The sequence below is a fragment of the Loxodonta africana genome, chromosome 6, assembly GCF_030014295.1.
Source record: "Loxodonta africana isolate mLoxAfr1 chromosome 6, mLoxAfr1.hap2, whole genome shotgun sequence".
NCBI classification, from domain to species: Eukaryota; Metazoa; Chordata; class Mammalia; order Proboscidea; family Elephantidae; genus Loxodonta; species Loxodonta africana.
Window position 1 is genome coordinate 65,209,485 of NC_087347.1, and position 288,358 is coordinate 65,497,842.

At 38.2% G+C, this 288,358-nt stretch overlaps 1 protein-coding gene, 1 long non-coding RNA gene and 1 other non-coding gene across 5 annotated transcripts; 1 reads left to right on the forward strand and 2 right to left on the reverse strand.

The window, feature by feature from the left end:
- Positions 1-107,133: 107,133 nt before the first annotated feature.
- On the forward strand, positions 107,134-215,563 carry LOC111749431 (uncharacterized). 3 transcript variants are annotated; one of them, XR_010322274.1, is made up of 4 exons: positions 107,134-108,879; positions 109,376-109,450; positions 111,085-111,126; positions 213,614-215,563. It is a non-coding gene; the product is annotated as an uncharacterized LOC111749431 (long non-coding RNA). The 3 variants fall into 3 exon arrangements; XR_010322275.1 differs by lacking the exon at positions 213,614-215,563 and adding an exon at positions 127,653-128,605; XR_002784570.2 differs by lacking the exon at positions 213,614-215,563 and having other exon boundaries at positions 107,139-108,879; positions 111,085-111,887.
- LOC111749513 (U6 spliceosomal RNA) lies at positions 178,769-178,875 on the reverse strand. Its single transcript, XR_002784642.1, has one exon. It is a non-coding gene; the product is annotated as a U6 spliceosomal RNA (small nuclear RNA).
- Positions 215,564-236,413: 20,850 nt separating the features above from the next.
- On the reverse strand, positions 236,414-259,910 carry LOC135231540 (hepatoma-derived growth factor-related protein 3-like). Its single transcript, XM_064286935.1, has one exon. The coding sequence runs from the start codon at positions 238,712-238,714 to the stop codon at positions 238,232-238,234; it is 483 nt and encodes a 160-aa protein (XP_064143005.1). The 5' UTR covers positions 238,715-259,910; the 3' UTR covers positions 236,414-238,231.
- Positions 259,911-288,358: the final 28,448 nt, after the last annotated feature.

Genomic DNA, 288,358 nt, shown 5'->3' on the forward strand with positions numbered 1-288,358 from the left:
TATTATTCGACATATGTTGGAGAGGAGAAATCTGAACCCTGCATTATTTTTATTATATTGTAGCAATCTTTTTTTTTTAAATAACTAGGCTTTTATTTTACTCTTATGATTAAATTTTTCTTTAGTCTAGATTTTTTTTTTTTTTAGTGATTTTGTTTAGAATGTGGCAAACTCATTTGATTTGCACAGTCAGATCTTTTTTTTTTCTTCCTTCTTTCCTCCCCCCCTCCTCCTCCCTTCAAAATGAAATTTTTGTATTTACATCTTTGGTTATTTCCTTTAAAATAATTCATGTTTCTTCCTCATGAATACTTAAGATTCTAAAGTTAATATCTATTTTTTTCATGTATATCTCATCTTCTTCACATCTTTTTTTTTTTTTACCTCCACATCCCTAAGTAAATTTCCACAGTGTCAATCTTACTCTTTACCAAATTCTAATGTGGCATAATTTTGCTTACTATTTATTGCAAGGTGTCTATATACTACCCAATGCAAACATAATTAATAATTAAGAATAGTAAGAATGATGATAGTAGAAAACAAATAGATGCCATTTATGAAAAATTGCTTAATATGAGGTGGGTACTTTAATAGCCATTTAATTACACTATTTCATTGAGAACCTAAAATGAACCCACTGAGGAGATATGAAAATCACAATTTTATAGGAAAGGAAACTAAACAAACAAAAGATTAGGTTATTTGCCCAAGATCACACAACTAGTAAGTGAAGGAGTTGAAAACTGAATCTAGGTCTGGTGACTCCAAAGCCTGGATCCTTGTATACTTCACAGTCTTTTTGGATCACTTTTGGCAAATATTCCCTATATGATCACCTAGAAATTCTCTGAACCCCTCCTCTTAGGCCTTCCTGAGTTTCTGACACAGAATTGGCATAATGTGCATCCAATAAATGAACAAAAGAATTTTTATGCTAAAGCACCTGGCATATGGTAGGTCAGTAAAGAAAATCAATTTAGTGGTCATGGGTACACACTACTTCAGATGGCCCAAAAATGGCTCGAAAAAACAATTTGTTTGCCTAAAGAAATAGGAAACATTTGGTGGTGGAGTCATTGAGGAGAATATTTATATCCTCCGAGATCCAGATAAAGTCTAACCTCCTCAGCAAAATCTTTCCTGATAGCCTACATCATTGTTTTTATTCTGTGCTTTCAAAATGTACTTATTGTATTATATATAATCTTGTATAAAATTTTCAAATATTTATGAATTCCTGCTAAGTAAGCCAAGCTTCTTGAAGGACAGGTACTTTGCCTTGTCTTTTTATTATCCTAGTATTTGCTTGTGCTTAGCTTATGGAAAACCACACGAGAGAAGTTTAAGTTGGACTGAAATGATATGATAGTAAGAGTAGAAATGATCAGGAATAGAGTAGAAATGATCATGTTTAAGAATGATCACAGCAGGGTTCATCACCTCTACTTTTCCTTTCATGAATACAACTAAAGAGCCAAAGTTGAAACTTTTAACAATCATGGTCCACACAGGAAACAGCAGGCGCTCTTGGAGAGATGATTGGAGAGATTTGAATAAAGGGAATACTTACAGAGTTGTGGCAAGGATAAGGAAACCAGCAAGGAATGGCGAGCACCTCATGTAGCAACTGCAAAAAGCCATTACCATCCCAAGATGTGAAGGGACCAAAGGATGGCATTGTTACTGAGTCTGATGAGAGCTCAGTAGCGAAAGATGTCTAACTAACAGAGCTATGATTGTAGGTAGAGGAATATGCTCACTATCATAACTTGCCTGAGGTGGTGGTGCATTAGAGATAAACACCTGTGTCTCCCTCTCTCTCTCTCCTCCTGCTCTCTGATATCTATCTGGTCCTTTCAATTGGATAAACCCAGCCAGAAGTAAGAGGGCAAGGGAGCTCAGGTGATGCAGTCCATGGAAGTCAGTCTGCTGGGGCTTCAAACAATGTGGAGAAGAGTAGAGAATGAAGAGCAGAGGATAGTCAGCACAAGATTCCCTCCTTTCCTATTTGTAAAACTCGTTGCTATCTGTGACCATCTATTTCTGCCTAATAATACAAAGATGGTCACCAGATACAAAATAATGTCTTATTTATCACAAAATAATAATTTATGCAATTATATAATCTGTTCCACATGTGGCCTTTTTTTGAATTTTTCTCAGGATCATCTCATATTGTTCTACTGATTTTATATTTTTATTAAATTTGCTATATTTTAAAACTATTAATTTAAAATTGTGAAAATGGGACTTCCTCTTGTTTTGATGTATGATTGTTAAGGGTAACCTTTACTTGTTTTACTTCCTTTGTTCTTCTTCAGGAGTATTTTGATCCTTAAATTTTTCAAACCATAATTACATATTAAATTATTTAAAACATGGAGTAAAATGCATCAAATATTTCAGGAAAAATACTCTTTATGAGAAATGTAGAAGTGTGGTTGTATACTTCTTGCTCATGGACAAAATTATTAACAATTTTTAGCTTCCAGAAACTAGCAAAAAACCACATCAGCCTTGAGAAAGAGCCTGAAGGCATGATGTTCCCTGCTTTAAAATATAAAAATAAACTCTTCAAATGTTCCACAGAACCAAGGCCCCTTGACATCCTTTTGTAACATCTCTTGTTCACATGCTAAACCATGCACACACTTTGATACCCTTCAGTGTCAATTTAACTTGCCCCAGATATGTCCCATATTCCATTTTAGTTGATATGTTAGAAAGACCCGACCAATTATACACTGATATAAAGATTGGCTACCACGATGGTAAAGTACTTACATTATAATAATAATACTAAAATTTCATTGATTCATCACGTATTTATTGAGTGACCATCATGTACCAGGCACAAGCCAAGGAAAAACCAAACCCGTTGCCCTTGTGTAGATTCGGACTTGTAGTATAGGACAGAGTAGCTTCCAAGGAGCACCTGGTGGATTTGAACTGCTGACCTTTTGATAAGCTGCCAAACTCTTAACTACTGCATCACCAGGGCTCTATGCACAAAGTAGGTGCAGAGAATTCAGCAGAGAACAAAACAGGTGAAATTTTTGCTTTTAAAGGCTTTACTTCTGGTGGAAGAAGACAGTAAATATATAAAATGTCAGATGGGACTATTTGTTTGGAAGAAACATTAATCAGGCTAAGAGGGATAAAGAGTAGTGTGTGTGTGTGTGTGTGTGTGTGTGGTGTTCTTTACATGGAGTGGCCAGAGGAAGTCTGGAAAGACCTGAGCAGATATATAAAGGAAATGAAGGAGGAAGTGATGAGTCCATCTGTGGGAACAGTGCTCAAGGCAGAGAGAACATAAAATGGAGAACAGCAAAGTAGTAAGACTGGAGTGTGTCAAGAGTAGCAATGAAACCAGTGTTGATGGAATGTAGTAAAGAGGGATGTGATTGGAGAGGTGGTCAGAGAAGCAGAACCTAGTTCGTGGTGGACCTTATATGCCATGGTAATGACTTTGAGATTCACTCTGAGTAAGACCAAAGATCATTGGAAAGTTTAGACCATAGAAGTGATATGATATGACTTTCCTTATAAAAGAATCACACTAGTTATCATCTACAGAAGGCAGAAGGAGGTCGGAGTAATTAGGTTACTGTAAGAGTCCAGGTGAGAGATTCTGGTGGTAGGGGTGAATTTGCTGAGAATGGGCTAGATTTTAGATATATTTTGAAGACGTTAAGTATTTAATACCCCCTGATGGATTGGATGTGGGGTGCAAGCGAAGAAACAATAATCTCTCTAAGGGTTTGGGCCTGGGCATATCTGTTGACTTATCTTGAGAAGACATCAAAAAAGTCCACAAGGATTTATGTACAGGGAAGTCTATAACAGCTTCCAAATTTTCACTCTTATAAGCAAGAGAATGTCAAACATTTGGGAACTGCTTAAATAAATTGCGATATACCCATTCAACAAAATATTATTCAACCATTCAAAATATATAGTATATTTGTATTTGGCACGAGGACTTCTTCAATTTATACATAGGTTAAAGGGTATATTTCAAAATATTTTATATATAGAATCCCATTCTTTGGGGAAAAATTCTATCTTTGTCTAGCCATAGAAAAGTCTTGAAAACATGATCAAATTATAATGGTAGATATCTGTCATAAATAAAATAAGATTTGGAAATTATGAAGAAGAAAACTCAAAACGCTTAACACATTATTTCATTTAAGACTCACACATGCTGTGAGATGGGTATTATTAGCACTTTTCTTTACAGAGTTGATGTGTACTTGCCATATTTTGAAAAATTACAGAATACTTCTCTTGTTCTTCTGCTCTTCCTACATCCCTCTCCTGTTCCTGATCCAACTGGTAAGTATTCTATTTGTTCTTAAGGAATGTGTATGGAGATGAGGATAATAATTTATTTACTTCAATTTTTTTTATTGTACTTTAGATGAAGGTTTACAGAACAAACTAGTTTCTTATCAAACAATTAGTATACACATTGTTCTATGACATTGGTTACCAACCCCACGATATGTCAACACGCTCTTTTCTCAACCCTGGGTTCCCTATTATCAGCTTTCATGTTTCCTCCTGCCTTGCAGTCCCTGCCTCAGGGCTGGTGTACCCCTTTGGTCTTGTTTTGTTCCATGGGTCTGTTCAATCTTTGGCTGAGGAGTAAACCTCGGAGGTGGCCTCATTACTGAGCTGAAAGGGTATCCAGGAGCCATTCTATCAGGGCTTCTCCAGTCTCTGTCAGGCCAGCAAGTCTGGTCTTTCTTTCTGAGTTAGAATTTCGTTCTACATTTTTCTCCAGCTCTGTCTGGGACCCTTTATTGTGATCCCCGTTAGAGCAGTTAGTGGTGGTAACCGGGCACCATCCTGTTGTTCTGTACTCAGTCTGGTGGTGGCTGTGGTAGATGTGGTCCATTAGGCCTTTGGACTAATCTTTCCCTTGTGTTTTTAGTTTTCTTCATTCTTCCTTGCTCCCGAAGGGGTGAGACCAGTGGAGTACCCTAGATGGCTGCTCATAGGCTTTTAAGATCCCAGACACTACTCTCCAAAGTAGAACGTAGAACATATTCTTTATAAACTATGTTATGCCAATTGAACTAGAGAATAATAATTTATATGGATGAGTGTGCATAGGTATTTTCCTGAAAAAGATTGAGTCATATCATTGATTGAAAAGGCCCTGGAAAATATTATCATGCCTATTTCTTTTACATATGGGGAAATACATCTCAGAAACTCTAGCAGATTTTTCCCAATATCAGTCAGAAATTATCTGAGACCAAACTAGAACTGCCAACTCCAAAGCTTATGATCTTTTTACTGTACAAGGAATCACTGAGAAGCATTTCAAATTTCTATTGTGCTATACTATGTACTATGCAGAGAAATATATAGTTGCATACCTGTTGAATTTATTTTGTTGTTTTTGTTAGGTGCCATTGAGTTGGTTCCGACTCATAGCGATCCTATACACAACAGAACGAAACACTGACTGGTCCTGCGCCATCCTTACAATCGTTGTTATGCTTGAGCTCATTGTTGCAGCCACTGTGTCAATCCACCTCGTTGAGGGTCTTTCTCTTTTCTGCTGAGCCTGTACTCTGCCAAGCATGATGTCCTTCTCCAGGGACTGATCCCTCCTGACAACATGTCCAAAGTATGTAAGACGCAGTCTTGCCATCCTTGCCTCTAAGGAGCTTTCTGGCCGCACTTCTTCCAAGACAGATTTGTTCGTTCTTTTGGCAGTCCATGGTATATTCGATATTCTTTGCCAACACTACATTTCAAAGGTGTCATCTCTTCTTCAGTCTTCCTTATTCATTGTCCAGCTCTCACACGCATATGATGTGATTGAAAATACCGTGGCTTGGGTCAGGCGCACATTAGTCTTCAGGGTGACATCTTTGCTCTTCAACACTTTGAAGAGGTCATTTGCAGCAGATTTACCCAATGCAATGTGTCTTTTGATTTCTTGACTGCTGCTTCCATGGCTGTTGCTTGTGGATCCAAGTAAAATGAAATCCTTGACAACTTCAATCTGTTCTCCATTTATCACAATGTTGCTCATTGGTCCAGTTGTGAGGATTTTTGTTTTCTTTATGTTGAGGTGTAATCCATACTGAAGGCTGTGGTCTTTGATCCTCATTAGTAAGTGCTTCAAGTCCTCTTCACTTTCAGCAAGCAAGGTTGAGTCATCTGCATAGCACAGGTCGTTAATGAGTCTTCCTCCAGTCCTGATGCCCCATTCTTCTTCATATACTCCAGCGTCTCGTATTATGTGCTCAGCATACAGGTTAAATAGGTATGGTGAAAGGATACAACCCTGACGGACACCTTTCCTGACTTTAAACCAATCGGTATCCCCTTGTTCTCTCTGAACAAATGCCTCTTGATCTATGTAAAGGTTCCTCATGAGCACATTTAAGCCTTCTGGAATTCCCATTCTTTGCAGTGTTATCCATAGTTTGTTATGATCCACAGAGTCGAATGCCTTTGCATAGTCAATAAAACACAGGTAAACATCCTTCTGGTATTCTCTGCTTTCAGCCAGGATCCATCTGACATCAGCAATGATATCCCTGGTTCCACGTCCTCTTCTGAAACCAGCCTGAATTCCTGGCAGTTCCCTGTCAATATACTGCTGCAGCTGTTTTTGAATGATCTTCAGCAAAATTTTGCTTGCGTGTGATATTAATGATATTGTTCTGTAATTTCCACATTCGGTTGGATCACCTTTCTTGGGAATAGGCATAAATAGGGATCTCTTCCAGTCAGTTGGCCAGGAAGCTGTCTTCCATGCTTCTTGACATAGACAAGTGAGCACCTCCAGCGCTCCATCTATTTGTTGAAACATCTCAGTTGATATTCCATCAATTCCTGGAGCCTTGTTTTTCACCAATGCCTTCAGAGCAGCTTGGACTTCTTCCTTCAGTACCATTGGTTCCTGATCATATGCCACCTCTTGAAATGGTTGAATATTTACTAATTCTTTTTGGCATAATGACTCTGTGTATTCCTTCCATCTTCTTTTGATGCTTCTTGTGTTGTTTAATTTTTTCCCCATGGAATCCTTCACTATTGCAACTGGAGGCTTAAATTTTTTCTTCAGTTCTTTCAGCTTGGAAATGTCAAGCATGTTCTTCCCTTTTGGTTTTCCATCTCCAGCTCTTTGCACATGTTATTATAATACTTTACTTTGTCTTCTCGAGAGGCCCTTTGAAATTTCAGTTCAGTTCTTTTACTTCATCAATTCTTCCTTTTGCTTTAGCTGCTTGACGCTCAAAAGCAAGTTTCAGAGTCTCCTCTGACATCCGTCTTGGTCTTTTCTTTCTTTCCTGTCTTTTCAGTGACCTCTTGCTTTCTTCATGGATGATGTCCTTGATGTCATTCCACAACTCATCTGGTCTTCGGTCACTAGTGTTCAATGCATCAAATCTATTCTTGAGATGGTCTCTAAATTCAGGTGGGATATATTCAAGGTCATATTTTGGCTCTTGTGGACTTGCTCTGATTTTCTTTAGTTTCAGCTTGAACTTGCATATGAGCAATTGATGGTCTGTTCCACAGTCGGCCCCTGGCCTTGTTCTGACTGATGATATTGAGCTTTTCCATCATCTCTTTCCACAGATGTAGTCAATTTGATTTCTGTGTGTTCCATCTGGCAAGGTCCATGTGTATAGTCGCCGTTTATGTTGGTGAAAGAAGGTATTTGCAATGAAGAAGTCGTTGGTCTTGCAAAATTCTGTCATTCTATCTCCAGCATTGTTTCTATCACCAAGGCCATATTTTACAACTACTGATCCTTCTTCTTTGTTTCCAACTTTCGCATTCCAATCCCCAGTAATTATCAATGCATCTTGATTTCATGTTCAATTTCAGACTGCAGCAGCTCATAAAAATCTTCACTTTATCTTTGGCCCTAGTGGTTGGTGCATAAATTTGAATAATAGTCATATTAGTTGGTCTTCTTTGTAGGCGTGTGGATGTTATCCTATCACTGACAGCATTGTACTTCAGGATAGATCTTGAAATGTTCTTTTTTGACGATGAGTACAATACCATTCCTCTTTGAGTTGTCTTCCCCAGCATAGTAGACTATGTGATTGACTAGGAAGAAGGACCCAGCAGTCTACTTCTGAAAAGCTTTAGCCAGTGAAAACCTTATGAATAGCAGCAGAACATTGTCTGATACAGTGCTGGAAGATGAGCGCCCCAAGTTGGAAGGCACTCAAAAGATGACTGGGGAAGAGCTGCCTCCTCAAAGTAGAGTCGACCTTAATGATCTGGATGGAGTAAAGCTTTCAGGACCTTCATTTGCTGATGTGGCACGACTCAAAATGAGAAGAAACAGCTGCAAACATCCATTAATAACCGGAACCTGGAATGTACGAGGTATGAATCTAGGAAAATTGGAAATGGTCAAAAATGAAATGGAACGCATAAACATCGATATCCTAGGCATTAGTGAGCTGAAATGGACTGGTATTGGCCATTTTGAATTGGAAAATCATATAGTCTACTATGCTGGGAATGAAAACTCGAAGAGGAATGGTGTTGCATTCATCGCCAAAAAGAACGTTTCAAGATCTATCCTGAAGTACAATGCTGTCAGTGAGAGGATAATATCCATATGCCTGGAATTTATAGTCTGGGTAAATTAATACTTGTTTACTTAATTTAAACAGATTTATAAAGGCCAAAAATAGACAATGACTATAACATATTGAAAGGCTTATAAATAATTAGTGAAGTGAGACAGTAAAGAAATGAGGCTTCAAGTTAGTTTAAAATGTTTACTTTAAATTTGGATATTTTAATTATGGACCAAGAGAATCAATTTAGTTAGATGGACTATATTTATGCTGTTTGTTTAATACATTCTAACTTTTTCTTCAGCATCCTAAAAAGTTAACAAGAAAGGGCTTACTCTATACCTTAATAAAATAGGACTGGCCCAAGGCATAATAGTGAATTTAGTAAAATTTGTCTTCAGAAATTCACCGACATTTTCCTTGTCCTTCAAATTTCATTATCCAGACATATGGACATGTGTCTATGTCCCCACAGCAAGGTTGATTCTGGCAATAAGAGCTACTGTTAGTTAAAGTACGTTGCCTGGCAATTCTGTATTATTAGCCCAGAAGTAATTAAAACTTGTGACAATTACAATTTTTAATTAGTCATCCTGCCTGATAATGTTTGAGTGATTTTTCATCATATTGCTTCGGAATGCTGTGTGGAAATAAACCATTGAGATTTTTCTTCTTTTTTTTATACCCTGGTAACATTTTGCAAATAGTTTCTACATTTAAAATAGGTTACCTAGAGATGTATCATTATTATGGATTGAATGTGTGTCAACTTGGCTAGGCCATGATTCCCAGTATTGTGTGGTTGTCCTCCCATTTTGTGATCTCATGTAATTATCTATGAGTTGTAAATCTTAACCTCTATGATGTTAATGAGGCTGCATTAGAGGTAGTTATGTTAATAAGGCAGGACACAATCAATAGGATTAGATTGTATCTTGAGTCAATCTCTTTTGAGATGAAAAGAGAGTAGAGAGGAGAGGGGCCTCCAACCATCAAGAAGGAAGAGACAGGAGCAGAGTGTGTCTTTTGGACCTGCAGTCCCTGAGCTGAGAAGCTACTAGACTAGGGGAAGATTGATAACACGGACCTTTCCCCAGAGCAAACAGAGAGAGGAAGCCTTCCCCTGGAGCAGGCTCCCTGAATTCAGATTTCTAGCCTCCTAAGCTGTAAGAAAGTAGATTTCTGTTTGTTAAAGCCATCCACTTGTGTTATTTCTGTAATAACAGCCCTAGATAACTAAGACAGTCATTGATTAGGAAAATGCCTAAGAAATTATGAGCTATAGCTCACATTCTATGTAGAGGAAGAATCTGAAGCTCAGAGAATAGTTTCCCAAGAATGAAAAACTAAAAAGCAATAGAGCCAGAATTAAAAATCATATTTTCTAAATCGTTGCCTATTTCTCTCTCCCACTGCTCAATTTCCACTGCATGGTGACTGTGCAGCTGCCTGGTTGGACTAAAGAAACTGGGGACTGTTTTTAGTCTTCCACATTAGATTGTGCTACTGTCTGTGGGATACTCAGAACAGAGAGGTTGCCGGAATTCTATTTAATTAACAAGACAGTTCTAAATGCATACTAAGGATATGCCTCATGCTATAGGTTGCATCCAAAGCCATTTAAGTAATTGAGTGGTTATGGCAATCTTCCTAAATCATTGCAAATTATTAAGCAGCATGTGGTACAATTGAGACCAGGAAGGCTCAGGTGTAATAAATGATTGTCCTTTGAGAGAGTCATTGCTTCATAATAGGGAAGCAATTCATTAGGGAAATAAAAGAAGCTCTAACTAGCAGTTAAGCATATTGAAAAATGCTATATACATATATCCATCTCCTTATATAAATAAAAACAAGATCAGAGATATTTTTCCAAAAGTTTATCAAAACATGCCAATTTTCTTAAAATAAAATTCTTTGGCTGATTACTTACATTATAGCATAAAAATAGCAATTATTCTCCATGAAGAATTTTAAATTTCCATTTATGTATATTTATTTAATTCATATTTTTATGCTTATGTAAAATACAGAAATAAACTTCTGAGTTTTAGAGTATAAGAGGTAGGATATTATTGGTGTTTTAAGGAAATATGACACAAAATGTTGAAAATACAGGTAATTCATAAAACAAAAGAATTTTAAAAATTAACATGGGATCAAGAACAAGTATGTAATTACTACAGCAAAGGCAATAAGCCAATGACTAACATATCCTGAATTTAATTTGCCTGTCTTTATTTTATAGTTAACTGCACAACCCATGCTTTAATAAGTACTATAACTGCTCCCACTTTCCTATCTTTTTCCTTTATAAAAACCCACATACATGTGTTTGTCATCCTCTGTTAGTTTGTATACACGGCCAATTCTTAAGGAATATTTTTGGCTGCATATTAATTTGTTTTGTTATACTTTTTCTCTGAATAAAAAAAATAATGGACATACTGAAAATTCAAGCTTTACTTTCTTTTTAGTTATTCAATCATTTCAGCACTTCTCTGTATTAGTGAGTAAATTTCATTCAAAAAGCATTTTTTGTTAACATTTATTAGTAAAAGTGGTTTGAGAATACAGCAGAACTTAAGTGCACTCCAAAATGGTTAAACATTTACCTCCCCAGAGGAAGAAAGAATAGACCAAAAGTTCACATATTCCATCCCACATTAAGTAGAAAAATACGTGAGTCATGACTAGGCATTCAATTAAGGCAAAATAATGTCAAGATTTTCACATGGATTCCATTAGTCACATTTGCTATTCTATGTATTGAGTTGGAGTCCTTTATTTCTCCACTTAGTAAATGATATCTCTTTAAGGATCTTCCTGTGGGTGAAACAGGATATCACAGTTACATTACTCAGAAGAAACAGTTGCAGAAATGGGCACATGGCTGCAAGGCTCTCTGCTTATCTCCATGTTTAATGTATCGGTCCAGGGGAAAACAGGCTGTTTTCAAATATACAAGTCTCATTTTTTTTTCCTTTAGATATAGATTTTTTTTCTGAAAAAAATTTTTGAGTTGACTTCGAAAGATTTCTGAAAACTGGACAACTTAGTTTAAAATTTACTGTAAGATCTAATCTCACACAAATATAGATATAATACGTACATGTCAAAGATTTAGTGTTGGGTACTAATGAGGAAAACTACAGGATGATAAAATTGGTTCAAAAAGTATCTGAAGACTTAGATAATTATAAGCTATAAAGAAAGTAAGAATAAAATTGCTGGGTTACATACAAAAGGGCTTAATATTTTGTAGTCAATAAAACCATAGCATTTGTAGTTAAATTTTCTACTGGGAAGAATTCATTTGCATCTCTACCAAATAAAAATATATAAGTTAACACAGAATTTCACAGAGTTTGTGCCTTAATCAGTAGTGAACAGTCTAACAAAGGTCCAGGTCCCTTGAGTGGCCCTGTAGACAGTGCTCCAGTATGACATTGAAAGAACAGTCTTCCTTCAGTCTTCCTCTTGCCTTCTTCCTAAATTTTGGATAATTTTTCTTAATACAAATTAATATACAGAATGATGATTTGTCATGTTTGGCAGAGTTATAAAGATCATATATATCAAAGGAGTTAGTACTACAATTCATTGGTTGAGTTATATATAGCAACCAATTAGCCATTAATTTGTCATTTTTAAGAAGAGAAGGATACAAAATTACTTGAAGAAAAATCAAGTGAAGACATCCTACTTTCTGGTTTGAGGTAAAAATGTGTTTAAAAAAATCTGTTGCCTTCAAGTTGATTCCGACTCATAGTGACCCAACAGAAGAGCGTAAAACTGCCCCATAGGTTTTCCAAGGCTATGATCTTTTTTGGAAGCAGACTGACACATCTTTCTCCCGTGAAGGAGCTGGTGGGTTCCAACTGCCAACCCTTTGGTTAGCAGCTGAGTGCTTAACCACTGTGCCAACAGGGCTCCTTAGACAACCACCAGACAGGTCAACTAATGATATTTCTCTGGAAATGAAGCTTTGAAGGAGCCCCAGCCCTGTTTTGCCTTCTCCAGTGGCTTCCAGGCTACTGGTTTTCATTGCGATTGTGAGCTGTTTGTTTTCAAGACACCATGTTGCTGGTGAGTGGGAATAGAACTAAAGAAAATTAAAGTGCCACAAAGTTTGTTGTTCTTACAGCAATTCAGCTAGTTTTCTTAAAAACACCCCCAGGATTGCTAAAGCCTTTGGTTAATGTCCAGAATTTTGGAAAAGTTGATTCTGACAGTTTTTGCCAATTTTCTTGTTGCTTTTTTGGAAGAGATAATTTTCAGAGGTCCTTACTCCAACATTTTTGTTGCTGTCATCTGATGAGAGATTTTTTAAGAGCAAAGGAGGTAAAAGCTAAAGAAAGTATGGTAAGGGAAAACTTGGACCTTCCAGGCAGCTTATAGCTGTATGACAGTCTTCTTTGCACAAAGAGGTACGATTGCTTCTTAATTCCAATCCTACTGACAGAATTTCAACGCCTGAATATTTTGGCTCTACCTAAAGCCTGCAGCTTTATTATTCTCTATTTCTTATGTTTTGTAAAGTAGAGGGTTACGTGAACCGTGGGAAACACTCAGTGAGATGGATTGACACAATAGCCATAACAGTGGATTCAAACATACCAACAATCACGAAGATAGTGCAGGACCAGGCAATGTTTTGTTCTGTTATACATAAGGTCTCCATGAGTCAGAACTGACCAGATGTCAAACAGCAATAGTAACATTTCTCAGAGTGAAGCCACCGTTCCAGCTGGGTTTACTTGGGAACGAGTTCTCTATACTCCACTAACATACTGGTCCTCAATCATAATTATTTAGATATCCTGGCGCTACCACATTTTACTAAATCGTCCTTGTAGCAGGGATTTTTCTTACCCCTTTTGAAAGGTGGATAAATAATTGATATTTAATAGCAGGTTCCTCTGATTTCATAACAGGAAAAACTCTTTTATATGTATACAATTTGAGTCCAGGGTAGTAAATATTAACTCATTTAGTACTTTAATTCAAAGGTTATATAAGAATATTAAAAGTTTAGTGTTAAAAATAAACCCTGAAAACCACTCCAATAAATGGAAATGAATTTCTTTTCTTAAACTTTTATGGTAAGATAAAAACTTTTAAGTATGAAAATTTTAGTATTAATGAAAATTAATTGCCTACTAAACCATAGTAATTTGGTTTATAAAGAAACCAAAATACAGCCAGCTCTAAAAATGATGAGAAAAAGGTTTATCTGAATAGGTCCATGTGTTTTGACATGGTACTACCTATTTTTCACATGCTGAGCAAAATACTCATAAATGAATTTTTCTTTTTTTCCCTGGAAAAGTAGAAAACCTTGTTGGAGACAATAGGATCATTTAATTGCATTTTTTTCCTGGTGTCTGATTAATTTCTCATAGTCAAGATGGGAAATATCTGGGATTGCTTTTTTATGTTAACTTGATAACAACCTTAAGGAAGTCACTGGTATTATTTGAACGTGGGTTTTAAACTCCTGACTGAAAATGACATTAAAACAGATCTTTAGTAGTCTAATGACTTCGGAAACCAAACATCGTATTAGGTTACAGCAGTCAATGTATACTCTTAGGGAATGTTCTTAACACAACAAACTAGGAAAATTATTTTGAGGCAGTAGCTTGGAGATATTAGTACATTTTCTTTTCCATTATCATTAGTGATTTAAGGCATCCCTGAATCCAAATCTGGTTACCTTTCGTGTTCATGAGTTTGGTGCAGAACAGAAATGTCAGTGTTTTTCCCGATCCCTGGAAAATTCCCAAACAACTGAAGTCTAGGCTGGAATACAACTATAGCAATTAAAATAAAAGCTTAGGATTTTAAAGCAAATTATTTTGTGTGGAAAACATTGTTTTTCTCATAATTAATAGCTCTAAGTTTATCTGCTATGTTTTCAAAGTGAGGAGAAAGACAAATGTTTCCTCAGAGATCATGCCAGCCCCCAAATCAGTACATTGTCTGACCATGTGACATCCCCAGAGGCAGTTCTGATCTAAGTGTGCAACTGCCTGTGGAGCTCACCAAAAGGCCAGATGTTGCTGCTACAGTGTTCCAAGGCTTGGCATCTGGGTCCTGGCAAGCCCCAAGATAGCTTTGGGTCCTGTGCCTATTGCTAGAATTGGAAATAAAAGGAAGTTACACAGCAGAGGAGCTAAAGGATTCTGAAGAGATATATAGCAATGAAAAGTAATTCTAAGTAACACTAGCTTTTAGTCTATCATTGGTTTGCCTGCATCAATTAAATGCACTGGGAGAATGTCAAAATAGTTTCAAGGCTTGGTATAATCATTTTTCTTTGGTTTTCAACATGTTCTAAGGTAATTGCATCAATCTACTGCATTATTTTCCAGCATCTGAGAATGAACGTCCTTTGATAGTGAGTAACACCAGCAGAAGGAAGATCCTACGCTCAGATTTCAGGTTGTTTTAGAGTGTTTTGAACTACTCTTCACCCCCTTCCTATGAAATTTGAGGTTTGAAATGTAGAAGTCAGGGTATGGCTATTGGAATATAACGATGAAACGTTTTATGAACCTCATTTTGTAAAGGTATAATTTTTCTTGGAGCTATAAATTGTAGTTTTATAGGTAGCTTCTGAAAAGTAGCAAGGTAGTAACAAGAGCCTTAAAATTTTTTATTTTTCACTCAATAACCCCTTCTTAGGAATCTGTCCAAAGGGATTAATTGAATTCAGACAAAGTTATATTTATAAGGATATTCACTGTGAAGGTAATTAAATAGTTAAATACTGATACAAATACCTAAAAATAAGGGATATTGCACACAATAAAGCATTCTATAACATTAAAATAATTTTTAAGACTGTTCAATGAGATAGAAAAATGCTCATTATATATTAAAGGCAGGAAACAAAACTATATAAACAATAGCATCCCAATTTGAAAAAAATTCAAGTACATACTCACTAGAGACTGGAAAAAATACATCAAAATATTTGTAGTCATTATACCTGAATTGTGGATTATGGATAATTTTTATTTTCTTCTACATATGTTAGCATTTTTTAACATCTTTTATAAAATCAAATGATAAACATTAAAAAATATTATGCAAATAAGTTTTTAAACAACTCCTGATTATGAGGTTAGCAGAATGTTTATGGCTTAAAAAGGCTGAAAATAAATTACAAATTCTTAAACATGAAACCATCTGAGAATTCTCTAGCTGGTCTTGGGAATGTCACCCAAGTCTTGGCAATTCTGCTTTGATTTTATTGAGGAACTAGCAGCAAATTCAAAGAGGAATCCTGCTACTATTGTTTGGTAGAAAACTGTACACGGAAAGGAAAAGAAAAATCAGGTTTTCAACCAAAATAGCATTTTAGGAATATTTTTAACAGTTCTGCATTGAGACAATTTCAAAATGAGTAACAATTTCACGGAGATATGTGACCTGTCTTGTTATAAAATTGCTTTATCCCAATTAATTCCAAATGTTAACCTATAAATTAGACCACTTGTAGACTACTTCTCCAAGTACTTATCCTGTCTCATTTCTCCATATTTTTCTTTTCATCATTAAATTAATTTTTTTCCTGTACATAACACTGGAAATAAGTCACAGCATTCTTACTGAACTTCCATTATTTAGAGATTATCAGTATTCTTCATTTTGTGTTAGCAATTTATTTTTCTTTATTGGCTTTTAAGAATATTTATCATTGCATCAATATATTAGATTATAGATATTTCCAGACATACCTGGAATTTGTATACTTTTAAATATTTAATAACAATATCAAAATGTTTGCATACAAATTTCACGTTTAGTCACAACTGTAGAACTCTTACGCTTGTAATATTCTTTTGGCAGCTGTCTTAGTGCCTCATTTACTTACTCGGGGTTTAATTTTCACTAACCAGATTTTTTTTAATTCCAAACAAATTCAATGTCATCTATGTTAGATGCTCATTTAGCCATATCTCTGAGAGGTAGGACTGACTTTCAGCCTTGGCATTAAGAGAGCAATGCATTAAATCAGGCCCTCTCTCTTCCTAAGGATAGGCGCGGGAGCTCAGCTGGGCCCCACGGTCCTCAGCCCAGCTCTCGGCAGAAGCGGTGAATTCAGCCATAACTACAGCAGAATCTGATCATTCTCCTGATGAAATTACACTGATCTAATTTGCACGCTGTGAAGACATTTGGCACTGGCTGGATCTGAGCCTTGACATCTTCATTGGAACTAAAAGTATACTAAGAACTGACATTACGTTTCATGTTCTCTTCTGCCAGGCTGTGGCATTTCATCCTCTTTAAAGGCATTATTTCGAGAACATTTAATTTGGCTTTGATATGCCTGCCATTTTGCTGGGTAGAACATACTGCGCCAGAAAAGCTCAGCTGTAATAAAGTTTGGCAACAACAGCCCACCATATACCTGCACCATCCTGTGCAATTTAATTGGCATTCAGCGAGTTGATAAATGGATTGGCTTAATGAGACAATATATTTGACATATGCAAGACTCTCCTGAGGAATAGGATTCATTTTTTCACTTCACACATCAACATGTTACAGATACCAATACAGTCATCTCCGGTAGTTGTGCCATAGCCAAAGCCTTCCCCTGGGCTGACCAATTGCATTGTTATCTTCCAGCCTTCTCAGTCCAATCTCCCTCAGCATCAACCAAAGTATGGATTTTAAATTTCATTTGTTGTTTGCGTTTTCCCAGATACAAGGGACAAGACAGCCTTCTCACTTTGTTTATACAATTCTATATTTTCCTAGATCAAACAGCCTGTGGTCTAAACAAATTAGGTTTTCCTGCTGTAAAACCATGACAGTGCTATAAAATATAAGTAATAATGAATTTTAGGTATAACTACTGATATATGCAATCATGTTAAGGAGCACATGGGTGCCATTCTATCTTCAGAAATGTTGGTTTCGAGAATGAATTAATTAAAACAACAAAGAGACACTATTTTTCACTCCTCAGATTAGCAAAGATTAAAAAGAACGATAATGCTGGGTGTTGGCAGAGGAGTGAGGAAACAAGCCCCTCATGCTCTGCTGGTGGGATTCTAAATTAAAATGAGTTTTCTGGAAGGCAATTGGCAATATGTATCAAAAGCCTTAAAAGTGGGCATAGCCTTGCACTAAACACTTCCAATTCTGAAAATATACCCCAAAGAAATAAAGACATGGCAAAGATGGGTATTCAACTATAATTGTCACCTTGATACAATAGGAAAAAAACAAATTGAAACAATCTAGATGTCCTAATAACAAGAGATTGATTAAATAAATTATGGAATATAGGGTGCCAGAACCAGGGGAAGGGTTTCTCTCTCTGTCGGTTCTGGAGGAAGGTCCTTGTGATGCATCAGCCTTCCCTTGGCATGAGAGCACCTCAGCACAGGAACCTCAGGTCCAAAGGACTCACTCTGCTCCCTGTGCTGCTTCTCGTCTCTCTACTTGCTTCTCTCTTTTATATCTCAAGAGATTGCTTCAAGACACAATCTAATCTTGTAGATCTCATTGACATAACTGCCACTAATCCATCTCGTTGGAAACCCTGGTGGCATAGTGGTTAAGAGTTACAGCTGCTAACCAAAAGGTCCACAGTTCAACTCCACCAGGCGCTCGTTGGAAACTCTATGGGGCAGTTCTACTCTGTCCTATAGGGTCGCTATGAGTCAGAATCGACTTGACAGCAATGGAGTGTACGAATCCATCTAATTACATCGTAGTGAGAGGATTTACAACACATAGGGAAATTCCATCAGAGGACAAAATGGTAGACAATCGTACAATACTGGGAATCATGACCTAGCCAAGTCGACAGATATTTTGGGGGGACACAATCCAATCCATGACAACTGGTATTTTATATTTCTTAAGGAACTTATTTTTGACAAAAATGTGATTTTTGTAAATTCTTTTAGTGCGGTAAGTAAATCATGTCTCTAATTCTTCTTATGGTTCCAGGTCATTTAATTATTCAGTTGATAGCCATCCAGATAGGTAGTCCATGTTAGACAAATGAAGTTTCTTTCACCCTACAGCTTCCTGAGATTTCTCAGTTCACTTACGAACAGCTTAGTAGTAGAAAGCAGTAGGCTTTTTAGAACATATTAACATTAGGAAGATTTCTGGAGTTTTCATCTCCTGGTCACAATCCTTATTAAATAGAAACTGTTCGGCCTACTCTATTTTTCTTTCTTTCTTTTTTTTTTTTTTTTTACAATACTGGAGATTTCTAGAAAAAGATTAAAAAAAAAATTTTTTTTAATCTTATGCATAAAGTTATTTAGACTTGAAATGCTCCATTGAAACCACATTGTGCCTGGGCAATAAGGATGGTAACGTACCTGAATTCAAGTCTGACTACTCTTGCAAATAGGAAAAGGATGATAATTGAAATGGAATAAAAATGCTTTAAGGGAGATCAGCTTCGGGTAGCCAAAGTGCTCCATAATGACCAATATGAGGGCTTGGTCGGTGTTTCAACCCAGGCAGGAAGCTGTGCCATGTGAGCAGCATCCAGGCCAGCTGTACTGCTTGCCACTTAGCTGGACTCTGCGCCTTGACAAGTACCTGCCTCTGGCTTCCTTCCTGCCTCAGAGGTAGAGAACACACCCACGAGTCACTGCTCCTCATTCCAACTGGGTGCCTGTTTGATGCTTTCCATTCTGCTCCAAAGGAAGTTCCAACATGCAAATAAGCCCAAGGAAATGAAAAAATGAAACGGTGTGTGACAGTTTCTAATTACTGCATAAAAACAACATATGGAAACTTCATTGTCCATTTCATCCCTCAACATGTACCATCGAGTCAGACTTCTTTTACTCAGTCTCTTAAGCATTTGGACCTGACTTACTTCAATAAGAAGGTTAAAAACTAAAACAAACAAACAACACTTTTTGAGGGGATAATACTGTTTTTCCTCAAAATTCAAAATTATTGGGAGGTTTTCATGACCTTGCTCTACCTTCCAGTTGAGTTTTCTTACTGTGCTCTAGTTAGTTAATTGTATTCCCTAGGGTTATTCACAACCTGGATTGAAGTTGTCTATTCCTCAAAAGTTTAAATTAACCATCCCTAAGTACAGTTTTATATATGCGTGAATGGGTCCCTAATCACTTACTACGGAAGGCAGGAGGACTGATGTGAGCACTGAAGACTGCTCGAATGTTCTAAACAGGAGATAGAAAAAGAAAAACCAAGCAGACAATGATTGGTGACCTAGACAATGATAATAAGACAAATGAGAAAACAAAAGTTAGCAAAGCAGTGTATTAACATCAAAAGAGGACTGGATAGAAGGTCATAACCCTGGAGTTCAGCCCCTGTTTTGCCACAGTATTTCTGTGCGACCCTAGGTAAGCCCTTTGCTTCTCTCATCCTGGACTATAAAATAGGATTTAGGCTAAGATTCATTTCCTCTTTCCTGCATTCTCAGACTGTATAGAATGATTTCATTACTATTTGTTTTCTATGTAGGGAAAAACACTTGTTCACAAAGGTTGCTTGTATTTAGATGCTAACCTTGGAGTAAAGCTTAAAAGTTGAAGTGAGACCAAAGAAGCAAGGCATACATCAAGCGCCCATTTGCTAGAAGCAAAACCTTCCCATTTCTCCTCTCATCCCCCTGGCCACAGAAGCAGAGTCAGTTAATGAGTCAGAAAAAAGCTGGTTACCAGATGTCCTGGCTTATTAACACGCACATCGCATTCTGTAATGGCATTCACTAAGCAAGCTGTGTGGAACCGGGCGATGGCAAAAGAAAAGTTCTCCTCACAGAGGAGCATCAAAATGTGGATGTGCTTTGGTAAATTTCGTGAACGGTTGCTGCATAGGTTTGTTGAAGCTGTTTCCAGGCATTTAATCTGCTGGGGACTTGCCTGGGTGACAAAAAACCCCTTCTTCAAGGTTATAGGGTATCAAGCCTCTCTCAGCCCTTCCTCCTCCCTCTAATCTGTGCAGGATTGTTGACAGGAACTCTTATACATGGAAAGAAAGACAACGATAATAAATTTAGGAGCAATGTAAAGGAAAAGCCAATTCCATTTGATTGGTTTTCACCACTGCTAATTTTAAAACCACCCATTGTTCAGCTCTGCAGTCTAATTTTATGTTAATATCCTGAAAGTTGTCAAATCTTGGCAAAACCTATGCATAAATTACACAGAAAGTAGCTCACAGGAGGGGGAGAAGTAATGACTGTCATGGTTAGCCAAACCCATTAATAGTCTGACAAGCAATAACCCAGGAGCTCTGGTCAACTGCTGCAGACATCTGTGAAACTTTTGCAATTAATATCATTTTCCCCTCTTTTTTTGTTGGAAGAGGTATCAGCTGTGAAGTAGCATGTAACTGACTGATCATTACCAGCTCTGCTGGTAAGGGTCACATTTATCATCTCCCTCGGTTGACCATTGCCCTGCTTTTCACAAAAAGCCAATTTTTTTTGAAGGTATGCCATATTTCTGGGCATGGAGACTCACAGTCTCCAGAAAATGGGTGCCAATGATTTGTGGCTACTCAAACAATAACAAAATATAAGATGCTTCAGCCTCTATCTAATTCATTTCTAATTTTGTCTCCTCTGAAGTTGAGAAGAAATAAAGATATAGAGACTGGAAAACTATCTTTAAAGCTGCATCTAGATTCCAGACTTGTGGCTAGATCATTTTATTTTGCCTTTTCCTTTTTTCCATTTCAGTCCAGAACACTTTTTCCTTTGGGGAAAAGGTTTAAGGTAAAAGAAACTTATTCATCTGGCCAGTCAGTGCCTATACACTGCTAGTGGTTAAACATTTTGAATATCACTGTATGTCTGTTTATTTATGATGTACACATATGTAATCTACTGCTCAATTTTCCAGAGAATTATCTTTGTTTTTAGGGATGCCTATAAAGGCTAGTCAATCTTTTCCTACAGCTCTTATAGCTGATGTATCTAGTATAGTGCTTGACACCGAGTTGATATGGAAGGATGTATGGACAGATGTTAGCAGGGCATAGTCCTACTAATCGCCTTGCTGTTGTAGTCCCATTTGCTGATTTTATGCAGACTTCCTTGCTGCTGAAAATCACTGGCTGTGTGTAGGGTTTTCTTGGAGAATGATGATAAGAGAGTTGCTCTTCTTAAAGGTTATAAAACAAAACAAAACAAAAAACCCTTGCCGTCGAGTCAATTGTGACTTATTATAACCCTGTAGGACAGAGTAGAGGTGCCCCATACCCCACAGGGTTTCCAAGGAGTGGCTGCTGGCTTTGAACTGCCGATCTTTTGGTTAGCAGCTGAGCTCTTAACCACTGCACCACTAGGGCTCTTAAAACTTATAGCAACCTGAAATGCCTACCTTACAGAATCATTTTGTAAATTTACACACTCTTTCTGAGCACCTGCTTTGTGCCAGGTCTTATGTTCAGAGGTGAGGATAAGAAGACGATTAAAACAGTTTTTGTTACTATGGAGTTCATATAATTTTAAGGGAGAGAGCTATGTGGAAAGGTGGTCCCCAAAAAACATAGCACATACTATAAAACAGTTTCAACAGACTTTGGGGAACAGCATATACTGCCTGGGAAACAGACGTTTAGGCTAGGGCTTGGTAAAAAAAAAAGGCCTGGCAGAAAGAAGAAAGAAAGGCTTTCAAGGATCAGTGTCTGTATGTGTAGAGGTATGGAGTAGTAAAATGCTACAGAATTTTAGAAAATAGTGAGATGGTCAGTAGCTAGACGCAAAGGGCTTAGGAGGATGTGGCAGATGAGTCTGGAAAAATAAACTAGCTTCAGACAAGAAGTGGCCTTGGTGCCATCCTAATGTCAGATGGAGTTCATTTTGCAGGCAGTTGGGGGCGGCTGGAGGCCTTTAAGCGGAGAAATAACCCTGTTCGTATTGGCTATGATGGAGAGTAAGACATAGTGGAGGGAGGGGAGAACCATGGTAGGAAGGCCAGTGCCAGTTATTTCAATAGCCTCAAAGACAGAGGAAACCCTGATGGCGTGGTGGTTAAGTGAAGGGTTGGCAGCTCGAATCCGCCAGGCACTCCTTGGAAACTCTATGGGGCAGTTCTACTCTGTCCTATAGGGTCGCTATGAGTCGGAACTGAGTCGACGGCACTGGGTTGGTTTGGGTCAAAGACAGATGATAAGAAAGGAGAATAAGCAACAGTCTTTGAAGCCTCTCTAAAGCAAAACTGTCAAGAGTTGGTGACGGATTGGATGTGACAGTGTTATGGACTGAATTGTATCCCCCCCAACATATGTCTTGTAAACCCTGTTGTTATAATCCTGTTTCAGAATGGGTTGTCTTTGTTATGTCAGTGAGACAGGATTAGTGTAGCATGTGTCTTGAGTCAATCTCTTTTGAGATACAGAAGAGATTAAACAAGCAAAGCCAGTGAGCAGAGATGGAGGAAGAAAGACATCAAGCCACATGAAGATTGCCCAGGAGCAGAAGCTCATAAGAGACAAGAACCTGCCTCCAGAGCCAAAGAGAAAGAAAGCCTTCCCAAGAGTCTGCATCCTGTATTCAGACCTCTAGCGTCCTAAACAGTGAGAAAATAAATTTCTGTTCATTAAAACCACCCACTTGTGGTATTTCTCTTACAGCAGCACTAGATAACTAAGACAGAATTTGGTACTAAGAAGAAGGAGTGCTGCTCTAACAGATACCTAAAAATGTGGAAGTTATTTTGAAATTGGGTAATGGCTACAGGCTGGGAGAATTTTAAGGTGGCAGTAGTAAAAGTTTAGATTGCCTTGAAGAGGCTGTTGGTAGAATTATGGACGTCAAAGGTGATTAAGTTGAGGGCTCAGAAGGAAGTGAGGAGAGCTAAAGAGAAAGTCTCTATCATTTTAGAGAATACATGTGGTGCCAGCAACAGAATGTTGCTAGAGAGATGAACATTAAATGTGTTTCTGGAGAGGCTTTAAAAGAAAATGATGAACATGTAATTGGACAATGGATGAAGGGTGATGCTTTTTCTGCAGTGGTAAAGAACTTGTCAGAATTATGTTCAAATGTTTGGTGGAAGGTAGAACTTGTAAGTGATGAACTTGGATATCTGGCTGATGACTTTCTAAGTAAGATTTTAAAGGGGTTGCGTGATTTCTTCTTGTTGCTTATAGTAAATGCAAGAGGAAAAAGATGGATTTAAAAATGAACTGTGCAAAATGAAACCAGAATTAAAGATATGGAAAATTCTATTGTACAAACTAAGGAAACATGTCCTAGAATGTTCACCAAGGATGTGGCTACAAAATCTTTTGTTAAAGAGATTAAGTCTGTGACTGATGGGTGTAACCAACCACCACAGCAGGAAACCCAACAGTTTAGGCTGGAGGGGACAAAGAACGAAAGGAAATAATATTGTCTGTGTCTTGGAATTCTACAGGCAGGAAACAGGCCAAAAGAACTACACCTGTTGTCCTTCAAGGAAAGAAAAAGACCATCCTTGGAGCAGTTGGGAGATCAGCAAAACTGTTGAAGTAGTACAGGAAGCAGGGCCTTCTCAATTTCAAAGGATGGTGCCATGATGTCCTGGATCTTAAGTGGGGTCCAAGGCCTCCTAGGTTTCAGAGAGTCGGATCTTTGCCAACTTGGTTCTGGAGCGTGGGGCTGCCCTTAAGGTGTGCCAGAGGGATGGAGCAACAGCCCAAAGCTGAGGGGGCAGGGCTGCCATCCCCAAGGGGCAGGAGAACAGGGACTGCCAGGGCCAACGAGGTAAGGTCGCCACTCAGATGGAATAGGAGAATGGGACTGGCCAAAGCCAAGGGAGCAAAATTGTCATCCCAGTGGGCCTATAAGCTAGAGCTGAAGCCAAGGGCTCTCCACGCAGAATCCAGGAGGCATGGCCAACACCCAGTGTCTGGAGGATGGAGCCATTGCTCAGATGGTCTTGGAGAACAGAGGATTACTTTCAAGCCTTGAGAGCTAATGTAATTTTTTCTGCTGGGTTTTGGATTTCCTTGATGCCCATTATCCCTTCTTTCTCTCCAGTTTCTCTCATTTGTAATGGAAATGTCTACCTTATGCCTGTTCCACTACTGTACTTCGGAAACGCATAACTTTAATCTAGATTCACAGATGAAGAGGAAATTTGCCCCAGGATGGAATATGCCTAAAGTCTCACCCATATTTGATTTAGATAATTCCAAGATGAGATTTTGGACAAGGAGTTGATTTAAGACTTTTGAGATGACGTGACGGGGTGAATGTGTTTTGTAAACGGCAAAGATGAGTTTTGCGGGGCCAAAGTGTGGAATGTTATGGATTGTATCATGTCCCCCAAAAATATGTGTTGTAAACCCTAACCTCTATGCTTATAGTTATAATCCCATTTAGGAATGGGTTGTCTTTGTTATGTTAATGAGACAAGATTAGTGTAGGGTGTGTCTGGAGTCGATCTTTTTTGAGATACAAAAGAGATTAAACAAGCAAGCCAGTGAGCAGAGGTGGGGGAAGGGAGATACCAAACCACATGAAGATCACCCAGGAATGGAAGGTCAGAAGAGACAAGGACCTTCCTCCAGAGTCAAAGAGAGAGAAAGCCTTCCCCTAGAGCCGGCACCCTGAATTTGGACTTTTAGCCTCCTAAATTGTGAGAAAATAAATTTCTGTTTGTTAAAGCTATGCACTTGTGCTATTTCTCTTATAGCAGCACTAGATAACTAGGACAAGGGGTAAAATAGAGATGATAGAAGATGACTGGAGAAAAGATTGAAGTTATCGGGATTTTACTTGAGTCCACAATCAACACCCATGGAAACAGCAGTCAAGAAATCAAAAGACGCATTGCATTGGGTAAATCTGCTGCTAAAACCTCTTTAGAGTGTTGAAAAGCAAAGATGTCACCTTGAAGACTAAGGTGTGCCTGACCCAAGCCATGGTATTTTCAATAGCATCACATGCATGCAAAAGCCAGACAATTAATAGAGAAGACTGAAGAAGAATTGATGCCTTTGAACTGTGGTGCTGGCAAAGAATATTGAATATACCATGGACTGCCAAAAGAACCAACAAATCTGTCTTGGAAGAAGTACAACAGAATGCTCCTTAGAAGCAAGGATGGCAAGACTACATCTTACATACTTTGGACATATTGTCAGGAGAGATCAGTCCCTGGAGAAGGACATCATGCTTGGTAAAGTTTGGGGTCAGTGGAAAAGAGGAAGTCCCTCAACGAGGTGGATTGACACGGTGGCTGAAACAATGGGCTCAAGCATAACAATGATTGTGGGCACGGTGCAGGACCATGCAGTGTTTTGTTCTGTTATACATGGGGTCTTAATGAGTTGGAACTGACTCAAGAGCACCTAGCAACAGAGGATGACTCCTAAAAAAAACTAGCTTTGTTTAAATGATGAAGCCTTTCATTAAGGCAGGAACACAGAAAGGCAGATGGGTGGGGTGGGAGCAGAAATGAGGGGGCTTCAAGGACATACAGGAAGACAACTTGTACATTTTCCAGAACTCAGTCTACACCAAGCCATTTCCAACCATCATTGGAAGCAAACAGAAATCAAACTGGAAAAACAACAAAAATCTAACCGATGCTTATCAAAGGCCAACGCAAACTGGAAGACTCCCTTTTAAGAAACAATCATGAGAAACAATAATGAAACTATACAATAATAAATTTGTTTTGTGAACTTAAATAAGAAGAGTGCATTAGTAGGCAGCTATTTATAGCCTGTGACTCCTGAGGGTTCTGATTTGACTGCTGCATGAAATGCGCAACCTGATCTATTTTTTCTTTCTTCCCTAAACATTATAGTGACATTTACCAAAGAAAATTATACTCATAAAATACAAAATCCTCCAAAACAGTCATAGTCTTCAATTTGGCAACACGTGTGGATTCCTCTCCAGCCTTGTCAGAACAGAACATAATCTGGACAGACCAAGAAAGAGGGAAGTGCTGGAGCGATCACATAAATGAATGCCAGTTGTCTGAGAAACAAGTTTGCTGTCATCATGGGACACATCATTTTTAGAAACAATGACCCATTTGGCAGCCTCACACATGTTCCCATCTCAGAAAGCTTTCCAGCATTCCAGGCCTTATTTTATTTAGGCTTAGATTTTTTTTTTTTTTAGTAGAAATCTTTGGTGAAGCAAGTGCGGAATCTTAATTCCATTCAGTATTACTCATTCCATTCACACTGCTTTTTTACTCCTTGTGTCTTCTGTTACCGACCCTTGTTTCACTGCCTTTGAGACCTTGTCTGGGCACCTTATATCAAACGGCAGCAGTGTTGAATATCTAATTATTCCATTGTTGAACTTGTATAGCTGTATAGATGGTCTAGTTAATAGTGCTGGTCCTCTGGCTTTTGGAAAACAGCCCTTGTTACTTAAAGAACATGATTTTATTAATTCAAAAAATTTTCGTTTCGGCCCAGTCAACATTTAAAGGGTTCTGAGTTAGTATAACTCAAAATACCAAGCTCTACTTTTTAAGTTTCAAATGACTTTTTATTGACAGCATGAGATTAATAACGGGTAGGGAGTTAGGTGCCACAGAACCCGGACAATCTACCCGTCTCTGAAAATTGATATCGATCTTCATTGAATTATGAAACTTCAAATGTTTTATAGCACACGGTGGAATTTTGCAGAGTATGTGAAATCTCTAAACCAAAAGATAAATTCCTAGAGATTTTATAGTCTACAGACCTAGGTCGAGAGAGACTCTGGGGAGCTAATTGTTCTTCCTCCTAAACACGGTCGGAGGGTGGGGGGGTCAGACTACATTCAGGGGAAGGAAGTGAGGCCACAGAAGTAAGTGGTGAGGGCGCCTGAGAACAGCCCTTTGTCAAAGAATTGCAGGGTGGTGGAGTTTTAGAAGCAAAGGGACCCTTTCTTCAATGAAAACCTTTGACTTTTGAACCGTCAATCTCGTCATTCTTTATGGGGGTTTCTTCAATATCAATTGCTCCTTTGTTCACGTTTGTCTGTTAACCTGATTTCCATTGTAGGGTGATGACATTTTCTTTCCTCCCTATCTTTGGAGTTTCAGATCCAAATAGTCATCATAATGATTCCTCCAAGTTCTTTGTGGAAATAACCTAATAAGCTGTTTTATTTTTTCAGGTCACTCAAATTCACGGTTCTAGTTCTAACTGTGATGATATGAAATGGGTATAATATTTTCCACCGTTGTTATAGCAAGAACTAGCTAAGAGCATCAAATTGTGTTGCATTTTAGAAATGACTTTTACAACATTTCTCATTCATCACTTCCTAACCCTTGCATAACTATTAATTTGAGATCAGAAGTAACAAATTAAAAAAATTGAATCGATTCTTCCTTAAAAGCTAGTTTGCAGATTCCTACATAGGCTAAATAAAAACAATAAAAAGTTAAAAGTCTTTTTTTTATAATTAAAGGACAAAAATGTTTACTACCTCTTCCTCATTTCAAATTTCCATTATGTAAGATTAGAATTCTCTGTTTTCAAATCATATGTATGCATAACTCTAAATGAAACAACACTTTCATTGGCCAAGAAAAAAATAATGCTTTCTGGGAAGTTTTTCAAAATAAAATGATAATCACAGCTCAGAAAAATAAAGTCCAATTTTCAGCACTCATAAATATTTAGGACAAAAATCATTATGTAAGATATTTTCTAAATACTTTAATGTTAATGCCTTAATGCCTAATGCTCAAGCAGGCCTATTTCTTCTTCCTCCCTAAGTATTATAGTAATATTTACCACATGAAAACAATATTCACAAAATACAACCACCCAAACAGTCATAGTCTTCAGTTTGGCAACCTGTGGATTCCTCTTGGGCCTCATCAGAATAGCACATGTTCTGGACAAATAAAGAAATACCTAATACTTCTCTTAATGTGTATTCCAAATCTACGAATACTTTCAAGAAGCTGACTACATAATTGTGTGAATAAATATATTCTTTTGAAAAATTATTTAATCACTTTTTCTCTTTAGAATGAATTCGATATTATCCTCTTTAGGGTAATTTATAACTTGTCAAGGGTCAATAAGGCCAAACGCTCTGAGCAATATAGAGAAAAGGACCACTATGAAATGGTTAGAGGGTACAAAGGGGTCATTGATTTCCAAAGTACGTAATCTTCTGTTTCTCTGCCTTGTATTATAGACATTCCTCTGTAAAGCTTTTATTCCTGGGTCAATTTAACCATTTAAAAGTAGTTGGCATGAAGCAGAAGCCCGAAGCCCACATTTGGGCCCATTATGGGTACTTTATGCATCTATGCTTGGATGTAACTCCTTACTCTCCCACCAGAAGAAAAGACGGGCCAAAGACTACTAGATGGCATTCGATATTCACTCTTTCCTTCTTCCTCAGGAAGAGAATTTTATTTGGGATAGAAATACAACCAGCCTAAAGATTACTTTTTTCTTCTTCCCTTGCAGTTAGAGGTGGCCATATGATTAAGTTCTGGCTCATGAGATGAAACAGACTTCTGGATAGGCTGCTTAAAGGGTGTTGATTTAACAGGGTTATTTAACTCTGTTCTTTATTTTTTCTTCCACCGTATGGATTGCAGATGTGATGAATGGAGCTCTGACTGCCATCTGGAATTATGAGGTAACTTTGCGGATTGAATGGGGAGCCAAAAAATAAAAGCATTGTGGATCCCTGATGACTGTGTTGCTGTCACATTAGTCTGGGCTACCCAACTCCAGATTTCTTCTCTATGAGAGAGAAACGAACTTTCATCTTTTTAAAGCCACTATTAATTTTCTACTACATGGACCTAATCCAAGATGAAGTGTTTTATTTCTATTCTGTTATTATTGGGAAGAGCCATACGACCTTCAGTGCTTCTCTTTATAAACTGTATGGGTGGTAGATCTCAGTGAGACTGAGTTATACATGAAGGAAACATAATGATAATAATTATATTATTACCACTCAATGAGATTTTCTGCTAGAGACTACTCAAAGTTCTTTTAATGGGCTTTATTTTAAGGCTGAAAGCAGAGAATACCAGAAAGGTGTTTATCTGTGTTTTATTGACTACGTAAAGGCATTTAACTGTGTGGATCATGAAAAATTATGGATAACATTGTGAAGAATGAGAATTCCAGAACACTTAAACGTGCTGATAAGGAACCTGTACGTAGATCAAGAGGCAGTAGTTTGAACAGAACAATGGGATACTGAGTGATTTAAAATCAGGAAAAGATGTGCATGAGGGTTGTATCTTTTCACCGTACTCATTTAATCTGTACGCTGAGCAAATAATCTGAGAACCTGGACTATATGAAGAAGAATGTGGCATCAAAATTGGAAAAAGACTCGTTAACAACCTGCAATACGCAGATGACACAACCTTGCTTGCTGAACCTGAAGAACACTTTAAGCACTTATTGATGACAATCAAGGACCACAGCTTTCAGTGTGGATTACACCTCAACATAAAGAACACAAAAATCCTCACAACTGGACCAATAAACAACATCATGATAAATGGAGAAAAGATTGAAGTTGTCAAGGATTCCATTTTACTTGGATCCATAGCCAATAGATACATAGAATTAACAATCAAGAAACCAAACAACAACACTTGAAAGGGGTCTTTTGCAGCGTTGGGCGAATCTGCTGCAAAAGACCCCTTTCACGTGTTAACAAAGAAAGATATCACGTTGAGGACTAACGTGCACCTGACCCAAGCCGTGGTGTTTTCAATCCCCTCATGTGCATGCAAAAGCTGGGTAATGAATAAGGAAAACTGAAGAAGAATTGATGCCTTTCAGTCACGGTGTCGGGGAAGAGTATGGAATATACCACGGACTGCCAGAAGGATGAGGAGATCTTTCTCGGAAGAAGTACAGCCAGAATGCTCCTTAGGAGCAAGGATGGCAAGACTTCCTCTCACTTACTTTGGACATGTTATCAGGGGAACCAGTCCCTGGAGAAGGACATCGTGCTTGGTAAAGTGGAGGGTCAGCAAAAAAAAGGAAGACCCTTAAGGAAATGGATTGACACAGTGGCTGCAACGATGGGCTCTAGCATAACAACAATCATGAGGATGGCGCAGGACCGGGCGGTGTTTCATTCTGTTGGACATAGTTTCACTGTGAGTCGAAACTGACTGGACAGCACCTAACAACAACATTGCACTTCAGTATATATATATTACTCAGAACAAACCTGAAGAGTAGATAGTATTATTACTCCTGTTTACTTTATGAGTAAAGAAACTGAGTTTAGGGAAATACTTTTAGGTGATTGAGCGAGCTTGGAATTAAACTTTGATCCAAAGTTTTAGGTCTTAATTGCTCAGCAATATTGCCTCCCAATGAAAGAACTTGTCATCTCCTGAACATTCTCTCTCCTTAGAATAGCACATTTTCATCTTTTATTCTGTCACATTTGTTACTGTTGTTAGGTGCCATCGAGTCAGACACTACATACAACAGAATGAAACACTACCAGGTCCTGTACCATCCTCACAATCATTGTTATGCTTGAGCCCATTGTTGCAGGCACTATGTCAATCCATCTCGTGGAGGGTTGAGACCCCTTTAATATAATATGGAAACACCACAGATTAAAATGTATGTGTATTGATTACTAGTCCTGTACTTAACAGATTTAATCAAATCATAAAACTGCTGGCGTAGCAAGATGGCTCCTCTGACTGAACACTGCTAGCATTATTGGGGGAGTGGGGGAAACAGATAGAACCCAAATGATTAGTGCTCAGTAGCATATAAAGTGGCATATCCTCTTGGAAATTCACCAAAAACTAAGCATTTATGTCACAGAATTCTATTCGGAGGGTAACAGTACATACTGATACTAACTAAAGCAACCCTGGAGGGCTGTAAAAAGTTTATTAAACAAAGGATCTTTTCAGAGCTATTTTGTCTTTGTGTGTGTGTGTGCGTGTGTGCTTTAGATGAAGGATTACAGAGCAAATTAGTTACTCATTAAACAATTAATTCACATATTGTTTTGCGACTTTGGTTGTCAACACTCTCCCCTTCTTGGGTTCCCCATTACCAGCTTTCTTGTCCCCTCCTGTCTTTTGTCCTTGCCCCTGGGCTAGTGTGCCCACTTAGTCTCGTTTTATTTTATGGGCCTGTCTAATCTTTGGCTGAAGGGTGAACCTCAGGAGTGACTTCAGTACTGAATTAAAAGGGTGTCCGGGGATTATTTTGTCTTTTAATTATAAAGTGGGTAAGGGGGCACTTTCTTATTATTTTGCTGAAAAGAGCAGAATTAATGTCTAGGAAGAAATAGTTACTCTCTCATTTTTTATTTTGCTTTTTGTTATTGTTGCTGCTGTTTTTTTGCATGAAACAACATCAAAATATATATAGAATTATAGATCATTAAGATCATATAAGGCCTTTTTATCAGTCACATCAGAATATTCCAGGTTATGTACAGAAATAAAAGGGGGGAGAAATCTCCAAATTTCATAGGCCCATAACATTCAGAGGTTGATTTTTAACTCACACTTCATATACACCATAGATCAGCTTGGGGCTTGGATAAACGTCATCCTCACTTCAGGACCCAAGCTGATGAAGGGGTTTCCCTCTGGAACAGTGCTACTCTCATGGTAGAGGAAAGGAAATAATGGTGAAGCACCTGCTCAGAATAGATACATGCCACTTCTGCTTACCTTTCATTAGCCAAAGCAAGTCATGTGGCCAAAGCTTACATCAAAACGTACACGGAGAAATACACTTCTACACAAGGGGTACTGCAACGAAGGGCAGTGATTTTGATAATCTACCACAGTCTTAAAAGGAAAAATATCTAGATCACTAGAGACATATTGAAGTACTTCTAGTTTCTCCAATTGTTCGTGCATTTTCTCAGTTTTGAGACTGATACTTGTTTCCTTTGCCTAGAAGATGTTCTGCTCCCCTTTTTGCAGAGTTATTGCTGACTCAAGTTCCATGTCTCAATTTAGATGTTACTTCTTGGAAGGATTCCTGGACTCACCTAATCCTATACCTTTCCTGAGTGTTTGCACAGTTGCAAATTTTCACACAGCTTTTACCACTCTACAAATATCTATTGCTTTTTTTTCCCGCCCCACTAGAAAGTAAGCTATTGAAAGCGAAGAGTGTATCTAGTTCATCTAACATAAATCTGGCATGCCCTAGGCAGAAAATAAATAATGTTAAATAAACATTATTGAGGCAGCTTCATGTAATCAGTTATTGTATTGTAAGGAACTGTGGTGTAGAAAGCAAAGACTGCTAAAAATTCTTTGCCAGCTGTCTTAGTCATCCAGTGCTGCTACAACAGAAATAACCACAAGTGGATGGCTTTAACAAAGAAAAGTTTATTTTCTCACAGTAAAGTAGGCTACAAGTCCAAATTCAGGGCATCAGCTCCAGGGGAAGGCTTTCTCTCTCTGTCTGCCTTTTCTTATCAATCTTCCCTGAGACTAAGAACTTCTCCACGCAGTGACCCCGTGTCCAAAGAATGCACTCTGTTCCTGGCACTGCTTTCCTGGTGGTATGAGGTCCCTCTCCCTCTGCTCACTTCTCTCTTTTATATCTCAAGAGATTGCCTCAAGACACAATCCAGTCTTGTAGATTGAGTTCTGGCTCACTAAAACAATTGCCGCCCATCCTCCCTCATTAATATCATAGACACAGGATTTACAACATATAGGAAAATCACAAAATACTGGGAATCATGGCCCAGCCAAACAGATACACACATTTATGGGGGACATAATTCAATTCATGACACCAGCCATGAAAGTGAACCATCTTGAATGTTAAACACACTCGAGACTTTAGTTAACCATAGCCCCACCTGATATCTGACTGCAAATATATAAGGGACTTCCAAGTTAGAGTTTATAAAAGGGAAGGAATCACTGATCGGAGTTCAGAAGTGCCACTGGTCACTTTGGGATGGTTGAGAAATGCTTCAAATAACCAGCGCTTTTTAAGTTAAAAAGTGGTTTCTGGCTTATAACTTGACAAATTATAATTATTTTTCCTGCTTCTCTTCTTCATTATTGCCTCTTCTCTATTAAAAAATATACGTATATGTTTAAGTGATACTGCTGCACTTTAGTCAAAATAAATTAATGTTTTTATTTATATTTCATCTTTTAGCCAAAACACATTTATGTGTGTATATTTATTTATTTATTGGAACTGGCAGATATCACATTTCAAAAATCAGTAAAGGAACCTCGGTGGTGAAAATAGTTAAGCAGTCAGCTGCTAACCATAAAGGTTGGTGGCTCAAACCCACCCAGCAGCTCTGTGGGAGAAAGGCCTGGCAATCTGCTTCTGTAAAGATCATGGCCCAGAAAAGCCTATGAGGTAGTTCTACTCTGTCACATGGGGTCGTTATGAGTTAAAATCAACTCTACAGCACCTCACAACAACAACAAAGATCAGAACAGCCAGGGAGAGATAACGGAAAAAAAGAAGGAAGATACTGAGATCATACTGAGGAGATTCTTAACTTCTTAACGGATGGCTAGAGCAGAAAGTACTGATGAAATAGAAGAGTCTATAACCCATCAGTAGCCTTTTGACCCACTTCTTGTAACTGAAATCAGTGTTTCTGTACCCTAGTTCCACCTCAAATCACCTGGAAAACTTTTAAAAAGTACTAGTGGCCAAAGTCTGCCCTGGGGTGAGGCTTAGACAATGGAATTAAAAAAAAAAAAAAAAAAAAAAATTCCCCAGTTTAGTCCGTTTAGCAAGGGTTGAGGAATGCTGACGCACACAATCAGGCATTACGTGTTAGTCCACTTATTTATTATTGTTAGGGTTTCTATATGGCAGTGGGTTATAAGGTTTCCAAGGCTGTAGTCTTTATGGAAGCATATTGCCACATCTTCCTCCTGTGGAGCCGCTGGTGGCTCCCAACAGCCAACCTTTCGGTTAGCAGTGACCCCTTTATCTAGTAACCAAAACCCATTGCCGTGGAGTCAATTCCAACTCCTAGCGACCCATCTAGTAACAGTCAGCTCTAAAACTCATTTGGCCCATAAGCAGATAAAGTCAAACCAGAGAAAATGCTTATATTCCATGAAGCTTTCAGATATCAACTTAAAATTGCCTGCGGTCAGCAGTCCAGTTTAGCTCCAAGACGCTAACCATTTCTGGCAACCGGATTGCAAAAGGGAAAAGGGACATGAGAAGGAAGTTTTTCAAAATAGATTATGGTTGATATCCTTGCCCTGAAAGAGGAAGGGTATTGTCTGTGGATATGCAGAGACAACAGTATTGACAACATTCTGGGTATTTGGGAAATGCTTTATGAGGTTTTGTTTTGTTCTGTTTTGTTTATGAGGTTTGCAGAACAGAAACAGTGAAGAAACAATGTTAAAGCCTTGACTAGAGCTCGAACAGCATTGTTAAACAAATACATGGTTTGTAAGGTGTTTCCTTCCTCTTTCCACATTCACTGTTTAACATAAACTATACAGGGACAGTATTTGCCCTGAAAATAAATATTTTCTTTGCTCAATAATTCTCTGTATGAAATTTCATCACAATGTCAAGTATCCAAGTGTTTCAAATATCCAAGTTCTTGACTAAAATTTTCATTCTATTGTATGTAAGTCATATACCAGGATCAAATATGAACAAATGTGATAGCTACTGTAATGGCTAAAGCCAATATAATTACTATACTGTTGTAATTTTTTTAAATGAATTTTGTTTTCTTTATACTTTTAACGTTGATTCATGTCAGAGATGGCTAGAAGCCATCAAGTTGTCCTGGACAGATATAATGACCTCATGTTCAAGGTCTTTTGGCTAATATGGGGCATATCTGTTTTAACATTAGGGTCATTACAATCTGTTCAAGTTACCCATTCCTACTCCCCATGAAGCCACAATATAGGCTTCTTCGTCTCCTCCTCTTATAGGTAGAGGGTAGGGCTAGGCTGGGAAGATGGCATGAAGGTGGAGGGAGCAGACAGAGTCGAACACTCTGTAAACTTCTAAAGGACTTGCAATCCCTCCTTCCAGTTAATAGGTATTAATGCCTTTATTAAAAACTACGATTGGTAGCATATAGACTTAACCCAGAGTCCTTTGCTTATATTTCATTTGTTTAAAGTAACATTTTCCCTAGATTGTTTTCTTATATCATTTTAGAAGTTTTGGTTATTATTAACCCAAGGAGGGGAGGATAGCTTGTTTTCCGGGATTTAACATTGAAAATTTTGTGATTCTATATAGCCTCAGTTACAGTTTTTTAGTGATGACAGCAGAAAGGGAAATTTATGGAGGAACATGGTGGAGTTCATGGATTTTGAGAAGTAGCCAGTGAACCAGGTTTACAACTAGCAGATCCCTCGCCTGGTGGCTACAAAAGGGAAAGAAACTTCACCATTTCTTCTGCATTTGCAACACTGACCAAAATTCAAAGTCCTAGGAGAGAGAGTTTAATTGACTGAATTTAGTTCAATGTCTAATAGAATCTAGTAAAAGGAATGGGAGGACAGAGTACTTGGCTATATCGCTCCCCCAGGTTTGCACACAATGGGGAAAAGGTAATTCCCATAAGGAAGTAGTGTGCTGGTAAAAATGGAGACTAGATAATGGATGGTCACAAAGCAATGAATACTCACCTCCATACTTCGGCTTTTGTGGAGTAGATGACAAGACTTGCTTACTGTCAGCGGGAACATACCACTGAAGAAAAAAAAATGAGCTTATTTTGAAACTCTGAAGTTAAAGAAAGCATACTAAGGGCAAAAAACAAACCATAACTGCCCATGAATTGGAGGAGGGCTGCTGTATTTTAGCATCATGAAAACTTTCTTTTCTTTCTTTTCACCATTCTTTCTACTATGAGATTCAGGAACAAAACTTGACAAGGAATCGCTTCTGAAGGTACTTCCAGTTTGCTTGGCCAGTTGGGCTACTGTCCTTTGCAGTATCATCCATTAATACTTATTTACCTCTATTTCCAAGCCATGAGGACATAGCTTTGAAGGCTGGATAAACTTTCATTAAGTGAAGGGTACACAGGCTGGGAGGGTAGACAAAACTGAGTTTGGAAGACCACCCTAGCTGCAAAAAGTGGGTGCAGTTGACACATGGGTTGATTCCTAAGGGATCCTTGGTTTCAAACTGAAATGGGACCAAGAGGCTGAAAGCACAGCTAAACACCAAATAGAAAAATTATATGCTTAGAATCATAAGATTTGATGGTTATCACAGAGTCACATCAATTTGGGATGGCAAATACTTGGCTAATAAACTCACCTGATCTCATCTTATACCCATGACAAACATCACCGATCAATTAAGACACCCTTTGCTACTGATCAGCTGGAGAGAAAATTACCCATCCCTTTTGAGCCATCTGCCATTAACACTGTTCTCATTATCTTCCTAAAATTTCTAACTGAATCTTTAAGACTCCTAACACTCTTGCTCCAAAAGCATTTATCTCCCAACCCATACCCTCTGCTTCAAATCACATTTTATCAAACTACGTCTTTGTCATTGACTTTTCATGATTTTGAGTATACCATTTCCTTTTTCTCAAATACTCTTCATCTTCTCACCTTCTGGTGACCTCCTTCCCATCCTTCAAAATATTTAGTCTCTTTTCTTGACACCTTCCTGAATTCCACCAAAATGACTTAGTTATTCTCATCCCCTGTACTCCTGAAACACTTTGCATTTCTCTGTCTCTTATAGGATAACTTTCATTGAATTTTGATTTGTGCATATACTCCTGTACCCCTCATTAGACTGCATGTCATTCGAAGGCAGAAATACATCTTATTCTTCTTTTTATTTGCTCTAATATGAGTACAGTTCTGGTCCATTGTAGATGCTCAATAAATTATTACTGAATGAATAAGTGAATGTCAACCCAGTTTTGAAGCCATTCTTCCAAAACCTCCAAGAAAGGAGGGGTCTTTAGGCTCAATGTTCTACCTTTTCTTCTGTTGAAAGGTTTATATTATGAGATTCATGTGCATGGTGTATGACCTGCTTTCACTTGAAATATTAAATTGAAGTTTATATTTTGCTTATTCATCTGGTGTTAGTCTAATTTGTATATTGGTCTTTATAAATGTAAATTAAAGTCTTACGCTATTTAGGGAAGCTGAGATTAATCAAAACCCCTGTGTTTTAAAAAGAATATCCATATTTATTATTTGAATTATGTATAATTCTGTTTATTTTAACAACATTTTTCTGGATACAATTTTGAACCTCATTGACTAGATGTCCGTTTTCAACCTCATCTCATCATATACTATTCACAGGAGTGTTTTGTTTAAAAATGCACAAAGGTATCTTATTAAATAATGTCACAAACATGAAGTTCATTATTATGCAAATGCCATCCTTGGAACAGATTTGTTAATTGCAACTCATTTGCATAATTAATGAACTCCCAAATGAATTATGCCTTTGCAGATTTGTGCAGCATTGTTTTAAAATAAATTATAAAATACATGTCAAAGGAAGAGTGCTTTCTGGGTTCCCATAGCATTGTTTGAAAATTAATTACCAAATGCTTGTCAAATTAAAATGAGTTTGTAGTTTTTACAATGTTATTTTAAAGTTAATCACAAAATAAAATGTCACTGCATTAAAGTAAACAACTTATTTTCCCTAAAAAGAATCACAGAAAATAGCATTTTATCTTCAATTACTTTGTTTGGTATAGTGATTCTAGTGTTTTATTATTTCGCCTTTATACTGTGACTTAACAAAGCTGGTAATTGTTAGCATGTTAATGTTTTGCTAAATTGAGATTTAATTTAATTTTATTATGTAGCTTATTTCATACTGTTGATGATTAATGTATTTCGTATGAACCCAGTATGGGTTTGTTCATGATAAATTGGAGTTCAAAATAACATTCAAGGTCACTTAAATCTGTTGTATAAACAGTATTCTTAAGGTTTATTTTATTGGAGTTTTGACTGCTTTGAGTTAAAATGATTAAAAACATATAGCTTGGATGTCTTTTCACCTACTTTGACAAGTAGAGTAGTATATTTCCTTTCTTTGGTACACCCAAGGCTTTTGGCCACCCACACTACTTTGTTCAGTCTATGGAAATTCTCTGTTCTAGCACAGAAGCCATAGTACTCCCAGTGCTGGACTCCCCAGTACACAGGGAACCCCCATCTACCCAGATATGAGATGGAAAAAAACCACTATATCTAACAAAATGACTTGCCCAAAAGTGACTTTTCAAAATGATATATTTGGTAAAGAATTTTCAGGAATTAATGCCACCCACTAAAAAAACCTTTGGAAAACATTAAATAATAATAATAATAACTGCTGCCTATTAATAGTATGAGAATATCTAACAGTGAGATAGCCACTCACTTAAAAATAGAAGTTCCTGCTTTCTCTCTCTTTTTTTTTTTTTTAAATAATACTCCTCTTTGATCATCTTTCTTCCTACCCATCTTCCAAACCAAACCAATTGTCTGTAGTTCATATTCTATTTTGTTAGTTTTTGTCCATGGGTTGTAAATCCATGGGGGAAGGTCTTTGTTTAATATGATTGCAACTATGCAAATTGACACCACCTAGACAATAATTCTAAAGTAAAATGATAAACATGTTACTTACATTTTCCATTCTGCATATAGCTGCCTTTCTAAACCCCAGTGATTTCATGTTTCCCTTTCTATAAACTGATAAACGTAGCAGCCTTTTTTGAAGAGGTAATATTCCACTTCATACCTGGTGTATGAATAAGAATTCAAGTGGTTCATACAAATACATACATGTGTTTGACCTCTTGCCATTTCCTATTTCATTCTGGCATAGATATTCCTCAAAGACTTATAACAAATATTTTTTCAGTCAAATCAGATATAACAACTATTGTCTAAATTATGTTGCTACCCTGTATATATCCCTTTGTTTAAATACCTTGGGATGCTTCAACTTGACATCCTTTTTTGAAATTCTATATAATTATGCTTATAGTACAATACAACATCCAACACAAACTACCTTATGACTAAAAATTTTAGTGTACCAATAACCACATACTAAAAGGATGTGTTGCTTTGTATAGATTCAGGATCTTTCATTATGAACATCCCTTATTCTGAGAGGGCTCCCATTGAATTAAAACAGTGTTTTAAGTCAGAGAATTTGATCTACAGTTGACGTTCTTTAATGAGCTATACTCTAAAAAGAAGTTGCAAACATTCCAGTCTTTGGAAACGTTTCACCTTGATTAGAATAAGAGGAAACAAAGCCACAGTCCTTGTCAACTGAATGTAAATCATCTGTGAAACTTTATAAGGGTTACCAGCCTACTCTTGACCCAATCTTCATGGCCACTCTCATTTCCAACTGCATTCATTTCCATATTCTATTATACAAATTCCAGGAACAATGAGTAGGAAGGCTATCTTATGAAATATATCAGAATCTAAATTTTCTTTACTATGAATTCCTGTGGTTTTGCTCAGTTTCCATGTCTGCTTACACAGGATATCTATCATATGTACTGGACTTCCAGAGAAAAGTAGAGTTTTCTTACTAAGTTCTTTTGGAGGTCTTTTAAAAAGGGAACCTATTTTTGTTTATTTTCTGGAGTCTTTGCTAAGTAACTTTGTTATCCAGATCAAAGATCCAGAACCAAAAAAAAAACAAAAAAAAACAAAAAAAACAAACCCACTGCTATTGAGTCGATTCCAACTCATAGTGACCCTATAGGACAGAGTAGAACTGCTCCATAGGATTTCCAAGGAGTGCCTGGTAGATTCAAACTGTCAACCTTTGGTTAGCAGCCGTAGCTCCTAATCACTATGCCACCAGAGTTTCTAATCACTGACCAAAAAACCCAAATATACCTATCTTTTATTTCTAAGAGTCCACCAAGGAGGAAAAGGCCCAATGGAACTTTGTAAACAAAACTAGCTTTGAGGCTACAAACTCTGAAATGTTAGTTTCCTACAATTCCTACTCTATTTACCTAAAATCTGTTTTTTTCTTACCCTGTTTCTGATGATGTTTCTAGGTATTAAATACATGCTATTCCAAATCTGTAAAGTTGAATATATATTTCAGTTACAAGTTGGAAGAACTTTCATTTCTCCCCAAATGAGTGCTAAGAGCCATGTTTCTATGTTAAGTCACTGGGCATAAAAAGATCATTTTCTTTAGAAATAGTTTTGGAAAATTAAAAAAAATATATTATTTCTAATAATAGAGATAATTCTTTCCTGATGGGTCTTTATACAATATTTCATATTTTTAAGTAACTAGAAACTTCTTTTTGATAGAGGCAATTTTTAACAGTGCTCCATATTATATAGGTAAAATAATTGAATTGTATTTTTCACTTTTTCAGTTAGACATTTAAGTTGTGCAGATACATAGCCAGAAAGAATAATAGGCATTCTGTGGCTTTTAAAGTAACAGAATTTTCTTTTATTTGTTTATTTTCTGATTTATGTGAGTTTCTGTCCTTCTTTCTAAACCTTAACTTGAGATTGAAAGATTCATAGACTTACTGAATATTCATACATATAATTTGAGATTTCTTCCCTAGAGTTCAAGTTGAAATACATTGTTGATATATGTCCACTGTGACACGATATGACATTCTTTTGCAGTTATTTTTAATTAGAAATAAAATATTAATTTATCTGAGTTTGTGTGTAGAATGTATTTGAAGAAAGAAGGAACTCAGAGAGGTATACAGTGACAGAATCTTAATTAATTTCTTTTAAAGGGAAGTCACTTTAACTTGAACGGCGAAAAAGGTCTGTCCCTAATGGCCTCCTTTGTGATCTAGAGAAGACAATCCACAATGACTACAATTTACGGAATAAGAGCTGAAATCCTTTCTGGTTTGGCTCCTCTTACTAACCCCAAATAGATAAAAGGCTTGTTTTCTCTAGGACTTGAAAAGTGTTAAGCTGAGCTTGTAAATCTTGTTTGGATGACAGACTTCTGCTGTTAGGGATATCATTTCATACCGACTTCCAGTGAAGAGAATCTGAAGCATCTAAGGAAGTTATATTGGTGGTTGGACCCCTGTCATTATTTCAGGTTCTTTTCTGAGGAGAGGTCTACCTCATTTTCTGCAAACAATGCCCCCATGTAAATAAAGTATGCATCATATGTTGTGCAAAAAACATACGATGTGCACATTATTTGCATAAAAAATACAGCAATTCTTTAAGAATTTGCCAAGGCTTCTCTGCTGAGACCCTATTAACAAAAAAACCAAACCTGTTGCCATCAAGTTGATTCCGAAGCATAGTGACCCTGTAGGACAGAATAGAACTGTCCTGTAGGGTTTCCAAGGATCTGCTGGTGGATTCAAACCGCCAACTGTTTGGTTAGCAGTCAAGCTCTTAACCACTGTGCACCAGGGCTCTGAGACTGTATTAAGAAAAACCAAACCCATTGCCACTGAGTCAATTCCAACTCATAATGACCCTATAGGACAGAATAGAACTGTCCCACAGAGTTTCCAAGGAGTGCCTGGTAGATTCAACTGCTGACCTTTTGGTTAGCAGCCATAGCTCTTAACCACTACACCACCAGGGTTTCCGAGACTCTGTTAGATAACTAACATTAAAGAAAAAGAGTGATTCCACCTCAATGATATTTTAGAGATGTGTTTGGTTAAGTGCTTGGCTGCTAACCAGGTCAGCAGCTCAAATTCACAAGCTGTTCCTTGGAATCACTATGGGTCAGTTCTACTCTGTCCTATAGGGTTGCTATCAGTCAGGATCAACTCAACAGCAATGGGTTTTGGTTTGGACATTATGAAGACTCTCTGGACCTATAAGTTTGGCAATGAAAGTTTACGCATGTATTCTAATTCTTGAAAGTTTATTTATTTATTTTTTACTTTCTTCAATTTGGTTCTATCAATTAAAATGATGGGGAAAGACAGCAGACCCTAAATCAGTTCTACCTGGAGGAAACAATAAACTAGCACAAATTCTATACTTTCTTGATTGGCAGTCTCATAAGATTTCCTATACGGTGATAAAAATCATTCATTGCTGAGCTCTGACCATCTCAGGGGCCCCTTGGATATTACTTCAGTTTCCTTGCACTTTATGAATCCTAAAGATGAAGGATCCTTCAATTTGGTTTACCTGCAGTTCAGTTTAACAATAGAGGCCCTACACAGGGCCAAGCACGGTGCTGTAGATACCAAGATGAATAAGACACAATTGCTGTCCCCAAATAGCTGACTGTGGGGACACAGACAATGGAAGTGGGCAGTTATAATCTGAAGAAGGAAGTTCAATAGTGGTGGTGAGTGGAAAGAAGGGCCCCTGGTATGGCCTGAAGAGAGTGTGTCAGAGAAGCCTAGAAAGTGCTTTGGAGTGTTCCAGCATCATCAGAATTTGCCCTGCTTAATCTGTGGAATTGATGCAGAAGCACCTCTGAAGAAAGACCTCTACTTCTGAAAAATTAGCCTTTGAAAACCCTGTGGAGCACAGTTCAACTCTGACATACCTGTTGTCTGCATGAGCTGGAATAGACTTGATGATATATATATATTTTAATATGTCGAAAGTCATCTGACTCATCTGATCATCTGACCTTTTTGAAAAGATAATAGCAGAAACTGATGTAAGATTGACGATTGCCCTGCACACCAGCCCAGAACTCTGCTTCATAGGTGAATATGGAAATAGGATTACAGAATGTTACACTAGTTCACTGTCTTAGGCTGGGTTCTCTAGAGATGCAAAACCAGTAAAGCATATAAATATATATGGAGAAAGAGAGAGAGAGATTTATATCAAGGAATTGGCTCATACTGTTGTAGAGGCTGCAATGTCCCAAGTGTGTGGGTCAAGCAAGAGGCTTCATGTAGCTGCAAGGGCCAGTGAACCAAAGGCTGATAGGCTGGAGAGCAGGGCTGTTGCTCACAGGTTATGAAGATCAATGAATCCCAAGATTGGCAGGCAAGACCGCAGGTAAGCTGCTAGCTCTAGTCCCAAGAACCGGAGGTCAGACAGACAGAAGCCAGCTGCAGGATCTAGAATAAGCAAAAACCCTGGGAAAGACAGAAGAAGAGCTAAGCAGTAGAGGGTGGAGAGATGAAGGCTGAGGGTGGCAGTGAGCCTCCCCGGCTGGTACTGACTCACAGCAGATCCCATCACAGGGGTGATCATGTATTAGATCTCAACAGGGAAGTGATCACAACGTTATACGACTGCCAAAACACTAAGAATCATGGCTCAGCCAAGTTGACACACAATCTTAACCACAGTCACATTCACAAAAGATAAACTCGGACATACCTCTCCATTGACCAAACTCTTAAATGATTCTTACGTGCTTATGTGTGCTAGTTACAGATCCTCAAATAATTCTGAGATTTCCTGTAGATTACATCACTGACTCGGTTTTTACACTGTTTAGTCATGATTTCTGCTCTTCCTTTGATTAAATACTGAAATTTCTTTTCCTTCCACAAAATCAAGTCAACGCAGAGGTATGTATAGTATTAGCATTCAACTGAATCTCTCTGAGAAAGGAATCTTAATTACCATAAATCACGAATAGCTAAACTATATCTCTTTCAGTTTCTCAAAGTATTAAGTGCTTTACACACTTTATCTCAAGTCTAACAACTCTATTTGGTATTATTATAATACCCGCTTTGCAGAGAAAGAATCTGGTTCAGAAATGTAGGAAGGATGTTGGTCAAACTCACCAACAATTAAGACAAGCAGAACTGTATTTCTGTGTCTGTGGTTACTATTGCACTATGTTGTGTATAAACAGAACCAAACCAAACCCATTGTCGCCTGGTTGATTCTGACTCATAGTGACCCTATAGGACAGAGTAGAACTGCCCCATAGGTTTTCCAAGGAATGACTGGTGGATTTGAACTGCTGACCTTTTCGTTAGCATCCAAGCTCTTAACCACTGTGCCACCAGGGTTCTCACTAAAAACACTACTATGTTGGCATACTCTGCTCAGAGCACTTCTTAGCCTTACCATTGTTAGAATTGATACAGTAGTAGAAAGGCATACCTAGATACAAAAGAAATTGATATCTCTATATTCACATGACCCAACATATACCTCTGATATTATAGGCGCTCCTTGGAAACTCTGCGGGGCAGTTCTACCCTGTCATATAGGGTCACTATGAGTAGGAATCGACTCGACGGCACTAGTTTTTTAGTTGTGTTAAAATGTCACAGAAGAGGCTAGCCATCAATTGTCACTCGGTTCTCTCCTCAGTGTGGAACAACAGCAAGGAAAAATAAAATCTGAGTCCCCAGTCTTGTCCCTGTGAAGGGACAAGACCTCTCCACAAGGTGTTCCTTGTGAGCCCAGGCTGGAGCCTTGAACCACAGCATGAATGACGATTTGTTCATGTCATCAGCAGATACTTATTAAAGACAATCCTGGGGATTGGAAGTCATACCAGTGAACAGATGGTTCCTGCCCTAATAAGTTTATAGTCCAGTAGGAAAGACATGAACATGTAAGGACAACAGTTTTTCAATGGAGAAGTATATACATCTGTGGCTTGTCTGAGTTTCCAGTTAAAAGTGCCATAAAGACTGAGACTTCAAGAATAAGTAGGAGTTAGCCAGGTGTAGATGGTAATGATGGACGAATAGGGTAGAAACTGTACTGAGCGAAAAAACTGGACATTTGAAAGTCTCAAGGAGGGAAAATTTATGATGTAGCTATGGTCTGGAGTAAGTCTGGTATGGTAGAAACTGAGCCATCCATCCCAAAGAAGAAAGTGGAGAGGTAATAATGATAATATTAATAACAAACCAAACCAAAAACCCCAACCTGTTGTAGTAGAGTCAATTCCAATGCATAGCGACCCTACAGGACAGAGTAGAACCCCCGCATAGAGTTTCCAAGGAGTGGCTGGTAGATTCAAACTGCTGACCTTTTTAGTTAGCAACTAAACTCTTAACCACAGCACCACCAGGGCCAATAATAGCAAAAAAGGCACATATTCATAGGATACATTGTTTTAAGCACTTTACAGTATAGCCTCTCACTTAATATTCACAACAACTCTATGAGGTAGATATTATTATTACCCCAATTTTACAGATGAAATAATTTGGTTATAGTCACATATTAAATAAGAGGCAGGGCTCAGAGCCTAAGAATTTTGATTCCAGAGCTCATATCGTTAACCAGTGACCTCTGCTGCCTTCAGATTATGAGGGGCCTTCTAGGCTATAATAGAAATTTTAGGATTTATCCTATTGTGTGGCCCCTAGATCTGCAGTAGCAGCATTACCTGGGAACTTGTTAGAAATGCAAATTCCTGGGCCCCACCTCAGACCTACTTAATTAGAAACTCCTAGGCAATCCTGTTGTTATAAGCCCTCTGAATTTTCTGAGTGATTCTGATGCAAGGCACAGTTTGAGAACGTTTGATACGGGCAGTGGGAAATCCTGCAAAATTTTTAAGCATAGGAATGACTTAATCAGATAATATTCCCTGAAAGCTGATCATTCTCATCTACACACCATGGGATTAAGTCTGATAGGTGGCTCATCAGAACAAAGGAAGTCCCAGGCCCTTTTATTTTGGCCTCTGCAAAATCATATAACCTACTCCCTTTTACTTCCAGAAAATGAAGTAAAACATGAATACTACTAAAAGTGGAGAGATTAAAGATCAATGCAACCACCTATTAGGGAGTCTTAACCTGTCTGCTGAATTGAAAGAGATAAAAATACCTTTTGTAATTTTATTGTAAGAAAAATGCCACTAAGTGGGCAGTTGTGACTTAGATAAGTTTTAATCTATTAGACTGGCTTAGTTTCATGGATAAGAAGAGTGTACATAAATTTCTTATTCCCTTTGAAGGGTATTTTTCAGTAGGAATATCTGCAATAATAATAATTATTATTTATACATATATATTTTTTAATATATCCCATGGCATCAGAGTTACATAAAATTTTCACTCCTCTGGAAAGAGGTCAAGCCATAATATGAATAAAAATAAGTAACATTCAATGTCAACTACAGAAGGATTACCATAGAATAGTAATCTTCAATGCAATCATTTGTTTTAAAACTAAATTCCACCCATTTCATTTACTAAAAGTAAAGGCTCTTCTCTCACTTGATTTCACTATTTAATGAACTGTAATCCCTTAATTTGAAGGATTACATTTACATTATTATGATTTGCTCAACTTAGAAACCAGAAATGATGAAAGACTTTTTTAAAAAAATCTATTTAAAAGTTGACTAAAAATCAATTCGAAAAATGACTAATAATGTACATGTCCTTGAGTATCATCGCAAATTAATATTTGAAAAACTAATAGGTCACGTGACTAGCTTTCCATTTAACTTGACCTTGACATAACCTTAAGGGTTAAAAAAAAAAAAAGACTTAATCTGCTGTCCTTGTCTATCCAAATTAGTGTGTGAGTTAAGAAAAGAGATTCCCTATTTAGTCATACGGCCAATGTGCAACATGTTTGCTTTATTATAATTCAAGGAATAAAATGCAGTTAAAAAAATATATACAATTTTATCTTATTATACTGTAGTGTTTCTTACTGAATGAGGAATGCAAAGACCTTTACAGATATCTCTTTAAGCCTACTAGCAATTTGATTAATAATAAAAAAAAAAAAAAAAGAATTTTTATTTTCATTAACTGATGGTTAATTGTAGGGAGAAGAAAAGTGCTCACCCAAGGCCACGTACTTGCATCTTCTGCCTGGAACGAGCTTCTCCTCTGTCTCCTCCTTCTCCCTTTCTTTTTTACTCCTACTCATTCCTCATGACTCAACTTTAACATCATTTCCCCAGATAATCCTTTCCAGACTGCAAACCTCCATCCTCCTTTCTCTGCAAACCAGTGTAGATTCCTTTACTTTAAACTTCAGTCTATTATACTTCTCCTTTGCTGCATTTATAACAATTGTAATTACAATAGTAAAAATTGGTTGTTTCATGTCTGAATCTCCTCTAAAAATGTAATTTCCAATAGGAGGGGAAACATTTCTGACTTTTTCCCCATTGTATCTTCAGTGACTTATTTTCATGCCATGCTTGCATGTGGGGGGGGGGGGTGGTCAACAGATGTTAATGCGGAGAGGAAGGAAGGAATAAATGAACGAAGGAAGAAAAAACAGAAGGAAGGAAAATACAAAAGAAACAGATAGATGTTCTAAGCTAAACCCTCATGTGAATAAACACCCCTGCTTTGGCTACATGAATCAAAAGATTGATGTAACCAACACCTGCATGATTAGACAAATTTATAATATGATTATTAAAATTTAGAGCACTGGTTGCGCAGTGGTTAAGAGCTAAGGCTGCTGGCCAAAAAATGTTGGCAGTTTGACTTTACCAGCGGCTTCTTGGAAACCCTGGAGGGCAGTTCTATTCTGTCCTATGGGGGTAGTTATGAGTTGGTATCGACTCCATGGCAATGGATTTGGTTTTTGTTCTTTTTTTTTTTTTTAATTATTATTAATAATTGTGAATGAAGAGAAATTTGTCCATCTTAATTCCAAGTAACTAATACGTATTTTAGGAGCCCTAGTGGCACAATGAAAACCTTGGTGGCATAGCAGCTAAGAGCAACAGCTGCTAACCAAAAGGTCGGCAGTTTGAATCCACCAGGCACTCCTTGGAAACTCTATGGGTCAGTTCTACTCTATCTTATAGGGTCGCTATGAGTCGGAATTGACTCAACAGCAATGAGTTTGTTTGTTTGTTTTTGGTTGAGTGACACAATGGTTAAGTGCTTGGCTGCTAACTGAAAGGTTGGTGGTTGGAATCCACTAGCCACTCTCCAGGAGAAAGATGTGACAGTCTCCATCCATAAAGATTAGAGCCCTGGAAACCCTATGAGGCAGTTTTACTCTGTCCTATAGAGTCATTATGAGTCGGAATCAAATAGATGGCAATGGGGTAAAAATGTATTTTGGAAATTATCCCATGAATAAAGAAGATTCCAGAGCCACATTGCCTATACCTTCTTGGGACAGCTATAGCAAAGTCACCTGGTTGTGGGAGAAGGCACAGTTGAGCCACATCATCAATGACTGGGCTTTACCAAGTAGAGGCTGCTCAGGCCTGGCACACAGCTCCTAAAGGGAAGTATGCTGAGATAAAGTGAAAGGAGCGTCGTGGAGAATGTGCCTACATAAATAGGCCAGTTAACCTGCCAGGTGTGACAGGAATAGGTATTGCTACTTTTTCATAGCTAAAAAATCAGCTCCTGAAAACTTTTACCAAAAAATTCAACCTTTTATTTGTAACTATTAGAAATCAATTTTTACTGATCTTCTTCAATCACATACAACAAATATTTATTGAGTGCCTACTATGTGCAGGGTACTGTTCTAGATACTTAGGATACCTCAAGAAAAATACAGACCAGAAAACCCTGCTCTAATAAACCTATATTCTAGTGGGTGGGGAGGAACATCCAATAAATAATAAATGTAATGAATATGAAAATCATATATTAAAAAGTTATACTTATTATGGAAAAAAAAGTAGAGCAAGGTAAAGCAGAATGTGAACTGGCATGAATGTGAGTTGGGAGCAAGGTTTAGTATTAAGCAGGTATTTTGCGGGCATTTCATGGTAAATTCCACTGTTGTGTGCTATAGAGTCGATTTTCCATTCATAATACCCTATATATAGACAGAGTAGAATTGCCCCATAGGGTTTCCTGGGCTGTAATCTTTATGGGAGCAGATCGCTAGGTCTTTTATCCTGTGAAGCACTGTATGACCTTTCAGTTAACAACTGAGTGCTTAACCATTTTGCCACTAAACCAAAAAAAAAAAAAAACCATTGCCGTCAAGTCGATTCTGACTCATAGCAACCCTATAGGACAGAATAGAACTGCCCAATAGAGTTCCCAAGCAGTGCCTGGCGGATTCAAACCGCCAAGTTTTTGGTTAGCAGCCATAGTGCTTAACCACTATACCACCAGTGTTTCCATTTCACCACCAGGGCTCATTAAATGCCACTGAGATGGTGAGATTCGAGCAAAGTCTTAAAGAAGATGAGTCACCTGAGGGAAAGAGTGTTTCTCACAGAATAGTTGGACAAAAAGCCCTAAAGCTTGACAATCTTCTCCCGGAAACAGCAAGGAGAGCAGTGTTCCTGAATCAACACAATAGAAATGAAGCACTCACTGTTCTGGGCTGACAGTAACTATGAAATATGTAATGACTAAAACCCACTAAAAAATGACTAGATGACAATAAACACCAAAATGTATAAAATGTGAATCCCGCTCTCGAGGAATTTCCAATTTTGAATGGGGGGCAGATGGATAACCAAAAAAATGATGACCTACCACATGAGGTGGTACACGAGGAATATCAGAATGTTTGACATAGTGACTCAGACATGTTAGATGTCGAATAAATATGCTTGTGTCTTTGTAACTAGGTGACTTTGAACTAGTGGAGCCTCAGAGCCAAGCTTAGAAAAGCAGAGAAGGGGATTTGGGAAGGAAAGAGAAAGGTTGATGTTCTCTGAAATCTAATGTACAATAATTTTTTTCAGAAATCATATACTGTCCACATTTATCAATTGAGCACCTAGTGTGTGCTCTGTGGAGTGTACAGAACTAAAGCAAAGAGAAATTTTCCCCTCAAAAGTTTATAGACTAGTAAGGAAGTTTATAAATGGGCAATAGTGGCTCAGATACCAAGTAGAAAGTCCTAAAAGGTGCCGATAATATCCTAGGGCCATTTAGAGGAGAGAGACCATACTTACAGTTAGGTTATCAAAGACAGCCTCATGGAATAATGTTTGCATTCAAGCTGGACCTTACAAGATATGAGCTCATGAAGAGGACAGCGACTTAAAGGCAGAGTCAGAAAAGGGGGCTGTTGGACTGTTGGGAGAGATGAAAAGTGGAAGAGTCACGTCAGAGGTGACTGCAACACTGTGTGTAGGAGATAAAGACCGAGATATTTGTTGTTTGATTGACTTTAAACTGATAATTGACCACATTTACTTTCTTGTTACTCCTATAAATTTTTTTGTTATGAATGTTTGAATTGCCAAATCATAATATAACATGAATTTTTCTTTATTATTTAAAATTTAGTATTTATATTCTATTAAGAGCCCTCCTACTTTTCTTCTTCAATCTTCGGTTCCTTCTGAGTTCACATTCCATCATCGGGTTTGTTATTGTCTTCACTAATGTTTATTATTATGCTGTCCTGATTTTTGACATGCATTTCCTTCTATAGTGGTCAAAGTTCGTGTGTATCTTTTTTTTCATCTTGTTTACGGAAGTCCCGGGATCTTTGGCTCCTTTTTCCCCTCACCAGTTCCTAACCTCTTCAATGAGGCTTAGTATATTACATATATATTCCTAATGATTTATTTCATAGCTGTACTATATTATTTTTATTAATATAATCAGAAAAAACAATACTTATATATAAAACTCTACTAGAATTGTATTTAAGCCATCCCATGTCTGTCTCCAGCAGTGGCACTAAAGAGAATTATGTGAGTGTCCATTCAATTCTCCTCTGTGAGGTCAACTTCAAAAGGTTAAAGATATACTCAAAATAGTATAGTTCTCCGTGATACAGTTTCTCTACTAAAGGCTCTGAGTGTGTGTTACAAGAATAGTGGTATCAGAGTGACCTTGGCCATGTGTAAAAGCAATGATTTTTTTGACAACACGCTAAAACCTTTGCTAGTCTTAGAATAATTGTGGCCCATTTGCATATTTCTATAGTGGTAGGTTTTGGGTATAGTGGTAGGGCATCTGATACCCAGTGCCAAGGGGGAGGGATTGCTTATGGACTGAGCAGAGGTTTGGGGGAGGAGAGGCACTCACTATTGGATCCCCTCTGCCTCCGTGCAACACCTCTGCTATGCACAGCAGTCCTAGGAAAGACAAGAGAAGAATGAGTGGAAAAAAGCATGGATTCTGCACTCCCTTCCATTTATTCATTTTTTAATTTGAAAAATACACATTGATGGCCTCCTTGTGCTAGGGACACAGTATTAGTCATACTGAATGTAGCCCTTGACTTCGAGCAGTTTGTAATCTAGCAGGGGTGACAAACATGACATGAATCATTAGATGAGTTATTACATCATTACTATTGTGACAAAAAGGAGTCCTGGTGGCAGAGTGGTTAAGCACTTGGCCACTAACCAAAAGGTGGGTGACTTGAACCCACCAGTTGCTCTGCAGGAGAAAGGTGGCAATCTGCTTCTGTTAAAATTACAGTTTGGAAATTGTCTTAGTTATCTAGTGCTGCTATAACAGAAATACCACAAGTGGATGGCTTTAACAGACAAAAGTTTATTCTCTCACTTTGTAGGAGGATAGACCTCTGAATTCAAGGTGCCAGCTCCAGGGGAAGGCTTTCTCTCTCTATGGGCTCTAAAGGAAGGTCCTTGCTATAGATCTTTCTCTGGTCAAGGAGATTCTCAGTGCAGGAACCCCCAGTCTAAAGGACGTGCGCTTCTCTGTTGGTGGTATGAAGTCCCTCCCTATCTGATAGCTTCTTTTTTTTATATCTCAAAAGAGATTGACTGAAGATACAACATAATCCTGTAGATTGAGTCCTGCCTTATTAACATAACTGCCTCTAATCCTGCCTCATTAACATCATAGAGGCTGGGATTTACAATATACAGGAAAACTACATCCAATCACAAAATGGAGGACAACCACACAATACTGGGAATCATGGCCTAGTCAAGCTGACAAACAATTTTGGCCGACAAAATTCAACCCGTAACAGAAACACTATGGGTCAGTTCTACCCTGTCCTATAGGGTCACTAGGTGTTGAAATTAATCCAATGGCAATGGGTTTTTTTTTTTTTTTGGCTTTATTGTAACAAATGGCACAAGGGCAAAAGTGCAGGGCGTTTTAAGGCTATGTCCTCCAGAACAGAAGAAAACAGAGCCGATTTTGTTTAAAGCATAGTAATTACCATCAGAGCATATTACGAAATTCTATTTTCTCAGTGGTAAAGATAATATCATAACAGCAAGGAGTTTAGAAAACTTTTGGCTACACGATAAATTACGCACAAAATTTTGTTACTGTAAAGATGACAAGGAATCCCTGTAATTTTCCCCCAACAATCTTTAATAATACAGATTGCCCAAACACACACACACACAAATATAATCTCATCTGAAGTCTTATGCACCTGTGTGGCTAGTCAATTATTCACAAGGCATCATGGATCTGAGATGTATTTTTTCTTCCTAATTCTTTTAGACAGTCAATTTGTAATGCTAAACAAAATATAGCATCGCAGATATTCTCTAAACATCCCATTGATTCACTTACTTTAGGATGTCTAGAAAAACCAGATGGGCACACACATCAGCTTAGTACCTGTCCCTATGTTATTTAGAACTGCCAGTAAATATACTGCTTAAATGCTAGTGGTTAAGAATTCAGAGCCTGATAATGAGACAATCAGGAAGTAGATCAGAAAAATATCACAGAGCGGTAAAGGCATGCCTTCCAGGCTAGCCACAAAAGATGTAACGGCAGAGCAACCATCGATTTGTTCGTATGCTCCACTTCTAAGGATTCTGGAGGTAAATTTATTGTGTAAATCCTTCCCAAATAAACGAGAGCAGGGGAAGCCAGCAAGTGTACATCACTGGAAGTAAGTTAATCCTAAAAAATAAAACCCAGATTTTATGAGTTCCTCTCCCTCAGCCGTCGGGAGTAGAGGCTAATTTTGTTCTTTACACAATACCTTAGTCAAAGTCATTGAGTTGCATTTGATGAAAAAGCTGCATCCAGATATACTAATCTTGTTAGGTGATGTTAGCTTCCTTACCCTTCAGCAATGAACCAGAATACAACGCACTTCCAGCTGATACTCCGTTTTTTAGGCTGCAATTGCTTGTGAAAGAGGCTCTGGTTTAGTCAGAAAGGAAATTTTTCTTGTCTCAATTAGGGTCCCTCAGATGATGAGTGTAGCAGTAGCAGAAGTTTTGGGTTGTCCCCTGTTCGTGCTATATCTGCTGTTACTATCAGAGAAGAATTAAAAAAAAAAAAAGCGGGGGGACAAGAAAACCCCTTTCTCGAAGGCATCCATAGTCCCTGAGTTTCTCCAGACAGAAATAAATGTGCTGCTGTCTTTGCGTTAAAAAAAAAAACGAAAACAAAGCAGCAAATAATACATCTTCCAGAAGAAGAAAAAGACTTGTTTTATAACAAAATTTTTATTGTCACCAAAAATTATGATAATATATAACATTTGTTTAATGCTTTTCAGACTATAAAGATTTCCACTATAATGTATTATCTTGGAGCCTTGTGGCGCAGTGGTTAAGAGCTCTGCTTCAAACCAAAAGTTTTCCACTCCTTAGAAATCCTATGGCAGTTCTACTCTGTCCTATAGGGTCACTAGGAGTTGGAATCGACGCCATGGCAATGAGGGTTTTTTTTTTTAATTATCTCAGTTCTATTCTGAAAGAGTTGGAGGTAGTTATGTACCCAAGGTACACTTGGGCAGTAAACAACCTTCTAAATTGTTAGACCACTAATTTTCATATTCCTGTAGAATCAAAGGCCTTATCTGATGAGGTCAGGATCTATAACTACTTGTTTAAAGAAAAAAGTAGGAATCATAATAAATGATACACACATATCTTAAGATTTTAATTTAACTGAAGAAATAGATACATTCATTAGCCAAAATTCAAATGTAGGGCCAAGGTCATTTCTTTTGTACAGGGTCATGAGCTGGAGATCTGAGTAAACGTTTTGTACAAACAAGTCCATACATCCTCAAGTGTATATAGAGTTGGGGAAAAAATGTGATGGACTGGGCTCTCTAGGATGATTAACTACAGGTTAGTTCACTGAATGGGCCTCTGCTATTAAATATTAAGTCATTCATTCAATTGTGGCTGCTAGATATAAGCTCTTAGGATAACAAAAAAGAACAGAGAAAAATTATTTTCAGTGGCTTCTGTATTCATGAAGTCATTCAATAAACATTATACAGTCATCTACTGAGTGCAACACATTAGAGCCAAAAAAGTGAATAAAACAGAAGCCTAGTCCTCTAAACAAGAGCCCTGATGGCACAATAGTTAAGCCCTTGGCTGCTAACCAAAAGGTTGGCTGTTCAAGCCCACCCAGTGGCTCTGTGGGAGAAAGACCTGGCAATCTGCTTCTGTAAAGATTATAGCCTAGAAAACCTGGTGGGGCAGTTCTACTTTGTCTCATGGGGTTGCAATGAGTCAGAATCAACTGGAATGGCACTCAACAACAACAGTCCTCTAAAAGCTTTTAATCTGGTCGATAATTACATCAGTTAGGTTTTGCTCTAAAAATACCTGTGTAACAAATGACCAAAACCTCAGTGACATGCAACAATCAACGTTTATTTCTCCTGTGTCTTTGGGATTCAGTTTATCCTTACTGGGCTCATTTGTGTATCTAGAGATCATCTTAGGGAGGTAAGCTAATCCAGGCTGGTCTTGGCTGAGTTGACTCAGCTCTACTTCATGTGTCTCTCATCATCACCCTGGAATCTGAAGGCTAGCCTGGGCCTATAATTTTCATGGCAATGGCTGAACACAAGAGAATAAGCCCAATTCCAGAAGTGCTTTTTCAAGCTTCTCCTTGCATCATGTCTACTTATATCTCATTGGTCAAGGCAAATCACATGCCCAGGCTCGGAATTAACAGACAAGGAAAGTATTTCACCTCTTGATAGGAAAACTGCAAAATCACATAGCGAAAGTGTAGATACAAAGAGGGGAAATGAATTGGGGCCATTAGTGCAATCTACTGTAGTAATATATACAAGAAAATAAAAAGGTTAGGATCTAGTTTAATAAACTCTGTGGGGTGTCAGGATCAAGAAAACCAAGTTCATTTTTTAAATTTTTGTACTATCTTTAGCTCAACTCTAGTGACTTATTTTAAAACCTCAGTAAGAATTCAATATGTTTGCTTAAATTTTCTTAGTTGGTCAAGTTTAAGATCTATCTGAAGGATTATGAACTATTCTTAAAGCCCTTGACTCTAACCTCCAAGTTTGTTCAATGTTAGAACACCAAAGAGAAAAGTTTTAATATCTTTAGATAAGAGCAATGGGAGGAAAATGCCTTAATGCTATTTTAAAGCTACTAGGTATTAGAGTGGAAATGCTGGTGGCATAGTGGTTAAGTGCTACGGCTGCTAGAATCCACCAGGTGCTTCTTGGAAACTCTCTGGGGCAGTTCTACTCTGTCCTATAGGGTCGCTATGAGTTGGAATCGACTCGACGGCAATGGGTTTTTCTTTAATGGGTTAGGTATTAGAATACCACAAGGAGGAGTCTCTAAATGGTGCTTCCATTCTTTATTAAGATGGTTTGTGTAATTAGTAGTGTTTCTATCAGAATAAATAGTGATTTGGAATTCATCCAAATTAAAAGCCCAAGTGAAAAAGGAACATTAGTGGTGAGTAGAATATTAAAAGAGTGAAACTTCTCTAGGGCAGCTGTGTCTGTTCAAGTTGGCCTAATTTAAATAAAATCTATAGAATCCATGTGGAGTAAATAGCAGAATAAATAAGGAGGGAGTTGGCAGGAGGAGGAACCCAAATAGACCCCTAGTCAGGAGGGCAATTCACTTCTAGCTTTCTTGAAAAATTTAAAAATTAGACTAAATCCTGTAATATCATCATGAAATTTGCCTTGGCTTCTTAAAAAGTTAAATGGCAAACATATGCAAGTAAGTCATTATGCAAATTTTGTGAGTTAACGTCTTATACTTCTGATAAAGGTAGATGCTATAAAACAGAAAGACTAGCTTCTTCATATAACATTGTACTAGGATAATGGATTCTGCCTTCTATAGGGAAGGGTGTGAAAACATTTGCAATGTTGCTTACCATAGTATTGAAGAAAGACCAGTAGGCTACATCACTTGGGTCTAATATCCAGGTTCCAGGGTATAATTTTTTACTATGTTGCCAGAACAATCTTCTTTCAGTGTTTGCAGATCCTATAACAATAATTTGGCATCACCCATACACAGCCATGGAGACCTGGTGGTGTAGTGGTTAAAAGCTATGGCTACTAACCAAGAGGTCGGCAGTTCAAATCCACCAGGCACTCCTTGGAAACCCTATGGGACAGTTCTACTCTGTCCTGCAGGGTTGCTATGAGTAGGAACAGGCTCAATGGCAAGAAATTTGGTTGTTTTGGTTTTATACACAGCCATATTGCATATAGGGTCGTGATGAGTTGGAATCGACTCAACGGCAGTGGGTATATTGCATACAGGTTAGGATGACTAGACGGTAAAAGCATTCAGAATCAGGTATCTGTAATGTCTAGGAGATGAACATGGCAGTCCTGGCCTGTGCTCACCACAGAAGCAAATAATTGTGGGCTTAGGATAATATAAATAAACGTGAACATTAAAAACTTAACTACTACAAAACGGAGAAGATCCTGGTGTAGTGGGAAGAGCCATGGCCTGGGGCCACATTCAAATGAAAAGAATTTTTAAAAACTAACCTCTAGCCTTATTTCACACCATATACAAAACACCTAACCCTGTAAAACTCCTAGGAGAAAACTTTTGTGGCTTTAGGTTAGTCAGAGATTAATTAGACAGGACAAAAACAATAACAAAAAATTGATAAATTGGACTTCATCAAAATTAAAAACTGTTCTTTGAAAGACACTATTAGGAAAAGAGACAAGCTACAGGCTGTTAGAAAAACTCTACCTCTTAAAAAGAATTGATCCACAAAACATAAAGAATGCTTACAACTCAATAAATGAAGACAAATAACACCATGAAAAAAAAAATTGACAAAAGATTAGAACAGACATTTCACTGAAGAAGAAATATGGGTAGCAAAATAAGCACATGGAAAATTTCTGAACATCATTAGTCACTAGGGAAATGTGCGTTAAAAGCACATTGAGATACCACTGTACGTCTACTGTATTAGTAAACACTGGGAAAACCGAAAATGGCAAGAACGCACAGCAACTAGAACAGTCATACTCTGCTGATGTGAATGCAAAATGGTACAACTTTGGAAACATTTTAGCAGTTTCTAATAAAGTTGAATATACACTTACCATATGATCCAGATCCTGTTTCTAGATGATATAGAAAAAAACGTTTGTCTACACAAAGGCCTATACGTGAATGTTTATAGCACCTTTTTTCATAATATTCAAAAACTGGAAATAATTCAAGTATCTCTCAGTTGATGAATAGATAAACAAAGGGTGGTATACTCATAAACGTAATATTTTCTTATAGCAATAACAAGGAACTACTGCTACATGCATCAACACAGATGAAGCTCACATTCATTATGCTCAAAGGTTACATACTTTAAAATTCCATTTATGAGTTTCTGGAAAGGGCAAAACTTCAGGGACAGAAAGATCAGAGATTGCCACTGGCTGGGATGAGATGAGAGTAATAACTACAAAAAGGCATAAGGGAAAATTTTGGGGGTGATGGTAATGTTCTGTATATCAGTTTGGTGGTGATTTACATTTGCCATAATTCATCAAACTTTAGAACCAAAAGTGCAAAATTTACTGTATATAAATTATACCTCAAAACAACCCAGTCTAAAAGAGAGAAAGAGATGAAAGCAGGAAGGAAGGAAGGGAGAAAGAACAATGGTAGCTTAGACCAGGGTCATAGGAATGGAAAGAGGTGAAGGAGTGAATGGATTCAGAATGTTTTGGAAGTGAGATGAGGGAAAGAGAGGAATCAAGGATGACTGCCATGTTTTTAAATTGAGTAACTGAGATTAAATAAGATAACATTTGTAAAGAACTTAACATAGTGTCTGACAGACAATGCACTCAATAAATGTTAGCTATCTTTTTTTTTTTTTTTTATCATTTTTAGTTGCTATAGGGTCCCTATGAGTCGGAATCGACTCGACGGCAACGGGTTTGTTTTGTTTCTTTTTTAAATCATTTTCAGTTAGCCCAGGTTGAAGTGTGTTCACTAAAGAGATCCCTGTATAAGCAGTACTAAAGAACTACATACAAATTGTATTAGGAAGGTTTATATCCGATGCTGTTGAGTCAATTTTGACTCATAGCAACCCTATAGGATGGAATAGAACTGTTCCATACTGTTTCCAAGGAGCGGATGGTGGATTCAAACTACTGACCTTTTGGTTAGAAGCCAAGTTCTTAACCAGTGTGCCACCAGGGTTCCTAGGAAGGCTTAGTGTGACTGATTTATGTCTTGACGTTAGTTTGATAAGTCCAGTTATTGCTTCCTTTTAAACAAATTTTTGCAAAAGAACATATAAAATGTTGATTCAATTAGTTAATTCATCAAAAAAACTTTCATTGAGTCCCCGTCATCCTGCTACATGTTAGGGGATAAAACAAGATACCATCTCTACTCTTAATGAGCTCATTAAGTAGGCAAGACTTACAAGTAAATAAGCCAGGATAATAGAAGGAGTACCTACCAGATTAACTGACCCCCCACCCCCACCACCAGAGACTAGAAGGCAGCAGTCAAGAAAAGCTTTAATACGGAAATTCCAAATAAACTGAGGGACCTGGGAGGTAATTATGAGTAAATTGGCAAGGGCAGATAGTAGGGATGGTGGAGCCTGGGAAGAACGGAGGAAAAAACATTCTATACAGAGTGTGAAAGCCCAGAAGCAAAGGGGCTACAGTGCATCCCCTGCATTATTACAGTTGAAGATGGAAGGTGTCTGGAACATGTTGAGGTTGAAGAGGCAAGCGGGGTCCAGGTCAAGCTGGGCTTGGTAAGCCATCCCAAGGGGTTCAGACTTTATCGTTAAAATGATGTGGAGCCATTGAAGAGTTTTAAACTAGAGATGATACATTCTGATTTGTGCTTCAGGAGAATTACTTTGGTTTCAGTGTGGAGGATTAGAGAAGGTGGGAGTCAAATTGATGTATCAAAGAGAAAAGTTAATAACAGACATCTTACTTTGATTTTAAGATAGCACTTTATATTTATTTTATACTTCCCCATGAAACCAAATATTAATTGTAAAAAAATTCCTGATGCAAAATTAATTTCGCCAGCAGCTTTTTTTCACCCAAAGTTGCTAATCTTTGCTTTCCTATTCTAAACCAGGTTACTTAATTTAAATTTCAAAAGGTATCACGGTTGCAGGTGGGTGGAGGGCCAGAGACCACCTTGTGACCTGATATTGGTTAATCTCAGTAAGAGTGGGAGGGCAGGGTCCAATCAATCATGTTAAGATTAGCCATTGGTTGATCTTCTATTCTTCCCCCTCCTCTTCTCTTTATGAGCTTCATCGTAACTAACCTACTTCAAGCCATTTGGAATCAGAATGGTCTCCATTCTGCACATAGAATAACTGCTCAGAAGAAACCTTGTTTCCCTTTCCTCGAGTTTTGATTATTTCAAACATATGCAAGTGCCAGTAGAGGTAGGGGAGTGGGAGTGATGAAAAGTGAAAGGATCCAACAAACTTATAAAACAACAGAATTAAGGGACTGATTGGGCATCAAGGCTGAAAGAGTGCTAAGGATGAAGATTGATGTCTCCATTTCTGACTTGGGTAGCTTAAAGGATGGCGGTGCCAATTATCATTGTTGTTGTTAGGTGCCATTGAGTCGGTTCCAACTCATAGCGACCCTATGTATAACAGAATGAAACACTGCCTGGTCCTACGCCATCCTCACAATCTTTGTTATGCTTGAACCCATTGTTGCAGCCACAGTGTCAATCCATCTCCTCGAGGGTCTTCGTCTTTCTCACTGACCCTCAACTTTAACAAGCACAATGTCCTTCTCCAGGGACTGGCCCCTCCTGATAACATGTCCAAAGTACATGAGAAGTGTCACCATTCTCGCTTCTAAGGCACGTTTTGGCTATACTTCTTCCAAGACAGATTTTATTATTATTATCAATTATTATACCAATAATAATAATTTATTATTATTAATTATTGGAAACCCTGGTGGCATAATGGTTAAGTGCTATGGCTGATAACCAAAAGGTCAGCAGTTTGAATCCACCAGGTGCTCCTTGGAAACTCTATGGGGCAGTTCTACCCTGTCCTATAGGGTCATTATGAGTCAGAATCGACTCAAAGGCAGTGGGTTCGGTTTTTTGATTAATAATTATTAGAGGTAGGAAACATAGAGGGGACAGGTTGGAAGGGAAGATGATGAATACTTTTTTTGGTCACACTGTAAAAATGCCAGTCATATGACACATTTGACCTTTTCTTTTTAAGAAAATGTTTCTTATACCCTGAAATATAAATTCTTATAATGTTAAAAACCTTTAAATTTATTTTACAAATAGTTTCCTTCTTCAATCTATTTGTTACATTTTTATTATCAGCAGTGAATGCAAAGGACATTAGAAGTAAAAACTGCCTATGACAAAAATAGTGGTTAATGGCTTATTTTCTGCCTCTTCCTTTATGTGCTCATGAAAGTTGTTTTGAGTTGAATCAAGCTTTGTCTTATTAATTGCTCTACCTTGTTTTTGTTCAGCATTACCCATGACTTTGTTTCCTTTCTACATAGCTTTGTAATTATAATTATCTGTTTATACTGCTATTGATTATTTTCTGTTATCTAGTACCATGTTGGAAACCCTGGTGGCGTAGTGGGTAAGTGCTGTGACTGCTAACCAAGAGGCTGGCAGTTTGAATCTGTCAGGCACTCCTTGGAAACTCTAGGGGGCAGTTCTACTCCATCCTATAGGGTTGCTATGAGTCGGAATCGACTCAATGGCAGTGGGTTTGGTTTGGTTTGATTTAGTACCCTGTTCTTATATCTAGAAGTCAAGGATAATAGTTACTTAGAGTACCCTAGTACCCTAGTGACTCATATGCATGTGAAAGCTGGACAATGAATAAGGAAGACCAAAGAAGAGTTGACGCCTTTGAATTATGGTGTTGGTGAAGAATATTGAATACACCATGGACTGCCAGAAGAACGAACAAATCTGTCTTGGAAGAAGTACAGCCAGAGTGCTCTTTAGAAACAAGGATAGCAAGACTTCATCTCTCGTACATTGGACGTGTTACCAGGAGGGGCTCGTCCCTGCAAAAGGACATCATGCTTGGTAAAGTAAAGCGTCAGTGAAGAAGAGGAAGACCCTCAACTAGATGATTGACACAGTGGCTACAACAATGGGCTCAAATATAGCAAGGGTTTTAAGGATGGCCTGGGACTGGGCGGAGTTTCGTTCTGTTCCATATAGGGTCACTATGAGTTGGAACCAACTTGATAGCACCTAATTACAACAATAGCACCCTAGAGAAGAAGCTCTGGTGCTGCAGTGGTTGAGGGTTGGGCGGCTAACCAAAAGACTGACAGTTCAAACCCACCAGCTGCTCTGCGGGAGAAAGTTGTGGCAGTCTGTTTACGTAAGGTTACAGCCTTGGAAACTCTAGGGGGCAGTTCTACTCTGGCCTATAGAGTGGCTATAAATCAGAATCAACTCCATGGCAATGAGTTTGGTTTGCATTAGTACCTTAGTGGGAGGAGCCTTAGTGGCACAGTGGTTAAGTGCTCGGCTGTTAACTGAAAGGTCAGCGGTTTGAACTCACCAGCGGTTTGAACTCTGCAGGAGTGAGAGGTGGCAGTCTGCCTTCATAAAGATTTACAGCCTTGGAAACCCTACGAGGCAGTTCTACTCTTTCCTATAGGGTTGCTATGAATTAGAATCAACTGAAGGGCGATACTGTTGTTTTTTTTGGTGGTTGTCATTTGGTTTGGTGTTGGTAGTACCTTAGAAAATACCATGAATTATCTGAGTACTTAATCAATATTTGCTAAATGACTAAAAGAGTCCTTATCTTGAATTTGCTCATCTAGTAATTTCCCTTCAAAAGTCATTCCATTTTCTTTATATCGTTTGTCAAATCTTTTAGCAGCAATCTATATTACTGGAACAGATGATGAAGTTTATTCTGAAAATCAATCTTTATTTCATCTGTTTGACTTTATTCTTTGTTCTATTTCTATCTATTTAAACTTTGTCCATTTAACAAATACCAGTGATGAGAAAAGACAATTTACCCTTCAAAATGCTTACTCGCTGGACAACGGGATAGAAAAAGATGCTGGTGAAGAATGAGCTTCTTGGATCAAGTAGACACTTAGACTACGTTGGCATCTCCTATCTGAAGGGGAGATGAGAGGGCAGAGGGACTTAGAAGCTGGTAGAATGGACACAAAAAGAGAGAGTGGAGGGAAGGAGTGGGCTGAGCAATTAGGAGTATATAGCAAAGTGTATATAAATTTTTGTATGAGAGACTGACTTGATTTGTAAACTTCCACTTAAAGCACAATAAAGAATTTTTTAAAAAGTGGTAATTAAAAAAAATGCTTAGTCACCCAGGTGTTAGAGAACATAAGCTGTAGTTGTGTGAATAATGGGTGCCTTTTTTGAGGGGGAGACCACAATATGTTTTTCCTGTTGCACAAATACATAAGTCATGAAAACCAAAATGTATAACTTTCTTGAACCATTACATATCAGTTGTAAATAGTTAATGTGCTCAGGTGATGCCACGATACGATAATACTAGAACTGGATGAGTACAACCAGAATGCTCTTTAGAAGCAAGGATGGCAGGACTGCATCTTACATACTTTGGACATGTTGTCAGGAGGGATCAGTCCCTGGAGAAGCGCATCATGCTTCGTAAAGTACAGGGTTCGGTGAAAAAGAGGAAGGCCCTCAACGAGGTAGATTGACACAGTGGCTGCAACAATGGGCTTGCAAGGATTATAAGGGTGGCTCAGGACCGGGCAGTGTTTTGTTCTGTTGTGCATAGGGTTGTTATGAGTTGGAACCAACTCCACAGTACCTAACAACAACAACAACAACAACAGAACTGGATAAGAATGTTGTAACCAGAACTTGAATTGTGTTTGGGCATGGATTACAAATATAAATTGTGGTTTAGTTCAATCCGATTCATTTCAGATTCACTACACTTGCATACTTGCATGATACCTGAGAAGTTCTTGATGTGTTTTTTTGTTTGTTTGTCTTATGTTATCTCATTAAGAAAACAATGCTTTGTGATATTGGTTCTAACACGGGATTTAGTTTATTAATATACATCCTGTCTGAAAAACAAAAACCCATATCCTCTATCCTAAATGAAAGACATAAAAAGCAAAAAGGAACACACAGAAACTAAGTGTTCACCTTAGTCACTGTCTTAGGCTGTGTTCTTTAGAGAAGCAAAACCAGTAAAGCATATAGATATATATAGGGAGAAATTTATATTAAGGAAATGGCTCACATGGTTGTAGAGGCCAGGAAGTCCTAAGTCCGTAGGTCAGACTGGGGCTTTCTCCTGGCTCACAGGCTGTGGAGACTGATGAATCCTAAGATTGGTAGGTAAGACAGTAGGTAAGCTGCCACCTCAAGTCCCAAGAACTGGAGGTCAGGCGAACTGGAGCCAGCTGTAGGATCAAGAGCAAGCAAAAGCCCATGAGCCTTGCCAGAAAGTCCACCTAAATTGGATGCCAGCCACACCCCCAAGGAAACTCCCTTTCAACTGATTGTCTTCTCACAGCAGATCCCATCGAGGAGGGGATTATATATCAAATTTCATCATGGAGGTGATCACATTATTATATGACTGTCAAACTACATCACAACTGCCAAACCACTGAGAATCATGGCCCCACCAAGTTGACACACAACGTTAATCATCACAGTCACTATTGATTTTGATACAGCACTGGGGGTGCTTGCAGTACCAGCAAGAACAGCAGAGGTCTCTGAGCAAGGTTTTCCTGGCAGCAAAGCCCAGTTCTTGATGCATGGAGGAATTCATTACGGTATTTTGGGAAAAACAACAACTTTTTAGAACCTCTGTCCACCAGTACTTGTTTTAGAAGGGAAAGGTGGTCTAGGAATCAAGAACCTACGGACAAAATTTGTTGCAAAATGTCAATGAACACACAGCCCGTTTGGAAGCATCCCTTTTCAGTGTCAGAAAAAGTTTCTTCTGCAATTTATATGCCTATGAATAGAAAAACATCAAGCATGACTTGGCCATATTATAGCAGTTATGAACATGGTCAGTTGGTATGTGTGCTTCTGCTTGTAAGTCCCAGGAAAGTGAATTGATTCATGCCAAACAGCTTCAGAAAGTCTCAGGAATTAGAGGTACCGGGTGCTGGAGGTGGGATTGAAGAGTGGGACTAAAAACAAGAGGATTGTTTGAGCTAGGCAACTACTCCTCCTTTTCCTTTCAAGAGATAAGTGGTTAAATTTCTAGAGAGGTTTCAGCCTCGAAGACATCTTCCTAAAAAAGAAGATTCAAAGAAAGAATACATTTGCCTTCTAGCCCCCTTTCTTCAGTTAGCTTCCATAACACTGGATATAAGTGACTCAACTCAGGACAGAGGCAAAAGGAAATCCTAAGATGGTGGCTCTGTAGCACTCCTAGAGAGTAGCCAGTCCTGACTGCTACTAGAAGGGGATGCTACTTCTTATGAGCTATAAAAAAAAAAAAAAAAATTTTTTTTTTTTAGAGTACTTTAAAAATTAGTATATGTGTTAGTATGATAAAAATAAAATTTCATCAAAAATAATGAATGGTCAAAGCTTGGCTACCACTCAAACGGTGAGAAACAGAAGCGTGGGTTTTGAAAAACAGTAATTTCTAAAAAAACATGTCTTCTTTTTGTCCTTTCAAAAAATTTACCTTCTCAATTATGTCTAGACTAGATTAATATAGAAACCACTCTGGGTTTTCTAGGAATACTTCCTTTGCCAGTGTGTAATGAAACATTTGTCATGGATAATTCACCTGAGATAATCTGGAATTGTCTTCCTTTACCATTCAGATAGAATCCTGCACTTGACCATGTATTACCTAAATTGAATTTTTGGACACATATACCATTTCAGAGTGCCATTTTTTTTAATGTAAAAAAAAAAAAGGAGGCAAATGATTTTTCTTCCTAGACCACATAAATGAAATTTGCCCTCTTTAAAAGTCTAGAAAGGTTACTTACTTTCTGGCAAAAACATCTGCAAAGATTTCCAACTGGAAATGTATTTTGCATGATAACAGGTTGAAGTCATGAATCACTTGGTAACTCATTAGACTGACTAGCATCAAAGGATCCCTTAGGAATTTAGGGAAAAGGTAGTTAAACCATTAATGAAGTTATTTAAAATCCTGATACGGCTGAGCCTGCTTTGAAGGCTGCTAGGGATTAATATTTATTTAATAGATTGTCAGTTTCCATGCCAAAAAAGAAATGTGACAGAAGTCATCCTAGTCTAAATGTAAAAATGGTAGCCCATTTGAAATATAGTTTATTGTGGTAGTTGACACCATTATAGTGTGTACTATTATATCACCATACAAAAGCCATCCTTGTCAAGCTGAAATTAACATTGCCATTGTTTTCGATTAGGAGAATTGGCTCTAAATCCAGCAATTCTCTGCAGTGATTTATATTTTAGTAGCTGCCATCTTGCACCAGGAGGGAACATGTCAGTGTATAACCGCTCTCTGATGTGACATAAGGCATTAAAATTGATATGCGATGAATAAGTGGGAGAATAGCATTGTAGGGGTACTGTCGTTCACTGTTGTAGACAGCCTCTGTTATGGCTTCATTCCTGAGACTCTCTGCTAAACTTTATGTTTGATTCAGAAACCAGTTCTTCCCGTGGTAATGTATAGGATATGAGCCTGGTGTTAAGTAATTAACTCTTAACTCTTGCATATAGTACTGAAAATGTAATAAGTGCTAGAAAGATCTCATTTGAAAGGATGCATGATAGCTGAGTTGTTTCACAGGATGAATACTCCCCCAAAACAATTCGGTAGTTTCTTTAATTGTATCATAATTTATTTTTGTATTCATAGCTTCACCTACTTTTATCACCAATAAGTTCTAAAGAGCAATATAGTACATGATTTTCCTCCTGAAGTCCAGAGCTATTACCTCAGGAAATTTCATATTATTTAAGGCCATATTATTTCATTTTTTCATTACCTTTATCCCTGAAAACACTCAAAGACCTCTAAAACCTCTAGTTTGAATTTCTTTTGCTCATCCACGAAGCACTCTAAAATAGGGCTACCACTAATAGATAATATATACGAGTTTAAGCTTTGGAGGGTAAGGACTACATATTTTTCACTTTCTTTAGCATAATACTAGACACATGAACTAATGAATAAAGTGCTACAAGTGTTAAAAGGTAGGGTAATGATATTTTTATTATTAATCATAAATATTTAATGCCAACTAACAAAGAATGTTGGATTTGATTCCTACCTCTGGGTCATAAAGAGAATACTTTTTTAGGGCTGGGAAGTTCCCTGTGCCCTACTTCCATCCAGGTTGCCTTTTTACTCTAAGGGATCATGTGTTACCCTCAAGGAGTGCATATTCTCCTGTATAGCCTCTAACAGAAAGGAGTTGCTGATGAAGGTTGGTAACTGTCCCTATTGTACTACCTCGATCTCCAAAATTCCTTTGTTCCATGCAAAAGAAATAAAAAATAAAATGAAAACAAAATGTTCAGCTTCTAAGTTTGCAACCATAGTCTGGTGGCAGCAGGGGTGGGGCTGGGGGTTAGAGTTGGAAATGGGAGGGTAGAGTGTTTCTGTCATCAAAGGCTTTGACTAAGTGGGTGAGGAAGGTGTAAGGGGTAGAAACAAAACTTTCGAGAACTGCAGACAAAGCATCAGTAAACAGGCCCTAAAGACTACATCATAAAAGATGAGAATCTTGAAGCACACATTCCGTGCCCTGTGAAATGTCTAACTTAGTCAAGCGACAAGTCAGATAGACCAGACGTGTAAATAAGAAGCCTTGGTTATCGTGACTGACATAAAAGAAAGCATTTCAATTTCATGCTATAGTGTCAGTTTATAGCTCACTGAGTAGGAAGACCCAATGCTCAAATGCTAAAATAATGCTACCTGCTAATAATACAGAGAGCTTATTAGGTCCCTCCCATAGTAATCATTTTTCACACATGTAAAATTACAAATACAGTGAAAACATGGGTGTGTCTATGTGTATACTATCCCCTTACCCTACTTCTAATCACCTCCTTCCCCAACTACTCATTTAACAAACAGATAAACCAAGAAACTAGTGTTGTTCTTCTTGAAAGGTAAAGTTATTTTGTGGCTGGGTAAAAGCCATGATATAAAAGGACATCATAGAGAAAAGTTCTGAGTAGGGGTACTGTCGTTCACTGTTGTAGACAGCCTCTGTTATGGCTTCATTCCTGAGACTCTGCTAAACTTTATGTTTGATTCAGAAACCAGTTCTTCCCGTGGTAATGTATAGGATATGAGCCTGGTGTTAAGTAATTAGCTCTTAACTCTTGCATATAGTACTGAAAATGTAATAAGTGCTAGAAAGATCTCATTTTAAAGGATGCATGATAGCTGAGTTGTTTCACAGGATGAATACTCCTCCAAAACAATTCAGTAGTTTCTTTAATTGTATCATAATTTATTTTTGTATTCATAGCTTCACCTACTTTTATCACCAATAAGTTCTAAAGAGCAATATAGTACATGATTTTCCTCCTGAAGTCCAGAGCTATTACCTCAGGAAATTTCATATTATTTAAGGCCATATTATTTCATTTTTTCATTACCTTTATCCCTGAAAACACTCAAAGACCTCTAAAACCTCTAGTTTGAATTTCTTTTGCTCATCCACGAAGCACTCAAAAATAGGGCTACCACTAATCGATAATATATACGAGTTTAAGCTTTGGAGGGTAAGGACTACATATTTTTCACTTTCTTTAGCATAACACTAGACACATGAACCAATGAATAAAGTGCTGCAAGTGTTAAAAGGTAGGGTAACAACAACAAGCAACAACAATTCAGAGACCCTATTTTTTAGGTCTCTGGAAGCTTTGTCCCTCTTACTGGTGACAATACCAATGAAACTCAGAGGTTCTCTCCTGGACGTTTTAATGTCCAGATCTCTTATAGGTGTAGTCTCATCTCTATGGTTCTACTTCTTTCAGTCATAACAATGGGTATCAGCTATAACCTAGTCTTTTTTGAATACCACATGATAAGCTTTCTCCATTCTCACCCTCCAAATCCAAGTCTTCCTCATACATTGCTATTTTGTCTCCATAGAAACACTAGTTAGTCTTGAAATTTTGTTTTTTTCTCTTGTCTGACATTTCTAACCATAGTGTCTAAACTAATCTCAGGCTTCCATTGTCTTTTTCCTTCTGTGATCATCATAAACCAAACCAAACCAAACCCATTGCTGTCAAGTCGATTCCAACTCACAAAGACCCTATAGGTCAAAGTAGAACTGCCCCATAGGTTTCCAAGGCTGTGATCTTTACAGATGCAGACTGCCACATCTTTCTGCCCCAGTACAACCAGTGGGTTCAAACCTCTGACCTTTCAGTTAGCAACCAAGTGCCTCAAACACTATTCTAGTTGTTGCTGGGAAGGTTTTTTTTAGATGTGGTTAACATCTACGATAGCTGACTTCTCAAGTAAAGGAGATTATTACCCTTGATAATGTGAGTGGGTCTCATCCAGTCAGTTGAAGGCCTTAAAGACAAAAAACAGGTTTCTTGGAAAAGAAATTCTGCCTGAATTTCCAGCCTGATGGCTTCCCCTACAAATTTCAAACTCAAGACTGAAACATCAACCTCCGCCTGAGTTTCTAAACTGCCTGTGCATTTTGGACTTGCAAGTTCTCATGATCACAGGAGGCAATTCCTTAAAATAGGTACTTAATCTCTTGCTCTCTCTTTCTCTACCTCATATTGCTTGTTTCTCTGTAGAACCCTGACTGACACACTCTGTTAAAGGACATAGTAACCCAATACACATGAGGTTACTTTGAGAAAATTATGCAGCCCTATGCAGATATGAAGTAGGGCTATGTATTTACTTTCTCCCTAAACTTGTGTGGAATGATATCATCTGCAGTGGCCTCACTAGGGGCACATGGGGGATGCAGACTGCACCGGGGGACACTGTCAGAGGGGGTGACACCAAAATGACTGTGTATAAAATTTTTGTGTGCTGTTTCAGCAGGAGTTTATTATTTTTTTATTTAAAAAATCCCTGCAGTGAATTATAATAACTTTTTTTCCATAGCCCAGCATACATGTATCAATCAATATACCTACAAGGCTAAAATTCATCCTAATTTACTTCTCAAACCTTCTAATGTGCTCTGGTCAGAGCTGTCATTATTACCCAATTATAATGATGCTTTGAATCATGTGGTTTCCTCTGCATGTGCTACAAATACATGGCTGTTGTTTTTATTGCTGCTGGTGTTCTTATAGTTGCTGATTTTGTCAGATTTCCTGGTGTTTTAGCTATAGTGTTATTATAATTATATAATATAATAATATAATAAGTATTGGTGAACCTATATCAATAACTTTTTTTGAGAATGGAGTAGTAATGAAAAGGAGACAAATCATAAAAGCTTCCACCCAGTTACTAATAACGTTGTAACTAGTAATGTTCCAATTCAATGCAGAAAGATTTTACAAAGCAATTTTGTTGTTAGCATTCATATAATCTAAGCAATATTGCATTTAAACAATTTACGACTATGTTTATTACACATTCTTCTGTGAATAAAATTGATAGTAAACTTACATGTAAAACAATTATTGATTATATAACTCTTTGATAACCAAAAGGAGTAAGTGACAGTTTAAAATAGGAAGTGGGGGAAATGTTATATTTTTTGATGCATGTTTAGAAATATAAATTAAATCTTAAATTCATTTTTTTATTTTAGTCTTTTAAAAATTTTCTTTAAAAACATCACCGTCTTGCAAATACCTATGTGACTTTAATGAATTATGGCTTAAAAATATACTGACACATTGAAAAGTGAGTTGGAAAAAACATTGATTTTTTTATGAAGTCTTTCACAAGTTCAAAGGCTTGAAGTCCAGGAAAGGAAAGTTCTGATTTAGTCAAGATGTTCATTAAACACTGCAATGATATGTATTTGTTCCTGTTTATTTTTATGTTATTATTTCATTTATGAACATATTTCCATATACATTTGTTTACAACATCTACATTACTGATTATTGATTATGCAAACCTAATCTATTAATGTGTCTCATATAACAGTAAAGTTTAACGTTAAAATGAACATAGTTTTGATGTCGTTCTTAAAGATTTTTACTTTGAATTCTATTGTTTTCTTACCAAATTTTCACTTTAACCACATGAAACTATGTAAATGTAAGCACATTTCAGCTGTGCATACGGTATTGTAATTTTAATTTTGCTAGTTGTTTATTTCACTGCTGTTGTCATTACATTCCTTGGTATACAGGAATTACAATTTACAAGTACCATTAGTACGAAAAACATTACTAAGGATTCTGTATGGTCTGGTAGGGGAGGAGGTCCATGGGGAAGGGGGTGTGACACCGTGAATTACCGCACAGGGTGACACCAACCCTAGTGACACCACTGATCATCTGACCACTGAGGCAACAGCTGTGAGGACCCTTCCTCCCTGAGCTTCAAACTCATCTCATCATGTTTCCATTAATAGCTGGCAAAGCTCCACTGAGAGCTGTAATAATCCCAGGGGGCCGCGTGAGCAATTCTGAAGAACCAGTGTTGGTAAACGGCACAAACAAAGCAGAAGCGAAAGCTCATCGACAGGCCTGAGCATCTAGGGCAGAAACGGGCTTTCTGTTCAGGGCTCAGATTAAAACATTCTGTTTTGCTTATTTAAACAAGCAAACAAAAAAATCTCTGTTGGTAGCTGTACAACCTTGACCAGATACAAGATTTTCTGTGTTACTTGGCATAAGGACATGTAAAAGTTTCCTAATATGATATTCTTATAGCCTAGAAAAATTACTAACTCCCACCATACAACCCTTATAGGATCACGTGCTAATGAAGAAGATGCTCTAACAATCAGGCTGAGAGCCCACTGAATGTAACACCTTCCAATTAGCACTCCCCAGCATGACTAGTGCCATTATCATTAAACAACAAAGACAAAAATGGGTATCAATCCACGTAATAGAAAAATAATTGATGAAGTTGGAGGGCGTGATTATTTGTGATTACTTTACAGTCATGCACAGAAAGTAGGAGAACCACAGTTAGTGGTTAATCTCTGGCTACCTCTTTGAAGATAATGAAATTGGCTTCCTACTGATGATTATTCATTAACAATTAATTCTTTCTCAGTGATCTGCCTCATTTTCAGCTTCTCACTACAAACATGCAATGGAATAATTACAAGTGGAAATGAAAAAGCAATTAGTGGCAGATAATGCCAACATCTGATTAAAAAACAGTAGAACAGATTAGCAGTTCCTTAACTGCAAGTCAGCTGCCTTCAGTAGGGAGGTGTAAGTCACCCAGTTACACTGCATTTCAAGCTGTGCTTTCTGTTTTATTGCCTCCCCTTCATCATGGTCTGCCACATTAAATGCTCTCTTTTATTCTAGGGGGCATGGGCTTGTTGTAAATACTTTCTAAAGATTAAGCAACATTTGAGATGATTCGTGGTCCTACATGCTGAAACTCGAAAAGGCACTATCTCAGGACATGATGGCTAAAACATGTATCTGTGTACCTTTCTCTGGCGAAAGCAGAAAATATCATCATTCATTTCCCTACTTTTTGTCAACTTAACTCTTGTTTAGCTAAGTGTCTTCAGAAGGAGAAGAGCATCACTAAAATCCATGAGGCAAAAATGAAGCCCCTCTTTTGAACAGTTTAGGTCTTTCCCTACCTGTATTAATGCTTGCTTTGGTCTTATAGTTTGGGTTCTCGCCTTGAATGTTGTGCGACATAAACTGTCAGTTAGTGGATTTTGATTCAACATTTGTCAAGGGTTAAGAGAGTTCTGGCCGCTACATAAATAACTCATCAGTAAGAGGCTTATAATATCACTCTCAGTAATCTAGTTGGTGTGTCAGAGGCAAGAAAAAAAGCACTTCATGTGATTTAGAGCAACACACACACAAAGGAAGAACGACAGAGGGAGTGTCAAAACCAACACTTGTAGAAGGTAAAACGCAGTTCCCTTTTGAATAATTTTGAAGATGTGTTAATATGACAATCTGGTAAGATCTTGTTACGGAGCCTGACATGGTATAAAGCACATATAAAAGCGTAGACCAGAGCTGTTTTAAGAAATTGAGTTTTGAAAAGAACTAGTTATTACCTATAGACAAATTTGCTTATATGTGATTTCACCAGATCCACAAAGATCAGAATAATAAAGAAAGAAGGCATAGGATGGAAATAAGCAGAAACTTGAAGGGCAATACTGAGCTGGATAGTTACCAGTATGGTGTTTCTTGTGACCGATTGAACAACTCTTCAGATTGGCCATTGCTTATTCAGTATGGCTGTTAAAGATTTTTAATATTACTTTGGAATATAATAAAATATTTTAAGTACTTTTATATGCCAGAGCCTGTACAGGAACATCAATATTAATCAAACGTGGTATCCCAGTCCGCAACCAGCTCAAAGTCCAGTGAAAGAGAAAGATAGTTTAAGAACATTTACAGGGTACAAGGCAGAGTGTTAATTTTATCTATATGGAGGCAGTAGTGACTGGAGACCTCATAAGCAGGTGAATCTTGAACTAGCCTTAAAAGACGAAAAAGAGTTTTTAGCATTGGTAACACAGGGTCTTAGGGCATTCCAAGAGGAAAAATATCCATAAAGGCACTGAGGTAGGAAACAGCATGGCACGTTTAGAGAACTGGTTACTTAAATACAGCTGGAGAGTAAGGTGTCAGTATGAGACCTGCAAAGACAAAATGCTGGAGAGGACGTAGGGTTCAGCTCACGGGGGGTCCTTTTATGTGTTAGTCATCTAGTGCTGCTATAACAGAAATACCACAAGTGGATGGTTTTAAAAAGAGAAGTTTATTCTCTCACAGTCCAGTAGGGTAGAAGTCCAAATTCAGGGCACTGGTTCCAGGGGAAATCTTTTTCTCTCTGTCGGCTCTGGAGGAAGGTCCTTGTCATCAGTCTTCCCTCAGTCTGGGAGCATCTCAGTGCAGAAACCTCAGGTTAGAAGGATGCAGTCTGCTCCCAGAGCTGCTTTCTTGGTGGTATGAAGTTCCCAGCTCTCTGCTTACTTCCCTTTCCTTTTATTTCTTGAGAGATAAAAGGTGGTGAAGGCCACACCCCACAGAAACTCCCTTTATATTGGATCAAGAAGGTTACCTGGAAAGGGTGTTACAATTCCACCCTAATCCTCTTTAACAGAAAACTACAATCATAAAATGGAGGACAACCACAGAGTACTGGGAATCATGGCCTAATCAAGTTAATACACACATTTTGGGGGGGGTCCATAATTCAACCCATGACATTATATGTTATGCTAATGAATTTGAACACCATGAAGTGAAAACCCTCAGTTTTCTCAAGCAGGTATTTACTAAGGCAAAATTTTTATGTTTCTACAGAATTCAAAACTCACACACATATATGATAAAAACCCATTGCCGTCAAGTCCATTCTGACTCATAGCTACCCTATAGGGCAGAGTAGAATTGCCCCATAGAGTTTCCAGGGAATGTCTGCTGGATTCAAACTGCTAACCTTTTGGTTAGCAGCATGACCTGTTAACCATGGCACTACCAGGGCTCCCATGTGATGAAAAGTCATCTATAAAACCTAAAGTACCCTGACTTGCAAATCTCTTAAAGTAGTAACATATGTTGTTGTTGATGATACCTTGGATCTCTTTAGCAACTTTATTCTCGAAAACTTAAAATTCTGACACATCATTGGTAAAGTCTCTGCAAGGTAGAAATGGGAGTATTACACATTTGATAAGTTGATAATTTTCTTTGACTCTGTAGAAAGCATGGTCTGACAAGATCTCACTTACCAGCTTTGTAGTCTTGACAAAAGTTAATCTCTATATGCCTCAGTTTTCTCACACATTGGTTGTATCTGTTAAAGAGCTTAACTCAGTGCCTGACGCTAGGGAATAAGATTAATAACAAACCAAACACCTGAAGGAAATATGGTTTAAATATAGCATGTTGTTGTTGTGTGCAGTCAAGTTGATTTCGACTCATTGTTATTCTATAGAGCAGAGTAAAACTGCCCCATAGGGTTTCCTGGCTGAAGTCTTTACAGAAGCAGGTCACCAGTTCTTTTCTGCTGCAGAGTCTGTGGATGGGTTCTAACCACTGACCTTTTGGTTAGCAGCCGAGTGCTTAACCACCAGGGCTCCTTAAAAGTAGCATAGATAGGGCCAAATTGAATAAAACATTACTGAGTCCTGGTGGTGCAATTGCTAAGTACTTGAATGCTAACCAAAAGGTCAGCAGTTCAAATCTACCAGCCAGCTACTCCTTGGAAATCCTTTGAGGCAGTCCTACTCTGTCCTATAGGGTTGCTATGAGTTGGAATTGACTCAACAGCCATGGGTTTGGCTGTTCTTCAGGGGATGATGGATTGTAGGTAAAAGCATACCCAGATCTGGAGGGGTGAGAGCAGAGGTGATCATTGTATACGGTAGAGATGGGCATCACTGACTTTACAGGTTGAATTGTGTCCCCTAGAAAGATATATGTTGAAGTCCTAACCCCCAGATCCTGTGAAAGTGGCCTATTTTGGAAGTAAGTTCTTTGTCAATGTAGTCAAGTTAAGATGAGATGATTATGGTTGGCCTTAATCCAACATGATTTTTTTTTTTAATCCAATATGACTTGTGTCCTTATAAGAAGAAGAGAGGAGGTACAAATATACACAGGGAGAGCACCATGTGACAACAAAGGCAGAATTTGGAGTGACATGTCTACAAGCCAAGGAACAACAAGGATTGCCCGCAACATCAAAAACTAGGAGAAAGGCATGGAACATATTCTCTCCTAGAGACTTTAGAGAGAGTATGGCCCTACTGATACCTTGGTTTAGGACTTATGGCTTCCAGGATTGTGAACAAATACGTTTTTGTTGTTTTAAGACACCTAGTTTATAGTAATTTGTTCCATAGAGCTAGAAACTAATATATTGACCTTGAAGAACTTTTCTCTCTGAAGTAGATCAACAGCCCGTGTTGGAGGTGGAAGAAGAGAAATATATGACCTCATCAAACTCAAAGCCTGGGGTGTCATGGCTTGTCTTTTTACTTGTATTCTCAATACTCTAAGGTGTCCAGCTAATATTAAGAAACTCTTTCTAAATCAGACGGTAAGCTGCTAACCAAAAGGTTGGAGGTTCGAGCCCAGCACACCAGCCTCTTCACAGGAGAAAAGACCTGACAATCCGCTCCTGTTAAGATTACAGCCTAGGAACACTGTGGGGCAATTGTACTCTGTCATATAGGGTCTCTATGAGTAGGAATCGACTCAACAGCACACAACAACGACATTCAAGTCTTAGATGGCTTTGCATTTCAATTGAAGTAAAAAATCCAAAGTTCTTTCCATCACTTCCAAAGCTACTGTATTTTACACAAATAATGTGCACCTTCTGTGTTTGTTAACTAAGCCCTTCTCCCTGCCCCCCCCCAGGTATTTTCATAAACACTATGCATTTTTTTTTTTTTTTTTATGACATGTGGAAGAGGATTGGCAGAGTGGTATTTGTGAGGGTGCCTGGAGGAGGAAGAGCAGCTGATAAACAAATGCATTGCCCGAATTATTTGCATGAAAATATGGTATTCATGGTCAGGCCTCTCTCTGGCCACTTCTCCAATCTCATTTCCTAGCACTCTTCCTATATTCACTCTAGGTTTCCAAATAGCTCTCTTCTCTGTTTCTAGAGGGGATGAGAGGATTAAGGTCAACCAACTCAAAGTTCAGTTATAGACAAATTAATTTTGAGGTACTTTTCACACAGCCTAGAGATATCAAGAAGGCAGTTACAAGTATGGATTTGGAGCTCCTGGTGGAAGACTGGGGCTAAGACATAGATATTAGTGAGTTATTTGCAAATAACGTCATTTGTAACCTTTGGCATGGCTGTCACTGAAAGAGAAGAGAAGGGGATCTAGGATCAAGACTTTAGAAACTATAACATATAAAGGCCTGGTAGAAAAGGATGCCATTATAAAAGAGACTGAGAAGCAGCCCCCAAGAGGTAGGAGACCAATCAGAGGAATGTTCTGGCAGAAGCCTGGGGAGGTAAGAAATGTGGGTAGCTGGTATCAACAATACTTCTGAGAAGTTTGGCCGCGAGGAGATAAACCAGTTGCAAAGGGAGGTGTGTGGTCAAGGGAAGAAGTTTATTTTTAGGGGTGAGATAGCTAGCCCATAGAGCCCATTGCCTTTGAAGGGGTGAGATTAGAACATATGTAAAAACTGATAAGAATTACACATTTGAGAGGAGATTTCACAATACACAAAAGAAAAGGGAAAATAAATAGCATCATTATCCTGAGAAGGTAGGATGGGTGGGATCACAAGCTCAGCTGATTAACTGTTGACATTAATAACTTAGAAAATAAACACAAGTTTTTTTTTTTTTTAAGATTTAACAGTTGATATGTGAAAATCAATTTGAAGGCAATGGTATGTCTAAATACAAACCTTAAATCTTAAAATTACTGGAAAAGAAATCTCAGATAATCAAGTTAAAAGAAAAAAAGCAAAGAAAAAGCAAGAAACAAAGTGACAAAAGTAAACTAAATTGTGTGCGTATATATATATATACAAATACATAGAATTTTATTTTATATGGAGAGTCATTATATAAAATTACAAAAATGAATATGACAAATTCATTATTGAAATAAATAGATTTCCAAAATTTGGTCGAAAAATGAAAATCTAACTATATGCTTGCTATGTACAAAAGATCTACAAAAGACACACTTAAGAAAACGAAAGCAACTCAGAGTGGATGACAGGAAAATGTAGGACAAAAGTATGCCAGACAACTCTCAATCAGAAGGTAAGCCTCTATTCTGGAGAAATGAGGACTAAAGAGTAAAACGAGCTATGAAAGAAATATTGTCCAACCCCCTACTTGAAGGTATGTTTTCTCTGTCATAAACCAGTACTAATCACAGGTGCTGCCACAAAAAAAGAGGAAGCTCAAATTTTTTTTTTTTTAACCAATTTCCTTTGTTCACTGCTAGGACCTCTTCTTGTCTCCAATCTATGTTGACCTCCTAGGTGGTTTTAAAGATCACCTATATGCTGATGACACCCAAATTTATATCTGCAACTCTGACCTCCACTCTGAACTCAACTTATGAATCCCACTGCCCACTCAGCATCTTCACCTGGATGCCAAATGGGCAGCTCATATCATCATGGTTTAAATTCACCTCCTGATTTTAGTTCCTCCCCACATGTGTTCTTCCCTCTAAGTCCCAGGCGTCGAAGAATGAAAATGCTACTTAGGCAAAAACCTCTGACCAAATCTAGGAGTTCTCCTGGACTCTCCTCTTTATTTTATATTCCACATTTAATCCATCAACAAATATTGTTCACTTTACCTTGAAAAAGTGTTAGAATCTGCCCACATCTAGTCTGCTCCACAACAACAAACTATTGCCATTGAGTCAGTTCTGACTGATGGTAAACCCACATGCTACCACCCTGTCAAACCGGTTGCTGTGGAGTCAGTTCCAGCTCATGGTGATTCCCATGTGTGCCAGAGTGGAAATGGATTCCATAGGGTTTTCAATGGCTGACTTTTTGGAAGTAGTTTGTCAGGCCTTTATTCTGAGGTACCTCTGAGTAGACTTAAAACTCCAACTTTTCGGCTTGTTTAACTGGGCACTTTAACTGTTTGTACTACTCAGGAACTCCCCATTACAAGCACACAAAAGGTTGACAACTAACTGAAAGATTGACAGTTTAAGCCCACCCAGCAGCTCTACAGAAGAAAGGCCTGGCAACCTACTTCCATAAAGATTACAGCCAAGAAAACCCTATGGAGCAGCTTGGCTCTGTAACAGATGGGGTTGCCAAGAGTTGGAAACAACTCTACAGGATAGGTTTGTTTTTTTGGTTTAAGCCTGTGCAATAGGATCCTAATTGGTCTCCCTGCTTCCACTCTTGGCCACCCTTTCCATTGCTAGATGAATCCTTTAAAACACAAATCTTATTACTTCCCTATTCAGTTCTTTCATAGATTATGGTAACTTTAGCTCAATAAACATTAGAAAAAAGCCATTTGCAGCATCTATTTTAATATGAATATATCAAGGATATTCGGCAATGTTGGCCAAGTCATGGAAAATGTGATGTTCACCTGCTCACCAAAGTTATTCTCCTTGGCCAAATATTTATGAAGATATTCATAAGTATACTTTTCAGAAAATTTTTGGATACTTCTTCCTCCTTTTACAAGCTCAATCAGACAAATAAAGCAATCCAGCTTACCCCAATCAGGACATGTACCCCTTAGCTTCAAATCATATTCTTTTTTTTTTTTTTTTGAATTCATGTGGAGTTATAATGAAAATTTGCTTGCCTTGAGGAATTAAATTTAGGTTGTTCAAAGGAGAAAATGTACCCTCAATATGCTGATTTGCAAAGCCAATACAAATTATACATAGGTTCTTAAACATGGAATATTCATTCCAAAAACTTGAAGTTCTTTAAGTTATTGCAGGAAATGATAATTGTTTGTAATTATTGATGATATTTTCTCAAAGCTGAGGAAATATAGAAAATTCATTTGCCCATCCTTAATGTGGTTGATTACTATTATTCAAATTTACACACCAACTTCTAATGCCAAAGACGATGATATTGAACATTTTTACCAACTTGTGCAGTCTGAAATTCATCAAACGTGCAATCAAGATGCATTGATAATTGCTAGTGATTGAAATGTGAAAGTCGGAAACAAGAAGCATCAGTAGTTGGAAAATATGGCCTTGGTGATAGAAACAAGACCAGAGATCTCATGATAGAATTTTGCAAGACCAACTACTTATTCATTGCAAATATCTTTTTTCAACAATGTAAAAGGAGATTATACACGTGGACCTCCCTGGACAGAACACACAAAAATCAAATTGACTACATTTGTGGAAAGAGACCATTGAGAAGCTCAATATCATCAGTCAGAACAAGGCCAGGAGATGAGTACAGAACAGACCATCAATTGTTCATACGCAAGTTCAAGATGTAGTTGAAGAAAATTAGAACAAGTCCATGAGAGCCAAAGTACCACTTCAATTATATCCCACCTGAATTTAGAGACCATCTCAAGAATAGATTCAACGCATTGAACACTAATGACTGAAGACTAGACAAGCAGTGGGATGACATCGAGGACATCAAACAGGACAAAAGAAAAAGATAATTAAAAAGACAGGAAAGAAAGAAAAGACCAAAACAGATGTCAGAAGAGACTCTGAAACTTCCTCTTGAATGTCGAGCAGCTAAAGCAGATGGGAAGTAATGAAGATGTAAAAGAGCCGAAGAGAAGATTTGAAAGGGCAGCTTGAGAAGACAAAGTAAAGCATTATAACAAAATGGGCAAAGGCCTGGAGTTAGAAAATCAAAAAGAAAGAACACGTTTAGCATTTCTTCAGCTGAAAGAACCGAAGAAAATATTCAAACCTCAAGTTGCAATATTGAAGGATTCTGTTGGCAAGATATTGAACAATGCAGGAAGCATCAAAGGAAGATGGAAGGAATACACAGAATCACTGTACCAAAAGAATTGGTCAACGTTGGACCATTTCAGGAAGTAGAATATGGTCAAGAACTGATGACATTGAAGGAAGAAGTCTAAGCTACACTGGAGGCACTGGCAAAAAACAAGACTCCAGGAATTGATGGGTTACCAATAGAGATGTTATAACAAATGGGTGCAGGATGGGAGATGCTCACCCCTCTATGGAGGACAGCTACCTGGCCAATCGACTGGAAGAGATCCCTATTTGTGCCCATTCCAAAGAAAGGTGATATAAAAGAATGCAGAAATTATCAGACAATATCATTATTACCACACGCAATTAAAATTTTGTTGAAGATAATTCAAAAATGGTTGCAGCAATACATTGACAAGGAACCGTCTGAAGTTCAAGTTGGATTCAGAAGAGGGACATCATTGCTGAAGTCATACGGATCTTGGCTGAAAGCAGAGAATACCAGAAAGGTGTTTACCTATGTTTTACTGGCTATGCAAAGGCATCTGACTGTGTGGATCACAGCAAATTATGGATAACATTGCAAGGGACAGGAATTCCAAAACACTTAATTGTGCTTATGTGAAACCTGTACATAGACCAAGAGGCAGTAATTCGAACAGAACAAGTGGGTACTACATGGTTTAAAATCAAGAAGGTCTGTGTCAGGGTTGTATGCTTTCACCATACTTATTCAATCTGTATGCTGAGCAAATAATCTGAGAAGCTGGACTATATGAAGAAGAAACCGGCATCAGGATTGAAGGAAGACTCATTAACAATCAGTGATATGCATATGACATAACCTTGCTTGCTGAAAGTGAAGAAGACTTGAAGCACTTACTGATTGAGGATCAAAGACTACAGCCTTCTGTATGGATTGCACCTCAACATAAAGAAAACAAAAATCCTCACAACTGTACCAATAAGCATCACCATGATAAATGAAGAAAATATTGAAGTTGTCAAGGATTTCGTTTTGCTTGGATCTGCAATCAACTTCCAAGGAAGCAACAGTCAAGAAATCAAAGGGCATATAGCATTGTCAAATCTGCTGCAAAAGACCTCTTTAAAGTGTTCAATAGCAAAGATGTCACTTTGAGGACTAAGGGGCCTCTGACCCAAACCATGGTATTTTTAATTGCCGCATATGTATGTGAAAGCTGGACATTAAATAAGGAAGACCAAAGAAGAATTGGTGCCTTTGAATTATGGTGTTGATAAAGAATATTGAATATACCACAGACTGCCAGAAGAATGAACAAATCTGTCTTGGAAGAAGTACAGCCAGAATGCTCCTGAGGCAAGGCTTTGTCTCAGGTACTTTGAATATCTTATCAAGAGGGATCAGTTTTGGGGGAAGGACATAATGGCTGGTAAAGTAGAGGGTTAGCAAAAAAGAGGATGACCCTCAACAAGATGGACTGAGACAGTGGCTGCAATAATGGGCTCAAACATAGAAATGATTGTGAGAATGGCACAGGACAGGGCAGTGTTTCCTTCTGTTGTACAGAAAGTCGCTATGAGTTGGAAGCCACTTGGTGGCACCTAACAACTCAGTGGCACCTAACAAATGTGGTTGAAAATCTTTATAGCTTCATTAGGTTCTTTCCTTAAATCTTTGAAAATATCTCTGGTGGTGACAGCTTTCTCCGTACATGAAATAGTGAATAGATCTTGTTTCCAGTACAACAGCTTGAATACATGGAACTAGTCATTCTTATTGGATACCATCGTCTCAGTCCCATCTGTGCATAACCGAATACATCACTTGCATGTTATTGTTTGTCTTGAAATTATCAATAAATTTAAAATCCTTTCTTCAGTTATAGCATTTAGCAAAGATTGTCTTCTTGGGCTTCTTTCTTCAGCTTATACTTGACAAACCCTAAAACATCAGTTGAATTTCTAATATCAGAGAATACACCTAGAGTTCTCAGTGGATATTATGGACTTTATTGTACTCAGGATAATAAATGCTGCTCTACATTTGAGTGATATCTGTAATTTATTTTATAAATTGTCATATTGACAGAGTTTCTCCACCAGATCCCTCCTCTTCTTTTTTTCCCTGAGAAGGTCACTCGTAAGTATCTCACCAATTACTTCAGCAACTCTAACCTTGGCAAGTAAATGTGACAGTTTAAACAAGACTCTGCAACTCATGTAATGTCATCTCCTGCCACATTGTGCTGGTGTTTCTGAGATACATGAATGTCTTCCTGCTTTGTTTTTAAAAATTCAATAGCTCCTATAGTAGTCTTTGTATATTTCAAAACTGATGTTTGAGGTAGAATGCATTCTCACAAGTATTTCGAGTGTCCCCAAACACTGCATAGAATGGATGAAGTTTACTCGTTGCTAGGCCATTAAAAACCACATTTCAAATAATTTTTACTTTATTTGCATGATATTTTTGTTTTCTTTGCAACTGGTCATTTTGCAACAGCAGCAGATGGTTTCAGGTGATTCATCAATCAGGTCTTTTACGTTATTCTGAAAACGTATGACTGATTTCATCACAATCACCATAGTACCTACATTCTCTTCAGCATATTCAACATTATGCTTTAAATGGCTTGTTTATAAAGCACTGATCCATGATAAGTTAAAGAGAAAAAGAAACAAAAGACTATGCAGTCATAATTGCAATTTACAATTAAGTACACCTATTGATACATCGGATATTAAAGTGATATGTCCACCCCAGTGCTGTCAAGTCGATTCCTACTCATAGTGACCCTATTGGACAGAATAGAACTGCCCCACAGAGTTTCCAAGGAGGGCCCGGTGGATTCGAACTGCCGACCCTTTGGTTAGTAGATGCAAATGCTGTAATGACACAGATATTCAGGATGTGAGAATCCATATTAGCAACCAAACAATATATATTATTCTTACATCCTAATAGTTAATTACTGAAGGTTTGAAACATTTCTCAGTTCATTCAAATAAAGCCCACTGCCGTCAAGTATATGAGCCCAAATGGGCAACTCTTGGCCAAAAGCAAGATGAGAAGAGAGGAAGGGACAGAAGCTGTATGGATGGACACGGAACCTGGGGTGGAAAGGGGGAGCATGCTGTCATGTTGTGGGGATTGCAATCAATGTCGTAAAACAATATGTGCATTAATTTTTGAATGAGAAATTAGCTTGAACTGTAAACTTTCACCTAAAGCACACACACACACACATAAAAGTGTGAGCACTGCCATGAAATTCTCATGGTCTCTGTAGGGTACATTGGTACTATGCTAACTGCTTTAGCCTCATCCCGTATAAAAATATCTTGAAACCATGGATTTGATTGAAGTTATTTTTGTTTTAATATATGTTTAAATCAGTAACATTTGTAAAAGGCTATCTGTCACATAAATTATCTTAAACTCTACTGTATGCATACCATACATTTGGAAGCATGGCAGAATGTTTAAAAGTGTAGGTGCTAGAGTCGGATTTTCTGTGATTGAATTTCATCTTTAACACTAACTGTGGGACATGAGGAAACCCTGGTGGTGTAGCGGTTAAGTGCTGTGGCTACTAACCAAAAGGTTAGCAGTTCAAATCCACCAGATGCTCCTTGGAAACTCTATGGGGCAGTTCTACTCTGTCTTATAGCATCACCATGAGTTGGAATTGATTTGATGGCAGTGGGTTTATTTTTTTTTCTGGTGGGACATGAAGCAAGTTACATAACTTTAGAGACAGGCAGGGTCAAGATGGTGGAATAGCCAGGTGCTTCCTGCGATCCCTCTTACAAGAAAGACCCGAAAAAACAAGGGAAACAATTATATTTATGACAAGGTAGGAGCCCTGAACATCAAAGGCAAAGTTAGAAAATGGATTGAGAAGCAGTGGGAAAGAGAGATGGTTCAGAAGCAGAGAGGAGTTGTTGGACCTGAATCTCTGGGAAGCCTCAGGCACCATTCCTGGGAGTGGCTGCAGTGGGCTGGTATTAGCCATCAGCTGCAGTTTCCTCAGGGAGAAGCAGCCAGCTGCACAGCCTACTCACATCTTCAGATCCAGAGAATAATGGAGCTCTTGGCAAAAGCTAAGTACTTCCATATATTTTACCGCACCCCCCGCCCCAAAGCTGGCTTCAGAAGCTGTTGATTTTCTTGGGTATGAAATAGGCCATTTGAGTGCCCGGAGCCATCCTCCCAGGCTTGGAGTAGGAATAAATTCACAATTGGGGGAAAAGATACTTTGCCAGCTCCACTAACCGGAGGAGCTCAGGACAGAAGCAGCTCCTGTCCAGGCATAAAGAGTCCATGGACTTTGACTACCTTTCCCCCCGAATGGACCTGTGTGGGCCTATTTTAGGAGAATAGGCCCCTATTGGCAGACTGAAACCATTTTAGCTGTGTGGTTAAGAGGTGGGCGGTTGATATTTGACACTGATTTGCTTATTAAACAGGATCCTCACCTACCCACATCAGGGGCTTAAGGACTGGTGCTTCCACTCAGGTCACCCAGCCACCCACAAGAGGGGTCCAAGGATAACTGGTAACTCCCAGTCCTTACAACCAAAACCATTGGGTGCCCATGGTCCGTCTGCAGAACCCACCCACCTGTATGCTCTAGAGAACATGGATACACTTCCCTCACAGACACTCAGGGGATGGTTCTTAGCCCCTTGCCTTGTTCAGAGCATGACCCCCTGCTGCAACCAGATGCCGGCACTTACACAAATTACCCCTGCCCCTCTAAGGCTGTAAGATAGAGCCTGTACCACACACTTGATGATCAGCTACCTGGACACCTGAGCTGAATTCATACAAGAAAAGTGAATGACTCCTACACTGATATACCTGGTAACAGCTCTAGCCATCTGGTGACAGAAAGTCAGAGCTTCAAAGGTGAAAATAATCAAGCTAGCTCACTCATGCAACCCTTTGGGCATATCAAAACAAAACGAACCAATAAGCTAGGGTACAGTAAGCAAACATAAAATAAACTAATACAAAATAAATTATAGATGGCTTGGAGACAACAGTCAATATCAAGTCAAATAAAGAAGCAGACCATGATAGCCTCAATAAACTCTCAAAACAAAGAATCAATGGATTTTCTGGATGAAGGTACCTTCCTGGATTACTAGATGCAGAATTCAAAAGATTAACATACAGAACTCTTCAAGACATCAGGAACAAGATTAGGAAGGAGATCAGGCAATATTCAGAACAGGCCAAGGAACACACACATAAAGTAGTTGAAGAAATTAAAAAGGTTGTTCAAGAACATAATGAAAAATTTAATAAGCTGCAAGAGTCCATAGAGAGACAGCAATCAGAAATTCAGAGATTAAGAATAAAATTATAGAATTAGACAACTCAGTAGAAAGGCAGAGGAACAGAATTGAGCAAGTGGAAGGCAGAATTGGTAAGCATGAAGATAAAGCACTTGGCACCAAAATATTTGTAGAAAAATCAGATAAAAGAATTAAAAAAAAATGAATAAACCTTAAGAATCATATGGGACTCTATCAAGAGAAATAACCTATGAGTGATTGGAGTACCAGAACAGGGAGGGATATCAGAAAATGCAGAGCGAATTGCTGAAGATTTGTTGGCAGAAAACTTCCCTGATATCATGAAAGATGAGAAGATACGTATCCAAGATGCTCATCAAACTCCACATAAGGTATATTTAAAAAGAAAGTCACCAAGACATATTATAATCAACTTGCCAAAACAAAAGATAAAGAGAGAATTTTAAGAGCAGCTAGGGAGAAATGAAAAGTCACCTACAAAGGACAGTCAATAAGAATAAGCTTGGACTACTCATCAGAAACCATGCAGGCAAGAAGGCAATGGGATGATTTATATAAGGCATCGAAGGAAAAAAATTGCCAGCCAAGAATCACATATCCAGCAAAACTGTCTCTCAAATATGAAGGTGAAATTAGGACATTTCCAGATAAACAGAAGTTTAGGGAATGCGTAAAAACTAAAACAAAACTACAAGAAATGCTAAAAGGAATTCTTTGGTTAGAAGATCAATAACATCAGTTATCAACACAAGACTAGAACACTGGACAGAGCAATCAGAGGTCAACCCAGACAGACAAATCACAAAAATGAATCCAGACTAAAAAAACGCTCAAAACAGAGAAACAACAATGTTATTATGTAAAAGAAGACAACATTAAAACAATAAAGAGGGACTAAGAAATGTAGTCATAGATCTTTCATATGGAGAGGAAGACAAGGTGATATAAAGAAAGAAAAATTAGGTTTAAACTTAGAAAAATAGGTGTAAATATTAAGGTAACCACAAACTATCCTACTCACCAAAAGAAAAGAAAAAAATTGAGATTCAGCAGAAACAAAATCAACAACAATGAAAAAGAGAAAAAGACACTATATAAAGATAAACTACTCAGCACAAAAAATTAAGTAGGGAAAAGAAACTGTCAACAACACACAAAAAAATGACATCAAAATGACAGCACTAAATTCATACCTAGCTACAATTACACTGAACGTAAATGGACTAAATGCATCAATAAAGAGACAGAGAGTGGCAGAATGGATTAAAAAAAAAAAAAAAACACAATCAGTCCATATGCTGCCTACAAGAGACACACCTTGGACTTAGAGACACAAACAAACTAAAACTCAAAGAATGGAAAAAAATATATCAAGCAAACAACAATCAAAAAAAGAGCAAGAGTGGCAATATTAATTTCTGAAAAAATAGACTTTAAAGTTAAATCCACCACAAAGGACAAGGAGTGACACTATGTAATTTTTTAAAGGGACAATATACCAGGAGGATATAACCATATTACATATTTATGCACCCAATTTGACAGGGCTGCAAGATACATAAAACAAACTCTAATAGCATCGAAAAGTGAGATAGATAGCTCCACCATTATAGTAGGAGACACACCACTTTCAGTGAAGGACAGGACATCCAGAAAGAAGCTCAATAAAGACACAGAAGATCTAAATGCCACAATCAACCAACTTGACCTTACAGAACTATACAGAATATTCCACCTAACTGCAGCCAAGTATACTTTCTTTTCTAGTGCACATGGAACATTCTCTAGAATAGACCACATATTAGCTCATAAAGCAAGCTTTAGCAGAATCAAAAACATCAAAATATTACAAAGCATCTTCTCTGACCATAAGGCCATAAAAGTAGAAATCAATAACAGAATAAGCATGGAAAAGAAATCAAACACTTGGAAATTGAACAATACCCTGCTTAAAAAAGATTGGGTTATAGAAGACATTAAGGATGGAATAAAGAAATTCATAGACTCCAATGAGAATGAAAACACATCCTATCAGAACCTTTGGAACACAGCTACACCAGTGCTCAGAGGTCAATTTATATCAATAAATGCACGCATACAAAAGAAAAAAAGGCCAAAATCAAAGAATTTTCCCTACAGTTTGAACAAATAGAAAGAGAGCAACAAAAGAAACCAGCAGGCACCAGAAGAAAGCAAATAATAAAAATTAGAGCAGAATTAAATGAATTAGAGAACAGAAAAACAATTGAAAGCGTTAATAAGACCAGAAGCTGGTTCTTTGAAAAAAATTAACAAAATTGATAAACCATTGACCAGACTGACAAAAAAAAAAAAAGGAAAGGAAGAAAATAATCTGAATAAGAAATGAGATGGGCGATATTACAACAGACCCAACTGAAATTAAAAGAATCACATCAGATTACTACGAAAAATTGTACTCTAACAAATTTTTAAACCTAGAAGAAATTGATGAATTTCTAGAAATACACTACCTACCTAAACTAAGACTAACAGAGGCAGAACAACTAAATTGACCCATAACAAAAGAAGAGATTGAAGAGGTAATCAAAAAACTCCCAACAAAAAAAAAAAAGCCCTGGCCCAGACAGCTTCACTGCAGAGTTCTACCAAACGTTCAGAGAAGAGTTAACACCACTACTACTAAAGGTATTTCAGAGCATAGAAATGGATGGAATACTCCCCAACTCATTCTGTGAAGCCAGCATATCCCTGATACCAAAACCAGGTAAAAAAAAAAAAAAAGACAGCAAAAAAAAAAAAAAGAAAGAAAGAAAATTACAGACCTGAATCCCTCATGAACTTAGATGCAAAAATCCTCAACAAAATTCTAGCCAGTAGAATTCAACAACATATCAAAACAATAATTCACCATGACCAAGTGGGATTTATACCAGGTACGCAGGGATGGTTCAACATTAGAAAAACAATTACTGTAATCCATCATATAAATAAAACAAAAGACAAGAATCATATGATTTAATCAACTATTGCAGAAAAGGCATTTGACAAAATTCAATACCTATTCATGAAAAAAACTCGAAGCAAAATAGGAATAGAAGGAAAATTCCTCAACATAATAAAGGGCATTTATACAAAGCCAAAAGCCAACATCATTGTAAATGGAAAGAGTCTGAAAGCATTCCCCTTGAGATCAGGAGCCAGGCAAGGATGACCTTTATCACCACTCTTATTCAACATTGTGCTGGAGGTCCTAGCCAGAGCAATTAGACTAGATAAAGAAATAAAGGGCATCCAGAATGGTAAGGAAGAAGTAAAAATATCTATTTGCAGATGACATGATCTTACACACAGAAAACCCTAAAGAATCCTCAAGAAAACTACTGAAACTAATGGAAGAGTTCAGCAGAGTATTAGGATACAAGATAAACATACAAAAATCAGTTGTATTCCTCTATGCCAACAAAAAGAACATTGAAGAGGAAATCACCAAATCAATACCATTTATAGTAGTCCCCAAGAAAATGAAATACTTAGGAAATAAATCTTACTAGAGACATAAAAGACTTAAACAAAGAAAACTACAGGACACTACTGCAAGAAACCAACAGAGACCTACGTGAGTGGAAAAACTTACCTTGCTCATGGATAGGAAGCATTAACATTATAAAAATGTCTATTCTACCAAGAGCAATCTATAGATACAATGCAATTCCTATTCAAATTCCAACGACTTTTTTAACGAGATGGCAAAACAAATCACCAACTTCTTATGGAAGGGAAAGAGGCCCCAGATAAGTAAAGCATTACCGAAAAAGATAGCAAAGTGGGAGGCCTCACTCTTCCTGATTTTAGAACCTATTATACTGCCACAGTAGTCAAAACAGCCTGGTACTGGTGCAACAACAGATACATAGACAAGGAACAGAATTGAGAATTCAGACATAAATCCATCCACATATGAGTAGCTGATACTTGACAAAGCCCCAAAGTCAGTTAAATGAGGAAAAGACAGTACTAGTCTGTTTAACAAATGGTGCTGGCATAGCTGGGTATCCACGTGTAAAAAAATGAAACAAGACCCATACCTCACTCCATGCACAAAAACTAACATAAAATGGATGAAAGACCTAAATATAAAATCTAAAACAATAAAGATCATGGAAGAAAAATAGGAACAACACTTGGAGCCCTAATTCATGGCATAAACAGCATACAAAACATTACTAACAATGCAGAAGACAAACTAGATAACTGAGAGCTCCTAAAAATCAAACACCCATGCTCATCCAAAGACTTCACCAAAAGAGTAAAAAGATTACCTACAGACTGGGAAAAAGTTTTTAGCTATGACATTTCCAATTAGCATCTGATCTCTAAAATCTACGTGACACTGCAAAAACTCAACTACAAAAAGACAAATAACCCAATTTAAAAATGGGCGAAGGATATGAACAGACACTTCACTAAAGAAGACATTCAGGCAGCTAACAGATACATGAGGAAATGCTCATGATCATTAGCCGTTAGAGAAATGCAAATCAAAACTACAATGAGATTCCATCTCACTCCAACAAGGCTGGCATTAATCAAAAAAACACAATAAATGTTGGAGAGGTTGTGGAGAGACTGGAACACTTATACACTGCTGGTGGGAACGTAAAATGGTACAACCACTTTGGAAATAGAATTGGCGCTTCCTTAAAAAACTGGAAATAGAATTACCATAGGATCCAGCAATCTCACTCCTTGGAATTGTCCTAGAGAATGAAGAGCCTTTACACAAACAGATATGTGCACACCCATGTTCATTGCAGCACTGTTTACAATAGCAAAAAGATGGAAGCAACCAAGGTGTCCATCAAGGGATGAATGGATAAATAAATTATGGTATATTGACACAATGGAATACTAGGCATCAATAAAGAACAATGATGAATCCGTGAAACATTTTATAACATGGAGGAATTTGGAAGGCATTATGCTGAGTCAAATTAGTTGCAAAAGGACAAATGTTGTATGAGACCACTATTATAATAACTGGAGAAATAGTTTAAACAGAGAAGAAAATATTCTTTGATGGTTATGAGAAGGGAGAGGGAGAGAGGAAGGAAGGGAGGGAGAGGGGTTTTCACTGGTTAGACAGTGGATAGCAATTATTTTGGGTGAAGGGAAGGACAACACGCAATACAGGCAAGGTCAGCACAACTGGACTAAACTAAAAGCAAAGAAGTTTCCTGAATAAACTGAATGCCTCAAAGGCCAGCATAGCAGGGGCGGGGGTTTGGGGACCATGGTTTCAGGGGACATCTAAGTCAATTGGCGTAATAAAATCTATTGAGAAAACATTCTGCATTCCACTTTGGAGAGTGGCTTCCGGTGTCTTAAACGCTAGCATGCAGCCATCTAAGAGCCATCAATGGGTCTCAACCCACCTGGAGCAAAGGAGAATAAAGAACACCAAAGACACAAGGTAATTATGAGCCCAAGGGGCAGAAAGGACCCCATAAACCAGAGACTGCATCAGCCAGAGACCAGAAGAGCTAGATGGTGCCCGGCTGCAACTGATAACTGCCCTAACAGGGAGAACAATGGACAGCCCCTGAGAGAGCAGAAGAGCAGTGGGATCCAGACCTCAAATTCTCCTAAGGAGACCAGACTTAATGGTCTGACTGAGACTAGAAGGACCCCAGAGGTTATGGTCCCCAAACCTTCTGTTAGCCCAAGACAGGAACCATTCCCAAACCCAGCTTTTCAGACAGGGATTGGACCGGGCTATGGGATAGAAGAATGAGCTTCTTGGATCAAGTAGACACACAAGTCTATGTTGACATCTCCTGTCTGGAGGGGAGATGAGAGAACAGAGGGGATCAGAAGCTGGCCGAATGGACACGAAAATAGAATCAAGGGAAGGAGTGTGCTGTCTCATTAGGGGAAGGGCAATTAGGAGTATATAGCAAGGTGTGTATAAACTTTTGTGTGAGAGACTGACTTGATTTGTGAACTTTCACTTAAAGCACAATAAAAATTAAAAAAAAAAAAGTTACATAACTTTAAACTTTAGTTCTTTTCAGGGTTTCGAACCTGAACCCCTGCTGAGAATTTGCATTTCCACCGCAGATATGTTGAATCAGAATCTACATTTTAACAAGATCCTCAGTGATTCTTATGTATAATAAATATTGAGAACCACTGGTCTAAGAGTGCCTCTCGGAATTGGGAGTTGGTTCCTAACCAGCAGCATTAGCATCGCCTGGGAACTTGTTAGAAATGCAAATTCTCAGCAGGGGGACAAACCAGAACCAACCGTTTGGAAGTCCTGGTTCTTTTACTCATAAAAAAATAATAATAGTGTTTATACCATAGGGTTGTTGTGAAGATTAAATGAAATTTTCCGTGCATAGTGCCTATGTTTTTTAGTGCCTAGAAGGTAATGAATTCATAATAAATCTTGACTGTTATGGTGACATAAACACTAGGTTTTGATAAACATTGTTTTTGTTAACAAAGAGTATTAAGATTTGTATTTGCATGTCAGCCCATCAGCTCCAGTCACTAGGGAATTAGTCATCAAACAGTTCAGGGAGAACAAAAGTCAAGTTAGCTAGCTGTGCTAATACAGTTTCTAGTCAGAGGGGTTAATAGCAAAAGCTGAACTTTCTTATATTCAACACAGTTTTATTTGCAAATTATAGTCATATATTTTCCTATGGTCACACAACCAGTAATATTGGTAACTCACATTATTGAGCACTGGCTATACGTACGAGCTGCATTCTAGTTATTACCTCCGTTAATTCTTACAGCATCCCTGTGACAGTAAGTCTGGACCATTACTTTTCCTATTTTTAGGAAATCTGAGGTGTAGACAAGTCATATCACTTGACCATCGCCACAAAGCCAGTAAATGACAGAAGTGGGATTCAACTACAATTCATCTTTAGTCCTAGGAAATGAATTTGTAACAATTATATTCTGTTGCCATTTAACAGAAACAAAGCCAGAATTCAGCTGCATAACAATATGTCCTAGGGTTTATCAAGTGGAATCACATTTCCAAAATATTAGGGTTTCTAAAAAATTAACTATTCCACAATTAATGGAGATTAATTTTATATTATTTGTTTTAAAGTTAATAAATGTGTGGATTTCTCTTTGCTGGAAGTTTTATTCATTTTATGCATACGTATAAAATATATCAATTATAGATGACAGAGGCTCAAATAAATGTCAGCAATCATTAGTATTATTTTGCTGAACATTTTGTACTTTTGGTAGAAGTTCCCTCTGCAAATAATCACAAAGTCCCTGACTAAAACTTTAAGAAGTTTGCAGGCCGCCAACCATCTGATGGAAATTCTGGTCACATAGTGGTTAAGAGCTATACCTGCTTAACCAAAAGGTTTACAGTTCGAATCCACCAGCCGCTCCTTGGAAACCACAGGGAGCAGTTCCACCCTGTCCTATAGGGTCACTATGGGTCGGAATTGAGTCAACTGCGATGGGTTTGGGTTTTTTGAACCATCTGATTAAGATGCCCTGGTGGCATAATGATTAAGCACTCAGCTGCTAACCCAAAGGTTGGTGGTTCAAATTTCAAGTCCACCTAGAAAACTATGGGGCAGTTCTACTCTGTCACATGGGGTCACTGTGAGTCATAATTGACTTGAGGGCACGAAACAACAACAACCATCGATGTGATGGTAGCTTATCAAATCTGCTAAGCACTGCTTGCCCAGTTTCACACATTCCTAGGTAATTCCTAATCATCTAGAAGAGAGAATGGTTTTTTTTTTACAATTGTTCCTAATTTATATCCGTCCTTTTTTCCTGAAGGAATATTGTAAGGTAATGAGGTTTTGCTGAACTATAGCCCAGATTAAGTCAGAAGTAAGCTGACCCTATTAACAGAAGTCTTCTACAAGATGAAGTGATTGTAACTCAGGTCACAGAATTTAACTCAAAGGATGTTCACGGAACCATTAGGTCAAACTTAGAATAATCACCCATCCTCTATAACTTGAGTTATGTACGTCACTACAACCTGTTTTAAAAGTTACAGCAGCTGTGTCTGTTTTAAAATGTTGATTTTTTTTCCATTGCAAATTGAAAGAACTCTTGGAAGGCCAAGGTTAAATTATAACTTGAAAATTTTTCCCAAACTTAATGACAAATTGTCTTATTTAATTTAAAAATTACCCAGGAACGAATGAAGAAACTTTAAAGGTACAAAATTCAGAGTGATTTACAAATTCATTTCATTACTAAGTAATTTTATTTTAATGGGCCTGTCTTGTATTCCTAATCTTTTTGCCGTAAATTTCTATTTTTATTCTTTCATTTAAAAAGTGTATATGTTAATTGTTTTACTGGACATTTGGGATATATAGTGAACACGGCAGGAAGGCGCCTGCTCTCAAGGAGCTTGTACACCAGCTTCTCATTACAGTCAACTAATAAAAGAATTTTAGTAATTTGGAGAAAATTAAATCATATAGTAAGAAACTTTATGACAGTTTAAAAGATAATAAAATTTTGAGAGCCCCATGGTTCAGCTTCTGGTAGCCTACAAACAGAAAACAATTATGTAGCTGATACCAAAAAGGCTGTAAAGATATTCTAACATTCCAAGTCACCGTTTTATTTTTCAATTTTCTTCTTCAAACAGCATTGTTTTGCCACCATCTAGTCAGCAATGGAAGTCAAAATATGTAGCATATTCCAGACTGTGAAGGAGAAAAATGTAGAACAAAATTCAAATTCACACACAAAAACAGACTTACTGGTTTGACAGAGACTGGGGGAAACCCCCAAGACTATGGCCCCGGTACACCCTGCTAACTCAGAACTGAAGCCACTGCCCAATCCACCTTTCATCCAAAGATTAGACAGGCCTATAAAACAGACAATAACACATGCGAGGAACATGCTTCTTAGTTCAGCCAAGTTTACAAGACCAAATGGGCAGCACCAGCCCAAAAGCAAAGACAAAAAGGCAGGAAAGGACAGGGAAGCTGGATCAATGGACACAGAGAAGCCAGGGTGGAAAGGGAAAGGGGACAGTGCTGACATATTTTGAGGATTGCAACCAATGTCACAAAACAATTCGTGTATAAATTTTTGAATGAGAAAGTAATTTGTGCTATAAACTTTCACCTAAAGCAAAATAAAATTTTAAAAAATGGAGCAGAAATTTTCAGAAAAGGAAACAAATTACTTAAAATCATAGAAAAATTGAATGGCTAAATAGTGGGTCCATAGAATATAATGATGTATAGTAAAAATAACATTTAACATTGGTTTATAAAACTAGAGCCTATTACAAAGGGCACAAAAGATTTAATTAGCATGCTTACCGCTGTGTTTACCTGGGAATACTGCGGGGTCTAGAAAAACCTATTTTTGTGGCTTGTGAGGACTTACTCCTTTCAGCCAGTACTCTTGGTCACATTTAATTCTATTGTAGTTATAAACAGATTCTCAACTTTTATTTGCTCTATTTGAAGTGCTTTCAATGCTTCTTATTGACCATGTTCGAAGAACGAACGGTAATATGGATAAGGCTTATTTGTTCTAACAACGAGTAAACAGATTTTACCATGAAAAAACTAAAAACAGTTTAAAATATGCCTTTTATTGATAATTCTCCATGCCTTCCAACTTATTTGGCTTTGTCCAACAAAATAAATATTCCTACCTAATTAAGAAATGTAATTTTTGCCATCTAAAATATTATTGCAAAAAGTGCCTTCTAATAAACATTTCCCTTTCACAGAAGGTAACGTTTTAAGATTTTTTTTAAAGACATCTGAAATGCACCCTGCATTGAGAAACATTTCTGCATTTGATTGAAGAGAGCATATTGAACTAACTTGTAATGAAGGAAAATCATCACACAGTTTCAGATTTTTAAAACAGGGATCTTGAAACTGATAGAGAATTAAGAAGAAATAGATTTAAAAAAATAAGATATCATCACTTAATTTCTCCAATTTTTTTTTTCAGTCTGAATGGAGAGTACTAATATTTCAATGTCTCACAAGAATTAACAGATTAATTTCACTAATTTATCACTTTAAAATTTTTTAATTATTTCTATAGATCATTTTGAATCACTTTGTGCCCAACTAGAAAATAAAAGTAGTGGGCTTATAATATTATAATTTAATTTATAAAGCATTTATGGTTTATAAATAGCCCATATTATTAGAATAACTAAAAATTGGAATTTTTTATTACTAATCTGTGGATTCCTATAGACTATCATTATAAAAGCCTAATGATAAGCTCCTGGGAGACCCCCTGCCCTTATTCCAGTTAGGCCCATTGCCCCTGGGTCAGGGCATGAGCTGTGTCAGGGGAATGTGTTATCTAGGGTTTTCCTCTCATTAGCAAGAACAAGAAGAAAACAGCATGTCCCAGAAATTATCTGGCAAGGTCATTGCATGCACTCACAGTTAAACAAACTGAATAAAACTGTCAGTATAATACTAGTAAGGCTATTTAAAAAATCTAATACTCTCTAGATAGATTGGGGATGTGGATTTTTCTTTTCTTTCTTTCTTCCCTTTTTTTTTTTTTTTCCAGTTGTGGCCACTGAAGCTTTGAACACCTGCTTCCTCTCCTGGCTTTTTTACTCTCAATAATGAAAGAGATTCCTATTGAGACAGAGTAAGAGGTTAAGTGTCCAGAAATATTGCACAAAGCATGAAATTATAAAGGGAGAAAATCTACTACAAAATAGCTTCACTTAAGGAGCTATTGTTCAGGGTTATTTTCATCTTCGAATCTTTCCAAATATCTCCTTTAAAGGAAAAAGAAAGAGGCAGAAATTCAGCACTGTGAATTAAAGCCTTCTCTGGGAGTTCTCTTTCCTTTATGATTAATATTAGTCTTATAAGTCTATGAGTTCTTCCTGAATATAAAAAAAAAAGAAAAAATACATATGAATATGGAACAGGTAAGAGCTAGTGAGAAAGGGAAGGAAGACTTAAAAATCAAAGAAAGTAAGTGGATCTGTTGAATAATAATAGCTGAAGGGAAAGGTGGGGGAGACCAGATGACTCAAGGGAGAAAAAAAAATTGTTGGTAATATTTACTAAAAACCCAACGCCCTTGATTCAATTCCGACTCATAGCAATATTACTAGAGTCTCTAATAATGGATATGGACAAAATTATCTATGTCTGTGTATTCATCTCCAGAGTGACACCAATGGGCAATAGTCCAATGCTTTTGTTCAATTTCCTCATTATAATTTAACTTGAAAAAAAAAAAAGGGGGAAGTCTTAGGAGACAACCCATCAAGTTATAAAATGGGTGTCATATGACAAACAATACTGATTATGACAAGCTTCTTTCAGGTGGAGTTAAATATATTAGACCAGATACTTTCATATTTGACATTTTAGTTTCGTTTGTGTCTGTATTCTCTAATTCTATATTTGTTTCTGTAAGGGATAAAAAATGGGGAAAAATATAATACGCTTGCCATAGCCCCAAATTTGGCAAAATATTAGTTATATATTATTTTTGTTGTCATACCGTATACACATTATTTAGGTTTACAAACTATTATCTGCCGTCCGTCAGTTTGTCCTACTGCTGTGGCTTACGTATTGCTGCGCACCAGTACTTCAAACACTAGCAGGGTCATCTACGGTGGACAGGTTTCAGTAGAGCTTCTAGACTAGGACACACTAAGAAGAAAGGGTTGGTGATCTATTTCCAAAAATTAGCCAGTGAAAATCCTATGCATCACAACAGAATATTGTCATGTATGGTGCTGGCAGATGAGCCTCCTAGGCTGCAAGGCTCTACACCACAGCCACAGCGATAGATGCAAACGTGCAGACAGCGCAGGCCGGGGCAAGGTTTCCTTCTGCTATACTAAAGGTCGGAGCTGACTCCAGAGCAGCAAACAACAGCATTGCCTCTTAAAAAAGAAAAATTATGATTCTTCTGTTTGTCTTTCTCTTAAGCTCTACTGTATCTGAATGCAACACCTACAATGATTTCCCGTTAAGTAAAGTTGTAGCTAAGCTGTAAAAATTGTATATGAGAGAATTAAACTGACACAAAAAAAGTTTTGCACATGGTTAGCTATGCAAAATGAAGTCCTCAAATTGGAAACTGGGAGAGAACAGAAAGTAAATTTTATTGTTGTTGTTGTTAGATGCTGTTGAGTTAGTCACCGTGTGTACAACAGGATGGAACACTGCCCAGTCCTGCGCCATCTTCACAGTTGCTGCTGCGCTTGACCCCACTGTTGCAGCCACTGTGTGAATCTACCTCATGAGGGTCTCCCTCTTTTTAGACTTTACCAAGCATGAGGTCCGTCTCCAGGGACTAGTCCCTACTGATAATATGTCCAAAGTTCGTGAGACAAAGTCCTGTCATCCTCGCTTCTAAGAAGAATTCTGGCAGTTTTTTCCAGACAGATTTGTTCGCTCTTTTGGTAGTCCATGGTATAGTCATTAGAAGTTCCATAGCCACTGTAAATCAAAAGTATACTCAAATCTGAATGAAACAAATCCCCAAGCTGTGCCACTTTAGGGAATTATCCGATAAACAAAGGTTGGATCTCTGTATTGCTACTGCCATTTTCAAATTGGGCTATAAAGTGCTAATTCTCATACCTCACGTTGCTAAAGTATTCTTTGTCTGTAACAGCGAATGTGTGAGTTCACAGATCCTTTATCACAATCAGGCATCTTCAGGCTGCGCTTCATGATTACTAAGAGAAAACTCAATGATGTTGAAGAAATCACCCAAACACAATTAAAAAAAAGAAAAAGCTATTTGTAGGCCTTAAATTTCAGGGCAGGCCAAGCATCACATTAGAGAGAAGGGTAGAAATTCTGAAGACAAATGTCAAAGAACTGGATAACATAACTGTTAAGCAGTGGCATCACTAGGTGGATGCGGGGGTAGGGGGTTGCAGATCATACCAGGTAACATTGTCAGAAGGGGTGACACCAAAATGACTGTCTATGAAAGTTTTGCGCACTGTTTCAGCAGAAATTTATTACTTTTTATAAAAATATCTCTGTAGTAGTTATAACAACAATTTTTTTTTTTTCATAAGCCCAGCTCACATGTATCAATGTGCCTACAAGGCTGAAACAGCTAATTTACTTTTTGGACCTTCTAACGCACTCTGGTCAGAGCTGTCATTATTTACCCAATTACAATGGCAGAATCATGTGGTTTGATCTGCACCTCTACCAGCGTGCACTGTTATTTTTGTTGCTACCGGTGTTTTTATAGGCACAGTGGTTGAGAGCTCAGCTGCTAACCAAAAGGTCAGCAGTTCGAATCTACTAGCTGCTCCTTGGAAACCCTATGTGGCAGTTCTACTCTGTCCTGTAGGGTCACTATGAATTGGAATCAACTCGTTGGCAAGGGGTTTGGTATTTTGGTTTTGATTTTGTCAAAGTTTCTGGTGTTTTAGCTACAATATTATGGTAATTAGCATTTGTGAACCTCTATCAGTAACTTTTTTGAGAATAAAGTAGTAATTAAAGGAAAATAAGGAGAAAAAATCAAAAACGCTTCTGCTCGGTCACAACTGGACTAATAAGCCACATTACAATAAATGGAAAAAAGATTGAAGTTGTCAAGAATTTCATTTTGCTTGGATCCACAATCAACACCCGTGGAAGCAGCAGTCAAGAAATCAAAAGATGCTTTGCGTCGGGCAAATCTGCTACAAAAGACCTCTTTAAAGTATTAAAAAGCAAACATGTCACTTTAAGGACAAAAGTGTGCCTGCCATGGTGTTTTCAGTTGCCTCACACGAATGTGAAAGCTGGACGATGAATAAGGAAGACCAAAAAAAAAAAAACTGATGCCTTTGAATTATGGGTGTTGGTGAAGAATATTGAATACACCATGGACTGCCAGAAGACGAACAAATCTGTCTTGGAAGAAATACAGCCAGAATGCTCCTTAAAAACAAGGATGGTGAGACTGTGTCTCACATACTTTGGACATGTTATCAGGATGGACCAATCCCTGGAGAAGGACATCATGTTTGGTAAAACAGAGGGTCAGTGAAAAAGAGGAAGGCCCTCAACAAGATGGGTTTACACGGTGGCTGCAACAATGGGCTCAAGCATAGCAACGATTCAGAGGATGGCGCAGGACTGGGCGGTGTTTCATTCTGCTGTACTTAGGGTTGCTACGAGTCAGAATCAACTCGACGGCACCTAACAACAATAACAACAATGGTTACTAATAATATTGTAACTAATAATGTTGTAATTCAAAGTAGAAGGATTTTACAAAACAATTTTTTGTTAAAATCTGTTGCCGTGTAGAATTGCCCTCAGAGTTTCCAAGAGGTGCCTGGTGGATTCAAACTGCTGACCTTCTGGTTAGCTGTTGTAGCTCCTAACCACTAGGCCACCAGGGCTTCTATTTTGTTGTTAGTATTTCTATAATCCAGAAATATTACATTTAAGCAATTCACAACTATATTTATCACATATTATTCTACGATTAAAATTGATAATAAACTTAGATGTATAAGAATTATTAATTATGTAACTCTGATAATTAAATGGGGCCCTGGTGGCGTAGTGGTTAAGAGATTGGTTGCTAACCAAAATGTTGGCAGTTTGAATCTACCAGCCACTCCTTGGAAACCATATGGGGTGGTTCTACTCTGTCCTATAGGGTCACTATGAGTCAGAATTGACTTGACAGCAACAGGTTTGGTTTGGTTTTGGATAATTACAGAAATTGACAATTTAAAACATGAGGTGGGGGAAATGCTAAGTTTCTTGATACGTGTTTAGAAATATAATTTAAATCTTAAATTCATTTTTTTAATTTTAGTCTTTGTACATTTTATTTAAAAACATCACCGTCTTGCAAATATATACCTGACTTAATGAAAGTTTCAGGGTTTAACTTTAATTATAGTTTAAAAAAATAGTAACATATTAAAAATGAGTTGGTGAAAGGCATTGATTTTGATGTAGACATTCAGAAGTTTGTAGCTTCGAAGACCAGGAAGGGAAAGTTCTGATTTAGCCAAGATGTTCACTAAGTGCTGTAATGCTTGTGTATTTGTTCCCGTTTAGTTTTATGGTATTATTTCATTTATGAATATATTTCCAGATGCATTTGATTGCAGCTTCTACATTATTGGGGCCGTTATTATGTAAACCTAACCCATTAACATACCTCATGAAATCGTAAAATTTAACGTTAAAATGAACATAGGTTTGATGTAGTTCTTAAAGGTTTTTATTTTGGATTCTTGTTTTCTTACCCAATTTTCACTTTAACCACATGAAACTATGTAAACATAAATACATTTAGGCTGTGTATATGATATCGTAATTTAAAGGTATAATTTAACTTTTGCTAGTTGTTTCTGTCACTGCTGTTGCCATTACATTCAGTGATACATGGGAATTACAATTTACGAGTAACATTAGTACAAAAAACATTACTAAGGATTCTGTGTGGTCTGGTTCAGGAGGAGGCCGGTGGGGGTGCGAGGGAGATACCATGAGTTACCGCACTGGTTGACACCAACCTTGGTTATCCCCTAATGTTACTTCTTTTTTATTTAAAGTCATTGTAACAATTGTTCTGGACAGAGAAACTTAACCACTCTGGCAATTCTTTTACTAAACAAAAGAAAAACAAATATTGGAAGTCACAGGGTGAGACAGGAGAACTCAAATTATGCATCCGTGTGTTTGCATCTCCCAGCTTTTAGCAGTGAGTACTGATTTCAAAGGTCATGACACAGATCATGCAGTAGATGCAATGCTGGTAACATTTGCTGTCTCCTTTTTTAAAGAGTTGTGCTGCTGGTATCACTTTTGTCTTTGCATCTTCTTTACTCTCGTCATTTATAAGGAGAAAATATTTGATTAGATGGTGTTTGGGTTGAATTGTGTCCCCCCCCCGACCCAGAAAAAATATGTTGAAGCTCTAATTTCAGGTACCTGTGAATGTGACTTTATTTTGAAACAGGGTCTTCATAAAATGTATTTAGCTAACATGAAGTAATACTGGAGTAGGGTGGGCCCTATTCCGATATGACTTGTGTTTATATTACAAGAGGAGAAGAGACACAGACACAGAGGAAAAAAGACTACATGAATATGGAAGTAGCGTTTGGAATTATGCTGCCACAAGCCAAGGAATGCCTAGCACTACCAGAAGCCAGAAGAGACAAGAAAGAATCTTCCCCTAGACCCTTCAAAGAGAGCATGACCCTACCAACACCTTGATTTTAGATTTCTGGTTTCCAAAACTGTCGGACAATATGTTTCTGTTCTTCTCGTTGTTGTTTTTAAGCCAACCAGTCTGTGGTACATCGTTATGTCAGCCCTAGGAGACTAATACAGATGTTTTCTCGAAACTTCTCCAGCTCTCATGCTCTTTAACTCTGCACAACAACCTCTTTGGGGGTAGTCTAGTGTGGGACAGGATGTGAGTAGAGGGGAATTTACCTTTGTTGACCATTTGCTTATATAAACTCATTCCATCCCCCAAACCACACTTACATAACACAATTCTTCTTCTCTTTTTTGCAGATAAAGAAGCTGAGCTTCAGAGCAGTTGGGTCGCTTTCTTCACACAGCTGAAGTGAATGAGAAAGCTGGAAGCCCAATCAATTATCTATGACTCTAGGGCTTTGAACTAGTTTGTTCAGGTTTGAAGCCCTTCTGAGAATTTGCATTTCCACCCCAGGTATACTGAATCAGAATCTACATTTTAATAAGATTGCTGGGTGATTCTTACGTATAATAAATTTTGAGAGTGACTGCTTTACTAGTGGTACTCAGAATTGATCCCTAACCAGCAGCATTAGCAAGACCTGGAAACTTGTTAGAAATGCAAATTATCAGCAGGAATTCAAACCAGAACCGAACGGTTTGAAGCCCTGCAAGACCTCAAGCCTTTGCTCTTTCCAGGCCAGCATGGGCTCAACATTTTACTTACATTTGCCTAAAATTATCTGTGAAGACCTGCTTTGAATAACCTTTAGATTACTAGGAATGCTATTCTAAACTCTAATTTTCTCCCTCTGTTGCTGTTGAGTCCTCCGTCTGATATTCTGCTTTTTTGAGATCAGTGTTTATTTAAGCCATTTATTGCAAATGTTTCCTCAAAGACATTTCTCCATGAAAACAGCTGGAAACATTACTTTAAGAAAGGCTTAGGTCCCGTAAAGCAGGTGAATAAATATGTTTACACGTGCCTTTGTTTTTTATTCACTATCATATAAAAACAATACTATGAGTTTCCTGAAAATTAGAGTGAGTTTTTGGAAGCCTCTCTGATCAAGGTCAAGCCAGCACATGCCTGTCGTTGTTAGATGCTGTCCAGTCTGTTCCGAGTCATAGCGTTTTCTGGAATCCCCAATTCTTTCTCCCTTGGAGCCACTGGCTGGGTTCAAACTGCCAACCTTTTGGTGAGCAGCAGAGTGCTCAATAGTTTGTGCCACCAGGGCCCCTTAGCTTATGCCTAGCAAGAGAGAAAGCCATTGGCAAGGAGGACCTATTAGAGCTGCAATCCTACTCCCTGGCCAACCCTGCACCCTGCGAAGGAGTCATTTCTGCAATTTCTGAGCATCCAGATGCTGCAGTGGACCTCTAATCTTCTGGTTTGGAGCTCAAATCAGGGGGCTACTAGCCTCTTGTCCACACATCTGCAACAGAATTAATATTGATCTGAAAAATAAAAATTAGTCAGCTCGACAGTACTAGTACCAGTTGCTGTCAAGTTGCTTCCGATTCATGGTGACCGCACGTGTGTCACTATGAGTAGGAATCAACTCGGCGGCACTGGGTGTGGTTTTTTTTTTTTTTTGCATGTGTGTCAGAGTAGAACTGTGCTCCTTAGGACTATTAACGGCTGATTTTTCAGAATTAGATCACCGGGCCTTTCTTCTGATGTGCCTCTGGATGGATTTGACCCTCCAACCTTTCAGTTAGCACCAAGCACCTTAACAATTTGTTCCACCCAGGGACTCACTAAACACACTTAGCCCTGCCTTCAAGGAGCTTACAATATAGAGCCACACTGCCCGGCAGAGGCTGTACTAGCCTCATGTGGTTAGTGATATTTAAATCTAAATCGATTAAAATTAAATTTTTAAATCACTTCCTCAGTCACACTAGTCATATATCAAGGGCTCAATAGCCACATATGGCCAATGGCTACTTTGTTGGACAACACAGAGTTTAGAATATTTTTAGCATCTCCAAAAATTGTATTGAACAGCATGGGTATAGAGTAAAATCAATATCTAGAACCAAGGAATGAAATCAAGGTCTAACTGCTAGGCCAGTAACAGCAATTCAGTGCAGGAGACAAGTCAGAGAAATGGCAGGTTTTCCATTTATGACAAAACCAAAAACCAAGCCCATAGCCATAGAGTTGATTCCAACTCACAGCGACCCTATAGGACAGAGTAGAATTGCCCCATAGGGTTTCCAAGGAGCAGCTGGTGGATTTGAACTGCCAACCTTTTGGTTACTAGCCAAGTTCTTAACCACTGCACTATGAGGGCTCCATTTTTATGACTAGGGACTTTGAAATAGATGTAAATATATAGATATGCACATATATACTAAAGGTTTATATGTACCTGGCTCTATTTCTAGAATTTTCATGCAATTCTCTGGTCTGTGTCTTTATCATGTGCCAGTGCCATGCTGTTTTAATTATAGAAGCTTTATAGTATGTTTCAACATCTGTTAGAGTTAGTCCCCTTTTATACCTTCTCTTTTTAGTGTTTTCCTGGCCATTCTTCTGTACTTATTTTTCTACATGAATTTTAATATCAGCTTGTCTAACTTTGTAAAAGTGCTGGTTGATATTTTGATATCAATATTCTTTTCATATTTTTATGTGTTTTTGTTTTGAAATATTTTTCCGTATTTTAACCTGAGCTGTTTTTCGGGACGTATTTGGTTAGAAAATGATTTATTATTTTTCTTTAAAAAAACAATTTTTGTAATAAATAGTAAATAAATAATACCCACTCTTACGTTGTTGTGAAACAGTTATTTTAAACATCAAATTATATAAATAGCATTTGTTGAGCCTATTGTGTGTTCAGAACATTACATGCTTTCTTACATAAAATCCTCACAAAATATATCATAGAAATTTATCTATTTTATGGATGAGAAATCTGAGGCATATAGATTATACAACTTGCCCAGGAGATTTAAGCTGGGCCTATCCAGAAATCAAAACCTGCATATATTGAAAATATAAAGTAAAAAAACAAAAAACCCTTTGCAGTTGAGTCAATTCTGACTCATAGAGACCCTACAGGACAGAATTAGAACTGCCCCATAGAGTTTCCAAGGAGCAACTGATGGATTTGAACTGCCCACCTTTTGGTTAGCGGACATAGCTCTTATCCACTACGCCACCAGGGTTTCTGAATATGAAGTATGCTTACTTAAAAAAGTCACATTTCCTCGATCAGAGTGCAAATCGTACATGATTTATTTCATAGAGTGGATGGATGCATTTGGTCTTACCAGTGTTATATCTAGCAGAAGAAAGATTCAGGAATGATTTTTACTGAAAATGATTTAAGAAGGTCAGTGACCACTGGAATGACTATGATAACTGAAAGTAAAACAATGTCAGACTGAAACTCATGAAAGTTGGGTTCTAGCACAGTCATTGCTATTGCCAGACATATTCTCTTGGGTCAGTCAGTCAGTCCCTCTCTGTAGCTCACCGCCTTCTGCTGGGAAATGGCATAACATGTCTATTCTATTTGTCCCTCAGAGTCTTGTGGCAGTAAAATGAGGGCAAGTACATAAAAATGCAGGGTGATAATAGACATATCAATGGTATCTAAAATCCACTTCAAAAGTTGACCTCACAAATTAATATAATAGCTTCAGGAAAAAAAGAATTTAATCACAGGTCAGTTCTTCTCTACAGATCACTCTGCTTCACTTAGCACTTTTGTTCTTTTTAAACTAAGTCAGAGGGTGTTTAAATGGCCATTTAGTAGGTTTCTAAGCAACCACATTTCTTTAATTTAAAAACAGCAGCACTCGTATATGTAGATAATACTCATCAGAAGGTCTAACAATTTCAATTCCTTTTATTTGGAAAAAGTCTACTAAGAGAATTTGGAAGGGCTCATTCTTACAAAATGTTGTGACTTTCATTTTCAACACTTCCTATTTCCATTTAGCTTGTTCTCACAGGAGTTATGCACTTCTGCTTCTAATATGAACATTTCAAAACATAAAGTAAATTTTCAGAAGGGTCATTTTTTATTTCGCCTAAACTGCATTACACTACTGTAGTTTCATCTCTGAGTTGGTAGAGTCAGTTTTGAGGGCGAAATTACAGAGAGTAGTTATGGGGTGGGGGGGAAGGGGATTTGTTTATTCAATAAAATAGCAGCCTACTGATCCACACCACATTGTATTTGGTGATTTTTGAATGATTTATTTGTCTAAAAACATAGTCATTCAAAGTCATCAAGCAGGTAGGTGACTGGCTCTAGTTCCCTTCTGGGCACTTCCATTCCCTACATCTGTCATGACATCCCTATTTTCCCAGTAATCTCTGAGTTCTTCCTTTCACTGTGTCCTTTCAGTCCCCATGACCTTTAGAGAAGGCCACAAAAAGTAGCCTTATTACCCATTTTGTAGATGAGAAATCAGAGGTGTATTGCCATTAGGATCTAATCTGGGTCTATCTAAAATCAAAGCCCATACATAGGTGAGAACCACGTATCTATCACTTCCATTCCCGTCCATCAGGCTTTTATTATCTCAAAAATAAGCCAACCTTAGTGTGGACATTGGTGGTTTAGTGGCAGAATTTTTGCCTTCCATGAGAGAGTCAGGGGTTCAATTCTGGCCAATGCGCCTTATACACAGCCCCCACCTGCCCGTCAGTGGAGGCTTGTGTATTGTTATGATGAATTAGGAAGAAAGACCTGGCGAACTACTTCAGAAAATCAACCAATGATGGATCACAACTGTCTCACCCACAGCACATCATGGGGATGGTGGACAATCAGGTGCCACAAGTCAGGGGCCAACTTGAAGGCAGCTGAAACAACCTCAGCGCAGCTTCCTTCCGAGCCACACTGCACAGCTTGCCATGGCCTCCCCAACACATCCCCAGACTCCGCCTTCCTCAGCCCCCAGCCCTGCCTGGAGCTCTTCTCTGTCCTCTATGACTCTTTATACCAAGGATTCTCAAACTGAACTGAATATTATGATCAGCTGTGTAGTTTTAAACCCTGTAAATGCCTGGGTTCCCACTCAGACCAATTAAATAAGACGTTTTTTTTTTAGGGTGGGACCTGAGCATTTAATATACTAATATACAGCCGGGGGTGAGAATGACAGGCTGAAATCTACCTTGGCTTTGAACTGGTTTGGTCCAGTTCCACCCTCTGCTGAGAAATTTGCATTTCTAACAAATTCCCAGAAAGTTAGACATAAGAATCATCTGATACATATGGGATTCCCGGGTGGTTCTGCAGCCCTGAAGATCATAGCCAAGAAACCCCTATGGAGCTATCTACTCTGTAACTCATGGAGTTGCCGGGAGTCGGGAGCCAATTTGATGGCAGCTAAAAAAAAAAAAAAAAAAAAATTTTTTTTTTTTTAACAACAGTTCCTCAGCAAATATTTATTTGAACTGCTATTATATGAAAGATACTTTGATAAGTTTAATATTTAATTTGATTAATTTAAAGTGTAATCTTCATGTTTGACTATAAATATGCTTATTTGCTGCTATCATGGCTTTCTGTGTTTATGGTTTGAAGTGATTTTTATTCTTTCCTATATTGGACAATGTGTTGTAATAATTTGTATTTATTAAATATTTCTTTTATGTCAGCCATTATTCTGAGTTCTTTGCATTTATTAATTCAGTCAACAACCCAGGCCCACGAGATAGTACCTATGCAGAGAATACCTTCTGAGAGGAGAAATAACCTTGCTCAAGAATACCTAGACAGTAAGGGGCAGAGCTAGGACTCCAACCCAGGCAGCCTGACCTCAGAGCCCACCGCTTTTCCTCTCTGCCACGAAGCCACTAAAGAGACAGTTTTCTAGCAAAGACATGTTTCTGCAACTCTGGGAACGTATTCATGGTTTCCTTAGACCTATTGAGTTTTGTGTGCTTACTGGTATAATAGCAGAATTCTAACATAACTGTAAAGCAAAACTTGTAATTACTGGTACTAAAAGCCGGTTTCACTCAAACATCATTGAGATCTCTAAGTATTTTGCAGAATGAGTCCTAAGAAATCTTAATAGCCAATAGAAATAGCCTAATTGTTTTAAAATTTTGTTACTTTAAATAATGTTTTTAATTTCTACAACCTCCCCCAGATGAAGTTTAAATTTTTAAGTGGCTGGGAATAAACTTCTCCCTTGTAACTTCACGATTTGTTCGAAGAGGAAAAGAGCAAAGGTTTCAGTTACGAAGTAAACAGTCTATAAATGTACATCCTGTCTGAAAAAGCACAGAAGATGAAACCAAAGGATGTCAAGACTGAGGAGCAGAAGGTTCACGTTTCACAAATGCCTTTGTTCTTTGAGACATTTCTGTCTCACCAGCCTTATATCTTCTTTTCCCCTTTTTCATAGCTTTTCTTCTTTTTTCATAAATTTTCTATTTCTGTTTCTCCTGTGTCTCATTTCTGAGTCCCTTTATGGCTGTGAACAAAATTTGGGATTAAACATGTATGTTAAGTGACGATATTACAGAAAAAAAAAATTAAAATAATAAGCTTCCTTTTCCTTTCCTTGTTTATCTGCTTTATTATTTTATAGTTTTTCTGTAATGTCTTTACTTAACAGTTTTCTTACTAAACGGATTATCAAATGCTTTAGGAGGCATACTTAAGGCATAAATTAAGAGGAGGTAGTTTTTGTATGTAGGCAGAACTGAGAATTGAAAAGAGAGCAAAAGAAAAGTAATGTGAAAACCCTCAGAGGTGTCTACTGAACTCGTGTCCAACTGGCATGAATATTTTGACAAAATTGTCCAGCTAAGGGACTAGATGATCACCATTGTGACCAATCTAGTCTACCAATCCTGGTCACAGGACGCCAAAATACTTGACATCAACAAAAAAACAAAACCTTTTATCTGACTGTATCACCAGCCCAAACAACCTGGCTATTTAGGACAACCCTACCTAAATGTGGCTCCCTTGTGGAAATTTGCATTTCAAGAAACCCTCTCATCAGTTCTGCATACCAGCCCTAAGAAAATATATGGTAAAGGTCCATGGTAAGTAATAAGTAGGGCATTTCCTTCTCCTGTGGTCAAAGGCGGAAGATGTTCATTATGAAATCACAGCCGAAACAAGTACTCTTGCCTTTCCAAACATGCAAGTGGCTCATGGTTAGTGCTTCTTCGTGGCTGTGTCATCAGTACAATGCATAGTATTGTTATTTTTGTCTAAAGTGCTTGAAGACCTTTGAAAGGTAAGTCTCAAACTCAAAAATAAATATCTCCATCTCACACATAAAAATAGAAGTACAATTGAGAAACGAGAATTCTTAGCAAGAACTATATTTATTTCACAAATATCTATTGGGCACTTAATATGTGATTTGCAAGACATGGTTAAGTTCTAAAATCAACTTGTTCCTGAGTTTCCCTATATAGTACTAAGCACTGCCAACTCTAATAAGATTAATATGTCGTTTAAAACCTCAGCTTAATAATCTCTTTGCAGAGTGAAATTGTGTTTGTGTTTTATTTGTCCCAGGAAGTAATAAACTTCCTATAATCTAATGGAAATTTGGAAGAGGCTTGCTCATAGCTCGCAGCTAGAAATAAATCCACAACTGATCATCGTTTAACTAATAGTTTCACATCACAAACAGGCATTAACGTTGTCCTTTATCTACACTCACATTGCCAACGGAACACAATCTATGAAATGAGGAAATGTGAAGGCTTGTGTTTTCTTTACAGGCCGTGTTTTGTCAGCATACTTCAACTGCCTTAACGAATGTTCTCGAAGATAAGAACGCACACCACATGACGAAGGTATATATATATATCTATATTCAGAATTGGTGCAACGGCTTCAAACTGCCGCTGCAGCTCCCAAACCACAAACAGTGCCTCCACTATGCAGGGACAGCGACTGGAATATTTTAAGCAATTCTCTCATACAGTAGTTTCTTTTCTGTTGACAGCTCTCTGTACCTCTGCCTCATCTGAGGGTCAAGGGTGCTGTGGGCTGTAACCTTTGATGCCTCTCACCTGCTGATTCCTGTGTAATTACTCTCAGCTCTCCATAAGAGGGCTCCGAGGTGTACACAACTGTGCTTTGTGCCCTGGGGCCACAGGGATGTGTAACCTTCATGGGCTCAGGATACAAAGGCTCGCATTTCGTACTTGGACTTTAATCTGTATTTTCATTGTTTCAAAAGACATATTTCACTTAGCACACACTAGTACTTCTCGGTTTAAACCACAGCCCTTGCCAAGGGAGATTATACTTAACATTCTGCATGCTTTCTACACCTCCAATGAGAGAAGTAAGGAGTTGTCTTTCTCTAAAATGCTTTCCCTCTTTAAAGTGAATTGTTGATGCCAAAGATTTATTTAAAAGAGAAAATGTCTAAGACAGTTTTTAAAAATCTTAAAATTTATGATATTCTTATGGACAGAGTACCATTTTTGAGATCAGGATAACCCCAATTTGAGTACTTCTTAGGACCTGTGTGACCTTGGACAATTTACCTAACCTCTCTGCACTTCAATTTCTTCACCGATAAAATGGAAAGAAATAATATCCATTGCATATGTTGAGTGGCATTTAAGTGAGGTAAAATGTCTGCACACACTGATACTTAGCAAATGTTAGCTCCTGCCTTCGTGTGGGGGGAAAAAAAATACATTTGCTAGCTTTTTGTTTCTTTTTGAACCATTTTTTCTATTATCGTTGAGTAAATTGCCAAATTTCAGTTATAATACAGGGAAATAAAATTTTTGAAGGCAATCTTTAAGTCTATTCATTTTCTGAAATAATGCATATATGGTGATCTCAGTGGGTATGAACAGTAACTCAAGAGGCAGGAACAATTTAAATCCAAACAATTGCTTAAATTCTATTACTTGAGGTTCAGTGGGAAAATGAAAAAGGAAAGTTACATACTAAGCATAGCTATCCTGCTTTAAAGGTCTGTTTTCCCTTGTAGCATAATGAGCCTTTATTTACAGCCAGAAAAGTCAAAAGTTTTTTCCCCAAACTTATGAAGTATCTAAAATTCATCATCACTACCCAAACAGAAACAAGAATTTTTTTTTTATCTTCAGTGCTAGAAGACAGTGAAAAACATCCTGTAGTAAAGAAAAGCAGTTCCCACTTGCTTGCAAGAGAAGCAAGCTTAAACTTCCATCTGTGAGGATCTGTAACTAGAAAGGAGCTGTAGCTAGACACACTCACAAATTAAATCTTTAATGGGGCAACTGGTACAGAGACTCAATTCTCTGGATGTAGCAGAGGTTTTAAAAAGAATTACAAAAGCACATACCACAAAAATCAGTCTGTAACCATAGCTAACTCAATATTACAGCTGCTACGGAGTCAGTAAAAAATAACAGAGGGTCTATATCTGTGTCACATAAAGCAAAGAACTGTCACTTGATGCTAAGTTTCCCTTTATTGTCAGCTGTTTCGGTGCTCGGCAGACATGGCCTCAGGAGGAGAACAGGTAAGACGTGGCTCCAACTATTGGATAATTCACACAGTGACAACTAAAAGTGGAGACTCACCTTGCAACGAAACAACCAAGGGTTGGTTAATCTTTTTGATGCCCTAGACCTTTAACTAATAAATAAAACCTGCTCAGATATGGCTGCAAGTCCTTTCCAAAATGACATGTGGTTTCTGGAGTCATCTTGAATTCTGGTTCTGCTGTCTGAACTTGGGTAAGCTACTTAACGTCTTCATCTGTAAACTGGGCATTATACTAGTACCTACCTTAGGGTTGGAGCCTGGTGGCACTGTGGTTAAGTGTTTGGCTGCTAACCAAAAGGTTGGCAGTTCGAATCCACCACTTGCTCCTTGGAAACCCTACGGGGCAGTTCTACTCTGTCCTATACGGTTGCTATGAGTTGGGATTGACTCGATGGCACCGGGTTGGTTGATTGGTTACCTTAGGGTTGCCATGTTGGTTAACCTAGTTAATATTTGTAAAGAACTTAGAACACTGCCTGTTTTATAGGAGGCACTTTCATAAATAAAAATATCAATAAAATAAAATATAATAAAAGTATAGCACCAAGACAGAAAAATTATCTCAGATTTATACCAAAATCTTAATATTCAACTAGGCAAGGAATCAGATAATAATGTTTTTTAATGGTTGAATTATTATTTTACCTATTTTATAAGTAAAATATTTAATAAAAATATTAAATAAATGTCTGAATGCATATATAAATAGAATATATTTAAATATATAAACTATATACACTATACATTGCTATCTATTTTATTTAACAAGCTAATATACATTGTTCTACTTTTAAGTGTGATCAACTCTCAAAACAGAGTGTTTTTGTCTGTCCTACATTAAATAGTTATGGTTCTGACTGACCCATATAGTCAACATATGGACTACACTACCTTTGAGTAAAAATACCTGATTTTAGAAAATTGGAAGTGCTAAGCGGAGTTACCGATCTAAACAATCTATATATAAAGACACAAAATTATGATGTGGTCCTAACTTGAAATAATCATATTTGTGGTCTTCAAAATTTTTTTTTTTTACATTTTCTATTGTGAAAAGATGTAGTTTCCTCATTCATTTAAAATACCATAAAAGGATGATTTATAATGAAACATAGGCTGTAAAAAAAAAAAAAAAAAAGAGGTTATCAAAACTTGGAGTAGAACTTCCACTATGTCAAACAAGTGTATCCTTCAAAATTCCTCATTCTCGTTGACAATTAGGAATGCCGCAGAGCTGGCAGGTCGCTCCAGCTTTTATTCTCTAAGAATGGACATTGTGTTTCTGTTGATGGACTTACCCGTGGGCATGTGACCATTTATATTTAAAGAATCATGGTGTATTTATAAATATATGTTTGAAACTAAACTATTTCTAGAAAGAAAATGTATATATAAAATCATAACATAACAACCACTTGAAAAATAAGAACAAAATAGCTAATTAATGAATATTTTACTCAAAACAATAACAAGTAACCAGTTTAATTGGTTTTTCATTTTTTACTTACTGAATTTATCAAATGTTTAACTGAATTGACTAACCTGACTTCAGGGGTTTACACTATATAAAAGCTTTCTTTCTTTTATATAAAGCTATATGCCTGATATTTCAAAAGTAATAGCTTTTCCTCTGGCATAGGGTCAGATTCACAGATGTGAAAAGCACTGAAGAACTGCTTTCATTTTAGTGCTAAATAAAATTAATCAACCCCAGTGGTCTGACTGCTTACCTTTGACTTAGAGGGAATGCGGTGCTGTCTTATCCTTACTTTTGATCAATATTTATTTTAGTTTCCTCTGGAATGGGAGCAATGTCTGATTCATCTTTCTATCTTCCCAGGCCATTTATTATATACTATGTACAACTGATAAATGGTGCAATGGTTAAACACCTGGCTGTTAATCAAAAAACGTTGGTAGTTTGTTCCCACCAGCGGCTTTGGGAGAGAAAAGACCTGGCAATCTGTTCCCATAAAGATTATAGCCTAGAAAACCCTATGGGGCAGTTCTGCTCTGTCACATGGGGCTCTCTATGAATCAAAATCAACTTGACAGCACACAACAAGAAGAATGTACTAAATAAAAGTATATTAACTCAAATGAGGCAAATTGACAGCACACACATGCAGCTTACTATAGAATGTGCTGAACAATAAAGATGAGTTTTAAGCAATGGTCATGCTATATGAGATGTAGATACATGGTATGGAGCTTTTGTTTTCAATATTGGAAAGCAGCAATCACATTTACAAAAGTGGCATTTTCTCATGAGGAGGGATATATACTCTGAAAAATGTGTAGCATGACTGGATAGTTGTGTTATTTACTGAGATCAGGTGCATAGGAAGAAGTGAAGGTTTGGAGTTTGGGTGAAGGACGAGTGTAGTTTTGGATGTGTTTGAAGTGTGCATGGGACACCCAAATGAGGATATTCAGAAAGCAGAATATAATTGATATGATAAGGAGCTAAATTGTATAGATTTGGAAGTATGAGAACATAGTTTATAATTGCAGCCATGAGTACCTATATGATCACTTAGGAAGCAATGTAGAGTAAAAAGTGGGAAATACATAGGAAAATCATTCTTTATATCATTAAATGGTCATTAAGAGGAGTTTAAGAGGAGTTGCCTTATCAAGTACTATAGCCACAACCATACATTTAAAGGATATCTTCTATGATAATTACTGGTAATTGGAATGCAGAAGGTGGAAACAAAGAGGAAGGATTGGTAGTTGGAAAATATGTCCTAGGTGATAGAAATGATGCCGGAAATCTCATGATTGACATTTGCAAGATTAATGACTTCCTCATTGCAAATACCTTTTATCACCAACATAAACGGCAACTATACACATTGACCTCGCCAGATGACATACACAGCAATAAAATCGACGCCATCTGGGGAAAGAGATGATGGAAAAGATTAATATCGCTCATCAGAACAAGGCCAGGGGCTGACTGCAGATCAGACCATCAATTACTTATATGCAAGTTCAAGTTGTAACTGGAGAAAATTAGAACAAGTCCATGAGAGCCAAAGTATGACCTTTAGTATATCCCACCTGAATTTAGAGATCATCTCAAGGACAGATTTGACGTGTTGAACACTAATGACTGAAGAGCAGATGAGTTGTGGAATGACATCAAAGACATCATACATGAAGAATGCAGGAGAACATTAAAAAGACAGGAAAGAGCAAAAGGACCAAAATGGATGTCAGAAGAGACTCTGAAACTTGTTATTGAACATACAGCAGCTAAAGCAAAAGAAAGAAATGATGAAGTAAAATAACCGGAGAAGGTTTCAAAGGGTGGCTCGAGAAGATAAAGTATTATAACAACATGTGCAAAGAACTGGAGATAGAAAATGAAAAAAGGAAGAATTCACCCAGAATTTCTCAAGCTGAAAGACCTGAAGAAAAATTCAAGCCTTGAGTTGCAATAATGAAGGATTCCGTGGGGAAAATATTAAACGATGCAGGAAACATCAAAAGAAGATGGAAGGAATACACAGAGACACTATACCAAAAAGAATTGGCCAATGTTCAACCATTTCAAGAGGTAGCATATGATCAGGAACCAATGGTACTGAAGGAAGAAGCTTAAGCTGTACTGAAGGCATTGGTGAAAAACAAGGCTCCAGGAATTGACGGAATATCAGTTGAGATGTTTCAACAGATGAATGCAGCGCTGGAAGCGCTCACTCGTCTATGCCAAGAAATTTGGAAGACAGCTACCTGGTCAACCGGCTGGAAGAGATCCGTATTTATGCCTATTCCCAAGAAAGATGATCCAGCTGAATGTGGAAAATATTGAACAATATCATTAATACCACACGCAAGCAAAATTTTGCTGAAGATCATTCAAAAGCAGCTGCAGCAGTACATCAACAGAGAACTGCCAGAAATTCAGGCCAGATTCAGAAGAGGATGTGGAACCGGGGATGTCATCGTTTATGTCAGATGGACCCTGGCTGAAAACAGAGAATACCAGAAAGATGTTTACCTGTGTTTTATTAACAATGCAAAGGCATTCAAATGTGTGGATCATAACAAAGTATGGATAACATTGAGGAGAATGGGAATTCCAGGACATTTAATTGTGCTCAAGAGGAACCTGTACATAGATCAAGAGGCAGTTGTTCAAAAAGAACAAGGGGCTATTGTGTGGTTTGAAGTCAGGAAAGGTGTGTGTCAGGGTTGTACCCTTTCACCACACCTATTCAATCTGTATGCTGAGCAAATAATACAAGAAGCTGGACTATATGAAGAAGAACGGGGTATCAGGATTGGAGGAAGACTCATCAACAACCAGTGATATGCAGATGACACAACCTTGCTTGCTGAAAGTGAAGAGGTCTTGAAACACTTACTGATGAAGATCAAAAACCATAGCCTTCAGTATGGATTACACCTCAACATGAAGAAAACAAAAATCCTCACAACTGGACCAATAGCAGCATCATGATAAACGGAGAATAGACTGAGGTCGTCAAGGATTTCATTTTACTTGGATCCACAATCAACAGCCATGGAAGCAGCAGTCAAGAAATCAGAAGACACTCTCACTGGGCAAATGGGCTGCAAGAGATCTCTTTAAAGTGTTAAAAAGCAAAGATGTCACCTATAAGGCTAAGGTGCTCCTGATCCAAGCCGTGGTGTTTTCAGTCGCCTCATATGCATGTGAAAGCTGGACAATGAATAAGGAAGACTGAAGAAGAATTGACGCCATTGAATTGTGGTATTGGTGAAGAATGTTGAATATACCATGGACTGCCAAAAGAACCAACAAATCTGTCCTGGAAGAAATACAATCAGAGTGCTCCTTGGAAGCAAGGCTAGGGAGACTGTGTCTCACGTACTTTGGACTTGTTATCAGGAAGGCTCAGTCCCTGGAGAAGGACATCATGCTTGGTAAAGTAAAGGGTTAGTGAAAAAGAGGAAGACCCTCAATGAAATGGATTGACACAATGGCTGCAACAACGGGCTCAAGCATAACAACGATTGTGAGGATGGCACAGGACCAGGTGATGTTTTATTCCTTGGTACATGGTACATAGGGTTGCTATGAGTCGAAACCGTCTCCATGGCACCTAACAACAACAACTCGTATGGTAAAATGAACTGGGACTGTTTTAATAACAATGCAAAGCTAGGAAGGCTGTAAATATATTTTGCTTTCTAACCCCTTCCAGCATCCTTTTGTTGCACAGTGTGGTTTCCTTAAATTACCACACACATAACTCTGGGCCCTTGAGGCCAGTTGGTTTCACTTCTTGCCACACAAACAAGCATGCGGCATGAGGTTAAATGCTCCTAACCACAACATGCCGTTATTTACCCATGTTTCAGCAAACATAGACATGCATAACCAAATAATTCGATTGGAATTATGAAAATCTTCTAGTTCCTTATGGATAAAATTACCCATGGAGATGACTGATATTATACACATTTCACAATTTCCCATTTTTCAGCTTCTCCAACCAGTTTTCCCACATCAGCCAACAAAAAAGAACTGATTTGAAATTTTACTTTATTTCTAAACTTTGGTAGCAAGACCTTTAAGAAAGTTCAAGCCCTCACTCGTGACAGGATCTTAACTTTATCTCTGTTCTTTGGTTGCAAAGGATATTCTGCTATCTTTGAACTCTACACCGAACTTTACAAAACAAAGAGGATTCCTGCATGTCTTGTGAATTAAATGTGCAACTAAACCAATGTGCCACAAACAAAATTATCCCGGGCCCCACGTGTTGTTACAGATAATTCTGAAAGTGTTTTATGAGACTGTTGGCATTACAATTGTAGCTGTACATCATTAAGAGACTGGTCCATTTCCTGTTGGTAAAATAAAAAGAATGTTCGAGAGATTCTACTTGTTTCGTATCTAATTTATCCACCATTCCTATCCTTTGCCTTTGAAGTTAGGATTCCACATTAAAAAAACACCTAACCTTCTGTCAGCTTCACACAGATAGAATTAGTCATACTTATATTTTCATATAATATAAAACTCTCAGTTGGAAAGCCATTGGATTCTGCCTCTCTGCTACAGTACCATTAAGCTCTATGGTTTAAAGCGTGCCTATTATAAACTCAGATTGATTATTTCTGTAGGTAGAAACTATAAAGCAAGCATTATGCTCACTGCGATAGTATAAATAGAACATACTTCTGTGATCTTTGATGTTTTAAGGTATGTTTGACTCCCTGTGAGTCTACAAAGAAACCAGAATGGCATGCACTCTCAGGATATTTAAGGCAGAAATTGGTTCAAAGTCTTAGGCTACTGTAGAGTTAAGAAACCATGTCAGGTTCACCTATGCCCTTAAATATGTAAGGTTTGAAGTATCTCCCTGACTGTGTTTCTAATAAAATATGAAGTTAGATGAAATTCAAAGAATTCTCATTTTTTAATGTAATAATATTCAGACAGAGATAAATGGTAAAGAAACAAATGTTTTGCTTTAATTCTCATGAGAGCCAAGTTGCTTCTTAATGGTCAAGAGAACTATTTGGTTCTAGAATAAAAATAAGAGGAAAGCATATTATCATATCTTTACACAAATAATGTACATCTTCTACATTTGTTTACCAACAGCTCTCTCCCCCTGGAAGGTATTTTCATATATACACAAAGTGGTTTAACTTGTCTTTATTTAGCATCACCTTTTAGTTTCTTTTTTTTTTTTTTTTCTTAGCCCTGAAATTTTATATGACTGTGTGGACAATAATGATGATTGTGATGGGGTCTGATAGTTCAATACTTTCAATCAGGTCTGGTGATTGAATATTTCCGTATATTCTATTCAGTCCAAATAAACAGGAATGTTTTCTGAGTCCTGTATGTAAAATAATAAAAATAATTTTAATATTTAAACGTATTTACTTTCTATTTACTTTAATCTTGAATATTAATGGACTAATAGGTCATAAATATTCAACCTCTAGGTTTCCACGAGATTGTCTCATTGCATTTGCTGTAATTTAACAGCTCACTTGCCTGACTTTCCTTGAACTAGGAATTCTGTAAAGACAAGAAAGTATGGAGAGGCCATGTCTCATTCATCTTTGTAAGTTCAATATCTAGAAAAGTACCTAGCCCATAATACTCAGTAATAAATATTTGCAGATAAGTATACTAGTTCTTCAGACTAAGTAGATAATGGTAGCATTAAGTTACAAAGAAAATAGAGAGGCAGTATCTAGAACGATTAGAGAATAGCTTCTGGCAACAATTGATTACAGGTTTAGCTCTCCAATCCATCGTTAACTACTAGTATGAATTGGGTAAATTGTTCAGCTTTTCTGAGTTTCATTTCCCTTCTCTATAAGAGGGGAAAAGTGATGCCTACCTTTGAGGATGACATGAAGATTAAATGACAGAATGTATATGAAGCATGTGTCACTGAGTGTGGCTCATAAAAAAGGTTCTCAATAAATGACAGCAAAAAAATGAATTTAAATAAATAAGTATTTCTGGAAAATACAGTTCTTTCCTACTCCTTGCTTTTGGAAAAAAATAGGACATTTGGTTCAAAATGGTCAACTCAACACTCAAGTTTATCTCACCTCATTCCCATGATCCCATTTCAATGACAGTAAAGCTATACCAAAAATGATACATCTGTAACAGTACTGAAAACAAGAGCAAGTGTGCCATCAACAGACTAAAGCTTCCTACAACTACCTGGAACTCAGAAAATGAATGGATACTATTGATGTATAAGCCGCAGAGAGATTTCAGCCTGGGACGTGTACATGAGCGGGCTACAGTAAAAATGTTAGTAATTCTGATCCATGGAGCTCCAGAGAGGCTGCAAATTTGGAGTAGATAGGCGAAGACTAGGGAGTCAGAGATCATACGAAAAGAAGACAATCATTTGAAACATAAGTATACATAGAAATATTGCATCTTGAAATCTGAAAACATGACTACTAAATTTTTAAATAGCAAAATTGCTGAATAATAAAGTGGATGTTGCTAAAGAATAAGTTTGTGATCTTTATGATTGCTAGAAAAATTAAAATTAGTATAACAAAAATTAGAAGTAACGGGGAATTTTCCAAGAACAAAACAAATCTTTTCTTGTATTCATTTAAAACATATAATGCCTACAACTTCAACTGTGTTATTTTCTTCAAAAACTAAACAAAAATATAATTTCTGCTTTATTCACATACTATACTATTTTTAATATTTGCTATTTTAACTTTGTTAAATAATGAATCTTTTATAATACAATTATATCAGTTATGTCACTTCCAAATATTAGACATCCTATTTTTTTTATTGTAATTGGTTTCTTAGAGAATATCTTCATTGATTTCTAAATAGTTTACAACATCTCCTTTTACTCTTGGGTAGAGTATTTCTGGATTCTCTTTTGTACTTTGAAGTAGCATACCTCCAAAAATACACAGTTAAGTGACATATTCTTTATATATATATATATATATATATAAATGTACTGGAGCTTAAATTTTCATCAGTCCATAATCTCACAAATTACACAAACAGGTAGCCTGATGTATCAATCTGTTAGTTAATGGCTTTCCTCTGTTAACTGCTATGTATTTGACTTAGGTTCCTATTTTATTGTTAAGCACAGTGAAATGTCTCAGAAATGATTCAGAAAAATCAGTATATCACTGCAAAAACCAAACCCACTGCCACTGAGTCAATTCCAACTCATAGCTACCCTCTAGGACAGAGTAGAGCTGCTCTACAGAGTTTCCAAGGAGCACCAGGTGGATTCGAACTGCCGACCTTTTGGTTAGCAGTCATAGCTCTTAACCGCTACCCCACCAGGGTTTCCGGATCTGTAGAAATGAATTTATAGATGAACATACATCATTTTTACTGCCATGGAGAATATGTTTTTGGTGTTGTTAGGTGCTGTTGAGTAAGTTCCAACTCATAGCAACCCTATGTACCACAGAATGAAACACTACCCAGTGTCGCATAATCCTTACTATCCTTGTTATGCTTGAGCCCATTGTTGCAGTCACCATGTCAATCCATCTCGTTGAGGGTCTTCCTCTTTTCCGTTGACCCTGTACTCTCCCAAGCATGATGTCCTTCTCCATGGACTGAACCCTCCTGACAACACATCCAAAGTATGTAAGATGCAGTCTTACCACCCTTGCTTCTAAGGAGCATTCTGGTTGTACTTCTTCCAAGACAGATTTGTTTGTTCTTTTGGCAGACCGTGGTATAGTCAATATTCTTTGCCAACACCACAATTCAAAGGCATCAGCTCTTCTTTAGCCTTCCTTATTTATTGTCCAGCTTTCACATGCACATGAAGTGATTAAAAATACTGTGGCTTGGGTCAGGCGTACCTTAGTCTTCAACATGACATCTTTGCTTTTCAACACTTTAAAGAGGTCCTTTGCAGCAGATTTACCCAATGCAATGCGTCTTTTGATATCTTGACTGCTGGTTCCATAGGTGTTGATTGTGGATCCAAGTAAAATGAAATCCTTGATAATTTCAATCTTTTCTTCTTTTATTATAATGTTGCTTATTGGTTCAATTGGGAGGATTTTTGTTTTCTTCATGTTGGCGTGTAATCCATCTGAAGGGTGTGGTCTTTGATCTTCATCAGTAAGTGTTTCAAGTCCTCTTCACTTTCAGCAAGCAAGGTCGTGTCATCTGCATAACGCAGATTGTTAATAAGTCTTCTCCAATCGTGATGCCCCATTCTTCTTCATATAGTCCAGCTTATTATTTGCTCAGCATGGAGTATCTATTAACCATTAATAGCATTTGATTTGGAACTGCACTCATTAGGACATTTGTTCTTTCTCTTGTTATCTCTGATCCAAGATGGAAATGAAAATATTGATTTAATTTTCACCTCTCGTTAAAAGTCTCTGAACATGTATTTAAAACCCCCAAATGATACTGGAATTGAATCCTATAATTAAAATATGTTGCTGTTGTTAGATGCCGTTGACTCAGTTCCAACTCATAGAGACCCTATGCACAACAGAATGGAACAATGAATGACTGGTCCTACGCCATCATGACAATTGTTGCTATGTTTGAGGCCATTGTTGCAGCCACTGTGTCAATCCATCTCGCTGAGGGTCTTCCTGTTTTTCTCTGACCCTCTACCTTACGAAGCATGATGTCCTTCTCCAGAGACTAATCACTCCTGACAACACTTTCAAAGTATGTGAGATGCAGTCTTGCCAGGCTTGCTTCCAAGGAACGCTCTGGTTGTACTTCTTCCAAGAAGGATTTGTTTTTTCTTTTGGCAGTCCACGGTATATTCAATATTCTTCGCCAACACCACAATTCAAAGGCATCAATTCTTCTTCAGTTTTCCATATTCGTTGTCCAGCTTTCACATGCACATTAAGCAATTGAAAACATCGTGGCTTGGGTCAGGTGCATCTTAGTCCTCAAGGTGACGTCTTTGCTTTTTGTGCTTTCTAACACTTTAAAGAGGTCTCTTGCAGACTATTTGCCCAATGCAATGCATCTTTTGATTTCTTAACTGCTGCTTCTATGGGTGTTGATTGTTGATCCAAGCAAAATGAAATCCTTGACAACTTCAATCTTTTCTCCGTTTGTCATGATATGGCTTATTGTCCCAATTGTGAGAATTTTTGTTTTCTTTAGGTTGAGATGTAATCCATACTGAAGGCTGTGGTCTTTGATCTTCATCATTAAGTGCTTCAAGTCCTCTTCACTTTCGGCAAGCAAGGTTGTGTCATCTGCATAATGCAGGTTGTTAATGAGCCTTCCTCCAATGCTCATGCCCCGTTCTTCTTCATATAGTCCAGGTTCTCAGATTATTTGCTCAGCATAGGTATGGTGAAAGGATACAACCCTGACACAAACCTTTCCTGACTTTAAACCATGCAGTATCCTCTTGTTCTGTTCGAATGACTGCCTGTTGATCCACATACAGATTCCTCATGAGCACAATTAAATGTCCTGGAATTCCCATTCTCCCCAGTGTTGTACATAATTTGTTATGATCCACATAGTCAAATGCCTTTGCATTGTCAATAAAACACAGGTAAACATCTCTCTGGCATCCCTGCTTTCAGCCAGGATCCATCTGACATCAACAATGATATCCCTGGTTCCACATCATCTTCTAAATTTGGCTTGAATTTTTGGCAGTTCCCTGTCAATATACTGTTGCAGCCGATTTTGAATGATCTTCAACAAAATTTTGCTTGCATGTGATACTAATGATATTGTTCGATAATTTCCACATTCAGTTGGATCACCTTTTCTTGGAGATAGGCATAAATATGGATCTCTTCCAGCGAGTTAGCCCTGTAGCTGTCTTCCAAATTTCTTGGCATAGATAAGTGAGCACTTCTAGCACCGCATCCGTTTGTTGAAACATCTCAGTTGGTATTCCGTCATTTCCTGGAGCCTTGTTTTTTGCCAATGCCTTCAGAGCACCTTGGACTTCTTCTTTCAGTACCTTGGCTCCTGATTATATGCTACCTCCTGAAATGGTTGGCCGTTGACCAATTTTTTTTTGGTATAGTGTCTGTGTATTCCTTCCATCTTCTTTTGATGCTTCTTGCATCATTTAATATTTTTCCTGTAGAATCCTTTAGTATAGCAACTTGAGGCTTGAATTTTTTCTTCAGTTCCTTCAGCTTGAGAAATGCTGAGCATGCTCTTCCCTTTTGTTTTTCTATCTCCCCCAGAAAATTTCCAAAACTGTGTCATACAACAGAGAATGAGACAAAAACGATCTTGTATTAGGACAAGATAAAGGACACGTTTGAGGATTTTTTTCTTTTTCCTGTGCTCCCCTGGGTCAAGAAAAGAAAAACATAAAAATTAATATTGAAAAAAATAGAAATAAAAAGTAGAGAATCATTCTCTATAATAATCTCAGGTTGATATCAAGCCTTGTGAGGACATTGAATTGTTGTCACATCCTAGGTTTTTTCATTCCAATTTGCTAATTTTTGAATCGATAGTCGGGCCAGAAATAATGATTATAAAAGTGGAGAGAAGAGGGAGAATGACTGGTGTTAAAGTGTGTAGATAGGGATAAGCTAATATTTTAGATTAATCATAGTTTAGGGCAAGAAAGAAAAAACTGGTATGAATAAGAATTTTCTCTTACTTTTTGGTCCCATAGTATCCACAGTTGTGCTGTGTTATGGCCTGAAATAAATAGGAAATACTAACATTTCTATAACCCTATCCAGACCTACTATCTATGATCAGATTATCTACAAAGCTAGGTAGCTTAAGCAATTAACTCCATGTCCAAATGAACTTGTCTGAAAAAACTGTAGTGACTATTCTCTGGTTCTTCAAAAATTTCATTTATTTATTAATTTTCTTATCTACCTAGCATCTCTTCTTTTAGGACTCTAACGCAACCCCATGCACAGTAACCCTGCTCAGTCATGCTATTTGGATAGGATCATTGTAGGGCCCCACCGGGCCTAGCCAAGAAGAATGCTATTTTCAGTTGGCCATAATGATTTGTTCAGAGGTGAGGAAAGTAACCAAAACCAGTCTTTCCCAAGAGTTTTGGTGGGAATAGCTGCAAAGATATTCTATGATTTCAGAAACATTTAGGAGCCAGACGAGGAATTAGAAAGCTTTATGGAAGAACATAAAAGACATTAAAATTTAAGTACAAGAAAAACATACCATATTCTTGGTATAGGTAGGAAAACTCAAAGTTGATAATATATCACTTTATTCCAAATTAACCCATATATATCACCAATTTTGACCAAAATAAAAGGACAGAATTTTTAGAATATCTGAAAGAATAAATGATTGAGAGTGGTACAAATGGAACAGGTGGTTAAAGTGTAAAAAACGAAGCTATAGAGGTAATTGGCAAAATCTAAGGGCAAGTATTCTCTAAATCTTGAGGTGGGTAAGCTTTTTGAATTTTATACCAAAAGGATATAAAGCATAAAGAAAATTAAAGAATGTTGACTACATATCTGTATGGAAAAACATAGCATATGCAAAAATTTAAAAAAGTGATACACTGAGGAAAAATGTTTGCAACCTATGTGAGAAACTGGGATTACTATTTATAGTATATAAAGAAATATCATATATTAGGACATACAAGCAATCTAATAGGAAGAAATGGTTTCATGATATGGAAAGGCAATCCCCGTGGAAAACAAATGGTCAATAATCATATAAAAGATGAGCAAAAGAAATGTTATTTAATTCAACCATATGATACTATCTTTCATTTATTAGAGTAATAAAGATTAAAAAAAAAGTATCAGTAACACCAAGTATTCATGAGAGTGTAAAGAAACAAGTTTTCTCACATATTGTTCGTGATAGTATAAATTAGCTCAATATTTTTGGAAGACAATATCAATCAAAATTTAAAATCTATGTTTTGATCCAGTAATTCTACTTATAGACATTTTCCCACAGAAATATAGACAGGAAATTATATAAAACATAACATATTATTATATAACAAATATGGATATATATTACAATAATTTTATTATTGCAAAAATATTTTTTTAATATGGGAATGTCTAGCAAGAGGTATTTTATTAACAAATAATAATGATAAAGTGAATGCTAATTATTCATTAAAACACATAAGGGAAATCTATATGATTTTATGTGAAAAGAAATCCCTGCCATGAAAAAACTACAGTAAGTTATGGTCAAATATGCAATTGGGTCATATATCAATTATCACATAGCTCACATCTGTTGAGTGCTTACCATGTGCAAGGTACTGAGTTACATACCAAGTGCCTACATATGCAAGCCCACACTCACACATGTATGTGTACACATGTATCAAACATTTACCTTTGTGGAGTGAGGATCCTGGAGCAGAGGGTAGAGAGAAGGGAGAGAGTTGGCAGTTAGGAAGTGTATTAGTTTCCTAGAGCTGCTATAACAAATTGCCAAAACTGGGTGACTTAAAACAAGAGAAATTTTTTCTCTCACAGTTCTGAAGGCTAGAAGCCCAAAATCAGGCTGTCAGCAGGGCCACGCTCCCCTCAAAGGTTTAGGGAAGAATCTTTCCATACCTCTTTTAGCTTCTGGAGTAGCCAGCAATCCCGACTGTTCCCTGGTTTATAGATGCTTTACTACAATCTGTCTCTATATTCACGTGACCTTCTCACCTGTGGCTGTGTCCAATGGATTCCCTTTGTTTTATAAGGACACTGGTCATTGGATTAAGGCCCACCCTAATTCAGTATGCTATAATCTTAACTTGATTACATCTGCAAAGACCCTGTTTCCAAGTGATTTCACATTCACAGATACCAGTGGTTAACATTTCAACATATCTTTTTAAGGGACAAAATTCAACCCACAACAGCATGATTTGAGAAGGGATAAAGTTCACTTACTACCACACACAGCAATATTGCTTGAATTTTTTTTATCATGAGCATATATCAGCAAAGATATTTCTATTTTGAAAGAAACAGAAATATGTGATATTTTATCAATTCTCAGAAAACATTATTCATTATCTTCACAAAGTTAACCATAATTTTGGTATTGCGTGTTACTTTACCAAAAGTGGTGCCTTGTCCATTTTTGTATTCCATATAGTTTCTTTACATGAGTAATAATGAATAAACGATGGCTCAGTTGAATGATAAGTTACTTTGATTAGAAACTCTAAGGAATACCTTTTATAGGTTGTGTCTAGATCCCATTATATAAAGGAATTAAAGTTATAAAACATACAGCTTTAAAAATATGTATTTCTGCATATAATACTTCCAATAGTAAACAAACATACTTTAGTTTTCAAGGGGTATACTGTATCTCTTTTGACACTTAATAGTTTTAAACATAAACAATTTTTATTCTGCACCTTTGGTGAAGAAAAGTTCAAGTAAAGTTTTTAAACTACATATGATACACAAGCATGAATATGCACACATATTCTGGGTATCTTTTGCATATAGATTCTAAAATGGATATATTCTGAGAAATCACTTGTTTTACAAGAATGCCTCAGGCAAGCAGCGGAAGCATCACTTCTACCATCATGTTAGCATATACTCGAACTCACAAATACATAATTAAAATGCTTTGTCAGAAGATAAAACACCTTGACTCAACACGCAGACCTATTCACTGAGATTGAAAAGAAGGAGAATAATAAAAAGGGGTCTTAAATTCAATTTGTAATTCACAATGGGTCACTGCCATAAGGAACGTTTATAACCAAAGGTCTGACTTATGCTTTTTTGTACTGCTATCTTTTGCTGCCAGTGTTATAAAATATGACCACATCAACATTAAGAAAGGGGAAGATCATCCCATCCAATCAACCGAAATCAAATAACCTGAAAGCTCTCATCTCTGTGGATTGGAGAATTGTCCTCGAGCTGTCTGATGGCCATGTTTCAAGGATCCTCTGATTACAGTCTTCAACGCTTGTTGAAGAGAAGTATCAAAAGCCAAATTACTGCACTGGAGTCACATACAGAAATACATGGATTAGAAAAATCATGAATACAACAAATGGAAGGATTCAATATCTGAAACTAATTCACCCTCCTGATAGCAGTGCCTTACTGTGGAAGTGTGTTAACAATAAATGGTAACATTTCCTTTGTAAATTCCTGCAGACTCTTCCAGGAATAGGCTATTAAAATGATTTTGGCTGAGCATGCCAAGAATATGAGGAATCTGGCTTGTAACAGAACTACCTTTTATAAGAGCATATTGTACTTACATGTCACAAGACTTGTCTCAACTTCTAAATGGATCCTTAAAACTGCCATTTTGATCGAGAATTCATGTATTTAGAAATATACTTGGAAAAATTACATAAAAGTGATCTTTCATCACTAAAAACTGCTGGGTCACAAGGTAAGAAGATATTGTGTGACTAAATGGCTATTGAGCTGCTTTCACCCCTGGAACATTGCTAAACAAGAGCAGCCACTAAAGAACGATTTGATCCTCATCACAAGTAGGCAGAGGAACAATTATTAAGAATTGAGCATATCTACACTAAAAGAAGATGTTATAAGGCAGAGATGTGAAAAAGATCTTGATCTCCTCACACTATTTGGCAAGACATTTTAAAAGTATTTTATAAAATATTAAAATCTTGATCTTTCCATGGCCAAGGATTATTCAAGAATAAGGCAGGTCTTTAATAGAAAAAGCCCTTTGAAGAGGAAAATACTTCAGTTCAGGTTCTTGCATACACATATCAAAGTTATAGAAGTTTATCATTTCTATAGCATTGCTTACTAATTAAGCCTGTAGAAACATCGCAGTTGAGTTGATGGCTGGCCTAAATGAAAGATCCGATGGTAAGTTTTATAATGTCACATTAAAACCTTATCAGACCTTGAAAAATACACTTAGAATATGCAAGAGTGTAAGGGGAATGATTTTCAAGGGCAAAGTCTTATCTCTAAGACACTTCTGAGAAGGACTGGTTTAGTTCATTGTTTTGATACTGGCCTGATTGTAAGAATCACCTGGCACTCTTATTAAACATACAGATTCCCAACAACCACCTCCCCTCCGATTCTGATCCGTAAGATTGAGGAGGTGCTCATAATGGATATTTCTGACAAGCACTACAGGTAGGTCTTATTATAAGGTAGGTTTGGGAAACATTTTCCAGTATCTTTAATTGTTTAACCCATGGCTTTGAACTGGCTCGTTTGGGTTCAAACATCTACTGGGAATTTATATTTCCACCCCAGATATACTGAATCAGAATCTACATTTTAGCACAACCCCCAAGTGCCTCTTATGTATATAAATGTTGAGAAGCACTGCTCTACTAGTGGTTCTCAGAACTGGTCACTAACCAGCAGCAGCATTAGCATTGCCTGAAACTTGTTAGAAATACAATTTCTCATCAGGGGCTCAAATCACAACAATCTGATTTGAAGACGTGGTTTACTTTTGCACTTGGCCAACACAGCCTAATTACTAATCATTCAGTACTGAACAAAGAAAAAAACACTCCCTTCAAGTAAATTAGATAGATAAGATTTTCAAATTATTTCAACCAGCACAATGTAGCCTGGTTAATTTATGTCATTCGCTTGCTCAAAAAAACTATTTTTATTACATTGTTAATGATGATGCTAATAAAAATTGATTATTCGGAGGCGGGGCCAAGACGGCGGACTAGGTAGACGCTACCTCGGATCCCTCTTGCAACAAAGACTCGGAAAAACAAGTGAATCGATCACATACGTAACAGTCTATGAACCCTGAACAACAAACACAGATTTAGAGACGGAGAACGAACAAATATGGGGAAGCAGCGATTGTTTTCAGAGCCTGGAGCCAGCGTACCAGTCAGGTAACCTTTGGCGCCCGACTTAGGGCAGAGCCCAGGGGAGCAGACGGCACAAACAAGGGGCCCAGCCCTAGCCCCCAAACTCACTCCGGGAGGGGGGCCAGCCGGTTCGTGAGGGCGGCGTGGCGACACAGCCAGTTGGAGAAGTCCCCGGGAGGCAGTGACTGATCTTGGAGCGGGGAGAGCAGCGTCCCAGCCGGGACACGCAGTCATGGCACAAGCACGGGGAGCTGCTCCACTCACCTGAACTAAACCCGGGAGGGGGCCAAGCCAGTTCGCGGGGGCGGCGCGGCGATGCAGCTGGCGGGACGAGAAGTCCCCAGGAGGCAGCGACTGATTTTGGAGTCGAGAGTGCACCGTCCCAGCAGGGGAACCTTGACGTTGGGCGTGGGGCTGGCAGCGGAGGATCTGACAGTGACTTCAGGGGGCCAGACCCCCCGGGGGCAGTCTCCACACAGCCAGCACACATACGCGATGCGCCCCACGGGAATCTCAGATATAACAGTCATTCCAAGCAAGACAAGCAACTCTGGCTATATTCTGAGGTGCTACTGTCCTATCTCTCTGATCCCTCCCCCACCCTCCCCAGGCGGCTTCATTAACATCTGAATAGCCTGAGCCAGAGGGAGAACTCTGATAGGGATCTGACTGCATTTTTTTTAAGCTGATTTTCTGGAAAAACTAGTTTCCCAGTGATGGCTCGGAGACAGCAGTCCATATGAAACCACATAAAGAAGCAGACCATGACAGCTTCTCCAATCCCCCAAACAAAAGAATCTAAATCTTTCCCAAATGAGGATACAATCCTGGAATTATCAGATACAGAATATAAAAAACTAATTTACAGAATGCTTCAAGACATCACAAACGAAATAAGGCAAACTGCAAAAAAAGCCAAGGAACACACTGATAAAACTGTTGAAAAACTCAAAAAGATTATTCAAGAACATAGTGGAAAAATTAATAAGTTGCAAGAATGCATAGAGAGACAGCATATAGAAATCCAAAAGATTAACAATAAAATTACAGAATTAGACAACGCAATAGGAAGTCAGAGGAGCAGACTCGAGCAATTAGAATGCAGACTGGGACATCTGGAGGACCAGGGAATCAACACCAACATAGCTGAAAAAAAAAATCAGATAAAAGAATTAAAAAAAATGAAGAAACCCTAAGAATTATGTGGGACTCTATCAAGAAGGATAACTTGCAGGTGATTGGAGTCCCAGAACAGGGAGGGGGGACAGAAAACACAGAGAAAATTGTTGAAGAACTCCTGACACAAAACTTCCCTGACATCATGAAAGATGAAAGGATATCTATCCAAGATGCTTATCGAACCCCATTTAAGATTGATCCAAAAAGAAAAACACCAAGACATATTATCATCAAACTCACCAAAACCAAAGATAAACAGAAAATTTTAAAAGCAGCCAGGGAGAAAAGAAAGCTTTCCTTCAAGGGAAAATCAATAAGAATAAGTTCAGACTACTCAGCAGAAACCATGCAGGCAAGAAGGGAATGGGACGACATATACAGAGCACTGAAGGAGAAAAACTGCCAGCCAAGGATCATATATCCAGCAAAACTCTCTCTGAAATATGAAGGAGAAATTAAGATATTTACAGATAAACACAAGTTTAGAGAATTTGCAAAAACCAAATCAAAGCTACAAGAAATACTAAAGGATATTGTTTGGTCAGAAAACCAATTATATCAGATACCAGCACAACACAAGGTCACAAAACAGAACGTCCTGATATCAACTCAAATAGGGAAATCACAAAAACAAACAAATTAAGATTAATTAAAAAAAAATACACATAACAGGGAATCATGGAAGTCAATAGGTAAAAGATCACAATAATCAAAAAGAGGGACTAAATACAGGAGGCATTGAACTGCCATATGGAGAGTGATACAAGGCGATATAGAACAATACAAATTAGGTTTTTACTTAGAAAAATAGGGGTAAATAATAAGGTAACCACAAAAAGGTATAACAACTCCATAACTCAAGATAAAAGCCAAGAAAAACGTAACGACTCAACTAACATAAAGTCAAGCACTATGAAAATAAGGATCTCACAATTTACTAAGAAAAACGCCTCAGCACAAAAAAGTATGTGGAAAAATGAAATTGTCAACAACACACATAAAAAGGCATCAAAATGACAGCACTAAAAACTTATTTATCTATAATTACCCTGAATGTAAATGGACTAAATGCACCAATAAAGAGACAGAGAGTCACACACTGGATAAAGAAACACGATCCATCTATATGCTGCCTACAAGAGACACACCTTAGACTTAGAGACACAAACAAACTAAAACTCAAAGGATGGAAAAAAATATATCAAGCAAACAATAAGCAAAAAAGAAGAGGAGTAGCAATATTAATTTCCGACAAAATAGACTTTAGACTTAAATCCACCACAAAGGATAAAGAAGGACACTATATAATGATAAAAGGGACAATTGATCAGGAAGACATAACCATATTAAATATTTACGCACCCAATGACAGGGCTGCAAGATACATAAATCGAATTTTAACAGAATTGAAAAGTGAGATAGACACCTCCACAATTATAGTAGGAGACTTCAACACACCACTTTCGGAGAAGGACAGGACATCCAGTAAGAAGCTCAAAAGAGACACGGAAGACCTACTTACAACAATCAACCAACTTGACCTCATTGATTTATACAGAACTCTCCACCCAACTGCTGCAAAATATACTTTTTTTTCTAGCGCACATGGAACATTCTCTAGAATAGACCACATATTAGGTCATAAAACAAACCTTTGCAGAGTCCAAAACATCGAAATATTACAAAGCATCTTCTCAGACCACAAGGCAATAAAACTAGAAATCAATAACAGAAAAACTAGGGAAAAGAAATCAAATAACTTGGAAAATGAACAATACCCTCCTGAAAAAAGACTGGGTTATAGAAGACATCAAGGAGGGAATAAGGAAATTCATAGAATACAACGAGAATGAAAATACTTCCTATCAAAACCTCTGGAACACAGCAAAAGCAGTGCTCAGAGGCCAATTTATATCGATAAATGCACACATACAAAAAGAAGAAAGAGCCAAAATCAAAGAACTGTCCCTACAACTTGAACAAATAGAAAGTGAGCAACAAAAGAATCCATCAGGCACCAGAAGAAAACAAATAATAAAAATTAGAGCTGAACTAAATGAATTAGAGAACAGAAAAACAATTGAAAGAATTAACAAAGCCAAAAGTCGGTTCTTTGAAAAAATTAACAAAATTGATAAACCATTGGCTAGAGTGACTAAAGAAAAACAGGAAAGGAAACAAATAACCCGAATAAGAAACGAGAAGGACCACATCACAACAGAACCAAATGAAATTAAAAGAATCATTTCAGATTATTATGAAAAATTGTACTCTAACAAATTTGAAAACCTAGAAGAAATGGATGAATTCCTGGAAAAACACTACCTACCTAAACTAACACATTCAGAAGTAGAACAACTAAATAGACCCATAACAAAAAAAGAGATTGAAACGGTAATCAAAACACTCCCAACAAAAAAAAGCCCTGGCCTGGATGGCTTCACTGCAGAGTTCTACCAAACTTTCAGAGAAGACTTAACACCACTACTACTGAAGGTATTTCAAAGCATAGAAAATGACGGAATACTACCCAACTCATTCTATGAAGCCACCATCTCCCTGATACCAAAACCAGGTAAAGACATTACAAAAAAAGAAAATTTTAGACCTATATCCCTCATGAACATTGATGCAAAAATCCTCAACAAAATTCTAGCCAATAGAACCCAACAACACATCAAAAAAATAATTCACCATGATCAAGTGGGATTTATACCAGGTATGCAAGGCTGGTTTAATATCAGAAAAACCATTAATGTAATCCATCACATAAATAAAACAAAAGACAAAAACCACATGATCTTATCAATTGATGCAGAAAAGGCATTTGACAAAGTCCAACACCCATTTATGATAAAAACTCTTACCAAAACAGGAATTGAAGGAAAATTCCTCAACATAATAAAGGGCATCTATGCAAAGCCAACAGCCAACATCACTCTAAATGGAGAGAACCTGAAAGCATTTCCCTTGAGAACAGGAAACAGACAAGGATGCCTTTTATCACCGCTCTTATTCAACATCGTGCTTGAAGTCCTAGCCAGGGCAATTAGGCTAGACAAAGAAATAAAAGGTATCCAGATTGGCAAGGAAGAAGTAAAGTTATCACTATTTGCAGATGACATGATCTTATACACAGAAAACCCTAAGGAATCCTCCAGAAAACTACTGAAACTAATAGAAAAGTTTGGCAGAGTCTCAGGTTATACAATAAACATACAAAAATCACTTGGATTCCTCTACATCAACAAAAAGAACACCGAAGAGGAAATCACCAAATCAATACCATTCACAGTAGCTCCCAAGAAGATAAAATACTTAGGAATAAATCTTACCAAGGATGTAAAAGACCTATACAAAGAAAACTACAAAGCTCTACTACAAGAAATTCAAAAGGACATACTTAAGTGGAAAAACATACCTTGCTCATGGATAGGAAGACTTAACATAGTAAAAATGTCTATTCTACCAAAAGCCATCTATACATATAATGCACTTCCGGTCCAAATTCCAATGACATATTTTAAGGGGATAGAGAAACAAATCACCAATTTCATATGGAAGGGAAAGAAGCCCCGGATAAGCAAAGCATTACTGAAAAAAGAAGAAGAAAGTGGGAGGCCTCACTTTACCTGATTTCGGAAGCTATTATACAGCCACAGTAGTCAAAACAGCCTGGTACTGGTACAACAACAGACACATAGACCAATGGAACAGAATCGAGAACCCAGATATAAATCCATCCACGTATGAGCAGCTGATATTTGACAAAGGACCAGTGTCAGTTAATTGGGGAAAAGATAGTCTTTTTAACAAATGGTGTTGGCATAACTGGATATCCATTTGCAAAAAAATGAAACAGGACCCATACCTCACACCATGCACAAAAACTAACTCCAAGTGGATCAAAGACCTAAACATGAAGACTAAAACGATAAAGATCATGGAAGAAAAAATAGGGACAACCCTAGGAGCCCTAATACAAGGCATAAACAGAATACAAAACATTACCAAAAATGATGAAGAGAAACCAGATAACTGGGAGCTCCTAAAAATCAAACACCTATGCTCATCTAAAGACTTCACCAAAAGAGTAAAAAGACCACCTACAGACTGGGAAAGAATTTTCAGCTATGACATCTCAGACCAGCGCCTGATCTCTAAAATCTACATGATTCTGTCAAAACTCAACCACAAAAAGACAAACAACCCAATCAAGAAGTGGGCAAAGGATATGAACACACATTTCACTAAAGAAGATATTCAGGCAGCCAACAGATACATGAGAAAATGCTCTCGATCATTAGCCATTAGAGAAATGCAAATTAAAACTACGATGAGATTCCATCTCACACCAACAAAGCTGGCATTAATCCAAAAAACACAACATAATAAATGTTGGAGAGGCTGCGGAGAGATTGGAACTCTTATACACTGCTGGTGGGAATGTAAAATGGTACAACCACTTTGGAAATCTATCTGGCGTTATCTTAAACAGTTAGAAATAGAACTACCATGCAACCCAGAAATCCCACTCCTCGGAATATACCCTAGAGATACAAGAGCCTTCACACAAACAGATATATGCACACCCATGTTTATTGCAGCTCTGTTTACGATAGCAAAAAGCTGGAAGCAACCAAGGTGTCCATCAACAGATGAATGGGTAAATAAATTGTGGTATATTCACACAATGGAATACTACGCATCGATAAAGAACAGTGACGAATCTCTGAAACATTTCATAACATGGAGGAACCTGGAAGGCATTATGCTGAGCGAAATGAGTCAGAGGCAAAAGGACAAATATTGTATAAGACCACTATTATAAGATCTTGAGAAATAGTAAAAACTGAGAAGAACACATACTTTTGTGGTTACGAGGTGGGGAGGGAGGGAGGGAGGGAGAGGGTTTTTTATTGATTAATCAGTAGATAAGAACTGCTTTAGGTGAAGGGAAGGACAACACTCAATACATGGAAGGTCAGCTCAATTGGACTGGACCAAAAGCAAAGAAGTTTCCGGGATAAAATGAATGCTTCAAAGGTCAGTGGAGCAAGGACGGGGGTCTGGGGACCGCGGTTTGAGGGGACTTCTAAGTCAATTGGCAAAATAATTCTATTATGAAATCATTCTGCATCCCACTTTGAAATGTGGCGTCTGGGGTCTTAAATGCTAACAAGCAGCCATCTAAGATGCATCAATTGGTCTCAACCCACCTGGAGCAAAGGAAAATGAAGAACACCAAGGTCACATGACAACTAAGAGCCCAAGAGACAGAAAGGGCCACATGAACCAGAGACCTACATCATCCTGAGACCAGAAGAACTAGTTGTTGCCCGGCCACAATCGATGACTGCCCTGACAGGGAGCACAACAGAGATCTCCTGAGGGAACAGGGGATCAGTGGGATGCAGACCCCAAATTCTCATAAAAAGACCATACTTAATGGTCTGACTGAGACTAGAGGAATCCCGGCGGCCATGCTCCCCGGACCTTCTGTTGGCACAGGACAGGAACCATCCCCGAAGACAACTCATCAGACATGAAAGGGACTGGTCAGTGGGTGGGAGAGAGATGCTGATGAAGAGTGAGCTAATTAAATCAGGTGGACACTTGAGATTGTGTTGGCCTCTCTTGTCTGGAGGGGGGATGGGAGGATAGAGAGAGAGGGAAGCTGGCAAAATTGTCACGAAAGGAGAGATTGAAAGAGCTGACTCAATAGGGGGAGAGCAAGTGGGAGTATGGAGTAAGATGTATGTAAACTTATATGTGACAGACTGATTGGATTTGTAAACGTTCACTTGAAGCTTAATAAAAGTTAATAAAAAAAAAAAAAAAAAAAGGAGAAAGAAGCAAGCAAGAGATAGGGAACCTCATCACCACCAAGCAAAAAGAGCCAGGAGTGGGACACCTCCTCTGGACCCAGGATCCCCACACTGAGAATTTCCTAGACCAGGGGAAGATTGATGACAAGGACCTTCCCCCAAAGCTGACAGAGAGAGAATGCCTTCCCCTGGAGTTGATGCCCTGAGTTAGGACTTCTAGCCTCCTAAATTGTGAGAGAATAAATTTGTTTGTTAAACCAAAAAAAAAAAAAAAAAAAAATTGATTTTTGTAAGTCATAGCATGCTTCCAAACTGTTATTATTTGGCATGAGGTATGTTTTCATTAAAATGAAAGAATGAAATATATACATTTGTTGTCACATCAATAATTTTTATCTCATTTTCCAAAATCTTTTCCAAACCAACAATTTAATAATCCTCAACACGCAGCATTGTTATGAATATAATTAAAACTTAGTGCTCTTCAGTTTCTTGATAGAGTGTTCCAGTCATTCCGTATTGAAATTCTGAAGCCACATATACACTCAATTTAATGAAATAGCCTCTAAATCAGAAAAGAAAAACAAACAAACTCAGAACACCTTATTTTGCGATTATAAACTGTTTTGAAAGGAAAACTCCCCAATGTAAAGAATTCCTTTTAACCATGATTATTAAAAGGATGTTTATATTAGTAATCCAGTGAGGTTTCTGGTTGGCTCCCATACATTTTTACAAGTCCGCCTTCCCAATCACTCTTCCTAAAGTGCATGAATTCACCCTCACCTCAAACGAGGAACTCAAATCTTCTGCTATTGACTCTTATCAGAAGGCCAACTGAAAATGTTGTCTTAAATGAGATGGCTGCATATTCCACCCATCTTCAAGCGGCTCTAAGCCCTTCTTTGGATCACTGGTCTGATCCACCAAAGGACTACAGCATATTTGAACTACATGAACTTCATCCTTCGTGGAGTTTGTTTTGTATAGTTGTCTATTAATGATAAGACTTTGGCTTTTGTCAATTAATCAGACAAAAAAAACACCACATTATTATTTCAATTCAGGAATATATTATTGAAAACATGACCTATCTTTATCATGGAATATCCTCTATATAAATCCTCATGTAATAAATTTCATTAAGGAATTGTTATTAAGGAAAATTTTACCTGAATAGTTGGTATACTTTTTCTATACAAGTACTGAAAAATTATATAACTGAACATATTCTTCTTTTTTAATTAGGTTTATAAATCTTAAAGCCAAATTTGAAGCACAAATTTGAAAGCTCAAGTGAAGTAACTGTAACAGTCCTAACAGTTTATAACAACATACCACCCATAACCACATAAATGCATATTCACCCTCGTCTTTTTTTTTTTTTGACCCTCACATACTAAAAAAATCCTACTCTTTTCTTAAAGTACATCTTTTTGTTAAGTATTAAAAAGAGTACATATCAATTCTTTTGCTGGACAAGGGAGGATTTTCTACACCTATTCTACTTCTACCACCACTGCTGCCGTCACTACCACTGATCACAACTATGTACTGATCATTTACTTTGAACTGAATCGTCTACTGAGATGGTCATGATTACTCCTGAATTACAAATAGGGAAATTGAAGTTTAGAGGGGTTTAGTAACTGATTCATGGCACCATTGCTAGCAAGTGTCAGATGCAGGTTTAAAGCCAGGGTCTAGGTCCTAATTTAAGCTCATACCCTTAACCACTGTGGTATTTTGATATTAAAGAAACTAGTCAATTCTACCAATTTTAACAGTATAGTTATTTCAAATCATTAAAAAAAAAAAAACTTTTATACATCAGTCTTTATTTTCCATTCTCCATCAGTGATATTTGTGTTTTACAAACACAGCTTAATAATCACTCCGTTGGTTAAAGGTCATGCTGCCTTCTGTCTTTTTTACTTCCTACGATCACAACTCAGGGGCTAAATTCACAGTTGGAAGACAGGAAATTGGCAAAAGTTGTCCACTTAAAATAAATAATCGATTAAACAAAAAGAAATTACTCTCATATTACTTGGCTGTTCTAGAATGAAACTTCTACTACCTGTCTGCTTCACTATTGGGTTACCTCATCTCCAACAAACTCATACCGCGATAAACTTCAAAATCAAGTGGCTGAAAAGAGATGTTAGAAGTTATATATTGAGAGTCTACATTACCTGATTTCCCAAGTGTTTTCTCAGATCCTAATGTCTAGTTCTAAACTGCCACACACAAGAAGTGTACTTTATTATTTCAGCATTATCATAAAGTTAGTTTCTTTGCAATACTCTCTTTTGAAACATGGATCTGAGAAAGGCAAGAAGAAAGTGGCTGCTTACATTTCCTGCTAGTGATAAGCATAAATTAGGCTGTGGATTCTTGGAATACTGCCATGCAGACAGGTGGTTCTCTACATTTTTATTCAGGGCTCATATTTCTAAGCGCTGAGAAACCACAATGATAGATGACATAAAATGCATGGCTAGATACTCAAGGAATTAGTTTAAGTTAAGTATTCATCAGTTTTATCTTCTAACATTTGCTCTCTGGAGTTAGGAATTGAATTTTCAGATGCCCTAGTCTATCAAGTCATGGCATGTTAGACATCAAAGCTTTGCCTGGGATTTTCTGTAAGGCCCATTCCTCATTTCCATAGGGAAGTGAAGGCTGCTTTTATAAATACGAACCATACAGACCACAATTTAGATCAGTTTTTCAACCAATTTATTAGCAAAATTGAAAACCTGGAAACCATTTCTTAATCCTGCTTGCATTACATATTTAGTCTGAAAATGTAGTTTTTACTTCACATGAATAACTTGATAAACTAAGTTAACCATCTTCTTTAACAATGAATTTTATTGTTATGAAATGAATCCAGGCTCTGTAACTTCCTTTTGTGCTCAATTTGTACAAGCCAGAAATCACTATCAATCATTCTATCAATCAACTTCAATGCCTCCACATATAGTCAGTTACAAATGCTGTCAGTTGTACTGCCTAACAATTTCACAAATCCATCCTGTTCTCATCGTCACTACTGACAAGGCCTATGTTCAGCTCCCATCACCTCTGCTCCGGGAATTGCTATCGTCTCTTTACCAGGTCCATGTCTACCCTCTTTTTATTTATCCTCATACTATTGCTGAAGCGTTATTTCTAAAAGTCAGGCTTAATAATGCCCCTCTCTGGCTAGAATCCTTTAATCATCCCCAACAGACAAAGAAGGATAAACCCTGACCATTTAGTATGACACCGAGGCCCTTTGTGATCTGGTACCTGCCTATCTTTCCAGCCTCACCTTCCATGATCATGCCCACTCCTCCACCTCAGCGATAAGCACAACACTTTGCACATAGTGGACAATCAGTATTTATTCAATCAATTATTCAATTGTCTTAGGACACTGATACGCAGAAAGATTAAGTGACTTATTCATTATCAATATAAGCTACTATGGCTATTTCACAATTTTCTGTAATTTTCTAAATCCATCAAACAATAAAAGAGGTATGCAGCTGCATCACTCTTTACATAATACATGCATTAGTTAACTTTTTAAAGAGGCCAGAGTTTGGTCCTCAGTAAAATATCTTCTTCCTTTCAAAAGAAATATTAGAAAAATTGGATAAAAATGGGACCTGGTTCTAAATCAAGTTAAGAAGTTGTTCCTGCATTCATATTCTCTATTAATACCATCCCCAAATTTGGCCTTTCACTGTATAGGCACAGCTATTCAAACCATGGTCTGTGATTTGCCTTGTGTATGCTTCCCCTATGGCCTATTTCAGGGAAATTACCAGTTTTCAAGTAAGGTCTTAGAGTAATATGTGGGCCCCAAGCAACTGTGTGCTACTTTACCATGATCCCTTATGTCTCTGATAATTTGCAATTCTATAAATCACAACATAAACGTAATTTTAAAGTAATTTTATTCGCATGTTCCAACTCTCATAAGAAATTGCACTGTGCTTAATGCATTTAATAAATCATTAAATAAACCAAATGAAAGCAGAATGTGATATAAATAGACATGAAAGGCTTTCCCTGGATGAAATTTAAGTTTACAAACGAGCCAAGAGACTTGACCAATGGGAAAGCAGCCAGAATGTCTTTAAAGGAAAAAAAAAGGTAATATACAAACAATTGCATATGGCTCAGTGTTAAAACGACTCCTGCCTATTTCCCCTGTATATTCCCCTGTATAATAGTTGTATATTGATACAACTATTTAGCCTAATAAGTTTATGGTCCATTTACTCTGAATCTTACAATTTTGTAAAATTACCCTATGACAGGGCTCATCATACAGTGATAATATTTCATGTAAATTCCTTCTGACTAAACACTTTTAAATTCTCGCTTTTCCTTTGTTCTTGACAACATCCCCAAATTTTTAGGCATGTTCAGTAAATGAAATATGATCCTCTCCCTTAGTATTCAGTGCCAATATGTGTTGGAAATTAAGGTTTGTACTACCCTCTCAGTCTTCTCTCAAAACCTCTAATGCCCATTCTGGTTTGGTAAAAGCCAACATATTACTACGTCAAGAAATTTCATGTGTATTCCTAACAGTATCACTTTCAACTAATTTTATTTAAAAATATATTCTATTTAGCACTTTAGGGTAAAAACAAAGTTGCTATGCACAAAAGATAGAAAAAGATTCTCTAATCATATGGACAAAGAAGAGGCAACTGACTTTTCTCTGGTGTGGTAATATTAATGAATAACTGGGTGGAAAATAATGTCTGGTGGAGAAAGAGAGAATAATGGAGAAAGATTTTAATTTCCCTGACACCTTTTTTAGGTTAAAATTTTGCTGTTCCCCCTTCTATTTGGGATTATATGGCCAAGTACTGGTTCAAATACAAAATCATTCTTAAAAAAAAACTGCCTAATCTCCATTAACCTTCAATATCTTACTCTGGAAATGGAAAGATTTGAATTGGACCATTTCATCTCTAAATGATCCCTAAAGCCGTTTTCATTTGCAGTGTTCTGTAATTTCATTATTCTTCTTGTATATCATAACTTCTTGATCCCACTGTACAAATTTTCATACTTGTTAGAAATGTCTTATTTATTTGGTTTATGGTTCAAAGTTAAAATGAATATTTTTGTTGCATGAAAATTCAGACAGCTTTACATTCCCTTGTTATTCTAAAAGAAAAACACAACCCTAGAGGTACAAGATACATCATAAAAACTCTTACAATTTTTGCCCTGTATTTATCATGATCACAACTGGAGAATGAAGTATCTGAATCTGCTACTTCTGGTTGATAAGGAGGTCAAACAATTATCTAAGCCAAAGATTTTTCTAAAAAATTGGCCCTTCAAGACAAAGAAAAATATATTGAAAGAGTTCTAATGGCCATACCTGATATTTATGTTGTACTTATCACCAAAAGACTAAGTGCTTTCAAAAAATATGATCTGAAGTAATTTTTACATCTGGACTAGTAATAGGTTTCTTATCTGTATCAGTATGATGGAGCTAAAGCATCAAGAGAATTACTCGATTCTCTGCTTAAGAATAGCTATTAAGTCCAATTGCTTTCCACCGAGTAATGAATACTGTACAATGGAAAATATTTTGGGGTGACTTCGCAGCCCACATCCCCTTCTTTGAGAACATCCTCTAGTCACTCCTTAGTAGCCATTTTTGTATTTTGCTCCCTGTAAGCGACTGATTTGACCAAGGGTAGATACCTTCCCTTGCTGTAGTCAATCCATTTTCTATGAAAATCAATACTCCCAATAAATACCGGGTCAAGGTGGTCAATGGCAGTCAAACTGGAAGGCCGTGCAAGCTATGAATGGTTGTTACACGCACCCTGAAATATCAAGCCAAGGAGAGATAGAATATGAGAGAAATAGATCAGATATAAAGAGAGAGAAGAAATGAGAGCAACCTCTTCATGAATGTATTGTATTTCCACTTTTGGGTTATGTTTAAAAAAAAATGTTTTTTAAATACACCTCTTTAACTCAAGCTAACTTGATTTAATTTTTACCCTTTGAAACCAATGCTTCCCTGCCTAAGACCCAATGATTCACAAGTCAATCAATGATTCTTTCCTTAAACTCTCTTTTACTGAGCCAATCTGTTATATAGTAATCCATACAAAAATTTGGAAAGTAGAAGTTGGAAACAGAGAAGAAAGGATCTGTAGTTGGAAAATATGGCCTTGGTGATAAAAACAACACCAGAGATCACATGGTAGAATCTTGCAATACCAATGACTTATTCATTGTTGTTGTTGTTAGGTGCTGTTGAGTCAGTTCCGACTCATAGCAACCCTATGGACAACAGAACAAAACACTGCCTGGTCCAGCACCATCCTTACAATCATTGTTATGCCTGAGCTCATTGTTGCAGCCGTTGTGTCAATCCACCTCGTTGAGGGTCTTCCTCTTTTCCGCTGACCCTGTACTCTGCTAAGCATGATGTCCTTCTCCAGAGACTGATCCCTCCTGAAAACATGTCTGATGTAGGATGCAGTCTCGTCATCCTTGCTTCTGAGGAACATTCTGGTTGCACTTCTTCTAAGACAGATTTGTTCATTCTTTTGTCAGTCCATGGTATATTCAATATTCTTCACCAACGTCACAATTCAAAGGCGTCAATTCTTCTTCGGTCTTCCTTATTCATTGTCCAGCTTTCACATGCATATGATGTGATTGAAAATACCATGGCTTGGGTCAGGTGCACCTTAGTCTTCAAGGTGACATCTTTGCTCCTCAACACTTTAAAGAGGTCCTTTGCAGCAGATTTATCCAAGGCAATGTGTCTTTTGATATCTTGACTGCTGCTTCCATGGCTGTTGATGGTGGATCCAAGTAAAATGAAATCCGTATTCATTACAAATACATTTTTCAACAATATAAACTGCTACTATACCCAGGGGCTTCACTGGTTGGGATACACAGGAATCAAATTGACTACATCTGTTGTAAGAGACGATGGAGAAGCTCAATATCATCAGTTAGAGCAAGGCCAGGGGCCAACTGTGGAACAGACAATTAATTGCTCATATGCAATTCCAAGTTGAAACTGAAGAAAATTAAAACCAGTTATGAGAGCCAAAATACAACCTTAAGTATATCCCACCTGAATTTAGAGACCATCTCAAGAATAGATTTAACACATTGAACAATGACTGAAGACCAGACGAGTTGTGGAATGACATCAAGTACATCCAATATGAAGAATGTAAGAAGTCATTAAAAAGACAGGAAAGAAAGAAAAGACCAAAATGGATGTCAGAAGAAACTCTGAAACTTGCTTTTGAACACAGAGTAGCTAATGCGAATGGAAGAAATGATGAAGTGAAAGAGCTGAACAGAAGATTTGAAAGGGCAGCTCGACAAGGCAAAGTATTGTAATGAAATGTTCAAAGACCTAGAGTTAGAAAACCAAAAAGGAAGAACATGCTTGGCATTTCTCAAGCAGAAAGAACTGATGAGAAAATTCAAGCCTTGAGTTGCAATGATGAAGGATTCTATGTGCAAAATATCTACTGACAGAGCAAGCATCAAAAGAAGATGAAAGGAATACACAGAGTCACTATACCAAAAAGAGCTGATTGACGTTCAACGATTTCAGGAGTTAGCACATGATCAAGAACCAATGGTATGAAGGGAGAAGTCCAAGCCGCACTGAAGGCATTGATGAAAAACAAGGCTCCAGGAATTAATGGGTTAATTGAGATGTATTAACAAAAGAATATAACACAGGAAGCACTCACTCATCTACACCAAGAAATTTGGAAGACAGCTACCTGGCCAACCAACTGGAAAATATCCATATTTGTGCCCCTTCCAAAGAAAGGTGATCCAGCAGAATGTGGAAATTATCTAACAACATCATTAATACCACATGCAAGTAAAAATTTGCTGAAGAAAATTCCAAAAGAGGTGCACCAGTATATCAACAGAGAACTGCCAGAAATATAAGCTGAATTCAGAAGAGCATGTGGAACAAGAGATATCATTGCCGATGTCAGATGGGTCCTGGCTGAAAGCAGAGAATGGCAGAAAGATGTTTTCCTGTGTTTTATTGACTATGAAAGGCATTCAACTGTGTGGATCACAACAAATTATGGATAACATTGCAAAGAATGGGAATTCCAGAACACTTAATTATACTCATGCAAAACCTGTACATAAACCAATAGGCAGTTGTTCTAGGGGAGTTGTTCAATAGAACAAGGGGATACTGCATGGTTTAAAATCAGGACAGTTGTGCACCAGGGTTGTATCCTTTCACTATACTTACTCAGTCTGTATGTTGGGCAAATACTCCGAGAAGATGGACGATGAAGAAGAACTTGGAATCAGGATTGGAAGAAGACCCACTAATAACCTGCAGAGACACAACCTTTCTTGCTGAAAACAAAGAGGACTTGAAGTACTTACTGATGAAAATCAAAGACTACAGCCTTCAGTATGAATTGGATCTCAACACAAAGAAAACAAAAATTCTCACAACTGGACCAATAATCAACATCATGATAAATGAAGAAAATATTGAAGTTGTCAAGGATTTCATTTTACGTAGATCCACAATCAATGCCCATGGAAGCAGCAGTCAAGAAATCAAGTGACATATTGCATTGGGCGAATCTGCTGCAAAAGACCTCTTTCAAGTGTCACGTTGAGGACTAAGGTGCCCTTGACTCAAGCCACGGTTCTTTCAGTCACCTCATATGCATGGGAAAACTGGACAATGAATAAGGAAGACTGAAGAAGAATTGATGTCTTTGAATTATAGTGTTGGCAAAGAATAATGAATATACCATGGACCTCCATAAGAACAAAGAAGTCTGTCTTGGAAGAAGTACAGCCTGAGTGCTCCTTCGAAGCAAGAGTGGCAAGACTTCATCTCCTGTACTTTGGACATGTTATCAGGATGAACCAGTCCCTGAAGAAGGACATCATGCTTAGTAAAGCTGAGGGTCAGTGGAAAAGAGGAAGACCTTCAAGGAGACGAACTGACAGTGGCTGCAACAATGAGCTCAAACATAACAACGATTGTGAGACTGGCACAGGATCAGGCAGTGTTTTGTTCTCATAGGGTCGCTATGAGTCAGAACTGGCTTGACAACACCTAACAACAACAACAACCAACATTTACAAAAGCGGGTAAGAGTAATCCACTAGATAACCCAGTGCCGTCGAGTCGATTCCGACTCATAGTGACCCTATAGGACAGAGTGAACTGCCCCATAGAGTTTCCACAGAGCGCCTGGGGGATTCGAACTGCTGACCCTTTGGTTGGCAGCTGTAGCAATTAACCACTATGCCACCAGGGTTTCCAATCCACTAGATATAAAAGACAAGTGGAAAACAGTCATCCATTTCTGTAAGTCATAGCTCTGCATCAATTACATTTAAGAAAATGTAATATTTTTTTTTTTTTTTTTTTTGTTGTTGTTGAAAAAGATCCATGTCCTTCCCAATTGAATTTGAGAAATAAAAAGAGGCCAGAGAGTGACTCTACCCACATTCTGGATATTTTCTTTCTCTACTTGAAATCTGCAGAGAGTAGTCCAGCACTCTGTTTTTATTAGAAAGTGAGCACAAAATACTTTAAAATGTGTTTTGATTTTTAAATTTTAATAAACTAGCATGGAAAATTGTTTAACTTGCATCAATTTTGACAGTTAAAATGCAAGAATAACAGTTCTGACTTCAACAACTGATCCTCTAATTTAAGACATTTTTCTGTGCGTAGCCTTCGGGGTTCAATCAAAGTAACAGAACTATTATGAGTGACATAGAATAAGGGACTTGTTATGGAATTTGACCTTACAAAATTGTGGGAGCTCATTAAACAGTCTGAAAGACTGCATCTGGCCCTGGGCCTGAAGTTGGCAAGACAGGCAGTCAGGAAGGAAAGATGGACAGGAAGTAGGGAAAGTAAAGATGCACTGGAACCTCTGAGAATGAGCTAGAACTGACATCAGTCTCTCACGGCCTCAAAGTATGATAATTTGTGTGTCCTGCCTGAGAAGCTGGTGTTCTTCATCACAGAGCTGTCCACACACCTGGCTCAGGAGTCAGAGAAGCTGACTACCTGGAAGGAGCTGCAGGCCCATGGTTGCCCTAGGCAACAAGGTGAGCCAGCACAGAAACACAACATTCAAGAGCTGCCAATAGAGGCTAGTGCCCTGAACCAACCTTCTGAGCATAACACAACATGCCTGCTACTTTACCTCTGCCTTGGAAATCCATCCATGATGTCTCTTGCAGCCCACAGTAACCTGGAACTAGGTGGGAAGGAAATTCCGGGAAAAATATGTGTAATTTGGGTAAGTTGACATAATGCAAATCTGCCACACTGTGGCTGCTGTTTGCTAACATCCTTTCATCACTGAAAAACAAAGGAAGCCCAAATCTTCTTCATTACTTTAACAATTTACTCTTGGTTTGAAACAAGAAAAAATATAACACGGCCAACTTTCAAGTTTCCATTTTTCACACCAGGAACACAGTGCTTTGTAAACAATAATGTTCATTAATTTGGTGGAATTGAATTGAATTAGATACTTTACAACTACCACAACCAGGTATTTGACATATGTACTTCCTTGTGATTGTTATCAAAGTCCCTTGATCATCATGTTGAGTCCCATGTTTATTTTTCATTTCCTTTCTCTTCTCAGCTCTTTCTTTAGTAATTGCCAGTAATGAACAACATAGTACAATGTATGGCTATTTCCCATGGCTCTTTAAATTCTTCAAATTGTAAAGAGAAGGTATCTGATGATAAATAGCTAGGATTTCTAAAATATTTATCTATTGGAAATTGTTTATGTTGTTGGAGTTGTTGTATTGTACTTCTTTGAAAGGATAAACAGAACACTTTGTTTTTCACTTGTCTGTAAAACTTTTGTGGGTTGCACAGTTCATTTTTTATGTAAGATATAAAGCTTGTCTCTTACTGTTAGTGGAGCTCTGCTTTCTCCAACAGAGTTTCTTTTTTTTTTTTTTTTTAATTTTTATTTTGCTTTAAGTGAAAGTTTACAAACCAAGTCAGTTTCTCATACAAAAACCTATATACACCTTGCTATATGCACCTAGTTGGTCTCCGTCTAATAAGACAGCACACTCCATCCCTCCACTCTCTATTTTCATGTCCATTTGGCCAGCTTCTGCCTCCCTCTGCGCTCTCATCTCTTCTCCAGACAGGAGCTGCCCATGTAGTCTCATGTGTTTACTTAATCCAAGAAGCTCACTCTTCACTAGTATTTTCTATCCCATAGTCCAGTCCAATCCCTGTCTGAAGAGTTGGCTTTGGGAATGGTTCCTGTCTTGGGCTAACAGAAGGTGCGGGGACTGTGACATCTGGGGTCCTTCTGGTCTCAGTCAGGCCATTAAGTCTGGTCTTTTTACAAGAATTTGGAGTCAGCATCCCACTGTTCTCCTGCTTTCTCAGGGATTCTCTGTTATGTTCTCTGTCTGGGCAGTCATTGGTTGCAGCTGGGAACCCTCTACTTCTGGTCTCAGGCTGATGTAGTCTCTGGTTTATGTGGCCCTTTCTGTCTCTTAGGCTCATAATTACCTTGTGTCTTTGGTGCTCTTCATTCTCGTTTGCTCCAGGTGGGAGACCAATTGATGCATTTTAGATGGCCGCTTACTAGAGTTTAAGACCCCAGACACCACTCTCCAACGTGGGATGCATTATGTTTTCCTAATAGATTTTATTATGTCGATTGACTTAGATGTCCCCTGAAACCATGGTTCCCAAACCCACACCTCTGCTAGGCTGGGCTTCGAAGCATTCAGTTTATTCAGGAAACTTCTTTGTTTTTGGTTTAGTCCAGTTGTGCTGACTTCTCCTGTATTGTGTATTGTTTTTCCCTTCACCTCAAATAGTTCTTACCTACTATCTAATTACTGAAAACCCCTCTCCCTCCCTCCCTCCTCGCTCTTGTAACCATTAAAGAATATTTTCTTCTCAGTTTAAACTATTTTTTGAGTTCTTATAATAGTGGTCTCATATAATATTTGCCCTTGTACAACTAACTTCACTCAACATAATACTTTTCAGATTCCTCCATGGTATGAAATGTTCCATGGATTCATCATTGTTCTTTATCAATACCTAGTATTCCACTGTGTGAATATACCATAATTTATTTATCCATTCATCCATTGATGGGCACCTTGGTTGCTTCCATCTTTTTGCTGTTGTAAACAATGCTGGAATGAACATGGGTGTGCATATATCTGTTTGTGTAAAGTCTCTTTATTCTCTAGGATATATTCCAAGGAGTGGGATTGCTGGACCCTATGGAAGTTCTATTTCTAGGTTTTTAAGGAAGTACCAAATTGATTTCCAAAGTGGTTGTGCTATTTTACGTTCCCACCAGCAGTGTATAAGTGTTCTGGTCTCTCCACAACCTCTTCAACATTTATCATTTTGTGTTTTTTGGATTAATGCCAGCCTTACTGGAGTGAGATGGAATCTCATTGTACTTTTGATTTGCGTTTCTCTAATGGCTAATGATCATGAGCATTTCCTCATGTATGTGTTCACCACCTGAATGTCTTCTTTAGTGAAGTGCCTGTTCATATCCTTTTCCCATTTTTTTAATTGGGTTATTTGTCTTTTTGTAGTTGAGTTTTTGCAGTATCATGTAGATTTTAGAGAGCAGACGCTGATTAGAAATGTCATGGCTAAAAACTTTTTCCCAGTCCATAGGTAATCTTTTTACTCTTTTGGTGAAGTCTTTGGATGAAAATAGGTATTTGATTTTTAGGAGCTCCCAGTTATCTAGGTTCTCTTCTTTGTTGTTAGTAATGTTTTGTGTACTGTTTATGCCATGTATTAGGGTTTCTAGGATTGTCCCTATTTTTTCTTCCATGATCTTTATTGTTTTAGATTTTATATTTAGGTGTTTGATCCATTTTGAGTTAGTTTTTGTGCATGGTGTGAGGTATGGGTCTTGTTTCATTTTTTTGTAGATGAATATCCAGTTATGCCAGCACCGTTTTTTAAAGAGACTGTCTTTTCCCTCACTTAACTGACTTTGGGCCTTTGTCAAATATCAGCTACTCATTTGTGGATGGATTTATGTCTGCATTCTCAGTTCTCTTCCATTGGTCTATGTATCTGTTGCTGTAACAATACCAGGCTGTTTTGACTACTGTTGCAGTATAATAGGTTCTAAACTCAAGTAGAGTGAGGCATCCCGCTTTGTTCTTTTTCAGTAGTGCTTTACTTATCTGGGGCCTCTTTCCCTTCCACATGAAGTTAGTGATTTGTTTCTCCATCTCATAAAAAATGGCATTGCATTGTATCTATAGATGGCTTTTGGTAGAATAGACATTTTTATAATGTTAAGTCTTCCTATCCAGGAGCAAGGTATGTTTTTCTACTTACGTAGGCCTCTTTTGGTTTCTTGCAGTAGTGTCTTGTAGTTTTCTTTGTACAGGTCTTTTACATCTCTGGTAAGATTTATTCCTAAGTATTTCATCCTCTTGGGGGCTACTATAAATGGTATTGGTTTGGTGATTTCCTCTTCAATGTTCTTTTTGTTGGTGTAGAGGAATCCAACTGATTTTTGTATGTTTATCTCATAACGTGGTACTCTGCTGAACTCTTCTATTAGTTTGAGTAGTTTTCTTGAGGATTCTTTAGGGTTTTCTGTGTATAAGATCATAAAAACCTATTAAACCCATTGCTGTCGAGTCGATTCCAACTCATAGAGACCCTACAGGACAGAGTAGAACTGCCCCATAGAGTTTCCAAGGAGCACGTGGTGGATTTGAACTGCCAGCCTTTTGGTTAGCAGCTGTAGAAATTAACCACTACTTCACCAGGGTTTCCTATAAGATCATATTATCTGCAAATAGAAATACTTTTACTTTTTCCTTACCAATCTGGATTTCCTTTATATCTTTATCTAGCCTAATTGCTCTGGCTAGGGCCTCCAGCACAATGTTGAATAAGACTCCAACACAGTGGCATCTCCTGTCTGGAGGGGGGATGGGAGGATAGAGAGAGTTGGAAGCTGGCAAAATTGTCACGAGAGACTGGAAGGGCTGACTCATTAGGGGGAGAGCAAGTGGGAGTATGGAGTAAGGTGTATATAAACTTATATGTGACAGTTTGACTTGATTTGTAAACGTTCACCCGAAGCTCAATAAAAGTTAATAAAAAAAAGAGTCCAACACAGTTTCTTAATGCACGAGAGGTTATGAACCCTCATGAGAATGTATGAAAGCAATGTTGTTGTTGTTGTTGTTAGGTGCCTTCAAGTCAGTTCCGACTCATAGTGGCCCTATGTACCACAGAACGAAACACTGTCTGGTCCTGAGCCATCCTTACAATCATTATTATGCTTGGACCTATTGTTGCAGCCACTGTGTCAATCCATCTCGTTGAGGGTCTCCCTCTTTTACCAAGCATGGTGTCCTTCTCCAGGGACTGATCCTTCCTGACAATATGTCCAAAGTATATAAGATGCAGTCTCGCCATCCTTGCTTCTAAGGAGCATTCTGGCTGTACTTCTTCCGAGACAGATTTGTTCATTCTTTTGGCATCCCATGATATATTCAATATTCTTCTCTATTGCCACAATTCAAAGGCGTCAATTCTTCTCCAGTCTTCCTTATTCATTGCCCAGCTTTCACATGCATATGATGTGATTGAAAATACCATGGCTTGGGTCAGGCGCACCTTAGTCTTCAAGGTGACATCTTTGCTCTTCAACACTTTCAAGAGGTCCTTTGCAGCAGATTTGCCCAAAGCAATGCGTCTTTTGATTTCTTGACTGCTTCTTCCATAGCTGTTGATTGTGGATCCAAGTAAAATGAAATCCTTGACAACTTCAATCTTTTCTCCGTTTATCATGATGTTGCTTATGTTCCAGACGTGAGGATTTTTGTTTTCTTTATGTTGAGGTGCAATCCATACTGAAGGCTGTGGTCTTTGATCAAGTTCTTTTCAAGTTCTTTTCACTTTCAGCAAGCAAGGTTGTGTCATCTCCATAACGCAGGTTGTTAATAAGTCTTCCTCCAATCCTGATTTCTTCAAAAAAGAAAATAAACATATATTGCATAAGTCTAGGATCCTCTGTACCTATCTAGAGATCTTCTAGAAACTAATGGTTCCCAAAGTAAGAAATCCTATTCTTGCTTAATGATGATGGTTATGAAGAGGGATACTTGAAATATCTAAGGTATTAATTCAAATGTAGCATATTACATTAAAATCCCCTGTAGAGGCAATGGGAATGGGTATATCACATTTTTAAAAGGCATACCAGTATCTATCCTAGGCAGTAGCTGTCATTCTGATACTGTTTTGGGTTTAAAGACTGCTTCCCTTCAATCAAACTGTGTCTTATTTATTTTCATTATTGTTTTAACCACCTATGTAGTGTTCAGACACAGTACTTTATGGTTAATTGATGTCCAACTTCAAATTAAATTTTAAACTACCAAATATTACATGGATATTTTATTCTACTTTATGAAAATGTTCTCATTTGATGCATTAACCCCACAGTTGTTTTCATTCCCACGTGGTGCTGATTTAATATCAAGATTTGGACACTGGAAATCTCCAAACAAGGAAGAGATTTCTGCTTTAGTAATCGGGCCCAACTGCATTTGGAAAACAGGTTCCCACAATTTAAAAGACACCAATTTCAGATGGAGAATTTTTTTTTCAGCCTACATCTGTATAGAGTGTCCATCCCCTAAGTCACAAAGTATGGTTCTGATTTTTAATTTTTTCTGGCACGAATTTGAGTGTAACATCTGTTTTGTACATGTTTTACCTTTTAACCCCTTTTGCTCATTACTATAATTTTTCTACCCAAAGGTTTCCAACTGCAAATGTTTTGAAATCTTGATCCTTACTTTTAAGGATAAGGAGTTCAAAAAAATCAGTTTACTGTGTTTAAAGTCAGTACTGATCTTACAATAGCAATAATGAAGAAATACATGGATTAGAAATTAAGGGGAATTTATATAGTCCCTTGTCTAAAACTGGCTTCTTTTTAGTGAGGTGGTGGGGAAGATATAGAGCATTCCTTACTAAAGTATTCTTGGCCCTCCTGACAGTAGCTGTGGTCCTGACACACTACATTTGTATAGATAAGGAATGTGGGGACCACGCCCTCCTGGTTGAGTGCAGTATTGGCAGTCAGCCAGAGCTCTGCCTGTCTTGCAGCTCTTCACCCAGCTGAAGCCTGTGACTCAAGGAAAGTAAAGAACGGCGAGAATGGGTTGAGGGACTGGTACTAATATGCTCACTCAGGAGGTGAAGACCTCATAGGAAATACCATAGGTGGAGGCAGAACATAGTAGTATGTTCTGAATAATTTACTGGGTCTTTTTGTTTTATTCACCTATTTCCCTTGCTTCTGCCTTCCAGATTTCTACCTAGTAAGCAGGTTTTAAAACCCCTTGTCTCAGAGGTTCTTTTGACCTCTTCCTTGAGCTTCCATTCCCTGAAGAGATTTTGCAGGTTGATTAGGAAACAGGGGGTGGTGAGAAAAGAGTGACTCTGAGAAGATCAGGGAGTCCTTGGGTGCAGCAAAGTGTTAATATGCTTTGCTTGGCTGCTAAATGAAAGGTTAGAAGTTTGAGTCTACCCAGAGGTACCTCAGAAGAAAGACTTAGCAATCTACCTCCCAAAAATCAGCCACTGATATCAATTAAGTGTAATGGTTGCATAGTCAATTAATGTAATTGATATCACTAAGCTGTACAACTGAAAAATGTTGAATTGGCAAATGTATTATATGTATTTTTACAAATTAAGGAAAGGCAGTGTTGAAGCTGCTTATACACAACCAAACACCTCACGGGATTTGTTTTCTTGTTTGGAGGTTGAGGGTCATGGTTTTGAGGACATCTCAATCACTTAGCCTAATATTCTTTCTCAGTACTTCTGCTCTATCTCCTAGTTCATTGCATAGTGACTGGGATGTTAAAAACTAATAAGAAGCTATCCAAGGTACAACAATTGGTCTCCATCTGCCTGAAGGAACAAAGAAGGAGAGTCAGGAATAGGAAGAGGAAATTGAATGTGTGTCTGGTTGTCTTCATGAACAACTGCCTCCTTTTCCAGAAGGCCAGGAAAACTGGGTACTGCCCAGCTACCACTACTGAATATTTTGTCAAAGATTCTATAGAAGAATCCTGATCAAAAAGGGGAAAATGTAGAACAGGATTTAAAACTCTCAATGGAATTCATACTTTCTGGAGCCACTGAGGTTGGATGATCCTCTAAAAATATTGCCCTACGGTAATGTTTAAACTTTAAACCTTAAGCCAAAGCTATCCCCTAAAGCCTCCTTTAAAGCAAAAAAAAAAAAAAAAGTTTATTTTAATTAGTAAATTATATCTACTTTGAGTATTGTGCTCTTTGAAAGAGTTATCAAATTGACAATGGCAACTTGAAAAGTTGGATGGGAAGCTTAGGGGACAGAGAGTTTAAGATAACGGTGGTAGAATAATGTATAAAAGGATAGTGAGAATGGTAGCACAACTAGAAGAATATGACCAGTGTCACTGAATTGTACATGTAGAAATTGTTGAAATGGTATATCTCTGGCCATGTATACTTTCACCAAAATGAAAAAAAAAAAATTTTTTTTTTTACATCAGCCATTGAAAACCCTGTGGAGCACAGTTCTACTCTGACTCACATAAGGTTGACATGAGTCAGAATCAACTTTAGAGCAACCGGTTTTTGGAGAAGATCAAAAGTGGCAGAGAGATTTTCTGGGATTGGACATCGTTATGGATTGAATTGTGTCCCCCTAAAATGAGTGTCAGCTTGGCTAAGCCATGATTCCTATGATTATGTGATTGTCCGCCATTTTGTCATCTGACGTGATTTTCTATGTGTTATAAACTCTACCTCTATGATATTAATGAAACAGGTTTACAGGCAGTTATGTTAATGAGGCAGAACTCAATTTACAGGGTTAGGTTGTGTTTTGATTCAAACTCTTTTGAGATATAAAAGAGAGAAGCCAGCAGTGAGACAGGGGGACTTCATACTACTGAGACATTAGTGCCAGGAGCAGACAGCGCCTTTTGGACCTGGGGTCCCTGTGCTGAGAAGCTCCTAGTCCAGGGGAAAACTGATGACAAGGACCTTTCCCCAGAACCAACAGAGAGAGAAAGTCTTCCCCTGGAACTGGTACCCTGAATTTGGACTTCTAGCCTCCTAGACTATGAGGGAACAAATTTCTCTTTGTTAAAGCCATCCATCTGTGGTATTTCTGTTATAGCAGCACTAGATAACTAAGACAGACATTGTATAGAAAGAACTGTGTGGGTTTCTGGGTAGTGTGTGGGAATTTACATCCAGAGTCAGAAGACACATACATATGATGCTACCATGTGAAAACAATAACCAAAACATGTTAAGAAATATACCAGAAAGTTGAAGGAGCTTTTATTGGGATGGCTTGTTCATTCTCTACTGGCCTATATTATTGAAATTTTCATAAACACTCTCTTTCTTTTTTAATGAAAAATAAATTTGCAAAACAAAGATAACCTCTTTTAGCTCTGTTTTTCAAAATGAGGTTGACTAGAAGACGGCCAGTTGGAACCACATAATTTAAGTGCCTCAAGCTGTCTTTCTCCTAATTGCTGCATGAATTCATCTCAACATCATTGTATGGTAACTTTAAATATAGCCACGCATGCTAAAGCATTTCTTGACTTGCAATCCCCTGTGTAAAATAATGCTAGACACCACAGTAAAAGAAGCCAAACGTGTTAAAATGCACAAGGTGAAAATTAATAAGAAAGAATTCTCAAAGAAACTTTTTAACACACTCAGTATTGTGCAATTTGCAAATTATCAAACTTCTGGTTTCTCTGTACATGTATAATCGGAAAGCTCTAATTTGGGAAGTGTCATTTAAACAATTTTTCAATTCAGTTCCTTGAGAAATCTCAGGAACCGAAAATATTAATTGTATGATGGGTGAGAACATCACTCATGTAGTAATGCAACATGAAATCCATTTTAAAACAACGCTGTAATTTGGTTGAGTTGTCCCTTGCTAAACCATTTTACACTTTGAATTGGCAAAATTAATATTTAAAAGGAGTAAATTATTTTGAAACTACTCTTTCTGCAAAAAAAAAACTGTAACCAAAGCCAAAAAAACTGAAGCCGTTGCCGTAGAGTAGATTCGGACTTATAATGACCCTCTGTGACAGAGTAGAACTGCCCCCACAGAGTTTCCAAGGCTGTAAATCTTTATGGAAGCAGATTGCCACATCTTTCTACACTGGAGTGGCTGGTGGGTTTGAAGCATCCAAGCACGCTTAACCACTGTGCCACCGAGACTCCTAAAAATAGCAAATAGCTACAGAAAACACAAAACTTCCTATATCTTCCTATTTGTATCTTCACTCATAAGCATTTTTAACAAAGAACTCAAAATAATTGCTAACTCTGGAATAGTGAAGAATATAAACCAGTTTATTTTTGTTTAGGAAACATATAGCTGTCCCTTTGAGAGATTTCAGGAGGTGAAGTCATATGACTCACCAATTGCAGGAAGTTCCCAGTATTTACATAGTAGTGAATGGCTAAATTTGGAAATGTTATGCCTCGTTAATGAAAACTAACACTACGCTTTGTGATCTGAAGATTTCTTTTACACTAAGCAAATTCCTGAAACTTAGAGTGTAAAAAATTCCATGACAGTCAATCATGCAACTTTTACGTAGCTTCAGCAAGAAATCTTTACGAGAAATTGTGAATATTTTTGTTTGCTAGGTTGGACCTACATTTTTTTGCATCAGTTATCAGGAAGTTCTACTTTGAATTAAGCAAGAGTTATGTTAAGGGCAACTGTCTTAGATTCCTAATGCCGCTGTAAGAGAAGTATCACGATGGCTTTAAAGAACAGAAATCTGTGTTCTCATAGTTCTGGAGGCACAGTTCTCGGCCATGTCAATTCCTTCCATATCGGTAGCCCCAGGTGTCCCTTGTTCCTTGACTTAGTGCTCGCTGAATAGTTGATGCATAAATGAATGGCTGAGTAAATTAAGAGAAGGAACTTCACGGAATTGTCTCATTGATGCCATGTTTTGAGCATCACATTTTATAACTTGCTTCTTTAACTCTAAAGAGACTGCATAGCATGATGAGGGTGGAAGGGTAGGCATCAGGAGCCCTGAATCTGACCACTGTGTAGTCACTGCCCACTTATCTGACTTGGGACCAGTTACAATTTTTTTAACTTCAATTTCTTCAGTAGAATGCTAAAACATTTGAATTTCTAATATTCAGGTTGCTTTAATATTGTATGTTTGCTACTAGAAAAAAAATCATTTTTGAGAGAAGTAGAAAACAAAGGTTCCCTGTTTGAATTTTTTGTAAAACCCAGAGTGATGCTCAGAGGCAGGTCCGGGGACCTGAAGCAGGTAGAAGTTTACAGCCCCCTTTAAGACAAAAGATGACAAATTTAAACTAGGTACAAAGGTGAATATTATTTCAAACGAGAAGAGAAATCAAAACAAATTACAAATTCAAAAGTTAGCAAATAGCATAAATATAAAAATTTCAAAATCAAAAATATATTTTTTTTATTTACTGACTGCCCAAGACAACTCTGTTTTCCTAAAAACTTTTGATTGCCTTTTTATATGACAGCGATTTTGCGATGTCATAGAGAGAACACAAATATAATTCAGTCTTTCCTTTCATATGATTGGGAGGGATTTTAAATTATTAGTTTAGGATAATTTTTATCTATTTTGACATCTAAGTTTTTAAATTCCATTTTGTTATGCTAAGTGAGTTTTTTGGCATTTTGAAGTTTCTACCAGTCTTCTGTCTTTCACTACGTTTTTGGCTTCCATGACAATACTTCATTCCACTCATGTTTGAATGTCGATGTGATTAACAATTATAAAAATTACAAAAAATGCTGCAAAATTAAACTGAAATTAAGATATAAAGGATAGCAAATCTCATGCATTTTAAAATCACCGCAACATAGTACTGAACAGAGCAATTGTGTGGTCAAATTCCTCTTCTATCATATACACTGACTTGCTGACCTATATGTGTCAGTTTCCTCCCCTCTAGTGTAAGTGGATTATACAGGGTGATGCTTTTAAACTTTTCATTATGAAAACTTTCAAAAATAGTACAAAACCACAATAAGCATCCATATACCCACTGCCTGGATTCAACACTTGTTAAGATTTTGCCCTATTTGCTTTAATGGAGCCCTGGTGGTATAGTGGTTAAGAGCTTGGCTGCTAACCAAAGGGTCAGCAGTTCGAATCCATCAGCCACTTCTTGGAAATTCTATGGAGATATAATCGATTCCACAGTAAAATTTCAGTCTTATTTATTAGGTTTGTCATTTCACAGCACTGGTGACAATTTGCATTATACTTCATCTAAACCTGCTAGACTTCCTCAGATAAAGATGGGTGAGATATATAGTGCATATAGTTTATATTTCACTGTATATGCTATATTACACAGTATATTCCACATCATAGAGAACTTGCATTTTGATTACACTTCTATAAGAATCAAATCCTTAGCTTCTCAACCCATTAATCAATGGCTTTTCCCAGATTATTTCATGGCTTCATACTTTTCAACCCCTGTTTCCTCTGGTAACTCCCATATTTGCAGCACCAGGCATGGCAGAAATTATTCATTTTGTTTTAAGACTTCTGGCCTGAGTAAGTAACACTATGGGCAGAAGGAGTATTTTTAGAAGCCATTAGTACCCCAGGACAGCTAACAGTACCTTAGATATGCACAACAGTTAGTGCAAACAAAATAACTGATCCCATCCCCAACTAAATTTTTTTAGGTGGAATCACAAAAATGTTCACAGCCATTCCAATGCCAGCTGACATGGGATGTGTGAGGGAGAAGAAGGCAGATAGAAAAGAAATAATGGTCTTAACCTATCATGGCTTAGCTATTTTACCTTGACAACTTCTATGTAAATAGCTTTAGAATGATACTTTTCAAATGAAAGTCTCTGAAATTACAGCTGCGTGAGCATCATGGCATCTCTGCCTCATTCCTGACTGCTCTCCCACATATTTTCTGGTGAAAAACAGGTCTAAGATTCCCAGAGCTAAAAGAACTCAAGAATCATCCTGGGAATGAGTACCTGGGATTCATAGATGGTCCTTGACCACATAGTCCCTGGCCTTAAGGATCTCTCAAGAGCAGAATTCTAGACTAATACAAGGAAATGTTCCAAAATGGACAGCTAGTTGTGCACATTTGAAACTCTACTGGAGATTAGGTTGGAATATGAGACCACTAACTCATAAATGTGTGTGGGGGGTATTCCTTGACAGGAGAGAGAGGACTGTTCTGCATCTATCAGGTGCCGTAGAAATACTCCCTCCATTTAAACTTGTCTCCATCAACCACCCTGCCACCCCATTACTCCAATTCAATGTACCTATAACTATCTATAATTTTGCTGAGCCATTTTAAAGTGAATTATAGATACCAAGATATTTTATCCTCAAATATTTCCTCTTGAATATTAAAAATAGGTCATTTTCCATATGAAAATGGATAAAGGAAAAGAGAAAGGAAAGATGGCTTTGTCCAACCCCAGCTGCAAGCTCTACAGTGTGCTGCAATTTCATTAAAAAAAAAAAAAAAAAAAAAAACTCAGTTGGTCAGTTCAATACGAGTATGTATTGAGCATGTTCTCTCAGACCACATCTCTCCTAGTGCATGACTATCATACAGGTGGTAGTAAATAAGGGAAAGATGCCAAGATCACAAAGATGCAGGCGAAGTACTCAAGAACCTATCTGAGAACAACTAGCCCTCACCCTACCCCAGCAGAGGACATAACATAAGACTCCCATGGAGCCACAAGTGACATAGTTACAAAACTACAAGATTGACTACAAATGGGCATGAGAAAACTGGGGGAGTCAGGCAATAGAACTACTCTATATCTTGATTTTGGTGGTGATTATACAACTAACTATACATGTTTGTCAAAACTCACAGAATTATACAATAAAATTATGAGTTTTGCTCTATGTAAATTTTACCTTAATTACAAAATCATGCAATAAGAGATATTTATGGACTACAAAATTTTTCAAAATTATTTGACTTTCAATGTTTCTGCAATTGGTTGACAGCTGATATAATATAAAAAAAATTTTTTTTTTTTTTTAAACATTGATGACATAACTCAGACCCAGGCACTAAATTCCAGCTTTGGCAGATTTTATGATGTGACCATGATCTGATACTATCTCAACGAGATGAGTAAGTTTTCAAGATTTCAGACCACAAGGCAGAGTTTTAATGGCTAGCTTGGAGCTTAGAAAGGATGAAGCAGGTAGTGATCTATTCCAACACATGGCATACAAATCTGCTGCTGAAAAAGCAATTCACTTTCAGCTAAATTTCCTTGGTGTCTGTGGGTTTAAAGAGTGGCTGCTTTCTTTCACTCTACCTCTTAATATTTCACATGTACTTATGATGGTGAAATCAACATACAAAGACTAACCGAATAAATACATGTAATGCATACGTTTTTCCTTTAACGTAATTATAGCTCCATTCATGAAGAAGGTATTTTCAAAGGAGACAAACCCAGTGTTAGAAATGCCCAGAGGCAGATAGAAGATATACAGATGTGCCCCCAAGTGTGATGTTTTCAAGATAAAAAAAATTTTAATTTCCAATATGAGACAAAGAATTTTGAGGGTTTTTTTTCTTTGTTTTGTTTTGTTTTAATTTACATTTTTGGACAAAAAAAATGTAATTTTAATGAGGAAAAATAAACACTAAACCTTATTTTACATTTTTATTATTTCTGTTTACTATATTCATCAGAACAAATCATACAATAATAGAAATTTAGAAATGTAAGAGATCTTAACTAAATAATCCTTGCCCTTTATATATGAAGAATCTGAGATTCAGAGAAAATAAGACAGTTGCCAAAGAGTATGCAAATAGTTAATGCCAGGACTGGGGCTAAAATTCAGGCCATCAGATTCTACAAGAGTCTTAAATTACAGTTTAGAAAGCTAACACTAAGCGTTCTTAAAATAGAGAATAAGATTTACAGGACGGGAAATTTTTTAATTTCATTATCAAATGTATAATTTATTTAAGCAGATAATTTAAGAATATGTTTACAGTACAAATAAAGATAAGATTCAACATGTTAATATGTAAAATGAAGGTGAAGAAAACTGATTAAGGAACCAGAAAATTTGGTTTAATGTTACCCAAATTATTGACCATTTACTTGAACAACGTTTCACTTTTCCTTTTTGTATTTTACTGTAAACCCAAAAACCAAGCCCGTTGCCATCGAGTCGATTCTGACTCATAGGGACCCTATAGGACAGAGTAGAACTGCCTCACAGAGTTTCCATGGAGCGCCTGGTGGATTTGAACTGCTGACCTTTTGGTTAGCAGTGGTAGCTCTTAACCACTAAGCCACCAGAGTTTCCATATTTTATTGTAGTGGATTAAGATACACAAGATTTATTTTAGAACACCATGTCCAATTTTTAATTTTACGTAAGCATTAGTTTAGACATCTTACAACTTAAGCACACTAATGACCTTCTAGAAAGGGTCCTTGGAGAATTGATAAGAGAACAAAGTAACCGAATTCATTTCTAAATGATTCATGTAATTAAAGTTTAACATAATTGGACATGAATTGTTACTGGAGTTTCATTTCTGTGTTCTGGAGTATACATGGTGGGAAACTTTTAGTCATAAAGCATTTCTGTTTCAAGGATGTAAATGCCTTTGACATTGCTGGATGATTCTGTCACTGAGGGAATGGGCACCATCTGTCCCTGCTTAGTTGCATTGAGAATGTTGACCTGACAGTGCACGGAGAAACTGGAGAAGCCTGAAGGAGTATCTCCAGTCCTTTTAAACTTAATAAGTTATCTGAAGTGTTAAGAAACCATATGAGTTTGTGTCTGTGGAATGAAGACAGTAGAATTATTGTCAGTCTGGAAAAGATTAATTACGAAAGATTAGAAAGAAAAAAGACTTACAGAGAGGTTATCTGGGTTCAGGACGAGTAACCTTATCCAGCTGTCATATAGGAGTAAAACGGGGTGGGGGACACTGAAATTCTCTGTTTGCTGGGGATCTAATTAAGACCCCTGAAAATAAAGGGCTATGTTGATGGAACACATATTACGTGAAAAGGAACCACAATAATGAGGGTGCTGTATGGTTAGATTAGAAAAAATATTGTAAGTAATTCACAAAAAACTTGGAAGGATATGTTTGTAATCATAAATTACCTTTCATTTAGTCTATTATACTCAAAAACCAGGAGAGAAGAGGACAAACGTGTCAGACAATTTGCAAAGTTCCTATTTCCTTTGATCTACATGCCTAATTTTATAAGTAGTCTATTATCTCTATTTAAATTACATATTTTTACCAGTTGTCAAGTTGATTCCAACTCATATATAAATAGATAATTAATTCACCATATTCTTCCTGAAACCTTCTCTTCCTTCTCCTCTGTGCTTCCACAATCTATTAAGACTTTCAGTTCAGAAGTTTGGAATATTTTAATATCGATCTCCATTGGTGGTTTGTCCATTGATTCAAAGTCTACAATAATCTATAATTTGTTCTTGTTTCTCTGTTTTCAATACTGCAACCAAAATACAAGTCTTCCTTACCATGTGTTTGTTGTTGTTCTTCTTAGGTGCCATCAAAACAGTTCTGACTCATGGCAACCCTGTGTACAAAGGAACGAAACACTGTTCAGTCCTGCCCCACCCTCGTGATCTTTACTATGCTTGAGTTCATCCTTGCAGCCACTGTGTCAACCCATCTCCTTAAGGGGCTTCCTCTCTTTCGCTGACCTTCTATTTTACCAAACATGATGTCCTTCTCCAGGGGCTTTTCTTTCCTGATAACATCCCCAGAGTATGTGAGAAGTGGTCTCACCATCCTTGCTTCCAGGGAGCACTCTGGCTGTACTCCTTCCAGGAGAGATTTGTTCATTCTTCTGGCAGTCCATGGCATATTCAATATTCTTCACCAACACAGTAATTCAAAGGCATCAATTCTTTTTTGGTCTTCCTTATTCATTGTCCAGGGTTTGCATGCATAGGAGGTGATTGAAAACACTATGGCTTGGGTCAGGTGCACCTTAGTCCTCAAAGTGACATTTCGCTTTTTAAACCTCTAAAGAGATCTTTTGCAGCAGATTCGCCCAATGCAATGCATTTTTTGATTTTTTGACTGCTGCTTCCGTTGGTATTGATCCAATAAAACGAAATTCTTGTCAACTTCAATCTTTTCTCCATTTATCATGATGTTGCTTATTGGTCCAGTTTTGAGGATTTTTGTTTTCTTTATGTTGAAGTGTAATCCATACTGCAGCTGTGGTCTTTGACTTTCATCGGTAAGGGCTGACTTTCATCAAGTCCTCTTCTCTTTCAGCAAACAGGGTTGTGTCATCTGCATATCGCAGGTTGTTAATGAGTCTGCCTCCAATCCTGATGCTGGCTTCTTCTTCATATAGTCCAGCTTCTTGGATTATTTGCTCAGCATAAAGATTGAATAAGTATGGTGAAAGGGTACAACCCCGATGCACACCTTTCCTGGTTCAAGCCATTCAGTATACCCTTGTTCTATTCGAACTACAGCCTCTTTGTCTATGTACAGGTTCTGCATGAGCACAATTAAGTGTTCTGGAATTCCCATTCTGTACAATGTTGTCCATAATTTGTTATGATCCACACAGTACAATGCCTTTGCATAGTCAATAAAACACAGGTAATTTTTTTAAACAACTTTCTGACATTCTCTGCTTTCAATCAAGATTCATCTGACATCAGCAATGATAACCCTCATTCCATGTGATCTTCTGAATTCGGCTTGAATTTCTGGATGTTACCTGTCAACGTACTGCTGTAACCACTTTTGCATTATCTTCACCAACATTTTACTTGCATGTGATGTTAATAATATTGTTCAATAATTTCCACATTCTCTTGGATCACCTTTCTTTGGAATGAGCCCAAATATGGATCTCTTCCCGTTGGTTGGCCAGGTAGCTGTCTTCCAAATTTGTTAGCATAGGCGAGTGAGCACCTCCAGTGCTGCATCCACTTGTTGAAATATCTCATTTGGTATTTATTCAACTCCCAGAGGCTTGTGGCACAGTGGTTAAAGGGCTCAGTAACTAACCAAAAGGTCTGCAACCAATCTGAGAGAGAAAGATGTGTAGCTATTTTGAATTGAACAATAATATGGTCTACTCTGCCAGGAATGGCAAATTGAAGAGGAATGGGATCACATTTGTGCTCAAAAAGGGCATTTCAAGATCTATCTAATGCTGTCAGGATAGGATAATATCCACATGCCTACAAAGAAAACCAGTTCATAAGACTATATACAAATTTCTACAACTACTATTAAGAAATTGAAGACCACGTATTTTCTCTCTAAATATTTGCTAAGTATTCCTTACTTTCAATTCTTCCTCTACAGACTGATTAAGGTGCTCACTGGTGGTGCAAATGGTTAAGCACTTGACTAGTCAACTGAAAGTTTGATGATTTGTACCCACCCAGAGGCACCACAGAAGAAAAGCTTGACAAAAATGCTTGTGACCTGCTTCCAAAAGGTCACAGCCCTGAAAGTTCTATTGAGAGCAGTTGTACTGTGCAACACATGTAGTCTCCGTAAGTTAGAATTGACTTGATGGCAATTGATTTTTTTTTCTTTTCTTTCTTTTTTTTTTTTGTGCAGTCTTATTTATGATTCATTTTTTTAGAGAACTCTAGCCATAATACTTCTCTTTTTCAAAATCTTCAATTACTCCAACTAACTATGAGTAAAGCCAAACGCAAGTGGACAATCATGATTTTCTATTCAATGACTCCACAGTATTTTCTCCATCTGCCTTCATGTTCCCTGTCCTGAGTTTTCTTCCCTCTGTACCTTATTTATGACATTTCTTCTGGCTGAAATGTCCATTTTCTTTCTATTTATCCTCAAGACTGAAATCAAATTACACATCCTCCACAGAAATTTCTGGTTCAACTAACTATGAACAACCTTTTGCCACCTGAATATTCACAGAATGGGCTAAAAGTACCCACTAAAAGTATTAAGAGGACCAGGTGTTGAAATTATAGAATCATTGGCCGACATATGTACCTTTGCAGTTCAGGCCACCATCTTAAAAAAGACTGATGGTCAGTGCCCACTACCCAACCTAAGATACTTCCCAAGGAAAACTCTCTTTTTACAGATTAGTGAGCCTTCTCCATATACCTGAAAGGCTGGTTAAATCCATAATTTAAAAAGAGACATTATTGAACATGTAAGTGCAATAGAATATATAAAAAGGGACATTTTTTAAAAGGGAAAAAAATGTTTGAATAATCTGCTGAATTTCTTTGAAAGCATGGGTAAATATGAGGGTGATGTGGAACCCAACAGAAATGCTGTTTAGACTTCCACGGCAAAGGAACGTTCGCTACGTCTTACTCCATCCCCTTATTCTGTAACCACCACACAAAGTTTTTCAAAATTCTCTAATAAGTCATTATGATTTATCACTCCATGCCTGTTCATCCTCCTTTTGGTTCCTTGAGTTATATTAAATATCACATCTCTTTTGAAACCTTCTCCTAAAGCAGAAAAAAATGAATGAATTTTCTTCTTCAATTTCCTGGCATTTTGGTCCTGTCTCGATTATAATACTCCTTACAATGGTGTCTGTCTTAGTCATCTAGTTCTGCTATAACAGAAATACCGCAAGTGTATGGTTTTAACAAAAGGAAGTTTATTCTCTCACAGTCCAGTGGGCTAGAAGTTGGAATTCAAGGCATCTGCTCCAGGGGAAGACTTTCTCTCTGTTGGCTCTGGAGGAAGGTCCTTGTGATGCATCAGTCTTGCTTTGGTCTGGGAGCTTCTCAGGCACAGGGACCCTGGGTCCAAAGGACATGCTCTGCTCCTGGTGCTGCTTTCTTGGTGGTATGAGGTCCTCATTCTCTTCTTGTTTCCCTTTCCTTTTATCTCTTGAGAGGTAAAAGGTGGTGCAGGTCAAACCCCAGGGAAACTCCCTTTACATTGGATCAGGGATGCGGCCTGGGTAAGGGTGGTGTTACAATCCCACCCTAATCCTCTTTAACATAAAATTACAATCACAAAATTGAGGACAACCACAGAATACTGGGAATCACGGCCTAACCAAGTTGATACACACATTTTTGGGGGGACATAATTCAATCCATGACAATGTCACAATTCCTTTTTTTTTACAATATGCTTCCACTTATTGGTGAGTCCCTGGACTTAAGAGACTGAGTTATTATTCATTCTCTGTATCACTAGAATCTAGTAGTGCCTAACACATAGTAGGTGCTCAACAAACCCTGGTAAAAGAAAGAATGATTGAATGAAAGTATGGTAGGTACTACTACCCCCGAAGTATAAAAAAAAGCCATGAGGCTTATAATTTAAACTACTTGATCATATTTAGCCAAAAAATCAAAAGAAGAGCTAAGATTCAAACTTAGGTTTTCTCACTCCAAGGCAAATGTTCATTACTCAGATACTGAAGCAATATTCCAAGGCCAATGCTTGTTCCTCAAATAGACTCACTCATATAAACCTGTTTCCCAAACTCTCAAATATTCAAACTAGGTGACACTCTTGGAGCTTTAACTAGCTTAGTTTTTAAAAAACAAAAGACATACTTTTTTATACAGAGGCAGAACCGTAGTAGCTACATAAAAACAATTACATTTATACCGTTGGCACACTCACAACAGAATATTAAGGTAAAACAGAATGTATGGGAAAAAATTGACACAAATCTGCCCATCTCGTGACGATCAAAGACGGCTAACTGGACTCAATAGATCTTGGTCTGAAGCAATATTTAATTCAAAGACATTTCAGCATGATAAAAGAATCTGGAGTGTCCCTCTGTATTTGTGGTGCTGAGTATATGAATTGTTTAATGCAGCTTGCTAACTATACCATTTTATTGTATAATAAATTGGTATAGTTAGGCAAAACAGTGTTTTGCCTAAAATAATAAAAGGCAAAAACAATGTTTTGCCTGACTAAAATAATAAATTGCTATAACTCTTTTGAAAAGAGCTATGTGACTAGGTTTCAAAACAAACTGATTATTTTAGGTTCCTTGAGATTGTTTTAAGTGCTTGTAAGTGGGTAATAGCAGTCAAACCTCATGTTCATATTGTAATCTGATTAGCCATGTAGCCCATTTCACAATAGATTCCAGCTGTGTCTACAGGCATTGCTGTTGAGCAATTCCAAGAAACATTTCCACCTATCGGCACCGTCCTTCTAAACAGCAGAGATAAGAAAAACTGGTTATTCTGCTTGTACCAGTATTGAGATAAAGCATCCTAAGTTTGACAAAGACAGAAGAGTACATTCCGAAAGGAACCATTTGGTCCCATTCATAAAGACACGAACTTTTTTGTTATTAGATTTTTTTTTATTTGCCGTAACAGTTGGCATTGGCTATGTTGGGAAGAGTGTTCGGACTATGCGGATCACTGGTGTAATGCATTATAGCCACATGTGTGTCCTTGCTTTACACCCTTTCTAAGCACTCTTTCTGTACTAATTTTAAAAACCATTATGTGATTTGCTGTCAATTTATTCACAACTGTTGAAGTGTGATGTCATTTTGGTCAAAATTAGATTGCATAAATTCAGAAACCCTAACCTGAGATCATTCCATTTCCCAAATTACTAGATTTGCATATTAATAACTCCTAGGGTATTTTTCTTTTCACCAGCTTTAATTGCAACCAGAATTTATGACTTAAAGTCTTTTAAAATCCAAATGCGGTGGCCAAGTGCTTAGAGCCTGGAACCTTGCCACACTGTCACAGTCACCCTCAGTAGACACAAATCTAAAAGGTTAGGGCTTTGCATTTCATTCTGTTTTCCCCACGGGATGGTTCTCACCACACTGTTTAATAAGTACTCACACGCTCCCAGCAAACTCCACTGCCAAATGACAGTGACAAGAGAGTATTTATGGTTCACAGATTGAAAATGTGTTCACTGTTCACTTTTCTACTCCCATTCACCTTTATCCTGACACATACATAAAAACCAAGAAATCAGAGTTTTTCTCTTTAGAGCCAACTTGCCAATTTTCTTATCATCTATGAATTGGGGGGAGGGGGGAAGCTAAAGTTGGATTTTGTGTGTATATGTGTTCTGCACTTATTTTTGGGTGTCTGACCTTCTTTGAAGTAGCAGGATCTCCTGCGATGTGAAGGAGTTAATGAAGGAGATTTTGATTTCTTCAGATTATGTTTACCTCCTTGGCGGATGGGAGAAGCAAGCAGTGTTTGGTGGCATGTTTCTCCACTCACTGAAAAGAGTTTATATTTGCATGCATGTGCTTAACGGTCAATTAAAGAGTCGTTCGAAAGGCTGTAGTAAGTTGACTTTAAATTAAAAAACTCTCTTGCCCTTATTTAAGAGCAAAACGATGAGAATTTGTTTTCCACTAAGCACATCTTTTCAATGAAGGCCTTAGTAATGCATAGGTTGCTTGGACAATGTTTAATCTCAAGCTAGAGAAGAAAGTTTCTAGCCAGAGTACAACTGAGCTGAGTAACAGGGCCAGAGATTAAGAGGACTAAAGTGGAAATTGTATCCATCCAATTTTTCTATATTAAATTTGATTCTACAAACAGTTTTTGAATGACTACTCTGTGCAAGACACAATGAAAGCTGCTATTATTATCTTTTAAAAACTGCCCAGGAGGAGAGGCAGAGCCAACATGGCATTATAGACAGAAGCACCTCACCATCCCTCCATAGCAAAGACCTGAACAACTAAGTAAAACAGAGACAAACATCAATCCTGGAACCCAAAGCATCAAATGAAGAGATAAAGAACTGAACCAAGCACCATATGGAATAAGAAACTAACAGAGGATAGAGAGTGAGGAGTGATATGGAGTGAAGGCCCCTTATCAGCTAATGTAGCACAGATTCACCATCTTGGACTCCTCAGCCACCCAGATCGGCGGACAGGGAACATGGGAAAGCAGCTTCACAGAGCTCCCAGCAGGAGACAGAAAAAAAAAAAGGAGACAGAGCACCCAGTAACTAGCAATACACACTTTCTCACCCCCCACTCTTCTTCCCCCTGCTTGACTCCTGCTGCTTCCCAGCAGGTCGCAGTCACTCGGCCAGGAGGCACTGGCTCCACACTGCTTGGATTCGCCCCATCCACACTGGCCGACTCCTTCAGTGCTATTTCTTTGTTGCTATTCTTGCTTTTTTCAACTTCTTTTGGTTTCTTCTCTGTCTCTCACCTCCTCTTCCTCCTTTCTCTCTACTGGCTTTGTGTGCCATCTTTGCTTCTTCTTCACAGGGTGTGAAGTGCTGCTCATCTGGGAACTGCACCTCCATGTTGGTGGGATCTTTTATTTTGTTTTTCTTTTCTCCTTTTTGCTTTTTCTCTTTTTCTTGGTGTCTCGTCTGTCTGTACTTCACCTTCTTTTCCTGCCTCCTGAATACCTGGTGCTGTGTGCCATCTCTGCCCCTTTTAGCTGGGATGTATCACATAGCTTGGGACCCAATTGCCTGATCTTTGCAACCATGCCAGTAGAATCCCTGGGGGCATTTCTTCTTCTTATTTTTTTTTCTTTTACTTTTTTCCTTTTTGCTTTTCTTCATTTCTCAGTTTTTCATCTCTCTCTACTTTCCTTCTTTTCCTGTCTCCTGAATACATGGTGCTGTGTGCTGTCTCTACCCCTTCTAGACGGACTGGGCCCTGAGGTCTGGGAGCCACTTCCCCAGTCACAGATAGAATCCCTGGAGGCTTTTTTTAAATTTCTTTCTTTTTCTTTCTTTTTTTCTTTTTCTTCATTTCTTTGTCACTCATCTCTCTACTCCAATGGCAGGCTCCCTCAGCACTTTTTTTTTTTTTGGCTCCTGATTCTTTCCCCTCTTTCTCATACCCACTTAGCTCCACGCGTCACAACTCCTCCCCCCAGCCCCCCATCTATCTGCACCTTGCACTGTACATTGCAACCCTGAGTAGCACAGGCATGACCTACTGGAATCCACCCTGCACTCACCCCCAACCCGCCCTGTTGGCCCCAGTACGTGCCATAAACATCCCATCCCAACCCCTCCCCTTCAGCTGGACCTGCTCTGCTGTACCATAGCTAAGCGACTGGACCTGCCTATTGGACAAGGAGGTGAAAAGTATTGTGCCCACAGATGAGCAAACATAACCAAATAAAACAAAAATGCAGGATGAAACAAACAAATCTGCAATCAATAAATGAAGAAAATAACTACCGAATGTCCCAAAGACAGCAGACAATATCAAAACATGTTAAAAAAAAAAAAAAAAAACAGGACAGGATGGTTTCAGTAGGGATCCAAAAAAAAAAAAAAACCAGATGAATTTCCTGGAACTATAAATCTGTAATATTCAAAGCTATCCAAGAGTTGAAGCAAAAAGCAGACAAAAATGAGGAAAAAATAGACAAATTCATGGAAAAGGCAGACAAATTTATGGAAAATATAGACCAAACAATGGAATAATTCAGGAAAATAATACAGGAACAAAATATCAAAATTAATTCACAACTAGAAATCGTACAAAAACAATTAAAAATCCAAAAGATAAACAACAAGATTTCAGAAATGGACAGTGTCGCAGAAGGTCTGAGGAGCAGATTTAAAACAATGAAAGACAGGATCAGTGAAATTGAAAACAAATACTTGGATGCCACTTTGTTTGAAGAAAAATCAGACAAAAAAAAAAAAAAGAATAAGGAAACCTGAAGAATTACATGGGATACAATCAAAAGCAAAAATTTACAAGTGATCAGAGCTCTGGGACAGGGGAAGAAAAGGAAAATTCAGAGAGGGTCATTGAGGAACTGCTGACAAGAAACTTCCCTAATATCATGAAAGATGAAAAGGTGACCATCTAAGAGGCTCAACGAATCTCTATAGGATAGATCCCAAAAGAAAATCACCATGGCATAATCACACTTGCTAAAACCAAAGACAAAGAATCCTGAGAGCAACTTGAGAAAAATGAAAAGTCACATACAGAGGGGAAACAATAAGACTAAACTCTGATTGCTCAGCAGAAACTGTGCAGGCAAGAAGGCAATGGGATAACATATATAAAACCTTGGAAGAAAAAAAATTGCCAACCAAGAATGTTATATCCTCCAAAACTTTCATTCAAATACGAAGGCGAAATTAGGATATTTCCAGATAAACAGAAATTAAGGGAATATGTAAAAACCAAACAAAACTTATAAGAATTATTAAAGGAAGTCCTTCAGTTTGAGAACAAACACCACCAGGCGAAGGCCTGAATCTAGGACACAAGATCTCACCAGCCAGACACCGACTTAGGAAAGGAATTCTCAAGGACTATCCAAAATTAAAAGATTTACAACAGGGAACCAGAGAGGTAAATCTGTGAATAACAACAACATCAGAACAATAAAAGAGGGAATAAATGGTGTAGGTATAGAACTTTCTAATGAAGAGGAAGGCAAGGCAATACCAAGTACTAAAAACTGGTTAAAACCCAGGAAAATAAGGGTAAATTTCAAGGTAACCACAAAGAAAGTTAACAAACCTACTCATTAAAATAAAGAAGAAAAACGTGAAGTCTCGGTAAAAACAAAATCTACAAAAAAAAAAAAAAAATCCACAAACAAAAGGAATTCAGCAAAGGAGAATAAGTGGAACAAAGAAAATATCAGCACCACAAAAAAAAAAAAAAAGCACTACAAAATGACAGCAATGAACTCATACCTATCAATAATTACACTGAATGTAAATGGCCTAAATGCACCCATAAAGAGATACAGAATGACGGAATGGATAAAAAAACAGGATCCATCAATATGCTGTCTACAAGAGACACACCTTAGAAACAAAGATATAAATGTATTAAAAATCAAAGGATGGAAAAAAAAATATCAAGCAACAACTACCAAAGAAGGGCAGGAGTAGCAATAATAATATCAAGTTAAGTAGACTTTAAAACAAAATGCACCATGAAAGAAAAAGAAAAGCATTATATAATGATTGAAGGAATGATCCACTGTGAAGAAATAACCGTAATAAATATCTACACACCCACAAAATATATAAAATAAACTTTAACAGCACTGAAAAGAGAAACTGACAGTTCCACAATAAGAGTAGGAAACTTCAACATACCACTCTTGGTAAAGGACAGAACATCTAGAAAGAAACTCAAGAAAGATACAGAAGAGCTAAAGAGCACAATCACCCAACTTGACCTCACAGGCATACATAGAAGACTCTGCTCAACAGCTGCAAAGTACACATTCTTTTCCAACGCATATGGAACGTTCTCCAGAATAGACCACATCTTAAGCCACAAAGCAACCCTCAACAAAATCCAAAACACTGAGATAATGCAAAGTATCTTCTCTGAACACAATGCCATCAAAGTAGGAATTAACAACAGGAAGAGCAAGGAAAAAAAAAAAACAATTACATGGAAACTGTATAACATTTTGCTTAAAACCCACTGGATAATAGAAGAAATTAAAGATGGAATCAAAAAAATTCTAGAATCAAATGAGAATAAAAATACTTCATATCAAAACTTTTGGGACATAGCAATGGCAGTGCTCAGAGAGCAATTTATAGCAATAGATGCACACATCAAAAAAAGAAGAGAAAAAAACAAAACATTAGCTACACAACTGAAACAAATAGAAAGAGAACAGCAAAAGAAGCTCACAGCCACCAAAAGAAAGGAAATAACAAAGCTCAGTGCAGAAATAACTGAAATAGAGAGCAGAAAAACAATAGAAAGAATCAACAAAACCAAAAGTTTGTTCTTTGAAAGAATCAGCAAAATCAACAAACCACTGACCAAACTGACAAAAGAAAAATAGGAGAAGATGCAAATAACCCAAATTGGACATGAAATGGGGGGTATTACAACAGGCCCAACTGAAATAAAAAGGATCATAACAGAGTATTATGAAAAATTATTCTCCAACAAATTTGAAAACCTAGGGGAAATGGACAATTTCTGGAAACACACTCCCTACTCAAACTAACACAAAATGATGTTGAAAATCTGAAGACACCCATAGCAACAGAAGAGATTGAAAAGATAATTTTAAAAAGCTCCCAACAACAACAACAAAAAAAGCCTTGGCCCAGATGGCTTCACTGGAGAATTTTACCAAACATTCAGAGAAGAGCTTACACCAGTACTACTCTATTTCAGAACATAGAAAAGGAAGGGATACTTCTGAATTCACTGTATGAAGCCAGCATAACCCTGACACCAAAACCAGGCAAAGATACCACAAAAACAAGAAAGAAAGAAAATTACAGACCAATATCTGTCATGAATATAGATGCAAAAAATTACAACAGAATTCTAGCCAATAGAATTCAGCATCATATCAAAAAGATAATATACCATGACCAAGTAGGATTCATACCACCTATGCAAAGATGGTTCAATATTAGAAAACCAATCAATGTAATTTACCACATAAATAAAAGAATCGTATGATCATTTCAATTGACACAGAAAAGGCATTCAACAAAGTCCAACACCCATTCCTGATAAAAACTCTCAATTAAATAGGTATAGAAGGGAAATTCCTCAACTTAATAAAAACTGAAAAAAAAAAAAAAAAAACCCATTGCCATTGAGTCGATTCCAACTTATAGCAATTTTGTAGGACAGAGTAGAACTGCCTCATAGGGTTTTCAAGGAGCATCTGGTGGATTCAAATTGCTGACCTTTTGGTTAGCAGCCAAAGCTCTTAACCACTAAGCCACCTGTTTCCAACATAATAAATGACATCTATAAAAAACCACCAGGAAACTCTAGTGGCATAGTAGTTAAGAGTTCGGCTGCTAACCAAAAGGTCAGCAGTTCAAATCCACTAGGCACTCCTGGGAAACCCTATAGGGGAAACCCTATAGGGTCTCTATGAGTCAGAATCAACTCAAAGGCAATAGATAGGTAGTAGGTATAAAAAACAAGCAGCCAACATCATTCTTAATGGAGAGAGGCTGCTGAAAGCATTCCTCTTGAGAACAGGAACAAGACAAGGATGCCCTTTATCATCTCTCCTATTTAACATTGTGCTAGAAGTCCTAGCTGAACGGAACCTATACCTCACACCACACACAAAACTAATTCAAAATATAAAACCAAAAACTATAAAGATCATGGAAGAAAAAAAAAGGGTCAATGCTAGAGACCCTTATACAGGACATTAACAGGATACGATAGATAACACACAAACTCCCAGAAGATAAGCTCGATAACTGGGATCTTCTAAAAATTAAACACTTATACTCATCAAAAGAGTAAAAAGAGAACCTACAGACTGGGAAAAAAATTTTTTTAGCTATTACAAATCCTACAAAAGTCTAATCTCTAAAATCTACAGGAAAATCCAACACTTTGCAACAAAAAGACAAATAATCCAGTTTAAAAGTAGGCAAAGGAAATGAACAGACACTTCATCAGAGAAGACACTTGAGTGACTAACAGACACATGAGGAAATGGTCGTGACCACTAGCCATTAGAGAAATGCAAATCAAAACCACAATGAGATACCATCTCGCCCCAGCATTACTGGCACGAATCAAAAAAACAGAAAATACCAAATGTTGGAGAGGCTGCAGGGAAGGTTGGAACTTCTATGCACCACTGGTGGGAATGCAAAATGATACAAACATTTTGGAAAATGATAGGGCACTTCTTTAGAAAGCTAGAAATAGAAATACTATATGATCCAGCAATCCCACTCCTAGGAAAATATCCTAGAGAAATAAGAGCTGTCACACAAATAAACCAAAAAAATGGAAAAGTCCGTTGCCATAGAGTCAATTCTGACTCATAGAGACCCTACAGGATAGAGCAGAACTGCCCCATATGGTTTCCAAGGAGCACCTGGCAGATTCGGACTGCCGACTTTTGGTTAGCAGCCGTAGCTCTTAACCACTAGGCCACCAGGGTTTCCATCACACAAATAGACATATGCAAACCCATGTTCATTGCAGCATTGTTCACAATAGCAAAAGATGGAAAAAACCTAGATTCCTATCAACATATGAATGGGTAAACGAACTATGGTACATACACACAATGACATACTATGTAATGATAAAGAACAATGATGAATCTGTGAAGCATCTCACAACATGGATGAATCTGGAGGGCATTATGCTGAGTGAAATAAGTCAATCACAAAAGGAAAATATTGTATGAGACCACTACTATAAAAACTCATGGAAAGGTTTACACACAAAAAGAAACAACCTTTGCTGGTTACGAGGGAGGGGAGGAGAGGGATGGAAAAACACTAAATACACAATAAATAAGTGGTAACTTTGGTGAAGGGTAAGATAGTACACAATGCTGGGGAAGCCAGCATAACTTGTACAAGGCAAGGTCATGTAAGCTCCATAAAACCAAGCCAAACCCAGTGCCATCGAGTCTATTCCGACTCATAGGGACTCTATAGGACAGAGTAGAACCACCCCATAGTTTCCAAGGAGCACCTGGTGGATTCAAACTGCCGACCCTTTGGTTAGCAGACGTAGCACTTAGCCACTACACCACCAGGGTTTCCGTAAACTCCATAGACACATCCAAACTCCATGAGGGAACTAATTACTAGGCTGAGGGCTGTGGGGACCATGGTCTCAGGGAACATCTAGCTTAACTCGCATAACATAGTTTATAAAGAAAATATTCTACATTCTACTTTGTTGAGTAGTGTCTGGGGTCTTAAAAGCCTGTGAGTGGCCATCTAGGATACTCCACTGGTCTTACCCCTTCAGAAGCAAGGGAGAATGAAGAAAACTAAAGACACAAGAGAAAGATTAGTCCAAAGGACTAATGGACCACAACTACCACGGCCTCCACCAGACTGAGTTCAGCATAACTAGATGGTGCCCGGCTGCCACTGACTGCTCTGACAGGGATCACGATAGAGGTGGTACCAGACAGAGCTGGAGGAAAATGTAGAACTAAATTCTAACTCACAAAAAAATACCAGACTTACTGGCCTGACAGAGACTGGAGAAAGCTTGAGAGTATGGCCTCCAGGCACCCTTTTAGCTCAGTAATGAGCTCACTCCTGAGGTTCATCCTTCAACCAAAGATTAGACAGGCCCATAAAACAAAAGGAGACTAAAAAGGCACATCAGCCCTGGGGCAAGGACTAGAAGGCAGGAGGGGACACAAAAGGTGGCAATAGGGAACTCAAGTCTGAGAAGGGAGATTGTTGACATGTCGTGGTGTTGTTAACCAATGTCGTAAAGCAACTTATTAATGAGAAGCTAGTTTGTTCTGTAAACTTCTACCCACAGTACAAAAAAAAAAAACAACTGCCCAGGAATCCCTGGGTGACACAAACCATTAAGTGTTTGACTACTATCTGAGAGGCTGGTGATTCAAACACATCCAGAGTATCCTCAGAAGACAGTCCTGGCAATCTCCTTCTGAAAAGTCACAGCCTGGAGAACCCGTTGGAGCAGTTCTACTCTGCACACATAGGGTCTCCACGAGTCAGAATAACTTGATGGCAACTAATAAGAGCAAAGAAGAGGAGCTACCCGGGTTTAAAACCAACTCCTGCATTTATATCTTAGCAAGGAAGGCTATGGCAAGTTCATAAACGTAATACAAGGTGGTCAGTGATACCTGCCATAAGCGATGTGCAAACAAACGCTATCGTTCAGAAACCAGAGAGAGAGCACGTTCATTTGAATAGATAATAAAAGGCTTTGAGAAATACATTCAGGCAAGATGGACTTAAGAAAGAGAAAGATTTTGATAGGTTGAGGTGGGGGTGATTGTCTAGGTAGATAGAAAGCAAGAACATGTGACCAGGGGACAGACGCATGGGACAAATCTGGGCAGCATCACATAGTTTGGATATTCCGGGAATTTAACACAAAAAGGAAAGCAATGGGAGATCTGATGAGAACATATCTTAGGGCCATACTGGAGAAAGCTTTGAAAGCTGTAAAGGACTGTTTACTGTTACTGTAGACTTGAATGTAGTCTTCAGTGGAGAGTGGCTCCCTGTTTACCTTGCTTCTAAACAAGGGCAGAGAATTTAGAAATAAACCATGATTTAAAGCTTTAGCCTTAGGAATGGCTCATTAACTCTTCGACATCGACCTGACGAGATAGATTTGAAGGGAGATTATCAGTTAATCAGGATTTTTTTTGTGGTAAAATAGCCAATAGATAACCTGGATCTTAAATTAATCCCATCCTTCATTTGACAGTAACAACAAAAACTATGTGTTGAGTTCTGTACTTACTATATGACAAATAATTTATAGTATTTTATATAATTTTTAAAACTACTTTTTGAAGTAGGTACTGTTATTATTCCCATTTTATAGACGAAGTAACTATTGCCCAATATCTAAGTCAAATGCCTTAGAAGCCAGGTTAGACTGATCAGGCTCCATGTGCTTCGACCCTTTCCCTTGCCTCCCATTTGGATATCACGAGATTCCCCATTTTCCAACATTGGTAACATATCCAAGCGTATTTGTCCAAACAGAGCCTCAGAAGGGCCATTGCTAACCCACCTACCTGGATACCAGCTCTCGGTAAAGCCTATCGTTTGCATTAATAGTCCTCCACGTCTGAGATGACCTGAGAAAGTCAGCTGGATACCATGAGTCCCGTGTTGGTTGTGGGGAGAAGCTGCAAGGTTCGAATGCTGACCCTAGCATGTACCTGAGATGTGACCTTGAAAAAATTCCCCTCTGCTCTTTGGCCTACTTCAGCAATAAAGGGGGAGTCATAAGGGCACCTCCCTCATAGGTTTGTTTTGAGTGTTAAATGAGATAATACATGCAAAACATTTAAAACTTGCCCTGGCAAATTGTGAGCACTCAACACATGTTAAAAACCAGTTGCCATTGAGTCTACTCTGACTCGTGGCAGCGCCGCGGGTGTCGGGGTAGAACTGCACTCCATAGGGTTTTCAGTGGCTGATTTTTCAGAAGTAGATTGCCAAGCCTTCTTCCAAAGCAACTCTGGGCGAACTTGAACCTCCAACCTTTTGGTTAGTAACCGAGTACATTAACCATCTGCACCACCCAAGGACTCCCACTAAACGTTAGCTGTTATTATTTTCTCTTAAACATTAGACTCGGTCCCATGGTGCTATGAAAGGGAAATTGTAACAAATAACACAGGAAACATTAGTTTCTTTATTTTGAGCACCATGGTACTCCTATTCATACCTCCCTTTCCCTGTCCTTGCACCCCAGTCTTTATTTATTTCTCTTTAAGTACAGTCCTGCTAGACTAAGTGACTTTCCAAAAGACCCATAGAGTATCAAAGGCAAAGCATCTCAAAATATGAGTCTCTTTCTGTTCTCCAGCCACAGAATCATAAATCATTTGCAGAATACAAAATAAAGTTCAGTCCTAATTACTTCTGAACTATTAGTACAGGCTAGAAGCAGTAAGAAGAACAGAAGGGGAGGAGCACAATCATTTTTTAAAAACTCTTCTTGCCTCATGGAAAACTTCCATCTGTTCTATTTAAGATGATAGAACTATGATTTTCGCAGATGTGCAGCTTTGTGATAACTGGATATGAAGCACACGGTGATGTCTGCAAGGTAAAAAAAAAGGGGGGGCGAGGGAGGAGAATGGACTGAAGGCTAGTCTGGCAGATGAAAACTCATGTGCTCCAATTTTAGATAAATACTAAATACTCTGCTTCCAATACCATTTGATTTCTAGTTACAAGGAGAAAGAAATATCAATATTTTTAATCTACGCTTATGTTCTAAAAGTTTCTCCAGAAGCAGCCCTCAAAACCTTACTATACTCTGTATTAGGTAATCTGTGATGGGCTTCCTGTATGTGCCCCTCTTTGCTCAGGTTCGCCCCCTGCCCCATTCCTCCTCCCTACCCCAGCTCCTCTCTGTATCCAGGAAATCACATTTCATAGGCTCCCTTGCCCTCTAGAGTCTAGGTAGACTTGGCCATTGGGAAGCACTCTTGGAAGATTGGAGGGGTGGAATAAGGATGAAGCCTGAGTAGTTCTTCTCTTTTTGCCTCCAGTCACATCTTCAGTCAGCATCTGCTGAGTCTTTTCTGTGCTTCCAGCTCCCAGAAAACAGCCCCTTGCTCTGAGGTTCCAGCTCCCACTGCACAGCCGCAGCTCCTGGGCTCTGGCAACACCACCTCCTCTGAGTTCCTCTTGCTCTAGGGGCATGGTGGTTTCCTGTTGTTGCTAAGCTCTGGGTTTGCTCATCATTTTTTGTTTGTCTATTTGGCCCTTTCGTTGCCTGTGTAAACAATGTCCAGTATTAAATTCCATCTGTTGGAAATATTCACCTTGGCATCTGTTTTCCCGCCTAGACCCTGAGAGATACACTGTACAACTCTTTAATCCAAATACTGCTGTCAGGGTTTTCATTGCTACAAGTGTGAAGCAGGCACTTTGTTTTCTAGTATTTTCTACCTCTCATTCTGCATCCACATCCTATCTGGTGCTTCCTTTCAGGGTCCTAGACTTCAGAGTGTCATCAGATTTTGCATAGTCTGTGATTCTGACTCATCCTTTTTCCCCATCCAAACTGTGACTTCTCAGAGTGTCACATCAGAGAGTAATTAGAAAGCTAACCCAGTATGTTAATATCTGACAACCTCTGAATGTGAAACACTTCTGAGGGTAATTTTGCTTAAATCACCATTTTTCTCTAAAAACAGAACCCCTCCCGTTTAGCATATATTTTTCAGTACCACTTTTGCCATCTTAATTTCCCCCTTTCTCAAAATCTCATGGTAGAGTTTAAATCTACCCTCATCACTGTGCTTATCAGCAATTAGTTGCCACCAATTGTTTCATAACAGTCCCTGCATTTATAGCACTCCTTTCAATATTACATTCACCTGGCCTACATCAGGCCCATGTTACTTTCACCTGGATGATTTCATGATCTTTACCTGGACTTGGTTTTTACCTTCTAAGATTTCCCAGCTCTTACCCACACTATGGAAAGATTAAACAGCCTTACCACTGTTTTTTTTTGTCAGTTCCAGATCGAAAAGCTTCATTTGATCTCCCATTGCTTTGAAGACAGATCAAAATTAGCTTGGCATTCAAGACCCTAAGATAATTCCAAAATATACTTTCCCAATAGTATTCTCACTCCTTCCCAACATGCAAAGCCCCTCCTCAGGCCATTCTCAATATCTCAACTTGGAAAGTTTATTATTTGCCTTCCTGTCATCCTCGCATGGGGACCATACTAATCTTCTCTGTATCATTCCAATTTCAGTTTACGTGTGGCCAAAGCAAGCACTGAGTTGCTGTTCTAGAAGATGGTCCCCAAGGCAGACATGATATTCAGCAAGCAATACACTTGATGTTTGTGTTCTGTGTTCCCACTCATAGAGTGTTTGTGTGTTCTAAAGGTATTGTTATGTGTCTAGATTTAGGATCTAGTCTTGGCCAGTAACAAATCTTTGAGATTCCTAAAATAAGTCAGATCTAATGAAGAAGAAAGAGGCATACATAAAGGCAATTGGATTTGACTTAGAAGAATCCAGGGCAAAAATAATATTTTCTAACTCCCCTCTCAATTGTTTGGTCTCTATGTTCCCTGTATTCTAGATATGAATTAGGCTCCTAGAGGCTCTTTGAACCAGGAAATATCTCAAAACAAATTAGATCCCTTGGGAAGGACCACTCTGGCCTATACAGAGCACATGAGCTACTTCAGAAACAAGCAAGGCCTTGGAGATAAAATGGGGTTTGTGGGATAGGTTGGAGTTTGGCTGAGTTTGCTCAGAGTGCTCTATGGCCAGGCAACTGCTCTTCTGGCATTTAAAACCATTAAAATATTAGACTTTGGTCTTAATGTTATCTATAAGAGGTTCACGAAGGAAGGCCAAACAAGCTAGCTGTTCGTATTCATTAGACCTCTGTAAAATAAGAAAATACGAACTTGAGTAAAATATTCTGCTAATTAATCTCAGTTAATGAGAGCTTCCCAAACAGTTGCTAAACATTTTGCTGAACATCTATGACAAACATGGGTGTCTATGATAGCTTGGAGTCCCTGGGTGGTGCAAACAGTTAATGTGCTTGGCTGCTAACCAAAAGATTGGAGGTTTGAGTCCACTCAGAGGTGCCTCTGAAGAAAGTCCTGGCAATCTATTTCTGAAAAACCAGCCTTTGAAAGCTGTATGCAGCCCAGTTCTATTTGGACACACATGGGGTCGTCATTCATCAGAGGTGACTCAACAGTGACGGATTAAAGTGGTTAAAATGATAGCACCGGATAAACTCAGTGATTGCTGGTTTACTGCAATGAGTTAAAGTTCATAACAATTCTTTTATGAAAGTAACCTAGGGTGCAGAAAACACAGAACATTACTTACGTGGAGATATAATATCATATTTTCCTAATTATTATTTTTGGGGTTATAACTGAATATCCTAAGGATTACTGTAGAAAATCTTTTAGATGAAAACATTAAAGTAATCCTCATAGATGAGTGCACAGCCTATAATCATTTGCTTGCAAGCGACGGCACCTAAAGATGATACAACTAATTTGGATTCTCTTCAGGTGAATTTATTCCTTGGCATTCATTTTCTCTGCCTTCTGGCTCAGCCTGTCTTGCTCCTCCATTCACCAGCACTGAATCAGGGGAGACACCTAGGACAGTGAAAGTGTGTATATAAGGAGTATATGCATCAAACAGGTGGATCCTTTACTTTCCTTGTGCGCTCAAACTGAACGATTATAAAATTCTCTATTCTTATTATTTCACAATACACTACCCAAATCATTGGTCTCATCCAGTGTCTCCCTTAATTCATTCAGTCCTGTCTATTTGGAGGGTGTCTTAGTTATCTAGTGCTGCCATAACAGAAATACCACAAGTGGATGGCTTTAATGAACAGAAATTTATCCTCTCACAGTCTTAGAGGCTAGAAGCCAAACTTGGGGTGCCAGCTCCTGGGGGAAGGCTTTCTCTCCGTGTCGGCTTTGGGAAAGGTCCTTGTCATCAAACTTCCCCTGGTCTAGAGCTTCTCAGCACAGGGACCCTGGGTCCAAAGGACATGCTCTGCTCCCGGGGTTTCTTTGTTAGTGGTATGAGGTCCCTCTTCTCTCTGCTCACTTCTCTCTTTTATATCTCAAAAGAGATTGACTCAAGATACAACCTAATCCTGTAGATTGAGTCCTGCCTTGTTAACATAACTGCTTCTAATCCTGCCTCATTAACATCACAGAGGTTTGGATTTACAACACACAAGATAACCGTATCAGATCACAAAACGGTGGACAACCACACAGTACTGGGGATCATGGCCTAGTTAAATTAACACACATTTTGGGGGGACACAATTCAATCCATAATAGATGGCATGAAGGATGAGGGTGGCAAAGTAGCCAATGTGATGACCCTGACTCTTCATAGTGCAAAAGGTCACTAGAGAAGATGCCACAAATTCAAGACCCCAAAGTCCCTCCAATAGCTGTAATATTCAGTCTTAATTTTCGGGTTACACACCACATACATATGTATATAATATATGCATATATATATACACAATTTTAAAAGTCCAGTTTTGCAGTATTTTAATATCTGTTCAGGCTTTTCTCCTTCACTGGTTTCATTTTTCAGCATTTCCTGAAATTTTCATGAATTTTCTCTCAAATGAATTCTAGAACAAGTTTTAGCTGCCCTCAAAATTGATTAGAATGCATTGATATGTGTGTGTGTGTGTGTGTGTGTGTGTGTGTATGTTTTAACTGAAACAGCTACCCCTTCCGGTCCCCAAATGCTCACAGGAGAAAATGAATCCATTGATTAAAATTTTTTTAAATATAAATTTAAGCCCAAAAGAATTATAAATATTTAAAAATAAATTTTAAAATTTAACAGCCATATAAAGAAATTTTGATATTGATAGCCTACGCAGCCAGGAGCCGTTTACCTGCTCCTCCTGTCCACCAACAAACAAAACCTTAGTGATGGCAATGGGTATGGGTCAATGTGGAGCTACTCAGACCAAGCAGAACCTGCCCCCTCCTGTCCATTGTCCTCAAAGCGCTGGGTATGGCTCGAGCAGTCGAAGCCAGTTTACTAGCCTACATGCGAAAGAGAAAAGTGCAGTTTATCTTACTGAGCCTGTATGCCATGATAACCTATGTAGTCCACAATGTTTGTATGTGCTTCTCGTGAGAGATGGTAAAAAAAGCTTCTGCCTCTCTTTGTTCAGGGAGGTTGATTAGAGGTATACGCCTCCTTGCTCCTTGCCTGTGTATTTGCAATAAATGCTCTTCCTCTCTTCTAACCTCCGTCTGTCTTTATTGAAGAGAAGCTGCAGCAAGCAAGGCCTGCTTTAGGTAACAATATGATCAAAACAAAAGCAACAAAAGAAAAAAGAAGCAAGGATAAAACCTGTAGCTAACCTCTGTATTGTAAATATTTGTTCATTCATTACAATGGCTTATAAGGTCAGATTAAAGGCTTGGAAATAATCATTATAATAATTGTATAACATGACTCTGAAATCAAGAGAAAGGAAATCCTAGAACTCATACAGGTACAAATAAAAATTTGTATTTCTTTTCCATGTAATAGAAAGGAAAACAGCTTTTTAGTTTCCATTCCCAAATATTTAATTCATAGGTATTTCCCTGACTTTTGTTACCTAGATATGCCTACATTCCAATTTGACACTTCATTCTACTTTACAATTTTTAAATTGCACTTTAGTTTTACCAGGACGATAACTTTATATGGCTCGTGAGAAAGATGGACTTACAGAAAATTAATAAGCTATATTCCTTTTCTTTCTGAAAAGCAATAAAGGAATTTGTGACTACACTACAAACTCAAAGAGCCCTTTTTAACGCAATGAAAAGAAAAATGGGCTAAGAGCATAGCTAGCCACAAAAAATTAAAAGCTTACCATAATCAAAAATTTACCCTCGCTAATGGGGTCACTGTGATTTGGGATCGACTCGACGGCAACAGGCTTGGCTTTTTGGTTTTAATAGTTACTAAAGAAATATATACTAAAGCAGCATACCTTTTTTGTCTATCAAACTATTAGTGCTTAATTTTTTTAATGTTATCTGTTGGTGAAGGTACAAGAAAGCTGGCCTGGTATAAACCAGGAAACATTTCTGGGGGACAAATTATACATGCCACTTGACTATAATTCCTTCTCTGGTATTGGTCTCAAGGAAATAATTAAGGAGGCAAGTGATCACCTACCTATAAGAGTTTTTTCACACCATTATTATAACCCTGAAAACAAGGAAATAAAAAGCACCTAGAAGAATATATTCTAGTGTTTCTATAAATAGGACAGAAAAGGATGAAAGTATGGTGGATAAGAAAAGAGTTTCATAATATTGTTGGGTGGGAGGAGGCTACAAAACAGAATGTACTTAAAAAAAACAACATTTAAAGGCACGTGGATATTGATTTTGGTAATGCAGAACAGGGTAGTAATGAATTAATACTTTCATTTTTTTACATAATGAAGTTATATTTAAAGTTCATTAAACCAAAAAAACCAAATCCAGGGCCATGGAGTCGATTCCAACTCATAGTGACCCTATAGGACAGAGTAGAACTGTCCCATACGGTTGCCAAGGCTGAAATCTTTAGGGAAGTAGACTGCCACATCTTTCTCCCTTGGAGTGGCTGGTGGGTTTGAACTGCTGACCTTTCAGTTAGCAGCCAAGCACATTAACCATTGCGCTACCAGGGCTCTTTATTTTATTTTTAATGATGATGATATCGTTTTTCCTTTAATTGTTCTGGAAACAGTTTTGAAATCTCTTTGAATATTAGAATTACTGAAATAGTAATGGCGGACATTAGCTGAACACTCACTATGTGCCAGGCACAAGGCATTAACATGTGTTAAAGCATTTAATTTTCACAACTACGCATGAGAAAAGTGTGACCATTATCAGTCCTGTTTCACTGATAAGAGATACTAAGGCACAGAACTGTCTGGTAAATTTCACAAGGTCATCTCTGGGACGACGGCAAGGGAGAGCTTTAACTGCGAGTTGTCTGGAACCAGAGGCTGCTTATCTTACCGTTAAGCTGTAGAACAAGGTCGCTGCAAGGCCAGTACCTATTCAATGATCAACCAAACCCAAACCCGTTACCATCGAGTTGATTCCGACTCATAGCGACCCTATAGGACAGAGCAGAACTGCCCCGTAGAGTTTCCAAGGAGTGCCTGGTAGATCTGAACTGCTGACCTTTCGGTTAGCAGCTGTAGCACTTAACCACTACATCACCAGGATTTCCATTCAATGATCAGAGGGAAGAATGTAAGTGGATATTTTTTTAGCTTGGGAAGGGCCTGACTTTTAGATGCTGTCTGGTAGATGAATTCAGGTAGTACCCTTCCCCCAGGTTCCTTTTTATATCCACAAATTTACATAAGAGCCAAGATGATTTCCGAAGGGAAAAAGATCAAGGTTAAAACTCATTATTTGTTGAGATTCAGACATATTAAAACAGATCCAGTGACCTGGTGGAACCCTGGCTGAGGCCCAGTTGGAGGAAGGAACAACTGGAATCCAGTTGTTCCTTCCAGGAAAGAGCCTAAGCAGTGGGACAGCCACAGCCAGCAAGTCTGGACTTGTGGTCCTCTCCCGACTTGGTCTGGGCAGCAGAGAGGAGTTGGTTTTGAAAACACGGTGGAGCTAATGCCTGATCCACTCACCTGAGTGCTGGCAGTGTGCCTTGAGGGAAAAAATATGTATATACAAAGCCCTGTGTGTGAGCCGAAAACTAAACGCTAACTCTTAAGCTTACCAGTTCAGAAGAGGTACGTCTATGGCTGAACTAACACCCGGAAAAGGCCCCTCCTCTCTTCTATTCTAACGAATTTCTGTGGGTGTGGAAACAGTGAGGCAAGTGGCATATGCTGAAGGTTGTCCAGGTTTTGCATCTTGGTGAAATATACAGAGGAGTCCTCTGGCTTGAGTCAGAAACGTTGGAATTCTTGGCTACAGTGTATAAGACAATAAGGGGCAAGGAAAAACTGGGGTTTCATAACCATGGGCATGTGGGAACTCAGAAGTGTCATAATTTTAATATCGGAGAAAACACGGCTTTACTTAGGTCTCACAGACTAGTCAGGATTGAAGTATATCTGTGTTTGTGGATTGGTCACTGGGAGTAGATCGTCTATGTGGTGTATATATGCATATAAACCTATGTGAAAGAGTATATACCAATGCATTAAGCACAATTGTCATTGGGTGGGGAGATTCTTTTTTTTTTGAAGTTTTTTTTGTGTGTACATTTTTGATACCTTGGTAACAAGGAAGTACTATATTTCCAAAATGAAAAAAAAAAAAAAATTTAGGAAAAATAGTCTTAATTGAAATTCCAATTAATGTTGGTCTTTTTTTTCCCCATGATATTCAATAAAAGCAAGCATTCTGTAAATGTCACTTACTCCAAACCAACACATTTTCCTTTGTCCTTTGACAAAATTCACAATTGTGATGATCTATTATTTATCAGCTCAGATGAGTCTCTTCATTGAATGAACATGACGGAGAAAATCACAGAATTTTCTATAAAAGAAATGTTTAGAGGTGAAACATAAAATGTTGTTCAGGTCATTAAGGTTTTGTTATTTGGAGCTTATACTTTACCCCCCCAACTGGTGACAAAGATTAAATCAGATTTGTGACACGGTGCTATTAAATGCTAGGCTGCAAAATGACCTATAGCTTTCTCAAGACATTAAGTTGTTGGCAAACAACCAAGTTCCTATGCAAGCAAAGCAATGAACGTAAATGAGAGGCCATTCATTCTTAATTCAATTCAGTGCAGAGGCCATCTTTCCTTCATTCTGGAAGAACAATGTGAACGGAACTTTAACGTTCATTTATCAACTGTAAACACCGTGAACTTCTGTGCTCAGTTTTACTTTGCCTGCCTACTGGGGAAAGGAAATAACCCCGGAGCACCCAATGTCTGTACTCTCTTATTGCTCGGTTACCATGTAACTATTAGGACTTGGTGTGTCCTATAACGAATATCACTGCACTGGAAGCTAGTTAGTGGAATCCGTGGTGGAATGACCAAGCTGGAAAGTCCTCAGAGGAAAATATGGAATTAAGATATTTTATAACCAGAGGCACTTAGAAGGTTATCTAACCCACATTTGCCATTTTATACTTGAAGAAACAACTTACAGGCCTAGAGATCCAGGGCCACAGAGCTAATTATAAGCAGCACCAAGACTAGAACCCAGATGTTTTGTTTCCTGAGCTAGTACTCGGTGCATTTGAAACCTTCAAGTCTTACAAATCACTAAAAAAGTTGCACCTTAACCTAGTTTCAATTTATTTTAAATTTAGAGGTGTTGTGACCTACTTTTCATACCCTCAAGATTCCATTCTTAAAATTTTTTTTCCAAACAAAATCCCTGTTACGTTTTTGATTCATTGGTTCAGTCAATAATTGGGGGTTGGTTCTCAGGTAGCAGGCATTATTTTAATTTTATAGTTAAGCAAGGCCACCAATTAGGTCAGAAGCTATCTTGAAATGAAAGGTGGGTTTGGCTTTAAATCACAAGAATAAGTCTCTGTTTCCTTTGTCATTAAGGATGCCTGGCTAGATGTCGAGTTGGTAGGCTCATTCTCTTGGGCTCACCAAAGCCCAAAAGGATTAATTAGTCACTTTCTTGTTCTCAGAAGAATCATAAAGAGCTGTAAATTTTCTTTAATGTATCTTGCCACAAACTCCAGGAAAATACAGAGACTCAGGGAAATGGTATGTGAGGCCACAGCACTCAGGTTCCCCATTCTAAGCAGCAGGGAGAAGCTATAATCCAGCAGACCCTGTATAAGGCATCCTCCAAGCTTCCCAATGGCAGCTAAAGTGACTTGTTATTGTTAGTTGCTTCTGGAGTCGGCCCCTGACTCTTGGTGACCCCACGCACAATGGGATAGGACAGTTGTGATATACAGGGTTTTCATGGGCTAATTTTTTGGAACTAGATCACCAGGTCTTTCTTCCTAGTCTGTCTTCTCCATTGAAACCTGTTTGGCATCATAGCAACACGCAAGCCTCCACTGACAGACTGGTGGTAGCTGGGTTGAGGTTCATTGGCCAGGGATTGAACCTAGGATGGAAGGCAAGAATTCTACCACTAACCAATTGGTTAAAGCCTGGCTGCTAACCAAAAGGTCAGCAGTTTGAATCCATCAGCCACTCCTTGGAAACCCCATGGGGCAGTTCTACTGTGTTCTGTAGGGTCACTATGAGTCAGAATCTACTCAATAGCAATAGGTTTTTGTTTTTGTTCTTAACTACCCAAACTAGAGTCTAATCCTTGTATGGAAATTAGATACCTAAAAGCATAATTGCCTAGTGTCCTCCAAAAAGACTGAAAGTTTGAGAGAAAGAACTCTACAGTATTGAAGAACTTGATAAGAAAAGTTAAGGAAAAGAAAGGAGCGAAGAGATAAAGCTCTCCTTTGATTAGCCTTGGTTCCTCTGACCTGTAAGGAGGCTTGGCTACAGACCCTCTAAGGCTTAGAAGCAGCCACACTTCAACTGGTAAAGAACTACTGCAGAACAGGGTGTACCAGATTTTTGTTTCTCTCCTCTGCCTCTATCTACATGTAGGAAAGTCTGGACTTCTAACCTCAAATGCAAATATTGCATTATGCCGGATCAACGTATGTAAGTTTCTTCAGAAGGGATATCTATGTGCAAAATATTAATTGCTCATTTCTGTAAAGTTCTTTTTACCTATTAAAACGAAAATTTGACTTTCATACACTTTAATTCCCAAGTAATTTATCGCGTCTTTAAAATACAAACTCTATTAAGTATAAATTGCATATTAATGATATTATATTTCACTATCTGTCTAGATTTTTAGAACTGTTAGTTAAACACAGAACAGTAATCTGGTTTCATATCCTGTTAAAAGTAATCTTTTCCCCTGGGTTTGAAAAGCACAACAGGTCATCTTGTTCAACATACTCCCCCAAGCAATGATCAAGACTGTCATTATTCCAACTGAATTCTTTTGGTTGTTTTCAAGTTTATGAGGGACCAAGATAGCTTAAGTGTCATGTGATCACTTTGAACATTAGCAGTACAGTAAAACAATGATCAGTCCTTCAGAATGACTTGTTGAAATAGCTTATCTTCCTTGACGATCTATATTCATTCGTGAATAAAAAGACACTTTTGGATAATAAAGAGACACTTTGGGGTAACTAGATGTTTTTAATGCAATAGATATCAAGATGAATAACAAACTGAATCTGCTAAAAGCATTAAAACTCAGGAGAAGTTCCTAAAGTAGTTTGAATACTTGAATGTCTCACACACCAGTTGGTGATTGTTAGAAAAAATATGTACTTTGAATAGGTAAATCCTTTTTCTCTTTCAAAGAGTAAGAAACATGCTCATTCTGATGTGTTTTTACCTTGTCAGAGGCAAGCTCCAAGACTCATGTCTAATACATTTAATGGGCTTATAATCTTTTGTCACAATTCATTTTTAATGGTGTAACAGAGCTTGAAATTTTTCTTTTATTTTCTCAGGATATCATGGCACAAGTTCTCAGAAATTTTCTAATTTTTTATCACTTTATTCCTGAAAATTTAATCAAGGCCACATTTGATTAATAGTTCTCACTTTAAAATTAAATTAGCAAGATAATAGGCTTCTAAAAGTATTTACACTTTGTTCATATACATCCATTAATAGAAGAAGCCGTTAGTTAAGAAGTCTTTCTTTAAAAGTTTTGAAACTATTCAATTACTGACAAAAAATATCAATTATTGCAATTATGGCTCTTGGCTGAACTAGATTATAATAAACATTTCAAAAGACACTCCATGTTTAAGGAATGAGTGAACACAGAAGTAGAGTTTAACTATGTAAATAACAAAAGATGAGTCCACTTAAAACTAATTTTTAGATTCTAACCTCGAAACTTGTGATGACGGTAATTTTACTAGTTTCTTTCAGTTTGAGATGTCTATAAATTTATGGATCCCTGGTGGTACAGCTGTGAAGCGCTTAGCTGCTAACTGAAAGGTTGGCAGTTTGAACCCACCAGTTGCTCTGTGGGAAAAAGATGTGATAGTCTGCTTCCATAAAGATTACAGCCTTGGAAACTCTATGGGGCAGTTCTACTCTGTCCTACAGAGTCGCTGTGAGTCAGAATCAACTCGACAGCAGTGTTGTTTTTTGGGGGGGGGGGGGCTTTTAGAGTATAAATTTAGCTAGGCTAAAAACTTCACTCGAGGTCAGTATTTAATAAACTGAGTAAGAAAAATTTCCATAAAGTTGTTCTTTTGATATTTCAGATGGAAAAAGAATGATAACAAGTTAAATGAGGAAGAGTCTGAGATAAAACTAAAAATTCTGGCATTATAGATTTGGCAATAATATCACCTGAGTGACTGTAAATAAAAGTCAAAACAGTTTCCCCAATGCTTCAAGGGTGAAACTGAAGATCGGCCCAGGAATTAAAGTGCCACGCACCTGATCTAGACATTGTCGTACTCTCATCCCTTTCCAATCAGATGACATAGTTAAGTAGCCTTCAAAAAGTAATTGTTAGGCAAACGCATACGCTCAGAACTACAGGTGAAGGACAGAAAACAAACGATGGCGTGGTATCATTCTCAAGTAGCTTTTGACCTAGTTGGAAAGATAGCACAGAAAGATTAGGACATGGGTCAGCAAATTTTTCTGCAAAGAGCCAGATAGTAAATATTTTAGGTTTTAACAATCATACGGCTTCTTATTGTCTTATGGTCAGATTGTCTTTCTTCTGTTGCAACTACTCAACTCTGCCGTTGAAGCGTAAAAGCAGCAGAGACGATATGCAAATGAATGGTTACAATTGTATTCCATCAAACCTTTATTTCCAAAAACAAGCATCAGGCCTGATTTGTCAAGAGACCCCAGGATTAGAAGACCATCCTATAATGAAGGATAAAATTTAGAGAATCTAAGGGGATTATGGAAATTCAAAGAAAGGAAAGAAAAGTCTGGGCTGAAATAGTAAGAAATTATTTCATGAAGGATCTGAGGGATGGATATAAAGGATATTTTAATGAGTCTAATTTTTTTTTTTAATGTTTATACAACCCATTTGATCTTGAGCATGAACTGATTAAACCTGTGTTCTCAAATTAGTAGTCCAGAATGTATTTAATCATGAAACACACAGATTACAAATCTTCACAAATTTGAGAATATAATCTGATTGAAATCCATGTATTTTTTCCATCAAGAGGACATCTTCCCACAGCAGAAAGCGCTCAGCTGCCGAGACTGAACACCTTACAGAGAACCTCCCCGACACAGAGCGCGAGCATTGCATGGCCATTCCCAAGGTCAACAAGCAGACTAAGACCACCATGAGTTCAGTAAAATGGGCTCAGTAGTAAAAAGTCAAAGTTTCAGTACTGATAAGAAATCGGTTCAGATAAGCTCAGCACAGGAACTATTCCACTGGCTAAAATTAATCCCTAATTTTAGAGTATAATAACAGAAACAAGTTGTACTTTACTTATATCAATAAGGTACGGTAAACTGACTACACCTCTTCTTATTGGGTGTGCATTCAGGCATACACTACGAAATTTCTGATCCTCTACTCTCTACTGAAAAAACTATCAATTCCTATCTAGCTAGCTATCTCTGTATTTTTATATCTGGGGGTCTCCACTTAGCTCTTGGTATACAGATTTTGCTGCCTAGATTTTAACAAAATCAGATGAGGAACACTCCTCACAGGAGTATTTATCCCTTCCTTCTTTCCTTTCTTCCCTCCCTCAAACCCTATCTCCCTCCCTCTGTCCCCCTCTCTCTCTCTTCTGAAATATAATTCACATACCATGAAATTCACCATTTTAAGTGTATAATACAATGGTTTTTAGCTGTGCACCTATCACAGAGTCATACAACCATCACGGTAGTCAATTTTAGAACCTGTCTATCACCCCAAAGTTCAGCCAAAGGTTGATAGTTCAAACCCACCAGTAGTTACGAGGAAGAAAGATGTGGCAGTCTCCTCCTGTAGAGATTTACAGTCTTGGAAGCCCTATGGGGTAGTTCTACTCTGTCCTATAGGGTTGCTGTGAATCGGAATCAACTCAAAGGCAATGGGTTTGGTTTTTTTGGTGTTGCCCCAAAAAGAAAGTCCATACCGGTTAGCAGTCACTCCCCATTTTCCCCCAAACTTTCAGTACTAGGCAATCACTAATCTACTTTGTCTCTACTTTGGCATTTCATATAAATGGAAACATATAGTATGGGACATTTTGTATCTGGCTTCTTCCACTTAGCACAATGTTTTCAAGGTTCATCCATATTGTAACATGTGTTGGTACTTTATTCCTTTTCACAGCTAAACGATATTTCATTGTATGGATATACCACATTTTATCCTTTGATCTGTGTCTTTCCTTATGCCAGTATCACACTGTCTTGTAAGTTTTGAAATTGGGACATGTGAGTGAGTACTCCAACTTTGTTCCTCTTTTTCAAGATTGTTTAAGCTATTCTGGGTCCCTGGTAATTTCATATGAATGTACTTCCATATGAATTTTAAGATCATCTTGTCAATTTCTAGGAAAAAAAAAAAAATCCAGCTGGGATTTTGACAGGGAGGTCAATTTGAGAAGTACTATCATCTTAAGAATATTAATTCTTTTGATGGATGAATGTAGAATATCCTTCCACTTATAAAATCTTCTTTCATTTCCTTTGATGACACTTTGTGAATATCAGAGTAGGAGTTTTGCACTTCTTTTGCAAAATGTATCCTTTTATTCTTTTTGATGCTATTGTAAATGGAATTATTTTATTTCTTAATTTCATTTTTGGATTATTCATTGCTAGTGTATAGATATACAACTGATTTGTATGTATACTGATCTTGTATCCTGCAACTTGTTTATTAGTTCTAACAGTTTTTTAGTGAGTTCCTTAGGATTTTCTAACTAAAAGATCATGACTTATGCAATTAAAGGTTCTTTTACTTTTTCCTTTCCAATCTGTATACCTTTTGTTTTTAGTTTTTTTTTTTTTTTTTCTTGCATAATTTCCCTGGCTAGAACTTCCAATACAAGGTTGGGAGTGGTGAGAATGGATATCCTTGTCTTGCTCCTAATCTTTGGGGAATGCATTCACTCTTTTACCATTAAACATGATGTTAGCTGTGGGTTTTCCTAGCTGCCCTTTGTTAGGTTGAGGAAGTTTTCTCAGTGGTTTTATCATGAATGATCTTGAATTTCACCAAGTGATTTTTTTTTTTTTTTTGGCATCTATTGAGACGATCATGTGTTTTTTGTCCTTTACCCTTTTGATACGGTGTGCGATATTAATCGATTTTTAGATGTTAAACCAAACCTTCATACCTTGGATAAATTCCACTTGGTTATGTGTATAAACTTATTTACATGTTGCTGGATTCTGTTGGCTAGCATTGTGTTGAAAAATTTTGTGTCTATATTCATAAGAGACATTGGTCTACAGTTTTCTTGTCTCGTCTGTGTCTAGTTTTGATATCAGGGTAATACTGGCCTCAAGGAATAAGTTGGGAAAGGATTCTTTCTTGCCAATGCATTATTCTATCATTGTGAGTGTTAATTTATGCTCTTCCAGAAGCAGACTCTGAGACAGAGTGGTAGATGATCCTTGGAACACTGGGGAAAGTATGGAAAAATGAGACAGGAAAGGGATGGTATCTAATAAGGGATGCATTATCGAACTAAATACTGCTATGGCACAGAGCTGAATCTACTGGGGAACTCTGGGAAGCAGCATGAAGCATAAAGCTCAGAGTTATACTTCTCAAGGAGTGAGGGTATTGGGGTATTAATCTGCCAACGGCTGTCAGTAATTGGTTGAGGAATGCTCTCAATGTGTGCTAGTTTCCTAGAACTTCAGAACTACTGTTCACGGGCAAAAAGTCTTCTACAGTCAGAGAAAGCCCTCAAAGGACCACAGCTGCTGGAAGTTGAAACTTGTGCTGACATGCACAGAAATGATAAGTGTGAAAGGATTATGGGAAGACACAAGGGTGACAAAGGCATCTTCCACATTTTGCTATACTAGCATTTGACTCTTCACTTTCCCCAAAGCTCCTGCTCCCACCATTAGCCTTCCTTCATTCACCCTATAATCCCACCATCTTCTATTTCACAAGAAAATTAAAATTATTGGGTGGACACATTCCCTATTCCCTGCCACCAAACTCATTTGTACCTGCATTTCTCCCTTTCCTCGCCTTTCTTATATAAGGGAGAATATATCTAATAGCTAATATCAGCTACTCCATAATGGGAAGAAACAGAAACCCTGTATTTTTTGACTAATTAATAATCAAATCTTATTGATTCTATCTCTTTCGCATTTCTTGAATACATCTTCTTTTCTCTTTCTCTATTACGTCTACCTTACTTTAGGCCACAATTACTTCTAGCCTAGCTTGGGCATCCAAAAAATAACAACAAGTCTTATTGGTACAGTGTTCTAACTGATCTCCTTACCTGGAGTTCTGCATATTCCAAACCATTTGCCATACTTCAGCCAGTGATTTTTTTTTTTTTTAATGCTAATATTATATGCTACTCCTCTATGGAAAACCCTTCAATGGCACTTTATTGTCCTCAGGATTAAACTCAAACTTCTTGTTCTTCTTGTAGCTTCATCTATCCCTGTTGTACTCCTCCCCTGCCCTTTCCCCAAACACATATTGTAAATTATCTTCAATCCCTGGGCATACATGGTTGTCTCTCACCTCCCGGCTGCTTATTCTACCTGAAAAATCCCAGGCATCCAATTAGGTGCCATGTCTTTTGGGAAGTCTGCGATGATTTTCCTGGATTAGATTAGGTGCCCTCCCAATGCCCTTTCTGCACTCCGCATTTTCCCCAATCATTGTCTATAGTGCATTGTTTTATAATTACCTATTTACTTCTCTGTTCTCCCATTAGGCTATAAGCTTCTTGGGACAAGCGCCATGTGTTATTCATTGTTGTCTTTCTATTTACTGGATTACTGAATAAATATTTCTTGAAGTAATGCATATTAATTTTTAGCAACTTGCCTGACAAGAATATATATTTTCTCTTTTATACAAAGAGTAAATAAATAGATACACATGAAATAAATACCCATACCTTCAAGAGTAAATAAAGTAGTAGAAGTCAAGGGACATACACTAAAAAGGGTATGACACGAAAATTATAAAGAACAGAATGAAAATCCTTGGTTATATCTTTGTCACACATTTGAATATATTAAAGTCCAGATATTTGGTTTGGTGTTATATGAACAACATAAACACAATTGTAAGGAATTATCCATTAAGGCTGTATGTAATGCAACTGTTAAAATCTCAAGAATTATCCTGATTCTTAGTATTTTCAGATTATTATATGTTAGTTAGAAAGGAGAGTATAAAACTAGTTCATCTTCATGTCATAGATAAAGACTTGGGTTTGAAGGTAGTAAAGTGACTTGTTGAAGTTTCTACAGTTAGTTTAAGAGTAGCACAATAAACTAAGTCTCCTGTACTGTTTCAATTTTCTTCAGATCTATTACATTCTGTATGAAGGAGCCCTGGTGGCACAGTGGTTAAGAGCTCGCAGCTCAAATCCACCAGCCACTCCTCGGAAACCCTCTAGGGCAATTCTACTCTGTCTTATGGTCACTATGAGTCGGAATCAACTCCACAGCAACAGGTTTGTTTTGGGTTTTTTTTCTTTGACAGGATAGAAACACTGACCATGGCCAACATTTACTAGACCTGTTATGTGTCAAGGGAAACCACTCCCTCACCATCCCACACTCATCTCTTATCTTAGGCTTTGAAAAAGGTAACCACCACAAACACATTAAAGGAACTGAAGATTGGGTGGGGTCAGAAATAAGGGCCTGTAATGAGGTGTCAGGGACTATGACAACATGACTACTTTGCATCACCTTACAGTTAGTTACTAATATAATAATAAATAATATGTATATCTAATCCTAAACTCTCTAACAAGTGACTTTTCCTTAGAAGAGAGTTTCCTACTTGGTTTCTATTAGATTTTAATTAATAATGTATGTGACAGTCAACGATATATGTTTAAATGAAGCTGAGAGAAGAAAAATGTCATTGAATTCTGTCCATTGGGTAGTTATACTGAAAGTCTCAAGATGATAAATTTACTAAGTACCGTTTTCTGAACATATTCAACAAGTGCTTTTCATTGGCCTTAAATTCTTTCTGAAACTAGGTGGGGTGTATTAAAAATGAACAAGTAGATGAGTTTTTGTTTTGTTTTTAATAAATGACAGGCTGAAATGAAACACTTATGTAGACACAGCCTGAGAATTAGTTATATTTCAGTAACACTATTATTATTATTCAGGTATTTAGGTGCTAAAAATTATCCACTAGAAAATGTCTCCTATCATGAAGTTAATATTATTTTTTGAGAAGTTTTGATTAATAGGTTGGATTATTATACATACCACTTTCTGGTCTTAGTGTGCACTCTTCCAGTGGCACTGAAATTAGAAGAAAGGTCTTTTTTCCCCCAACTTATCTATAACAGATTGAATTAATCTATACTTTATAACCAAGGAGAGTTAGGCACTTTGAGGGATATGCTTCTCATCTACCATCACAAGCCATTTGGCACCAGCCTCTATAACAGAAGGAGAGTCTTAGATTAGGCTCATAGAATCAACCTGCTTCTAAAGACATTTGCTTGCTTGATATAAGCACGACGGCCAGCATCATGCCTGCCCAGTGGTCAGTAGCATTTATTGAGTGCATTCAATGTGTAGGCTCTATGCTAAGCAATTTTCAAATATTAACTCAATCAATCTCTCATTATTTCCATTTTATAGATGAAGAAATTAGTAACTTGGTAGCAAGTAGTAGACCTGAAATTTAAAAATCCAGGAAATGTGTTTCTAGAATCCTCACTCTCAATCACTATCACGTTCTACTTCTCCACATACTCAACCTTGCTATTCCTTCCTGCAAATGTTGCCTTATTGAGTGAACACGTTCTTCCTCAGTTTCCATTTAACTTCTGCTTTCTTCACAAAGACCCAAAAAACAGCTGAAATGTTTTACTTTTATTAAAATGGGTTCACCTAAGGTAGCAGAGACTCTCAAACTCAAGCCTAGCAATTTAGCAAGCGGGGACCTCACAGTAAATGTTTATTTGTCCCAAGAGAGTCATTACAGCTCTCCTAGTTTAGGAACTCGATACAGTGTATGTGTTCGAAGGGTCAACATAATCCACATGTCAGCTGCCCCAACCGGTATTCACCAGAGAATTCAGTGTATCTAAGGCCTCGTGTTTTAAAATGTCCTGGTGGATATTAACATTATGATAATACTAGAAATCAAGTTCCAAATACTTAACGTAGACCAGACACATGGCTTTCATCAGCTCCACAGAGCTCAAGAGATCTTTTATCAACCACCGATCAAAGGAAGTTTCGGGAGCTGACACGAGCACGAGACAGGAGCGTGCAGTGTCCTCCACTCAAGCACCCCCCAGGGCAGAATGTCTCCAGCACTAGAGACTGTCCATGAGCATTCAGTTGTAATATTCCAGTGAATGCAAGTCTCTTTAAAGGCAAAGCCTTGAAATACATCAAATTTAAAATCAGATCCTGACTTAAAAGTGTTGATGTCCTCACTTGGATATGCATTGCTGTAAAAGACACCTTAACCACAAGAAGGTCATGTCAATTTGCTTTCGAATACAACTGGCGTGAAACACAAAAGCCACGTGACTTCTCAAATGTGCTTAGCCGTGCAGAGACCGTGGCTTTACTGGGAATCATGGCAAAGGCAGAGAGAAAGGCATCTGCAAACCATGAAGCTGATTAAACAAATTTGTTTCCAGAGTCAAGTACTTGAGGTATTCTCAGTCCTAATTAATGCCTCCTGCAAATGCACCCTCATAGCTAATGTTCACTTTCCTAATCTAAGCCATATGTTCCTTCCATTGTTTCAGGGATATAAATGGAAATTATTGAAGTTTTTTCACCGAATATTTCTATTACAAAAACGTTCTTTCCAGGGTGACGCTCTGTGCCGAGATCAATGGGTGAGAAAATCTCTTTCTGGAAACATTTCCTCACTGTTTTCTTTTCTTACAGCCCATCAGCAGGGGAGAAGACTGATGTGTGATTTTTTAAATGTTGCAATAAATGTTTTTCTTCTAGTAAAATGAAGCTTCTAGAAGGGTAGAACTTTTCACATAAAGAACAGAGATAAATTGAAAAGGTGATAGCTGAGCCCAATAGACAACTTATATGGTTGAAGGGAGTCCCTGGGTAGAGCAAACAGCTAGGCACTCTTGACTACTAACCATAAAGGTTGGCAGTTCAAATTTACCCAGAGGTGCCTTGGAAGAAAATCCTGGTGATCAGCTTCCAAAAGCTTACAGTCTCAAAAATCCAATGGACTGCAGTCTACTCTTCACCATATGGGAGTCACTATGAGTTGGAATAGACTCCATGGCAATTAGTTTCTTGTTCGTCTTGTTTCATTTTTTAATAATTGAAATATAATCATCACATTTCTCATAAGACAAGAGGGGTTTTTGATTTACAATGAGGTTTGGAAAATACTTGCTTTTTTTCAGAAGTTAATAGCTTAAATCAAATTCCTTTACCTTCTCTGAATACTGCCATGAACCTGATTTCATTTTAAGAAGTCCTCTTTCTGTGCTTGGTTATAGTAAAGAGACTTGTACAGATACAAGAATTCAGAGTCGGAAGAAAGCTTAGTGATCACCCAGTTGAGTGGTCCTTAATCTTCAATGTCTATCCAAACACTTGGTGATCTTGGAGTCGAATATCTCCCCACAGAGATTATAATTCAATTGATCTGGGAAGGACTCGATGGAGCCAGATATTCTATTTTTCTAAAGCCCCCTGGGTGATTCTAATGTGTAGCCAAGTTTAAGATACACTGATCTTGTCCAGCCATCTCCTTTTGGCCAGATATATTAAATGATGTGTTCATTGTCCACAGACAGTGGTTTGTGGCACAAATCTAGACCACCACGCCTAGGTGTTTTCTTCTATCTTGTATTATATACTTTTTTATCAGTGCTTTTTTAAAATTAAAATAAATTTGATGATAGCAATATCTTTAAAGACAAAACAAACTTCATACTTCTCTCCTACTCTCCTTTTTCAAGGACCTCTTCTCAATCTTTTAGTTTTATACTATTGCAATCTCTCTTGAATGCTACCTGTAAGAACAAAAATAAATACATCAAAACCAAACCCGCTGCCATTGAGCCAATTCTAACTCATAGCAACCCTGTAAGACAGGGTAGAATTGTCCCATAGGGCTTCCAAGGTTGTAATCTTTACAGAAACAGACTGCCACATCTTTCTTCCTCAGAACAGCTGGTGAGTTTAAACTGCCAAATTTTTGGCTAGCAGCCAAGCACTTAACCACTGCGCTATCAGGGCTCCTCATAAGTTAATAAGTGTCACGATATAACTCCAAAATAAAAAAATATATTAGGAAACCGTTCCAGAGTAAAGAGTAAATTGCCACAAAAGTACCGTTTTAACAGTGGAGAACACAAACAAATGACTCCTACTTGCTCTTACATTAAAACAATAACAATAGTAGCCAAACAAGCGCTCTGTGCCAGGCATTATACTGAGCACTTGGCCTAGATTATCTCACTGAGTCCTCACAATGATTCTATGAAGTCAGTATGGTATCATCTCCATTTTACAGGTTAGAAAACTGAGGCACCAGAAGCTTAAGCACTTTCCCTGCAGTTCCATGGTTAAGAATTAACAGTCGGTAGTTGAGTTTTAGAATCACAATGCGAGCCTGTGCTTCAAAAGTAGCTTTTTATTTTTGATCATAATAAGCTAACATTTACAAAGTATTTTAAAACGAACATCTTACTCATCTCATTATCTCATTTAAACACTATATGATTTATTAGCATCACCATTTTGTTGAACGGAAGCCAAAGTTCAGGAGACACCCAATGCCTTCACCGGTAATAGGTGGCCAAACCCGACCTTGTGGTGCCATATGCAGTACTCCACCCAATACAGCACCCTGCTTTGAATCTGAAGATTACTTTGTTGCTCTGATGAATATTTCACACGGTCAGTACTGCTAGAAAAATTATGTATAGCTGACTATACACACAGCAAAAAAGCAAAGGCCTTGCTTTTTAAACTGTTGATTTTACTGAAATCCATGGTTACAACCCTAGGAAAAAAAATAAATTGTGGAAACTCTCTCCAAAGATTTTGTTGTGCCTGCTTTCATTTTTATTCACAGGATCTGTGTTTCCTGAGCTGCAGCAAAGGATGCATGGACTATTTTTATTCGGAGAAAGGCGATAATGCCAGCCGAGCAGAAGGACCCATCCATGACCAGAATGCAATGGCCTTCATTATCTTCCACCTCCCTCCTCAATGACTCATGGAGCGCTGGCAGATGGTGTTTTCTCTCACCCCTTGCCTTGCACTTATTTAATTATTTTAACTTAGTTTTTGTTCAGCTGCCATGATCCCTAATGGGCAGATATAGTTGGTTTCTTTCCCTGTTAGTGACCAGTGCATTTAGAAAATTTCTCAGGCTCTAAATTCTGGATCAAGTGAAGGTATAGATTGATGATGTCCAATAATCATTATAAATAATAACAGGCATTTATTAGGCACCCACCAGAGGCAAGACCCTGAGACAACACATTTGCATGTATTAGTCATTAAATCACACAACTCACCAATGGGGCACAGAAGTTCAGAAAGGTTAAGAAACCTGCCTGGGGTTAAACAGTAAGGGGTGGTGGCAGAGAATCTGAACCAAGTCTTTCCCCGTTAATCTTTATCATATATTCATGTGGTAGAGTTATAAGTTATGACACTTTGGGGAAATAAACCAATCTAGTAAAATCATAAAGAAACCCACAAAGTTAATATTCACAATCTGTAGAGAGATAAGGTGGATGAATAAGGCATTATGAAAATGAAAACCCATGGTAGGTACAGGGTATGCCGCCTAGATGCCCCTTGTAGGAAGAACGTGCAGTCCAGCTTCAGGGAGTGGGGCAGCAGCAGGGGCGGATTAACCAGTAAGCAAGGCACTCAGGGGGTTATGGACAGTGAGCAAAGTACGCTCGGGCTTGCTTGTGTTTACTTACTAATCTCTAGTGCACAATTTCACAGCATGTAGTGGAAACTGTGCACTACAGATTAGTAAGTAAGCACAAGTAAACCCGTGCGTACCTTGCTTATTGGGTAATCTGTCCCTGAGCAGCAGACAGCCTCCAGTAGTCAGCTCCTTTGGGATCTGCTTTAGCTGCACAGAACTGTCTCTCCCACTGCACGCCTACCTGGGGCCGTCTGCATCCTAAGACTGAGCCAGACAGGGGCACTAAAGCCAAGCCATCTTCTCCTTGTTTGGACTCTGACAGGCAGTACCTGCTCCAGAGCCCCCCGCCGGGTTAGCCAAAACTTTGTTAGGCCTGCTTTTGCAGTCATTGGGCTTCTTCCTCTGTCCAATCTCGCTTCCTCCTCCTCTCTTCCACAGGTGTTAATCTCTGATAAATCTCTTGCATACCCCAAACTCAGGCGAACCTGTCCTGTAACAGTAATTCAAGGGAGATCAAAAAAGAAAAAAAAAAAAATTTTAACGGCTAGTTTAGGAATTTTTTGAGTCTCAAGAATCCATACATGTAGATGTACCAAATAATATACTTTTGATAATAGTGTCAAGACATAGAGCTTCTCAAAATGGGGGAGGGGACGTGAAGGTAATAAGAAACAGAACACATGCCCACTCCCTCTTTCTAGTGACCTAACCAGCCAGTGAATGACAAGTTGGCACACCTCCATGCATTTGATAACGGTTTCAGATTTAAAAATGTGGTCTACATTTCTTACCAGTGGGAACCACTTAGATCTTTTACAATATCTTAATCTATAAGAAAGAAACCTTTACTTTAAAAAAAAATGGAAACAGGTAAATCTTGACTCAACTCTTTAAAAATGTGTAGAAAGGACTCTGGAAAATTAGGCAATTTGTGCGTAATGTAAATATGTTAGTTACAACGGTAGTAGCTAATATTAGAAAATATGATAAAAACCAGTGTTAGATATCAAAAAGGGAGAAAGGAGTGAATACATGTGGTTACAAAGTAATTGTACATTTTTTTAGACTACTCACAAATCATAGGTATGGCTGTTGACGAACTCATAAAAGTAGAGCAAATTAAAAGAAATATATATATGGATCTGACATGATCTGTTTCTCTTAATCATAAAAATTTCAAAAATTACTTCTAAATTGTTCCAATGTTCTTTCTCTTTTCAAACTGCTTAACTCATTTTAGCATCCTTTCAACTTAGCTCTCAAATTTTTTACATTAAAACTGATCTGAAAATCTACAAGTTAAACAACTCTCAGATAAAATACAGGCTACTTTAGGCATGCATGTTTAAAACCATGCACTTTTAAAGTACATTTACTGGCTAAGGACAATACCCTTATTCAAAGAAAATGCCAAGAAAAAAAAAAAAACCCTGTTTTGAAGTTGGACGCTTCTGTAAAAGGACAGAAGCTACTAAAGGTCTCCTGCTGCACCATGTGGTAGCCCCTATGCATGAGGCCTGACATCTGGGCTTGGGCCCTGCCCACTAAGAGTCCTCAGCCCGCCATCCCTGCTGCTTCTGATCCTGAGCCTGATCCCGGTGGGGAAGGAGTCAGCCCTTCCACGGGTCTTGTCGCCGAAGGACACTGACCAGCCTTTGACATAAATAAGCAAAACAAGCTCTGCAATTTCTCACTACCTCCTCTGTGCTGGGGAGCAGATGAAGTTGCTAACCTCAAATTTTTCAAACACAAATCTGTATAGTAAAAAAAAAAAAAGTAAGAAATTCATGCTAACAGGTACAGTTATAATACCTCCAAAGGAGCATAGCCATTGGAAACACTATTTTTTATGTACCTTATTTTAATTACATAACATTTTACTTTCTTGGAGTGGTTGAATAAGTTCTTCACTGAGAGATACTTCTATTTCTAGCTATGTCTATATACTACTTCGATTTTATTTAGAGTGCTTAAAGCCACTACTTTAATAATTGAAAATTTTTAAGAGTGATAGCTGATCACCATGTCAGCAAAACGAAATAAAATCTTGCCTCAGTCTCCCAAAAAACTTACTGAAAAAAGCAAATGAAGTGTGGTTAAAGATTAAACAATAATGATGATGTTGATGATGGGGCCTATTCTCCTTTGTTGTCTAGACGATCCCATACATACTTCGGGACCTAACATAAAACAACCAAGCAAAACATTCTGTGAGTTCCAACTCTGTGCCCTTCTCTGTACTAATTCCCCAGTGACAGCAGAATAATCTGACAACCTGGGCTGCTTTCTATGGCAAGGACGGTCACTCTCCGCAACTGTGTGTATAGTTAACAGCTCAGGGTAACTGGCTTTGCAACGTCCCTCATCTTAGCTGTGTAAATTTGATCAAGGGATTTAGCCTCTCTGAGTTTCGGTTTTCTTAAGTATAAAATGGAGATAAAGATGTCATCCATTTTTAGGGCTGAAATAAACAATATGCTACATATGAGTTGCCAGGCACAGGGTTTGGTGTTCAATAAGCGGTGACTGCTAGTAGCAGTAATGGTGGTTGAAATAGCTGTTTTTTTTTTTTTTTTTTAAGTATTAGTAGTTGTTCTTCAATGGAGAATCTAGCTGGGGGTAAAAAAAAAAAAAAAAAAATGCTACAATAGCCATATCCCTGGAACACTACAATGTAGCCAGTGTAGCTTCTTCTTCTGGTGTAAGGAGCCTCGGTAGTGCCGTGGTTAAGTGCTCAGCTGCTAACAGGAAGGTCAGTGGTTTGAACCCACCAACCGCTCTGTGGGAGGAAAGACTTGGTCCTGTACAGATTTACAACCTTGAAAACCCTATGGAGCAGTTCTACTTTGTCCTGTAGGGTCATTATGAGTCAGAATTGACTTGACAGCAATGGGTTTGTTTGGGGGGGGGGGGTGTTGATCTTCCTGATGTAAAAATCCATGTAGGGAAAAGAATACATAAAAGGGAAGAATATCCCCTGTCTGCGACACAGGCATATGCAGAGAATGTATCTACGAAGAGTGATTTCAGGATCACAAAGTATCCACCTGTCCCACACTTTTCCATCATTGGTGATTTGTCAGCACAAATAAGAATTTGGTTACTCATGTATTTCGTCCATCTATAACTTACCAGGAACCAGGTACAGGGGAGAGAAGTATGAGTAGGGCTCATTCTTTTCTGTATAGGAGCTATAGTCTACTGGAAGAAAGATGAGCAGAGAAATAGCGTGGGGCCAGGGAAAGAGAACAGAAAGAGGAAAACACTGAGCAGTAATGAGCAGTCTGAGATCCGAGACCTTGAATGGATAGATGGAAACTAAACACAAATGCCCCTACTGTTGGCTATGCTTCTATTTGCATTCATATAAATCCCTGGTCATTGCTTAAACTTTTCTCCTTAAAGCAGCCTTCATGAGAGAGAATCTGGCATATTGGCTCAGTGATTATATGGTGCATTGTTAGGCCATAATTTTAGCAAAGGGGCTATGCCAGCCATTCTAATCAACTCTAATGTTTCATAGTAGAGCATAGTGGCTAAATTTCAAAATCTTTTTTTAAGGCAGAGACATAATTTTTTTTTTTTACTGTGCTTTAAGTGAAAGTTTATAAATCAAGTCAGTCTCTCACACAGTTATACACACCTTGCTATGTACTCCTAGTTGCCCTCCCCCTAATAAGACAGCACACTCCTTCTCTCCACCCTGTATTCCCCATGTCCATTCAGCCAGCTTCTGTCCCCCTCTGCCTTCTCATCTCCCCTCTAGACAGGAGCTGCCCACATAGAGAGAAATAATTTTTAAGTATGTACTAAAACAAATTTCCTAAGTTTACTTGAATGTAACGAAGATTAATACATACCACAGATTGAAAATACAGCTCTCTAATGTGACTGTAAAGAGAAAATACAGGAAAGCCACTTATTCTGTGAAGTGAGATGGGGAGCGACTTCCCCCTTGAGTTCCCCAGGCAATCTACCACCAATCTGAAAACATAGACTTAAAAATATTTTCTATGATTTATATTAATTTGTCTTATTTCTTTCTCAGAATTCATGGAGTTTGGTAAATTTTCATAATAGAATCGGGTGCTACTCATCTACTTTAGGGCCAAATCAGATGCCATTCCACTATATCTTGTTAATTTGCAAGACAAGTTATAAAGCAATAGACATTTTTGCTTGATAAAAATATGTGGTTAAAATAATTTTGAGTAATTATTTTGTCTAAAATAAAATTTCAAATGTACTGAACCAAGAAAAAGCTGTTTTGTAGGACAGTGTCATCCCAGTCAAAGTAAATATGTCTAGAAACAAAGCATGAAAAGCATTAGAAGGATGATATGTGATCTTAGTTTCATGGACTTGTAGTTTAAAAACCGTATATAAATTGTGGTAGTCACCACACCCAGAAAAGTGATGTGTCTCCATAGTAACTTATCTACTTATGAAAAAACAGGGGTGGTGTAGAGGGAGAGAAAAAATAGAAGCAACTGCCCCTGAATATCTCAGGACAACAAAAAGACCACTCAGGTAAGGCATGTGGAGATGGTGCTTTATCTCAGAAAAATTCTAGGGACTTGGAAGATTCTAGAAGACAAGAGTCATGTCTTCTGTTTCTTTTGTGTCTTTTGCAGTCGGAAACAAAACCATGCACATAAAAGGCACTCAAATAATTAATAAGGGAGAGAAGCACTAAGGGAGTCAGAGAGAGACACAGAAGACAGAATGGAGAAAAGAGGAACAAAGAAAGAAATGAAAACATCCAAAAAAACAACTACTTCTCTACCATCAGATCAATAGGCATACAAATAGAGCAAGAACCAGTGATCACTTTTACCATCATTTCTCAGACACGATCAACTGGAAATGCTAAAGGGGTAAAAATGTCCCTTATTAAAACCTGTGATTGCAAGTGCTCACAAATGCCACTTTAGGCACTCTCTAACTCAGGTTGAGAAGGGCTCACCCTGAAGGTGAATTATTTTCGTAAGTTTGAGTTTAATTCATGCAGCCAGTTTTGAATTTTTGAGAACAGGAAAACATATGTTCCCTTCCCCGGTAGCATTTTTGCACTCAAATAAGTCAAAAGTAACTATACTATACTGTCAGCAACTTAAGTAATAGAAATATATAGATTGATAGATAGATATGATTTTGAAGATAAATATATTTAAACACACATGGACATCTTGTGGAAACCCTGGTGGTGTAGTGGTTAAGTGCTACAGCTGCTAACCAAGAGGTCGCAGTTTGAATCCACCAGGCACTCCTTAGAAACTCTATGGGGTAGTTCTACTCTGACCTATAGGGTCGCTATGAGTCGGAATCGACTTGAGGGCAGTGGGTCAGTGGGTAGACATCTTGCAGCATGTTTGGAGTTATTCTGGATTTTCAAATGTGACTTTTGGTGTATGATTTAACTTATAAAGTCTAAGTTATCTATTTTAAGCTTACAGCAGAAATTAAAAATTAAATTGACCATATTGGGTAGGTTAATTTACTTGTGTTACAGATTGAAACGGAATGATTCAGGCTTGTATTTACCAAGCAGTTTGCCTCTGCAAACCTCAATACTTTATAAAACATCACCTGGTGATGTTTTGAATTACTATGATGATGGCATAGAAACCAATTATGTGTATCTGGAACTTAAACGTACACACAAATCTCCTGAAATGTTGGTAAGATGCAGAATCTGATTCAATAGGTCTGAAGTAAGGTCTGTTGTGTGCCATTGAGTTGACTCTGACTCATTGCAACCCTGTAGGACAGGGTAGAACTGCCACATAGGGTTTTAGGCTATAATCTTTAGCAGAGCAGATCACCAGGTCTTTTCCCCCGTGGAGCTGCTGGTGATTCAAACCACTGACCCTTCACTTAGCAGCCAAGGGCTAACCATTGTGCCTCCAGGGCTCCTTGAAGTAAGGCTTTAGAGTCTGCATTTCAGGCAAGCTCCCAGGTGGTGCTGAAGCTGCTGCTCAGCAGACCACATTTTGAGTAGCAAGGCTTTAGAGAATTAGAATTTTTTGTTAAATAATTTCCATGTTCTTTTCCTTTCTAATTTGTGATTGATTCTTTTATCATTTTAACCCTTACAATAGCTCAGGATGCCATCCCTTTATATTTCTTGCTACATGAAAAGAACTGCACACATATAATCTCCTTAGAAATCTGTAAGAATGGCTCCCCACAAAAAGGTATGCTTGTTTCTTTGCCTGTCTGTCTTGGGTAGAGCTGGAGAGTGTTGATTATGTCGAGCCCAACTCTGGCTGCATTTACAAAATGTGCTGATGTAAGAATCTAAAATGTAGTCACAGATTCAAAAGACATCTCCAGACCCCAGCAACAACAGTAACATTTTTGTCAGTACATGGAAGAAGAAGAAACAGTAATGAGTTTCTTTTAGCCCAAAAAGCAACCACGAACTATATTTCATACTGTTACTGAAACGACAGAGGCAGCGCCCTCCATATGCGCCGGTGAAAAAGGCTCCATTAAAATGCTGTTGGATGCTGTGAACCGAAACATGATGTAGGCTAAGAGTGTATGACACAAGCAGGACACAAACAGGAAGCCAGCAAATCTGAAGGGCACTTTTCTACCGCTTCTGTTAAAAAAATAGACATAGACAAATGGAACGAGTTACTCACGATTTTTTATTTCTAAATTTAAAGTAATCCTAATGAAGGCCAGGGAAAGCCACCTCAAAAGATCCTGACACTATGCAGTTGAGTTCATTTGTTGTTACCTTGATTCATTAAAAAATGTTAAAACCCAGGGCAAGTTGGCCACTGTGAATAAAGTCAGGCCATTTTGCTATATGGTTTTTCTGCTCTTTAAGAAAAGGTGGAAAAATACAAGTCAAAGCTTATAGTTCCTTTTCGTTCTCAATATATGACCACAAGCTTTTAGTACAATCTCGAGTAGGTAGCCAGGTAATTCAATCTATTTATTCAACTGATTAATGTATTCCACTTTTTCAATGAACTATACATAGTAAATGAACAGAATACTTCATAGAGGAAAAAGAGTAGAATACGTGTATATTTATTTCATTTCACACTAAAATAGAATTCATTTTGGCTTTCAGGATCTAAAATTAACATAAAGATTTGATGTATAAATTTGACAGCAACAAAAATTTTTTTTCAATAGTTAGATGTTTACCCACTTCCTCTACAGATGTTCTTACCTAACTTTGAAAGATACTAGTTAAAAACTAGCTTTGGACACCAAAATGCTGTTACTGACCATTCCTGTCTTCTTAATTTGTCTCATAATTGTGTCTTTTAATAGGAAAAGATAGTACATGATTGACTAGACACATTAATGTGAGTCAAAAAGAAAGCCAGGCGAGGTTTCAAAATACCCGGTCACAGACATTTAGAGTATTTGTCACGTTCAATGTATATGAACTGATGTCTTTAAATTATTACAAATTAAACCACAGTTTGATCAAATGACCTCAAAAATGCAGCAAAATATAGCCAAGCATGTTATATGTGTATCCATGAACAGGACACAATGACTCACCATCAAGAGTCAGCTCCTATAGTAAAATGGCAAATACGACATTCACTCAAGCATTCATTTAGCAACTACCCAAGCCCAGAATTTTGTTAGGCATTATAACTCCCTTCTGATGTCAGAAGGTGGCTTAATCTTTTTCATTTTCTTTGCAACCAAGGGTAAAAACAAAAATCCCTAGTTAGTAAGGTAGTACACCATCCATTTTAAAGCGAGGCTACCCAGGAAAGTAGGAGTATAGATTTCTTTTGTGTTTGTTCCCAGTGTTTTCAAAACTGGTGTACTTATGAAAAAATCATATCCTAATCAGTAAAATATTTACTAAATATTTACAGAACTTTAAATTTTAACATTTGACAACAAATCATAGCTGTGCGTATTAGAACCTTATCCGGAGAATTTCTTCTATAGTACAATATTTTCAGTTTTGCATAATGTATTTGTACTCCTAGGTAAAGTAATGTGATATATGCTAAATATATTCCCAAGGTTCCAATAGAAACTCTCATCATTTAATTATTATATAAATAATAAAAATATTTACTGGACTTTATGTTTTTCTTGGATGTAACAAACCTATTTTTCAAGGATTATTATGAAGTTTAAATGATATAAATAAAGGACAAAATATAGTTCCTGGTATACCTTAAGGTCTTAACAAGTGATCATAGTCATAATAAGCAGGTCTTCTAGTTACTTCCTCTGTCATTGGTTCCTTGGCAGGCCCACAGGACTACTCCTTCTATAATCCAGGAATTGCAAACAAAATTCCATGGGTGACAGTGTGCTTAAAGAAATGTGTGGTCTGAAAGCGTATCTTGACTTTGTTTTTATTTTTTGGTAATTCGAACATCTTTAGATGAGGCCTAAACTCCGCACCTCACCCTAATTCTTAATCTTTATTGTTTTACACACAATTCAATCCACTCATTTTTGTTACCTGTCTGATCCCAGCTCTAAGCCCTATTCCCAAAGCAAACATCCATGGAAAACCCCAAATGAAGTGGCATCTACTGTAATATCTCATGCAGAAGAAAAATATTCCTTTTCTTTTCCCTCACACTATGATTGGTAAGGGCCCTTTCATTTTATACAACAGCAAGCCAATATTTGCAATGTTGGGAATACTCAACACAAACTAGTTTTGGCAACATCTCAGCAACTCTTGTGACTCTGAGCACCCTGGAAAACTGTCTGCTGATCTGTATGCTGCTCAGCTTTGGGTTTCAGTCTGCTTTGCTACATTATCTTGCACCACTGAATGAAAGCACGAGGTCTTCCCTGTCCCGTACCCTCCTATTTTCTCAACCCTTCAGACAATAAAATTTTCCATTAGAAAGAGGAAATACAGCACTTGGAGGGGAAAAATCAGTTTTTTGTTCTTCTTCTGTCCACTGTAGTATAAAGCTGTGCTCCTCCTCTCGGGAGAATGTAAGCCTGGCTGGCAGTCAGTTTGACAGAAGGAGAGCAGTGCAGCGGAAAATTGGATAACAGGATAAAAATCTATGGGGCTACAGGAATCCCATCAAAACTGGCTCCTCCTGTCAAAGCCCAGACAAGTGACAAGGACAAATATAGAATGTTATTTATATTTAAATATTTCTAATGATATCATAATTATACTTCTGCCTCTCTTAGGCAGCCATTCTCCTGTGAGCCACCATTCTGCAAACTAAATGCCAAGTATTGGAGAAAATCTACATAAGAATCAGACAGCTTCACTCAGACATCTGGGAAAATCCTATGAAGTCCTCAAATAGCTGTTTCTAAAAGGCAGAGCATAACAATTTATTTTTCATAGCTATTACCTATAAAAATCAAAATAGAGTACGATAAAAACCAAAATCAAACTTGTTGCCATCGAGTCAATTCCCACTCATAACAACCCTATAATCAAGTTAAATAAAATCTGGTTATTCCCAACAGTTTGGTCATGGGAATATCAAACTATTTAGAAGGTAGATAATAAATTAATTTCACTTAAAATTAAGTCTGATGTTTTGCAAAAAGTCCAATTTTCTTTTTTGGACAATGTGTCGTATTGATCTATTTTATAGTTCAAATTAAAAACTAATAATGGTCTTAATTTATTAGACTTTTTGGTATGTTCAATAAATTGAAATATAAACTGCCAAAAGGTATAAATTTCTTATTTTAAAGCTTGAAAAAATGTTTCAGTGTAGATATGCTAAGTCAACATACATTACAAATAGATCTATTATTAAAATCTGACATTTTGGAGTACTTCCTTAGGAGAAAATACTGAAAGTGATATCAAAGAATTTAGCACCATAATGGAAGAAGAAAATTTAGAAATATATACTCTATATGGCATCCAATTTATATTACACTTCTATAGAACTTTCATCTTAAGATTCCTAAAGACTCATTGGAAACCCTGGTGGCGTAGTGGTTAAGAGCTACAGGTGCTAACCAAAAGGTCAGCAGTTCAAATCCAGCAGGCACTCCTTGGAAACCATATGGGGCACTTCTACTCTGTCCTATAGGGTCCCTCTGAGTCAGAATCAACTGGATGGCAGTGGGTGGTTTAATGGAATGATTTATTTCAAGCATATTCTCTTTATCAAGCATATACTCTTTGTCTTTATCAATCATATACTCCTAATCTTTTATGGATGGATATATATACATATACAAATACACACATATACAAATACACACAAAACAAAGTCATGCTTGGCAGAGCACAGGGTCAGCGGAAAAGAGGAAGACCCTCAACAAGGTGGATTGTCACAGTGGCTGCAACAATGAGCTCAAGCATAACAACGATTGTAAGGATGGCGCAGGACCAGGCAGTGTTTCGTTCTGTTGTGCATAGGGTCACCATGAGTCAGAACCCACTTGACGGCACCTAACAACAACCACAACAACACATATATAACAACATATTTATTGTCACAATATTCAAGGCAATGTGTTAAGTGCTGGGAGAAAAAGCAAAGATGAAGTGCTTCAATCACAATAATACGCCATTCAAGACATGTTCAGAGTGCTATGGAAAAATAATGCAATAGTTGAGGCTGCTCCGTAGGGTATGTCATTTCCAACCCAAACATGTCTGGCACGCTCTCAAGGTTTCCAACTATCTGAACCCACATTACTAAACAAATTTAATTTCCCACTGCTGCCAACTTTCTCCATTCATTCCAGCTTAACAGGTTCCCTCACTCTTGCTCATATGTGCCACTCTCATTCTTGCCTTCTCTTGCGATGTTCTTCCCCTGCCTAGATTGCCTTTGATCCCTCCCTCTTTTCCCCAAAACCTAATCCTTTAGGGTCCAGCTAATGTATTACTTTGCTTGGGACTAATCCAATAGGTTGTTTACCTTGTACCAGACAATGTCTTAAGTGATTAACATATGTGACCTTATTTAGTTATCACAGCTCCATAAGGGAGGTAATACCCATTTTAGAGATGTGCAAAGCCCAAAGTGGTTAAGTAACTTGTCTTAAAATACACAGCTAAAAAATAGCAGAGCCCAAATTCAAGGCCTATGTGTCCGATCCAACGGCCTATGTTCCTAACAACCTTGCTATATTGCTCCCTTTTCTGATACCTTTTCTCCCAACTCATTTTCTAGTCAGTGACATGTGATTCAGCATTTAGTAGTTCTCATATATTCTAGTCTGGGCTCTTCAATTAGACTACAAATGCGTAGAAGTTTATTTATTTCCTCCCTATTTCCAATGTAGTACCAGGCATAACTTGTTAATACAGTGAGTCTAGCAAATCTACAGAATTTTAATAAATTAGAAGAAAAGCTAGGGTTTGTAAACTAAAGTAAGTGTTGGGTTATGAACTTCCAATTTATGGACAACTTATACTTGCTCTTCAATGTTGTGTAAATTTGCCCTCACTTTGAAACGATTGAACCAACTCCTATTCACAACAAATTCTTTATCAGAATCACTTTCACTTGCTGGACGTGCAGTTTTTAAATCATTGAAAAGACTTCGAGGCTTGTCTTGCATTAAAGCAGAGCTTTTAATCAGTTCATTGCAGTTCAAACCCCTGCTGAGAGTTCGCATTACCGTCCCAGATATGCTGAATCCTCAGGGATCTTGTTAAAATATAGATTCTGATTCAGCATATCTGGGTGGAAATGCATGATTCACCTGGGGATCATGTTAAATATAGATTGGGATTCAGTATATTTGGGGTGGAAATGCAGATTCTCAGCAGAGGTTCAAACTAGAACGAACCGGCTCAAAGCCCAGCAGGTTCAAAGTAGAGCTAAATAAGAACCATATGCACCTGTTCCAACTTACCTACAAATTCAACTTGAAGACTTAAGACACAGGAACAGGTCTCGTTTGTAACCTGGGAACTGCCTATACTTGCCACTGGTTTGGGTTATTCATAGTTCTGTTAGCTCTATACAACTAATAACCGTATATGACTATTTGCCCTATAACACACTATGAAATAAAATGTCAAAGGCACACACACACACAAAAAAAATTTTAATTTTCTTAATTTTCACCAATAAGTGTTTATTGAATGACAAGTATGTGATCAAGTTTTGCAAAGCATGTGGAGGAAAATACCAAAAAGATTTAAAACATAACCCCTACTTTCAAGAAACTCTTGTTGGAAAAGTTTCTATATATATTAAATTATATGCATAATACATAATATTAAGTATCTGTTACATATAAGGATGTTGTTGTTAGTTGCCCATTGAGTTGACTCCGAATCATGGCAACCCCAGGTAAATATATGACATATATTAAATTGTATATAAATTAATACCTAAAACATGAGTTTATGCATATAATAAGCCTTAATACAGTGTCTAGCACATAGTAAGACCTCAATAAGTAGACAATGTATCATTGTCCTTCCAGTCATGGCAAATGGAGGATAGTGAGAATAATCTAAAGTCATTATTTAGAATTTGCTGGGATATATTACTAAGGTTATCATTCATTACCAAGGACATCATTCAACAAATGTTTATAGTATTTCTATTCTGAGCATGCTCAGACTTTACAGTCTAGCAGAGTCAATGTTGAGAAGGAGGTATAGAAAAACTTAAGAAATTGGGCTGCTTCTTAAAGGACCCTCTCCTAAAAGATGCCTTTTGGATTAAATCCCTGGCATGAGCTCACTTTTTTCAATACCATATATTTTTCCTCCTTAAAAATAGAGTGCAGCAAAAAAAAAAAAAAGATAATGTTTTCATCTAGTTAGATGGACTCTATGATTTTATTCTATTATTAATGTAAATATACAAATGCTCTCTCGTACTTATTTTGATTACATGAATTTGGATACACTAGCCTGATGTTAGTTGAATTAAATGGAAAAATGTCACTGGTAGGTCTAACATCAAAAACAGTCTGTGTTTCTTTGAGTCTGGGGTTTATTTAGTGGATCACAATTAGGCATCCGCTAAAGGCTGGTTATTTAAATTACAAGCAGAGGGTTCAAAGCTGTAGCTAATTCATGACTCACACATCTCTAGTCGAAGTAGTAATTTAAAGTCAGGTGTGTCGTATTAATTGTAATCTTGTTTCCAAATGACAAGATAAATATCTCAAGGAACATGATATATTATGGTCATAGGTCAAACCAAATGAATGTCTAAAATAGATTAGCACTAAGTACATGCAATATGATGTGTTTATAAATTTAAAAAAGGATAAATATGTCATGTTTATAAACTTAAAAAAAGATAAATACGTGTCATGTTTATAAATTTAAAAAAAGGATAAATTGTATAAACATCTAGCAGATAGTTCATCACACATCGTCAATGTTCAGCTTTAAGTGCGTTAATACTCTGTTCACTTACAGCGTTCTCTGAAAGCACCACACGCAGAGATGTTGCCAAGGCCCTGCCTGAAAATCTACTACTTGAGAAAAACTAGAACAAGATCACTTGCACCCTTTTCCAAGATGACTTGCTTGCTTTGTTACACATGAATGTGAAATGGATATATTTTGGCCCTGAAATGACTTAAACAAGGGCAACGTCATAATTAGCAAAAGTAGAAAACTAGCAAGATAACTGGTCCCTACCAAACTGTGCTAATATCTCCCTTTTTAATTCAAGCCTATCTATCAGCTGGAACAGGCCAGAACCTCATCCAGAGTCCTAGGGTAGACAACTGAGTTGTCTCCCAAAGTCACAGGGTGAATTCAGGGCAGAATTCACTGAATTCAGTGGCTGTTATTGTAATTATAAAACAAAGTTGAGAGTGATTTTCAGATTTGGGCCAAAATTAACTGTAGTGATTTCAGTACGGACTTACCCAGCTTTCCTATCCTCAAGTCCTGAAATCACTGTGAAGTATCTGAACAACTCTGTATTGCATTGTGTCTAGACGTCATTATGGAGTTCCTGGATGGTGCAGATGCTTCATGTACTTGGCTGCCAACCAAAAGGTTGGAGATTCAAGTGCACCCAGTGGCACCTCTGAAGAAAGGGCTGGCAATCTACTTTCAAGAAATCATCCACTGACAACCCTACTCTCGCACATGTGGAATCACCATGAGTCAGAACTGGAAGCAACGGTTTTTTTCGATGCCATTGTGTGCTTCTATTTTTCAGCCTTAGAATTCCTTCTGTGAAACAGCCTTGTATTTCTTGGATTCATATTTTTAAAAGTTACTTAGAGTTAGAGTGTAAGGCACTGAAGAAGAAGCAGCAAACCAACCAAATCCAGGTCACAGAAATATTTTGTTTAGCTAGTGCAGGTGTTGTTTTTGTTTTTCTATTTTTATTCGGATGTTTGCTTTTCACTAAATTTGAGTGACTTTTTAAAAAAGCAGACAGCCTCAAATTGATCAAAGGTATCCTCTATTCTCTACGTTTTTGTTTATTTGTTTAGTCTTTCTTTTTTTGTTGTTCATTTTATTGTGGTAAAATATATATAAAATAAAACGTGCCTTTTTAACCATTTTTAGGTGTACATTTCAGTGACATTAATTACATTCACAACGTTATAAAACCATCACCACTATTTCCAAAACCTTTCCATTACCTCATACAGAAATATTCTGTACCTTCTAGGCAATAGCTCCCTAATCTTCCCCCTCCCCGCTCCGCACCCCCACCACCAGCTCCTGGTAACCTCCTTGCCTGTTCTAGATATTTCATGTAAGTGGAATCGTACAGTATTTGTCCTTTGACGTTTGGGTTCTTTCACTTAGCATACTGTTCTCTAAATTCATCCACATCAAAGAACTTCATTCCTCTTCATGACCGAATGCTATCAAATTGTATGTCTATATCACATTATATTTATTCATTCAACTGTTGATAAACAACTGGGTTATTTTTGGCTATTGTGAGTAATGCTGCTCTGAACATTGGTCTACAAGTATCCGTTTGAGTGCCTGTTTTGACTTTTAGGGAGTATATACCTCTCTATGCCCTACTTTTTTACAAGGCCCAATTCCATACCAAGGTAGGCAGTAGAGTTTGTAGTAGATGGTTGCTGTTCCACTGAATAATAGACCTTGCTTTGCTAAGTGAAGTTTTCATGGAGCTGAAGTGGCCAAGACAACAGAGAGTGTGAGGGAAGGATAACAATGACAGTTGAGGCTAGTGGCAGAGGGAGGAAATTTGAGAAGGACAACTGGACTATCTACAAGAGAATGCTCTTAAGTTTCTACTGGACTCTGAACAATATTTTTAGTTAAATATCAATTTCTCATGATATTTGTAAAATTGTATGCATTCTGGGGAACCAACAAAATACTGAGTATCTTGGCACAAGGCAAGGGCTAAGGATATTTTCGACCATGTTTGGGTAACATTAACACTAAAGGGGAAGCCCTGGCACTGGGGTTTTCTCTCTATACAAGGTATTGCTTGAAAGTTTCCTACCACACAACCAAGGGAGTCAACTGCATTTAGCTGTCGATAGGAATTGGGCACACGACCAAGGCTTGGCCAATTGGATGCTTCTGCAGGGACTTGGAAATGTAAGAGGGTGAAACACAAGGACACAGTAACAGTCAGAGATTACTTACAGCTCAGAACCCCCCAAAAAACCCCACTGCCATCTAGTCAATTCCAACTCATAGCGTCTCTATGGGAGAGAGTAGAACTGCCACTTAGAGTTCATCCCAGGCAAATATCCAGCTCAAAGCAAAAACTTTCAAACAGCCCAGGAAATTCAGAATAGATCCTTTAGTTAATCAGTTCCAACAGAGACCAAAATAATTCAACCAACTTTTTTCCAAAGTCATTTAGAAGCTTTGTCAATGAAAAGTGCTCAAAATAAACTTTATAAAAACAAAATTTTCTAGGGAAGTGTGACTTTTAAAATCCCCTTTTCCTGCATTTATTGAGATACAGTATGGTGGACTTGTTTAGAGAGTTCAAATACCAACTCGAAACTTACCAGCTGCATGCCTTTTAGCAAGTAGCTTAACCTCCCTGGGCCTCAGTTTCATCATTTGCAAAATGGATTACAAATAGGATGTACCTCACAGGGCTCCTGTGATGATTAAATGGGTTAGTATTTGTAAAGTATTTAGAACAACGCAAGTATTTGTTAAATAAAATGATTTTGAAGAAAAAAATAAAAGTTTTTGAACTATTCGAGTTAATTTCTTTATCAAATTAAGAAGGCCTCTCTTCCTGCCAGAAAGAATCAGGCATGTATATTAGTTGTCTATTTTTACATAACCAACTACCCCAAAACTTAGCAGCTTAAAATGAAAATAAGCATTTATTATCTCACATAGTTTCTGTGAGAAAGGAATTCAGAAGCATGGTCATTCTGGCCCAGAGTCTTTTATGAGTTTGTAGTTAAGACATCAGCTAAGGCTGCATCATCTAAAGGTCTGACTGGGCCTGGAGGATCCACTTTCAAGGTGGCCCACTCACGTGGTGACAAGCTTGTGCTGGCAGTTGGCAGGAGGCTCAGTTTCTCACCATGTGGACCTCTCCATAGTTCTTCTTGAGGGTGGCTGGCTCCCCTACACCAAGTGATTCAAGATAGTGAAAGCAGAAGCAACACTGTTTATTATGAGCTAGTCTCAGAAGTCACATACCATCGCTCCTGCTATATTCTGTTGGACACACAGACCAACCCTAATACAACCTGAGAGGGCATGAATACTAGGGGTCAAGCATTGCTAGAGGCCATCTTAGAGGCTGACTAATATGTCTGGCTAATCAGATGCTCCTGCCAGGACTTTGAACCATGAGGAAGTAAAACAAAGACACAGTGACAGCCAGAGGTTAATTACAGCTCAGCACAAATATCAAGTAGAGACAGCACCAATGACAGCATCCCAAGCAAGCAATTACCCTGGTGTGTTCTAGACTGCGTTTCCATTGTCTTACATCTTTTGGTTCTTTCTCATTTGCTAATCTGTTTGCCTATTCTCCCTGTTGATTTTGTGGCATGCCTAATAGAATTTGTTTTTAATCTGCTATTGTTAGCCAATTAGTTTCTATTATTTGTAACCAAAAACCTGACGACCTAGAACTCTTCCCCTCTGCCTTCTACTATTATTAATTTCCCCTCCCTCCTCAGACTTCGTATCCCAGATTACATGTTATTTCCACAAAGAAGCCTTCCCTGACTCCTTAGACTAGGATCGGCACCCCTACCCAAGCTTTCATAACATTTTTTATTTCTCATTCTTACCTTTGTTACTAAATAATTATAATGAGATATTTAACCAACATTATATAATCCATATTCCTCCAATAGAACAAAACCTCCATGAAGGCAAAGAACATGACTATCATGTTCATTGATGTATCCCCAGCACTTTTCATTACAGCTTTCCAAAATAATGAAGAATAAAAGTCAAACAAAATTTTTACTGTGTTAACTATCTTTATGAAAGAGCTGACATTCTTCAATAATCCATTTTAGTTTGAATTAAGAATGATTCTGTCTTCACTTACTTTTACATTTTCTAACGTGTTTTTTCTATTAATTTTTAAAGTTGATGTTTTCAAAGCCCAGTTTGATTTGGCCATCCTTTGTCACCAAGGATTCCAGCTGAATATTTCCTCTATTCAGTGAATTCTCTCCCTATGTGGAAGCCAAAATATAATTAAAAGTTTGCTCCATGAGCATGGAATTTGAAAACGAAGGGAGTTAATCATTTGATCTGACTGTTCAATGGCATCAGGCTAAGGGAGCTCGAATGAGAACCCAGATCTTCCTGCCAAGATGTCTGACAGGTCCATGCCAGCAATCCCTCTACAGGGAGGGGCAGTGCCAATCTTGACTCTTGCCCCTATTTCCTCTGCTTCAACTGATGACCAACTATCCCTCTTCACTTCCAGCTGTTTCATTCTTTCTTTTGGCATATTATTACTATCCAAGACCACATTTGATAGTCTGGGGGCCATTTTTTTTTAAAGATAGTTTTGCTTATCTCTGATCAGGTTCAGAGGCTGGAAAACAGGAGAAAAAGGTACATAATTCTTAGGAATGGCTCTTTAAGGTTTTTTTTTTTTTTTTTTTTAAATTAGGTAAAATCAATGTGGCCTCTTCTACCAGCTTAAGGAACAATTAAGATTATAAATCTTTTTATATTCAAATTAATCATTCAATCCCCCCACAGGACCTAAGAGGATTCCAATGGCTACCTCTTGAAACCTATAAGAACTGTAGGCATCTACACAGTCCACAGTCCAAACGGTTCGTTTTTGTTTCTCAGTTACTTATCTTTAGCTGGAAAATTAAAAAGGAAAGAAGGAAAAAATGAAGGAAAGAAGGAAGGAAGAAGAGACAGAGCGGAAGGAAAAGGGGAGAAAGAGAAGGAGGGAGAAAGGAAGGAAGGGAGGGAGGGAGGAAGAGAGGAAAGAAAGATTACAAAGAGACAAAGAAAGGAGGAAAACAGGAAAGGATGGGAAGGTAGAAAAGAAGAGAGAAAGAAGGGAGGGAAGTAGGAACTCAAGCTGTCTAATTACTCTCGTACTAGCCCCAGTATTCAATTACCATTTCCTCTGTCACTGCCATATAAATCGACTGCATTTAACTGATTCAGTCCAGCACATTCCTTTAAGTCCTTTAAGCCTCCCCAGTGATGCAAAGGTGGTGCTACAATTAGGCTTCCAAAATTACTGTTGTTCTAATACTCTCTGGGAGCCCTGGTGGCACAGTGGTTAAGCATTCAGGTGCTAACCAAAAGGTCAGCAGTTCGAACCCACCAGCTGATCTGCAGGAGAAAGATATGGCGTCAGGGATGGATTACCCAATAAGCAAGGTATGCACAGGCTTACTTGCGCTTACTTACTAATCTATAGAGTACAATTTCACATAGTTTCACCACGTCTGTGAAATTTTTCACTACAGATTAGTAAGTAAGCACAAATTAAACCTGTGTATACCTTGTTTACTGGTTAATCCACCCTGTGTGGCAGCCTTCTTCCATAAAGATTGTTGTCGTTACACCATCAAGTTGTTTCCGACTCATAGTCACTCTATAGGTCAGAGTATAACTGCCCCATAGGGTTTCTAAGGAGCCACTGGTGGATTTGAATTGCTGACCTTTTGGTTAGCAGCCCAGCTCTTAACCATTATGCCACCAGGTCTCCTCCATAAAGATTATACCCTTAAAAATCTTTGGAGTAGTTCTAATCTGTCCTACGGGGTCACTATAAATCAGAATCAACTTGACGCATACAACAATAACAATACTCTCTGAGCCTAGGCCATTTTTCCTACAAAACGCCTGTTGTGTCAAGAAGGTCTTCCAGCTGCAGGCTGTTATGGAAAGAACCCTCCTTCATGATTTCCTAGAATTCACTAGTCTAATATCTCCCTCCCTCAGATGAGTGCTCCTTTGGGGCCCCAGGTGATCTTATTTAAAATCATCTCAACCTGTCAAATGTACTGATAAGGTGGACTAAAATGGAATAGGGTCAGATTCTATGTCCTCCTAAAACTCTTCTTTGACTTAATCCAAATTTACTGGACTCTTCAAGTTTGCACAGAAAAAAGACACAAGACAAACCTTGTCAAGCCAAATGTTATCCTGATACACCCATCCTTTCCTGAAGGCAATGGGTCCCTACTTCTTTTATTTGCATGATAAAAGTGAACCCTCAACTCCTCCCCGAATTAAGAAAATCTGTTGCAAATTGAGTCCTTGTGGTCACCTACTGGTAAAGTGGCGTGCAGTTTCTTTAGCCAACCACCCACCCACCTACCCAACTGTAGGGTAATGCTATTCAGTTATATGCATCCCCTCCTAATGGAATGAGCTTTGCTCTTCCCGAAGCATGCTGGGGATGAATTCAGGATGGACTTGGGCTAAGGTACAAGGCCGGGAGTGGCATGACTGGGCCAGAGGCCAAGGCTGAGAAATGCCTTAGCATCAAGAAGGAAAACATCTGGGCCTGGACATGGAGTCCCTGGGAACACTGACTGCCCAAGGATGGGGGAGAAAACAGTGAGCCTTGGTCCCAACTAGAACGGTATATAAGCTTGGATCCCTTGCTAGGTAGTTGCGGAAAATACTCAGCCGGCCGCCACTGGAGAGCAGCTGCTTGCCCGTGTCAGTAAGTTTCCCTGAATAAACCTATGAATCTGGAAAGGGCTATGTGTCGGTTCTTCGGATTATCTGCCAGGACGCACAGCGAGGCTCTTTCCTTGCTGGGGCTGTCCCTTGGCAAGTGGCGTAGTCGGTAGAAATCCGAAGGGCACACCATGCCTCTCCAGGTGCGTGGGGAAAAGCGGGCTCCGCTGGGGGAAATCCCAGAGTGGACAGGGACGCATGCCCTGGGACTACCAGCCCAGGCTGTTGATGCCTGGGGACCTCTGCGTGAGTACGGGGACGCCCCGAAGAAGCCACAGGGATTGTTGCAGTTACTAGAGTCTTTGCATGCTGAGAAAGGAAAGAAGGCTGTTCGTGTTTTGGTTGTGGGAGTTGCGTGGCCACTGTTGTGGGCATGGCGATATTCATGCGAGGCCCCAAAGCAAAAGCCAGATTGCCGTGCTGAGGCGGCTTGTGTGGGGTGGCTTCTACTGGCAGCATTGAGATGGGGCGTCCGATGCGGAGCCAGCCACCAGGGCGCTAGTTAGGCAGCTGGAAGCTGAGCTGCGACTGGAGGATTTGCGTGCAACATAGTCGCCCTCCGCTGAAACATTAGTGCCCCCTTTGCAAAAGCAAGAGAGGTCTGCAGGGGACATCCCGGGTGGCCAGTGACCTCTATGTGGGGAGGTCTGGCCCTAATGCTTTTCTGTGGGAAAGATCCCAGGTTGGCGAGCGAAGCCCGACTCGCTCGGTCAGTAAAGCATGGGACTGGAGGTAGTTGGAGAGGCTAAACAGGTCCCTGGGTCTGAGAACACCCTGTAACACCCAGTGCACAGCAAGAGTTAAAACAGCAGGGAAAAAAGGAAAAAAGGAGTACAAAGCCCTTCAAGACAGCTTGTGTTGAGCCACCTTGAAGAGACCTCAGAATTCCCTAACACCTGCCCAGCCAAGATAACTGAACAGCAACCTAGCCACAGCTGCAATGGTAAGGGGAAACCTAAAAGAGGGGGGCCCACCTGCAGGTTACCAGGCAACTGGGCTGGACCTATGCTTGCACTTGGTGTGGTGGAGGCCTGGCCCTACAAATGAGTGAGGGCTCTGCCAGCTTTTCCCAGATCTTCTTTCAGAAATAATTAAGATCGAGGATTAAGCCTAATTTCTCTGTCACCAGTGAGGAGCAAAGGCCTTGTGTTGCAATTAAAGTTCCATGAGGTATACTTTGGGTCTGAAGTCACTGTCATTGAGACACTGCTCAGTTCTGCTCCTGAGAGGCTTCTATTACTTGTGTGGATAGTCATCAGGAAAGCCCCTATGTTGGGAGTGGAAAACAGCCAACGAACAGACCAGTCTTAGCCAGCTGACTGCAGAGGCTGAAGCATTGTCTGTTCCAGAGCAAAGAGGTGTGCAACTGACCACCTTCTGGGTTTAAGAGAGGACCGTCCATGGAGATTCACACACCATCCTAGACCGGGCCTACACACATGGACTGCCACTGGCATCGGAAAACGCTGGACAGCACGAGAAAGCTGACCCACCTATGAGACCCTGGCCAAGGCTAAAACCTGTTCAAGGACAGATTCCCAAGCCAACAGACCAGGGTGTTCTTGGCAGGTAAATCATATCCGGGCTTTTTATCCTATACAGAGGCTTCCACTGGGTCTTGAATGAACTCTTCACATTCTTTATCACCCCAAGACAAAGGGGCAATTTAGCACTTCAATGGACAGGTTTAAATGGCTGATGGGAGGGCACAAGACAACCCCAGCCTGGAACATGCATCTCAGACAAGCAGTCTGGGGTCTAAATGCAGCAGTTCCCTGCCAGAGCATTTCTTACTTGTGCCGTATGTTTGCTCAAACTGTCTATTCTATAAAATGTGTTTCTTTGGTGTAGAATCGTTCCTGAGAAAAGATCAAGGTTTCACAAAGGGACTGATTGGAGCCCATGAGAGGAAGCCAAGCCTAAGGATCCCCAACCGAAGGGTGGAAATCTCCCCGACTCCTCGACTAGAGGTGTGGCCAAGGTGTGCCGCAGGTGCAGGAAGCCCTCTGCTGGGTGACAGGGGACCGGAGGCCACACATTGAAATGATCATATACTGGACCTCCACTAACAAGCTTTGCTTTGGTGGACACTGGTGCACAATGCAACCTGATGTATGGTAACCCAGATAGGTTTAAAGGGCCACTAACAGCTATTGATGGGTACGGGGGTGGGGCTGTCAGAGTGTGCCAAATCAAACTAGTGCTGCAGATTAGAAGGCTACCTCCAAAGGCCCACAAAGAATACGTAGCCCTGATACCAAAATACATTCTGGGGGAAGATATCTTGTTGGGGCTGGAGCTGCAGGCCTCCAGTGAGTTCCACCTGCAAGTGAGAGCCGTAAAAACTGTATTACAAGGTAATGCTAAGTGGCCCCCTGTGCAGTTGCACTCCCCAGCTCAGGTCATGGCCCTTAAGCAGTACCACCTCCCTGGTGGGCACCAAGAAATCACTGAGGCCGTGCAGGAGCTACACCCAGCGGGGATTCTGAGACCAGCTAAGAGCCCCTTTAATAGTCCTGTCTGGCCAATGCACAAGCCGGACGGCTCCTGGAGACTGACAGTAGACTACTGGGAATTGAATAAGGTGACTCTCGCTTGTTTGCAGCTGTACCCAACATCGCACAGATGATAGGGCAAATGGGGGAGGCATTGGGCACTTACCACTTTGTGCTCAACTTGACTAATGCTTTCTTTAGCATCCCTCTACACTCAGACAGCCAGGACCAGTTTGCCTTCAGTCGGGAGGTGAGGCAGTGGACTTTAACCGTACTCGCACAAGGGTACCAGTATAGTCCCACCATATGCCGTGGCATGGTTGCCACTGACCTCAAGCTGTGGATTCCCCCTGCTGAGGTGGCCGTATTCCACTATATTGATGATGTCATGCTGACCTCTGACTCATTCGCTTCTTTGCAGACTGTAGCTGGTGAGGCAGTCATGCACCTCCAGTCGTGGGGATGGGCAGTGAACGAGGGAAAAATGCAGCAGCCTGGTTTGTCAGTCAAGCACTTGGGTGTTATGTGGTCGGGTAAGACGCAAGTGATGCCTGAAGTGGTGATAAAGTCCAAGACTACCCCCGCGCAATTGAGGGGGCAATTGAGGAGCTCCTAGAGTACTAACACCCCTTCATACTCCATTTAGCCCAAACCCTATGGCCCCAGTATAGGTTAGTGAAAAAAGAAGTGAGACTGAAGGAGAGAGAAACGAAAAGATTGGATGAGAAAGTGATATGGGCAGCTAGAGGGGAAGAGAATGAATGAGTGAGAGAGAGACAGGTAAAACTGGGGAGAGATCTAGACAGTGAGGGAGTGAGAGAGAGACAGGTAAAACTGGGGAGAGATCTAGACAGTGAGGGTGTGAGAGAGACAGAGAATGTGAAAAAAGGAGCAGTGTGGGACTGAGAGACAAAGGAAGAGGAGGCCTTCCAGCAGGTGAAGGTAGCTATAAAACAAATATAGGCTTTAGGAGTGTTAATACAAGGTCAGCCGTGCGAATTGGACATGGCCTGTTACCCTGAGGGGTACAGGTAGGGCCTGTGGCAATGGCAAAGCAACAAGAGAGTGCCACTGGGAATCTGGTCCCAGTTGTGGCGAGCAGCAAAAGAGAGGTACAGCATGTTGGAGAAAGTCATGTGCAGTGTATAATGCCCAACTGCAAGTGGAAGCAAGTTCTCATAAAGGGCCAAGTTGCCTTTTACTGGGAGCACCAGAGCAGGACTAATACCTCTTGTCCCCTCAGTGATGATTTGGACCCCTGACAACAGTGTGCTAGAACCCTGTTAGTTGTTGCCAACAGTTGGATAAGGAAGCAAAAGCAAAGCCTGTGGGCAGGGGCATACCCATCGCCCAAGGGGTGGCTTTGGACATGTGGCTTGCATGGGTGGCTGTAACTGCCCTACAACTGGGTGGAGCGCTGCACCTGGGGGCAGTTGTACATAGCTGCTAATATTTACACCACCCTCCCCAGTGTTCCCAGCAATTGGCAAACTGTAACAGCCCAGCACTGATACCAGCACACATCATGGTAGTTTTGCCCCTTGTCCCTGTTCTTGTCCCAGGCCACCACTATAGCTGTGGAGTGGCAGGTAGAGGTGCTAGCCAGACACACCACGGCTGCACTTCACAACGCCAGGTGGGCTAACGCTCTTCTGAATGTGGAGACTCAACAAATACAGAAGGTCGTCCTTCAGAGTAGGATGGCCCTTAACATCCTGACTGGCACCCAGGGTGGCACCTGTGCCATGATAAAAACTGAATGTTGCATGTATAGCCCAGATGCCTCTAAAAATGTGTCTTTGGCTATGCAGGACTTGCAGCAACACATCACTGCTATCAAACATGGCACCGCTGACCCTATCTCTAGCTGGCTGCAATCCCTCCCACCCACCTGGCGGACAGGCTTCTGGATGATATTGGGACTCTTATTACTGTCTTTTCCTGTGTTGCTGGTAATACTGAGTATGTGGTCTGGTTTTGCAGTGCTCCTCCGCATACCAAGTTTGAGGGCTATTGTGGAAGAGGGGGCGATAAGATTGTAAGGACATTAAGAGGGTATGAAGGGGTGGGCTGTAGGGTAATGCTATTCAGTTATATGGATCCCCTCCTAATGTAATCAGCTTTGCTCTTCCCCAAAGCATGCTGGGGGTGAATTCAGTGTGGATTTGGACTAAGGTACCAGGCTGGGAGTGGCATGACTGGGCCAGCGGCCAAGGCTGAGGAGTGCCTTAGCAACAAGAAGGAAAACATCTGGGCCTGGACGTGGGGTCCCTGGGAACACTGACCGCCCAAGGACATGGGAGAAAACAATGAGCCTTGGTCCCATCTAGAATGGTATATAAGCTTGGATCCCTTGCTAGGTGGTTGCGGAAAATACTCCAGCCGGCCGCCACTGGAGAGCAGCTGCTTGCCCGTGTCAATAAGTTTCCCTGAATAAACGTGTGAATCTGGAAAGGGCTACGTGTCAGTTCTTCGATTATCTGCCAGGATGCACAGTGAGGGTCTTTCCTTGCTGGGGCTGCCCCTCGACACCAATGAACAAAAAACTCTGTTCTCTATTGCCAAGTAGCCCCCTATACTTCTAGATAAAGAAAATATACAGCCCATAATCATTAAATATATTATGAGAAAACATGGACCTAATTGGAGAAGTGGGATGTAGTAGATAATTAGCCTGTTTAGCCTAGATTTTTATTTTTTTTAAGAGTCCCCTAAATTTTGTTCAGGTATCTACCCTTCCTGAATACAGCCTACAACTCCCTGCTCCCATATCTTTAGAGACAGGCATGTGCCACAGGCCTAAACCAATTCTATTTCCCTGGACACAGTGATTGCTTCAGGGATGGTCCATGACTCAGTGTCAGCCAGTGAGAACAATGTGTCTGCTCTACTCACATAAAGAGAAGCTCTTTCTTGTCGGTTGACCTGAGTAAGCACCAGTAGAAAGCCTGTCTAAAAACGTGGCCAATGCAAAGGAAGCAGAGCTAGCAATAAATCCTGGTAGTATCAGCTATAGGGTACACAATAGGGTACACAACTAATGAAATAATAAACTTTCTTTTTGGTTGATTTTTTTTTCTTCTGGATTGAGATTTCTGTTGCTTTCTACCAAAAGATTCTCATCTGATTCATATGAACTAATTAGTATATTAGAAAGTTTAAATTGGTGATGTACTGAGTAGACAGGAAGGGGTGGGGAAGAGTTATTTTCTTCTTCTCTTTACATTTGTGCCTATTGTAACCACTTTAACAACAGGAAATATGGTTTAATTGGAAATAGGCTAACCTGATTCTAAGAATAATCATCCAAGGCTAACTGCCTGTGCAGTCTTGGTGTCAGATAAATTGGCTCTCCTGTTACAAGGTGCATCTCTCCTCATTAGTACTCGATTAGACAACAACAACAAAAATAACCTCTTAGAACTGAAATAACAGCTTTCTGGATTCCATTTTTCTCAGCAAGATAATGAGCATAGCACATTGTTTAGCATGTTTTTAATTGGATATGCAATGTTTTTCTATGATCAATGCCTGTGTGCTTAGAACTTCATTACATCTAAGAATTACCACATAAAGAATTTCCTTGTATTTGTTACAAGCATATTCCTACATGCAAAGATAATTGCTACAACCTGACTATGCATTTCTTTAAAAGTATCTACCTAATGTCATTGAGTACTTAACCTGGTAGAAAGACTCTCTGACTTTGAACGTGATTTGTTCTTTCCAAACTAAAATATTTATTTTTATTATTATACTTTAGATGGAGGTTTACAGAACAAACTAGCATCGCACTAAACAATTAGTATACATATTGTTTTGTGACATTGGTTAACAACCCCACAACATGTCAACACTCTCCTTCTTGACCTTGGGTTCCCTATTACCAGTTTTCCTGTCCTCTCCTGCCTTCTAGTCCTTGCCCCTGGGCTGGTGTACCCTTTTAGTCTTGTTTTGTTTTATGGGCCTTTCTGACCATTGACTGAAGGGTAAAACTCAGGAATGACTTCATTACTGAGCTAAAAGGGTGTCCAGGGGCTATACTTTCAGGGTTTCTACAATCTCTGTTAGGCCAGTAAATCTGGTCTTTTTTCTTTGAATTAGAATTGTGTTCTACATTTTTCTCCAGCTCTGTCCGGGACCCTGTATTGTGATCCCTGTCAGAGCAGTCAGTGGTGGTAGCTGGGTACCATCTAGTTGTGCTAGACTCAGTCTGATGGAGCCTGTGGTAGTTGTGATCTGTTAGTCCTTTGGACTCATCTTTCCCTTGTGTCTTTGGTTTTCTTCATTCTCCCTTGATCCAGACACGGTGAGATGAGCAGAATATCTTAGATGGTTACCCACAGGCCTTTTTTTTTTTTTTTTTTTTACTGTTGAACATTTATTGAGCTCTAACAACATGGTAGGTGCCACACACAACATCAGACACAGTACCTGCCCAATGGGCTTACAATCTAACCTGTGGACAAGAACCCTTTTTTAATGTTACCATGAGTTTGCAATTCATAAAAATGAGGTACTAACTGCGCTCGTTAGTGCAGGAAAAGAGTCTATGGAATCACACTGGCTTTTTAACAGGTTTCTCTATGTAAGCAGGCACAGTTGCCCTTACTACTTATTCTCTTGAAGTATGGCTGGCATTTCCCCAAATTTGGTGATTTTGCAATGTGTACAACCATCTATAAAGATAGAGCCACCAAACCCCAATGTCTGAAAACTAGGGTTCAGATCTGGCCTTTAGTCTATAAGAAAAAGTTTGCATGTATTTTTAGGCAAACTCTGTTATTCTAAAAAGGCCCTAGGAAAAAATAGTAACAGGGGCAAATCTCCTTTTCAGTGTTCCTAGAAGGTCCACCACAGTAGCTCCCCAAGGCAGCCCCTCAAGTGCCCTTTGCTCTCAAGGTCTTTTGTCCTCATACCCCAGAGATGCAAATGCTTAGTAACATTTGCTGGGTTCTGTCTGGGCATCTGCCCTGGAGGAGGTGTTTCTGAGGGCAGAGGCCTCTCAGAGCCTCATAGATCACAACTCAGAGGTGGTGTTTGTCCTTGGCAACATGTCATATTAATTTGTAACTTCTATCTCTAGAGAGTAGCAAAAAAGTACCACAGGTCTCCAGAACGTATCAGTAATTTGTAAAAATACAGCTTGGTAAAATATCTGCCACTGACAAAAATTCATAAAGATGGCTCTTATAAAAGCTTGTCCTTTTCTTTTCATAGTAAAGTTAAGTGGTAAGTCACACATTTATCTGTTAACAGAAGAATAAATTGATTTCATACGGAAGGAAATGTTATGTATTTAAAGTAAATTATTTACATCTTCTTTTTTGTTACTTCTATGCTTCCTCTAGATTGCAATATTTTTGGTCTCTTCACTCTGATCCTGATGGACTGATAACTTACCCCTTATTACATTTAAGTTCCCAATCCTTTGTTCATGTACGTCTTGAATTTCAGCAAGATATGAAAATGCAGACCCCAGGGTTGCATTTTGTAATGACACAGGACTGTTTAATCCTGCGTGTGGCCACTGTTACCATTTCTACTGCAGTTTCCTCTGTGCTTGTATGAAAAGTATTTAAAAAAGACCAACTGGCACATTTGGAATGTGTGTTCTGACCAAGTACAGAGGGAGGCTCTTGCCTTTTCATTTAGAAAATTCAGATTATGCTGACAAGCCATACTTCTAAATAAATTATAATTTGATTTGAAAAGGTTGCCTGCAGGTACTTTAGCATTTTATAAAGAGCAAACATACCTTGTCCTCCTCCCCAAGTCAGTAACAAATTTATCTTACAAAACAATCCTTGGTATTTTTTTTAAGTTGAATTAAAAAAAAAAATACATGAATAAACAAACAAAAATACATAACATGAAGGCTTTGCGCTATTGTTCTAAGAAGCAGGTGAAAGACTGATAAATAGACGCCAAGGTTCTGGGTGCTTCTCTTTAGTTCATTGTGCTAAAAGTATTTCAGCTTTCCAAGCTCTGTATTTTCTACATTTTTATTGAAACATAAACGTAAGGCTCAACTACGTCCCTATGTAGAATCTCCAGAATGCAAATCAGAAAAAGAATTTTTTTGAGATTTTATTCAGATTTTTTGTTTGTTTGTTTAATTGAGCCACTAATGTATGGAGTCCCTGGGTAGTTCAAATGGTTAATATGCTCGGCTGCTAACCGAAAGGTTGGAGGTTCAGGTTCATCCGGAGGCACTTCGAAGAAAGACCTGGTGATCTACTGGAAAACCAGCCACTGAAAACCCTATGGAGCACAGTTCTGCTCTAACACACATGGGGTCACCATGGTCGACATCAACTCCACGGCAACTGGTTTTGGTAACATTTAGTATAGGGCACTGGAATGGTTAAAAAAAACGCAGATGGCATAGTCAAGCCACACTAAAAAAAAAAAAGAAGGTATAATATATTTGAACAGTTATATCAAGAATGGCCCTAAGTTCACTGAAATATTACTTTGGGTTGCTTGAAAGTACTTTGCCTACAGGTGAGGCTGATTCTGAGGGCGCCCGAACACAGCCTGACTGATCCACTCATAACTCGCTGTGTATCCATCTGAACACAGATTTCGTGCTTACCCATTTCTGTTTTACGCAACAGGCTCAGTTTTCCCACACTGGTGCTTCTCTTCATGCTAGAACTGCTTATGTCTACAGAGTCTCTGAAGAAGCAAAATTTTTTTTCTTTGTATTAAACACGGCATACAGAATTCTTCCTCAGCATTTGGCCTATCGGTGTAGCTACAAACCAGAGTTCTTCATAAAAACAAAGGCTGGGAGCCAAGATGGAGGACTAGGCAGACGCTACCTCAGATCCCTCTTACAACAAAGACACGGAAAAACAAGTGAATCGATCACATACATAACAATCTACGAACCCTGAACAACAAACACAGATTTAGAGACGGAGAACAAACTAATACGGGGAAGCAGCGATTGTTTCCAGAGCCTGGAGCCAGCGTACCAGTCAGGTACGGCACAAGCACAGAGACCTGCTCCACCCCCCTGAACTAACCCTGGGAGGGGGACCAGCCGGTTCCGTGGGCGGGGTGGGACGCAGCCGGTAGGAGAAGTCCCCGGGAGGCAGTGACTGGTCTTGGAGCAGAAAGAGCAGCATCCGAGCTGGGGAACCGTCCCGCAGGGATTTGGACTGGACGCAGGTACGCCATAAACACGGAGAGTTGCTCCACCCCCCTGAACTAACCCTGGGAACGGGACCAGCCGGGTCATGCGGGCAGCGTGGGACGCAGCCGGTAGGGGAAGTCCCCGGGAGGCAGCAACTGGTATTGGAGCGGGGAGAACAGTGTCCCAGCCAGGACACTCGGTCACGGCACAAGCACGGGGAGCTGCTCCACCCATCTGAACTAACCCCGGGAGGAGGCCAAACTGGTTCTCGGAGGCGGCACGGCCACGCGGCTGGAGGGACGAGAAGTCCCCGGGAGGCAGCGACTGATTTTGGAGTCGAGAATGCACCGTCCCAGTAGGGGAGCCTTGACGCTGGGCGTGGGGCTGGAAGGGGAGGATCTGACCGTGACTCCAGCGGGCCAGACCCCCCGGGGGCAATCTCCACACAGCCAGCACACATAGGCGACACGCCCGCGGGAATCTCAGATATAATAGTCATTCCAAGCAAGACAAGCAACTCTGGCTATATTCTGAGGTGCTACTCTCCTATCTCTCTGTTCCCTCCCCCACCCTCCCCAGGCGGCTTCATTAACATCTGAATAGCCTGAGTCAGAGGGAGAACTCTGATAGGGATCTGACTGCATTTTTTTTTTAGCAGATTTTCTGGAAAAACTAGTTTCCCAGTGATGGCTCGGAGACAACAATCCATATCAAACCACTTAAAGAAGCAGACCATGACAGCTTCTCCAACCCCCCAAACAAAAGAATCAAAACCTTTCCCAAATGAAGATACAATCTTGGAATTATCAGATACAGAATATAAAAAACTAATTTACAGAATGCTTAATGATATCACAAATGAAATTAGGATAACTGCAGAAAAAGCCAAGGAACACACTGATAAAACTGTTGAAGAACTCAAAAAGATTATTCAAGAACATACTGGAAAAATTAATAAGTTGCAAGAATCCATAGAGAGACAACATGTAGAAATCCAAAAGATTAACAATAAAATAACAGAATTAGACAACGCACTAGGAAGTCAGAGGAGCAGACTCGAGCAATTAGAATGCAGACTGGGACATCTGGAGGACCAGGGAATCAACACCAACATAGCTGAAAAAAAATCAGATAAAAGAATTAAAAAAAATGAAGAAACCCTAACAATCATGTGGGACTCTATCAAGAAGGATAACTTGCGGGTGATTGGAGTCCCAGAACAGGGAGGGGGGACAGAAAACACAGAGAAAATAGTTGAAGAACTCCTGACAGAAAACTTCCCTGACATCATGAAAGACGAAAGGATATCTATCCAAGATGCTCATCGAACCCCATTTAAGACTGATCCAAAAAGAAAAACACCAAGACATATTATCATCAAACTCACCAAAACCAAAGATAAACAGAAAATTTTAAAAGCAGCCAGGGAGAAAAGAAAGGTTTCCTTCAAGGGAGAATCAATAAGAATATGTTCTGACTACTCAGCAGAAACCATGAAGGCAAGAAGGGAATGGGATGACATATACAGAACACTGAAGGAGAAAAACTGCCAGCCAAGGATCATATATCCAGCAAAACTCTCTCTGAAATATGAAGGCAAAATTAAGATATTTACAGACAAACACAAGTTTAGAGACTTTGCAAAAACCAAACCAAAGCTACAAGAAATACTAAAGGATATTGTTTGGTCAGAGAACCAATAATATCAGATATCAGCACAACACAAGGTCACAAAACAGAATGTCCTGATATCAACTCAAATAGGGAAATCACAAAAACAAACAAATTAAGATTAATTAAAAAAAAAAATACACATAACAGGGAATCATGGAAGTCAATAGGTAAAAGATCACAATAATCAAAAAGAGGGACTAAATACAGGAGGCATTGAACTGCCATATGGAGAGTGATACAAGGCGATATAGAACAATACAAGTTAGGTTTTTACTTAGAAAAATAGGGGTAAATAATAAGGTAACCACAAAAAGGTGTAACAACTCTATAACTCAAGATAAAAACCAAGAAAAACGTAACGACTCAACTAACATAAAGTCAAGCACTATGAAAATAAGGATCTCACAATTTACTAAGAAAAACGCCTCAGCACAAAAAAGTATGTGGAAAAATGAAATTGTCAACAACACACATAAAAAGGCATCAAAATGACAGCACTAAAAACTTATTTATCTATAATTACCCTGAATGTAAATGGACTAAATGCACCAATAAAGAGACAGAGAGTCACACACTGGATAAAGAAACACGATCCATCTATATGCTGCCTACAAGAGACACACCTTAGACTTAGAGACACAAACAAACTAAAACTCAAAGGATGGAAAAAAGTATATCAAGCAAACAATAAGCAAAAAAGAAGAGGAGTAGCAATATTAATTTCTGACAAAATAGACTTTAGACTTAAATCCACCACAAAGGATAAAGAAGGACACTATATAATGATAAAAGGGACAATTGATCAGGAAGACATAACCATATTAAATATTTACGCACCCAATGACAGGGCTGCAAGATACATAAATCAAATTTTAACAGAATTGAAAAGCGAGATAGATACCTCCACAATTATAGTAGGAGACTTCAACACACCACTTTCGGAGAAGGACAGGACATCCAGTAAGAAGCTCAACAGAGACACGGAAGATCTAATTACAACAATCAACCAACTTGACCTCATTGACTTATACAGAACTCTCCACCCAACTGCTGTAAAATATACTTTTTTTTCTAGTGCACATGGAACATTCTCTAGAATAGACCACATATTAGGTCATAAAACAAACCTTTGCAGAGTCCAAAACATTGAAATATTACAAAGCATCTTCTCAGACCACAAAACAATAAAACTAGAGATCAATAACAGAAAAACTAGGGAAAAGAAATCAAATACTTGGAAAATGAACAATACCCTCCTGAAAAAAGACTGGGTTATAGAAGACATCAAGGAGGGAATAAGGAAATTCATAGAAAGCAACGAAAATGAAAATACTTCCTATCAAAACCTCTGGGACACAGCAAAAGCAGTGCTCAGAGGCCAATTTATATCAATAAATGCACACATACAAAAAGAAGAAAGAGCCAAAATCAGAGAACTGTCCCTACAACTTGAACAAATAGAAAGGGAGCAACAAAAGAATCCATCAGGCACCAGAAGAAAACAAATAATAAAAATTAGAGCTGAACTACATGAATTAGAGAACAGAAAAACAATCGAAAGAATTAACAAAGCCAAAAGCTGGTTCTTTGAAAAAATTAACAAAATTGATAAACCATTGGCTAGACTGACTAAAGAAACACAGGAAAGGAAACAAATAACCCGAATAAGAAATGAGAAGGACCGCATCACAACAGAACCAAATGAAATTAAAAGAATCATTTCAGATTATTATGAAAAATTGTACTCTAACAAATTTGAAAACCTAGAAGAAATGGATGAATTCCTGGAAAAACACTACCTACCTAAACTAACACATTCAGAAGTAGAACAACTAAATAGACCCATAACAAAAAAAGAGATTGAAACGGTAATCAAAAAACTCCCAACAAAAAAAAGCCCGGGCCCGGACGGCTTCACTGCAGAGTTCTACCAAACCTTCAGAGAAGAGTTAACACCACTACTACTAAAGGTATTCCAAAGCATAGAAAATGACGGAATACTACCCAACTCATTCTATGAAGCCACCATCTCCCTGATACCAAAACCAGGTAAAGACATTACAAAAAAAGAAAATTATAGACCTATATCCCTCATGAACATTGATGCAAAAATCCTCAACAAAATTCTAGCCAATAGAATCCAACAACACATCAAAAAAATAATTCACCCTGATCAAGTGGGATTTATACCAGGTATGCAAGGCTGGTTTAATATCAGAAAAACCATTAATGTAATCCACCACATAAATAAAACAAAAGACAAAAACCACATGATCTTATCAATTGATGCAGAAAAGGCTTTTGACAAAGTCCAACACCCATTCATGATAAAAACTCTTACCAAAATAGGAATTGAAGGAAAATTCCTCAACATAATAAAGGGCATCTATGCAAAGCCAACAGCCAATATCACTCTAAATGGAGAGAACCTGAAAGCATTTCCCTTGAGAACGGGAACCAGACAAGGATGCCCTTTATCTCCGCTCTTATTCAACATCATGTTGGAAGCCTTAGCCAGGGCAATTAGGCTAGACAAAGAAATAAAAGGTATCCGGATTGGCAAGGAAGAAGTAAAGTTATCACTATTTGCAGATGACATGATTATATACACAGAAAACCCTAAGGAATCCTCCAGAAAACTACTGAAACTAATAGAAGAGTTTGGCAGAGTCTCAGATTATAAAATAAACATACAAAAATTACTTGGATTCCTCTACATCAACAAAAAGAACACCGAAGAGGAAATCACCAAATCAATACCATTCACAGTAGCCCCCAAGAAGATAAGATACTTAGGAATAAATCTTACCAAGGATGTAAAAGACCTATACAAAGAAAACTACAAAGCTCTACTACAAGAAATTCAAAAGGACATACTTAAGTGGAAAAACATACCTTGCTCATGGATAGGAAGACTTAACATAGTAAAAATGTCTATTCTACCAAAAGCCATCTATACATTTAACGCACTTCCGATCCAAATTCCAATGTCATATTTTAAGGGGATAGAGAAACAAATCACCAATTTCATATGGAAGGGAAAGAACCCCCGGATAAGCAAAGCACTACTGAAAAAGAAGAAGAAAGTGGGAGGCCTCACCTTACCTGACTTCAGAACCTATTATACAGCCACAGTAGTCAAAACAGCCTGGTATTGGTACAACAACAGACACATAGACCAATGGAACAGAATTGAGAACCCAGACATAGATCCATCCACGTATGAGCAGCTGATATTTGACAAAGGACCAGTGTCAATTAACTGGGGAAAAGATAGCCTTTTTAACAAATGGTGCTGGCATAACTGGATATCCATTTGCAAAAAACTGAAACAGGACCCATACCTCACACCATGCACAAAAACTAACTCCAAGTGGATCAAAGACCTAAACATAAAGACTAAAACGATAAAGATCATGGAAGAAAAAATTGGGACAACCCTAGGAGCCCTAATACAAGGTATAAACAGAATACAAAACATTACCAAAAATGATGAAGAGAAACCCGATAACTGGGAGCTCCTAAAAATCAAACACCTATGCTCATCTAAAGACTTCACCAGAAGAGTAAAAAGACCACCTACAGATTGGGAAAGAATTTTCAGCTATGACATCTCCGACCAGCGGCTGATCTCTAAAATCTACATGATTCTGTCAAAACTCAACCACAAAAAGACAAACAACCCAATCAAGAAGTGGGCAAAGGATATGAACACACATTTCACTAAAGAAGATATTCAGGCAGCCAACAGATACATGAGAAAATGCTCTCGATCATTAGCCATTAGAGAAATGCAAATTAAAACTACGATGAGATTCCATCTCACACCAGCAAGGCTGGCATTAATCCAAAAAACACAAAATAATAAATGTTGGAGAGGCTGCAGAGAGATTGGAACACTCATACACTGCTGGTGGGAATGTAAAATGGTACAACCACTTTGGAAATCTATCTGGCGTTATCTTAAACAGTTAGAAATAGAACTACCATACAACCCAGAAATCCCACTCCTAGGAATATACCCTAGAGATACAAGAGCCTTCATACAAACAGATATATGCACACCCATGTTTCTTGCAGCTCTGTTTACAATAGCAAAAAGTTGGAAGCAACCAAGGTGTCCGTCAACAGATGAATGGGTAAATAAATTGTGGTATATTCACACAATGGAATACTACGCATCGATAAAGAACAGTGACGAATCTCTGAAACATTTCATAACATGGAGGAACCTGGAAGGCATTATGCTGAGCGAAATTAGTCAGAGGCAAAAGGACAAATATTGTATAAGACCACTATTATAAGATCTTGAGAAATAGTAAACCTGAGAAGAACACATACTTTTGTGGTTACGAGGGGGGGAGGGAGGGCGGGTGGGAGAGGGTTTTTTATTGATTAATCAGTAGATAAGAACTGCTTTAGGTGAAGGGAAAGACAACACTCAATACATGGAAGGTCAGCTCAATTGGACTGGACCAAAAGCAAAGAAGTTTCCGGGATAAAATGAATGCTTCAAAGGTCAGCGGAGCAAGCGCGGGGGTCTGGGGAACATGGTTTGCGGGGACTTCTAAGTCAATTGGCAAAATAATTCTATTATGAAATCATTCTGCATCCCACTTTGAAATGTGGCGTCTGGGGTCTTAAATGCTAACATGCAGCCATCTAAGATGCATCAATTGGTCTCAACCCACCTGGAGCAAAGGAAAATGAAGAACACCAAGGCCACACGACAACTAAGAGCCCAAGAGACAGAAAGGGCCACATGAACCAGAGACCTACATCATCCTGAGACCAGAAGAACTAGTTGGTGCCCGGCCACAATCGATGACTGCCCTGACAGGGAGCACAGCAGAGGACCCCTGAGGGAGCAGGAGATCAGTGGGATGCAGACCCCAAATTCTCATAAAAAGACCAAACTTAATGGTCTGACTGAGACTGGAGGAATCCCGGCGGCCATGCTCCCCAGACCTTCTGTTGACACAGGACAGGAACCATCCCCGAAGACAACTCATCAGAAATGAAAGGGACTGGTCAGCGGGTGGGAGAGAGACGCTGATGAAGAGTGAGCTAATTATATCAGGTGGACACTTGAGATTGTGTTGGCAGCTCTTGTCTGGAGGGGGGATGGGAGGATGGAAAGAGAGGGAAGCAGGCAAAATTGTCAAGAAAGGAGAGACTGAAAGGGCTGACTCAAGAGGGGGAGAGTAATTGGGAGTAGGGAGTGAGATGTATGTAAACTTATATGTGACAGACTGATTGGATTTGTAAACGTTCCCTTGAAGCTTAATAAAAGTTATTATAAAAAAAAAAAAAACCAAAGGCAGATGAAAAAGTTGAATAAAAGCATTACTTCATGTTCTTTCTCTCTAAATTATTGACTTGTGATATTGGTATTGGCATCCTTAATGTCCTTTTACCAACTTTTCATATTTGGCATCGTGTGTGAGTATAACAGAGAAAATCCTATCACTAGATGAGGAAAACTAAAAATAGAGCCTCCACCTCAGTCAGTGTGCCAGAGCGGAAAGTGGACCGGTGCTTTCATGGCCCCGGCTGCCATCATCAACATCGCCACCATCGTCATTGATGGCCCTCGGCTTCAGCACTCTCACGTTTTCTCTTCATGTTACTTATTGAGCTGTTCATCAACATAAAAATCAAAGAAAATGGGGTGCAGGATCAATGCATGGATAATGTTGTGTGAATTTAGGGTTCACTGAGCTAGTAGAGATTATTTGAATGTCTATGCAAATCACACTACCATTTCTCCCCAGTGTTTTCAAAAAACCTAAAAAAAAAGAAAGTAAAAGAAAACCCTCACCTGCACTTGAATTCTATTGTCAACTTGCTGTTAACTTTTGCTTTAACGTATGCGTTACATTAATACCTCACGTTATTACATATATGAAGCCAAATTACACTAACTTTGTTGCTTACAGCCTCAGATCTTACTCCCAATACACATTCCAATAAATTTACTCTGTAAAAACAATACATTTTTTTATTTTTATTTATTTATTTTGCAGTAAACTTTCAACTACAAGCCTCGAATATGCAAAAGATGTTCCAAGGACAAGCAGAACAGGACTGATAAAACCCAAACTGACTAAATGTGTTCTCACAATATAAGCTGGCATAAAAATAAATAAAATTCTCTATGATCACAATAGCAACAATAATGTACACATAATAAAGGTTTGTGAAATGAATACTAACTATTCTAACTCTAGTTGCAAAAGAAAACGACAGTTCATTTTAAAAGTTTACATTTGAAAGTCATTGCTTTGTCTGGGTTCCTATAGGGCTGCTGCCGATTCCAGCTTTGAAATGGAAAGAATCCACCTTGAGTTATTAGCTCAAATTGTTTTGGCATTGGGAACAACAACTCATTGCCTTTATTGTGGAGTGACACAAAAAGCCTCACTAGCTTCACACACAGAAACTGAGTTTGTGTACATAACAACATGAGTTGTGAGAAGCATAAACTCTCAACTAGCTATTTCTAATACGGAATAGGTATTTTACAATATGGTCAAACTTTACACATACATGGCCTCGAAACTGAAGGACGATTTTCATTTCATCTTCAATATACCAACATTATGCATCTAGGAATTAATTCCTGGGTTGGTTCTGTCACAGAGAGGAAATCCCACCCTTAAGCACTGAGCGATGATTTAGAAACTACAATTTATATTGAGCTGTTTGGCCATGGTGGGGTAAAGGCAGGGGTATGATGAGCATAACTGCCTTAATAAAAGGATCCTAGACGTGTATAAGTCTGTGCATAAATCTTCATCATCCGTAGTGGTTAAGGGCAACTTCATGCAACCAAATAATATTAAATTAAATTGATAACCTTAAAAAAGGCTAAAATGTCTTTTTTTTTTTTTTTTTCAAATAAACGGAGAGCAATGTGAATAACGTACATAAAAACTGGGGTCTGTCAATGACAACAATGCCTGTCTTGGTTCACATCAAACCCAAGAATATTAGACAACCAGACGTATACAACCTCCTTGTGGTTTCTCTTAACAGGCAGCATTCTTTATGGTAGTTAAGTCCCTTTGCTGGTTTTCGGCAAGTCTGAAGCTCTGTTTCGTGCGTCATTGCTGGCATCTCCACCCTCAGAGCTGCTTTTTGTTTTCCTCTTCTTTGCAGTCCTTGTCATCTTCATCCCCTGGAGATTTCCAGGATTGTTCAGAGGATTTCTTTGAAGTGTATGATTTTTTCCATTTTGAGCCTGCTGTTTCATTCTTTCTTTTGCCATTTCCATCCTCTTCTACTCTGTCACCTTCACTGCTCGCATCTGCAGTATTTCCACCTACTCCCTCAGCTTCCGAAGAGCTCTGTTGCTGAATTGCCTGGTATCCAGTAAACTTTACTCCTGGGTTACTTCCTATTTCCCACAATCCTTCATTAAATCCTTTCCGTTTGTTTGACTTTCCAAAGTCGTCTTTGTATTCCTTATATGGAAAAAGGTCTTTGGGACCTAGAAATGCAGGTTCCTGGGTGCCAAGAAAGAAGATAGGATACTTACCTGCCGGAGGCTTCACAGCTCCTTCTAGGAGTTCATCAGTCCGGGCCGGCCAGTGCAGGTAGCCCTTCATCTCGGCAAAGACCAGGTCGCCCGCCTTGTACTCGCAGGGCCGCCGATGCGCCAGCCCGCCGCTCCCGTTCTCGGTCGCCCTCGGTCACCACCGAAGATACCGGGAGGCCGCCCGCCCCGCAGGACGATGGACCACTCACAAGCTTTTAAGACTCCAGACGCTACTCACGAAAGTAGAATGTAGAATACCAAAATAAAATATTTTTAAAGAATAAAATTTGAACTTATTTTTGTTTCACCATGAAGTCCTAAGCACTTACCAATAGCCCATTCTATGTTGTTCTCTTAGAAGAGAAAAAACGGAAACTGAGGATGCAATCCTTGCCTTCCAAAAGTTTATAAACGGACTCTAGTTACAAAGTCGGCGGGGTGAAAAAATTTTAGTACCATTTACACAGCAATATACAAATGAATATTATACAGGACAATTAAGGTATAGGAAGATAATCGATAAAACAGTTTCTCAATGTTATTTGACCCATCAGAGGGAAATTAGTCAGGAAATGCTGCTTAAAAATACATTGATACTCAAGAGTCATATAATACCCCAAAATGAATGGTTTTTATCATTCATCTATTCAACAAATTATTCTATACTTTTTTGTGTTAGGTGCTGTGTTAGATACCCCTGCTCTCTTATTTTATTTAGTCTTTCATTTTGGATGGACATCAGTTGCGTACACAGAACCGTTATTCTGGTTCATGACACACTATCATCACTGATTTATTCAAGGGCCACAACTGGATTATTTCCAGTGTGAGGCTTTTATAAGCACAAGTACATGCTTCCTGGTATACATGACCATACATACATAGCAAGCGGAATTGTTAAGTCAAGCCCAGCCCCAAATGGTATACAAATGCTTAGTTTACAAGATAACAACAACTTCTTTCAGAAGTCGTTTAACTCATTTACATTCCTACTAGTAATGTATAAGAAATCCAGTTGATCTACATCCTCACCAACACTTGATATTGTTGGATCGTTTAATTTTTGCCAGCCTATTTTGTGTAAAACACTTTGCCATCAATCAACTCTGGCTCATAGCAACCCTATAGGACCAAGAAGAACTGCCCCCATAGGGTTTCCAAGGCTATAATCTTTATGGAAGCGGATTGCTACATCTTTCTCCCACAGGGCAGCTGGTTGGGTTCGAACCCACAACCTTTCAGTTAGTAGCCAAGTGCTCTGTGGGTGAAAGACCTGGCAATCTGCTCCCATAAAGATTACAGCCTAGAAAACCCTATGGGGCAGTTTTACTCTCTCACATGGGGTTGCTATGAGTCAAAAATCGACTTAACATCACCCAACAACAACAAAAAGGTAAGCATTAGAGATAATAGAAGTCTCAAAAGGTAATGATCTTCATTTGCATTCAGAGAATCAATGCTAGCATATTTTCTTCATCATTGTTCCAGGGTTTTTAAAATAGGCAGATATTTAAATTTCCATTTTAATGAGCGGACAAATTGAGTAATTGAGAAATGAGGCAACTTTCCTAAAGTCACACAAGCCATTTAGCCTCACAAACAGACCTCGTAAACCCTGTGATTATGCAAACCTATTTTTGTTCTTCTCATGGTAAATGAATTGGAAAAGCAAGTATAATTCCAATATCATACGAATCCAGAGCATCTATTTAAAAACAGTTCTAAAAGCGCTATGTGATTAAAAAAAAAATTAGCTACTTTAATTCTGTCCTTTGTTCTCATGAGAGATCCCTGGGTCTTGCAAACAGTTGGTACTTGACTGCCCTGGTGGTGAAGTGGTTAAAGCACTCAGCTGCTAACTGAAATGTAGGTGGTTCGAACCCCATCAGCCACTCTATGGGAGAAAGATGTGGCAGTCTGCTTCTGTAAAGATTCACAGCCTACAAAATCCTACGGAGCAGTTCTATTCTGAAACATATGGGGTCACCATGAGTTGAAATAGACTTGATAGCAATGGGTGTAGTTTGGTTTGGTTTATTCTTATAAATGTCACACCTACTTGTTAAATTGGGAAAATTCTTGAATCACAGTAAGCAGATGCTAGAACAGATGGAAAGCTTCTTTTTGGGCTGAGAAAAAGAAATTTCCAATTAACAAATGCCTGGACAGTATATTATCTCCCTTCTAGCTGACTGAACTATGAGATGTCCTTATGTCACAGTTTAGACTTAAAAACAAACTTTGTTTCCCTAAATATTCTTTATTTCTCCCTATATCCGTAATCATTAGCTTAAATCTATTCATTCTTATACCCTCCTGATAAAATTACTATGGTGGGTTGAAGAAAATTTGAAAACTACTGAAATATTTTCATGTACTGATTATATTTACTACTTTATCCTTATCCATCTCATCTCGAATTTGCTTACTTTTTTTCTCCATTTACTTACACTAATTTATTCAGCATTACGTGCTTCTTGGAGCTCCTCGGTGCTGCTAACAGTTGAGTACTTGGCTACAAACCAAAAGTTTGGCAGTTCAAATGCATCCAGAGGTGGCTAAAAAGAAAGGCCTGATGATCTACTTCTGAAAGATCAAAGCCACTGAAAATTCTAGGGCGTGTACGTGAAATACATGGGGTCGCCGGGAGTCTGAGTTGACTCGGTAGCATCTGGTTTGGGTTGCTTGTTTTTGTTTTATTTTGTTTTTTGATAATGAAGTAAGAAAATCAGCATTATACATTTTTGTGTCAGCATGACTTGTACAGACCTTAGAGCTATTGGATAAGTATTTATAAATATTTATAAAGACCTTCCTCATATCCCGGAATTAGGCTGATGTTTTCCTACCTTCTATGGAAGCAGTTAAGCAAAAGCATGGTGAAATTAAATGATTTCTTATAGGTATTTTTTTTTTTTAATAGAAGACTAAGGATACTTAATTGTGCTCATGCGGAACCTGTACTTAGACTAAAATGCAGTCCTTCCAACAGGATAAGTGAATATCGCGTGGTTTAAAATAACGAAAGGTGTGCATCAGGGTTGCATTCTCTCAACGTACTTATTCAATCTGTATGCTGAACAAATAATCTGGAAGCTGGACTATATGAAGAATGGGGCAACAGGATCAGAGGAAGACTCATTAACAAACTGTGATATGCAGATGACACAACCTTGCTTTCTGAAAGCAAAGAGGACTTGAAGCACTTACTGATAAAGATGAAAGGCTACAATCTTGGGGGTGGTCCGAGATGGTGGAGTAGTCAGACTATTCATAATACCCCGCTTACAACAAAGAACCAAGAAAACAAGTGAATTGGATATAGATGACAACTTTGGAATCCTTAGCATCAAAGAGAGGCTAAAGAATCAGACCAAGCACCAAGGGGAAGAACAGTACAAAACAGCAGACATAGAGAATTATGGATCACTGGTGCCCTGCTAGCCAAACCTACACAGCACAGCAATATTGAGAAGCAAGCAGCATTCCCAGCCATCACCTGGTACAGCCAAGCAGGAGTGACTCTGCATCCATATCCAGAGCCAGACAGGAGTGCTGCCCACCGTGCAAAAGTTAAGTGCATGTACCTCACACACTTCACCCACACCAGCCCCCAATTCTGGATGCTCACAGCCCCATGAGGAACCTCCGCCCCTTCACTTATGCCCCCTCCCCACACACAAACACAGTCTGGTGGCAGCTGCCACTGCCCCACCCCCTAAACCAGAAGCCCATGACTGGTGACACCCTTCCCTTCCCTCAGCCGCTTGTGCTGGGGGCTCACGGGCCTGCAGCACATCCTCCTCTTCCCTCCAGCCACCTGATCTGTGGGCCCGAGAGCTGGTGTTGCCTCTACTTCCTCCAGGTACCTATGCTGGGGACCTGAGGGCCGATGGTGCCTCCTACTTGCTCCACCCACCCATGCCAGGGGCTTGAGGGCTAGCAGTGCCTCTTACTCCTTCTGATCACCCACACCAGGGTCCGGAGGGCCAACGGGTGCCTCTTACCCTCTCCAGCCACCCGTGCCAGGGGACTGAGGGCCAGTGGTGCCTACTACACCCTCCAGCTACATGTACCAGGGACTTGAGGACTGGTGATGCCTCCTACATCTTCTAGCCACCTGTGCCAGGTACCCAATTACCAGCTGCCCAACCTCCCCCATGATGCATTCTACTGGACAGGGGAACACCTCCAACCAGGCACCAATGGACAGGTGACATCTCCCCTGCATCACCCCCCAACCCCCATAACTGGAGCTTTCTGCATGCTCCCAATACCCCTGTTCAGCCCTGCCCACCTGGGATCATTGGTGAGAGTTTCTGCATCACTCACCTTGTGACAGAGAACCTGGGCACCCTCACCCCAACCACCCAGCATTCAGGGGAGCACACACACAATACCCAATGCAGTAACCAGGGAGAATGCTCTTCACACCCATAGCCAGGTCAACAGTGGAACAAATATATCACCTCACCAGAAACACCAGCTACATCCTCAGCAGCTCCACAAGACCAGCGAGCAGAGACCACACTCACACATATAGTCATTGCCCCACCCACCCAGAGACAGGAGGTGAGCACCTCAGTGAAGCCAGATTAGCAACCAGAATAGTGCACATGCTTAGACTACTCAGCTATATCAAAATAAAAATTCAGGATGCAGCAAACAAACATACATTAAATAAATATAATAACTCTTTGATACCTCAGAGACAACAGAAAATATCAAACTACTTAAAGAAGCAGGACAAGATTGCTTCAGCAAGGGACCTAATAAAGAGCCAGAAAAAATTCCAGAGGAAGAAATGGTAATGAAATTACCTGATAAGGAATTCAAAAGACTAATATACACGGCTCTCCAAGAGATCAAGAACAAAAAAAGACAAAACCAAAGAAAATGTAGGCAAAATCAAGGAAAACACAGACAAAGCAATAGAAGAATTCAGAAAACAGCAACAGAACAAAATTACAAAATAAATGACAAATTAAAAACCATATAAAAATAGCAACTAGAAATCCAAAAGATTAACAATAAATTTTCAGAAATAGACAACTCAAGAGAAGGATATATGAGCAGAATTGAAACAATGGAAGACAGAATCAGTGAATTTGAAGACAAACCCCTTAAAGCCAATTTGTTGGAGAAAAAATTAAAAAGCCTAAGAATTATGTGGAACACAATCAAGAGCAAAAGTTTGTGCATGATCAAAGTTCCGGAACAGGGGAAGTAATGGAAAACACAGAGAGAATTGTTGATGATTTGCTGGCAGCAAACTTTCCTAATATCATGAAAGACAAGAAGATACCCACCTAAGCAGCACAACAAATTCCATACAGGATAGGCTCCAAAGAAAATCACCAAGACATATCACTATCAAACTTGCTAAAATCAAAGACAAAGAAATAATCCCAAGAGCAGCACTGGGAAAATCAAAAGCCACTTACAAAGGGAAACCAATAAGACTGAGCTCTGGTTATTTGACCAGACATTGATGCCCTTTATCACCAATTTTATTCAACATTGTGCGGGAAGTCATAGCTACAGCAATAAGGGTTTTAATGGGTTATAGATAGCTGATCTTTGAAAAAGGGCCAAAGTCCATTAAAAAGGGAAAATACAATCTATTTAACAAATGGTGCTGGCAAAACTGGATGCCCATCTGTAAAAACATGAAACAGGACCCATACATCACACTATACAAAAACTAACTCAAAATAGATGGAAGACCTAAATATAAAACCTAAAATTATAAAGATCATGGAAGAAAAAATAAGGACAATGCTAGGGGCCTAATACATGATGTAAGTAGAATTCTAAACATAACTAAAAATACACAAACAGCAGGAGATGAATTAGACAAATTGGACTTCCTAAAAATTAAACATTTATGCTCACCAAATGACTTCTTCAAAAGAGTAAAATGAAAGCCTACAGACTGGAAGTTGGAATTGATTCGATGGCAATGGGTTTGGTTTTTTTGGTTTGGTACAGATTGGGATAAACAATTTTGGCTAGGACATATCCAACAAGGTTCTAATCTCTAAAATTTACAGAAAACTTCAAGATCTCAACAACAAAATGAAAAAAAATCTAATACAAAAATAGGCAAAGAATATGAAAAGACACTTCACCAAAGAAGACATTCAGGCAGCTAAAAAACAGATTTATAAATGCTCACGATCCCTAGCCATTACCTACTGCCGTCAAGTTTATTCTGACTCTTAGTGGCCCTATAGGATTTCCAAGGCATTAATCTTTACAGAAGGTGACTGCCACATCTTTCTCCAAAGGGGTGGCTGGTGGGTTTGAACCGCTGACCTTTCAGTTAGCAGCTGAGTGCTTAACCACTGTGCCACCAAGGCTCTCTCATTAGCCATTAAAGAAAAAAAATTAGAGAGGTGCAAATAAAACCTACCACGAGATATAACCAAACATAATGAAACACCTCATGGGATGAAGTTCCTAGACTCAAAGGCGAAAGAACATAGACACAGGGGACATCAATGTCAACTGGCACAACATTGTTCATAAAGACAAAGCTCTGCATTCTATTTTAGTCAGTAGCATCTTAATAGCTTTTGAGCAGACATCTAAGATACAACTACTTGTCTCTTACCATCCGGAGCAAAGAAGAGTGAAGAAAAGCAAAAACTCAAGGGAGCAATTAATCCAAAGGACTAATGGGCCACATGAACCACAGACTACACGACTCTGAAACTAGAGAAACTAGACGGTACCTGGCTACCACTACCAAACACTCTGACTGGGATCACAGCAGAGGTCCCAGACAGAATGGGAGAACAATTGTAGAACGAAACATCAAACTCACAAAAAAGACCAGACTTACTGGTCTGACAGAGACTGGAGAACCTCCTGCCCCCCGCCCCCCCACAAGACTATGCCCTTAAGACACCCTTCTGAGCTGGAACTGAAGTCATTCCCAGAGACCACCTTTCAGCCAAACCATAGACAGGCTCATAAAATAAACACTAACACTTGTGAGGAATGTGCTCCTCAGAACAATTATACAATATCAAAAGGGCAACATTTGCCCAAAAGCAAAATAGGAAGGCAGAAAGGCATACAAAATCAGGACATAAGGAAAGGGGAACCCAGGGCAAAAACGGGGAGAATGCTGACACATTGTGGGGAATGAAATCAATGTAACTGAACACTTTGTGTACAAACTACCAAATGAGAACCTAATTTGCCGTGTAAACTTACACCTAGTGCACAATAAAAAAAATTTTTTTTTAAAGAAAGAGAAAAAAAATCAGCCTTCAAAATCCTCACACCTGGACCAATAAGCAACATCATGATAAACAGAGAAAATATTGAAGTTGTCAAGGATTTCATTTTGCTTGGATCCACTATCAATACCCATGGAAGCAGTCAAGAAATCAAAAGACACATTGCATTGGGCAAATCTGCAAAAAGACCTCCTAAAAGTGTTGAAAAGGCAAAATGTCACTTTGAAGACTAATGTGCCCTGACCCAAGCCAAGGTATTTTAATTCACCTCATATACATGCAAAAGCTGGACAATGATTAAGGAAGATGGAAGAAGAATTGATGTATTTGAATTACGATGTTGATGAAGAAGACCAGGAACTGCTGGAAGAAGAAACAAATCTGTTCTGTTGTATATAGGTCCACTATGAGCTGGAACCAGCTGGGAGGCACCTAACAACAAAAGATACAAAGGCAAAAAAATAAATAAATAAACAAAAAAATAACAACAAAAGATACAAAGGCAAACAGAGTCTAAATTATCTCCCCTAGAAAATGTTTCCTTTCTACTAAGCTTCTTAAGACAAAGGGGGTTTCCAATTTCAAAAACAAAGCAAATGATCCCACTTTGGAGAGTGGTGTCTGGGGTCTTAAACGCTAGCAAACGGCCATCTAAGACACATCAACTGGTCTCAACCCACCTGGAGGAAGAAAGAAGGAAGAACACCAAAGACACAAGGTAATTACGAGCCTAAGAGCCAGAAAGGACCACATAAACCAGAGACTACATCAGCCTGAGACCAGAAGAACTAGATGGTGCCCAGCCACAATCGATGACTGCCCTGACAGGGAACTCAACAGAGAAACCCTGAGGAAGCAGGAGAACAGTGGGATGCAGACCCCAAATTCTTGTAAAAAGACCAGACTAAATGGTTAGACTGGGACTGGAGGGACCCCGGAGGCCACAGTCCCCAGACCTTCAGTTAGCCCAAGACAGAAACCATTCCCAAAGCTAACTCCAGACAGGGATCGTACTGGAATAAAAAAAAAAAAAAACCCACTGCAATCAAGTCGATTCTCACTCATAGCCACCCTGGTGGCATAGTGGTTAAGTGCTACGGCTGCTAACCAAAAGGTCAGCAGTTAGAATCTGCCAGGCGCTCCTTGGAACTCTATGGGGCTTCTACTCTGCCCCATAGGGTCGCTATGAGCTATGAGTATGGACTGGAAGAAAAAATGGAAAATGATACTGGTGAAGAACGAGCTTCTTGGATCAAGTGGACACATGAGACTGTGTTGGCATCTCCTGTCTGGAGGTGGGATGAGAGGGCAGAGGGGGCCAGAAGCTACCTGAAAGGACACAAGGAGAGAGTGTGGAGGGAAGAACTGTGCTGTCTCATTGGCAGAACAATTAGGAGTGTATGGCAAGGTGTATACAAAGTTTTTTATGAGAGACTGACCTGATTTGTAAACTTTCACTTAAAGCACAATAAAAATTAATTTAAAAAAGTAAAAATAAAGCAAATGTCTAAAATTCAACTATAAGGGTAACATAGAATATTTTTTTCTTCTGAGATCTTTGGCAATAAATTGCTATGGTTCTATAAAACTGGCACTAAATTAATATTTAGTATCAATATAAGAGATTACAACAGAAAAATTTAAATTTCATTACAGAATTAGGTTTATATAGTTACTTCGTATAGTTTCCCCTTTTAAATTCTATTTAATATTTAATATTGTATATAGTTTTGTGTACATTCCGCTACTTTTCAATAATGCCTTTGTTTTCTCAAATAAAAGATATAATGATTCCACAAATGCTTCCCAAATTAAAGTTTTACAGTAAAGCTGCCATTACCTCTTAATGTTCATTGCTTTTCTTCAGAAAACAAGTTAGAGTTTTAAATGCCTCCATTACAGGTCAACAAAATAAGATCATTTCTTCAACTTTTGCCCAATGCTGCATCGGGGGCCTCCTTCTCAAAAGTGTGATTTTCGCGCAATGTGAGTGATAACAATTTCTCCTCCAAATGACTTTGTATCCTAACAACCATGTGGACTTAAGTATGTAACACAAAAGTTTACCGAGAGGTTTTCCTATTCAGAATCTTGGCTGCTTTAACTTAAAAAGAACTTCTTTTCATTTCACAAATCCACTGCAGACAAAGAGCTCCTAACTTCTTGGTAGCATCCACAAGAAACAAAAAACTTGTGAATAGCTTTTCAAGTCATCATCCCAGCTGAGCAATCGGCCATTGACAGCTGGACTGATGGAATATTATGAGTCCTCAAAGGAAACCCATAAGAACCATATGGAGTGACATACCAACGTATTCAACCTGCCCGTCAGAAGCTCCCACAGCTGATGGTGCTCACACAGTGTAGGTTATTAGGAAGGAGCCTTAAATGAACCAGAGAGCTCTCCTTAGGGTCATTCATTATCATAATAATTTTAACTAAAAGCTGCTGGTGGTGAAGCAACTTAGTGGAGAAGAACACTATATCACTGTTTTATGATGGCTGACATAAGCTACAGGGAGCTCTGTCTCTTCTTTCTGTGTGTTTTGAGAAATTAATTTTATGTCTGAGTGCTACAGTGACCTCCTGGGGCTAATAATGTGGACTTTACCTGACTTCTATACCTTTTAAAATTCCAAAATATACATTCATTAAACAGAATTTCATTTGAACTATGCACAAAAAAATAAATAAATAAAGAGGGAGGGTCTCAAAAACAAAATCTTGAAAACCTCAAGCAAATAATCAAATTAATTTTAATTTACAATCTACACGAAAGATCTGGAGTACCATACTGGGTAGCCAAGCTTCATTTGGTACTCTCCCCAAATTACTTCTTTAATGTTATTGCTGTTAGTTAGGTGCTGTCAAGTCTATTCCAACTCATAGAAACCCCATGTACAACAGAATGAAACACTGCTCAGTCCTCCGCCACCCTCACAATCATTGTCATGCATGAGCCCATTATTACAGCCACAGTGTCGATCCATCTCCTTGAAGGTCTTCCTCTTTTTCACTGACCCTCTACTTTACCAAGCATGGTGTCCATCTCCAGGGACTGATCCCTCCTGATCAGTATGTGAGATGTAGTCTCACCATTATTGCATCTAAGGAGCATTCTGGCTGTACTTTTAAGACAGATTCTTTCATTCTTTTGTCAGTCCATGATATATTCAATATTCTTCACCGAAGCCATAATTCAAAGATGTCAATTCTTCTTCAGTCTTCCTTATTCATTGTCCAGCTTTCACGTGTATATGAGGCTATTGAAAACACCATAGCCTGGATCAGGTGCATTTTAGTCTTCAAGGTGACATCTTTGCTTTTTAACACTATAAAGAGGCCTTTGCAGCAGATTTGCCCAATGCAATATGTTGTGTCATTTGTTTGCCTGACTGCTGCTTCCATGATTGTTGATTGTGGACCAAAGACCATATGAGATCGTTGACAACTTCAACATTTTCTCCCTTTATCATTATGTTGCTTATTGGTCTAGTTGCGAAGATTTTTCTTTTATGTTGAGGTGTAATCCATACTGAAGGCTGTAGGCTTTGATTTTCATCAGTAAGTGCTTCAAATCTTCTCTGCTTTCAGCAAGCAAGATTGTGTCATCTGCATATTTGTCGTTTGTGTTGTTAGGTGCCCTCAAGATGGTTCTGACTCATAACATGCTGTGTACAACAAAACGAAACACTGCCCAGTCGTGCGTGATCCTCAAAATCATTGTTATGCTTGAGCTCATTGTTTCAGCCACTGTGTCAATCCACCTCACAGAGGGTCTTCCTCTTTTTTGCTGACCCTGTACTTTGCCAAGCATGATGTCCTTCTCCAGGGACCAATCCCTCCTCAAAACATTTCCAAAGTATGTAAGACGTAGTCTCACCATTCTTGTTTCTAAGGACCATTCTGGTTGTACTTTTAAGACAGATTTGTTTGTTCTTGTGGAAGTCTATGGTGTATTCAATATTCTTCTCCAACACCACAATTCAAAGGCATCAATTCTTCTTCAGTCTTCCTTATTCATTGTCCAGCTTTCACATGCGTATGATGCGATTGAAAATACCTTGGCTTGGGCCAGGCGCGCCTTAGTTTTCAAGGTGACATCTTTGCTCTTCAACATTTTAAAGAGGTCCTTCGCAGCAGACTTACCCAATGCAATGCGTCTTTTGATTTCTTGACTGCTGCTTCCATGGCTGTTGATTGCGGATCCAAGTAAAATGAAATCCTTGACAACTTCAATCTGTTCTCCATTTATCATGATGTTGCTTATTAGCCCAGTTGTGAGGATTTTTGTTTTCTTTATGTTGAGGTACAATCCATACTGAAGGCTGTAGTCTTTGATCTTCATCAGTAAGTGCTTCAAGTCCTCTTCACTTTCTGCAAGCAAGGTTGTGTCATCTACATAAGGCAGGTTGTTAATGAGTCTTCTCCGTTCTTCATATAGTCCAGCTTCTTGGATTATTTGCTCAGCATACAGATTGAATAGGTGTGGTAAAAGAATATAACCCTGATGCACATCTTTCCTGACTTTAAACCTATCAGTATCCGCTCGTTCTGTCCGAACAACTGCCTCTTGATCTATGTACAGGCTGCTCATGAGCACTATTAAATGTTCTGGAATTCCCATTCTTCACAATGTTATCCATAATTCGTTATGATCCACACAGTCGAATTTGCTTGCGTGTGATATTAATGATATTGCTCTATAATTTCCACATTCGGTTGGATCACCTTTCTTGGGAATAGGCATAAATATGCACCTCTTCCAGTCAGTTGACCAGGACGCTATCTTCCATATTTCTTGGCATAGACAAGTGAGTACCTCCAGCGCTGCATCTGTTTGTTGAAGCATCTCAATTGATATTCCATCAATTCCTGGAGCATTGCTTTTCGCCAATGCCTTCAGAGCAGCTTGGGCTTCTTCCTTCGGTACCATCGGTTCCTGATGGTATGCTACCTCTTGAAATGGTTGAACACCAACTAATTTTTTTTGGTATGATGACTCTGTGTATTCCTTCCATTTTCTTTTGATGCTTCCTGCATCGTTTAATATTTTCCCCATAGAATTCTTCACTACTGCAACTCGAGGCTTGAATTTTTTCTTCAGTTCTTTCAGCTAGAAAAATGCCAAGCATGCTCTTCCCTTTTGGTTTTCCATCTCCAACTCTTTGCACATGTCGTTATAATACTTGGTCTTCTCGAGCTGCCCTTTAAAATCTTCTCTTCAGTTCTTTTATTTCATCAATTCTTCCTTTTGCTGTAGCTGCTCGATGTTTGAGAGCAAGTTTCAGAGTCTCCTCTGACATCCATCTTGATCTTTTCTTTCTTTCCTATCTTTTCAATGACCTCTTGCTTTCTTCATGTATGATGTCCTTGATGTCATTCCACAACTCGTCTGGTCTTCAGTCACTAGTGTTCAATGCATCAAATCTATTCTTCAGATGGTCTCTAAATTCAGGTGGGATATACTCAAGGTCATATTTTGGCTCTTGTGGACTTGCTCTGATTTTCTTCAGTATCAGTTTGAACTTGCAAATGAGTAATTGATGGTCTGTTCCACAGTCGGCCCCTGGCCTTGTTCTGACTGATGATATTGAGCTTTTCCATCAACTCTTTCCACAGATGTAATCAATTTGATTTCTGTGTGTTCCATCTGGTGAGGTTCATGTGTATAAAAAAAACGTATAGTTGCCGTTTGTGTTGGTGAAAGAAGGTAATTGCAATGAAGAAGTCATTGGTCTTGCAAAATTCTATCATTCAGTCTCCGGCATTGTTTCTATCACCAAGGCCATATTTTCCAACTACTGATCCTTGTTCTTTGTTTCCAGCTTTCGCGTTGCAATCGCCAGTAATTATCAATGCATCCTGAATGCATGTTCGATCAATTTCAGTCTGTAGCAGCTGATAAAAATCTTCTACTTCTTCATCTTTGGCTCTAGTGGTTGGTGCATAAATTTGAATAATAGCCATATTAAGTGGTCTTTCTTGTAGGTGTATGGATATTATCGTATCACTGACAGTGTTGTACTTCAGGATAGATTTTGAAATGTTCTTTTTGACGATGAATGCAACACCATTCCTCTTCAAGTTGTCATTCCCAGCATAGTAGACTATATGACTATCTGATTCAAAATGGCCAATACCAGTCCATTTCAGCTCACTAATGCCTAGGATATTGATGTTTATGCATTCCATTTCATTTTTGATGATTTCCAATTTTCCTAGATACATACTTTGTGCATTCCAGGTTCTGATTATTAACGGATGTTTGCAGCTCTTTCTTCTCATTTTGAGTCATGCCACATCAGCAAATGAAGGTCCCAAAAGCTTTACTTCATCCATGTCATTAAGGTCAACTCGACTTTGAGGAGGCAGCTCTTCCCCAGTCATCTTTTGAGTGCCTTCCAACCTGGGGGCTCATCTTCCAGCACTATATCAGATGATGTTCCACTGTTATTCATATGGTTTTCACCAGCTAATGCTTTCAGAAGTAGACTGCCAGGTTCTTCTTCCTAGTCTGTCTTAGTCTGGAAAGCTTAGCTAAAATGTGTCCCTCACATGTCTGTCAGTTTGTCCTACTGTGGGGGCTTGCGTGTTGCCGTGATGCTGAAAGCTATGCCACCAGAATGGAAGCTATCTGCATATTATATGTTGTTAATGAGTCTTCCTTCAATCCTGATGGCATGTTTTGTTATTGCTTAATGTGTTAAAATATTTATGAGAAAACTCAAAGCTCAATTATTAAGTAAAAAGTAGTTTTAAGATAAACTCTCTACAATGGAGAAGCCATGTTCTTTTCCCATTTGAATTTCAAGTATGCCATTATTTAGGAAAATGTTATGATAAAATAAAGATCACATATCATAAACAAGGAAACCCTGGTGGAGTAGTGGTTAAGTGCTACAGCTGCTAACCCAAGGGTCACCAGTTGGAATCTGCCAGGCACTCCTTGGAAACTCTATGGGGCAGTTCTACTCTATCCTATAGGGTCGCTATGAGTCAGAATCGACTCAGCGGCACTGGGTCTGGTTTAGACTGGATCATAAACAAAAAATAATTAATGACTCCCTTCATCGTTCCTTCAACAAACACTAAATTCTTGTTCGGTGTGAGATCTGGGATTGCCAGGGAGTATTAACTGTGGCTCAGTTTAAGATGTGGTGAAACTCTTGTGAAATTGTGCACTACAGATTAGTAAGTAAACAAAATTAAGCCTGTGCATACCTTGCTTACTGGTTAATCCACCCTTGACAATACACTGTGCTTTTCAGGGTGCTTGAAGTGAAATGGAAACCCTGGTGGTGTAGTGATTAAGCGCTACTGTGGCTGCTAACCAAAAGGTCAGCAGTTCAAACCCACCAGATGCTTCTTAGAAACTCTATGGGGCAGTTTTATTTTGTTCTATATGGTCGGAAATCAACTTGACGGCAACGAGTTTGGCTTTTTGGTTTTTAAGTGAAACAGTGTTGAGTTTTTTCCATCAGAGATTTTTTTTTTAAGCAGCAATTTTTATGATTATAAATCAGCAGAAAAGACTAATAAACACTCAGAAGCCCCTTGATCTCAGCTTTGCTGCTTCTCACTTTTGAGCTATATTTCAGAATCTCCATTATTCTTCCTTCATCTTATACTGAATGAAGGTTTAGATAGATAACATTTATTTCCATCTAAAAGAGAGCACAGATGGGTTTAACACAGAGGCGTCTCTGGCTGAAATACAGGCCATCATAAAGAGCAAGAGGTTTTTGAGACCCTCTTTGGTGAGGCTCCTACTGTGGGGTCTTGCCCTGTGTTGATGCCTAAATGGATCAATGACCTAAAAGGATGCAACTAACTGTAAAGGGATTAATTGTAAATTTCCACTTATTAAGGGATGTGAAGACACAAGAAACAGATTATGTCCATTATTTCCACAGTGATAAAAATCCTTGGGAGCTATTATTTCCATATTCACATTTTGGTTTGCCAGACTTGCTGCTGGTTTAAAACCAGTGTCCCAGGGTACTTTGAATAGCAGCTCCTTTTATTTTCAAAAGTGTGCTAACAGCTTGGTTCAGATTCTAGCTCCATTATTTTCTAGGAGAACTAAGACAAGATGCTTCTTGATCTCTGTCCCGGTTTTATTATGTGTAAAATGGGAATAGCAGGACCTATCTCTTAGGATTGTTGTGAGAACTAGATGTATTAATGACAATGATGTGCTTGGAATAGTGCTTGGCACTTAGCAAATGGTTCATAAGTGTTAACTATAAGTGTATGGCATGGCATGTATTTATAACTCAGAAGGTTTTATGTAGTGTTCTCTTATATTTGGATTCAACATTAGTTATCTGCCTATAAGTATATGTGAAATATGTATCAGGAGATATTACATATCTAGGGAAATGAGCAGGTATATAAGGTATATTTCTTTATGGCCTAAGGTCAAGAGGAAACTATCAGTTGATTTTTAAAATCAGAGTTCTTCATGAAATAATTAAATGTGGATATTTATTCAGTATTAAAATGCCATTTTTTTTAAAAATTCTCACTTCAGAAAATAGCTTATGAGCAATGTGTATACATACTGTAGTATCTCCAATTCCCAAAATAACTTGGTTTTAATAGAAGTGATGAGATTTTGAAGTCATGAAAATATACCTGGAAAAAAAAATATATGTATATATATATATACCCACCACGTGTCTGTCATTTTGTCGTACTGTGATACCTTGCATGTTGCTATGATACCAGAAGCTTTGCCACCGTATTTCAAATACCAGCAGGGTCATCCTTGGTGGATAGGTTTCAGCAGAGCCTCTAGACTAAGACAGACTAGGAACAAGGACCTAACATATACTTCTGAAAAAATGGCCAGTGAAAACATGAATAACAGTGGAACATTGTCTGATATAGTGCCAGAAGATGAGCCCCTCAGATTGGAAGGCACTCAAAACATGACTGGGGAAGATCTGCCACCTCAAAGCAAAGTCAGCTTTACACATGCATGGAGTCAAACTTTCAGGAATTTCATTTGCTGATGTGGCATGACTCAAAATGAGACGAAACAGCTGCAAACATCCATTAAAAACTGGAGCTTGTAATGTACACAGTATGAATCTAGGAAAATTGAAAGTCATCAAAAAGGAAACGGAACACCTAACCATTGATACCCTAGGCATTAGTGAGCTGAAATGGACTGGTGTTGGTCATTTTGAATTAGACAATCTTATGGCCTACTATGCCGGGAATGGAAAATTGAAGAGGAAAGGCACCAAGTGAGTTCATGGTCAAAAAGAACATTTCAAGACCTATCCTGAAGTACAACACTATCAGAGATAGGATAATATTCATACACCTATCAGGAAAACCAGGTAATATGACTATTCAAATTTACGCATTGACCACTAAGGTAAAGGTGAAGAAAGTAAAGATTTTTGCCAACTTCTGCAGTCTGAAATTGATCAAACACGCAATCAAGGTGCATTGACAATTACTGGTGATTGGAATTTGAAAGGTGGAAATAAAGAAGGATTGGTGTTTGAAAATTATGGCCTGAGTGATAGAAAAGATGTCAGAGATCGCATTATAGAATTTTGCAAGACCAACAACTTCTTCATTGCAAATACTTTTTCCAACAACATAAACAGCAATTATACATGTGGACCTCACCAGATGGAACACACAGAATCAAATCGGCTACATCTGTGGTAAGAGATGATAGAAAAGCTCAATATCAGCAGTCAGAATGAGGCCAGGGGCTGAATGAGGAACAGACCATAAATTGCTCATGGGCAAGTTCAAGTTGAAGTTGAAGAAAATTAGAACAAGTCCAAAGAGAGCCAAAATATGACCTTGAGTATATCCTCCCTGAATTTAAAGACCATCTCAAGAATAGACTTGACATATTGCACACTGATCGAAGATCAGATGAGTTGTGGAATGACATCAAGGACATCATACATGAAGAAAGTAAAAGGTCATTAAAGAGAGAGGAAAGAATGATGACCAAAATGGATGTCAGAAGAGACTCTGAAAGTTGCTCTTGGCTGTAGAGTAGCTAAAGTGAAAGGAAGAAATGATGAAGTAAAAGAGCTGAACAGAAAATTTCAAAGGGCAGCTCGAGAACACAAACTAAAATATTACAATGAAATGTGCAAAGACCTGGAGTTTAACAACCAAAAGGGGAGAACGTATTTGGCATTTCTCAAGCTGCAAGAACTGAAGAAAAAGTTCAAGCCTCAAGTTGAAATAGTGAAGGATTCTACAGTGAAAGTATTAAATGATGCAGGAAGCATCAAAAGAAGAGAGAATACATAGCAGAGTCACTGTACCAAAAAGAATTGGGCAACATTCAACCATTGCAGGAGGTAGCATATGATCAAGAACCAACGGTACTGAAGGAAGAGGTCCAAGCTGCACTGAAAGTCTTGGCAAATAACAAGTCTCCAGGATTGATAGAATACCAGTTGAGATGTTTCAACAAATGGATTCAGCACTGGATGCGATCACTCATCTACGCCAAGAAATTTGGAAGACAGCTACCTGGCCAACTGACTGGAAGAGATCCATATTTATGCCTATTTCAAAGAAAAGTGATCCAACTAAATGTGGAAATTATTGAACAACATCATTAATATCACATTCAAGTAAAAAGTAGCTGAAGATCATTCAAAAGCAATTGCAGCAGCACATTGACACAGAACTGCCAAAAATTCAAGCCAAATTCAGAAGAGGACATGGAATTGGGGATATCATTGCTGATGTCAGACGGATCTTGACTAAATGCAGAGAATACCAGAAAGATGTTTACCTGTGCTTTATTGACTTTGCAAAGGCATTTGACTGTGTGGATCATAACAAATTATGGACAACACTGCAAAGAATGGAAATTTCAGAACACTTAATTGCGCTCATGAGGAACCTGTACACAGGCCAAGAGGCAGTCATTCTAACAGAACAAAGGGATACTGCATGATTTAAAGTTAGGAAAGATGTGCACCATGGTTGTATTCTTTCACCATACTTATTCAATCTATATGCTGTGCAAATAATCTGAGTAGCTGGACTATATGAAGAAGAATGCAGAATCAGAATTGAAGGAATGCTCACTAACAACCTGTGATATGCAGATGACACAACATTGCTTGCTGAAAGTGAAGAAGACTTGAAGTACTTTCTGATGAAGATCAAAGACCACAGCCTTCAGTATGGATTACACCTCAACATAAAGAAAACAAAAATCCTCACAACTGGATCAATAACCAACATCATGATAAATGGAGAAAAGATTGAAGTTGTCAAGTATTTCATTTTACTTGGGTCCACAATCAATGCCCATGGAAGCAGCAGTCAGGAAATCAAATGACACATTCCATCGGACAAATCTGCTGCAAAAGATCTCTTTAAAGTGTTAAAAAGCAACGATGTCACTTTAAGGACTAAGGTGTGCCTAACTCGAGGTGTGGAATTTTTAATCACCTCATATGCATGAGGAAACTGGACAATAAATAAGGAAGACCAGAGAAGAATTGATACCTTTGAATTATGGAGTTGGTGAAGAATATTGAATATACCATGGTCTGCCAGAAGAACAAACAAATCTGTCTTGGAAGAAGTACAAACAGAATGTTCCATAGAAGCGAGGGTGATGAGACTTGTCTCACACACTTTGAACGTGTTATCAGGAAGGACCAGTCTTTGGAGAAGGACATCGTGCTTGGTAAGGTAGAGGGTCCTTGAAAATTGGAAGACCTTCAATGAGAAGGATTGACCTTGTGGCTGCAACAATGGGCTCAAACATAACAACAACCATGAGGATGGCACAGGACTGGACAGTGTTTTGTTCTGTAGAACACAGGGTCGCTAGGAGTCAGAACTGGCTGCATAGCACCTAATAACAACAATAACATGTATATCTATATAGATATGTACATATAGATACATATACTTATATACATATAAATGTAGGACTATATACATATATATGTGTATATATATGCCAAATATTACCTTTTCATATGTATGTTTGTGTGTGTGTAGAGTGATTTAATTCATGTAAAAGAAGATATTGATAAATTTGACCATATTAAAATAAAAAAAAATCTAAAATGACAAGACAAGCCACAGACTGGGAGAAGATATATGAAATGCGTATAGCTAGAGGTGATTAGAGCCCTTGAAAACCCTGGTGATGTAGTGGTTAAGTGCTACAGCTGCTAACCAAGAGGTCAGCAGTTAGACTCCACCAGGAGCTCCTTGGAAACCCTATGGGGCAGTTCTACTCTGTCCTATAGGGTCGCTATGAGTCGGAATCGACTCGACAGCAGTGGGTAGAGGTGATTAGTATTAAGAATGTATATAATGCCAGACTTACTTGTCTAACAGAGGCTGGAGAAACCTCAAAAGTATAGTCCCCAGACTCCCTTATACCTCAGTAATAAAGTCACTCCTGAGGTTCACCATTCAGCTAAAGGTTAGACAGGCCCATAAAGCAAAATGATACTAAATGGGCACACCAGCCCAAGGGTAAGGACGAAAAGGAAGGAGAGAACAGGAAAGCTGGTAATGGGGAACCCAAGGTCAAGAAGGGGAGATTGTTGACACGTCATGAGGTTGGCAACCAATGTCACAAAACAATATGTGTATTAATTGTTCAATGAGAAGCTAGTTTGGTCACCTAAAGTACAATTTAAAATTTTTTTAAAAAAATACATACAATTACTCATAGAGATCAGTAAGCATAAAATAAAAACCCAATAGAAAAATGGGCAAAAGACATGAATAGGTATTTCATACAATTGTTGTTGTTGTTGTTAGTTGCCATCAAGTTGACTCTGACTCATGGTAACCCCATGCGTTACAGAGTAGAACTATTTCATAGGGTTTTCTTGACTGTAATCTTAACAGAAGCTTATCACCAGTCTTTCCTTCCGAGGGAATGCTGGTTGGGTTCAGACTGCCAATCTTCAGGTTAGCAGTTCAGCACAAACAGTTTGTACCACCTAAAAAAAAAAAAACAAACCAGTTGCCATCAAGTCAATTCTGACTCATAGCGACCCTATAGGGTAGAGTACAACTGCCCCATAGGTTTGCCAAGGAGTTGCTGGTAGATTTGAACTGCTGGTCAGCACCCTGAGTTCTTAACCATGGCACCACCAGGGCTCCAAAGGAACCTTATTTCATACCATACAAAATACATTTGTCCAGTGAACAGACGAAATTGATTGATCTCATGAAAAATCTTGAAAATTCATATCAGATCACAACGTAATATCATTTTTCAAAAAATTTGCTAAAAATTATGAAGTTTGATGATACCAAGTTTAAAATTTTTACGAAGTGTAAATAGTCTCAATCAGTTTTTTAAAAAAATAATTTGTAAAGTTGTAAATCTTGTAGTTTAATATTTGCATGCCCTATGGCCCAGTTTTTTTTTTTTTTTTTTTATGGCCCAGTAGGAGTCCTGATGGCACAGTGAGTAGGAGTCCTGGTGGCACAGTGATTAAAATTTCCACTGCTAACCAAAAGGTTAGCAGTTCGAATTAACCAGCTGCTCCTTGGAAACCCTATGGGGCAGTTTTACTCTGTCCTGTATGATCGCTATGAGTTGGAATGGACTTAACGGCAACAGGTTAGGATTTTTTTTGGTTATGGCCCAGTAATTGCCTTCCAAGATAAATACTCTAGATAAATATTTATGTGTATGTAGCAGGAACACACATAAGACAGGTCTTGTATCACAGTTCAGGGTAGTAAAACTTTCAAAATCACAAATGCCCATTGACAGGAGGTTGGATAAATAAATTGTGTATTTTCACCATAGTCCCTGGGTGGCACAAATGATTAAATGCTTGACTGCTAGCTTAAAGGTTGTAGGTTCAAACCCACCCAGGGGCAACTTGGAACACAGGCCTGGCAATTTACATCCAAAAGATCACAGCCTTGACAAACCTACTGAGCAGTTCTACTCTGCCTACATGGGGTTGCCATGAGTTGGAATGGTCTCAGCCACAACTAACAAAATATTTTCACCATATATTGTAAAACAGTAAAAAAAAAAAAAAAAAAAAAAAAACGAATAAAATACAGATATAATACCAACATGAATGATTCTTGGCAATGTTCAATGAAAAAAGGAAAACTAAATGTTTTGTTTAGTAATATCTATGTCTTTGTATTTATGCATATGTGATAAAACTATTTCTAAAAGGAATAATAAATATAAAACTCAGGATAGTGTTTACCTCTGAGAGGGCAGAAAAAGATCAGGAAAGAGCATATAGGTAATTTTAAGATATACGTAATAGTTCAGTTCTTAGGTTGGATTGTAGGCTCATGGGTGTCTTTATATTAGGAAAACATTATGCTGAGTGAAGTAAGTCAATCACAAAAAAAACAAATATTGCATAATCCCACTTATACGGAATATCTAAAATAGGGAAATATGTAGAGGCCAAAGTTTATTAGTGGTTGCCAGGGGCAGGAGGGAAAGGGAAAGAGGCAGTCATTGTTTAGGAAGCATTGAGTATCTGTCAATGGTGATGGAAAATTTGGCAACACATGCTGGTGATGGTTGCAGGACATTATAAATGTAATTGGTGTCACTGAATTGTATATGTAAAAAATGTTGAAATGGCAAATATTGTTAAATATATTATATTTAACATATATAAAATATTATATATAAATATATATACACCACAATAAAAAGATAAATTTTAATAATTAAAAGACAATCATGCTTAGTGCAATGATGACAATGTGTCCTGAATCAAGATTATGATTAATGATTAATTGTGATTACGATTAATCCAATTTTTGGCATCTGGTGTCCAGAAAAGATGGTGGTTCTCCTTAAAATATTAGTGGTGAATTAATTTGTTTTTAGACTTTCATTGTTGTATTTTGAGATGTACTTAGTATCTTATGACTTTCACAGCACATATTATTACTTCTTCATTTTACAGTAAATGCCAAAAGATAAAATTTTATAGGAGAGTGCTTGCTTTTACATTTTACAAAATCAACTACGGTGATCACTGCCCATTAGGCAATAGACACTGTTGCTAATGCCTTCAGAGATTCACCAAGTGATTGGAGAAAGTTGATGAGATGGCAAGCATAACAAACAGATTTATTTTTAAAAGAAATAAAACATTTGAGAAGCCTATTTGCTTTTCTTTTTCCTCTTGCCAATCATATCAACTTTCAGTTCATGAACTCCATACAGGCTATGTGCTCTGTGTTCCTAGTAATAAGCACTAATCAGGTGGAGTAGAATGTATAAAGCCCATTGTCAAGATTTTAACATATAAATATACATTTCTGTTTGTAGGTACAATCAGAGAGTAAACAAATGGCCCAAATATTTGAAGAAAAAAAAAACTCAAAAGGAAAATAAAAACTTTTGAAATTCATTGTTCTTCTAATTATTATAACTACATTTAGACAGAAATATTACAGAAATAGAAATGCACAGCTTTAGGCATATTATGCATTGTACTTTCTAATTTTAAGTTTTAAATTAAAAATAGCTATTTTTATCAACCAAACTCCTGGTAATTGAACAAAGAATATATAACATAGAGGTATAGTAAATGTCAATGAAATATTTCAGGCAGACCAACACAGAAAAAATAGAAAGACAAGCCCATGAATTTGAACCAATCTAACCAAAAAGAGTTCGTAAGTATATGGCTAATAAGTCACTCTACTAAATACGGTTTTGACTAATTTCAAAAATGAGAGAGTAGAAATGTTTTCCACCTAGAACTTTAAGCAGACTATGTCGAGAAGTTCCACTGAAAAGCATATGTACAGCTGTTTCTGCACATGGTTGCTTCTCTAGCCATGCTTCATGACTCATCTGTTTTTAGCCAGAGAACCTTCTAGTTAGAGAGGAGCTGGGAGTGAAGTATCATGAGTAGGAAAAGGGAAAAAACCTATATTTCTTCCCTTCATTCATGCAATAAATGTCTATTCTGTATCCTCTGCATGCTGTGCAGTGCACTGGATGCTGGAGAATAATGTTGAACAAAACTGACGAGGCCCTTGCCTTCACAAAACTTATAATCCTGTAATGAACGCAGGCAAGTGGATGGAGCACTGGATTACAGAGTAGTGTGTGTTAGGATAGGAGAAGCAGCAGAGGATTCGATGCCTTCAGCAATCTGGACTTTGAGAATGAAAAAACATCTTCCGAAATCAAAGCTGCTTGTGTAAGAGTGGGCCAAACTGAATGCAAGAGCTCACATGGATTGGTGGTTCTGAAATTGGAAAGTCCCCTGGCTTCCCCTTGATGGAGACGGGGTGAGGTGACCAGAGTTAGAGTAGAGAAGTGGTGGTTAGAATATGAAGGAACTTCTAAAGTAGCCCAAGCCTATTCCCATCGAGTCAATTCTGACTCATAGTGACTCTGTAGGACAGAGAAGAACTGCCCCGTACGGCTTCCAAGGAGCGCCTGGTGGATTTGAACTGCCAACCTTTTGGTTAGCAGCTGAACTCTTAACCACTACACCACCAGGGTTTCCACTCTAAAGTAGGTTAAGTAATTTAGATTTTATCCAGAGGGCTATAGAAATCTTTGCATGATCAGCAAGTGGAATGACCACACTTATATTTTAGGAAGATGATTTTGGTGGTTTTCTGAAGAATGAATTGGAAGAGAATGAGGCATAATGCATGGAAATTGTTAGGAATAGTCAGGAAACTATTGCAGTAATCCAGGTAAGAGATGTTGGCCTGAACTTGGGTATTGAAGAGAAGCAGGGGGATTCAAGAGTCATTTAATAGGTAGAACTGATTCAACTGGGAGAGTGGTAAGAGAAAGAGCCAAATTTTCTTGCTCAGCTGTGTGTATAACTTTAAGAATAAAATAAGCATTTAGTCTGGACATAGAAGAGAGATTTTAATCTTTACTCTGCTTAGATTCTACCTGTAGAGAATAGTGGGGAAGGACACCTTGTCTAAGACACCGATCTGCCCTAAGGTAAAAAAAAAAAAAAAGATATTCAGATATTTCTCTATCAAATATATGTATGCATGCATACATATATCTAGTTATGTATAATTTACAAGACAATTTTCACTTAAGCAATTTATGTGGGAACAATAACGTATTCTGCAGACAGTTATTGGTTATAAGACTACAGGAAAAATGTTTTGCTAAGTTGTGGTTTGGGAGGTGTTTTGTTTGTTTTTGCCACACTACTATCACATAATAGAAAGTAAGCAATATTTTCCAAAAACAGTTGGGTTTTTACAGTTCAAGAGCGTCATCAAGATTAGACGGTCTTATATGAAAAGACAAATAATTGAGCCATGTTATCTATGTATTGACGGGCCACTGAAAATGTTCTAGAATGCACATTAGGGTCACCTGGGGAATCTTTTAAACTTCTAAAGCTTAGGTCATATGCCAAATCAATTAAAATCACAATCTCTGAGGATGGCACGCAGGCTTCAGTAGTTTGTTAAGCTCCCCAGGCTTACCAATGTGTAGACAAGTTTGGGAACCACTTGCCTAGAAACAGGAAGATAAACAAGGAGGGACTGAAAATGCTTTCTACGTAATGGGACTGGTATAATTTTCAAGGAACAAAATCAAATGTGTAAGAAACGTCTCTTTATTTTTCTGTAAATGACCAGAATTGCTCTTTTTAAGTTCTCTATTTCACATGGGGCTGCTCTCAGCCAATCCTTTCTTCCTTCTGTTGTTTCTAAATGTGGGAGGTGGCAGGGAAAGCAAGTAGGGGAGTTATAAAGTAATGAGGCACGAGGGAGTGATTGGCAGGGACGTGCATAGATTTAATCCCAAGTTAATATCAAATCGTATTGGCCCCCTTAAGTCCCCTCAGCACACAGACCCTCCACATGTCAGTTTCTGAGGGAATGCAGCTACTTCATATCATCCACAGAGCCTCTCAGGTCCCCAGTCTGACTGCTTCAAAGGCAGATCTGCTCCTTCCCTCATCACATTCAAGTTAGGATACTTGACCCAACCTTGTTGGAGGAAGGCAGCACAGGTTAGCTGCCTCAAACACATCTAGAATCAGCTAGATCACATCTGAAGAAACCAAAGTGGAATCATCAGAACTGCTTTTTCTCCAAAAATGCATTGGTTATTCTTGTATAACCGAGTTCTGTACATCTTGAATATACTAAAAAGCAGATCTGTGGTGAGAAAAAAAATGTTTCTCAACAATAATTATGATTTTTTTCTAATTTTAAAGATGAAGAATTTGAAATGTATTTTGAAATATTTGACCCAAATTTGTTAAATTTTGACTAAGTTTAAAGTATACGTTCATAGAGCAAGGCTCTTTTCTTTGTGGCTTTCACTGCGAAACTGTCCCCAATGTGAAAAGTTGCAAACTAAAACTAAACAATATCAGGCTGGGAAATCTGCTCTACTGGTTGAATCTAACTTCTAAAATAGAAATACGTTCAAACCACAGAACATTTTATTGACTCAAGATGGGCAAGGACCCCTCAGAGAGATTATAGAGCATGCCAGATTAATTTCAAACAATTAAGATCATAGTAAGAAATACATCCAGAATATCAGGAATTTACAAGCAGGAGGCATATTATTCCTGACAACTTTATGGCATTTACTTTTCACAAGTTGTAATATTTCTCCCTTGAATAAAATGTTCACAAAGAAACTGGACAATCAGAATTATTCTCAGCCTCTTTGGCTGAATCACTTGATACTTGTTAGAATCTTTGCGGTAGCATCTGAAAATATCGATACTACTAAACACTTCCAGGAAACCCTGGTGGCGCAGTGGTTAAGTGCTACAGCTGCTAACCAAAGGGTTGGCAGTTTGAATCCACCAGGCACTCCTTGGAAACTCTGTGGGGCAGTTCTACGCTGTCCTGTAGGGTCGCTATGGGTCGAAATCAACTCGATGGCACCGGGACTGGACTGGAAATACTTCCTCCAAGGTCATAGCCTTCAAATTGTAATTCACTAATCAAACTAAACCATCGAAGGCGCCATGATTTCTCTTGCTTCTGTAGCTTATTGTATTCATTAAGTCTCTTCAGTCAGGTTCTGGATGGCTTGTTTTTATTCTAGGTAGAGCCCGTGTAAGAATGGTTTAATTATACTAATAACTGTTGGCCCAATTCTCCCATCTTTGTGCCCATGTAACTTCCAAAAAGTCAAAATCCTTTTCAAAATGTCTTAACCTTGAGAATTCATGTGCTGCCCATATGGGAATATTTGCACATGGCTAAGATGATTGCTTCTTTGTTGCTATTATTATCTTCTTCTCAGAATAAATAGAACACACGCTTTATGGTGTGCACATCTTTTTCAGAGAAGAAATCTCCAGAAAGTACTTACTGGTTCAATTGGAAAATGTTCTAACAATGGAGTCTTTCCTGGTTTTTCAATTTACCACAGGTGGATAATCTCTGAAAAATTTAAGACAGTGAACAGATTGAATCACTTTTAACTATCTGAATCTTGAATGAATTCCAGAGTGCTTAGAGTCAAGCCATTTTTTTCTTTCTTTAGCTAATATTTCCAAATAAAGATTAAATAATTTTTCTTTGAAAGTTGGTGCAAAGTACTGAGAATTTGTGTCCTTTGGAAAACCAAATTCATAATAAAATGAGAGCTTGGACATTGTAATTACACTGATATTGTAAACGGTGCTGTCATAAATTTGGGGCAGGGACTGTCTTTTCAAATCTTTGCTGGTTTGCTGAGGTTCTCTCTAAAAGACACAATTCCAGTAAATACAAAGATTAAAATATAATGGGATATTTCATTACATAGATATTTTAATGAGATTTGTAAAAGAAAAGTTGCAGATTTTCAACACTGAGCACATTTAGGAATTTTCTAATCTTGTAATTGGCCCTCAGAATTATAGCTGAGTTAAAGGCCTCCCTTGGTAGGATATGGCTGCTGTAAATTTATCACTGACCACCATTTTAAGCTGAGCATGCCATCAACTGAAAGAAAGGTGGCGAAAGTAAAACTATGCATGTGGCTTAAAAAGATGCTGTAAGTTCTATTAAGTTATAATGCATGTGATAAAATAAATCAAAATCTAACACTTGACTACCACTCAATCCCTAATTAAGATTTGATCTCAAGGTACCTGAAAATGATCTCTCTTTTGTAAAAGGAACATTTAAATTTCTTCAAAATTTACTGTGGATTTCTATTAATGATGAGCACAGTCAAAAAACAACCTTTTATTTCTTTGATTTAAATATGATAAATGATAAGGAGAAAGATGGATTACCGATGCTAGACATAAAGGAAATAAAGGTTAGCAAAAATGCCCAGTAGAGTTACCAGAGTATATGAAGAAATTATATTTTTTATAGTCATCCTACATCAAGGAAAACCTTCTACTGGAGCCATGTCATTTCACTAAATGCACAGGAAACATTTACAGTCATAATCATAAGGGTCACTGAACACTCTTTAGAAATCAAGTCATGAGGTTAACTGAGCAGACTTTTCCTTCCACTAACAGGCTGACAAGTTCTGGCCAAGCTTATATTGATTTTGGCAGAACATGAGCTATTTGGGGGGCAGCATAAAGATAATTTACCCTAGTTGTTGCTTTGGAATTTGAACATGTGGAAAAAAAAAAAAAAAAAAAAACCCAATTGGCACCTGTGTTATATAAAATGCATAGCTTCTTAAGAAAATCTCATCTTTTTTGTAAAAACTTCTGTTTCCCCAGTTGCACTGTTTGAAAATGAATCTGTGTACCAGAAGGTTGTTCAGGATTATGAAACTTAATGCATTTTATCACAAGCAAATATAAACATTTTCGAGGAAAGCACAAGGCAAGAGACATGAAAGACCATATGTTTCCAATGCTCTCCATGTCAAAACAATACCAGTCTCCAGAAAATAACTGCTAGTCATATTGAATTATTTCACCAGATAGCTTCCAAAAGTTACTTGGAAGAAAGTACAGTGTACTCTATGTACCATGTGATGGATAAAAATAGATTTCCCCAGACCAAACATATTACATCCATGAATTATTTTATTGACCATAATACTTTATTAGACTTCTGAGTTTTACTGCTCAGGAGTTAGTGGCAAGGTAAAAATGAGATAAAACAGAGGTTTAATTTGCCGGAAAATGTTTCACAACAAGCTGTGTCAACTCTTTGTAGTTAAACTAGTATTCTTGTCTTAGTTATATAGTGCTGCCATAACAGAAATACCACAAGTGGATGGCTTTAGCAAAGAGGAATTTATTCTTTCACGGTTTAGAAAACTAGAAGTCCAAATTCAGGGGAAGGCTTTCTCTCTGTCAGCGCTGGGGAAGGGTCTTGTCATCAATCTTTACCTGGTCTAGGAGCATGTCAGCCTAGGGACACCGGGGTTCAAAAGATGCATTCCCCTCCTGGTTCTTCATTCTTGGTGGCTTGAAGTCCCCCTGTCTCTCTGCTTACTTCTTTTATATCTCCAAAGAGATTGACTCGAGGTACAAACTAATCTTTTTTTTTTTTTTTTTTGTACTTTAGGTGAAGGTTTACAGAACAAGCTAGCTTCTCATTAAACAAATAGTACACATATTGTTTTGTGACATTGGTTAACAACCCCACGACATGTCAACACTTTCCTTTCTTGACCTTGGGTTTCCTATTATCAGCTCTCCTGTACCCTCCTTGCCGCTGGGCTGGTGTGCCCATTTAGTCTCGTTTTGTTTTATGGGCCTGTCTCATCTTTGGTGGTAGGGTGATCCTCAGGAGTGGCTTCATTACTGAGCTAAAACAGTGTCCAGGGACTGTACTCTCAGGGTTTCTCCAGTTTGTCAGACCATCAAGTCTGAGCTTTCTTTTTGAGTTAGAATTTTGTTCTACATTTTTCTCCAGCTGTGTCTGGGACCCTCTATTGTGCCCTGTCAGAGCAGTCAGTGGTGGTAATCAGGCACCATCTATATGTACTGGACTCAGTCTGGCGGAGGCTGTGGTAGTTGTGGTCCATTAGTAAAATAAAAACTAATCTTGTAGATTGAGCCCTGCCTCATTAACAAACCTGCCTCTAATTCCACCTCATTAACATCACAGAGGTAGGATTTACAACATATAGGAAAACCACATCAGATAACAAAATGTTGTTAAATCACGCAATCACACAATCATGGCCTAGCCAAGCTGACACACATTTTTGGGGGACACGATTCAATCCAAAACAATTCTTAATAGACAAAAACAGGACATTTTTCCTACCCAGAGTCTAAGATTTTTTTTTTTCCCTTCTGCTGAGAGAGAGCTTGTAACCATTCACAGGATCACACTTTGAAGCTCAAACACACACACCCCAAGAACAACAAACAACAACAAATCTGCATGTGAAAGAGGGATTAAGGTGGAGGTTGTCCAAGTGGCCTTAAGTAGGAATCAACTCAAAGACACACAACAACAACAACTTTTATACCAGAGCTCCTGGGTGGCACAAAATGTTCTGCAGTAGACTTCTCACTGAAAGGCCGGCAGTTCAAACCCACTCAGAGGCACTTCAGAAGACAGGCCTGGTGATCTGCCTCCAAAAGATCACAGCCCTGGAAACCCTATGGGGCAGCTCTATTCTGCACACATCGGATTGCCATGACCCAAAACCAAGTCAACAGCAACTAACAACAACATCTTTATAAAAACCAAAAAACCAAACCTGTTGTCATGGAGTCAACTCCTACTCACTGCGATCCCGTAGGACAGAGTGAAACTGCCTCATGGGATTTCCAAGGTTGTAATCTTTACAGAAACAGACTGCCACATCTTTCTCCTGTGAAGTGACTAGTAGGTTCCAACTGCCAACTTTTCAGTTAGCAGCCAAGCGTTTAACCACTGGGCCACCAGGAGTCCTTAACACCCTTACATGTCTTTATATCAAAACATTGCTCAGGTGATCAGGTGGATGGAGTACTGTAAATGACATGTTCAACCTATACATAATCCTTCCTCAGACTGCTCTTAGAAATGACCTCTTGCATTGGCGAACCACTTTCGGTCTATGTTGTTCTCCCTTTCCAGGCCTTCCCTCTGGGCCTGCTATTTATAGGTCATAGTTTGCTTCCTTTGATGTTAGAGATGTTTTTGAGCACTCATGTTTGAAATTTTTGTGTATCATTCTAAATAATATAAAAAAAATTACATCATTCTAAATGATATAAAAAAGTATGTCATTCTAAGTAATGATATGAAAAAATATATTATTCTAAATAATGATATAATAAATTTGGAACATGAGTGCTCAGAAACATCTCTAACATCAAAGGAAGCAAACTATGCCCCAGAAATGGCAGGCCCAGAGCGAAGGTCTGGAAAGGGAGAGTAACGTGGGAGGATCCTTCACCAGTGACTGTGATAGGATTATTTGTCCCTTATAGAACTTCTTAATCTTTTTAATTTAGAGGGCCGCAATTTACTTTCTAATCCCTCTGTTTACTGAAAACCTGCTTTGTACCAGACCCTTTGCTACATGCTTACTGTAGCTTGCCTCATTTAATCTTTTCTGCAACCTAATGGACATCTGACACACAGCACATCTAAATAATTTTCAGGCTCCTGAGCAAAATGAAAATGTGCGGCCCCTTTTTCAAACTGCAGACAAGAAGTGCCATTAATGGTGTTAAAATAGAAAGGTTTTTCCTTTCTTCCGCAGTATCTCAACTTTCATGGAGTTTTTTGCCTCTCCCTCAGCACTATGGCCAGGAATACTCGGAGAGTGAGTACAGGCGCTCACAGGCTCCCGGGACCCTGCTCTGTGACTCGGTCAGTGCGTGTGTGGGCACGAGCACACATACAGCCCGTCAGCTGCCTGGTCCCCCTCTTGCCAGGCAGCCGCCAACACACTGAGCTTCATCTGGGGCAGGGAAGCTGAGCCAGACATCTCTTCTTTCATCATACTACACCTCAAACTACAAGGAATGCACTGAGTACCAGTATCAGAAGTGGGCAAGAGGTACATGTGCCACGTGCCATGGCACTGCCAGCCTGGGTATGGAAGGGCCACTGCCATGCCCCGCTCCAAGATGGCGGTGGGTAGGTGCACAACAAACTCCAACCCTCCTCACTCCTGTACCCAGGTCTCTGCCGAAGACAGAAGGCAGCAGCAGTCATATGCAGGGATAGACGAGCAGGGGAGCGAGCCGCCAAAAGCCCAGTGAAAATCCCCCAAAAGCTCACTAAAACAAACAAACAAAAAATACTCATTGCCTTCGAGTCAATTCCGACTCATAGCGACCCTACAGGACAGAGTAGAACTGCCCCATAGAGTTTTGAAGGAGCACCTGGTGGATTCAAACTGCCAACGTTTTGGTTAGCAGCCTAAGCTCTTAACCACTATGCCACTAAGAAGTAAAATTCTCTCCCAGTTCCACCCATCCAGTCTTTTCCTCTAGACCTAACCACTCTTAATTTGGTTTTTGTCTTGGTTACCTATCACTGCCTTAGCACAAATACCACAAGTGAGTGGCTTCAAAGAACAGAAATTTATTTTTCCCACAGGATAGAAGTTCGAATTCAGGGAGTGGCTCTAGCAGGAGGTCCTTCCTTGTCTATTTCAGCTTCTAGTGGCTGCCAGCAATTCTTATAGATGCATCTGTCTCTGTCACTTGTCTTCCTCTTCCCGCTGTATGTGTGTCTCTGTGTCTATCCTGGTCTTTTTATAACTCAGAAGTGATTAGGTTTAGAATCCATGCTACACTGGTATGCCCTCATTAACATAACAAAAGAAAATCCCTATTTCCAAACGGGATCACATCCACAGGTACAAGAGCTAGGAACTCATATATGAAGGGGACACAATTCAATTCATGACAGGTGTACACCTTGCTTAAAATGTCTCAAGTATAGATAGACACATGTAGATACACACAAATGCATGCATTAATTATTATAAGCTTAATAAGTTTATTTGTATGCTTAATAGTTTATCAACTATATCTGGTACTTAACCCTGGTGACGTAGTGGTTAACAGCTAAGCTGCTAACCAAAACGTCAGCAGTTCAAATCCACCAAGCACTCCTTGGAAATCGTATGGGGCTGTTCTACTCTGTCCTATAGGGTTGCTATGAGTCGAAATCTACTCAATGGCAACGGGTTTGGTTTTGGTTTGGTATCCTTATTAATGCTTATCTAATCAAGAGCCCTGCTGGTGCAGTGGTTAAGAACTCGGCTGCTAACCAAAAAGTTGACAATTTGAATCCACCAGCTGCTCCTTGGAAACCCTATAGGGCAGTTCTACTCTATCCTATACAGTCACTATGAGTTAGAATCAGCTCAATGGCAAAGGGTTCGGCTTTTTTCTTTAACCAGATAAAGCCTAAGAGGTAAGATAGTTTCAGGTCAGAAAATGGCATTTCTCACACTGACTTATCTAGAAGTCTTTTTGAAATGAAAATTCTTTTATTGACCCAACATCAATGGGATGCCCTTCCTAGCTGAAAGTAAGTTTTCCTAACGGCTTACTTCCCTAGATCTTTATTTGCACATTCCTGGTAGAACTTATCACAGTCTGTGTTGTACTACAGTTAAGTGAATAAGTCAAATCTTTTCAACTAAACTACAACATACTAGCAGAAAATCCTTAGAATAGTGCCTTATACAAAATATGACCTTAGTTAATGTTTCTTGCCTAAACAAGTGCACGAATTACTGACCCAATGTATTTTGAGTTGTTTCACTAACAGTAGCATCAGATTTGCACTAATCATCGGGACTCCTGTGTAGCCTTTCTTTGTGACCAGTATTTGAGATGACAGGACAAGTTCAGTGTGTGAATGCTGCCCAAACGACTAATTGTCCCATGCGATATCTAAATTTGAAGCCTTGATTTCAGGTTCTGATAATCAGCAGGGAAATTTCAATAGTCACAGTAGCCATTTAAAATACCTCTTCACTTTCAGCACTTTCAACCAACTTGAATAGCTCCTAAAAACTTGAACTTTTTAATCCTGAGAAACAGATAATAATTCAAACAAACCCTTTTGTGAGATTTTGAACTTAAAGTTCTATCGAACCACACATATGCCTTAATTTGTTAACAGATACATATACTCACGCCTTTGTGGCCATTTTAGTTTCTCTATTTTTACATACACTCAGTCTTATAAAAATACTTCCCTTGTTTTATTTCCTTATTTTTTTAATGTTTTGATTGTGTAAATTTTCACATATATACAAAAAAGAGAATACTATAATAAACTCATGCCCAAATTTCAACACTAATTTACTAAATGTTTACGATTATGAGAGTGACATAATTTGTTCCCAGAGAATGTTGTGACAATTCTTCAGGCTCCTTTTCAAACTTGAGACAAGGCTCGATGCAAAAGTAAACAAGAGAAGAGCCACCTCAAAACAAATCATCTTCAGGAAGTGAAAACCAGAACTACAGGTGCACTCTGATGTGCAGCTTTCAAAGCAGGTCAGGTCTTATGCTCAGACACCTTGTTTGCAAAATAAAGCAGTGGAATGAAGAGTCAAGAGCTGAAATAGATGCACGCAGCCAATGTATCCTGCATGCTACTGAGCACCTAGGATTGCGATGGATCAGTTAGAGGACACTGGGGTTGTATCAGACACACACTTTGCATCAAGGAACTTAAACATTTATACGGAACAATAAGCTACCTAATAATTGCCAGAAGAAAGTTAAAAATTTAATTTGATAAGCCAGAAAGAAATCACTACAATGGCATTAAAGCTTTAATTTTATATCCTACCCCCCCCCCAACAACAACAACAAAAAAATCAAACCTACTGCTGTAAAGTCAATTCCAACTCGTAGAGATCCTATAGGACAGAGTAGAAAGGCCCTATAGAGTTTCCAAGGAGCATCTGGTGGGTTCAAACTGCTGACATTTTGGTTAGCAGCTACAATACTTAACCACTACACCACCAGGGTTTTTTATACCCTAAGTACTCCAGTTTTTCCTTCAATCCAAGTAATAATTTTCCTTATTTTCAAATTTCTAAAAGGCATATTAATGATAGTAATTATGCAGTTTGGTGGAAAATTCCACCTTTCCTGCTTTTAGATATTGGCAAAACTATATCAAGCTAAAAAAGATCTTATGTAATATATGTTACCAGTAATCTTACCATTTCTGTTGTAGCCCATGAGAATCTCGGCAAATTAAAATGTGAAAGAGTATATAACTTCTTTTTAGTTGACTTATCCACAGCAAAATTTTATAGAAACTACCCTTCAGCTTATCCTTTAGTATCACAGTTTGTTCTGACTTGCCATTCCCTGCCTGGATTAACTGCTGCAAGAAAGGAAGGGAGGTAACAGAAAATGAAGTGGACTCATGAAATCTACTCCAATTCCTCATCCACAGAGATCACATAAACTCACAGTAGGATCTCTCGTGGCTTCTCCATTCCTCATGCTCTTCTTACTCCCCTTGTGTGGCTTGTTTCTTAACCCCTGAATTTGCAAAGTGTGGTCCAAGGATCAGCAGCATAGACATCCCCTGGGAGCTTACTGCAAATGCAGAATCTAAGGCCCCACTCAGCTCTAAACCAAAAAAACAAACCCAGTGCCATCAAGTCGATTCCGACTCATAGCAACCCCATAGGACAGAGTAGAACTGCCCCATAGGGTTTCCAAGGAGCAGCTGGTGAATTTAAACTCCCAACCTTTTGGTTGGCAGCTGTAGCACTTAACCACTATGCCACCAGGACTCCTCTCCACTCAGCTCTACTGAAGCAAAATCTGCATTTTAATTAAGATCACTAGGTGATTGGTGTGTCTGAAGTTTGAGAGGCACTGTCCTAAACTTTCTTCTATGCAGATCCTGCGGCACCCCAACAAAATTAAACATGAGATTATTTTGCTTCACCTCTGATAAAGTGGACTCTTAGAGAACCAAGCTTCACTTACCTTTTTGAATTATATATATGCCAGGATACATTCGATTTAGTAATCTTTTGCATATAAATCTTGGGCTTAAAAGCTAGCCCTTTTAGCTGCTATTCCTTAAAATTAATGCTTGGAGATAAGCCCTTTCATATCTAAAAATCAGTTAGAAGTTTCAGCTAGAAAAGAAGTTGTTTCACATTTTCATAATAATCAATGGACTCTTCTATGTCTCTACGTAATACTCAGCAACAGAGAGTGGAGAGATTAAATATTAAAACCAAATATTATCTAGAATAAATGGAAATATTGTCATTAGCATACTTTAACCCAAGCCATTGTAAAAACACACTCATAATTTCATAACATCTTATACACCCATTTTCTGCAGAGAAAACATGAATTTAACTTAAAACATTTTGATTTCTGAATATCTGTAAAGTACTTTTGATTGAAATATATTGTCATATATATGTATACATACATATATATATATAACCCAGTGCCGCTGAGTTGATTCATATATATATGAACGCTAAAGGACTTTCCAGCCTACTATTTTCACCCCTTGGCACTTTATCAGAGTAAACAATGACTTTAAAATTATTTAAAACATGAACAAAATATTCTTTTTTCACTGTTTCTATATACAGTGTCACTTTAGCAATGAGGACACCGTACATGGCCTCTGCAGATCATCCCTGCATCTAGGTTGGGACACATATGTCACAAATATCTTCATGAGTCCATAAAATATTCAACAAGCCTCCCCTAATTTCCTACTATTATTAAAGGCACATCTGAACTCACTAAACTAACAGACCCTCAGGAAAACTACAGTTTAATGGGGTGCAAGTGAGATGAGCTGGTGGAACCAGAGGAGAGTTTGACTCTGCAGATGGGTGAAAGGACAGATGGAGATGTTGGATTAGGGGTGTGGTCTGCTTTTTCTGCTCTAGGGTCCAGAAAGAAAGGCTTTCACATTCCTCCTCCTCCCCCATCCGCTGCTACACTCGATCTTTTCTTCACAGCTTTAAGGACTTCTGTCCTCACCAGCTAGTGAAGGTCAAGAAGCATTTTCTCTAGACTGTACCCGAAAATACCCCAGGCTATTAATTAGGGACTGTCCGTAAAGACAGAAACATCTGGTAGTCTCAGTTTTAAATTAATTATATTCATGTTTTTAACACAGAACACAAAAATCACAGATATGATCTTAGTAGTTAAGTCCTGCCTAAAATTTGTATTAGGATACATGACCCATTCCACTGCAGTCAAGTTGATTCCGACTCTTAGAGACCCTGTAGGACAAGGTAGAACTAACCCATAGGGCTTCCAAGGATGTAACCTTTATGGAAACAGGCTGTTACATCTTTCTCTTATGGAGCGTTTGTGGGTTCAACCTGCACACTTTTCAGTTACTAGGAGAGTGCTTACCCACTTCACCAGCAGGGATCTTTTTAGGATATATAGCAACCCAGTATTGAATCGTAAACCTAAGAGTGGTTCAGCATGAGGCGCCATGACCTAAGCTGCCTGAGGAAGGGAAGATGAGAAATAAGGCAAACCTAAGGCTAAAAAGGAGCCTGGGTGGCATAGTAGTTAAGAGCTACGGCCCTTGGAAACCCTGTAGGGCAGTTCTATTCTGTCCTGTAAGGTCACTATGAGTTTGAATTGACTTCACAGCAACAGGTTTGGTTTTTTTTTCAGGGCTAAAAAACTAATCATGGTTCCTGAGAATTTGGACAGGAGTCTAAATTAGACCCTCTACAAAGGGAAGGGAGTGGCTAATTCATTTTGGCCCGTTGTAACACCCATAAACAATGGGATCCAGACCAGTGGTAGGTCATAGAGCAGGAGTTGTAGGTAGGGACAATCTTTCAGGACAGTCAAGTGGTAACATTCTTTTGAAATCATTTTCTTCCATTGTAAAGTTCTATTCCCACATTCTACAAGCTGCAATCACACATATCTTCGATTTTATATTCCCTATAGTTGGGAATTGGAACATCAATATCAGAGGCTCTGATAATAGTTTTTAATCTTATTTCTGAGAATATATTTGGCATTTTTCCTCCTTTTATTTTTCTACCTCAAATTTTAGTTTAAATCCTCTTCTCCATCATGAAATGTTCTTAAATAGACAAGCAGGCTGTATAACAAGATGTTGCCTCTTCTTGCCAGGGCCTTGTGTTTTTTATAAGCAATGGCATAAAAAAAAAAAAAATATGGTTATTTGTGAAGTCAGTTTTTCACTTCCCTTATTCTTCTTTCTATTCCAAATTCTTGACTTTTAAATGCAGAAAGTTTTTCTTTTTTTTTTTTTAACTTTTCGATTTTTTACCTTAGAATTAAAATTTACAAGAAACCACTGTAGGTATTTTTTGACAGTATAATTTTTCTTCTGAGTGTAAGTATTAGCAGAAGTTCGATGGTTGGAAAAACTGTGGTACATCTCGTAACTTGCCATGGAAACTATTCCCACAGCAAGTGGGCCAAACATCACCATGATTTTTTTTTCTTCTGTGGCTAACACCAAACATCACCATTGTCCCATCGAATATGGGAAGCTTCTGCTTCATGTAAAGGTCAGAGTTCATATATTATGAGAACAATTCCACCTTATTTCAGAAGCACAGTTTCTTCAGTTTTTTTCTTCGTGACACAGCATATGCGTTTGATTGCCAAGATTTTAACCCTAATATTGTTTTTTCTCTATCTCCTCAAAAGAAGCCCAGGTGACACAATGGTTAAGCGCTCAGCTGCTAACTAAAAGGTTGGTGGTTCAAACCCACCAGCAGCTCCTCGAGAGAAAGACCTGGTCATCTGCTTCCATAAATATTACAGCCTAGGAAACCGTGGGGCAGATTTTTCTGTCACATGGGGTCACTATGAGTCAAAATCAACTCAACAGCACAGGACAACAACCATCTCTTCAAGCTGTTTCTTAATCATTTATTTCATTTCTGGTTTTTTTTTTTTTTTTTGTCGTTAACGTTTTGTCTAGGAGCTTTTCATCCTCTTAAGTAAACCGCAAAAACAGACTTTCTTCAAGATCTTTGTCAAAGTTTTGTTGCATTTTCTCTACCATGTAACAGTAACACTTTTTACATACCTCTAAAAAAATTTTTTTTTATCATGTCATAGTTGAAGCTTTTCATATGTCTTTAAGCTTTCCTCTTTCCAAAAGATTATATTCTTTCCAAAAAGTATTATTTATTTTTAACTACCACCACTGAGCCTACCACACTCATGACACCAGCAATGTTTGCTGAATTAAAAAAGAGAACAAAAACCATTCCCTTGGTCAGGGCTGGATTAGGGCACATTAGGGCTCTAAACACTGATAATCTGTGGGGCTCCTTCTTCTGCTTACTCACACATTTGAACGGGATTTGTGAGTTATATGTATAAATGTGTACATACGTGTGTGTGTCTTAGTTATCCATGATGTAACTTCTTCTTAAATGTAACTATAATATTAGTGATTGAACAAAAAAGTATTGAAAGCCATTTCAGCAGAATGAGATAAACTGGATTATAACATTTTAACAGATGCCAGGTCCTAAGATTTTTACTATATACCACATTTTCTACAAAAAGAATATTCCACATATCCTACAACAAAGAAAATGAGTCAGTGAACTTAATTGTTTCAAGAATCTACTTAAAATTCTGTTGATGGCCCACAATGAAAAATTGACTTTCACCAATTTTGCTTTAAATGGCTCATACTTCAATTTGGATGCTTGTTTCATAATAAATGTTATAATTATAAATGAACAGATGAAAAGATGTAATAAAAGAAAATTTAAGTATCAGAAAACAAATATTACAACAGATTACTACATTTTATTTTTAGACAGATCTAAGACGTTGTAGTTAAAAACATTTCTTTCTATTCTTTGCTCTTACAAATTCTTCAGTAATTTCATCACAATTAAGCTGCCAAACAATATCAACTTCCATACATAATAGGATAATGAAGGGAGTTTGTCTTGAATTATTGTCGTATGCTGAGGGTTTTTGAGTCTCTTCAGGGATGAAAATGTGTGTTCTGTTGTGCAGTTTGTGATCATTAGAGTTAGGAATGTGCATAAACCAGTTTATCTTCTATTAGGGAATCATACAGCCTTCATGAGTAAAATTTGTCTTTCCCGAATCTGTAAACTTAGTTCTCATGCAAGAAAAAAATTATTGCACTCCTCCACAAAGGCTTGTATTTAAGTTATGGGGGGAAGCCTGCACTGATTTCTTGGATGCCTTCATGCCTTCTTCATCAGGTATAGCCACATTGTCTAAGAAGAAAAATCTATTTGAAAGAACGTCATACGCTTTTGCCCTTCTTTTCATGGAAGATTCAAGGGTGTCAATGGTGGTGTAACACGTGATTACGCGAAATTTATCTCTGGCGCTCAAGACTTCTGTAGCACTTCCTTCATTTACCTGTTTCTTTCTAATGCTCCTGCGATGGTGAATTGCTTGATAATCAGTATTTGGCAGTATTTATTTTGCTGTGTTTTCAAATTTTTCAAAATCTTCTCTTAAAATATGTAAATACCCTGTTAATGATGATAGAGATCTGTGCATGTCTTTAAATTTACTTCTGAATCTTGGAGAACTTGACTCATCTGATGAAAATGCTGCAATATATTAGTCCACATAAATATATACACTAGTGTTTGCATTTTGTTGACGATGTTTTCAGCTTCTCTTTTGTGTCTGGCCTTCAGCAATATTTTCTAAGGCATCTAGAATCTGAGTGTATGATTCCTGGATTGCACTTTTTGCTACAGCATGTGCTTCCCAACTTGTATTAGAAAGACATTTTAATACTTAATCATTGCCTAAATATGTTTTAAGAACTCACTGCTCAGTTTGATCCATTAGATCCACAGAGGGGCAAAAATGTCTAGACTAACTGAGCAGTATTAAAAAAAAAAAAAAAAATCATCTGCTTCAGGACAACAATCTACTGTGCTACATCCTACAACATGAGGTGACTGCACAGCACATGGTATGGAAATGGCGTATTCATTATGTTCTCAAATTTTCTGTTGCATACATTTATAATGCCCTGATATATTGGCAGCATTGTCATAGGACTGGCCTCTGCACTTAGAAAAATCAATTTTGCAAACGTCACATAAATTGTGAAGTCCTTGATTTGCAATTTCTTTACTGGTATGACATTTTAAGCTAGTAAATGCGATAAATCACTCTACAGATTTTGCATCTGTTGAAGATACTCATCTTAAAACAATGCTTACCTGATCTGTCTGTGAAAGATCAGGAGTGGAATCTACAGACAAACTGAAATATTGAGTTATACTTACTTCACTGAAAATAGTTGATTGAACTTTATCACTTATTACATTTATTAATTCTTAATACTTTGTTTTAGACATATACAATGAGATATGACGTGCTAAAAAATGGATCAAACTGAGCAGCAAGTTCAAGTAAACCCCCAAAACTTCCATTTTGTGGGGACCTAAACACTTCAATTCTTCCTTAGAAAGATAGTCCACATTCAGCAATTGTTATAATGACAGTAGTAACACATTGCAAAATGACTTTCCAGTACTGGCACTCTTCATTCATTTGTGTTTCCAGTTCATGAGTTGAGCCAAAGCCAAGTCTTTGACTTAAATACAACAACATACAATCTCTGTGAATTGATCTGTTTTCATGTTTATCAATCATATTCGAGTTATGACAATCACTGAATCCATTCATAGCAAATTGAGAATTAAATGATTTAGGACTGAATAGTTTGTAAACAAAACAATATACCAAGCCAACTGATGGAGAATACAGTAGTCACCCCTTCTTTTAATTTTCACAATTAGCTTTGGACCCCAGAAATATATTCTGGATACAGAACCTCGCTTGTTTACTATCCAGAAATTTATGACAAGAATTTTCAGATGGTCCACTGTGATGTTAACAATCACTTGGCTCTCTTTCCATCCAATAATATACATCATTAGAGGAAAGATAATTCGACAAAGCAGGATCTGTGTTTCTGTTATTTATATGGTCTGCAGACAAGACAATTCCAGATTCTAAAACAGTTTGACTTTCTACCCTACTATTACTTTTTTACTACCACAAGGAATGGATGCAGAATCTGGAACAAATTCTGTTATATTCATATTGCTATTAGTAATTTCAGCACTAGCAGTACTAGTACAATGATTTGCACCCATTAAACTCCAGCGTTCAAAGGAAGAAGTCTCTTCTAATTCATTACATTTTAAAAAGGACGTTAATTTTGGAATTGTCTTTAACCCATTAAATCCATTGCAGTCGAGTCAACTCCTACTCGTAGTGACCCTATAACACAGAGTAGAACTGCCCCACAGGGTTTCCATGGAGCACCTGGTAGATTCGAACCGCCAACGTTTTGGTTAGCAGCCGAACTCTTAACCATTATACCACCAGGGTTTCTAGGAGTTGTCTTTAGGGATTCACAAATCTTCTTTTTAACTTCTGTGAGCTTTTGTTTTTGTACTCCACTTTGTTGTTGCCATTTTACCTCAGTATAAAATTATGTCACTTTTAAAATTTGGTTCTACCATAGCAAATAAACTTGAATAATTGTTAAATAACAAATAAAATTTAAAAAATAAAATTTACATTCAAATTTGGACATTAACACAAAAATTTACATTTGAAAATCAATAAGTTAAAAAGAAGATTTGGAATATGTAATTTTGTTCTTCTTTCAGCTTGAAAAATGCCAAGTGTTTCAGCATTTCTCAACTGAAAGAACCTACTCAATGGCACCAAAGAACAACAATTTTGTTCTTCAGGTCTGAGATAGCCAAAGAAATAGTACTTACAAGGCAGTCAGAAATAATTTCATTGGTTTGTCATTCAAGGCTTGTTGGCAGGCCCTTCCAGATCTCTACGAGTTGTTTCTTATCTTGAAATAATATTTAAAAACTTGCAAACTTATTCTGTTCTTTGAGACTGCATCTTCACAGTTCATTGGACTACCATTAATACCCAAAGGGGGCAAGAGTGATCGCAAAAAGCATGATACAAATACAAAGTTATGCTCAACCTGAAGACACATTTTGGTTTGCTTTGTACAGGACAGACCAGGTACGTCACAGGCCATGTGGTTATAGTACCTCTGGTGCATTCTTATGTGGTCAAGGAAAGAGAACTGGATGAGAGATTACACCTGATCAGTCTGAAATGAAAAGGAAAATACGTTTACAAAATTTATAAAATGCACATTTTATTTCTCTGTGGAATTGTTCAACTCCCATATTCAGAGGTACATACATAACTGATGTAACAATAGCACCACATCTTGATGAGCAAATTTGTTTGGCAAGTCATAACAGTATCAATCAATTTCCTTAAAGAAAGTCAGTCTGAAGGGAAATGGAAAATGAAATACATTTATATAACTTTTATTATATAAATATTCACTTATTTCTTCTAGAAATTGTTCAATGTCCTTACATGGGGATACATAAATATTCTGATAAAACGTAAATGTAATGTTCTGATAAACACCTTTGGTTGCTTTCTTGGAAAAAGAATTCAGGTACATATTCATTGTTGCAAAACTGCCAACTCAACAGAGGTTTAGAGAGAGGCAATGGGAGACAGAAGGAACCTTCTAAAAGAGCTATAATGTGGGTCAAGAGCTTTAACACTGGCGACGACAGCAGCAGTATGAGCAGCAGGAACCATCGGACCAACAGATGGCTGTGGTAGACTTGCCAGCCCACAAAGAGAGCTGAGCGCCTTCGGGCAGGGGGCTTGCTAACGGAGCAGAGTGCCTCTTGGCACTGAGCCAAAAAAAGCTGTAGCCCTTGCCCAAGCAGAACAGAGGCCCAGTGAGACCCAGCAGCAGAGGCCAGGCCCAGTGAAGCCCAGTGGCAGAGCAGAAGCCTCAAGATATATGTAGGACCCTGAACAGCATGGTGGTAGTCAAAGACAGAAAACCATGGTTGGCCAAGACAGGGACCTGCTAGCACGACAGGGAGAAGCCAAGGAGCTATCCTAGATGAAAGCTGTCTCCTGAGTTGTATCCAGTTACTTCCATGTTGACCCAATGCGAGTTGCAGTCTGTTACTTCCTAATATTTCACAGAACTGCGAATATGGTCTATGAGTTCTGTGTGGCCATTGCAACAAATTATCAAACCCAGCAAAGAAGTAGAGAGTGTGGGGGTGGAGGAAAATGGCTGGTGTCAGAAATGGTGAATAAACTAGAGAGTTGAGGTATGTCCAATCTCCACTCCATAGGAACCAGCTTTGTACTGACCCTGATTCTCATCTCTCCTCATGAAGGCAGGCAACTTCAAACACTATTTTACATTACACCAACCAGTTTCAAAGGTGGGTTTTACAACACATGAGGAAGAAAAATTGAATTCAGAAGCTGTCATGGATTGAATTGTGTTCCCCCAAAATATCTGTCAACTTGGCTAGGTTATGATTCCCAGTACCGTATGATTGTCCATTATTTTGTCATCTGATGTGATTTCCCTGTGTGTTGTAAATCCTATCACTATAATGTTAAAGAGATGGATTAGCAGCAGTTATATTGATGAGGTCTACAAAATTAGATTGTGTCTTGAGCCAATCTCTTTTGAGATATAAAAGAGAGAAGTGAGCAGAGAGACAGGGAGAACTCACACTACCAAGAAAGCAGCACCAGGAGCAGAACGCATCCTTTGGACCCAGTGTTCCTGTGCAGAGACGCTTCTAGCACAGGGGAAGACTGATTACAAGGACCTTCCTCCAGAGCCAACAGAGGAAACCTTCCCCTGGAGCTGATACCCTGAATTTGGACTTCTAGCCTACTAGACTGTGAGAGTGTAAACTTCTGTTTGTTAAAGCCATTCAGTTGTGGTATTTCTGTTACAGCAGCACTATATGACTAAAACAGAAACTAAAGAAGCTATTTCCAAATAAAATTCTTTGATATTATGGGTAATAAGTTTGAAACTAATATGGGAAAAGGTACATCCCATCTCTGGACTAAAATGCAGTGGCAACATCTACCTGCAGAACAGTGACCAAGCAGTAATATCCATCCCTGTGGCCAGGGGAGTGGCAGGGAAACAGCTTTCCCCAGGATAGCATCAACATCAGCTTCAGCAGTTGTGGTGGGACACCTTCCTCAGAGAGGTTTCTGGTAGCACAGTAAAAGACATGAATGATTTTTTTTTTTCTTTTACATGTCTGAGACATCTGTTTAGATTTGCTGAAATAAGTGGTACTGAAATCCTATGATTATATACATAATATATATAATATTATATATATATCATCTAGCATTAATGTTTGCAAGACTTTATTTGAATGTATAGATTGGTCAAGCCTGGTGATGTGTAATGTGCAAATATAGACTATACGTTGCTTGAAGATATTCTTCGAAATCAGGGATTGCAAACACTAATGTCTTTTTTTTTTTTACAGGGGTATAAAGTAAATATAAGTGTGTGTAGTGTACCTGTTGCCATCGAGGCGATTCTAACCTGTTCCCAAAGTTTTGGGGTATCACAATGGCTATCCATTCCTCTTCAATCTATCCAAAACCAGAGAGACTGACTCTTGATCATGGACAAGACTTGTGAACAGACTCCATAACGTCTTCATCATTTTGGTATCACCTTCCTCTATGGCCCCAACAGAGTAGAACAGAGTAGAACTGCCCCACAGGATTTCCAAGAAGCAGCTGTTGGATACAAACTGCTGACCTTACCCACCACTCCACCAGGGCCCCAGGTATAACATAGTAGGAGCAAAACAGTTTGCATGACAAGCAAGCATCCATCTTGCCAGGTATAACCAGAAGCCTGTATGAGGCTAACAGACTTCTGCTGTTCCAGATTTACTCTCAGCGCTTCTCTATGTGCTTCAATGGTTTCCCAGTGTCTTACAAATAAAATCCAGATTTCATGGCTATGGTACACAAGGGTTCATCATAATTTGTCTTTCACTCTGCCTTCATCTTTCATTGTCTCTCGCTTATACTCTAGAATCCAGCTGAAGACACACGATGAATAAATGAATAATAAATACATTTTCCTAATGCTAAATATATGGCAGTGATAAAAATTAAACTGGATGACTTTTCATCCAAAAGTTATCCCACAGTCCTCCAAGAAATGGGCATAGACTATAGAACAAAAATGTGACCTTACTGATGCTTCCAGGATGAGAATACTTTTCTCACATTCACTTGCAGTATGCCACCATTTGACTAAGAGAGTTAAGTATACCAAAAACCTTTCTTTCAACTGTTCCCAAAGCTTTGGGGTACCACAATGGCTATCCATTCCTCTTCAATCTATCCAAAACCAGAGAGACTGACTCTTGATCATGGACAAGACTTCTGAACAGACTCCATAATATCTTCATCATTTTGGTATCACCTTCCTCTATGGCCCCAAGATCCAATGCACAAAACTTCATCCCTACAGACTCTCTCTATTCCATCTAAACAGATGGGTACTAAGGCAGTCACCATCCCCAAATGGCTAATTTCAATACAGGCTTAACGGGGATCGCAATGCTGTAAGTCTACAAAAATAATTACCTCCAATTTTTCTCTACTTTGCCTAAATTAACAATGCTAATAATTTCCATCCTATATCCTCCTGAATACTCTAGTTATTAAAATAAAAATCCATGAACCATAAAGAAATAGCTCATAACTTTAAACTCATTCTGTTTTCATGAGTGGTACTTATCACCATAGCTAAATGGACTGGCAGCCTTCACACTCTCAACAAGATGCCGTAAATAAACTACTCCATTGAGATATAGCAGATTTATTTTGTCTACATTAATAAGAGTCATGTATTTCCACAGGAGTAATAGCTTTTCTGGGTCCCAGACTAAGGCCAGCTCAAAGCAGGATTTTGAAAAGTCATTTTTGGTCACTCTGATGTCTCTCACAATAATACATGCTAATTATAGTCAGGAAACCTTGGTGGCATAGTGGTTAAGTATTATAGCTGCTAACCAAAAGGTCAGCAGTTCAAATCCACCAGGCATTCCTTAGAAACTCTATGGGGCAGTTCTACTTTGTCCTATAGGGTCACTATGAGTCGGAATAGACTCGACGGCAGTAAGTTTTTTTGTATTACGGTCATATTTTCCTCAAAATTATCTTTAGTCCATGGATATACTTGAAGAAAACCAACAATGTTCAAAGCATAACTATTTACCATTTTGAACCTGAAAGCTAAAATGGTGTTAAATGTAACTTCTTTAGGTTTAGACAACTGGGTTGAGTACACAGTTTGGTCTGGCTCGTGATTATTCTTCTATTGATGAAAGCTCAGCTCAAAGCCCTCCTGATTCCCTGGTATAGATGTTGCCTCTTGAGAAGCATTATTCCTTCTTTTTAACTACCATAGCAAACATTCTGATTACATACGGTTAGTGCCATGGATGAAGTTTCAGATTCTTGGGTCTTTTAAAGCACAACGGCCTGCAAGATTACAGCACGGTAACCGTTCTAACAGGCATAGCTGATTCCCCTCACCATTTAAAAGGTCGTTTTAAATCATCCAAATTTTTATGTCCCACATCCAACATCCATCTAACAAACCAAGTGCACTAAATGTAAGAACTTCAAAGAATCACAGGCCTCAGACGGACTTTGAAAAATCATTGAATATACCTTCTAGCTAACAAGCCTCGCTACACTTAAGCCATCCCACAAAACTATCCTATTTTTAAAGACCATCGATAGAAATATTTTCCCAGTCTAACTATACTATTACAAACTTCTACTGAACTTTCTTCACAAAAAAAATTCCTTTGCAAATATTATCTAAACCCCTCACATTGTAGCTTAGTCCAGAATCCTTTGCTAACTCACCATCTCTCTTACAAACTTCAGTTGCTTATTTCAGTTGATGGTACCATTCTTTTAGTCGTCAGTGGTCTAATCAACCTTTTATGACTTCCTAGTCATCACTTACCTGATAACCTATCAATACTTCATTCACAAACTTTCTTGAATCCGTTTGTATCCTTTATGCTTCCAGAGTTGTAAGTCTAGTTTACTATGCTATGTCTTAAGAGGGGTATAGTGGAAAGAATGCTTACTTTGGAGAAGTTATCAAGAGGGACTAATCATTTGTAAAGCAGAACGTCAGCAAAAAAGAGAGAGACCTTCAATGAAGTAGATTAACACAGTGGCTATAACAATGGGCTCAAACATAGCAACGATTTTGAGAATGGTACAGGACCAGGCAAGGTTTCATTTTATTATACATAAGGTCACTATGAGTTGGAAACAAGCTGACTCGACAACAACTACACCTAACAACAACAACAATCTCTGAAATTATGTGATCATTAAAACCTTTAAATTCTATATTACTATTATTTATACTACATTAGAATTGCAAGGACATGTAATTTTGTCCAAAAACCACTTCCACTCTTATCCATTTTGAAGGAAATGTAGAAATATCGTCATGGATTGTGTCCTCCAAAAACATGTGTCAGCTTGGGTAAGGCATGATTCCCATTATTGTGTGGTTGTCCTCCATTTGTGATTATAATTTTATGTTAAAGTGGATTAGGGTGGGATTCTAACACCCTTAATAAGGTCACATCCCTGATTCAATATAAAGGGAGTTTCCCTGGAGTGTGGACTGCACCACCTTTTATCTTACAAGAGATAAAAGGAAAGGCCGGCAAGCAGACAGTGGGGATCTCATACCACCAAGAAAGCAGCCCTGGGAGTAGAGCATGTCCTTTGGATCCAGGGTTCCTACACGGAAAAGCTCCTAGTGCAGGGAAAGGTTGATGAGAAGGACTTTCCTCCAGAGCTGACAGACAGAGAAAGCCTTCCCCTGGAGCTAATACCCTGAATTGGACTTCTAGCCTACTAGACTGTGAGAAAAAAATTTTTCTTTGTTAAAGCCATCTACTTGTGGTGTTTCTGCTATAGCAGCACTAGATGAGTAAGACAATTACCATCCTGCTTTTTTTTTTTTTTTTTAATATAACAGGCTTTCAAGGTAACTAAGCAATATGAGGATTATTTCTCCTTATTTCTTCATTCACCCTAAAGAAACAAATATTACTTATGTACAGATGTTAATGTAATTATAATGTTGAACATCATTCATTAATGAGATGCATAGCATTATGTTTTGAGACCATCCTCTGAAACGTTTGAACCAGAGAGGCTAGCTTTCTTCTGAGTGGAAAATTATGCTTCTCCACAAAAACCGAGGTGCAGTTTCTTATCTTGTGACATGCAATGTTGGCATAAGTTTTGGTTAAAGAACATGTCCCAGATTGAAGTTAAACTGCTCACTCCCAAATTCAAGGCTGTGTGGGAAGGCTGGGGGCCTGAAGAAATCCAGCCTCCTATCTTGAGGAGCTAAGGAACCTCCCAGTAAATAATCATAGAAGAGACAGTAGAGCTGCAAATGTTTCATTCAAGAAAAACAGGCCAGTTTCAGAGAAGTTTCTGAGTACAGCATTCTTTCAACAATCATTTGCTATATGCCATGCGAGGTCCTGGAGAAACAAAGATAAACAAGACCCATGTTTGCCCAAAGACAGTCAAAGTCTAGAGAAGTACCTGGAAGGTTATAATATATCATGTTATCATACTTTTTGTAGGGCAGAGACAAGCTGAGGATGCTGTGGGAGCACCTGGAGAAGCATCTAACCCAGACTGGGGCAATCCAGAATACGTTTCTACAGAAAGTGATACATTCCTATAGGATGTGACTTCGCCCCACCCCCTGCCATCTGAATCTTGAAAGGAAGTAGGAGTAAACCAGGCAAAACCAAGTAGGAACAGTATTGTCAACATAAGAAACAGAATGAGGTAGAGAGGAAGAACCATAGTGTTTGTTTGTCTGTCTGTCTGTTTGTTTGTTTTCCCAAGGGTCATGAATTCATATAGGCAGTTAATAATCATAGAGCAGGTACAAACAAACAGAACTGTTTCTCTAAACTCTCATTGGGATATAAAGAAGATAAATTACCAACTCCATTAGTACCTACAGTTTTTTCAGTGACAAGAACAAATTCCTTCAATATCCTTAAGAGATTGATGGGTATTAACAGAAATATTAATGTATTCAGCTAGAATTAACACAGGATAAAAGATATAGCAAGATGGATAAGGAAAAGAAATGGCAGACTATTTTGGAGCATATCTGAAACGTCCCCTCAGGACTTCTAAATAATTTGGGAGAAAACTGAGGAAGGCTACAATTCCCATGAAGCACATAACGGTATGACTAGATAATTTTGCTGTGATACTATCGTTACCCATTGCCTGGTATGATCTGAGAAATATAAGTTATATCTAACTCTGGACATTCTATTCTATTCCTGGTTATGGCCAAAAAAGCTCCTATGAGTCAAACCTGTTTTAGAGATACTATAAATTTGGGCAAAATATTAAAAAAAACAACAAAACAACTATCTGTCATTATGTAAAAGATTACAATAATCAAAAAAGAGGGACTTGATACAGGAGGTATAGATCTTCCCTATGGAGAGGAAACCAAGGTGATATACGGCAATACAAATTACAATTTTACTTAGAAAAATAGGGGTAAATATTAAGGTAACCACAAAGAGGTCTGACAATTCC

Coding starts and splice junctions, on each gene's coding strand:
- LOC135231540 (XM_064286935.1), bottom strand. CDS start 238,714: ATGAAGGGCTACCTGCACTGGCCGGCCCGGACTGATGAACTCCTAGAA.